Here is a 218,620-nt window from a genome sequence, read left to right as displayed (position 1 = left end):
TTTCTTGCGAGGAATCCTATTCGGAATAAGGGGATTTCCCTTAAGAAAAGGGAAAAGTTGACAGCTATGTAATGCTCGTATAGGATATTCTGTTTCTTAATGTTTGGTCGTATTTTTATATATGCTGTAAGCCACTCAGAGTGGCTGGGGAAACCCAACCAGATGGGTGGGATGTATTATTTTTATTTTAAATCCTATTACTATTATCTGCATATTTGCAATTTAACTTCTCATTATGACAGTTCCCTTAATTTCAGCAGCACCAGGCTGCCTCATATATATATATATATATTGTCCTTCCCATTTGTGGTGTGCTCAGAACCCCAACCCCCAACCCAGCAGACCCCGATCTCCCTCCTGGCACCGCATCCCCCCCATCATTTGCGTCTCTGTGTATGTATCTGGAGTGGGGGGGGGGTCCAGAGCAGAGGGTTACATAACCAGCGAGGCGGGGTGGACTAGAAGGGCAGCGTGGCGCCGCGTCACCGAGGACTCCTTCCTGTCCCGCCCACCTGGGAAATGCAAGGGGGGCCCATGTGAACCTCTTTGTGCTGCCCAGAGATTTGCGTCTGCAGCGATGCCGGGCCGGGCTGTTCCTCTCGCCGGGGGAGCCCCGTCTTAAAGGTGCACCCTTGGGGAAGGGGGGAGGGGCTGGGGAAGGAAGCGCAACCCCCCCCAAACCCCCACCCTCTCCCAGGGGGTCCCAGCAAGGGTGCCCCCCCCACCCCCCAAAATAATTGCAAGCAGATTATTTTGCTTCCCCGCCTCCCCGCCCCTCCCTTTCCACAGCAGCAAAAGAAAACTTTTATGCTAATAGCTTGCAAATTCTTTTCCAACAGCACTCTGCTTCCCCCTCCTCCCTTCCTAGTGTTTGCAATCTTTATATATATATATATATATATATATATATATATATATATATATATATATATATATTTGAAACTTCAGAGATCCGTTTGGAGGGGAGGTTGTTGATGGTTGGGATTCTGGCTGGAGGTTTATGGGGGAAGAGGGGGGGGGTCTCCTCCAGCTTTCCAGATTTTAATCCTTTAATCCCCCCGTGGGTCGCTGTTGTCAAATAAATTCTTTGTATTCTTCCCCTGGCTGGTTCTGTTTGCTTTTCCTGGCATTACAAGGGGGGAACCCCAATCGTGCCACTCCCCCCCCCTTTATTAAAAATAAATAAAATTCTGTTGGGGTGTACCCTTTAACAGCTTTTTGCCATGAGGAAGTTCTTCAGGTGGGGCAAAATGGAGAAGAAGGCTGTGTACACACCAGGCAGTTAAAGCACATCACCCCCTCCCCATAAGAAATTGTAGTTTGTTATGAGTGCCAGCAGTTGAAGGTTTGGGAGGGGTGAGCTACCATCCGCAGGATTCTTTGTCGGGGAGAAGTGATGATGTGCTTTAAGCATATGTTTTGTATGCAGCCTAAGTCATGTGGAAAAAACCTATTTCCCCTTCCTCTCTCCCTTCCATTTTCTTCTTGCTCTATTTTTTTGTACATTCGTGAGGGTATCAGGGCGGTTTTACACAATCCCGATTTCAGTACGGTTTGTGCCTGAAAAACTTTCAGGGCTTTGTTTACAATCGGTATGATTCTTGTAACATCCTGCTGAAATCCTGTAACTTTGCATACCACAGATGTTGGGGTGTGTGTGTGTGTGTGTGTGTGTGTGTGTGTTTTGTTGGTCATGTTTTTGTTGGGCTATATGCAGGAGGATCCCTCAAGACAACAGTGATGAAATGACATTAGGGAATTGTCACAGAACCACTAATAAAATGGACTGATGTGCAGATGGTCCAGTATGAAGCTGCTTGTCTGTTTTTCCCCGTAAAATTTATACACCTCTTGATTGTAAGAAAACCTCAAAGCGGTTTACAAATTGGCCATTGATGTGCTGTTATTGCATCAGTGACAGCTGTGCTGGTTTGCCAGTTTGGTTCCGGGTCCAATTCAAGGCCATAAGTGTCATCTAGTCCAACTCCCTGCAATGCAGGAATGTTTTGCCCAGTGTGGTTCTCGAACCCACAACCTTGAGATTGAGAGTCTCATGTTCTACGTACGGAGCTATCCCAGCTTCCAGGTGTTTGTGTTAGCGTTTAAAACCCTGAGTGGCTCAGGCCCTGAACTCCCTGAAAGACTTCCGTAAAATAATTTCTCCTCCCAATGCAAATCTCTTTTCATGTGATGTGTGAGCACCCGACGAATGCAGAACTTTTTGAAAGCTGCCTTAATAGAAATGAAGGAGAATTTGAATCCTCAGATACGATCTTCCAAGGGCGCCTTTAGTAATTTCATTTGGATATCTTAGAGGCCTAACATAGGAGACAGACCTGGAAATGGTCGCTCAATTTACAATGGCAGCTAGAATGCTAATCTGTCAGAACTGGAGAAATCCCAAACAACAATCTGAAGATATTAATAATTTTAATCAAAGAAGGGAAGTAACATATCCATAATCTTTAATTGCTGTGTTATGTTTGCTTATAAAACTTAATAAATACGAGAAAAAGAAAAATATGGGAAAGATGAATAATGACATATTTGTGCAATATACCGTATTTTTTGCTCTATAAGACTCACTGTTCCCCTCCTAAAAAGTAAGGGGAAATGTGTGTGCGTCTTATGGAGCGAATACCGGCTGCGCAGCTATCCCAGAAGCCAAAACAGCAAGCTTTCACTGTGTAGCGATCCCTCTTGCTGTTCTGGCTTCTGAGATTCAGAATATTTTTTTTCTTGTTTTCCTCCTCCAAAAACTAGTTGCGTCTTGTGGTCTGGTGCGTCTTATAGAGTGAAAAATACGGTATTTAGTCATATTTAGACACTTTTTAAACATCAACATACAAACCACAATATATATAATCAGAATAAAAACAACAACCCAATAACACCCCCCTCAAAAAGAGCCACATTTTAAAAGGGCACAGGATGTATCTATAAACCTTAATAAAATGTATTTTTAAAAACTATAAACCTTAATAAAAGTTATTTTTTAAAAATGAAATGTTTAGGAGGAATCTCAGAACCCAGATGGCGTGTTGGCTGAATTGAGATTTCCAGTGACAGGAAGGTGATAGATATTTCACAGCTGTCACGTTTTCTTCACTCCCATCTCCCATGACTAAGGAAGCCCAAACTGTGCAAAGATGATAAAATATCAGAATAAAGTGTGCAAAGTGAGAGAGATGATGATGCCATTGGGCACAGTTTATAGAGAGCTTGCAGACCTCAGGACTTTCGTAGGTACAGCATTTGGATTGGCTTGATGCAGACTTGTATTTGAGGAAGGAGCGTAGCTCAGTTCAGTTCCCAGTATCTCCGGGTTGTCCTGGGAATACCCCCTGCCTGCAACCCGGGAGAGCCTCTGCCAGTCAGTGTAGACAATACTGAGCTATATCATAGAATCATAGAGTTGGAAGAGACCACAAGGGCCATCGAGTCCAACCCCCTGCCAAGCAGGAAACCCCATCAGAGCACTCCTGACATATGGTTGTCAAGCCTCTGCTTAAAGACCTCCAAAGTAGGAGACTCCACCACACTCCTTGGCAGCAAATTCCACTGCCGAACAGCTCTTACTGTCAGGAAGTTCTTCCTAATGTTTAGGTGGAATCTTCTTTCTTGCAGTTTGGATCCATTGCTCCGTGTCCGCTTCTCTGGAGCAGCAGAAAACAACCTTTCTCCCTCCTCTATATGACATCCTTTTATATATTTGAACATGGCTATCATATCACCCCTTAACCTCCTCTTCTCCAGGCTAAACATGCCCAGCTCCCTTAGCCGTTCCTCATAAGGCATCGTTTCCAGGCCTTTGACCATTTTGGTTGCCCTCCTCTGGACACGCTCCAGTTTGTCAGTGTCCTTCTTGAACTGTGGTGCCCAGAACTGGACACAGTACTCCAAAGGTATAAGTTCCTATTTAAACAGAACATTGTTTAAACCAGGAGGACTAGAATTTTACTTTTTATTTAAGAGAAGGCGTCGCAGCTCAGTAGTTGAGCCTCTGCTTTGCATGCAGAAGGTCTGAGCAAGAGGGAGATGCTCAGTTGCAAAGATGTGTGTGGCTCTGGGCTTTAACCTCTGTTTATTTTGGATTGTTGCTAGTAAGCACAAGCGTTTTCATTACCTTTGTGTTATTGCCTTGTAGGTCACAGCGGTCCATCTCATAACCCTCAGTGCAGGCAGCAGTGAGCCACATGGACCAGTGAGCTTACGCTGTGTAAGCAGGGCTGGATTGCACAATAGGCAGGATCAGCACGTGCCACGAGCCTTGCAGGGAAAGAAATAGATTTTTTTTGTAAAGAAGAAATCGACTTGAAAGAAAACACATCAAAGTTGTCATAACGGGAAAAACACCAGAATTTGTTAGATATCCTTACACTTTGTTCCCCACTCCCACCCCGGTGTTCGAAATTCCCCAGGCGTGTTTTGCTCCTGGCGTGGGCCCAACTGGAGATTTCTGGGCCCCAAGTTGGTGAACACAGTTTAAAAGCTTCCGTAGTTAATACCACTTCCATTTCCCTGTGTGTGTGTTTCTTCTTGCATACTGGGACGAGTCAACTGTTGTAAGAGCGAGTTGCAATGTAGCTGAGAGAATTGTGGCGTTGGAAGGGATCCTGAGGGATGTTCCGTTGGGGCAAACATAACCTAAATTTAAAGTGTGGTTTGGTGCCTAGCTTATATTTCTTTAGTACTTCCCTCGTTTTTCTCTTTTCAGTGCTTAGCCCCACCTAAACCAGAAGGTCTTCTACTAATGTAAACTGAAATAATGCAAGGATATCAAATTCTGCCATGTGCTGCTATAAATCTATTTTGTTTTAAAATCATATTTTATGATTTAAGTGTTGGTTTTATTTTGTATTGTATACGGGGCCCACCATAATCTTTCCCTTCCTCTCAGGGTTTTTAACAAAGCCCTTTGTACAAGGCAGGTTCTTGTGTTACGTAAGTTTGTGGGGTCTGAACCATAGCTGTCAACTTTCCCCTTTTTTAAAGGGAAATTCCCTTATTCCGAATAGGATTCCTCGCAAGAAAAGGGAAAAGTTGACAGCTATGATCTGAAGATCAGTTTCAAACTCTGCATGTGAAACTGCTCGGCTTAGCACACCTGCTTTCCATTTCTGAGGGGAAAGGAGATGGTTTCCAGTCCCTGCCCGCAGCGTGGAAGGAAACGGTTTTCTTCTTCTTTTTCTTCCCAGGGGCTGGAGGAAGAAAAGGCGGCTGTGCACTTCACTGAGGAGAAGTGGGGACTGCTGTATCTGAACCAGAGGTCATGCTGGAGATTCACGACTTGGTGACCTCTCTGGGTAAGGATCCCTTTCCCCCGTAGCCAGGATACTAAGGTCCTGCTGTGTCCTGCCTCACAGCCTTGCTAGTCCCAACATCCTGTTCACAGAATCATAGAATTGTAGAGTTGGAAGGGACCCATAGCTGTCAACTTTTCCCTCTTCTTGTGAGGAATCCTATTCGAAATAAGGGAATTTCCCTTAAAAAAAGGGAAACTGACAGCTATGAAGGGACTCCAAGGGTCATCTAGTCCAACCCCCTGCAATGCAGGAATCTCAGCTAACGCATCCATGACAGACGGCCATCCAACCTCTGCTTAAAAACCTCCAAGGAAGGAGAGTCTACAACCTCCGAAGGGAAGCCGTTCCACTGTTGAACAGCTCTCGCTATCAGAAAGTTCTTCCTGAAGTTTAGTCGGGATCTCCTTCCTTGTAACTTGAAGCAGCTTGTTTGAATCTTACCCTGCGGAGCAGGAAAAAACAAGCTTCCACCATCTTCCATGTGGCAACCCTTGAGATATTTAAAGATAGCTATCACATTTCCTCCCACCCGCGTCCCTCTGTACAGTCATACTTCAGGTTAAATATGCTTCAGGTTGAGCATTTTCAGGTTGCGCTCTGCAGCGACCCCGAAGTAACGGACTGCATTACTTCTGGGTTTCTGAGCATGTGCAGATGCTCAAAATGACATCACACGCAGATGCGGGTTCCGTTCACTTCAAGATGCGAACAGGGCTCCGGAACAGATCCCATTCGCATCCAGAGGTATAACTTGCTGCTTAAATGGAATACCCAGGATGAGACAGTCAAATCAGCCATGATAAAATGGGCACAGGATATTGGGTATAATATCATGTTTGAGGACTGGGAAAGGTTATGGACCACCGGTATAAAATTCACGGCATGTAATGCCTTGAAAGAAAATATTATGAAAATGATATATAGGTGGTACATGACCCCAGTCAAGCTTGCAAAGATATACCACCTGTCTGATAATAAATGTTGGAAATGTAAGGAGGCTGAAGGGACATTCTTTCACCTCTGGTGGACTTGCCCAAAAGTGAAGGCCCTTATTTTCCAGGCTAAACATACCCAGCTTCCTTAACCTTCTCGGGCCTTCTCGGTAGTGGCGCCCGCCCTGTGGAACGCCCTCCCATCAGATGTCAAGGAAATAAACAACTACGGTGGTACCTCGGGTTACAGACGCTTCAGGTTGTGCATTTTCAGGTTGCGCACCTGGAAGTACTGGAACGGGTTACTTCCGGGTTTCGGTTGCACTGCGGGTTGCGAACGTGCCTCCTGCACGGATCATGTTCGCAACCCGAGATTCCACTGTATCTGACTTTTAGAAGGCATCTGAAGGCAGGCCTGTTTAGGGAAGTTTTCAGTGTTTGATGTTTTATCCTGTTTTTAATATGCTGTTGGAAGCCGCCCAGAGTGGCTGGGGAAACCTTGTACAGTCATAAAAAGGTAAAGGGACCCCTGACCGTTAGGTCCAGTCGTGGCTAACTCTGGGGTTGCGGCGCTCATCTCGCTTTATTGGCCGAGGGAGCCGGCGTACAGCTTCCGGATCATGTGGCCAGCATGACTAAGCCGCTTCTGGCGAACCAGAGCAGCGCACGGAAACGGCGTTTACCTTCCCGCCGGAGCGGTACCTATTTATCTACTTGCACTTTGACGTGCTTTCGAACTGCTAGGTTGGCAGGAGCAGGGACCGAGCAATGGGAGCTCACCCCGTCACGGGGATTCGAACCGCCGACCTTCTGATCGGCAAGCCCTAGGCTCTGTGGTTTAACCCACAGTGCCACCCGCGTCCCTCTGTACTTCAGGTTAAATATGCTTCAGGTTGAGCATTTTCAGGTTGCGCTCTGCAGCGACCCGGAAGTAACGGACTGCATTACTTCTGGGTTTCGCCACTTGCGCATGCGCTCAAAATGACATCACACACAGATGCGGGTTCTATTCACTTCAAGATGCGAACAGGGCTCCGGAACGGATCCCATTCGCATCCAGAGGTACCAATGTACATCACTCCTACACTGGGTAATCTGAGCTTGTTGCCACTGTGCTCTCTGCTCTGTCACTCTCAAAGCCTGTCTAGTCTTAGGCGAAGGAGGGTCAGGAATGCTTCCAAGGACACTGAATCTGCCAGCTGTCTCTCTCCTGGTGTTTCCTTTTCTACCTGCTCCTTACCCAGTATTTCCCAGCTTTCTCCCTCTGGGCTATGCCCTTCTGCAAACCACTATTCTAAATCAATACTGTCCTCCTGCCCTTGGGAAGGTTCAGGAAAGGGGGGGGGGGGGCTCCCACCATTTTTCCTCAGTCCAGACCCTGACATTACTGCGTCTCTATTTCAAGATGGACATGTGAGCTCCAGACCTGACCTCATCTCCTGGCTGGAAGAAGACAGAAAAGACCTCTTTGCCAAAGGCTCCATGGAAGAGATCAGATCCACAGGTGGGTGTGTCTCTGAGGCCACGCCAGCCCCTGACACTTAAATCAGCATCGTGCCTCTTTAAGCCATCAAGAAATAATAGCGACGACAATAACATACTTGCTTCATATTTCAACCTGAAATCTTTGGGCGCCTTAACGGATCCCAGCAAAAAGGACTCAATCTAAGAAATACAGGTCGGGATTCAACTCACAAGTCCCGATAATGGAAACTCGTAACAGGGACTTTTGCTTGCAGAATGGGATGGTCCCCTCCCATGCCCCCCCCCCGCGCCAATTGGCTCAATTGACACAATTAAATAATTATATGTAAAATGACTATTATTGCTAATTAATAGTCACAATTCCACGTTCTGTGTATGATAATTAAAGATTTCTAGTAATGATACTCATAATTCCACATTTTACCTAACGTAAATAAACACCGCTAAACTGTTTGTATTTAGGTAAAAGAATCACAAAAACCAACTGGATGCAAAACACGAAAATATATCAAAATTCCTAAAATGCAACATCGTTACAATACAGCATTTTTTATTTTATTTTTTGCAAATACTAAATCTAAAAATAAGGTATTTAAAATATATTTGCTTACATATTGTGTGTGTGTTATTTATATTAATATTTTACATTAATGTAAAAGTTCACCTTTTCCCTGTAAGAGCTTTGATGGAAGCAGAAGACTCCTGTCTGTTTGCAGGGATTTGTGGATATTTGATGCTGCTTTTGTCAATCCAGCAAGTAGTTACCTTTTTTTTAACCTGTTTGTTAGTGTTTCTGCCTTTCTGGAAATAGAACTGAGTTTTCAGGTATTTCTCTCTCTCCTCTTTCTCTCCTTCCCTCCCTATCTGGATCCCAAAGGTGCCAGATCTCTGAAGAAGATCAAGGTGGAGAGCTTCCCGGACGAAGCTCCCGTGATCAAGGAAGAGTATGAGGCTCTGCCAGAAAGATGCCAAGAGAATATTTCTTTCCCCAGTGAGGCCGGTGAGGAAGGTGAGTCCCAGTTGCCGCCACAACAGTGGGGTGGACCGGATAGTAATTATTATTATTATTATTTCTTATTTATACCCTGCCCATCTGGCTGAGTTTTCCCAGCCACTCTGGGCGGCTCCCAATCAAGTGTTAAAAACAATACAGCATTAAATAGTAAAAACCTCCCTAAACAGGATAGCAAGTACATTCAGCATAAGGATGGAATTATGGGGGCACACAGGAATTATGTTGATCTCCTTCAGGATAAGGGTGGGATCTGGAAAACGAGCGAGGTCCCAGCCAAAGAGAAGTGGCAACATAAGTTGATGGAATACGCACAGCTTGCAGACTTAACATATAGAATAGGAGAACAAGAAGAACATACATTTAGAGAAGATTGAGAAATGTTTATTAAATATAAACACTGAAAACACTGGCAGCATTAAGATAAATTCTACAGGGTAAATAAGTTTTGATGGATGTAATAATGGAAAATGATTGATACAGCTTTAGTAAAATATGCAGGGATATAATATAGGTAAAATGAACCATGGAAAGAGAAGAAGGGAAGTCATTGGTATCTTAAGGATGCAAAAATGAGTACTTTAAATTGTAAAACAGAAAAATTAATTAAAAATTTACACACACACACACACACAGATACACATAAAGGAATTATGGCTAGCTTCTTCAGGATAAGGGTGGGATAGACAGACAGACAGACAGATAGGAACATTTTGCCATGGTTAAATAAAGAAAAAAGTGGAAAAGTACTTAAAATTGTTATACAATACAAGATGGAGTAATGTTATTATTCCAATGAGTATTCAATTAATATCAAGTCACTAAAATTTTTCTGTTGTACGTCCACAAACTCTGGTGTTAACGATCGCACTGCAGATTTGCGTAACACAATTTCCCTTCCTTGGTTTTTTTTTGGGGGTGTGTGTGAATAATTTTTGTTAGATTTCAGTTACAATAATTGAGTAAAAGCCTCATTATAACAATGCCAAATTATAATACCATTAATAGTGCCAATCGTTCAAAAGCCAAATTATACAATTTAGGTGGGCCCCCGCGTGCTAGAATGATTTACTTTATTTCCGCGTTCCAAAATCTTACAAATTTTTTTAACACTCGTCAGAATAACACGCCCTTGTACCTCAACTGCAATTTTAACGACTTCCACTCACATTAGCACATCAAATGATTTACAGTCCTACAGGTGAAGCATTCAAACTCTCTCTGTGTTCTTCTTGCGTGTGGTAATTATTCTGCCCGTGATGTTTCTTCCTGTCCTTTAATATATTATGTCTATGAGGTGAATTTTATTATTTCAGTCACAGACCAGTTCCAGCCCACATACAATATCGAGGAAGTCATAAAACATGATAGAGATACATTTGAATTTGCAAGTACCGTATTTTTCGCTCCATAAGATGCACTTTTTTCCTCTTAATGGGGGAATGTCTGTGCGTCCTATGGAGCGAATGTGTGGTCCCTGGAGACAAATTGCTGGAGTACGGCACGCTCTTGGGCTGCTCTTTGGTGGTGGTGGGGGAGCTGCGCTCCTCTGCCGGCAGCCTCGGCTTCCCCCTGCAGCCCCGGGAAGCTTTGGAGCAGCGAGAAGGCTGTGCGCCCATGCCCCACACTCCTGGGCTGCTGAATGGGGGTGGGGGGTGCTGCTCTGCCAGCAGCCTGCCCTTTCCCCTCAAGGTTTGGAGCAGTGGGCAGGCTGTTCGCTGAGAGAGGGGAGGAAGAGGACGGAGAGAAGGGGGACGAATAAGCTGGGTGAAGAGAGAGGAGGTACCATAGGTTGCCGTGAGTGGAGTGGAGAGTCATGGTAGAGGGCAAAGGAGAGGGAGCAGGGAAGGGGAGAAATGTCAGACGTCACCTGAGGAGTTTGGGTGAAAGGGATGGAGAGGAGGAGGCTGGGAAAGGGGACTGTGCTGCTTGGGGAGGCGGAGAAAAAAGTGGGGAGAAGGAAAGGAAAGTATTTTACATGAAGATAGCAAAGAAAGTGATGTCAGTGATTGTGAGCAACTGAGCTTCATAAATTCTGACTCTAGCAGGGATGAGTTCTTGGGGTTCACAGAAGACTAGAAGAGTACCTTAAAGTCTCTCGTCATTTGTTAATGACAGTGATGATGGTTCTTAATGCCATTGTCGACTGCTGTTCACTTTACATGGCTGTAATGTGATTCTGATATGCCGGTTGTTTATTAAATACAGTAGTTTATACAACATTTGATTCAGAATTTTTTTTTTCTTGTTTTCCTCCTCTTAAAAACTAGGTGCGTCCTATGCTCGGGTGTGTCCTATAGAGCGAAAAATACGGTAAATGTAATATATTCTGTCTATCTTCTCCCTTCCTTCCTTTTAACCCAAGCGCACCTGCTTAGCCGCGCCTCCGACCCTGGTTTCCCCGAAGGCATGTCCCTCTCGAGCAGCGGCCGGAAAGGGCGAGGCGTCTCCTGGCGGCACCAGGAAATCTTGGACCTCTTGGACATTTGGGGCGAGCCGAAGATCCAGGAGCAGCTGCGTGCCAGTCACCGCAACATCGAGGCCTTCGAGATCATCGCCCGCAAGATGGCCTGCCGCGGCCACCGGCGCAACGCCGTGGAATGCCGCTCCAAGACCAAGTGCATGAGGCTGGAGTACCAGCGGGTCGTGAACCACAACTCCAGGACGGGGAAGCACACGGCCACCTGCCCGTACTACGCAAAGCTGCACAGCATCCTCCACAACGGGGACGCGGCCGTCCGGCCCAAGCGCATCCCCAGGAACATTAAAAAAAAGACAAGAGCCTCGGCGCCGCTCGCCAAGGAGGCTGCCGCTCCCGAGCGCGCCGTGGAACTTTGTGCCCAGGATGCGCAAGCAGGAAGTGCAGAGGAGTACATGGTGAAGCAAGTTCTTGTACCTGGTGGGCAGAATTCGTCTTATTAGGGACAGAGGAATGTGGGGAGCTGCCTTAGACAGGGGTACCTTGGGTTAAGGACTTACCGTATTTTTCGCTCCATAAGACGCACCTTTTCCCTCCTAAAAAGTAAGGGGAAATGTGTGTGCGTCTTATGGAGCGAATGCAGGCGGGAGGCAGGCGGGAAAAGCCCCCAAAAGTCGCACACACACTCCATGTGGCTCTTGGGGGCTTTTCCCCTGAGGAGGGAGAAGGGACTGACTGGCTTTTAGAGGGGGAATGCAAGGGGAAAATTTTTTTAAGGGAGCGCTGAGCAGAGTGTGGAATGCATACAGGCTCTGCTCAGCGCTCCCTTAATTTTTTTTTCTTTCTTGCATTCCCCCTCTAAAAACTAGGTGCGTCTTATGGTGAGGTGTGTCTTATGGAGCGAAAAATACGGTGTTTCGTTCTGGAGGTCCGTTCATATCCTGAAACTGTTCTTAACCTGAGGTACCACTTTAGCTCATGGGGCCTCTCGGTGCCACTGCACGATTTCTGTTCTCATCCTGAAACAAAATTCTTAACCCGAGGTACTATTTCTGGGTTAGCGGAGTCTGTAACCTGAAGCGTATGTAACCTGAAGCGTCTGTAACCCGAGGTACCACTGTACAGATCCAGCGGTCTGTGTATTATCCACACTGGCTGGCAGCAGCTCTCCAGGGGTTTGGGCAGGGGACGATTCCCAGCCCTACCTGGAGAGGCCAGTGGGATTTGAACTCGGGACATTCTGCATGCAAAGCAGATGCCCTCCCTCTGAGCTACAGTCCTCCGCCATTCTTATTGGGAGTCAGCAGAGGTCCTCCTTTCTGCTGTGGGGTGAGAACTTTGCGTGTTGCGAAACTGGTCACCTTCCAAATATTGATGGGCTCCCATCGCCTCTGGCCATGGGCCGTGCTGGTTGGGCTGATAGGAGCAGAGACGGTTTTAGGGTGGGACCGGCGGTGCTGTTGCCCTGCAGGGGGTGTCCAAACAAGGATGGAGAATGGAGCGCCAGAGGCGGAGGATGTGCCAGGGTGACGCTAAAATTTGAGAAGTCCGCCACTTAATGGGAGCTGGAGGAGCACAGCTTCCCCGCAGGCATCCGCTTTGCATCTTAACAGTTTGCCTGATTTGTATGGGTCAGAACAGTTGTGCAAGAATCCCATGGCACGTTCTCGGGGTCCCCTGGTTTGTACGCAGGCGGCCTGGGCTCAATCCCTCGCGTTGTCCAAATTGGGTTGAATGGGGATGCGGAACCTGTAGTCCACCCAGATATTGTTGGGCTACAACTCCCACCATCCCTCGCCAGGGAGGACAGAACTTTAACTTGCACAGAGGCACACGGCTTTCTCCTCCGAGGGCTATTCATTGCTCTGTATATGTCATGGACTGGATGGACGCAGAGGAATGGTGGGAGGAACCACCTGGAGAAGAAGGCTCAGAGCCCAGGGCGTGGTGGTGGGATGACAATGAGGGGTCAGAGGGAGAAGAGGTCACAGGGCTTAGTGAGCGAGGAGAGTCTGTGGAAGAGAGAAGTTCGGAATTGGAGGTGGAAGCTGAAGCAGGAGAAAGGCCAAGAGGCAAAGATGGGTCAGGCTGGGGAAGAGGCATGGGTGTCTCCCCTTTGTGCTGTGACAAAGTCCCTTCTGCCTGATCTCCCAGAACCAGGAGCGGCATGAAAAGGGCGGAGGAGGTTGGCTTCATGCAGGCCCAGTCTCAGATTGTTGGGGAAAGGCCCTGGAGAGGAGGGGACTTAGGCAGCTGCAGGGAGGCCTAGAGATGGGAAGGCCTGGGGAAAAAACCCTGGTTTCCCCCCATTTCCCCCCAGGTTTTTTTCCCAGGCCTTCCCATCTCTAGGGAGGCCTTCAGTCTCTGCAACTGCCTCATGGGGGCCAGACTTGCCAGAGATGAGTTGCTGTGTGGTGTAGTGGTTAAGTGCAGTGGACTCGTAATCTGGGGAACCGGGTTCGCGTCTCCGCTCCTCCACATGCAGCTGCTGGGTGACCTTGGGCCAGTCACACTTCTCTGAAGTCTCTCAGCCCCACTCACCTCACAGAGTGTTTGTTGTGGGGGAGGAAGGGAAAGGAGAATGTGAGCCGCTTTGAGACTCCTGAAGGGGAGTGATAAAACGGGATATCAAATCCAAACTCTTCTCTTCTTCTTAGGCCTGACACTCCTGTACTGATCCTGTTTTTTTACTAATAAAGATTTAACTGCATTTGCTTGGTGCGTTTTACCGCTGACTTGCTCCTGTCAGTATGCTCTTCAGAATAAAACTCACATGGTCTGAGTGAATCATGCCTCACATTTAGAGAAGAGCATTTATTTATTCAGCTCCCAACAGCCCCAGCCAAGGGATAGCTCAGCTGGCAGAGCATCAGACTCTTCATCTCAGGGTCTTGGGCTTGAACCCCACGTTGGGCAAAAAGATTCCTGCATTGCAGGCGGTTGGACTAGATGACCCTCGGGGTCCCTTCCAGCTCTGTGATTCTGCACAAAGCATGGCCAGCAGTTGCAGATAATGGGAGCTGTAGTTCAGCAATATCTCGGGAGCTACAGTTCCCCGACCCTGTTTCTATATGCTTTAGCTTACTTTTACCTGATTTTCTTTTCTAAAACATTATAATTTCTCCCTAGGAGATGGCCACAGTGAAGAAAAGGCCATAGAAGAGAGCATTGAGACGTGCATCGTTGGAGATCGCTCCGGTGAGTGCTGTTGGCGTCAGTAAATGTCAAGCGAGTAGCTGCTTGGGCTGCAACCACTCAGCTGTGGGTGAGAGAGTGTCCGTCAGTTAATTCATTCCCCACCCGTCCGCCCCCAAACAGACTGCCTTTCCCGTTTAATAGATGCAGCCTCCAGCGGAATAGGGGTGGAAATGGAACCCGACCAGGCAGACACAGAGGTGGAGAAGGAACAAGGTATGGGTTTTAAGATCATTGGTATTTTCGACACTCGATTATTGTGGGACTAGGTGCCTGTTGTCTTTGTCCATGGAGTTTTCTTGGCAGGGATACTGGAGTGGCTTGCTGGTTCCTGCTTCAGGTAGATCCCACTTGGTCAAAACTCTCCACTATGACCTGTCCATCTTGGGTGGTCCTGCAGGGCATAGCTCATAGCTTCTCTGAGTTATTCAAGCCCCTTCGCCACAACAAGGCAGGGATCCATGAAGGGGATCTTCTTGGGAGAAAAGCAATGACAAACCTAGACAGCATCTTAAAAAGCAGAGACATCACCTTGCCAGCAAAGGTCCATATAGTTAAAGCTATGGTTTTCCCAGTAGTGATGTATGGAAGTGAGAGCTGGACCACAAAGAAGGCTGATCGCCAAAGAATGGATGCTTTTGAATTATGGTGCTGGAGGAGACTCTTGGAGGCAGTGGAAGACAGGAGTGCCTGGCGTGCTCTGGTCCATGGGGTCACGAAGAGTCGGACACGACTAAATGACTAAACAACAATAATCCTTGGTGCAGAATGCTGCAGCTGGACTGTAGGTGGGAACAAGCTACAGTCAAACCTCGGTTGTTGAACATAATCCGTTCTGGAAGACCATTCAATTTCCGAAACGTTTGACAACCAAAAACTGAAAACGGAAGCCTTAGTACAATAGGGAAACTCAAAATGGAAGCTGCGTAGCACGTTCGGCTTCTGAAAATCGTTCGACAACTGGAGCGTTTCCTTCCGAGTTTTCGGCATTCGGGAGCCGAAAAGTATGATCACGGCGGCGTTGGGGAACCGAGGTTTCGCTGTACAACCAGCACCTAACTTGGGTGTTTCCAAAGCTTGTACTGGCTGCTTTGTTCTATCAGTCTCAAGGATCTTGTATTAGTTTGCAAGGCTCTTAACAACTTCGATCCAGGATACAACTGGGGCAGCCAAGACCTTCTGTTGGGGCACTTTTGACGCCCCCCACATGCCTGAGGTTCAGCTGACCGAGCCTTTGGTGTGGAAGGCATTTGCCTATGGAACTCCTTGCTAATAGAAGTTCAGCAGGAACCACACCTGCTTTCTTTTAGATGTCTTTTAGACAGCAATTTTGTTTGGAACTTTTTTGCACCCCAAACCAACCAATTTCTGTTGATGTTGTATTATTATTATTTTTTATGTTGTGAACCAATTTGTTTTAAATAGAGGCATGTGCATGGTTTTGAAAGTGCAGTTTATAAATATTTACGTGTGCCTTAGGGAGTGTCTGAGGTCTTATTTCTCTGCCTGATCACCGAGGTTTTTGGGGCTGTCTCTCTCACACATAGCTCATATCCTACTCAGAGCTGGGCCTTCCGTATTGTGAGTCTAAGGCCCTATCTGCACATTTAAAGCAGTATTATGCCACTTCAAACAACCATGGCTACCCCCAAAGCATTCTGGGAACTGCTGCTAAGGGTGCTGAGAGTTCTTCGGAGAGGCCACTATCCCCTTCACAGAGCAACCATTCCCAGTGTTTCCTATGGAGAGGGATAGTTTTTGTGTTTTTTAAATTATTTATACCTTTCAGATATGTACATTTCACTGATTTTACAATCATTTTAACATTTTAAAACTTGACTTCCTCCACCCTCTTTCTGTGGTTCCTTGAATTTATTTTTATTATATTCTGCATTTCCAAATTCACTTAACTTACCCATTTATTTGTATTCTTTAAATATATACTCTTATGTAACTGCAAGTTACATAATCCTGCCAGGTTTTTTATCTGTTTACAATTTATCTGTAAATATTCAATAAACCATTCTGATTTCTTATTTTTCCGGTAAGTTTTTCCATTTCTACATATTCCATAAGTTTTTGTATCCATTCTTCCTTTGCTGGGACTTCTGCTTCTTTCCATTTTGGGGTGAGGAGCATTCTTGCCACTGTAGTCGCATACATGAATAAGTTTCTATACAATTTAGGTAGTTCTGTCCCTATAATTCCCAAAAGAAAAGTTTCCGGGGTTTTTTTTTTACAAAGGTTATTCTGAACATCCTTTTCATTTCATTGTATATCATTTCCCAGTAAGCCTTAACCTTGCTGCAAGACCACCACATATGATAAAAAGAACCTTCTTTCTCTTTACATTTCCACCACTTACCGTATTTTTCTGTGTATAAGACGATGCTTTTCGCTTTTTTCAAAAAGGCAAAAATTGGGTGTCGTCTTATACACGGATTGTGAATGCAGAGGGGGGGGATGTGCGATTAATGGCAGCAGCAAACAGGAGATTGGCAGTGACGATTGGGCGGGTGATTGGTGGCTGTGGCTGCTGCAATTGGGCAGGCGATTGGCGGCTGTGGGCAGGTGGCCTGTTGGCGCCGAGCGGGCAGACAATTGGCCGCGGCGAGGTGTGCGGTTGGCAGTGGCGGGCAGGTGGGTGAGCAATTGGCGGAAGTTTCTTAATTCTGGGTTTAAAAAAATAAGGGTTTTCTTATACACAGAAAAATACGGTATTTGATTTGGATTTATGCATTAAAAGGTTGAGAGGGATTGATAGTTAAGCCCCTTTGCGAACTGTAGGTCTGGGAGGGAAATAAGGGGTCCCTGAGCAACTCTCAGCAGCCTAGCAAACGACAAGGTTTCAGATCCGTTGGAATTAATGGACATGACTAACTTACGCCGAAGTCGCCTCTTGCAGGAGCAATTTCTAACATTTTACTAAGAAGTACTTATGTCTGTCCTGAACCTTCAATGGATGCGCCCAAATTCTGGTACGACGAGAGGAGGAGCTTTCTCCGTGCCTCGTATAATTTTTACACACCTGTACCATGTCTCCTGGCCTTTAAAAGCCCCCGACTGTTACCACCTTTCCTCATATAGGCGGGTCTCTGCGTCCCCTTAAGGCTCTCCTCTTTGTTGCCCTTCCAGACGCTGCCGCCCCGAACCGCCCGGCTCCTGCCCTGTCCCCCGACACTTGCATGGCGATCCTGAGGACCAAGAAGAAGCGAAAAGGCGAGAGCGACATGATCGAGCGGTTGATGAAGCACTCCTCCATGGAGAACGCCCGGCTCCTGTCCGCCATGGAGAAAGACAGCAAGGTTTTCTCGGAGTACGTCCAGCTCATGAAAGAGGAGGACGCGCAGATCAAGGAGGAGAGGAAAGCCTTTCTGAACTCCATTGACAATCTCGGCACCATCTTGCAGAGCCTGGTCTCCGGCCTGAATAAAATCGGGGAGGCCCTGCTCAGGCCTGACCAAAGCCCGGTCGCCGGGTTTGCAGACAGCTTCTCCTCTCTGAACTCGCCCTCGGGCTGCGTGTCGCCGGTGCTTTGCAACGGAGAAAGCGCCCCTTCTCAGAGCACCCATTTCCCCAGCTCGCTGGAGAGGGCGTCTCCGGAAACATCGAGCCCCGCTAAGGAATCGGTGTACATTCCAGACTGCCAAGGGTAGCTGTGCCTAAAAGGCCAGGTGTGGACGACCCTTTTCGAGCCTCCCTTGTGGCTTAACCTTCCCCAGCCCCCGGGGCCTGCATGCCAGAGGTGGGGGGAGCTGGTGCAAAAGGGGGCAGAGCCGACGCAGAAAAATAACAACAGGCTGATGTCACCTCTCACGCATATGCCCCCCATTGATACAGAAACACAGGGAAATTAGATCTGTCCCCCTAAGCTGGACCGCTTGTGGGGGGCGATCTCTTGAGCCGCAGTTTTCAGGATGCAATCTTTACTCTACTGCAGAGCAATGAGGCTTGAACTCATGGCAGAAACGAAGAGTCTTCCCCCGTTCCTCCAGCCTGAGCGTTTTTGTCAGGGTATGGGTTGCAGAGTAGGGGTGGGATGTTAAAAAAAACCCTTCCAAATCTCCCAGTTGCAACCGACCTGCAGCAATGGATTCGCCCTGCATGGAGCCACTGGGAGGTGGGTTAATGGGACCGAGGATCAGACCGGTGGCCCCTCACCTCTGGCACGATCCAGCGGTTTACCCGAGGTATCCAGTCACGTTAGACGTTTTGGGGAAGAGAGCTTTGGCAAAATGTCCTCGGCGTCTCACATGGAAGTTGGCTGAGCCAACGTTTGGCAGCCTGAGATTGCTTTTCGGCACCAAAACCAAAATGAATTCTACCGAAGTGCGGGGAGATATAACCTTCCTCCTCAGCCCGATTGGCACTGGTCCCCTGGGGGCTTGTGTGGTGCGCATTTGAGAGGGGGGCAGGTGGCATTGGTCTGTGGCCCCCGGATGCCTAGCCAAGGCTGAATGCGGCCCTGCGGACAGTAACTGTTGGCCGCCCCTGTTCCAAGTGCATGCTCTTTACTGGGGTTTTTAATAGCCTAATGAGCGCAGCTGCATTCAGATGAAATAAGCCAGAGTGAAGGATTTCTTTTTGAAAAAAATAGATCTCTGTCTCTATATATATTATGCATTTTTCTAACAACTCTAATTTTAGCGCACACCTGAACCCATTTATATTCTGTGTTTTGTGCAACAAAAGCATAGGTTCCCTGGTTTATAAATAAGAAGCACCTTTCTGTCGCCGCCCCGGTTGTTTTAAAGAAGATTTTTTAATAAAAGAAATGGTTCAATAAAAGAAATTACTCTTTTCGTCCGAACCGTCCTGCTTCTTATATTCACAGTTGGTATATTTTTTTACCTCAGCGTTTTCCCTTCATAGTTGCGCCTCCAAGTTCCTTAAATTATGATTGACGGAAGGGATACGGGTGTTAAGATTTCTTATCTGCCCTTTACCGTAAGGTCCCAGAATGGGTTGCAGTAACATATACAGTTACAAAAACGAATAAAAATGGCGTCAACAGTGAGACTGTTCCAGAATTATCCTCTGTACTAGAGTGAGGAACTTTTCTCAGCCACATAATCTCCTGGACATCTTTTTGGGAAGTGGGGAATATGCAAGTGGTGGGCAGGGAAAGAAGCAACAGTGTGAGGCACAATAAGTGTAAATTTCACCTTTGTACGGAAGTCTAGCTTCTCCACACACAAACAGTAACTTCCCACAAACAGCTCAGTGACCGTGCAGTTTACGGATGCTCCCGCCGCCCCTGATGTTTTACTTTAATTATTACTTTAGTAATTTTTTATGGCTTTTGACAGTTTTTTGATTAATAATTCTATTTTTGTTTTGTAAACCGTTTGAGGTTTTCACGATAATCGAGCATTCTGTACATTTCATTAAATAAAATAATAAATAAATCCAAAACAAAACGCAAGGCCCACAATCCCTGCACAAATAATCCCTAGCTTGCATACATATATAATCTGCATGGATGTTATCAGCCCAGAGATGGAAAGAAGACGAAGTCCCTCCCAGAAAAGAATGGCAGATCAAGTTGACGGATTATGCCGAAATGGCCAGAATGACCGGAAGAATCAGAAATCGGGAAGACCAAAATTGTAAATAAGGAACGGGGAAAATTTATGACTTAAAAACCATTGTAAACAGTTAAAATCGTTAGTAGGGTTGGAATATCACTTGTAGCTTAATGATGAATATTGGACACAATAGAGATGTAAAAGATTTGTATTACTATAAAAGATGCAGGAGGAAAGATTAACAATAGGACCCACAAAGGGGAGGAGGGAAGTCCCAAGAGATTCCTTGGAATCTTGTTTTTATGTTGTATGTGACTGTAAAATTGTAACTTGAAAAAACCAAATAAATAATTTAATAATAATAATAAATTTCATTTATATCCCGCCCTCCCCGGCCAGCGCTGGGCTCAGGGCAGCTAACACCAATAAACTCAGAGTAAAAAACATAATGGCGGGGGGGGGGAGCAATTTAAAATACAGGTTAAAATGCAATTTAAAACGCAGCCTCATTTTAATAGTAGGCCATAGATCAAAACCATAAGGGGAGAGAAACATAAGGGTCAGACTGAGTCCAAACCAAAGGCCAGGCGGAACAGCTCTGTCTTGCAGGCCCTGCGGAAAGATGTCAAGTCCCGCAGGGCCCTAGTCTCTTGTGACAGAGCGTTCCACCACGTCGGGGCCAGTACTGAAAAGGCCCTGGCCCTAGTTGAGACCAGGGACCTCCAAAATTTTGTCATTTGTGGACCTTAAGGTCCTCTGCGGGGCATACCAGGAGAGGCGGTCCCATAGGTAAGTGAGTCCTAGGCCGCATAGGCCTTTAAAAGGATTAGTCCTTCTGAATACCAATCGCTGGAAATCGCAGAAGGGGGTGGGCTCCTGTGGACAAATCCCACTTGTGGGTTTTGTTGGCCACTGTGGGAACAGGAAACTGGACCAGATGGGCCATCGGACTGATCCTGCGGGCTTTTCCTACGATCTCAATATGAGAAAAAGCAGGTAAGAAATCAAGTCAACAACATTTAGGAGCATTTTATAGACTCTCCTGTTCTCCCAGGCACTTGATGGCTGAAAGAAACTGTTCCCTGAAATTATTAGCCGTGAGGATATCTGGCTCCTTATAAATGTTTTTAGCTCTACTTAGTGCTTATTATGGGACGCAGGTGGTGGTGTGGGTTAAACCACAGAGCCTAGAACTTGCCAATCAGAAGGTGAGCTCCCATTGTTCGGTCCCTGCTCCTGCCAACCTAGCAATTCGAAAGCACATCAAAATGCAAGTAGATAAATAGGTACCACTCCGGCAGGATAGTAAACGGCATTTCCATGCGCTGCTCTGGTTCGCCAGAAGTGGCTTAGTCATGCTGGCCACATGACCCGGAAGCTGTACGCAGGCTCCCTCGGCCAGTAAAGCGAGATGAGCGCTGCAACCCCAGAGTCGGCCCCGACTGGACCTAATGGTCAGGGGTCCCTTTACCTTTAGTGCTTATTATATATTTTTATTTGTGGTGTTCTGCTGGCCTGGCCACTGGTGGTGGTGGGGTTTTTACAGGGTGGGAGGGAGAGGCATAGAACTGCAAATAATATTTTAACAAGTTTACACACTGCGTCGCTTAAGATATCAACTTGTCTGAACTGCTTTCTTGGTGACTTTATTATGCCAACAGTCCGAAATCCATTAAAGCGAAACCAAATTGAGAAAAAAAGTTAAAAGCCTAACTAAAAATTAAAAACAGCTTTTTTTAAAAGTGGCAGCGAACTATCAGGAACCTTAAAAAACCAAACAAACAATAATGAAGGAAAAACATGGGGGGGGGGGTTGTCCCCTGAAGCTGTATAGATTTCTTAATGGTCGGATGATGCGGTGGTACCACCGCAAACAAGGCCCTGCTCCTCACATCCAGGGCAGCTGAAGTTCATTTGAGGTTCTTGCTGGAAGAGACATGATGATACATATATAAAAGCAGGCGTTTCACAGGGCCAAAGCTCAGTGGTAGAGCTATATAGGATGTGCAGAAGTAGGTCGAATCCTCAGCATCAAGACCCCTGCCTGAAACCCCAGAGAACAGCTGACAGTCAGTGTAGGCAATACTGAGCTAGATAGGCCAAAGGTGTGGCTCAAAATAAAGCAGCTTCTTGTGTTCTTATGTGGTTGACCATCTATCAAGCTCAACCCTCAATGATCTCTCCAGGGATGGCCGAGATGGACCCTTCCTGAAGCCTGGAAAACCTCTGTCAGACAGCACTGATGAGCTAAACGGGCCAAAGATCTAATTCAGTATTATACAGCTTCTTATATTCCTCTTGCGTTTGTATGATTCTGCTCATGTCCTCTGGAGGCTTCTATCAGTAAGGAGAGGTGAGCTCCATCAATACTTTCCCCACAGCTCAGACATTCCTCAAGATTCCCCCAACTAGCAATCTATGGAGTTGTGTGGAGAAGCGAGCTCCAAAAGCAAACATTTTCCGCCCGCGTGAGCACATCTATTGCTCCTGCCTCGCGTGGATAATCTGATGTCTACGAAGGTGGTCACTCCGGCCAAACTTCTTCCCACACTCCAGACATTTATACAATTTCTCCCTTGCGTGAACCATTCGATGGAAAGCAAGGTCTGAGCTCGCGCCGCAACTTCCTCCACACTCGTACTGTTTCTCGCCAGCATTAATTATGTGATGGTTAACAAGATACGATTTGCAAGATAGACTCTCGTCACACTCTGAGCAACTGTACAGTTCCTCTCCCGGGTGTAAGCCTTGATGCAAAATCTGGGAGTCGTTCTGACTCAAGCTCTTTCCGCACATGAAGCACTTGCGCAGTTTTTCCAGCGGATGGATTCTTTGATAGGAAGAAAGATTTGCGTTCTGGCAGAAGCTTTCGTCGAAGTCTGCACACGGATATAGTTTCTCTCCAGCATGAATGCGTTGATGTGCAGTAAAAAGCCGGCTCCACCTAAATCTCTTTCCGCACTCCAAGCATTTGTACGGTTTCTCCCCCGTGTGAATTCTCTGATGTGCAATAAGGGACTTATCCCAGCTGAAGCTCTTTCCGCACTCCAGGCATTTGTACGGCTTCTCCCCGGTGTGGTTTCTCTGGTGACAAGTGAGGCTTGCGCTCTGACGGAAGCTCCTTCCGCAGACGGCGCATTTATACGGTTTCTCCTCCGCGTGGATTCTCTGATGGGAAGTAAGGGAGTCGCACCGGCTGAAGCTCTTGCCACACTCCAAGCATTTATACGGTTTCTCCCCTGTGTGGATTCTCTGATGAGAAGTAAGGCTCGCACTGTGGCTGAACCTTTTCCCACAAACGGAGCAGGCGTACGGTTTCTCTCCGGTGTGAATTCTCTGATGCGAAGCAAGGTTGTCGTGCCTGTTGAAGCTCTTTCCGCATTGTGGGCACATGTAAGGCTTTTCTCCTGTGTGAGTTCTCTGGTGCAGATTAAATGCTGACTGGCAACTGAAGGCTTTTCCACACTCGGCACACTTGATCCTTTTCTTTCCTCTGCACGTTGTGTGTTGTTTTGGGGCGTCACCATACTGACAAGCGGCAGATTTCTCCCCCTGCGTCTGAGTTTGCTTCTCCTCCTGCTTCCTTGCTCCATCTCGAGCCTCCAAGTTCTCCCCACCGTACTGAGCCTTGGCTGTTTGCAACGACACGTCCAACTCTGCTCCCTCGTTCTCACTCTCCCAGACGTAACCTGCTGGAATATAAGGAGAAAACTGGATAAACCCTCTGATCAAGGGAAAAGCAGAACTGATTGTTGTAGGAGGACAAGTCTATCAGCTTCCCAGGATGAAGGTTAGGCTCTGCCTCCGTGGACCGCGAAGGCAACCCTCTGCCTCCGCTGTTGGAAGGTATGAGGCCTGGGACTTGGGCTCGGACTCGGAACCAGAGGAGTCTCAGTCCGCACTGGATCCTTTGCCTCAGGCAGCATCTGAACCCAGTCTGGGGCCTGATTCTGAAGAGCCCCAGTCTGCACAGGTTCCCCTGCAACAAGAACCAGCTGGGCCGAGTCAGGGGCCTGATCCTGCCCTGGCTCCAGATGCAGGGATTACCTCGTTGCCTTCAGCCGGGCCATCACTTACAGCTGCTCCACTACCAGTTGGGTCAGGAGAGGCTGAGGCGGCCTCTGGGTCTGGTAACCCACCGACATCTCCCGAGCTGCAGAGACTAAGGTCTGAGAGAAGGAGAGACCTGAGTACTCGCAGGAGGAGTGCTCGCTTCAGGCTGTCACCATCCGCCACAGAAGCCCTGTTGCACAAGCAGAAGTCCATGCACAGGGCTTCATCTTATGGGTCTTGTTAGATGAATCCTGCCCAACATTACAAAGCATACAGAAGAACAAGCCTTGCTCAGGCAGAACTGGCGTGGCTTCTGTAAGGGCGAGACATGTCACCCAGAGATGGATGTTTTTTGTTGGGCAAATAGCACTGCTGAGGGGAGTTCATACCTTCAGCATCTCTAAATAAAGGCCAAAGGGATACTTACCTAAGGTAGTCACCATCCCAAGAATCTCCAGCATCACCTCCCTGTAAAGAGCCCTCTGGCTGGGCAGCATCAGGGCCCATTCCTCCTCAGTGAAATAGAGGGCCACCTCCTCAAAAGTCACTGGTCCCTGGAAAATAAAAAAATGTCCTTCCCTCATCAATATCCACAGGCAGGGTGTGAAAAGTGCTTCTCCCTCACTTATGATTTGAAGGGATTTTTGGACACCGGCTTGGAAACTTCAGCTGAAGGGCAGCCTAAAAATACAATATGATCAATAATATTTTTAAGACTGCAAACTTGAGGGGGAAAGCCTGATTGTTTTCATTGATCTATAAGCTACTCAGAGATCCTTTTTTGGCTGAAGAGCAGGATAAATATATACAGTCGTACCTTGGAAGTCGAAGGGAATCCATTCCGGAAGTCCGTTTGACTTCCAAAATGTTCGGAAACCAAAGCACGCCTTCCGATTGGCTGCAGGAAGCTCCTGTGGTCAATCGGAAGCCACGGAAGCCCCGTCGGACATTCAGCTTCCAAAAGAACGTTCGAAAACTGGAACACTCGCTTCCAGGTTTCGATCGTTTGGGAGCTGATTTGTTCAGGACCCAAGCCGTTTGAGATCCAAGGTAAGACTGTACAGTGGTACCTCGGTTGTCAAACCTAATCCGTTCCAGAAGACCGTTCGACTTCCGCAATGTTCGACAACCGAGGCGCAATGGGCTGTTGGCAAAGTCAAAGGAGAAATTTGAGGGGGAGAAATTCAGCAGAAGCCGTTCAACTTCAGAGGTGCGTTCGAAAATGGAAGTATTCACTTCCGGGTTTTTGGCGTTCGAAAACCGAAATGTTTGGCTTCTGATATGCTTGAAAACCGAGGTACCACTGTATATATATCACAATATGTATCAATAAAGAGTATCCCTCCTACCTGAGGTGACTCCACAGCACCTGTCTCCATGCCAATGCAAAGGGGAGAGGGTCTGGAAAACATTTCAGATGCCATTTCACTACCTATGAGGGAAGATGAAAAGGGTCAAACTATCTGCAACTTTCACCTCAAAGGGGGTATAAGGAGAGTTGGGGGAAACGGTTCAGAAATGAGCAACGGAAATGATCAAGGGGGGGTGGAGAAACTCCCTTATGAGGAAAGGTTACAACATTTGTGACTTTTTTTATTTACGAAAAAAGGATAAGTATGTGTGGAAGGAAGGCAGACACAGACACACACACACACACACACAAAACAGAGGTACGTAAAATTATGCAGGGTGTGAATATTTAAAGTAGGATTTTATTTTATTTTTATTCATTTACTTATTAAATTTGTATACCGCTGTCAGGGCCTCAGGAACAGAGGCACAGGGGAGAGAGGAAATGGAAAGCGAAGGGGAAGAATCGGAGAGCAGCGTAGGGGAGTATAGCAGTGACCCGAGAGATTCCATGAGCTTCTCCAGCGAATCAGAAGATTCCCAGAAGGAGGCACCGATGGTCAGGGCGAGGGGGGCCAGCGGGGACTCCCAAAGCAGCAGGTGGAGATCAGGGCCAGCTTCCCCACCAGAGCGTAGTGGGGGGGGAAGGGTCCCAGGTGTCAGGTCCAGCTAGCCCCCCCAAAGGGGGAAGCAGTGACAGGAGCAGTGTAACGGTCAGGAGGAAGGTTGCCGGCTGGGCGTGCGCGCCAAGTTCAAATGTACAGGCGCACGGGACAGCAGAAAGCCCGGATTGGGAACCAGGTCCTAAAGCCCGCCGGAGGCAGGGAGAAGACTCAGGGGATTCAGCGTCAGAAGAGTCTAGGAAGGGCGAGACCCCAGCTGACAGGCGGACCCAGAGGAGGAAAGAGCAAAGGAAGAGGTGGAGCAAGGCTAGGGTCTTAAACTGGTGTCTGGGGAGAGGAGACTCAGACGGAGCTTCAGCGGTCTAGAGTTTCAGACGTAGAGCTGCACGCTGCGGCTGTGTAAACGAAAATGAACTTCAATAAAGACCTTTGTATATAACAACGAACTGGCGTTGGTCCTTTGTGAGCTGGGACCTAGGGCAGCTCTGACAACCGCCCATACACCTGCAGGTCTCAGGGCGCTTCACAGGATAAAATTACAATATAAAACCACAAAATACACAATAAAAATAAAAACAACCCAATAGCCGCCACCCAACACTTTTTAAAAGGCCTTCGGATGACAATCAACCAAAGGCCCGGTTAAAGAGGGACGTTTTTGCCTGAATTCAAGCTCTTCCAGTTGAAGTTGAAGGTCAGAAGATTCAGGGCAAGACATAAAGAAGGCCTTGTTCACACAGCACATTATTAAACGATGGAACTCTCTTCCACAAGAGGCAGTGACGGCCACAAACTTGGATGGTGTTAAAATACAATTGGAAAAGATTCATATAGAGGAGACGGCTATCAATGGCTGCTTGCCACAACAGCTACCATACATTCCACCTCCACTGCAGTGATGCTTCTTAGTCCAGCTTGCTGGGAACTCCTCCTCTCAATTCCGCCTTCCATTGGCCGGCTTTCTTGAGCACGCAAAATTGATTAGGATTGCCAACGTTGTTGTTTATTTCCCCTGGCCTTGCTCCTGTGCAGTTTAACATTCACCACCAGGTACCTGGCAATGTGGCATGAGAGCCTCCTGTTGCAGGAATTTATGTATAGATTTGGGGGTGGGATGCCCCTCCAGCAGATATCATGCACATGCAACCCACTACCAAAATCAGCACAATCACTTTTGTGACTTTTGTAATTTGTCCCCACAAAACACTTCATCACAGTTTCTTCCTGTCTATTCAAAGGGCCTCTGCTACACGATACCAAATGCAAGAATTCACTGATAAATGTATCTGTGTACTGGCTCACTGGGAAAACTTCAGAAATTCATATAGACATGTGAGCTCAGCTACTCAGCAGCCCCTCTGCCTGAGTGATAATCCCTGGCATCCTGATACCTGAGTGCCAGACAGGTAGCCATTCCAGAAATAACAAACTCAGATGAAGACAAAAGGTTGTGATTAACTTGGCTAGGAAACAGGGAAATGTAAATATCTCTTTTGTTACACTTGATGGGTGTTTGGTGGAGGGCAAGGCGAACCATGGGGCAGGGTCCAGAATGCTCAGATTACTGCCACCAGACCTCCCCTTTCATGATGTAACCGTGATATAGTTTGGGGGGGTGTAACATGGGGATTAGCAACTAATAAAAGTTTGGGGGCTCTTTTGTTCGGGGTTTCCATCTTGTTCCACCTTGTGGCAGGTGGGAGTCCTGTCGCGACAGCCTTCAATAAAGACCAAGCCTACCGGCTGCTGTTTTGCTCTGGTATTCCTGGCTGGTGTCCTTGTTTTTTTGTCCAAGGGAGCCCTCAGATTTCTCCGGTAACACTCCCCCACCCCAGCCCCCTTTCCATTTGTGGAAACGCTTCGTTTATGCCTTTCAGGAGTCTTTTGAAGGCACAAGAGCAAAGAGAGAGATGTGGAGCAGTGGGGGAAAGTGGCAACCTTAATTTTCGCAGCACAAGGAAATGATTGCAGGTTACTAGTGAATAAGGTCCCCAACACAGGAAACGAGAAGCAGTTGTAGGTTGGGGGGAGATAATGGATGGATGCTTACCTGCGGAGTGATTAACCTACCTGGATCTCTCAGTGCACGGAGCGCATCTCTTCAATGAGCCTAAAAATTCGGTTAGGGGAAGAGCTCTTGCGGGAGTCCTGCTTTCCCCAGCACGCGGAATTATTTGCCTTAATCTTGCATTTCCCTCCCTGCGGCCGCCTTCAGCATCTCTGCCAAAGCAAGAAGAAACTCACGTGGAACACTTTGCATTTTCCCCCCTTTCAGATCTGCGGAAGAGGAAAGGGGCACATTCCCCCTCTCTCTCTCCCCCCACTCCCCAAATCTCCTCCTCTTTGCAATCTTCTGCTCTAGGAATGTGGGCGCAGATGCTGTTGCTGCTGTTAACCATTGAAGAGCAAACAGGGAGGGAGCTGCCTCTTCTTGGCATCCTTCAGAGAGAGAGAGAGCAGGAAAGGCGGGTGATTTCAGGTGTGTGTAAATAGCTGAATGCCTCTCCTTGCTTATAGAAAGCTAGCTTGCCAGGGAACAGGGGAAAACAAAACCTTTATCCCCTGGTCCCTGGAATTTTAATTTGTGGCAACTGTGAAAAGGGCAAATTCCATGCTAGGGGTTATTAGGAACCTAAGAATAACTCTACAGTCCATGAGGCAGACGGAGGCAGCCACTTCAGGCCATAGCTGTCAACTTTTCCCTTTTCTTGCGAGGAATCCTATTTGGAATAAGGGAATTTCCTTTAAAAAAGGGGGAAAGCTGACAGCTTTGCTTCAGGCAGTGGATGCAAATACTAATACAGTGGTACCTCGGGTTAAATACTTAATTCGTTCTGGAGGTCCGTTCTTAACCTGAAACTGTTCTTAACCTGAAGCACCACTTTAGCTAACGGGGCCTCCTGCTGCCGCTGCGCCGCTGCTGCACGATTTCTGTTCTCATCCTGAAGCAAAGATCTTAACCCGAGGTAATCTTTCTGGGTTAGCGGAGTCTGTAACCTGAAGCGTATGTAACCCGAGGTACCACTGTACTAACCCTAATCATTTATTTATTGTACCCCATCCATCTGACTGGGTTGTCCCAGCCATTCTGCGCCTGGCGGATCCAACAGGGTCATTCTTAGGTTCTTAATAACCCCTAGCATAGGATTTGCCCTCTTGCCACAAATTCCAGGGGAAAAGGTTCTGTCCTCATCTGTTCCCTGACATGCTGGCTTTCTATAAGCCAGGATTTGCTGCTCCTTTCATGGAGAAGCATTCAGCTATCTCCCACAGGCTCCCTAAGTCTGCTCCTCTCCCAAGCAACCTGAGATTTCTTCGCCTTATCTGCCTGTGCTCCACCCTCTTCATCCCTTTGCAGATTGTGAGAGATCAAGGGGGAGGGGAGCCGGTCAGAGCAGGAGGGGGAGACCCCCTAACTTAGTCACCAGCCTGACTCATCTCTGCCTCTTGGCTCCTCTCCAGCCTCCTCTTCTGCCTCTGATTCTGGACTGCTCTCTGCCACAAAATACTTTTAACACCATACAGCTTCCTTCACCCATTAATACCTTGGTTCATGAGGGGCACTTTTCCTCAGTTACCCACTCTCTACGCCAGGGGTCCTTAAACTTTTTAAACGTTGGGCCGGTGCGCTGTCCCTCAGACACTGTTGTGGGCTGGACTATATTTTTTTGGGGAAATAATGAACGAATTCCTATGCACATTGCGTGTTATAGCTAATGACTTGCAGTTCAAACAATGTGGATTAAAGGCAAAGGAGGAATTGGCTAAATGGTAGGGAAAGATGGAGTTTTCCCACTGGGGCTATAGAAAGTGGAAACTGTGCCTTTTAAACTTGCTCATAAAGGATCTAGAGTTAGGGGGAGAGGAAGCCAAGTTCGCCTGTGACACAGGTACTTGCCAAATTGAGTGAATGTGCTGCAAAATAAGTAAGGCAGCAAATCCAATTCAGTTTCCATGAGCGTCAAGTGATGTCTGTCTCTGCTGAAAAGGCTCGATTTCCCTCGGTGTCCCAGTGGGTCAAGGAGCCTCCCCTCCCCAGCTGCCAGGCCCCCCAGGAGCCCCAATACTTCGCCTATGAGAGCCTGGATGACTCTCTCCACAGACCTCTGCAGCTGCCCCTCGTCTGCCCGGCTCAGATTGGCCTGCACTGTTGCTGCAGGAAGCCCTTCTCCACCCCACCCGGACCCCAGCCCGGCTCTTCCCGCACAGGCGGCTGCGCCCAGGGATGCCCTCGCTGCCTTGCTCGGTCTGCACTCTGCACGCACTCAGAGGCTCCTGAGCAGCGGCGACACCCACATAGGCGCCCCGGAGGCAGCAGCGGCTCCTCCTCCTGCCCTGCGAAGGGGCAGCTCGGGGCCGGGCGAGACGGGGGGAAGCCATACAATATTTAAAATGAATAATGATTTTAATCAACATAAACTTACAGTGGTACCTTGGGTTACAGACGCTTGAGGTTACAGACGCTTCGGGTTACAGACTCTGCTAACTAGAAATAGTACCTCGGGTTAAGAACTTTGCTTCAGGGTGAGAACAGAAACCGCGCGGTGGCAGCAGTGGGAGGCCCCATTAGCTAAAGTGGTGCTTCAGGTTAAGAACAGTTTCAGGTTAAGAACGGACTTCTGGAGCGAATTAAGTTCTTAACCCAAGGTACCACTCTATAAATATTTCAATGGGAAGTATGGGCCTGCTAATTTATGTTGGTCAGGAGAGAATCAGCTAAATAATCATGGGCGGGCGTTTTTCTCTCCCCCAACCCCCCAAAAACTGCAAAACCTGGGAGCAGTGGGAATGGCAGTGAAAGGGCAAGCCTGGAAAGTGAGAAAAAGATAAGAGAGAGGGGCTTAGGAAGGGAGAAAGCAGAGTGGGGTGTGTGTGTGTCAAATTCAGGAGGTAGCTGCACTTTTCGAAATGCTTCTCTGCTTTGGAACTTGCAGGGGATGGAAATAGACAGTTCCACCCCACCCCATCTTCTTCCGCCACCCCAGAGATTAAAATGGTAGCGCTGGGTGGCACCTGCCCGCTCTTGCCAACCTGCAGCCCTTCAGGCATCTCTCCCTGGAGAGAGCCAACCCCTTCCAGAAGAAGTTAAAACTTGCAAAGGCTACCAAGGCATGGAGCTGAATTCTCCTCACACACCCCCGCCATAAAAAAAGGACAGGGGAAACTTGCAAAAAGGGCTGCCTCACATGAGTAGACTGACACCGGTGCGCAGAGAAAGAGTGTGACGCTGAGCTTTTATTGACAACATTCCGAACTCCTCCAACAGTGGCAGGTTGCAAAGGCGAGACGTGCATGCTGGGTGGGGTATGCGGGGCTTGCGAGATGGGAAGGAGAGTGGTGGGGAAGCGGGAGACCTGGAGGGGCGGCGACTGAGCCGCGAGGGACCCCAGCAGCGGTGCTGCCTTCCGCCTGAACCGCCTGCGCACAACGCCTCCTGGCCGCCGCCATTTCCTGCTCCGCCGTCTCCACGTCTGGCCTGGGACCCCCACAGCAGCAGAAGCCAGACAGCCAGCAGCAGCAGCAGCGAGAACTGAATTTAGGACCTTGGCGGGCCTGATCCGGCCTGTGGGCCGTTGTTTGAGGACCCCTGTCTTAACCTGACCATAAGCCCTCTCTCTTCTCAAATCCATCCCTATCTTCTCAAATCAAGCCCCATCTCTTCACCTGACCCGTAGCCCTATCTCTCTCCCTCTTTTTATCCTCCCTCTCAAAGTTCTGCTCCTCCCCCTTCTGTGACTTTGTAGCCAATCGGTGACAGGCTCCTTCACTCTGACAGAATTTCAGGGAGACTGCACCAGCAGACTCTGGCCTGGCTCTGCTGTCCGTCACACCTGTCCTTAAGTCGAGGGGTGTCTGGGTTCCTTGACAGTGTGTGGCCAGTTCCTTGTTGGAGCTCTGGGAGCTATCTAACCACCTAGGGTCTTTGTACTAATTTTAGCCAATGCAACCACATGTGCCTCCTCCATGTGTGGAAGGTGACAAAACAAAACTGGGACTTTTCTACAGTGGCTCCGTTTGTGGAAAGCTCTCGACAGGGAGTTTTGGCTGGCACCTTCATTATGTGCCTTTAGGTCCCGAGCGAAAACATTCTTCTTCAACCAGGACTTTGGCTGAATAAAGGGCAGTAATAAATGAAATATACAAATGTCTGTAGTAATAAAAAACGCATCTTTGTGGGGAGAAGCTCTCCTGCACAAAACTGCTGCATTAAAAATAAAAATAAAATTTGCTATTGCATGTACAGAAAGTGGGGAAGGAGAAGGGAGCAGCGGCCTTTTATGCGAGTGATTCCAAATCCTTGCATGACTTGCAGGCCACACAAATATTTTTTTAAAAAGTTGACTGCCCTTTGGGGCAAATCTGGTACATCACAAAACATGTATTTCACAAATTAGTTTTCCAAAATGGTGTGTTTCCGGGCTTAGAGCAGCACACATGATGTGGAAATTCATGAAGGAGTTCCTGACCAGAGATCCAAATAAAACCAGATAACGGAATCAAAAAATATTTATTGTGCACACCGAGGATTTATTATCCGCTTCTCACAGGATTTTTTTTCCACTAACAAAAATATAGCTGGGACTGACCGCTGAGACCATATAACACCGGTCCTGAAAGACCTACATTGACTCCCACAATTCCAAGTGTTAGTGCTGACCTTTAAAGCCCTAAATGGCCTCAGCCCAGTATACCTGAAGGAGCATCTCCACCCCCATCGGTCCTCCTCCAAAGCCTTCTGGTGGTTCCCTCACTGCAAAAAGTGAGGATACAGGGAACCCTGCAGAGTGGCGCCCGTCCTATGGAACATCCTCCCTTCAGATGTCAAGGAAATAATATATTGATGTTTTATTGTGTTTTTAATATTCTGTTGGGAGCCGCCCAGAGTGGCTGGGGAGGCCCAGCCAGATGAGTGGGGTATAAGTAATAAATTTATTATTATTATTATTATTATTATTATTATTATTATTATTATTATTATTTGTGCTACTACTAGTATAGGATTCTGCGGCAGTAACCAATCAGCTTCTAACATGTTAAGGCATGAGAAATACTATTTTCTTGTTACTCACTTTTGCCTATACCAGGGGTCTGCAACCTTTAAGACAAAAAGAGCCACTTGGACCCGTTTCTGAAGGAATAAAAACCTGGGAGCCACAAAACCATTGCGACATTTAAAACAAATATATCTCTGGAGCCGCGAACTGACAGCGGGCGGGAAGGTGACATCGGGACGGTGGGTGACTAACGCACGTACCGCCCGCATGCGACGTCACAGCCAGTACAGCGCCCGCCACAGTGGGGAGTGTGCGCCTCCTCCCCTCGCTAGTATCCACCCCGGAGCCGCGGCAAAAGTGTAAAAGAGCCACATGCGGCTCCGGAGCCGCGGGTTGCAGACCCCTGGCCTATACAGTCCATCTATCTGTACGTAACTGTATCTGCAAAGGCCTACAAGCGGTATATGTTTATTGTTTGAACCATTATGGTCATATGACATATATACATAAATATGGCATTAAAATACAGTATTAGTCTATATTACACACACACAAGTAAGTTTTTAGATGTCATTCCCAATTAAATCTTTACAGTCCACCATGTTCTCCTCAATGAACATTCTCAATTTTTGGGCAGCAACTTTGTCACAGATTTCTCAAACAAGACAACAAATATGTGACTTTCAGTTGATCATCCGCATCAGGTATCTTACATAACAAATCAAGGATAAACTTGGTTCAGAATAGAGAGAGCATATTGGTAGAGGTCTACTGCCTAGTTAAGGCATACACAAAGATGCTGTTCTGCGATAATTTTTTATAGCGTCCCTCTAAATATTCTGAGCACATAGTCTGAAAACAAAAGTCAGAAATGCTTGCCTAAATGAACAGATTGGTAAATCAGAGGGGAAATTCTCAAGTTCGTGTCTTATTTTAATTAAATACCAATGTGGGGCAGTGTTCAAAATTAGCCAGGCGCCAGACACAGTTTGCACCTGGCTACTGGCGACTTATCACTAGACAGATGGATATACATACTCCCAAAACTGTTTTACTGAGCCTGAACTTTTGCGACAGTAAAGTATTTGGTCCTTAAGCTGCTTCCTTGCTGTACTGGAAAAGCCCTCGTGCATGGATGAAGGTGAAGAATTGCACATCGTCAAAGAGTGAGCTACTAACTCCCTACTAGGAAACACTGGTCTGCGAGCGCTCCAATTGGAGAACAGCTTTTACCACTGTAACGGAAGCTCTTTCCACACATCAGCTTTCATAGGGTTAGTCTCCGGAATGAGTTATCCGGTGTCGAGAAAGGTGATTACTGCGGCGGTAGCTCTTTCCGCACTGCAAACATTTATATGGTTTGTCCCCTGTGTGAATTCTCCTATGTGCATGAAAGGTGCTAGAGTCACTGAAGCTTTTTCTACATTCCAAGCATTTATACGGTTTGCCCCCTGTATGAGTTCTTTGATGCAAAGTAAGGAGGCTACCGTGACCAAACCTCTTTCCACACTCCAGGCGTTCATGCGGTTTGTTCCCTGTACGAGGTGTCTGATGTCATTTAAGGTGAGAATTGCACTTGAAGCTTTCACCAGACTCAATGCACTTATATGGCTTCTCCCCTGTGTGAATTCTATGGTGCATGTTAAGGGACCTGCTGTGACTGAAGCTCTTTCCACACTCCATGCACTTATAAAGTTTCTCCCCTGTGAGTTCTTTGATGTTTAGTAAAGGTACTATAGTCACTGAAGCTCTTTCCACACTCCATGCATTTATAAGGTTTTTCACCTGTATGAAGTCGTCGATGCACATTAAGGGAGGCACTCTGATTGAAGCTCTTTCCACACTCCATGCATTTATATGGTTTTTCCCCTGTGTGAGTTCTTTGATGTTTAGTAAGGGTACTACTGTCAAAGAAACTCTTTCCACATTCCCAGCATTTATAAGGTTTCTCCCCTGTATGAGTTCTTTGATGCAAAGTAAGGTAGCCACTGGATCTGAAGCTCTTTCCACACTCCATGCATTCATAAGGCTTCTCCCCTGTATGAGTTATCTGATGCACATTAAGGTGGCCACTGTTTCTGAAGCTCTTTCCACACTCCATGCATTCAAAAGGTTTCTCCCCTGTATGAGTTCTTTGATGCTCATTAAGGGAGGAACTCCGACTGAAAGTCTTTCCACACTCCATGCATTCATAAGGTTTATCCCCTGTATGAGTTATCTGATGCACATTAAGGTGGCCACTCTTTCTGAAGCTCTTTCCACACTCCATGCATTTATAAGGTTTCTCCCCTGTATGAGTTATCTGATGCACATTAAGGTAGCCACTCTTTCTGAAGCTCTTTCCACACTCCATGCATTCATAAGGTTTCTCCCCTGTATGAGTTCTCTGATGCACATTAAGGTGGCCACTGTATCTGAAGCTCTTTCCACACTCCAGGCATTTATATGGTTTTTCCCCTGTATGAGTTTGTCGATGCAGATTAAGGTTGACACTGTTTCTGAATCTCTTTCCACACTCCATGCATTCATAAGATTTCTCCCCTGTATGAGTTCTTTGATGTTTAGTAAGGTAGCCACTGCAGCTGAAGCTCTTTCCACACTCCAGGCATTTATATGGATTTATATGGTTTTCCTGTGTGTGAATTATATGATGCCTTTTAACAGACTTGCTGCAACTGAAGCTCTTTCCACACTCCATGCATTCATAAGGTTTCTCCCCTGTATGAGTTCTTTGATGCACATTAAGGTGGCCACTGTATCTGAATCTATTTCCACACTCCAGGCATTTATATGGTTTTTCCCCTGTATGAGTTCGTCGATGCACATTAAGGGAGGCAGTCTGACTGAAGCTCTTTCCACACTCCAGGCATTTATATGGTTTTTCCCCTGTATGAGTTATTTGATGTCTAATAAGGATGCTTCTGGCACTGAAGCTCTTTCCACACTCCATGCATTCATAAGGTTTCTCCCCTGTATGAGTTATTTGATGCTCATTAAGGGAGGAACTACGACTGAAAGTCTTTCCACACTCCATGCATTTATAAGGTTTCTCCCCTGTATGAGTTCTTTGATGCACATTAAGGGAGGAACTCCGACTGAAAGTCTTTCCACACTCCATGCATTTATAAGGCTTCTCCCCTGTATGAGTTATTTGATGCTCATTAAGGTGGCTACTGTTTCTGAAGCTCTTTCCACACTCCATGTATTCATAAGGTTTCTCCCCTATATGAGTTCTTTGATGCTCATTAAGGGAGGAACTCCGACTGAAAGTCTTTCCACACTCCATGCATTCATAAGGTTTCTCCCCTGTATGAGTTCTTTGATGCTCATTAAGGGAGGAACTCCGACTGAAAGTCTTTCCACACTCCATGCATTTATAAGGCTTCTCCCCTGTATGAGTTCTTTGATGCTCATTAAGGTGGCTACTGTTTCTGAAGCTCTTTCCACACTCCAGGCATTTATATGGTTTTTCCCCTGTGTGAGTTTTTTGATGTCTAATAAGGATGCTTCTGGCACTGAAGCTCTTTCCACACACCATGCATTCATAAGGTTTTTCACCTGAGTGTACGCTTTGATGTCTAGCAAGGGCTGTGCGACTACAGAATCTCTTTCTGCACACAGTACATTCATGTTTTTTCTCCACCCTGTTAAGTTGATTTTCATCTTCTTGGGAAACACTGTGTTCATCCCTTGGCTTCACTGTTTCTCTCCTCTCTTGTTTGTTGGCTCCATCTTGAACCCCCAACTTCCTTTCCTTCTCTTGCGCCTCACCTCTTTCTGGCCAGACTTCTGATGGCTCCTCCTCATCCAGGACCCCCCAAACAACTCCTGATGGAATAAAAATTTTAAAATAAAGGTTGATATAGCTGTTTCCTTATCAAAACTCAAGGCCTGGCACTATGTTAAAGGCGTTTTACATGAAAACAATGATGTGATACCTGGTTTTAATAAAATATCACCATTTAATCAAGGGTTATTTGTATCAGAAAAGTTCTGGTGAGCAGTCCCTAAGATTAACCAAGCCATAAATAACACAATTTAAACCAGCAGGCAATAACATCAACAGAGCCTGCCTGCCTATGGGCCTGTGTGGGGCGGCTGCCTCAGGTGTCACCCCCAAAGGGGCGTCACTGCTCAGCTTTGCTGCTAGTCTCCCCGGCCTCCAGGGGCGAAGTGGAATGGGCAGCAAAGCTTTGTGAGTCCTCTCCCCTCCAGCCAAGTCCCGAAAAGGATCCTCCCCCAACAAGGGCATGCCCACAAGAGGGCAGACATTCCGCCATTCAGCTTTGTCAGGATCTGAAAAGGCTCTTTGCCAGTGAATGGGGGGAGGCGTCTGCACCCCTTGGAGGTCTCGTGGGGACCACCCCGCCCAACTTGCAGGGGTACGCTCCTTATGGATTTTGAGCCCCCATTTTGGGGCAGAAGTGAGGCCACCCCTGAGCATTGATAATACAGCACTGCAACTCAGAGAAGCTTGAAAAGTCTAGATCTGCAGAGCTTGTTGAAAAACCAACATGAATAATAACAATAGTAGCATTTATTTTATTTATATCCCAACCGTCTGGCTGGGTTTCCCAAGCCTCTCTGGGTGGCTTGCAACATATATAAAAATGCAATCAAACCTCAAATATTAAGAAACAGAAGATTCTATATATGCAACAAACAAACCAATACATCAATAGAAACCAATAACAATAACAAGATACTCAAGTATTCTACAAATTAGGATCCCCCACACAGAAGATTTTTAGTATGTTTTTTCTACCATTCTCCATGCTACATTGCCACAATGCATTATACTTCAGGCTGCTTTAGAAGACCGTTCAGAAACTACAGAGTGCTGACCGGTGCAAGAGGCTCTGAGCATATCTGGGTTCCTGTCTTCAAGTCAAGGTGCTGATTTTGACTTATGTAGCTCAATGGCTGCTTCTCATGAATCCACCTAGAGCCTGCACTCATCATCAGAGGTCCTTCTCACAGTGCCCTCTCCAACTGAGGTGCAAAGAGAGGCATTACGGAATGCGTCTTTCAGTGCTGGCTCTGCACCTAAAGAATGCTGTCCGCCAGGGAGGCAACCCAGAAGCCATCACTGGCTAATTGTAGCAGAGAAGCAAGAATATTTATATTCAGCCAGGCTTCTGGCTTTTAACTTGGGAGAAAATCAAACACTGTGACCTCCTTTAGCGGAGCTGAAGGGAGGCACTCCGAGGAACCCATACCTATTATAACTATTAACGAAGGCGAAAAGGATCCTTACCCTGAGAGGCCACCATCTCATGAACCTCCACCATGACGTCCTTGTACAGAGCTCTCTGTAGGGCCCAGTTGTCGTCAGCGAATTGCAAGGACACCTGTCAAAGCTCACTGATCCCTGGAAGGACAGAACAATTCCCTTCCTTATAGACACTCCAAGGCAAGGTGTGGAAACCATCTCCCCTCAGCTCCCCCTCCGATGATAGATGGGGCAACTGGAGATTTTACCTTCAATGTTTATTTGTTTTTTTAACAAGATGTTAAAATCTGGATAACTAAATTTAAGACTGGGGGAAATGAGTGTTTTGTCCCACCCCATACTCCCTCCTTCCTCAAGTGCGTAAAGACCATACATGCTGCCCAAGAGGCAAAATGGGAAGTGCAAAGATGGCTTTATGCATACTGGTTTCTAGATTGGTTTGTGGGTTTTAGTTGTGTTCTAGCTCCCATTGGATCACTGTGCCACTTGAGAGACCTTTTGGATCAGGTGTTTAGAAATCTTGAACATAAGATAAAATTACTACAGCTGCAGATGGCCAGTTATATCCCCAGGGGCCCACCTTTTCTAATGATATATGTTTAGTACATACATTTTGCAGAGGAAAAGTTTTTTCTCATGGTTTAATTTGCAGTGGACCTATGGCCTTCGATACAATAAAATGCTAAAGAGTCTTAACTGAGGAGGATCCTCTCCTGCCATAGAGTCTGCAGCTCCTTCTGCACACCTTTGAAGGTGACCCAGAAACTAGATCAAATCCAGAATGCAGCAGCTAGACTGGTAACTGGGAGCAGCAGCCAACTAAGACCTGAAAGACAGGTCTACATTAGCTCCCAGTATGTTTCTGAGCAAAATTCAAAGTGTTGGTTCTGACCTTTAAAGCCCTAAATGGCCTCAGCCCAGTATACCTGAAGGAGCGTCTCCACCCCATCGCTCAGTCCTGACACTGAGGCACAGCTCCAAGGGCCTTCTGGCAGTTCCCTCCCTGCGAGAAGTGAGGTTACAGGGAACCAGGCAGAGGGCCTTCTTGGTAGTGCCCCCTCCCTGTGGAAAGCCCTCCCATCAGATGTCAAGGAAATAAACAACTATCTGACTTTAAGAAGACATCTGAGGGCAGCCCAGTTCAGGGAAGCTTTTAATGTTTCATCTTTTATAGTGCTTTTAATTTTCTGTTGGGAGCCGCCCAGAGTGGCTGGGGAAATCCAGCTAAATGGGCGGGGTATGAAGGAATAAAATAATAATAATAATAATAATAATAATAATAATAATAATAATAATAATAATAATAATTCCTCCTGCTCCTCCTCCCTGGCTGGCAGGAGACTCTCCTGACTCCCTGTTTACTCCCTGCCATTCCTCCCCATTCCCTGCCCTGCGGCCTCTGCTGGGCGCTCCTTCTGCTTTCTCTGGACAGAGGAGGAGCGGGAGGAAAGGCCGCAGGATGAGGCCAGAGGCCGGTCAAGGCCAGCGAGGAGCGTCGCTTCGGCCTCCCGCTTCCCCTCCCAGGAGAAGACGACCTTTCCCCGCCGCCCCTTAGTTCCCCCCAGGCGGGACGCGGCTCCCTCCCTCTCGCCCCCCCCAATCCCGCCCCTGGGTCGGCCCACTCCCCCCAGTTACCCGCCTCCAGGAAGGACAGCATCAACCCGGGGAAGCGGAACAGGAAGCGGAAGCGCCTCCTCTCTCGCCAGTCTCCCCTTCCTCTCTAACTATCGCCGCAGTTAACCCTTGCGGAGCCGCGGGGTAGGAGCCTCTTGGCTGCTCCGGGCAGAGGGGGAGGAGGAGCGCCCGGCTGGTCTCCGGCTCTGAAGCAGGAGGGGGAAACCCGGCTGCAGGATCAGGCCAGCGGCGCCCCCAGGACAGAATCCCTCCTCCGCAGGTGCTCCAAGCAAGATCCGAGTTCAAGAGCAGCTTTATCCTCACCTTTAGTATTCTACTTATTTATATCCCGCCTTTCTCCCAGACCGAGAGCCAAGGCGGCTTACAAAGGGGTTGCCATAGTTATAAATTCTAAAAGGCAGGCGGCACTAAGAGGCAAGGAACTGCAAATGTTTCAAAGATCCTGGTTGAAATCAGAATTAGGGAAAAAAAATTAAAGATGCACTTTTTTTGTGAAATCAGCTGAGAAGAGAGGTCCAGCGGCTGTAAAAAGATGAGTGCTTTAAATATTTTCAAATGACAGAATACCTGACAGAATCTTGAGTTTGGATTGGCTATTTCGGATCCAACTGAGTCCTTTCCAAGTGTGCCTCTAAAATGGTGCATGCACACAGGGAAACGAACCCCCACGAGGGACCTTGGTTTCCCGGCTTAGAATAGCACACATGATGTGGAAATTCATGAAGGAGGTCCTGACCGGAGATCAAAATAAAACAAGGTAACGGAATAAAATAAAAAAATTATTGTGCACACAGGTAGGGCTCGTGTCACATGATTTTTTCCCCCACGCACCAAAATATAGTTGGGACTGGCCACTGAGACCACATAACACCTGTCCTGAAAGACCTACATTGGCTCCCACTACGTTTCCAAGCACAATTCCAAGTGTTGGTGCTGACCTTTAAAGCCCTAATTGGCCTCAGCCCAGTATACCTGAAGGAGCGTCTCCACCCCCATCGTTCAGCCCGGACACTGAGGTCCAGCTCCGAGGGCCTCCGGCCAGTTCCCTCACTGCAAAAAGAGGATACAGGGAACCAGGCAGAGGGCCTGCTTGGTAGTAGCACCCGCCCTGTGGAACGGCCTCCCATAAGATGTCAAGGAAATGAACAACTATCTGAATTTTAGAAGACAGCTGAAGGAGCCAAGTTTAAGGAAGTTTTTAACGTTTGATGTTTTATCGTTCTTTTACTATTCTGTTGGGAGCCACCCAGAGTGGCTGGGGAGGCCCAGCCAGATGGGCGGTGTATTAATTATTATTATTATTATTATTATTATTATTATTATTATTATTATTATTATTGCTACACAAATGTCATAGCTCCTCTGGTGTTTGGGGGTACACAGCCAAATGCAGCATTTTGCGGCAGTAAACAATTAGCTTCTAACATGTTAAGGCATGAGAAATACTATTTTGTTGTTACTGACTTTTGCCTATAGACTGCATCTATCTGAACGTAACTGTATCTGCAAAAGCCTACAAGCTGTACATGTTTATTGTTGACTGAACCATTATGGCCATATGCAATATATACAGAAATACAGTGGTACCTCAGGTTACAGATGCTACAGGTTACAGACTCCGCTAACCCAGAAATAGTACCTTGGGTTAAGAACTTTGCTTCAGGATGAGAACAGAAATTGCGGCGCGGCGGCAGCGGGAGGCCTCATTAGCTAAAGTGGTGCTTCAGGTTAAGAACAGTTTCAGATTAAGAACAGACCCCAAGAACGAATTAAGTTTTTAACCCGAGGTACCACTGTACAGCTTTAAAATACAGTATCAGCCTATATTACACACACACACACACACACACACACACACACACACTAATACAAATAAGTTTTTAGATTTCATTCCCAATTAAATATTTACAGTCCACCATGTTTTCCTCAATGAACTTTCTCAGTCTGGGGGCAGCAACTGCACATCTCACAACTTTGTCACAGATTTCTCAAACCAGACAACAAATATGTGACTTTCAGTAATAATCACAATAATTTATTATTTATACCCCACCCATCTGTGTGGGTTTCCCCAGCCACTCAGGGCAGCTTCCAACAAAATATTAAAATACAATAGTCCGTCAAACATTAAAAGCTTCCCTAAACAGGGCTGCCTTCAGATGTCTTCTATAAGTCTGGTAGTTGTTTTTCTCTTTGACATCTGGTGGGAGGGCATTCCACAGGACAGGTGCCACTACCGAGAAGGCCCTCTACCTGGTTCCCTGTAATTTGGCTTCTTGCAGCAAGGGAACTGCCAAAGGTCCTCAACGCTGGACCTCAGTGTCCAGGCAGAATGATGGGAGTGGAGACGCTCCTTCAGGTATACTGGGCTGAGGCCATTTAGGGCTTTAAAGGTCAGCTCCAATACTTTGAATTGTGCTCGGAAACGTGCTGGGAGCCAATGTAGGTCTTTCAAGACTGGTGTTATGTGGTCTTGGCAGCCACTCCCAGTCACCGGTCTAGCTGCCGCATTCTGGATTAGCACCTCTGATGAGACAGTCCGCAGTCAAGTAAGGTCTCAGCCTGTGTACCAGATGAAGTTGGTAAACAGCTGCCCTGGACACAAGTGTCATAGCTCCTCTGCTGCAAAAAACTGCAAAATCATTACAGGAGATCATGTGGCCCATACTGGGCCCCGATAGAGCAGGTGGTTCCGCTAAATTGCGCACCACCTGAAAGTGTCTCCTGCTGCTGTTTTCTGCAGATGCAATAAAGGCGGTGGTCTTCTTCACCGTCACTATCGCCACTTGGAAGGCTTGACATTAGAGCTCTAGCCCATATGCGGTCAGATGCAAAATGAGTCATCCACCACCGGCACTCTAGCCATCTCAGTGATTGTTTCATTGCCCTTAGACCGGTGGAAAACCACGGAGCTGCCCAGGCTCCATGCAATCAGAGAGGGCGCTTCAGAGCCAAACAGTCAATAGCCCTGGTTAACTCCACATTACAGTGGGCCACCAGGGAATCAGCTAAAAGGCCATCAACATGGGATAAAGCATCCCCTACCACTCTCTGGAAACCATTTAGATCCATTAAGTGGTGGGGGTGGACCATCCAAATCGTTCCCACCCCCCTGCAGAGGGGAAGGGTCACAGAGAAGTCCAGTTGCACTAGGAAGTGATCTGACTATGGCACTTCTTTTGTTTCGCTTTTATTAGTGTCAGATCACCAACATCCATAGAGGTCAAAGGCTATGAGCTGGGGCAGGCTTATTCAGGGGCAGTCCTATGGAGGCCATAGTTTCCACAAAGTCCCGAGAGGTCCCTTGCAAGGTTGTGTTGGCGTGAATGTTAAAATCCCCTAGGACAACCAAACTAGGTGTCTCCAAGAGAACATCCACCATAAACTGAAGCAGCTCGGGCAGGGAATCCTTGGTGCAGCGGGGAGGTCAGTACACCAAAAGGAATCCTGTACTGCCCCTATTGCCCAGCTTCTAGAACATGCACTCAGAGAACTGGGTCTTCCCAATAGGACGCCTGGTGCAGACTAATGACTTCCTAAAAATCACTGCAACCCCCCCTCCCCGCCCCCAAGGCCTGGGTTGCTGTGCGTAAGAGAAACATGGTGGACAAGCAGCGGCAAGGACAGGCCCATCTGCTTCATCCAACCATGTCTCTGTTACATATGCTAGGTCAAGTCCTCCATCCACGATCAAGTCATGGATGGCAGTGGTCTTACGAATCATTGACCTGGCATTGCACAGCAGCACCTTCAGGTCATGTAGGTATCCATTGCTGATTCCAGTATCTGTCCAATCAAGACCAGACCCGAAGGCAGGGATAGTCCTCAAACAATGACTAAACCTGCCTCCTCGGTAATGACATGGTCTGGTATTAGCGTAACTCCTCCTCCTACCCGTGATCACTAAGATCGGTTGTCCCAGTGCATCCCTCCCTGTGGAACTTGCCCCAGCCATTTTGTTTTCTGGGACCCACACCCAGGTAGCCCTGACCCCTCCCCTTAAGAACAAAACAAAACCTATTTAAAAAAAAATAAAAAAATAAAACCAAAAACAGTAAAAGTTACAAACATACCAAAATTAGACAAATTTCCAAACACGACTAAATGTCCATCCCCCACGCCAGAAATAATTTTAAAGGTAAAAAATAAAAATTTAAAATATTTTTAAAATAACTGTGTGCTGTTCTGAGTTCTCCTGGGGAGAGACAGCAGCCGCCTCAGCTGTCCTTGTGAGGCCTGCCCGCCCTGCCCATGCCAGGTGGTGAGTGGCAGGAACGGGACCCCCAGGCAGGGGAGTCCTCCTGGGCAGTTGATTACACGCATCAGGTATCTTACATAACAAAACAAGGATAAACTTGGTTCAGAATAGAGCATATTGGTAGCGATCTACTGCTTAGTTACAGCATATACAAAGAAGCTCTTCTGCAATAATTTTTTATAGTGTCCCTCTAAATATTCTGAGCACATAGTCTGAAAACAAGTCAGAAATGCTTGCCTAAAGGAACAGATTGGTAAATCAGAGGAGAAATTCTCAAGTTCATGTCTTATTTTAATTAAATACCAATGTGGGGCAGTGTTCAAAATTAGCCAGGCGCCAGACACATTTTGCACCTGGATATTGGCAAGTTATCACTAGACAGCTGTTGCAACTAAAGCTCTTTCCACACCCCAAAAATGTATGTGGTTTGTCCCCTGTATGAGTTATTTCATGCACAGTAAAGAAACTACTATAACTGAAGCTCTTTACACACATCAACTTTTATAGGGTTAGTCCCCTGAAGGAGTTCTCGGTGTCGAGAAAGGTGGTTACTGCGGCGGTAGCTCTTTCCACACTCCAAACATTTGTATGGTTTGTCCCCTGTGTGAATTCTCTTATGTGCATGAAGGATGTTAGAGTCACTGAAGCTTTTTCTACATTTCAAACATTTATATGGTTTCTCCCCTGTATGAGTTCGTCGATGCACATTAAGGGAGGCAGTCTGACTGAAGCTCTTTCCACACTCCAGGCATTTATATGGTTTTTCCCGTGTGAGTTCTTTGATGTTTAGTAAGGTAGCCACTGTAGCTGAAGCTCTTTCCACACTCCATGCATTCATAAGGTTTCTCCCCTGTATGAGTTATTTGATGCACATTAAGGGAGGAACTCTGACTGAAGCTCTTTCCACACTCCAGGCATTTATACGGTTTCTCCCCTGTATGAGTTCGTCGATGCACATTAAGGGAGGCAGTCTGACTGAAGCTCTTTCCACACTCCATGCATGTATATGGTTTTTCCCCTGTGTGAGTTTTTTGATGTCTAATAAGGATGCTTCTGGTACTGAAGCTCTTTCCACACTCCATGCATTTATATGGATTTATATGGTTTTCCTGTGTGTGAATTATATGATGCATTTTAACAGACTTGCTGCAACTGAAGCTCTTTCCACACTCCATGCATTTATAAGGTTTTTCACCTGTATGAGATCTTCGATGCACATTAAGGGAGGCACTCTGATTGAAGCTCTTTCCACACTCCATGCATGTATATGGTTTTTCCCCTGTGTGAGTTCTTTGATGTTTAATAAGGGTACTACTGTCAAAGAAACTCTTTCCACATTCCCAGCATTTATAAGGTTTCTCCCCTGTATGAGTTCTTTGATGCAAAGTAAGGTAGTCACTGTTTCTGAATCTCTTTCCACACTCCATGCATTCATAAGGTTTCTCCCCTGTATGAGTTCTTTGATGCAAAGTAAGGTGGCCACTGTTTCTGAATCTCTTTCCACACTCCATGCATTTATAAGGTTTTTCACCTGTATGAGATCTTCGATGCACATTAAGGGAGGCACTGTGATTGAAGCTCTTTCCACACTCCATGCATGTATATGGTTTCTCCCCTGTATGAGATCTTTGATGCACATTAAGGTGGCCACTGTTTCTGAATCTCTTTCCACACTCCATGCATTTATAAGGTTTTTCACTTGTATGAGATCTTCGATGCACATTAAGGGAGGAACTCTGATTGAAGCTCTTTCCACACTCCATGCATGTATATGGTTTTTCCCCTGTATGAGTTCTTTGATGCGCATTAAGTTGGCCACTGTTTCTGAATCTCTTTCCACACTCCAGGCATTCATAAGGTTTTTCACCTGAGTGTACGCTTTGATGTCTAGCAAGGGTTGAGCGACTACAGAATCTCTTTCCGCACACAGTACATTCATGTTTTTTCTCCACCCTGTTAATCTGATTTTCATCTTCTTGGGAAACACTGTGTTCATCCCTTGGCTTCACTGCTTCTCTCCCCTCTTGTTTGTTGGCTCCATCTTGAACCCCCAACTTCCTTTCCTTCTCTTGCTCCTCAGCTCTTTCTGGCCAGACGTCTGGTGGTTCCTCCTCATCCAGGACCCCCCAAACATCTCCTGATGGAATAAAAATTTCAAAAGAAAGGTTGATACAGCTGTTTCCTTATCAAAACTCAAGGCCTGGCACTGTGTTAAAGGCGTTTTACATAAAATTAATGGTGTGATAACTGGCTTTAATAAAATATCACCATTTAATGAAGGGTTATTTGTATCAGAAAAGTTCTGGTGAGCAGCCCCTAAGATTAACCAAGCCATAAATAACACAATTTAAACCAGCAGGCAATAATATCAACAGAGCCTGCCTGCCTCTGGGCCTGTGTGAGGCGGCTGCCTCAGGTGTCACCCCCAAAGGGGCGTCACTGCTCAGCTTTGCTGCTAGTCTCCCCGGCCTCTCAATTTTGTCAGGATCTGAAAAGGCTCTTTGCCAGTGAGTTGTCACGGCTAAAAATTGGCCGCTGTTTCTTTAATGCTTCAAAAGCTGGGTCAGCATGAGTCAGCGGCCTGCACCGGGTTGTATATATGGAGTGAGAAATGTTAATTTGTGGTTGGGTTTGGTTGGTTGGTTAGTGAAAGCTGGTAGTGTTGAGGTGTGTACAGTTGGTCAGCCGCTTTTGCAGAAAGACTTTTAAGAATAAAAGCAGAAAGTACTCTGCAAGGATACTTTTCTCGTGGACTGTTTTATGCCAACAAGAGTCCGAAGAACAGGCTGAGGCGACAAAGGGAGGTCAGAACTTTTTTTATATATACAAACACTGACATGGATGGTGGGGAGGCGTCTGCACCCCTTGGAGGTCTCGTGGGGTGGGGGTGGGGGAACCACCCGACCCAACTTGCAGGGGCACGCTCCTTATGGATTTTGAGCCCCCATTGTGGGGGCAGAAGTGAGGCCACCCCTGAGCATTGATAATACAGCACTGCAACTCAGAGCAGCTTGAAAAGCCTAGATCTGCAGAGCTTGTTGAGAAACCAAAATGAATAATAACAATAGTAGCATTTATTTTATTTATATTCCAACTGTCTGGCTGGGTTTCCCAAGCCTCTCTGGGTGGCTTGCAGCATATATAAAAATGCAATCAAACCTCAAATATTAAGAAACAGAATATTCTATATATGCAACAAACAAACCAATACATCAATAGAAACCAATAACAATAACAAGATACTCAAGTATTCTACAAATTAGGATCCCCCACACAGAAGATTTTTAGTATGCTTTTTCCACCATTCTCCACGCTAGATTGCCACAATGCATTATACTTCAGGCTGCTTTAGAAGACCGTTCAGAAACTACAGAGTGCTGACCGGTGCATGAGGCTCTGAGCATATCTGGGTTCCTGTCTTCAAGTCAAGGTGCTGATTTTGACTTATGTAGCTCAATGGCTGCTTCTCATGAATCCACCTAGAGCCTGCACTCATCATCAGAGGTCCTTCTCACAGTGCCCTTTCCAACTGAGGTGCAAAGAGAGGCAATACGGAATGCGTCTTTTATTGCTGGCTCCCCACCTAAAGAATGCTCTTCCACAGAGAGGCAACCCAGAAGCCATCACTGGCTAATTGTAGCAGAGAAGCAAGAATATTTCCTCTCAGCCAGGCTTCTGGCTTTTAACTTGGGAGAAATACGAACACTGTGACCTCCTTTAGCGGAGCTGAAGGAAGGCACTCCGAGCCATTTAGGAACCCATACCTATTATAACTATTAATGAAGGCAAAAAAGATCCTTACCCTGAGAGGCCACCATCTCATGAACCTCCACCATGACGTCCTTGTACAGAGCTCTCCGAAGGCCCAGTTGTCGTCAGCGAAATGCAAGGACACTTGTCAAAGCTCACTGATCCCTGGAAGGACAGAACAATTCCCTTCCTTATAGACACTCCAAGGCAAGGTGTGGAAACCATCTCCCCTCAGCTTCCCCTCCAATGATAGATGGGGCAACTGGAGATTTGACCTTCAGTGTTTATTTGTTTTTTTTAATAAGATGTTAAAATCTGGATAACTAAATTTAAGACTGGGGGAAATGAGTGTTTTGTCCCACCCCATACTCCCTCCTTCCTCAAGTGTGTAAAGACCATACATGCTGCCCAAGAGCCAAAATGGGAAGTGGAGAGGGATAATTTTTTTCAATGATGGCTTATGCATACTGGTTTCTAAATTGGTTTGTGGGTTTTAGTTGTGTTCTAGCTCCCATTGGATCACTGTGCCACTTGAGAGACCTTTTGGATCAGGTGTTTAGAAATCTTGAACATAAGATAAAATTACTACAGCTGCAGATGGCCAGTTATATCCCCAGGGCCCACCTTTTTAAAGCCCTAAACAATCTTGGCCCAGTATACCTGAAGAAGCATCTACACCCCCATCGTTCAGCCCGGACACTGAGATCCAGTTCCGAGGGCCTTCTGGTGGTTCCCTCCCTGCGAGAAGTGAGGTTACAGGGCACCAGGCAGAGGGCCTTCTCGGTATGGCACCTGCCCTGTGGGACGCCCTCCCATCAGATGTCAAGGAAATAAACAACTATATGACTTTCATAAGAAATCTGAGGGCAGCCCTGTTTAGGGAAGCTTTTAATGTTTCATCTTTTATTGTGCTTTTAATTTTCTGTTGAGAGCCGCCCAGAGTGGCTGGGGAAACCCAGCTAAATGGGCGGGGTATGAATGAATAAAATAACAATAATTATTCCTCCTGCTCCTCTTCCCTGGCTGGCAGGAGACTCTCCTGACTCCCTGTTTACTCCCTGCCATTCCTCCCCATTCCCTGCCCTGCGGCCTTTGCTGGGCGCTCCTTCTGCTTTCTCTGGACAGAGGAGGAGCGGGAGGAAAGGCCGCAGGATGAGGCCAGAGGCCGGTCAAGGCCAGCGAGGAGCGTCGCTTCGGCCTCCCGCTTCCCCTCCCAGGAGAAGACGACCTTTCCCCGTCGCCCCTTAGTTCCCCCCAGGCGGGACGCGGCTCCCTCCCTCTCGCCCCCCAATCCCGCCCCTGGGTCGGCCCACTCCCCCCAGTTACCCGCCTCCAGGAAGGACAGCATCAACCCGGGGAAGCGGAACAGGAAGCGGAAGCGCCTCCTCTCTCCCAGTCTTCCCTTCCGCTCTAGGAATCGAAGCTCTGTGGTCGCTGTTAACCGCTTCGGAGCCGCGGGCAGGAGGGAGGAGGGGCGCCCGGCTGGTCTCTGGCTCTGAAGCAGGAAGGGGAAACCCGGCTGCAGGATCAGGGCAGCGATGCCCCCAGTTATTCCAAGCAGGTACTCCAAGCAGGGTCTGAGTACAAGAGCAGCTTTGTCCTCACCAATATGATATGATATGATATGATATGATATGATATGATATGATATGATATATGATATGATATATGATATGATATGATATGATATATGATATATGATATATGATATATGATATGAGATATGATATGATATGATATGATATATGATATGATATGATATAGGGACGCGGGTGGCGCTGAGGCTTTCTAGGGCTTGCCGATCGAAAGGTCAGCGGTTCGAATCCCCGCGGCGGGGTGCGCTCCCGTCGTTCGGTCCCAGCGCCTGCCAACCTAGCAGTTCGAAAGCACCCTCGGGTGCAAGTAGATAAATAGGGACCGCTTACTGGCGGGAAGGTTAACGGCGTTTCCATGTGCTGCACTGGCTCGCCAGATGCAGCTTTGTCATGCTGGCCACATGACCTGGAAGTGTCTCCGGACAGCGCTGGCCCTTGGCCTCTTGAGTGAGATGGGCGCACAACCCTAGAGTCTGTCAAGACTGGCCCGTATGGGCAGGGGTACCTTTACCTTTATAATATAATTAGTATAGTATATAGTATAGTATAGTATAGTATAGTATAGTATAGTATAGTATAGTATAGTATAGTATAGTATAGTATAGTATAGTATAGTATTCCCCTGTAATCTCACTGTATACAAGTTGTACAAGTGACAATAATATATTTCAGTTTCAATATTTATTTATATCCCGCCTTTCTCCCAGACCGAGAGCCAAGGCGGCTTATAGTTATAAGTTCTGAAAGGCAGGCGGCATTAAGAGGGAAGGAACTGCAAATGTTTCAAAGATCCTGGTTGAAATCAGAATTAGAAAAAAATTAAAGAAGCACTTATTTTGTGAAATCAGCTGAGAAGAGAGGTCCAGTGGCTGTAAAAAGATTTGTGCTTTAAATATTTTCAAATGACATAATACCTGACAGAATCTCGAGTTTGGATTGGCTATTTCGGATCAAACCGAGTCCTTCCCAAGTGTGCATCCCCTCTCTGCATGTTTGACCTCTCAAGAGGCATGAGGAACATGTGACTCTCTCATCAGCTGCAGCCAGTATAGTCAAGACATAGATAATTTTTTATTGATTTTACTCGATAGACAGACGTTTATCTATGAAATCACAAGATAACAAAGGAATAGACATATTTGAATCGTCCAAATTAATCAGATAAGGAAGAAGGGGATACACAGATATCGGAGTCCATTCTAACTGTTGTTATTTTTCACAGAGTTCATCCAAAGCGGCTGGTAGTTCCAAAAGTATTGCAGCCTCTTTCAGTTACATATTGCTCCATGTACTTGCACCTGGACCTTGCAACAGTCATCTAAGGCCCAAAGCGGGGCCCCGAACTCGAAGCATGGGAAGCCCCATCAACAAATTTATAATTTGGCAGAATATTTAGATTATTTCATGTGTATATGTATAATTTGGAATATTTAATGTGATTTGATTGGATTGTTAAAATGGAAAATTTAATAAAGAATTATTTAAAAAATCAAATCAAGTGGTGCTTGTGGAATCCTCTCCCCAGGGACGCTTGCCTGGGTCCACCTTTACCTATTTTAGGCGCCCATTTTACCTAGCGTTATGACCCTCAATCTGAAGGGCTTTTAAGTACCTGTGGCCTCTTCTAGCGAGGCAGGTTCCTTGTATTCGTACAGATGTCTTTCATACGTTCAGCATCGGTTTGATTGTTGTAACTGGTATTGATTTTTATGCAGTGTTCTAAGTCGCCTTGGATCGCTTTTGTGAGCGAAGTGACTAATTAATATGAATAATGATGATGGTGATAATCCCTCGCTGGGGTTGCTGACGGAAGATTACGGGAGCAACAACCAGAGGGCCGTTGTTTCCCCATCCCTGAATTAGGAGAAGAGGGGAAAGGCCTCTGGACCAGGGATGACGAACCTGTGGCTGTCCAGATATTCTTGGACTGCAGTTTCCAGTGTTGTGTAGTGGTTAAGAGCAGTAGTCTCGTAATCTGGGGAACCGGGTTCGCGTCTCCGCTCCTCCACCTGCAGCTGCTGGGTGACCTTGGGCCAGTCACACTTCTTTGAAGTCTCTCAGCCCCACTCACCTCACAGAGTGTTTGTTGTGGGGGAGGAAGGGAAAGGAGAATGTTAGCTGCTTTGAGACTCCTTAGGGTAGTGATAAAGCAGGATATCAAATCCAAACTTTTCTTCTTCTTCCACCATCCCTGACCCATTCCCCACACTGGCTGAGGCTGATGTGGGTTGAAGTCCAAGAACCCTGGTGGGCCATGGGCTACCCAGACCTGCTGCAGCCCACAGACAACCCCCCTTTCCAAGGCCCCCATGTCTTCCTTGCCCAGCTGCTGCCTCTTTCCCCCTAGTTCTCCACCTCCTCTTTCTCCCTTGATGTTTCTTCCTTCATCTCTCTCTTTCACCCCTCAGCAGAGTGACTTAATCGCATTTATACAACACCTCCCCACCCTATCACACAATAAGCACCCATCTGTAACACATGCTCCAAACAATCAAGTGAAATCTAAGGAGGAGCATCTTCACAACAGAGGCTTTCCCACGCTTGGGCCAACGTTACAACTTTTCCCTTTTTCCTTCCGGGGGTTGGGCCCTTCTACGTTTCCTCAGAGCCTGAAGGGGGGCCGTTCCCCCGATAGGAACCCTTATAGGGTCTCTCGCTTTTACGGGCTCCTTCGTGAGCAGCGACACAGGAGCTGCCGCCCAGGTTCGTTGTGCGGGCTGCCCGGTTGTGCTTTGTCTTCTCCCCTGTGTGAGTTCTCTCGTGCTCCGTCCGGTTGTAGCTCTGGCTGAAGCTCCGCCAGCAGTACGAACACTGGTACGGCCTCTCCCCGGTATGCAGCCGCCGGTGCCTGGTGAGCTTTGACTTGCTGAGGAATTTCTTCCTGCAGTCGGGGCACTCGTAGAGCTTCTCACCGGTGTGGAGCCTCTGGTGGGTGTTGAGGTTTCGCTGGTGTATGAAGCTCTTCCCGCACTCGGCGCAGTGGAAGGGCATCTCCGCCATGTGTAGCCGCTCATGCCTGCAGCGGCCTGGCGCACCAAGCTTGAAAGCTCTCTCAGGAAGCGCGGCAAACGTCTTTCGTTTGGGCCGTGGCAGAGTTTTGCCGGGTGCCTTTTCCTCTGCCCCACAGGTAGTGGATTGGCCTGTCCTTCTCTTCAGGGCATTTCCTTCCTGACACTTCCTGTGCTGACCCTCAGAGATCTCCCCACTTTTTTCAGCCCGAGCCACGGTGTTATCCGTCGCCATTCTTGAAACGACTGCTATCGCTTCAGGTTGCTCCAAAACGCCTCGGTGATTCTCTTCGTTCTCGCTCTCGGGCCAGTAACCTGTTAAGGTTGAAAGAAAGGGGTGGAGTCAGATGGCGCTGCTAAACACATGGAAAGGGAGATGAGGAGAGCCCTGCAGGGCCAGACCAAAGTCCTATCTAGCCCAGCTTCCTGTTTCCCATGATGCTCAGCTCACAAGGAGGGCATGAGGAAAACAGCCCTTCCTCCTGCTGTATGTCCCCAAGAGCTGGTTGTTAAGTTGTGGGTGAACATATCAGACGACACAGCGATTCTTCAAACAGCTCTTGTTTATTCAGAGGCCAGAACAGAACTGAACTGAAGGGCTCAGTCAGCCTGCTTATATAGAGCTCCAGTAGCAACTTTCTAAAACTATCCAATAACTGAACGTCACTTTCGATCCTTCATTTGCATAACTATCTACAGTATCCCCCTGCTGGCTCAGGGTGAGAACTTCAGTACATAACACTGGTATTTAGAGGTATACTGACTCTGAGACTGGAGGTTCTACTGCACTGTTGTGGCTAATAGATACTGAGAGACCTCTCACTGGTAATTTTATCTCACCCTCTGGACCAGGAGGTGAGGAACCCTTGTCAACCCAAGGTCTATGATCTCCTCTGGGCAACCTTCCCTTATCCCACATGCCATTGGTGGGTGAGGCCAAAGGCAGAAGTGGGTGGAGCAATGGATGCAAAATTTATTTTTTATGGGAGGCGAAGTTTCTACGTGCGCTCTCACACACCCCTCTGTCCTCCGTCCAGACGAGCAAGCGGGCATCCTTATCAGGGTTCAAGGACAAAGCCCATCTACGCAAAAATGTCTGAGTGTATAAAACAAGGCTGGAAAGGGGTGAGGCCTGTGGAAGGTCCCAAGGGCGAGATAGAGATGCTTGCAGGGCTGCATTTGCCCTCCAACCCTGAGTCACAGGGAGGGGTGTGTGTGTGGCCTGTCTAGTTCAGCATTCTGATCAACAGAAGTATAGTGTCCAGGTAAAGGGACGTAATAGTACCACTCTATTCTGTCTTGGTCAGACCAAACCTGGAATACTGTGTCCAGTTCTGGGCACCACAATTTACGAAGGACGTTGACAAGCTGCAACGTGTGCAGAGAAGGGCAACCAAGATGATCAAGGGTCTGGAAACTAAGCCTTATGAGGAGCACTTGAAGGAATTGGGTATGTTGAGCCTGGAAAAGAGGAGACTGAGAGGAGATGTGATAGCCATCTTCAAATACCTTAAGGGGTGTCACATGGAAGATGGTGCAAGCTTGTTTTCTCCTGCTCCAGAGGGCAGGACTTGAACCAATGGCTTCAAGTTACAAGAAATGAGATTCCGACTAAACATATGGGAAAACTTTCTGACAGTAAGAGCTGTTCAACAGTGGAATCGTCTCCCTTGGGAGGTTGTGGACTCTCCTTCTATGTGGATTCTCTGATGACAGCTGAGATTCGACCTGCAGCTGAAGCTCTGCCTGTAATGCAAGCAGCTGTACGGCTTTTCTCCTGTGTGTATTCTCTAATGTTCAGTGAAGTTAGACCCGTGACTGAAGCTTCTCCAGCAAACTTTGCAGGCGTTTTGTCTCTTACCGGTCTGCATCGCCTGGTGGTCTGGGGCTTGGCAGAGCTCCTTGTAGCCTCCTGAACATGGAATGGATCCGGCTGCTCCTGCTCCAGGGAGGCTGTTCTGCTGCCACCAAGGCCTACGCTGACTCTCTGAGGCCTTTTCACGAAGCGGAGGAACGTTTTCTCCTCTCCCGGCAGACTGACTCTCGCGTGGCCTTATTTGGGTGGAATTTTCCGGTCCACATTTCTCCACCTCCTTGATAGACACCCCTCTTTCATCTGTGGAGAAATGAGAAAATGAAATACAGAAACTCATTCCCTGGGCACACAAGGGATGGTTTTCCCCAACAAATTTTCCACCATGAACCTAAGTTTTATTTCCGGGACGGGTCCAGAAGTTTGGAAAGAAAACTACAAGAAGCAGCCTTACACCTTTCGGCCCAACTAGGCTAGTATTACTTAGGCAACTAGCAGCTGCCCAGGGGCCAAATTCAGCCTTCCAGGCCTCTCTGTCTGGAACTCTCCCAAGGCCACAACCTCTCACTAGCCTGGCATGGCCCCCTGGATAAGGTTCATGAAGGCTTTGAACCCTAGAAGCGGCTATAAACATGTTGAGAACATGAGGAGAGCCTACAGCCAGATGAAGTCAAAGCCATTTAGTCTAGCATCCTGTCATCACCATGGCCAACCAGAAAGATGTGCCAACAGAAAACCCAGAAGTATGTTTACATATTTCCTTTCATTTGCAAAGACAATCAAGAAGTCAGTTGTTATTGGATCAACCAAAAGATACAGGGGATAGAAGGAGATAGAGAGAAAAACAGTGGAAATAATATTTGCCGCTCTTTTTTTGGTTATACTGCCATTTAAGCTCAATCTCTCTCTAAACATACAATAGTCTTGATGCTAATTGCTTTGTTTGTGTACTTGTTGTTATTGATATTCAGGAGCTTTTCCCATTTTGAATACTGTGTTGATTTGGATTATATGTGACTTGTTCCGTCCTGCTTTTAATGGCTTGCACCCTAAGCAGAGCAGAAAAGCAAAATGACACTGCTGAAAACAACCTCGGCCAATTGCAAAAGCCCTCTGAGAAGCCAGCTTTTATCCGGCACCAGGAAGTACACAGTGATGGGCCTAGGTGGTCCTCTCCAGGGTTGGCATTCCTTGGAGCTGGGGCCAACACAGAGAAGGCTATCCTCCTGGGTGATGCCTGCCCACTTCAGTCAGCAAGGGCCTCAGCCACTGAATGGTGCATACACTATATGGCCACCTGAGGGAATTTCACCAAGGCATCTCAACTCACCCAGTGAGCAGAAGTCTCCTCCATCCACCTCAAGCTTAGCCTCCACCTCCTCAGATGGGATCTGCTTCTGGAAAGGAGCAGAGAATATCCCTTTCAGCAAGGAGATGCAAGTGCTGGAAAGGGGAGACATCTTGGGAAGGGAAAGACAAGTCTCCACAAATCCACTCCCAAGGAGTGAATGAACAGCTTCCCCTTGACCTCTCTCAGGCCAGGGAAGGGCTTGAATTACTGAGATGATTTATAGGCCACCTTTTGCACAGGCCACAGAATGCTCTGCAATAAAAACAAGGAGATAAGAATACAAAAAGATAGCACAGAAAGTTAGAAATGGACAAAAAAAAATATTGAAAACACCGTTACAGCATGGCTTCCATCCCCAAAGAATCTTGGGAATGGTCGTTTGTTAAGGGGGCTGAGTTTTGCATGGAGAGCCCTATTCCGCTCACAGAGCTAAAATTTCCAGATTGTTAAACCATTCTGGGAACTGCCGCTCCGTGAGAGGAAAGGGGCTCCCACACAAACCTCAGCCCCCTTAAATCATGCACCTCTTTGTGGGTGTTTTGGAAGAATGTCACAGGCTGTTTGCACAATGCAGTAGGGTCACTCTGACATCACACAGCTGCCACATCGATAACAGATCATCTCAGGCTAAAAATGGCCTCACCTCCTTTCCCTGCTTTCGCGTTTCCTCTTGCAGGAACCCCTCGGCCAGGGCCACCGCCTGGGAGCAGGTCTCCGGACCACACTCCCTCACCCAGCTCTGGATCTCTGCTGGCAGGACGGTCAGGAACTGCTCCAGGATCAGCTGCTCCAGGATCTGCTCCTTGGTGTGCCGCTCGACTTTCAGCCACCGGGAGCAAAGCTCCTGGAGCCGGGTGTAGGCCCCTCTGGGCCCCTCGGCCTCCTGGTAGCAGAAGCCCCTGAAGTGCTGACGCACCTTCTCCCTCCTCGTGGCCTCCTCTCGCAAGATGGCCGCCTTCACTTTCCCATAATCCTCCTTGTCTCCAGCCTTCAGGCTGCTGAAGGCCTGTTCGGCCTCTCCGCTGAGGGCCGGCAGGAGTCGGGCTGCCCACGCTTCCTTGGGCCACCGGCAAGCTTCGGCCACTTTCTCGAAGGAGGCCAGGAAAGATTTTGTGTCATCCCATGGGGACGGCTCCTCCGGCAATGGTGCCTTTCCCCATTGAGATTGTTGGGACTCCACCATCTTCAAGAAGTCCTGCCACTGAGATTCCCACTGCTGGTGCAGCACATCTCCTGGTTCCTGTTTAACCTGTTGCGCTGGTGCCCTTTGAACAAATCCGCTGATTCTCCCTTCAGAGAGCACTGTCGAGGACTTTCCTGCCCCTCCTCCCTCCTTGTCCCCTGCTTTGGGGATTGCTGGGCCATGCTCCTGAATTTCAAACCCCGGCTGCATCCACTTCTCCAGGGCTGCCTGGAACTGGGGGCTGAATCCCACTGTGGGCGTCTGTGTGGCAGCCATTTTGTTTCCGGCAAAGGGCCCTCGTGTCCCAGTGCAGAGATGGGCTCCTGTTTGCAGCAAATGGCGCTTCTTGGATTGCGAAGTGGCTTTCTGCTCTTTTGCGGGTCTCCAGAAGAGGGCTAGAGTGCTCGAGACCGGCGTTACGGGAACCCCCTTGAAAAGAGAAAACAGGGTTTCAGGAACCGAGAAAGAAAATGCACTGTGGTTGGGAACCTGTGGTCATCCTGATATCACTAGGCCACAAGTGCCATCATCATGCTTACAGCTGTCAACTTTCAGATTTGAAAATAAGGGATCAACAGCCTCACCTGTCCCGGGGACAGTCTACGGGATATCTAACAAGCTGGGATAGCAGCAGGAAACAGTGCTGGAATAAGGGAATTTCCCGCAAAAAAAGGGAAGGTTGACAGCTATGGCCACGCTGGCTGGAGCTGATGGGAGTTCGACTCTCCCAAAACACATGGACAGACACAGCAGGCTCCCTATCCCTGAGATACACAAATCCAAAGGCCCTACCATTGGGTTTCTTAATTCATTTGTGATCATATTGTTTGGACGGTAACAAATCCTGTAAGCGGCTTGAATATTCCAAAAATAAAAGCAAACATGCGGGATTTGAACTCGTTTCTCTGACACCAAATACCCAGAGCAGGGAAAGCACAGAGCCGTGCGTGGGGAGTGGCCATCCTGAGATTTAAATCCTTTCCCTGGAGAGCCAGTGTGGTGTGTGGTGTGGTTAAATGTCTGGACTAGGACCTCATTAACCAGGGTTCAAATCCCCACTCTGCCATGATGCTCACTATGGTGACCTTGGGCCAGTCACGGGGTTGTTGTGAGGATAAAATGGGGAGGAGGAAAATATAACTAACAAACAACAACAATATAGGAAGTCAAACATGAAACCTGGTAAACATTTCTCTCTCTGCACTTTTTCCAAATCAGTAAAAGGACAACAACCCGGGCTCTTATGATGCCCCATTCCCGACACTCATGCACGCATTTACTGGGGAAAAGACGCTGTGATTGCAGTCAACGGGCTTACTCCCATCCCATGCAAGCATACAAGGGAATTGAAAGCTATGGGGTCTTCCCCCCCACCCCAAAAAACCTGATCTCCCTCCCAGCAACCTGACATTCACCTGAACTGCCCAGGAGGACTCTGCAGCTGCAAAACGACCACTTTTTGTCCAGGAGAGAGGATGCATGCACACATATATATTTATACTGTATACTTTGAAAGCTGTTTCCGTGGGCGGGATCAGAGCAGGAAGGGGTTTGCCTACGTAGACATTTTTTAAAAAACAAAAACCCAAACACCCTCTCATCTCTATGATTACTTGTGCTCGTTTTGTTTGTTTTACCTTTCTGACGTTCAGATTCCCCTGTACAAAAAGGGCTTTTCTTTTTCTCCGCCCGCCCCCGATTCCTATTTTCTACATACCGGTAAATTTGCATGCGCAGTTGGTGCTTAGATCCGTTATCATCTTTTTTTAGTCTCGCAAAGGCTCCTGGGAAATGTAGTCCTCTGCTACGAAGAAACTTCCAGGCAGTGATGGGGTGGGGGTGGGGAAATGGTTTTTAAGGGGGGGGGAATACACACGCGCGCACAGTTGTGGTCTGGCTACCCTTCCCGAGAAATGGCAGGAGCTATTCAACTCTTGCCTTACTTAGAGTAGACCCATCGAAGTGAAAGGGCACACCACTAACTTAGAATCATAGAATCATAGAATCATAGAGTTGGAAGAGTCCAGAAGGGCCATCGAGTCCAACCCCCTGGCAAGCAGGAAACACCATCAGAGCACTCCTGACATATGGTTGTCAAGCCTCTGCTTAAAGACCTCCAAAGTAGGAGACTCCACCACACTCCTTGGCAGCAAATTCCACTGTCAAACAGCTCTTACTGTCAGGAAGTTCTTCCTAATGTTTAGGTGGAATCTTCTTTCTTGTAGTTTGGATCCATTGCTCCGTGTCCGCTTCTCTGGAGCAGCAGAAAACAACCTTTCTCCCTCCTCTATGTGACATCCTTTTATATATTTGAACATGGCTATCATATCACCCCTTAACCTCCTCTTCTCCAGGCTAAACATGCCCAGCTCCCTTAGCCGTTCCTCATAAGGCATCGTTTCCAGGCCTTTGACCATTTTGGTTGCCCTCCTCTGGACACGTTCCAGTTTCTCAGTGTCCTTCTTGAATTGTGGTGCCCAGAACTGGACACAGTACTCCAGGTGTGGTCTGACCAGAGCAGAATACAGTGGCACTATTACTTCCCTTGATCTAGATGCTATACTCCTATTGATGCAGCCCAGAATTGCATTGGCTTTTTTAGCTGCCGCGTCACACTGTTGGCTCATGTCAAGTTTGTGGTCAACCAAGACTCCTAGATCCTTTTCACATGTACTGCTCTCAAGCCAGGTGTCACCCATCTTGTATTTGTGCCTCTCATTTTTTTTGCCCAAGTGCAATACTTTACATTTCTCCCTGTTAAAATTCATCTTGTTTGTTTTTGCCCAGTTCTCTAATCTGTCAAGGTCGTTTTGAAGTGTGATCCTGTCCTCTGGGGTGTTAGCCACCCCTCCCAGTTTGGTGTCATCTGCAAATTTGATCAGGATGCCCTTGAGTCCATCATCCAAGTCGTTGATAAAGATGTTGAATAAGACCTTAGTCGTTGATAAAGATGTTGAATAAGAACTTAGGTCCGTTGATTTCAATGGGTCTGCCCTGCACTGGACTTTTTGTTGAATGCAACCCAGTGTGCTTCAGGGAACATATTTTTATTTGTTTCTTGGAATACAGTGTACTGTTCTGGTGGCCTCAACTCAAAAAGGATATTACACAGCTGAGAAAAAAACAGGCAGCGCCCATGTGAGGAAAAGGCTGCAATGTCTGGGGCTTTTTAATTTAGAGAAAAGGCAAGTAAAGGAGGACACGATAAGAGGCAAATAAAATTGCGCAAGTGAATAAGGTTTTTCTCCTCTCTTAATGCTAGAACTCGAGGACATCCAGTGACACTGAACATTGGGAGAATCAGGACAGACCAAAGAAAGGGCTTCTTCCCACAGCGCATAGTTAAAACTACGAAACTGGTCCCCACGGTTGAGCTTGCAGGATGCGTGCAAGAATGCTGTTGTAGCATTAATGGCAAAGTAGGATGAACTGCAAACATGAAAGTTCTGTGTTCAAATCTTGCCATGAACTCGCCAGGCAGCCTTAGGCAAGACACTCTCCTTCAAGCCTCAGATCTCTTAACACGGGGATAGCCACACTGCCCTACCTTTCAGGGTTATTGTTAAGGGCTGCAACAAACATTATGTGCCTGGAAGCCCATACAGAGTAAGGTTGACAGGCAAAGGGCCTTCTCGGTAGTGGCACCCACCCTGTGCAACGCCCTCCCATCAGATGTCAAGATGAGTAACTACATAACCTTTAGAAGACATCTGAAGACAGCCCTGTATAGGGAAGACTTTTAACGTGTAATGTTTCATCATGTTTTTATGGATGTTGGAAGCTGGCCAGAGTGGCTGGGGTAACCCAGCCAGATAAGCGGGGTACAAATAATAAAATCATTATTGTTATTATTAGTAAAGCAACGACGCCTGTAACTGCTTGGGGGGGGGGGGAGTGATAAGCAAACTTTTCTTTTTTCCTGAGTCCTTTCTGAGAACTTACCTATAAATCATATTTTTCTCCCCGCAGGTGTTCCTTCCTTCCTGCTTCTTGTTTAGTGTACATGCTGTTTAACCAAATTACTCTTTGTCATGGCCAAATGTATTCCTGTTCTCAGAATGGTTTTGTATGCGAAGTTCCTTTATTCTTTCAAGCAGCAGTCTTGCCAGGCTATTTGCTTCTGCACTCCGCATATATATATATATATATATATATATATATATATATATATATATGCAAGCACCCATGTGCCATCCATTTTGAAGTAGACAAAATCATGTGAGGACAGCATGGAGTAAATCTGCTTTAGGGCTTTACAGATAAACACTTTACTTACCGGTAGCTGTGCTGCCCAGGGCTTCCCTGGAAGCAGGGGCATAAATTCAATAAAAATAACATTTGCACGTTGGATTTTTCAATTTATCCGCTGCATTTATATTCTACATCACCTCCATTGGAGACAATCTTGCATGCCTAGTTTTCCTCTTCCTCATTTTATCCTCAGAACAACCCTGTGAGGTAGGATAGGCTGAAAGGCAGCGACAGGCCTAAGGTCGCCACTGTGAGCTTCGTGGATTTGAACCCTGGTCTCCCGGGTCCCAGCCCAATGCTCTCAACCACTAACCCAGATTGCCTTGAGATGCATAGAGCAGTGTTTCCCAACCTTTTTTGGGCAAAGGCACACTTGTTTGATGAAAAAAATCTCGCGGCACACCACCATTACAGCCCCGTGACGTCAGCGCGCAGCGTCACGCCGGGAGGGACGCACAAAAGTGAAAGTTTTCAAATTTTTTCCCTCCCCCTTGCCGGGGAACCTCCAAGCTTTGGGGGTGGGGGGGGGGAGGAGGCAGCAAAGCGAGGGACTGAGGGACCCTAACCCTAACCCTAACCCTCACCAATCACCCGGGAAAGCATGCGAACGAGGAGCCCCCGTGTCCTGCTCCCGGCAGCGGACGGCACAAAGCGAGGAGGCCTGGACAAGGCAGCACGCTCCCCGCTCTCGCTGCATCGGGGCTTTTCTCCTCCAGGCCGCTTTCGAAGTCCCCTTCTCCGCTCCCAAGAGCCGGAGCCGCTGCTTTCAGGCCCTGTCCGAGCCCCGACTTGTGGCCTCACTTCGAGGAGCGCCTGTTGCTGGGGACGGGGCTGCATCCCCCTCAGCCGCCGCCTCGCTTCCTTCCAGGAGACCCGACGGCTCCCCCTCTCCCGCTCGCCCTCCTGCGCCCGCAGCAGACCGAGACCTCCCCGCCCCCGCCCGGCTCGGCCCTACCTGGGCACCTCCAAGCCCGCCGGCTCCGCGTCGCGCTCCACGCCGGGCAGCTGCAGCGGGGGCGCGCGGCGGCCCGGCTGAGCGCGCCCCGGAGCCGCCGCGCCGTCGCTCGCGAGTCCCTCCGAGAGCCCTCGGGACTGACTCCGGAGTCGCGAGGCGGCGCGTCGCCCAGGGAAGGGGCGGCTTCCCACAAGTCCTCCGGGAAGCAAACGCCCTCGCCCGCCTCCCTCCAGGCAACATCTCGCGGCACACCAGCCAACATCTCACGGCACACTAGTGTGCCGCGGAACACCGGTTGGGAAACACTGGCATAGAGAACCATAAAACCATAGAACTGTAGAGCTGGAAGCGATTCATAAATTGGTGCTGGTCAAATTGATTTGGTTCACAGATTATTAAATCACCAGCCCTTTTGGAATTGTACCAAGTACACCACATGTCAAAGAGCACCTATAATAATAAAATTGCGGTGCAGTGTGGGGATGGTTTGCCAGCCAGCCACCCCCTTTCCCAGGAGACTCCATTCCGTCCCTCACTGAATCCTGGTTTCCATTTCCCCCTGCCCACTTGTCAAACAGCGTTTCATGTTCTCTGCCCTTGCTGACTCGTGGATGGACTATGTTTGAGGTTTCCCCTCAGACTTTAACCTTTTCACCCTACAGATTTCTTTTTCTATTTTTGAAACTTCAGTAAATAATTTTCCACATCTACCTTCTTGAACACACATCTTTGCGGCCATCTCCTGAACCAACTTCAGGTTTTTGAGACTATTCAAAGGTACAGCTTTACATGTGATGAATGAAGCAAAGACCAGTGCCAGGACCTCATCATCCATGAATCTGGCTACCTTCCTTTCAAAGCTGCTGAGGTTGGACCCCTAGGTGGTTATCACCAGCGGAGGCCAAGGCTTGAAAAACCCCCAATATGGAGGCCGGCTGGCTGAAATATGGGGAAATAATAGAAAAAATTGGAGACAATTGGAGGCTGCAGAGCTATGAAAAATTAAAGAATAAGGTGCAGGATTGGTTTCATTATGCTCAAATTCAAGAGGTTTTTAAGCTGGACAAGAAAACAGGCTTCCAGGTGGAAAAATCGAAACTAGAGACAGAACTGTTAGAACCAAAGACTAAGGTACTTTCGAGAATGTATAACTTGCTGCTTAAATGGAACACTCAGGATGAGACAGTCAAATCAGCCATGATAAAATGGGCTCAGGACATTGGGTACAACATTATGTTTGAAGACTGGGAAAGGTTATGGACCACCGGTATGAAATTCACGGCATGTAATGCCTTGAAAGAGAATATTATGAAAATGATATATAGGTGGTACATGACCCCAGTCAAGCTTGCTAAGATATATCATTTGTCTGATAATAAATGTTGGAAATGTAAGGAGGATGAAGGGACATTCTTTCACCTCTGGTGGACCTGTCCAAAAGTGAAGGCCTTCTGGGAAATGATTTATAATGAGCTAAAAAAGGTGTTTAAGTACACCTTTCCTAAGAAACCAGAGGCCTTCCTCCTGGGCATTGTCGTCCAGAAGGTGTTAAAGAAGGATAGAACTTTTTTCATGTATGCAACTACAGCAGCAAGAATTCTCATCGCAAAATATTGGAAGACACAAGATCTACCCACACTGGAAGAATGGCAGACGCAATTGATGGACTATATGGAACTGGCTGAAATGACTGGCAGAATCCGAGATTTGGGAGAAGAAACAATGGAGGAGGATTGGAAAAAATTTAAGGATTATCTACAAAAATTTTACAAGTTATATGAATGTTAAGAATTTGCATGATTTGGAAAATCTAGCTTCAGCAATAAAATTCGATGTTATGGGAATTTAAGTTATATTAATGAAAGGACTAATGTTTAAAACAATACTACATTTGTTTTTAAAGTAAATTGATAATAAGCATTTTAAACCTAAAATATAATTATTTGAAAGAACAAAAGAATGCATGAAACAAGGTTATAATTTGCTGATATTTTTATTGTAAAGAACGCATAGTGAGGGAGACGTGGGGAAGTCCGGTTGGTTATGGAAAAATGTTTTGGAAAGATGATTCTTTTTTCTCCTTTTTCTTTCTTTCTTTTCTGTTATTTCTTTGTATATCTGACTCAGTTGTATCTGGAAAAAATGCAATAAAAAATATTATTTAAAAAAAAAACACAAAGCTGCTGAGGTTGGTGCTTTATCAAGGCTTTTAGCTCCCCCCCTTTTTTTTTTGCAAACAAAGAGTGTGTGGATTTTATGCCATAACTGAGAAGGGATCTACTGTGATTGTAGGCAAAGGCAGGTTTTTGAAATCCACAGTGGCTTTCCTCCCATCGAAGTATAAAAAAGGAGTACAGTGGTACATATGCTTCAGGTTACATACGCTTCAGGTTACAGATTCCGCTAACCCAGAAATATTACCTTGGGTTAAGAACTTTGCTTAGGGTAAGAACAGAAATCCTGCAGCGGCAGCAGGAGGCCCCATTAGCTAAAGTGGTGCTTCAGGTTAAGAACAGTTTCAGGTTAAGAACAGACCTCCAGAACAAATTAAGTTCTTAACCCGAGGTACCACTGTACCTGTGGCCTACCATAAGAGGCTAGCTGGACAGTTTTATAATACTTTCAATTTTATTAATTTATTCTTTAAAAAAAGGATGCTCAGTTCTGCAGCTGATGTACGATCCCACGTTCCCTTGCTTGTATGGAATTGTGGCCTGTATGCATGCACAACCCAGTCTGTAGCTTGAGCAAACCGTGCTTGTAGCTTGCGCACCTACAGCAGCTGGTTCAGGCAGGCTGCTAACGATAGTTTAGCATGATGGGAACAGCAGCTCCCTGCCCACCCTCCATCGAGGAAGAGCTTGGAAGCTTTGCTTCCGGTTTTCATTAGCCAGAGTTTGTCCAAACGCAAGACAGGTTGTGCTGCAACTGAACTCTGGTTCATAGGAACAGGTCAGCTCTGAGACACAGTTTGAGAATCTGACTTGCTTTCCCTATCGAACCACATTTTTAGGGTTCAGATGACACACTTAAGCGGCAGTTAATCTGAAATATAAATGGAAGTTTCTGATCAGAAGTTGGCTTGTTTCCCGAGTTAAGATTTAACCACAGTTTAGGGCTCAGGTGACACACCAAACTGTGGTTAGGTTGAAATGGAAGCACACCAGAAGAGGAGGAGAGTGAAGGGGGTTACTGTTGGTATATCAGTACAACGCAGCTGCAAACAAGCAGCTCGATGTTTACATCACATGATGTGGCTAGCCCTGGGAAATAATGTTCAAAGCAGTTCACAGGGTTCACAGGGATTTGTTCTGTGTGTAATATGAGACCTTCCTGTTGCGCATGTGAAGGAAGTCTTATGCAGTTGCTTGGAGGAGACTGAAATGATCGGATATGTTTTTTGTACAGCTGTAAAGTCAGAAATAAACCGTAGAAATGTAATGGACTTTCTGGCTATCTTCTTTCTCCTGCTGGTATGCAAGGGGAGAAGGGGGTGTGCATCTTCCACGCTGGGAGATGTCGCCTATCAAGACCTCTCTGGACTTGCGGGGATGCCAGCCAGAGTAGATCACCTGTAAACAAGCCCCGGGAACCAAAGAGGGGGGCCAGCCTCTCCTGAGGGGGCATGTTTTCCAACAGTTACTCCATGAGCCTAGGGGGATGACAGATTCATTCACATGACACTATAGTTTTGACTTGTGTCAAATGAAGTCACTATGGCTCTCTTCTGTGTTCTTCTGCAACGCTAGCAAGGAGAACGGCTACTATTTAGCTCCAGAGTGGCTGCTCTGTAGCCCAAGTTGGAATGTGTCCAGACTGAAGCTTTCACCACAGTCTGCATATTTGTCTCGTCTCTCTAGTAAGTGACCATTGTGGGGCTCTTTAATGTTTGATTTATCACGGAAACTCCCCCTACGGTCCGAGCACGGGTACAGTATCTCTCCCGTATGTATTTTCTGATGTCTAGTAAGACTCGAGCTCTGACTAAAGCTTTCCCCGCAGTCTAGACATTTGTACGGCTTCTCCCCCGTGTGGATCCTCTGATGCCGGATGTGGCTCGACTTATCGCGGAAGCTCTCGCCACAGCCCAAGCACCGATACGGTTTCTCCCCCGTGTGGATCCGCTGGTGCGAAATCAGGATCGTGCGCTGACTGAAGCTCTCTCCGCAGTCAAAGCACCGGTACGGCTTCTCTCCCGTGTGGATCCTCTGGTGCCTGATTAGGGTGGAGTTCACGCTGAAGCTCTTCCCGCATGTGAAACATTTGTAGGGTTTCTCCCCTGTGTGGATTCTCTGATGAACAATGAGGCTCGCTCTCCGAGTGAACTTCTCCCCACAGTGCGAGCATTTATGTGGGTTCTCGCCTGTGTGGGTTATCTGATGTCGAGTAAGGCTAGATTTGCAAGGAAAACTTTTGACACACACACTGCACGGATATCCGCCCTTTCCTTCATGTAGCCTCTGCTTGGCTGTAAATTCAGGGCCTTTCCCCCTGGGACATACAGCAGACCGCTCCTTCCACTTCTCAGTGCCGTTTCCACGTTTCTTCCTCGGTCCTTCTTTGCCCCCGACATTTTCTTCCATATCCCTGATTCTTTCCAGCAACACCACACACGGCTCCCCACCATTTTCTGTCTCCCAGCCATCATCTAACAGAACAAAAGATGAACAATCCTGATTAGAGCATCACGGACAAAGAACAAATAAACGAAAAACAGTAAACCAAAATGATCAAGGGGATAGAGGAAGTGTCCTGTGAGGAAATGTTACATTTATAGATTTTTTTCTACTTTGGAGAAAAGGCAAGTAAGAGAGAAGAAGAAGAAGAAGAAGAAGAAGAAGAAGAAGAAGAAGAAGAAGAAGAAGAAGAAGAAGAAGAAGAAGTAGTAGTAGTAGTAGTAGTAGTGGTGTTTGGATTTGATATCCTGCTTTATCACTACCCAAAGGAGTCTCAAAGCAGCTAACAATCTCCTTTCCCTTCCTCCCCCACAACAAACAAAAAGTATTCAAAAGTTAACATGTGAACTCTGAGTGCTATAAGGTGTTTCTAGGTCTGGTGAATTCAGTGTAACCCTTTGTAATGAGGATAGATAAACTGTGGCTCTCCAGCTGCTAAAAACTAAAGCTTCCATCATTCCCAGAACACCAGGAGGGCCACAGGTTTCCCCGTCCCTGGGATCGGCAAAAGGAAACCTTTGGCACCCAATACAGAGGCATCTCCACCAGCGCTCCTCTCCCCAGCATCTGGCGAAGTCTGGTCCGCTTCAGATAAACTTGCAGCGGCCTCTGCAAGAGATCCCGGCACCTGGAACAACGATGAAAGTCCCATTCAGCACAGGAGGAAGTAAGGAGATCCATCTCCGAGGGCCTTCTGGCAGTTCCCTCACTGCGAAATGGAAGGTACAGGGAACTAGGCAGAGGGCCTTCTTGGTAGTGGCCCCCACCCTGTGGAAAACCCTTCCTTCAGGTATCTAGGAGATGAGTAAACTTTATAAGACATCTGAAGGCAGCCTGGTATAGTTGTACCTTGGTTGACAAACAGAATGTGTTCTCGGAGTCCGTTTGACTCCCGGAACCGTTAAAAAACCAAGATGTAGCTTCTGATTGGCTGCAGGAGCTTCCTGCAGCCAATCAGAAGACGTGGAAAACGTGCTGGACATTCGGCCTCCAAAAATAGTTTGGAAACCGGAACATTCACTTCCGGGTTTCGATTGTTTGGGAACCAAAGCGTACGGCAACTAAGCCGTTTGTCAACCAAGGTATGACTGTATAGGGGAGCCTTTAAATGTGTAATGTTTTATTATGTTTTTATATATGTTGGAAGCTACCCAGAGTGGCTGGGGCAACCCAGGTAGATGGGTGGGGTACAAAAATATTATAACAACAACAACAACAACAATAATAATAACAATAACAATAATAATAATATCTGGAAGGACGGCAGTGCACACTATGCAAGGCTGCTGCAGCACAGCAACTGACAGGGGTGAGATCCTGCCCAGACGCAGGAAAGCCAAACGGGAGCTCACACTCTGCGTCTTTAACAGCACATATCCCACTGATAATATGGGTGACAAGGAAAGAAGACACTTCCCTACCTCCCACGTGGCTTCCCCAGCCTCTTGCTGCCTCCGCAGGAAATCCTCGGCTAGGGCCACCGCCTGGGTGCAGGTCTCGGCCCTTCGGCCCCTGACCCACTGCTGGATCTCCGAGGGCAGGACAGCCACGAACTGCTCCAGAGTCACCAGCTCCAGGATCTGCTCCTTGGTGTGCCTCTCTGGCTTCAGCCACCGGTGGCAAAGGAACCGCAGCTGGCTGCAAATCTCCCGGGGCCCCTTGGCTTCCAAGTAGGGGAACTGCCGGAAGTGCCGCCGTTGTGCCTCCGACCTGAAAGCATCCTTGCTGGGATTCTCCCGCTTTGCCCCTCCGCAAGTTCTGGTCTCGGGGGATCCCAGGGCTTGGAGCCCTCTGGAGCCAGGGGGCAGGCTGGTTCCTGCCTGCCCTTTTGGCTGCTCACAGACCTCCGCTGCCCCCTCAGGGTTGGTCCTCCCCTCTTGGTTATCCTCCATCACCGCCGACCATGCCCAGTCGGCCTGAGGCATCTGCACGGCCTTCAAGAACGCCTGCCACTGGCCTTCCCAGGCTGCCTCATCCGGCTCCTCCTTCACACCCTCCAGCCTCTCTTGCCTTGGAAAAGCTCCGACCCGGGACAGCATTGCCCCAAACCAGGAGCGTCGACTGCGAACAACGGAGAGCCCCTTTCTGGGTCTTTCCATCCCCTCGCTCCCAAGGACTGTGGGCTCCTGCTCCTCCATTTTGATTACAGGACACATAGGGTTATTGGCAGCAGCCTCAAGATGGAGACCCTTGGTTGCCTCAGCATCCTGGGCACCAGCCATGTCGGGGGAGACCGACGGCAGCAACCCAGTTGTGTACAATTGCTCCTCTTTCCGGAGTTGGGGAAAATCTCTGCCACCCTTCCACTGATCAGAGTTAGGAGCGGGATCTTCAGTCGACGGAGTAAACCTCAGGAGATTCAGAAATGGAGCAGGAATCTCTTCAGTGATGAAAGGGCTTCTCCTGGAAGGAAGGAAGGAAGGAAGGAAGGAAGGAAGGAAGGAAGGGAGGGAGGGAGGGAGGGAGAGAAAGGAACACAAGAGGCAGGTGATCTTTGAGGATACATTCAAAGAAGCCCGAAGAGTCGGACATGACTAAATGACTAAACAACAACAACAATCCCTATAATTCCCAAGAGAAAGGCTTCTAGGTTGTTGTTTTACAAACGTTATTTTAAACATCTTTTTCAATTTGTTGTACAGTGGTACCTCGGGTTACATACGCTTCAGGTTACAGACGCCGCTAACCCAGAAATAGTGCTTCAGGTTAAGAACAGAAATCGTGCTCCGGTGGCACAGCAACAGCAGGAGGCCCCATTAGCTAAAGCAGTGTTTCCCAACCTTTTTTGGGCAAAGGCACACTTGTTTGATGAAAAAAATCTCGAGGCACACCACCATTACAGCCCCGTGACGTCAGCGCGCAGCGTCACGCTGGGAGGGACGCACGAAAGTGTAAGTGTCAATTTTTTTCCTTCCCCCTTGCCGGGGAACCTCCAAGCTTTGGGGGGGGGGAGGCAGCAAAGCGAGGCAGGAAGGAGAGCGCGGCTTGGCTGGGTGAGCTTTGGCAGGGGCAGGGAATGAGAGCCGCGAGGCGGGCGCTGCGGACGGAGGCGCTGCCCGCCGAGCTCGCAGGCAGCCAGGCAGGCAGACGGCGAGAGCCCCGCGCTGGACGGCCTCTCCTCGCCGCCGCCGCCCCGCCTCTTGCCGCCCGACTCGCCCGCCTCCCTCCAGGCAACATCTCGCGGCACACCAGGCAACATCTCGCGGCACACTAGTGTGCCACGGAACAGTGGTTGGGAAACACTGAGCTAAAGTGGTGCTTCAGGTTAAAAACAGTTTCAGGTTAAGAACAGACCTCCGGAACGAATTAATTTTTTATTGGTTTTCCAAATTTATAACAAACATAAAAGAAAAATATTACAATATAAAAAACAAACAAACATACAACCAATTATCCTAACTATTACAATCCCACTTTTGTACCATTATTGAGTGACTTCCTCGAAACCCCCTAGCTGAGTTTCCATGTAAATCATTGTAGCAGTTTTCCAATAAGACTTCTGAAACTTTTAGGGGGGTGTCTCTCCCAAGTCTGTTCATACCCTATAAATATTTCTATACTGCCCCATGTCAAAACTGGGTGGGTGACCTTGGCCCAGTCGCTGCCTTTCAGCCTGGCCTCCTTGCAGGGTTGCTGTTAGTTGAGGGCCGTGGATGCCACTCTGAGCACCTCAGAGAAAAGGGCAGGATATGGATGCAACAGACACATAAATCATGCAGGAAGAGGACAGCAGCACAATGTCTGCGCCGCTTGCTGCCTCTCGTGGCTGCACTGTATAGCCCAGCAAAAGGCAAATAAAGATATATGCTTCCTGGGAGGGTGGGGAAGCAGTCGCAATCTCTCAAACTAAGCTACCTCGCAAGGTTGTTGTGAGGAGAAAATGGAGAGGGGAAAAGCCATGGGCACCACCTTAAGCTCCTTGGAGGAAAGGCGGGATATTTTATTTTTCTCTTCCAACTTTTCTTCTTCTTTTCTCTTTATTTTTTATTTTCCCCCTTCTTTTCTTCTTTTTTCCTCTTTTGTTCCTTTTTCATATACATGTGCTTATTTGAAATATATATGTATGTACAGTGGTGCCCCGCAAGACGAATGCCTCGCAATACGGAAAACTCGCTAGACGAAAGAGTTTTCCGTTTTGGAGGTGCTTCGCAAAACAAATTTCCTATGGGCTTGCTTCGCAAGACGACAATGTCTTGCGAGTTCCTGCTGGTTTTTTCCCCTTCCTCCCCTTTTTCTAAGCCGCTAAGCCACTTATCAGCTGATCCGATCAGCCGATAAGCCGCTAAAAGCCGCTAAACCGCTAATCCGTCAGTGGGCTTGCTTCGCAAGACGAAAAAACCGCTAGACGAAGAGAATCACAGAACGGATTCTCTTCGTCTTGCAAGGCACCACTGTATTTGCAATATTTTGCAAGAATTATGTTAAATAAATTAATTTATAAAAAGGCGGGGGGCTGAAAGGCTGCCTTCAAATTGAAGCCCTTAGGGACCCCCCCCCCACCCTGATCCAGGTTTTCTCAGCTTGGCTGGTACAAACCAGGCTTTGAAGCTGCCAACCTGGACAGCTTCAAGAGAGGACCGGGCAAGTTCATGGAGGGAAGGGCTTCAGTGGCTACTAACCAGGACAGCTCTGCTCCGCCTTCATGGCTAGAGGCAGCAAGGCTTACAAATACCAGTTGCTGGAAGCCAAAGGAGGGGAAAGGGCTGTTGTGCTTGAATAATGTTTGCTGGTTTTCCACAGGTCGCCCCCCTGTGAGAACAGGATGCCAGACCAAATGAGCCTTGCGTCTGATCCAGAAGACTTCTCTTATGTTCTTAAGTGATGACATAATAACAATAATAAATAGAATAATAAAAATAATTCATTACTTATACCCCAGGGAACCAGGCAGAGGGCCTTCTCGGTAGTGGCACCTGCCCTGTGGAACACCCTCCCACCAGATGTCAAAAGAGAAAAATAACTACCGGACTTTTAGAAGACATCTGAAGGCTGCCTTGTTTAGGGAAGCTTTTAATGTTTAATAGGTTATTGTATTTTAGTGTTCTGTTGGAAGCCGCCCAGAGTGGCTGGGGAAACCCAGCCAGATGGGCGGGGTATAAATAATAAAGTATTATTATTATTATTAACAACTCTGAGCAGCTCCCAACGTAATATTAAAAACACGATGAAACATCAAACATTAAAAACTTCCCTGAACAGGGCTGCCTTCAGATGTCTTCTAAAAGTCAGGTAGTTATTTCCTTGACATCTGATGGGAGGGAGTTCCACAGGGCGGGCGCCACTACCGAGAAGGCCCTGTACCTGGTTCCCTGTAACCTCACTTCTCGCAGGGAGGGAACCACCAGAAGGCCCTCGGCCCATGGGCTCAGCAAATGAGCTATACAGTATTTGCCCAGTATACCCGAAGGAGCGTCTCCATCGCCATCGTTCAGCCTGGACACTGGCTCCAAGGGCTTTCTGGTGGTTCCCTCAACACCAGGAGTGAAGTTGTAGGAAACCAGCTGGAAGGCCTTCTTGGTAGTGGCACCCGCCCTGTGGGATGCCCTCCCATCCACCTAGCTGCCAATCTTGCCGATGGTGTGGTGGTTCATGGCAGGCGGTGGCTGTGGAAGCTCAGGCTCCATGACCTGGGTCTGCACAAAGAGACAGCCAAGATGGTCTCTGGCCTCTTCACCCTCAGCTTTTGTAGCTGGAGTCAGTCAGGGCCCTGCCCTCCTAGGCCAGGTGGGAAAAGTCTTGCAAGGCAGGGAGCAGGTCTTCCAAGACTCATAGCAGAGTCCTTTCCAAATCTACTATTCTGTGATTCTCTGAAAATGTCTTGAACAAAAATGCTTTATCTGTCTTCACATGCCTCCACGAGAGCCCTGGAGGGCGGTGACACAAAAACAGGTCCTTTTCTGCAGTGGCTCCCCTAGAGAGGCGCTCCTGGCGTTTTCGTTAGCTATCTTTAGGTGCCAGGCAAAAAGAGTCCTCTTCTCCATGGTGGTGGGGATTACTGGTTTGTCTGTTACTGTGTTTTGTATTTTTGTGTTCTTATATGTAAAACACCCTGTGATCCTGAGATGAAGGGTGTTATTGAAATTTGATGAAGTAATAGATATACAATAATGCCTGCTACAAAAACAAACAATTTTCCTTACAAAAGAGCAATTTATTTAAATCTATCACTATATGTTGCAGAAACATGCTGGTCATTGAGGCAGTCCCTAAGGTGGTTACATTCTCCATTTGTGGGATTTGTGACAACCATTGCGGGTTTGCTTTTATTTATTTATTTATTTTTATTTTAAAAAAAATATATTTTATTAAAATGCCCTCTAGTTCTGATATTTGTGTGAATGTGCCAATGCTTTCATAGCCCAAATGGAACGGCAGACCCTCAAGATGAAAGAAGTATCAGCAGGCCTGGAAGGAAATTCAAAAGTACAGGGGAAAAGTTTGGAGAAAAATTGCAGAGCCCAATGAGGACTATTGGGGAATGGGGGAAGATAATTGGTTGGAGGGCCTTGAATCTTGAACAGCTACACTTCACCCTGTAACACTTTGTTACACACAAAACACGGTACTTTCCAGATGCTATTGGACTCCAATTCCCATCAGCACCCGAGGTCACAGGGGATGATGGGAATTGGAGTCCAGCAACTTCCAGAAGACCCCCCCCCCAAGTGTTTCCCCTATCCCTGCTCTAAAGGGGTGTGTGTGTGACATCCTTGCTTAACATTTTCCATGCTGACATTTCAGCTTACACACAAACCCTGTAAATATGGCCACACGTTACTAGTCAACAAACAACCCGATCCTGTGCACACTGGCTTCCCATTTCTCATCGAAATACCGGGTTTATATCCCTTCAATTTCCCACTCAGTCAGAAGAGAGAGAAATTACTAAATTGGTGTCTCTCGTGAAGGAATACTCCAAATTCACGATCGCAAGGGCAATCAAGGGCAGGCAAAACGATCCCCATTCCAGCTCATAGCATTTCATTATCGTATCCTAACTGAAACTGATTAGAGATGCTTAATGCGGCTTTCACCTTGCCAACAAAGGTCCGTATAGTTTAAAGCTATGGTTTTCCCAGTAGTGATGTATGGAAGTGAGAGCTGGACCGTAAAGAAGGCTGATCGCCGAAGAATGGATGCTTTTGAATTCTGGTGCTGGAGGAGACTCTTGAGAGTCCCATGGACTGCAAGAAGATCAAACCTCTCCATTCTTAAGGAAATCAGCCCTGAGTGCTCACTGGAAGGACAGAACCTGAAGATGAGACTCCAATACTTTGGCCACCTCATGAGAAAACTCCCTGGAAAATACCCTGATGTTGGGAAAGATGGAGGGCACAAGGAGAAGGGGACGACAGAGGACGAGATGGTTGGACAGTGTTCTCGAAGCTACCAGCATGAGTTTGACCAAACTGCGGGAGGCAGTGGAAGACAGGAGTGCCTGGCGTGCTCTGGTCCAGGGGGTCACGAAGAGTCGGACACGACTAAATGACTAAACGACTAAACAACAACAATGCGGCTTTGAACTGGGCTGAAAATACTTTGCTTGCTTGCTTTCAAAATACTGATAATCTCTGGAATATTTATAGCCTGAAAAACAGGGGGCGGAGAGTGTGTGTGCTATCTGTTGCTGTTGTTTATCTCTCTCTTACCTGAGTGCCTGAAAAATGGTCTCCCTCGTCACAGGTGATCAGTCCTAGCTGGCACATTCAGCTTCAGGGATGGGGAACAGCTATTGCTAGACTACAACCCCCATCACCCTTGACTTTGGGTCACATTGGCCGATGGCAGCTGGAGTCCAGCAATAATATAGCAAGAACCAAGCGTTTAGCACTCCTGCTTCAAGGAGCCACATGGCTTTGAAAATACAAGTCTGTCTTCAAACGCCCCAGACTGTTGATTCATTTAGCTTGCCAGCGTTGTCTTCTCCCAGAGAATCCTGGGAAGTGTAGTTTGTTAAAGGTGCTGAGCATTGTTAGGTGACCCCATATTCTCCCACACGGAGCGACAGTTCTCAGTGTGGTTTAACAATCAATCCATCCATCTTCACAGGGGAACTCTGGGAACTCCAGCTCTGTGAGGGGAACAGGGGCCTCCTAACAGCCCTCAGCACACTTAACAAACTACATTTCCCAGGATTCTTTGTAAGGGAAACCATGAGTGTTCCAAGCAGTATGATAATGCTTTAAAGGCACAGCCCGGATGAGTCCAGAACTCTCATTACAGTCGTACCTTGGAAGTCGAACAGAATCCGTTCTGGAAGTCTGTTCAACTTCCAAAATGTTCGAGAACCAAATCATGGCTTCTGATAGGCTGCAGGAAGCTCCTGCAGCCAATCAGAAGCCGCAGAAGCCCCATTGGATGTTCGGCTTCCAAAAGCATTTCACAAAGCAGAACAGTCGCTTCCAGGTTTGCGGCATTTGGGAGCCAAAACGTTCGATTTGCAAGGCGTTTGGTATGACTGTACTACTTATGATCAAGGTACGACTGTATTACTTATGATCCAGACCACGACACTCCATGTGCTGATGTGAGCCACGTTTGCCATTTTATCCATCGCACAGAGCAACTGATGGATGCACAGCTTGTCATCTAAAACCCCTGGAACTTTCTCATGTGGCTCTGAAACCCATTTTTAGCTGGGGACCTTTAGCGTGGAGCACACACAAGCGGTCTGGCTTCAACCTTTGGGATCTTCTGTTTTATCAACACACAGCACACACAACCTCGCTTGTGTCTCCTGCCATCTAGACACGCACAGTTCTGAAGATCCTCCCTGCCCTCAGAAATGTGGCTTCTTCTTTCCATGCGTCTTCTCGTGCCTGACGAGATGCGCAGACTGGCGGAACTTCCTCCCGCAGATGGGGCACAGATACGGTTTCTCTCCCGTGTGGATTCTCTGGTGTCTAAGAAGGTGCGACAGAGAGATGGATTTGTGGCCACACTCCAAACACCTGAACCGTTTCGTCCTCTCGCAGACGCTCTTGCGGCCATTAAGGCTCAGCTTGGGACGGCTGCCCCCCTCACACTTCGCACACTCATACGTTTTCCTCCCTGTGTCTGCCATCTTTGCCTTGGGCCTCTGATGTCCCGACACCGCCGGGCTGAACTTCTTCCCGCAGTCCGAACCCTTGTGAAGCCTCTCTCCTGTGTGGCCTTTCATGTGTCTGGTAAGCGTGGATTTGCGAGTGAAGCTTTTCCCACAGACGGCGCACACCACCCTTCCCGCCGCTCCTTGCTGTCCCGCTTGTGGGATTGAGACTTTGAAGTCAAGCTCTTCTGCCACGGGCTTTCCCCTCCAAGGCCCTGTTGTTCTTCCTTCTCTCCTCTTCCCACCGTCTCGCTTCTCCTCTCCACAAACTTCGTTTTCTTCTGACGGGACCCAAAGCATCTCGCCGTCATCCTGAATCGTCCACACAGGACCTGCTGCAATGAAAGACAGAGAATCTGATGTTAAACCTTCATTATTTCCAGGGAATTATTGTAATATTTTGAAATGCAGTAGTAATATGAGATGATTGGGATTCCCTCCGATCTCAAAGCATGGGAAGTCAGCTAAAAAATAATAATAATTTATAATTAGACATAACATTGGGATTTGTTTGATTATGGGATAATTTGTATAATTTGGAATATATGATTTGGTTTGATTGGAAATTTTTAATAAATATTATTTAAAAACAGAAAGAGAAAAGACAGACAGAGGATCATAGAACTACCATATTTTTTGCCCTATAGGGTGCACCGGCCCATAGGGCGCACCTAGTTTTTTTTTGGGGGGGGGAATAAAGAAAAAAAAATTATTCTCCCCCGCCAGGCGCGGGGCTGGGGCAAGGAAAGCCCAAGCTTCCCCCGACCCCAGCCCCCAGAACAGGCTGCTATCCGCAAGCCTAGGGAGCCCGGCTGTCAACTCCCGGCGGGCTCCCCAGGCTTGCGGATAGCTTCCTGAAGCCTGGAGAGTGAGAGGGGTCGGTGCGCACCGAACCCTCTTGCTCTCCAGGCTTCAGCGAAAGCCTGCATTCACCCCATAGGGTGCACACATATTTCCCCTTCATTTTTGGAGGGGGAAAAGTGTGTTCCATAGGGCGAAAAAAAACGGTACCTCCTGCAATGCAGGAATTTTTAACCCAACACGGGGCTCAAACCCATGACCCTGGGATTAAGAGCCTCATGATCTGAGATGAGGAATTACGCAGACAATCCCCATGCATAGCTGTCAACTTTTCCCTTTTCTTGTGAGGAATCCTATTTGGAATAAGGGAATTTCCCTTAAAAAAGTGGAAAAGTTGACAGCTATGTCTCCATGCTTAGACCAAATTAATGGCCTTTTAGGCTTCCTCCATGTGAAGAGGAGTTCACTTTTTGAATAAGAAGAGTTATATGTCATGGGGGGGGCACCAGGATTTTAGAGATGCTTAGGTGGGGCATGGCCAAAAAAACGCTGGGAACCACTGACTTAAAAAAAGAAAAGTCACTTGAGCCAGGGACAGTCCACATATATATTGGCCTATTCTGACCTGTTTTTTTTAAAACAGACTGCACAGAAAAAGCAATTTGGTTCCACAAAATTCATTCCGATTGCACAGATAAAAGATAACAGATAGAATTCTACAGAATGGGGTACTGGCGTGTGAAAACGGTCAAGATCCAAGGATCTCCAGATGGCGGCATCCTGGCTTCCAGGCCTATTCACTTGGTCACAAGTGGTTGAAAGCAAAAGGCGCCTGGCAAATTTTGAACACTGGTGCAATCCGACCAGTTGCAGGGCAGAAAGTGTTAAGAACTACCAGGCTCACATTTGGGATCCAGTTCTCCACACCTGCTTCAAATTTACACACCTGCTGTTGTGATTCCGGGAGACTTTGCAGCTATTTCCCCTGCTTGGCCTCTTCGTCCAGCCATCACCCTCTCTTTGTGAACTTTCTGGTGACTCACGAGCTTCTCCTTCCGAGCGAACCTCTGCCCACAAACCGCACACCAGTGGGACTTCTGTCCCATGTGGAGTTTCTGATGCCGAAAGAGATTCGATCCCCGCGTGAAGCTATGTCCGCAGACTGTGCATATGTAGAGCTTGGGCTCCGTGGGTGTTCTCTGGTTTTCAAGGCCTTGCGCCTCCAGGTCACGTTCTTCCTGGAGAATGCGCTCCTCCTCTCCTGTGTCCCCAGAGGTGGGACTGAGAGTTCAGGGAGCTGTTCACAAGCAGCTGCTGCCACGGATCTCTTCTGCCAGCTTTCGTCACGCTGCTCCGCTATACCTAGAACCCCGACACTGACCTCCAGCTCCTCTCTTCCCACATCGTTCTCGCTCGTCAGCTCATTGGTTCCTGGAACGGAGGGGGATTGGGGTAAGCAGGGGACGTGGTTGGGGGAAACTCCGCCCCAAATGTTGTCATCACCTGTCTGTCTCGAGACAATGGAGTGCGCCTCCGGGGGTGAAGTAAAATGTTTCCGAGCACAATTCAAAGTGTTGGTGCTGACCTTTAAAGCCCTAAACGGCCTCGGCCCAGTAGACCTGAAGGAGCGTATCCACCTCCATCGTTCAGCCTGGACACTGAGATCCAGCGCCGAGGGCCTTCTGGCAGTTCCCTCGCTGCGAGAAGCCAAGTTACAGGGAACCAGACAAAGGGCCTTCTCGGTAGTGGCGCCCACCCTGTGGAACCCTTCAGATGTGAAGGAAATAAGCAGCTATCCTATCTTCAAAAGACATCTGAAGGCAGCCCTGTTCAGTGAAGTTTTTAATATTTAACGCTGTATTGTTTTTAAAACTTGACTGGGAGCCGCCCAGAGTACCTGGGGAAACTCAGCCAGATGGGTGGGGTATAAATTATTATTATTATTATTATTATTATTATTATTATTATTATTATTATTACAGTGGTGCCTCGCAAGACAAAATTAATTCGTTCTTCGAGTTTTTTCGTCTTGCGAATTTTTCATCTTGCGAAGCACGGATTCCCATAGGAATGCACTGAAAATCAATTAATGCGTTCCTATGGTCAAAAAAAGTCCAAACAAAGCCAAATTTGGTACAAAAAGAGTTTATTAAGTGCTCTTTAAAGTCACACATACTGTAAAGAGCATTTCAAAAATTGAAGGAACAATATTTTAAGTTTCTAAACATGACAGAAAAGCATTTAAAAATCACCAAAGTGTACAGTACTGTGCATACATTTTCTAAGACTCTGGGGGACAACTCGAAGAGGGTTCCTCTTCCATTCTTTGCTTCTTGCTGAAGAACCTGTCTATGGTCTGCTGCTTCATCCGCCTTTTCAGCACCTCCCTGAAAGACGACATGACCCTCGTATCAAAAGTGTTCGCAAGGTCACATGTCAGGTCCTTGTCATGGTGGTGCCGCTGTGCAAAAGCCTGCACATCTTTCCACTTCTGGCAAATGTCCCTCAGTTCTTTGGAGGACAGCCGTTCCTCAGTTGCTTCCTCCTCTTCCAGCGAGGCCTGCTCCTGCGCAGCCTCTGCCTGCAGTTCGACCAGCTCCTGGGTGGTCAGCTCGTGGTCGTGCTCCTCCACCAGCTCGCTGACGTCCTCCTCTGTGACCTCCAGGCCCATGGTCCTCCCCAAGGAAACCATGCCTGACCACGCTGTGGATTCCAGATCTCGTCTTGAACCGGTAAAACCAGCCTCTGCTTGCCTTGAAGACTTCTGGCTCGCCTGAGGTTCCTGGCTGTTGCCGGACGAGGTCTGCGTGCAAGGCCTTGGCCTTCTCACAAATGACGGCCTCAGTCACTGTGTCCCCTGCACGCTGCTTCTCTTCTAACCAGATGAGCAGCAACTTCTCCACCTCCTCCAGAACAGCTGGGCGGTTCTTCACGATCCTGGTGACTCCCTTGGCTGCATCAGTCGCAAGGATCTTCTCCCTCATCTTCAGGATGGTCCCAATGGTCGATGGGTTCCTCCCATACTCCCTGGCGAGGTCTGTCACACGCATTCCACCGTCGTGCTTCCGGATGATCTCCTTCTTCATTTCCAGCGTAACCTTCTCCTTCTTCCTCTCGCCGGCCTCTGCAGCAGCAGTCTTCTTGGGCCCCATGGCAGCACAGCTCCTGCCTTCGCAACCCCCCCCCCCACAAAAAATCAGTGCTTCACATCCAAAAAATTCAAAAGCACCAAACCTCCTAGAAAACACACAAACTTCCAGATTCTTGCAAACCCCTTCTCAACTATTCTCCCAGCCACCCACCACACAGAAATCGAAACCCAGAAATCTTTTTTTTAAACAACAGCAGAGTGCCCCAATGGTCACAAAAATTCATAAAAATGCAGGAAAAAAACCACACAAACTTCCAGATTCTTGCAAACCCCTCCCCAACACCAAGTCCTTGAATTCCAAACACCCCAACCCAAAATCCAAAAACCCCCAAAAAAGTTTTAAAAGTTTAACTTACCAAATGGCTGCAAAAGAAGTTTTGGAAAAGCTTCAAAAATCACCAAAGTCTTCAAAAACCTCAAAAAAGGCTACCCCACCGTGTGCTATGAGTTGCTCCTCGAAGTCAAGTCGCAACTGCACCTCTTCAAGCAATGCATCCTGGGTATTAACGGTTTTAATAGAAAGGAAACAAACTCGCAAGACGTTTTCGTCTTGCGAAGCAAGCCCATAGGGAAATTCGTCTTGCGAAGCAACTCAAAAAACGAAAAACTCTTTCGTCTTGCGAGTTTTTTGTCTTACGAGGCACCACTGTATTATCATCTGACTTTTAGAAGACATCCATTTTAGAAGGCAGCCCTGTTAAGGGAAGCTTTTAATGTTTGACGGACTATTGTATTTTAATATTTTGTTGGAAGCCGCCCAGAGTGGCTGGGGAAACCCACACAGATGGGTGGGGTATAAATAATAAATTATTATGATTATTACTGAAAGTCACAAATTTTTGTCTGGTTTGAGAAATTTGTGACAGACAAAGTTGTGAAATCTGCAGTTGCAGATTTTTAATGTTTGATGTTTTATCACATTATTATTATTAATAATATTCATATTCTGTTGGGAGCAGCCCAGAGTGGCTGGGGAAACGCAGCCAGATGGGTGGTGTATAAATAATAAATTATTATTATTATTATTACTTTGCACTAGTAGCACTGAAGTGACCTGTCCGGGGTGCCTGCCAGGGCAGTGTGTCTGGGGGTCCTGGGCTGCCCAGACGACAAGACCCCCCTCTCAGCCTCACTGAGGATAGCAGAGCAATAGGTTTGGCACCAGCTTGGCTGCAGAAGTGGCTGGAAGGAGGCGTACAAGGCACCACCCAACCATCTTAGGGAATCCACTCTGGATTTGTGTAGGATTTACTCCAGAGCCTTTTATTCTCCTGAAGATATCCCACAAGGCAGCAGAGGTTGAGGATCAGAGTTTTCCTTCCGGGTTCCCTTCCCAGGCTGCCCTCATTTCCCTCTACAGCGCATGAAGAAACCACTTTCTTAATCATTGGACCCACTTCTGGTCTCATCTGCTCAAATCGCTGGAGCCTGTCTCTTGGTCACAAGTGGTTGAAAGCAAAAGGCGCCTGGCACCTGGCTAATTTTGAACACTGGTGCAAACCGACCAGTGGCAGGGCAGAAAGGGTTAAGGACTACCAGGCTCACATTTGTGATCCAGTTCTCCACACCTGCTTCAAATTTACACACCTGCTGTTGCGATTCTGGAAGACTTTGCGGCTATTTCCCCCGCTTGGCCTCTTCGTCCAGCCGTCACCCTCTTTTTGTGAACTTTCTGGTGACTCACGAGCTTCTCCTTCCGAGCGAACCCCTGCCCGCAAACCGCGCACCAGTGGGACTTCTGTCCCGTGTGGAGTTTCTGATGCCGAAAGAGATTCGATCCCCGCGTGAAGCTGCGTCCGCAGACCTTGCATATGTAGAGCTTGGGCTCTGTGGGTCTTCTCTGGTTCTCAAGGCCTTGCCTCCGGGTCCCACTCCTCCTGGAGAATGCGCTCCTCCTCTCCTGTGTCCCCAGAGGTGGGACTGAGAGTTCAGAGAGCTGTTCACAAGCAGCTGCCGCCACGGATCTCTCCTGCCAGCTTTCGTCACGCTGCTCCGCTATACCTACAACCCCGACGTTGACCTCCAGCTCCTGTCTTCCCACATGGTTCTCGCTCATCAGCTCATTGGTTCCTGGAACGGAGGGGGATTGGGGTAAGCAGGGGAAATGGTTGGGGGAAACCCCGCCCCAAACGACGTTGTCACCTGTCTGTCTTGAGACAATGGAGTGCGCCTCCGGGGGTGAAGTAAAACGTTTCCGAGCACAATTCAAAGTGTTGCTGCTGACCTTTAAAGCCCTAAACGGCCTCGGCCCAGTAGACCTGAAGGAGCGTATCCACCTCCATCGTTCAGCCTGGACACTGAGGTCCAGCTCTAAGGGCCTTCTGGCAGTTCCCTCACTGTGAGTGGCAAAGTTACAGGGAACCAGGCAGAGAGCCTTCTTGGCAGTGGCGCCTGCCCTGTGGAACACCCATCAGATATGAGGGAAATGCTTATCTGACTTTTAGAAGACATCTGAAGGCAGCCCTGTTTAGGGAAGCTTTTAATGTTTGATGGACTATTGTATTTTAATATTTTGTTGGAAGCCACCCAGTGGCTGAGGAAACCCAGCCAGATGGGCGACGTATAAATAATAAATTATTATTATTATTACTGAAAGTCACATATTTGTTGTCTGGTTTGAGAAATTTGTGACAAAGTTGTGAAATCTGCAGTTGCATATTTTTAATGTTTGATGTTTTATCACATTATTATTAATATCAATATTCTGTTTGGAGCCAGATGGGCGGGGTATAAATAATAAATTATTATTATTATTATTATTATTATTATTATTATTATTATTATTATTATTATTATTATTATTACTACTACTACTACTACTACTACTACTTTGCACTAGCAGCACTGAAGTGACCCCCTCAGGGTGCAAGCCTGGGCAGTGTGTATGGGGGCCCTGAGCTGCCCAGAGAACAAGCCTCGCTGAGGATAGCAGAGCAATAGGTTTGGCACCATCTTGGCTGCAGAAGTGGCTGGAAGGAGGCATAGAAAGCGCCACCCAACCATCTTAGAGAATCCACTCTGGATTTGTGTAGGATTCACTCCATAGCCTTTTATTACTCCATAGCCTTTTATTATCCTTGGTCTCATCTGCTCAAATCACTGGAGCCTGTCTTCGTATTCAGGAGAGTCCCTAACTCACTGAGGGATTGAGACCCATCGGCTGCCCTCACCTGGTTTAGCCAGCCAGTCGAATCCGTTTCCTGGGATTGTGGCCACTGTCACATGGTGACAGCTTCTAGGAGCAACAGGTGAGATTGAGCCGAGTGCAGGTAGGGGACAAAGGGGGGCAAACTACCCCAGATGGAGCCGGATATCTAATGGATCTCAACGCGGCTCATTTCAAGAGCTCTTGCTACGGGATTGCTCCCTTGATCTCTGCTGCTCCAATTGGCAGACTAGTAGGAATGGTGGAAATTGCAAGGAGGCAGCTTTAGGCTAAATGTTTTCTGCTTGAAGGTGGAGCAGAAAGCTATGGTGGTGTGCAGGTGGGGCCCTCCTTCTCTGGAGGTCTAGAGGCTGGGCTAGGATTTGTCAGGGATCCTGCTTTACACAGGCAGGGGGTTAGACTGGATGGGCTCTGTGAGCTCCCACTCCTTGCTCTAATTCTGCCACTTGACAAAACCTTCCTACTGAAGCAAGCATTTTAAGGCAGCTTTTGCTTTTTGGATGAAGTTCAGTTGCTTCTATCAAACTAATTTCTAACCATTGCATAAATATATACAGTGGTGCCTCGCAAGACGAAATTAATTCGTTCCGCAAATCTCTTCGTCCTGCGGTTTTTTCATCTTGCGATGCACGGTTTCCCATAGGAATGCATTGAAAATCAATTAATGCGTTCCTAGGGAAACCGCCTTCAGACCAGGTCCGGGGACAGTCTGTCCCCGGACCTCTTCTGAAGGCTGGGGGGGGGGGACAAGGGCTTTTCTTCCCACCCCCAGCATTTTAAAAAACCCCGGGACAGCGGAGGACTTCTCCGCTGTCCGGGCGATCTTAAAATGCTGGCGGGCGGCATTTTAAAATTGCCCCGGACAGCGGAGGACTTCTCCGCTGTCCGGGGCGATTTAAAAGCCCCTGGGAAGGCAGGCAGGGGGGACAAAGACTTTTGCCCCCGCCAGCCTTCAGAAGAGGTCCTGGACCTCTTCTGAAGGCGGGCGGGGGGGCGAAAGTCTTTGCTCCCCCCCCCCGCCTGCCTTCAAAAGGTGTCCCCGTGGCGGCGGGAGGTGTCCCCTGCCCCCCGCCCGGCTTCGGAGCACCGGGAGAAGCGATCTCCCCGCAGCCCCTTGCTGCAAAAGACGTCCGGGGGAAGCGGGGAAGAAGCGCTTCGCTTCCCGCTTCCCCCGGACGTCTTTTTGCAGCAAGGGGCTGCAGGGAGATCGCTATCTCCCCCCAGCCCCTTGCTTCAGAAGAGGTCCGGGGGCAGCGGGAAGCGAAGCGCTTCGCTTCCCAGCTTCCCCCGGACGTCTTTTGCAGCAAGGGGCTGCAGGGAGATCGCTATCTCCCCCCAGCCCCTTGCTTCAGAAGAGGTTCGGGGGCAGCGGGAAGCGAAGCGCTTCGCTTCCCGCTTCCCCCGGACGTCTTTTGCAGCAAGGGGCTGCAGGGAGATCGCTATCTCCCCCCAGCCCCTTGCTTCAGAAGAGGTTGGGGGCAGCGGGAAGCGAAGCGCTTCGCTTCCCCGCTTCCCCCGGACGTCTTTTGCAGCAAGGGGCTGCAGGGAGATCGCTATCTCCCCCCAGCCCCTTGCTTCAGAAGAGGTCCGGGGGCAGCGGGAAGCGAAGCGCTTCGCTTCCCCGCTTCCCCCGGACGTCTTTTGCAGCAAGGGGCTGCAGGGAGATCGCTATCTCCCCCCAGCCCCTTGCTTCAGAAGAGGTCCGTGGGCAGCGGGAAGCGAAGCGCTTCGCTTCCCCGCTTCCCCCGGACGTCTTTTGCAGCAAGGGGCTGCAGGGAGATCGCTATCTCCCCCCAGCCCCTTGCTTCAAAAGAGAAGACCCGCTGTCCCCGGGGCAAGCTTCGTTTTGCGAAGCAAGCCCATAGGGAAATTCGTCTTGCGAGGCAACTCGAAAACGAAAAAACCTTTCGTTTTGCGAGTTTTTCGTCTCACGAGGCGTTCGTCTTGCGGGGTACCACTGTACAGTGGTACCTCTGGTTAAGTACTTAATTCGTTCCGGAGGTCCGTTCTTAACCTGAAACTGTTCTTACCCTGAAGCACCACTTTAGCTAATGGGGCCTGCTGCTGCGCTGCCGGAGCACGATTTCTGTTCTTATCCTGAAGCAAAGTTCTTAACCTGAAGCACTATTTCTGGGTTAACGGAGTCTGTAACCTGAAACATATGTAACCTGAGGTACCACTGTATACAGATTTTAAAAAACAGCTGGCACAATTGCATACAGTACAGTCATACCTCGGGTTGAAGTAGCTTCAAGTTAAGTATTTTCGGGTTGCGCTCTGCGGCGACCCGGAAGTAACGGAGCGTGTTACTTCCGGGTTTTGCCGCTCGTGCATGCGCAGATGCTCAAAATGACATCACGCGCATGCCCAGAAGTGACGAAACACAACCCGCGCATGTGCAGAAGCAACGAAACGCAACTCGCGCACGCGCGTCTTACATTTACTTCAGGATGTGAATGGGACTCCAAAATGGATCCCGTTCGTATCCAGAGGTACCACTGTATATGAAATCCATTCGTAAGGTAAGGAACGGCACTCACTGCCTCAGCATTGGAAATAGAGGGAGCTATTACATACCTAGAAAGCCAGCATTCTGGCTGCTCTCCTTCTTCATCTCCTTGCAGAATTCTGGAGCAGCCTCATCTGCTTCAGAGAGGCTCACAACCACTTCTGCCAAAGTTCCTGGAGCCTAGAACAGAGTGGAAAGAGAGAAGAGGCTAGGAGCTCAAAGGATTTGTTCAAGGATCTCGTTCCTCCACCCATGTTCTATCGCTAATTCTGCATTCCGCCAAACCTTTCAGGAGAGAGGTGGGGAGCCTTCCACGCCTGGTGGGCCTGATCTTTAACTGCCCATGCCTGGCAGGCGAAACCTGAAGGGTCAATCCCCTGCCATCACCGTGCACAGCCCCGCACCGCTCTCTTAACCTCAAAAATCCAGAAGCCCAACAGCCCCGCGTGGCTCTTTGCAAAAGGGCTTTTAAACAGCCCTGTGTGAATTTTTGAACCTCCCAATTTCAATGGCTCAAAAAGTAGCACAGGGACAGAGGAGCGTTTTCCACGGAAATGAGAATAACCCCCTCCATTCTAACACACGTCCCACCACCCATCATGAGAGCACTTCTTGCTCCAGCAAATGAACAATTGGGTGTTTGCCTTAAAGTTTCCAATTGTTCCTTTGAAGCCCCTCCATTATACATGGCATCAAGTAGAGGGTGGGTGGGTTTGGCTCGCCCAAAATGGCCTTGCAGGCCAAATGGGGATAACCAGTGGACCAGAGCTTCCCCAGCTCCTTTGCCTCACCTGTCCTCCCCATCCTTCAGCCTTTTGCTGTCTCATCAGGAAATCCTCAGCCAGGACCACAGCCTGGGAGCAGGTTGCCGGACTCCCATCTCGGACCCAGCTCTGCACTGCCGGTGGCAAGACCGCCAAGAACTGCTCCAGGATCACCAGCTCCAGCATCTGCTCCTTGGTGCGCCTCTCTGGCTTCAGCCACTCACGGCACAGCGCATGCAGCCGGTCGCAGGCCTCTCGGGGCCCCTCAGCCTCCTGGTAGCAGAAAAGCCGGAAGCGCTGGCGCTGTGTCTCTGTCACAGCGGCACCCTTGCTTGAGTTCTCTTTGCCCACTTTGACGCTGTCTCCCCTTTTGCCAGAGTCCAGATCATGTGAGGTTTGGTGAGCTTCTCCTTTGAGGCCTGGCGAAAGACCGATTGCCACCTCTCCACAAGGTCCCAAATCAGCTACCGTTTCGGAAGGAACCAGGGAGGATTTGTTAACTTCCCAGCGCATGGTCTTTGGAGACTCTGGGCTCCCCCAGTGAGGGGTGTGCACCACCTTCAGGAACTCCTGCCACTGGACTTCCCAGCTGTGGGCCAATCCCTCCTCAGCTTCCAGCCGCCCTGGTCTTGGCATGGCCCAACTCGCAAACTCTCCAATCGTCCCAACCTGGGCAATGCTGAGAGTCCTTGCTCCATTCTTCATTGCTTCCAGATCCCCAGAACTGACTACGTCCACCTCAGCTGCTGCACATTCTCCTGACATCTTTACCGCAGACAAATCTTGAAAACAGTTCCTAAGCGAATAATAATTTTTTGAAAAATGAAAAAACTGAGCCGCTTTCTGAAGGCAAGAAGTAAGCAAGGGATACCTAGCCTTTGTGCTGGACTTCGTCCATTTCAGCTGGCTGATCTAGAAAGGAACAGGTGTGCAGAAAAACTAGGGGTTTGCACAGGAGCTACTAACAGCTTGCTCCTCTTGCAAACTCTACTTCTCCCTAAAGGAAAACAACAACAACAACAACAACAACAATAATAATAATAAAATTTATTTATACCCCGCCCTCCCCAGCCAAGACGGCTAACAACCAGTAATAAAAACAAGTTGATTAAAATACAATTTAAAAAACAAGATTAAAATACAACATTAAAACATTAGGATGCAGCCCCTTCAGAGGAGGAGAAAGAAAAAAGAAAGAGGGGGAGGGAATCAAACTGATTCTAAGCCAAAGGCCAGGTGGAACAGCTCTGTCTTACAGGCCCCGTGGAAAGAAATCAGATCCCGCAGGCCTCTGGTCTCATGAGGCAGAGCGTTCCACCAGGCCGGAGCCAGTGTTGAGAAGGCCCTGGCTCTGGTTGAGGCTAATCTAACTTCCTTAGGAAGTTGAACTGTGAATCTGATCACATGCTTTCTGAACTTTCCCCCTGAAGAATCCTGAAAACTAGAGTGTGTTAAGGGTGCTGGGAACTTTAGTTCTATGGGGTGGGGTATACTAAGTTGCCACAATTCTTTGACGGGGTGTGTGTGTTATTTTAAAGGTATGGTGCGTATGCAGCCACTGAATCACAGCTGGTAAGGCAATCTTCCTGCTCCTCTTGTAAAGAACTGGAGGAGGCTGGAGTTAATAGATACTTAGATTCATAAAAGCCCACCTAGTAAATTCAGAGCAGAGGTAGCATTCGAACTCGGGACCTTCCGGGATTCCACCCCCATCCCCACGCGCCCTCCTAGTTCATCACCTCCGATTCACAGGCTGTTAAACCTGTTTAAAATAAAATTTAAAAAATACAAACACCCCCGAGAAAAGCTGGGATTAGCAGCTTCTTGCAAACGAACGGCGTGTGTCTAAACGCTGAATTAAATAAATAAGTCCTACAAATTCCACCCGCTTTTTCGCTCCAAGAACATAATTTGGGGATGGAGAGAGAGAGAGAGAGGAGGAAATCGGCTGCAAAGCTGTTTTGCCATCCCACAAAACACACACACACACCCCAAGATATTTCCCCTCCGGCTTCTCAATACCTGCTCACCTTCTCCTTCCACAAAATCTGATTTCCCTGAAGAGGAGCCTCTTCTTTGCACTTCCTCGCTTCCCACGTGGCTGATGCCGACCAAAACAATGATGAAGAAACAGCCCATGCGGCAGGGAAAGGGGCGGAGCCTGCGGGGGGCGTGTCACGTCTGCGCGCGCGCGCGCCCGGATCCTGGGATGACCAGGTGACGTACTTGCAGAAATCAGCAGCCCCGCCCACCCATCCCCGCGTGGCCTCTCTAGGAATCCAAGGCTCTCGCCGCTTAACCCCTGGGTGCCCGGAACGTGAGCTACGCTTTGCGGAAACGAGGGGGGGTGGGTGGATTTTCCGCCCCCTTTCCTGCAAGGCGAGTGGATTTTTTTTTAGGGGGGGTTACTACAGCCCTCCAGATGTTGGCCAATGGGGCTGGGGTGGTGGGACCTGGAGATCTGCAACGTCTGGAATCAAAGCCCCACCCCCATCAAGAGTTGCTAAATGGTCAGAAGACTTAAATCTAGGAAAAGCTGCTTTCGGCAGGTGGCGCCAAGAGGAGAAATATTTGGAATTGTTTGCATGAAGTGCATGTGCAGCGGGCTCTGTCGGAACCCATTCCCTTCCCCCTCCAGCTCCCCCCCCCCTCTTTAAAGTTTTGAATGTACAGTATTTATGTTCACTGCAGAAAGTGAATGTAAAACAAACAAAAAACCCACACCGTATCTGGAGAGCTATAAATTCCCCCATCCCTGTGATCAAGGGGCTTGAACTATTCCATTATTATTATTATTATTATTATTATTATTATTATTATTATTATTTGACCTGTAGGGTTGGAAGGGACCGCTACAGTCAGCTAGTCCAGCCCCATGCAATGCAGGAATTGCAGCAAAATGATCCCTAGCAGATGCCCTGTTTAGGGAACTTTTGAGTGTTTGATGTTTTATTGTGTTTTTAATATCCTATTGGAAGCCGCCCAGAGTGGCTGGGGAGGCCAGGCCAGATGGACGGGGTATAAGTAATAAATTTAATGATGATGATGATGCTGTTGTTGTTTATTAAGTTTATAAACCACCCTTCATGAAAAGATCTCAGGGCAGTTCACTGAATAAAATGCAATGTAAAAACACAGGTAAATAATTAAAACGAAAACAGCAAAACAATAAACCCTCCCCCTTCCCCCAGACACATTTGAAAGGCTGTAGAATATTAATATTCTTACCCTGTTGTTGCTTTTACAAAATGTCTTTTTCCCACTGAGGTCTGTTACCGGAAAAATCCGAGGGCTCCCTTGGACAAAAAGTAAAGACACCAACCAGAGTAAATTGAAGCAAATCAGCAGCCTGTAGGTTTGGTCTTTATTGAAGAAAGACTGTCACGACAGGGTGCTCCGCTCACTTGCAGGTGAGAGGAAAGACAAAGAAAAATAGTGTGCAAGGTCTTATAAAAACTTTTGAAATTCCCCTCCTCTAGGTCAAGCCCACCACCAGAAACATCATGCATACATTACAGAAAAGAGGAGTTGAGGGAGGAGTTGGTGGTAACCTGAGTGTCCTGTCACCTGGCTGGTTCCTCCTTTCCCCCTCCCCATGAGTCACTTCCAGGAGACAAAGGGGAGTTTGCAGTTTCCTGCCCCCAGAGGGAAGATCTGATCATTGTCCTTTGTTTCAGTCCATGCTGAATCCACTCCCATATGCAAGTTCTTTGTGATCTTGATTGTCTTCTGTCTGGGATCATCAGGGTTGGCATAGCAACTGGGCAGGGCTCCTGTGGATGTGCTGGGATGTTCAAGGGATTATGGCTGACCAGAACCAAGCCACCCCCTTTTGATAGTCCTTGTCATATGGAGTAAAATAAAAATGGAACAGTGCAAATCCAATGTATGGTTGATTTTTCTATGAATTTATAACAGAAGTGTGGCGTATGTAGTGTGTGAGTGTGTGTGAAGTTTGTACAAACAGAATGATTGGGGTGGGGGGGTTCCTGCTACAGGTCACAATCATCAATGCCATGATTTAAAGCATACTTTAATAATCATGGAGAATCCTGGGAACTGCAGTTTGCTGAAGGTGCTAGGAATTGTTTCTTTGTGAAGCCAGCAGACCATTTAATGATATTCTCATTATGACTTTAATTTCTTACATAGTATTTTATTGCAATTTTGAATTCAAAAATTCTAATACAAGAAATAAAGGGATAAAAGTACAATTAAAAACCTGTAGGAATTTTTGATGCAATGCTGGAGACCGCCTAAAGGAAGCTTATGGCTTGCACTATGGGACGTGGGTGGCACTGTGGGTTAAACCACAGAGCCTAGGACTTCTGATCAGAAGGTCGCCAGTTTGAATCCCCGTGACGGGGTGAGCTCCCGCTGTCCAGTCCCTGCTCCTGCCAACCTAGCAGTTTGAAAGCACGTCAAAGTGCAAGTAGATAAATAGGTACCGCTCCGGCAGGAAGGTAAACGCCGTTTCTGTGCGCTGCTCTGGTTCGCCAGAAGCGGCTTAGTCATGCTGGCCACATGACCCAGAAGCTGTACGCCGGCTCCCAATAAAGCGAGATGAGCGCGCAATCCCAGAGTTGGCCACGACTGGACCTGGTCAGGGGTCCCTTTACCTTTTACTTCTGAGTAGACATGGTTAGGCTTGCACACTGCAAGCATGCTCAGTGGGCGAGGAACTGAACCCCTGTGGACAATGGAAACCCAGAGGCGGGGGAATGGAATGGGATATCTTGGAACAACGGGTGCGGTATAAATAATAAAATTATTATTAATATTCTTAGATGCCTGACACCCTAAGCAGCAGCTGTCCACGCATGGCCACATTTTGTCTCCATTATAATCACATCTCTGGGTGTGTTTTAATAATAAGCCCTCTTGGGAACTAAAGCGGGTATAATACTCTTCATGGATAAAATCAAACCTCTGGAGATCTGGAACCCAATTAGGAAGCTGGTATTAGTTTCATTGTTTATTTCATGAGAAGATCACAGGCTGTCTCTCCCACATAGAAATCCCTCAAGGTCTTTCTCACCTTCCCATGCACAGAGAGAGAGAGAAAACACTGGCAAACATTGTGACAGAAAACTTCTGATAAGATCCAAATGAAGCAATTTGTGAGCAGTTTCCAGAAAGTCATTTTCATGTGCCTCCTGCCGCACTCTTTTTTTAACAAGCACTCCATAAATTAAGCAATTTTTCTTCAGGCTGCAATCTGATACACATTCGCCTTGGAGTAAGCCCCATTGAACTGAGTAAGACTTACATCTCTGTAAACCTGCCCTGTAAATTGTAGATCTGTGCGCCATAACTGTTTGAAAGCACAACACCAACAATATATGGATGGCTATTTATCCATCTGCTTTCACCATGGACAAAGACATGAAATTTACTGCAGGGCGGCACTGTGAAGATCTACACCGTCCATTTAAAGCACATGGCTTTCCCAACAGAATCATGGGAAATGTAGTTCCCCACCACCACGGAGCTACAATTCCCTGCACCTTTAACAAGCTACAAGGGATGCGGGTGGCGCTGTGGGTTAAACCACAGGGCCTCGGACTTGCCGATCAGAAGGTCGGCGGTTCGAATCCCCACGACAGGGTGAGCTCCCGTTGCTCGGTCCCTGCTCCTGCCATCTAGCAGTTCGAAAGCACATCAAAGTGCAAGTAGATAAATAGGTACCGCTCCGGCGGGAAGGTGAACAGAGTTTCCGTGCGCTGCTCTGGTTCGCCAGAAGCGGCTTAGTCATGCTGGCCACATGACCCGGAAGCTGTCTGCGGACAAACGCCGGCTCCCTTGGCCTATAGAGTGAGATGAGTGCGCAACCCCAGAGTGGGTCACGACTGGACCTAATTGTCAGAGGTCCCTTTACCTTTACCTTAACAAGCTACAGTTTGAGGGATTATTTGGGGGAAGTGATGTGCTCTAAATGTGCGTCGGTTGTGCTTTAAATGGGTGGCGTAGCTCTGCCCAGTATGTAACACAGCCTTCCCCAACCAGGTGCCTCCCCCGATGTTTGAACTACGACTCCCACCGGCGCCAGCCGGCAGAATCAAAACATCTGGAAGTCCACCAAGAACAGGAAAGACTAATCCAGAGGGGATTTTTGGAAAGCTGCCCTAAATTGTCCTCAAAGGGAACACACAAAGCTTGCTTCACACCAAGTCAGCTGGCCAATCTAGTGATATCTTTAAAGGGACAGTTCTTTTACTGCTTGAAAGGTGCACAATTTTGCAAGGTATGGTTAAAAATTATTTCCCAGCCTATTTTATTTTTTACATAAATTGTAAACCGCTTTAATTATTGTAGTAGAAAAGCGGGATGCAGATAATAAACTAACTAAACTATTACTTTGATACAAAATACTATTTTATTCTTTAAAAAAAAAATGCTCCAAGGCTTATTGTTCCACCCGAGACACTTCTTTAAGGGGTGGCGCTAGGGGTGGGGGACTCAACCCGGGGCTGCCTGCGTACATTTCATACACGAGTTAAACTTTAATAAAAAATACTACACGGCACCCTCGCTACCCCAAAGACTAGGGCTGCAATCCTAGAACTACTTAAGGGGAGTAATGGTCAGTGGCTGTGGTGGGGCGGGAGGAAAGGAGCCCAACAGCAGGTGGCGCCAGAGACAATGAGAGAATCATAGAGTTGGAATAGGTGGAGCCAACTAATTCTGCTTTTGTCCCCACCCTCCTGCTGAGTTCTACAAGGGCAGAAATGGACTGAGGGCAGCGTGGGACACTCCTCTTAGCGATCTGTAAGACGGCAGGCGGCAGGCAACAGAGGCTGGTCCACTAGGGGAAATGGGGGTGGGGTCAATGCTCCACCAAACTCAGCCGGTCCTCAGCGACACCCACCTGCACACACAGTGTTCTCCTTGCAGAGCAGAGAGAATAGGGGGAAACTAGAACTAGACTGGCTCTCCCAGCCTTCTGCCCTGCCAGACCCAATAAGCAGCTGCCCTAATGAATCAGCCGCCCACTGCTACGTACAGAGGTGAGCCCCACCTGCGAGGCTCAAAGCCCCAGTTACCAAAACTTTGCAGCGGAGACATATTCCGACGTCAGGTTACGAAAACACACAGAAACTATATAGGACTAGGTGCATGTCGCAAGTTGTCCATGACCAGTTAACACAGAGAAAACTGTCACCATATTCCTCGTGCCCCATCCATTCCGAATATAGAGAAATCATTGATGGGGGTGGAGGATGGAATTGCAACAAGTTCTCCATAGCCCAAAGAGGTATATTCGCTCTGCACATCCACAGATGTCCACTAACCAACATTTATTGGCACAGCAGCAACCTAACCACATACAGAGGTGGATGTCTGGCAACCGAAAAGCTCTGGTGTTAATTATCGCTGCAGTTCCCATACTGGGCATCAGGGTACGCTAGTGAGCAGGGGCAGGACTCGCAAGCGATTCACTGCAGAGGTTTTCCCTCTTTCCAGTTGGCCTCCACGAGACGGCAACAAATGCTGCCCATCCGGAGACTAAGTGCGATTGCTCAAATCCAATATAGCGGCACAGTCAAATTCCCTCAGAGGAGTGTGCCTGTTGTGACTCTGCTTGAGTACACTGGCCTGGGATTTTCCTCTTTCCAAGAAAGAGGCATGTCCAGTCCCAAAAAGTCAGGAGCGGATCCTGAACGGGCGGGGATTCTTACACCTAAACAAACTACGCTAAGACTGCAGTCTGCTCTTGTATCTTAGTCCGGGAGGCCGGAGGGGACACGCGCCTCAGCTCTCGGACGGCTGAGAGACGTAGGACGAGGGTTTCTCCCCCTTGTGCTTCCTCACGATGTGCTTGATCACGTGCGCCCGCTGGCTGAAGCTCTTGCGGCAGACCAGGCAGGTGTACGGCTTCTCTCCCGTGTGCATCCGCTGGTGCACTTGAAGGCCCGACGAGTGCCGGAAGCTCTTCCCGCAGTCGGAGCACTGGTACGGCTTCTCCTCGGTGTGGATGACTTCGTGGGTGAGCAGGCTGGTCTTCTGGTTGAAGCTCTTCCCGCAGTAGGAACACTTGTAGGGCTTCTCCCCCGTGTGGATCCTCTGGTGCCGGTTGACGCTCGACTGCGTGGCGAAGACCTTACCGCAAATGGGGCAGGGGCTCATCCGCTTCCCCTTGTACAGCTTCGCCGGGGTCTTGATGAAGCAAAGGTCGCCGCCCGGAACGATCACCGACTCGATCGTTCCCACGGACACGTCCTTCCCCAGATCAATCTCAGGTTCGTTCTGGTGCTCAGGGACGTTCTCCTCCTTCTCGGGGCCCGGCGCGTCCGAAGGTTGTGGCTGGATCTCCTTCCCTTGCTCGTTCAGCAGCCGCCAGCTCATCACGCTGCCCGTCTGCCGGAGGTTCTTCTTGCACGACAAGCACTTGTAGACCTTCTCCCCCATGGGATCCACCTGGTACGGGGCAATGCCCCATTTCGGCTTGAAGCTCTCCCCGCACTCTGAGCACTGGTAGGACTTCTCTTCGGTGTGGACGGCCTCGTGAGCCATCAGGTTGGTCCTGCGGTTGAAGCCCTTCCCGCAATCGAGACACCTGTAGGGCTTCTCTCCCGAGTGGATTATCAGGTGTCGGTTGAGGCTCGATTTGCGAGTGAACGCTCTCTCGCAAACGGGGCACACGTGTCTGCCCACGCCCTCCTGCAAGCTCTGGGGCCCCGTGATCTTCCAGACTTGGATTTCGTTTGCCATGTGTCCCTCTGCTCCGCCCGGATCGCCAAAGCTCCCTTCTTCCATCTCGCATTCTTCCTCTTCCATATCGGACTCCGATTCTTCGGCGGACACATGCCGCGCTTCCTTTCCGCTTTCATCCAACAATATTTCACGTCCTGGAGCAGAAGAGAACAGCGTTTTATTGCGGCAGTCCACCTCAGAACGGAACACCGTGCAAGCCGGTACAGACTTCTACAAGGGTGCAGAAACTGCAATAGAATTTAGTACATGGAAATGAATTGCGTATAGAGCGGGATTCAACGTGGAATTAAATTGCTTGCGCAGCACCATGTCCCCCCGTCTCCTACCCTGCAAACCCCCTACACCTGTTCTAGGCAAAGGGCCTTCTCGGTAGTGGTGCCCACTCTCCCATCAGATGTCAGAGAAATAAACAACTGACTTTTAGAAAACGTCTGAAGGCAGCCCTGTTTAGGGAAGTTTTTAATGTCTGATGTTTTATTGCTTAAAAAAAAAATATTATTATCATTAATTCTGTTGGGAGCTGCCCAGAGTGGCTGGGGAAACTTGGCCAAATGGGCGGGGTAGAAATAATAAATGATTATTGTTATTATTATAGGGGTTCGCCCAGCCCTCCAGAGCAGATTTGGGGGGGGGGGGCAGAAGGAGGGAAAGTCCCATTGCTTCCACTCATGCAACATCCCAAGCCCGATGTGTAAGGCCTTCCAAGTTAACGAAGCTTTGCTTATTGAACACCACTAAAACAACAAGATGGTCTGTAGCGAAGGAGGGGGCCTAGGGCCCTTGTATTTACGAGACCGCCTCTCCTGGTCTGCCCCGCAGAGGATCTTAAGGTCCATGAATAACCATAGTTTAGAGGTCCTCCATAGTTTAGACTATCCTCCACCAGGGCCAGGGCCTTCTCAGTGATGGCTCCGACCTGCTGGAATGCTCTGTCCCATGAGACCAGGGCCCTGCAGGATTTAACTTCTTTCCGCAGGGCCTGTAAGACAGAGCTATTCCGCCTGGCTTTCAATTTGAACTTAGCAGGATCTTTTATTCCCCTTCCTTCCCTCCCCTTTTTATGAAGATTACCCGCTCTGGGATCCCACAGCTAATTCTCCCCTGGTCTCCTCGCTGGTCCAAATAGGACTAATTTAGCCAGCTAGCCCTGGTGATCATCTAATGTTTATTGGATGGATTTCCCCCCTAAATTGATTTTTGAATTCTGAATTTATTGTTATACACGTTTTATACTGTATTTTATGATGTTTTTTGTTGCATCAATTAAATGGTTTGAATTTGTTGTCGGCCACCCTGAGCCCGGTTTTCTGAACCGGGAAGGGCGGGGTATAAATAATAAAAAAATTATATGATTTATTTATTATTTCAGATCATTTAGGACTTCAAACACTAATATTTCCATTGTGTGTTAAGTCCTTCCAACAGCCGTGAGCAAAAATAATGCAGAGAGGACTGCCCATGCTCAGGGGATTTCTGCAGGGATACCATGAGCCCAAGTCACAATGGTTACGTTCTCCTGCCATAGTCAGAGATGGCAAATGCCTTTGGATACCAACTTTGCTGTTCCTTGAGGCTCAGGTGGTCTCAGTGGCCCAGAGTGCCTTCCATCAGCTTCGGCTGCTGGCCCAGCTACGCCCCTATCTGGACAAGAATAACCTAACTACTATTGTCTATGTGCTGGTAACCTCAAGGTTAGATTACTGCAATGCGTTATACGTAGGGCTGCCTCTGAAGACGGTTCAGAAACTTCAGGTAGTGCAGAATTCAGCGGCCAGGTTGCTCACCGGAGCCAGGCGGTTTGAGCATATTATACCGATCCTGATCCGATTGCACTGGCTACCAATTAGTTTCTGGGCCCAATTATTATTTTTTCTTTTGATAACATTTTATTAATTTTCCAAAAGTAACAACAAAAAATAAAAATAAAAATAGCAACAATAATGCAGAAAGAGAAAGAAAACATCATAAACAAATTTTTAAACCATACTTTTTGCTTGACTTCCCCCCACTCCCCCTCTTGGTTCCATTGTTTAGTACTGGTTCACACACATCCTTTAAACCTTAGATTCCTAATAACCCAATTTCAAACCTAAAACAATTTTAAACTTGTTACAAGTGACTTTTAGAAGTTAGACTAATGTAAAAATCTATACACAATGCTTAAAAGATATGCATTAAACATTTGCCCCTTTTTATAAAATTCAAAGTCCTCTTTCTTTTCTTGGGTTTCAAGTTAACTGATTTGTCCTGCATAGTTCAAGAGTTTATTTTGCCAGTCTTCTTCATCTTCTCTGGCAGAGGAGTCTTCCTTTTGTGGGAGCTGGCGGGTCTTGGCCTGGCGTCCACTCTTAAGTACAGGAACAAAGTATTTCGTTCAATAAATCCATCAGGACCCGTACATTTCAATATCGTAACTTCATTTTTTTAAAACAACAATCATTTTTCACATTCCTTTCCAATCTTTATATGCCCTTTCCCAGGCCTTTTTAATGATTTTACATTGCCACCAACTTTTATCCTTTTTACCCTCCCTTCCTGTTTCCTCCCTAACACAGTCAAAGCCTCCCAGATCATTTCACACAGGGTGTCATTTTTATCTGTCAAAGCCTCCCATTTCCGGGCCCAATTCAAAGTGCTGGCTTTGGCTTATAAAGCCTTAAATGGCTCAGGACCACAATGCCTCTTTCCATATGAACCTTCCCAGACCCTGAGATCATCCTCTGAGTACCTTCTTTGTGTGCCTCACCCATGAGAGGTCCGGAGGGTGGCAACACGAGAACAGGGCCTTCTCTGCAGTGGCTCCCTGTCTGTGGAATGCTCTCCCCAGGGAAGTTCGCCTGGCTCCTTCATTATACACCTTTAGGCGCTGTCAAAAATGTTCCTTTTTAACCAGGCCTTTGGTTGACCTGGTGACATCCTATACTCTTTTAAAATGTGCCTCTTTTTTGGGGGGGGTATTATTGGGTTGTTGTTTTTATTTTGAATATATATATTGTGGTTTTTATTCAATAAAACAACAACAACAACAGATGTAAACCACAGAGGAGGAGTGCTGTTGCCTTTGGGTGTTGCTTGTGGGCTCCCCTTGTTGACCAGTGGGAGATCAGGATCCTAAACAGGGTGGGGCTGTCAAAGGACCTGTTGATGGCATTTTACCATTGTACTGTTGAGAGTGTATTAACTTATGGTGTGTGTGTGTGTGGTTTGGGAACTGCACGGTCAGGGAAAAACAAATCTGTCCAGGGTTGTAAAGACTGCGGAGAGAATAATTCGGTGCACTCTTCCCACCTTGGATCAAATCTATGCTTCCAGGTGCCATAAGAAAGCTGCAGAGATAGCGCAGGACAGTGCGCACCCTGGAAATTATTTCTTTCAGCTTCTGCCTTCTGGAAGAAGGTACAGGGTTATAAAGACTAGGACTAGCCGCCTGAGAAACAGTTTCTACTCAAATGTGATGTTGGTTTTAAACGCATTGTAAGGAGTCTGTACGGGACACGGGTGGCGCTGTGGGTTAAACCACAGAGCCTAAGGCTTGCCGATCAGAAGGTTGGTGGTTTGAATCCCCGCAACGGGGTGAGCTCCCATTGCTCGGTCCCTGCTCCTGCCAACCTAGCAGTTCAAAAGTACGTCAAAGTGCAAGTAGATAATTAGGTACCGCTCCAGCGGGAAGGTAAACGGCGTTTCCATGCGCTGCTCTGGTTCGCCAGAAGCAGCTTAGTCATGCTAGCTACATGACCCGGAAGCTGTACTCCGGCTCCCTTGGCCAATAAAGCGAGATGAGCACCGCAACCCCAGAGTCTGTCACGACTGGACCTAATGGTCAGGGGTCCCTTTACCTTTACCTTTAAGGAGTCTGTAGGGGAGTATCTTGTATTTAAAAATGGGGTATCAAAGTTTTTAGGGGGCTAACCAGGCTGGGATAGCAGGCTTGTTGGGTTTTGAATGTCTTATGCAGATTTTTCAATTTCATTGTTCTGTATGGCACAATGACAATAAAGATTATTGTATCGTATCGTATCTGGCCTGACACAGCAGCCAGGCTCTTTTCAACCAAAGCTGCCTTCGGAAAGCACAGAATTTAAGAGGCAAGAAAGCCTTACCTGGCGAGCTGGGGCTGTCGTCGACCTCTTCCTTCACCTCGGTCTCCATCAAAGCCTGGTCTCCATCCGACAGGCCCACAACCACTTCATCGTACGTGTCCAGATCCTAAAACAGCCAAATGTGACCCCCGTTATGAAGACACAACAGCAGGCTGTCCAATTCAGACTCTGGCCTATGCCCCCCGCAGACCACAACTGTCGTACTGAGAGCCAGGTGCCACCAGAACAGGTTCTGGCAGACCAGGGTTCAAATCTCCACTTCGCCATGGAAGCCCGCTGGGTGACCTCAGGCCAGTCGCTGCCTCTAGGCCTAACCTACCTCACAGTGTTGTTGTGGGGATGAAATAAGGAGGGGAAGATGCCATGTGCAGCACCTTGAGAAGGTGGTGGGATATAAATGGAGAAAAAGCAAATCGCAGTCCAAGGCAGGGGTGAGCAACTCCCCTCGTAGCCTCCGCTCCTCTCTCCCTCCATGATGTGTTCTTGAACTCTGATCATGTCTGGATTAGAGAGGGGTATGTGAGCTTGCGCAGAAACTAGCCCACCGTCCTATATAAAAATAAATTTTGAATCCATTGTTCCTCTCACTTCTGCCTCTGGAGCGTGGCCCCCAGAAGGGAATGCGCCCCTCAAGAAGGAAAAGACAGCCCACCCCCTAGGTTCGCGTAGAAGTACAACTGTCAACTTTTCCCTTTTCTTGCGAGGAATCCTATTCAGAATAAGGGAATTTCTCTTAAAAAAAGGGAAACGTTGACAGCTATGGGTAGTAGTCTTGACCAACCGTTTCAGTCAAGAATGAGATGTGGTTTTGTGGATCCTGTGTCAGAATTGGGAGCCTGAACGAATCAAAAGAGAGACTGGCCATGCTCACGTTTTGTCTAAACTAAAAAAGGTCCAAATGCTGCGGCTCTCTTCAGATACAGTGGTGCCTCGCAAGACGAAAATAATTTGTTCTGCGAGTCTCTTCGTCTAGCGGTTTTTTCGTCTTGCGAAGCAACCCTATTAGCAGCTTAGCGGCTTAGCGCTATTAGCGGTTTAGCGGCTATTAAAGGCTTAGCGGCTAAAAGGCTATTAGCGGCTTAGCGGCTTAGAAAAAGGGGGGGAAGCGAAAAAATCGCAAGACTCGCAAGACGTTTTCGTCTTGCGAAGCAAGCCCATAGGGAAATTTGTCTTGCGACACGCATCGAAAAACGGAAAACCCTTTCGTCTAGCGGGTTTTCCGTCTTGTGAGGCATTAGTCTTGCGGGGCACCACTGTATTGTTGTTCCCTCAACCCTGCCTGCCAACATCTAGCAGGCCAGGATTGTGACAAGAGAAAAAACTTCTCTCTATCCACTTTCGTCTCACAACACACCATTGTTTTTTTCCCTCCCAGTAAGAATGAATGGGTGTTTTGTGAGCAACCGAGAGCACCTCTACACAAAGATTTCCCTAAAAGTATCATGGGAAGTGTAGTTCCCCCGCCGCCCACACAGCTACAATTCCCAGCACCCTCAACAACCAACAATCCCCAGGATTATTTGGGAAGAAGTCGGGTGCTTTTAAATGTGAGCTGGATGTGTTTCGATTTTATTGTGTGGAAGGGAGAGAGACTGAGCAACTGATGAATGGGTTCTCAAACCTTCACCTTAAGATCCCAGGGAGGATCACAACAATTTAAAACCCAGTATAGCGTAACTGTTAAGAGAGTTTCGAAAGACACTGGTCTTGAAAGACCTACACTGGCTCCCAGTACGTTTCTGAGAACAATTCAAAGTGTTGGTGCTGACCTTGAAAGCCCTAAACGGCCTTGGTCCAGTATACCTGAAGGAGCGTCTCCTCCCCCATCGTTCTGCCCGGACACTGAGGTCCAGCACCGAGGGCCTTCTGGCGGTTCCCTCATTGCGAGTAGCAAAGCTACAGGGAACCAGGCAGAGGGCCTTCTCGGTAGTGGCACCTACCCTGCGGAACGCCCTCCCACCAGATGTCAAAGAGAACAACAACTACCAGACTTTTAGAAGACATCTGAAGGCAGCCCTGTTTAAAGGTAAAGGTAAAGGGACCCCTGACCATTAGGTCAAGTCATGACCAACTCTGGGGTTGTGGCGCTCATCTCGCTTTATTGGCTGAGGGAGCCGGTGTACAGCTTCTGGATCATGTGGCCAGCATCACTAAGCCGCTTTTGGCAAACCAGAGCAGCGCATGGAAACACCGTTTACCTCCCCGCCGGAGCAGTACCTATTTATCTACTTGCACTTTGATGTGCTTTCGAACTGCTAGGTTGGCAGGAGCCTGGACCGAACAATGGGAGCTCACCCTGTTGCGGAGCATCGAACTGCCGACCTTCTGATCGGCGAGTCCTAGGCTCTGTGGTTTAACCCACAGCGCCACACGCGTCCCTAGCCCTGTTTAGGGAAGCTTTTAATGTTTAATAGATTATTGTATTTTAAAATTCTGTTGGAAGCCGCCCAGAGTGGCTGGGGAAACCCAGTCAGATGGGTGGGGTATAAATAATATGTTGTTGTTGTTATTGAGACCCGGATTCGAATCCCCACTCACTGGGTGAGCTTGTGTCCTTGCCCATGTGGGTCCAGGCTCCCTGATCCTTGTACCCACGCCACCACCCTCTCATATTCCCCCGAGGAAGTTTCCCCCCCAAACCCCTCAGCTGCCCTTCCCACCTGCCCCCTACCTCTTGAGGCCTCAGCAGGAAGGCTTCTGCCAGGTCCACCGCCTGGTCGCAGGTCTCAGGGCGACCATCCCTCACCCAGCTCTGGATCTCCGGTGGCAAGACGGCCAGGAACTGCTCCAAGACCACCAGCTCCAAGATCTGCTCCTTGGTGTGCCTCTTCGGCTTCAGCCAGCCGTAGCACAGCTCCTGGAGCCGGTCGCAGGCCGTGCGAGGCCCCTCGGCCTCCCAGTAGCGGAAACCCCGGAAACGCTGGCGTTTGGCCTCCGTGTCAATGTTGCCTCCACTCGGGACATCGCCCTTCCCGTTTGGGTCTCCTGGTTTCAGGGTCCTGGAGATCTTCCAGTCTCCGTCTCGGAAGGCCGGGACGTGCTTCGCCCTCCCCTTCCCGGCAGGCTCCCGGCGGACGTCCGGGATAACCGGAGGGGTCTCGTCCCCCGACGCCCGAGCAGCGTCCCACGTGGAATGCGAGGGCTCGTCTCCCGGAGGGCAGCCCTGCCACTGAGTATCCCAGGAGTGCAGAGGCCTTTCCTCTGGCTCCACCTTGATCTCCTGGGGCTCCAGGTGAGGTGGGCTGTGGTGAGGAACAGCCTCTTCAAACACCTCCGCCTTGAAATCTTCCGAGCCTGCGGCAAGCGCCTCTTTCATTGTCGTCCCTGGGTAGCTTAGTGGCCTCGCGTACCAAGCTTGATGAGGCCTGGGCGAGAAAGGGCGAGACAGGATTCAAGGCTAAGTGTGACGTAATAAAACATAAAATAAAATTTATAGGGGGGTTATTGTTTTGATTACAGCGGCACCTTGGTACTCAAATGCCTTGGGAACCAAACACAGCAAACCTGGAAGTAAGTGTTCCGGTTTGCAAACTTTTTTCGGAAGCTGAACGTGCTCCGTTTTGAGTGTTATGCTTCTGAACTGAGTGTTACACTTCCGTTTTGAGTGTTATGCTAACGTCTGTCTGTTTTTGCTATGCTGTCATACTTCGGGTTGAAGCATTTTCGGGTTGCGCTCCGTGGCGACCCGGAAGTAACGGAGCATGTTACTTCCGGGTTTCGCCGCTCGCGCAGATGCTCAAAATGATGTCACGCGCAGGGGTCGCGTTCACTTCAGGATGCAAACGGGGCTCCGGAACGCATCCAGAGGTACCACTGTATATTTTTCGGTTTTGCAGTTTTTATTTTTGTGATTGTGTGGAACCCAGTTCAGCTACTGATTGAATGACTGTGTAACTGCAGTACATTGTTTATTGCTTTCATTTTTATGGAGCAATGGTCTCATTAGATAGTAAAATTCATGTTAAATTGCTGTTTTAGGGGTTGTTTTTAAAAGATTAATCCATTTTGCATTACTTTCTACGGGAAAGCGCACCTTGGTTTTGGAACCAACTTCTGGAACAGATTGAGAACCAAAGTACCACTGTATATATTTTGTGGTTTTATACTTTGATTTTGTTCTGTGAACTACCATGAGACCTCTGGGTATAGGGCGATATAGAAGTTCAATTAATAATAATAATAATAATTTTTAAAAATTATTCTTTTATTATTTTTAAGGCTGTGTGACACATGGCTTAGACAGGGCACAGTAAGCTGCATTATCCAGAGCCAGACCATTACCCCACCTAGCTCTGTGCCGCCTGCTCTGGCTGGCAGCAGCTCAGACAGGTGCTTCTTCATTACATTCATTATTCAATAAATTATCTTTCCACGGATATTAATTTTATGTTATTACTCCAAAAAAGTGGTGTCATGAGCCATCATTGCCAAAACAAGATGACACCTGATTGGCTCTCTAAACACTCCTTTTTCTGGTTATTTGGCTATAACCTTTGATAGAATACAGATAACTGAACAAACTTTGTTGCATTACACTCTTCATTAAATTATATTTCCATTGGTATATAATTTTATGCAGTGCTTTTTTTCCTGAAAAAACGTTTAGGGGTACTCTCATTTTGGCTGAAGAAAATTATAGTTCAAATTGGGAACCATATTATAGTTCAAATTAGGAAAAATAAATACAGTAAATGGAGAAAAGTACAAAGATTCACAAAATATTTAGGAGTATGCATACCCCTGTGTCCCCCCCCCCCAGAAAAAAGCACTGATTTTATGGTATTACTCCCCCAAAAAAGTGGTGTTATGAGCCATCAAACCTTTGAAATACACTTTCCCCAAAAGGTTTCCACAATTTTGGCCACTAGTGTAAAAACAGTACTGTAGATGATAAAAACGGAAATGTCTTTTTTTTTCCTTACCTGCAAAGATGATGATAGTCCCCTTCAATAATCACAAAAGGTGACTGCTGTTCAAGTGTCCTGTAGCCCTCTTCCAGTATCCCTCTAGCTGACTCCCGTCCTGCCATGCCTTCCCTTTTTACACCACTGACACCTGGTTCAGACTCAGCAGATCTTTTCCGTTGTTTTAAAATTTGTCTAAAGTGAGACATAGCGCTATCATTGAACGTGTTGGTGGCATGACTGACAGCAGCGGCATCAGGGTGATATTTTTCAACAAAGCTTTGCAGTTCAGCCCATTTCGCACACATTTCTTCGATCAGTGCAGTAGGAACGTTTTCTCGTCTCTTCTCTTCCTCCTCCTCCTCGGACAATTCCTCAGTTGCCGCCTGTTGTTGCTCCATCAGAATGCTCTGGAGTTCTTCTGTGGTGAGCTCCGTTTTGTGGTCCTCCACTAACTCCTCGACGTCCTCTCTGCTCACTTCCAAGCCCAGGGACTTTCCCAGAGACACAATATCCTCAACAACAGGAGCATCATCTCCAATATCCTCAAATACACCTTCAGGAACGGCTGCCGGCCACAATTCCTTCCATGCCGACTTCAATGTTCTCTGAGACACGTCGCCCCACGCTTCGTCTATGAGATGTATACAATGTAGGATATTGAAACGGTTCTTCCAGAACTCTCTGAGGGTTAGCTTGGGGTCCGAGGTCACCTCAGAGCACATTTGGAACACTGCTTTGGTGTAAAGCTTCTTAAAATTGGACATGACCTGCTGGTCCATGGGCTGGATGAGGGGAGTCGTGTTGGGGGGCAAAAACTTGACACTGATAAAACCGAACTCTTCCATCAACTCGTCCGCCAATCCTGGCGGGTGGGCTGGAGCGTTATCCATAACAAGCAGGCACTTCAGTGGAAGATTTTGGTCCTGGAGGTATTTTTTCACGCTTGGCCCAAACACTTCGTGAACCCACTCAACGAAAAACCGCCTGGTCAGCCAAGCTCTGCTGTTCGCCCTCCACATCACAGGCAATTCGCTTTTGATGACATTGTTTTTCTTAAATACCCTGGGGTTCTCCGAAAGGTAGACCAGCAAAGGCTTCAACTTGAAATCTCCACTTGCGTTCGCACATAATAAAAGGGTCAGCCTGTCTTTCATGGGCTTGTGTCCTGGCAATGATTTCTCCTCCTCTGTTATGTAGGTCCTCTTGGGCATTTTCTTCCAAAAGAGGCCTGTCTCGTCACAGTTGAACACTTGTTGGGGAAGGAAACCCTCAGTCTCTACGTAATCTTGAAATTCCAAAACAAATTGGTTGGCGTCTTCTCTGTTGGCAATGGCAACTTCACCATGCCTCGCCGCAATGTGTATCCCACTTCTCCTCTTAAAATTATCAAACCACCCTCTGCTTGCCTTGAAAATCTCACCCTCACTTGCTCCAGGGACGTTTCTGACGAGGTCGGCATGCAAACGTAAAGCTTTTTCACAAATCATGCTCTCAGAAATGCTGTCACCGGCCAGCTGTTTTTCAGTTATCCATATGAAAAGCAATTTTTCCACTTCCTCAATGGTCTGCGTTCTTTGTTTTGTAAGTGTTTTAACGCCTCTTGCAACGTTGGCTCCTTTAATGGCTTTTTTATTTTTTAAGATAGTACAAATTGTCGATTTGGCTATACCAAACTGCCTTGCCAGGTCACGTACACGGGCACCACTTTCATGTTTGGAAATAATTTCCTTCTTCACCTCTATTGTTGTTCTGTTAATGGTTCTCTTGGCTTTGCAGCTGTTATCCATTTCTCACAGCAAAGGGGTGATTGGCAGAGGGATCCTGAGATGAGATGAGCAGAGATTTGATTGCACACAGTCACAAAAACAAATCGGTTGCAAGAGAGTCACCAAATAAGCCCAAATATCACCTCCGTGCTCAGGACTCAACAGCCGGCAGCTAGGCCTCAGGATCTTGCACTCAGCAGTAGCCGCGCGGCATGTTCGACTTCTGAGGCGTGTTCGAAAACCGAAGCGTTTACTTCCGGGTTTATGGCGTTTGTAAACGGAGACGTTCGAAAACCGAGGTACCACTGTATACCGCTCAATTGTGAAAAAAACAAACAAACAAACCCTCACACCTTCGTCCTAAGGTCCCAGGGCGGATCACAACAATTAAAAACCCAGTGTGGTGTAACGGTTAAGAGTGTTGGGACTAGGACCTGGGAGACCTGGGTTCGAATCCCCACTCAGCCATGTGACCTTGGGCCAGTCCTCATCTCTTAGCCTAACCCACCTCACAGGGTTGTTGAGAGGATGGCATGGGCAAGAGGAGAACCAGGCAAACCAACTGGAGACCCTTTGAAAATAAAGGTGGCCCTCAATGTAATAATAATAATTTAAAAACCCAACATTAAAAACAAAATGAGCTGGTGGAAGTTCCACAAACGTGCCTAAGGCCAAAATAGACCCTTTAGTCTTCAAAGGGCGAGTCTTACAGACCCTCCAAGCGCCCATATTTTCCAGGGACAGTCCTGGATTTGCAGAAGCTGCCCCCATTTCTGATTTGATCCCACTTTTCATTGGGACGCCCCTATATTCAATGTTGGAGAGTAACGGAGTTTTGCGACCTCCCCCCCCCCCCAGGAGATCAGTAACTATATACAACCTTTAGAAGACATTTGAAGGCAGCCCAGCACAGGGAAGTTTTAAAATGTTTTTTTATGTATGTTGGAAGCCGCCCAGTGTGGCTGGGGAAACCCATAAATCATAAAATGACGATGATGATGATGATGGAGGGATATTTCCATTGGAGAAATGTTGGGAGGGTATGAGCGTTGGGGGTTTGTTCCTGCGCCATATTAACCCTGCATTAACCGCATCGTTTCAAGTTGTGCTCCCGGCCATCTCCGACCGCCCTTTCCGCCTCTGCTTTGCGCCTGAGCCGAGCTGGGGAGGCGAGGGCGCACCATTGCACCCCCCCGACCCGGGGACCCCATTTCCAGCCTCGCCCCCCTTCCCAGCCCCGCCAGACCCCTCCTCCGCCCCCCCGGCCCTCCTTCCGGAGACCCTCACCTGGGATACCACCGGCGATCGGGCTTGGGAAAGCGCTGCTTCTCCGGCGGAGGCAGCCCCCTGCGTTGGGAAATTCAAAATCCAGCTTCTCGAGGAAGAGGTGGAGCCTCGCCGGCCGTGCGAGCAGAAAGGAAATGGCTCTCCAGCCCCCGCCGCCGCCACCCCGCCCACCCTCGCCGGCTGGAAGCGCACCCAAAGAACCCTGGGAACTGTAGTTTGCAGAGGGTGCCGGGAACTGTAGCTCCGCCAGAGGGAGGACTACAGTTCCCGGGATTCCAAGCTGCCGGGGGTGGTGGGGAGAGCCATGCGCTCTGGGCGCCTGCGCTGCTGCGCGCAGCTGCGCTCTCTGAACTTAACTCGTGTCTGGCCAAGAGTTGAATGGAGAGGGGGAGGAAGATGCCGTGGGCCGGGTCAGATCGCTAGTCGGAGAACGATCGAGTTCGAAGGGACCCCACGGGGTCATCTAGTCCGACCCCCTGCAGCGCAGGAATCTGTCACCCAACGTGCGGCTCGAACGCACAGCCCTGGGCATCAGAACCGACTCCTTCTTTTTTAAATTAATTTATTTGTTTTTTCGGATTAAAGTTTTACAGTCACATAACCAACATACAGCATAAAAACAAGATTCCTATGAATCTCTTGAAATTCCCTCCTCCCCTTTGTGGGTCCTACTGTTTATCATTTCCTCCTGCATCTTTTATGATAATCCAAATCTTTTCACCTCTCCATTGCATCCAAAATTCACCATTGAACTACAAGCGATATTCCAATCCTACTAACGATTTTAACTGTTTACAATCGTCTTTTAAGGTAAGTTATAAATTTCCCCCATTCCTTATTAAAATTTTTGGTCAAATCTTTTTTATTAAGTTTTGCATTGCAAATTTACATTCGAACAGTAAACATCAACATCATCATTTAGGATTCCCTGAATCCTTCGACTCCCCTCCGTCCTTCCAAAGTTACCACTATCAATCTTTTTAAACTGCTTCTGTTATTTTCTCTAATCCATAATTTTTTGTACATTCCAAGCGTTACTCAAATCCTGCCAAAGTTTTTAGTTGTTTATAATGTTCTCTTAAATACATTTTTTAATTTTCCCACTCCTTAAAGTTGTTCTCTTCCTGGTTTCTGATTTTCTGGGTCAATTTCAACATTTCAGCATAGTGCATCATCTGGTCTCCCACACCCCAATAAAATATTTGAGGGCCCTAGGCCCTCCAAAAATATACCCTCCAACATTTCTCTGAGAAAAATAGGGACATCATAGTCTATTATTATTATTATTATTATTATTATTATTATTATTATTAACCCCCTTCCCATCTAACTGGGTTGCCCCATTCACCCTGGGCAGCTTCCAGCATATATAAAAACATAATAAAACATCAAACATTAAAAAGCTTCCCTATTCAGGGCTCCCTTTAGATGGCTTCCAAAGCTTGTCTAGTAACTTATCTCCTCGGCTCAGGGGTTTGCATGACTCCATACTCTCCAACATTTCTCTGACATCTGAATAATAATAATAATAATAATAATAATAATAATAATAACAACAACAACAACAACAACAACAACAACAACAACAACAACAACAACAACAATAATTTATACCCTGCGCATCTCTGGGTTTCCCCAGCCACTCTGGGCTGCTTCCAACAAAGTATTAAAATACAGTAGTCTGTTAAACATTAACAGCTTCCCCAAAGAGGGCTGACTTCAGATGTCTTCTAAAAGTCTGGTAGTTGTTGTTCTCTTTGACATCTGGTGGGAGGGGGTTCCACAGGGCGGGTGCCACTACCGAGAAGGCCCTCGGCCTGGTTCCCTGTAACTTTGCTTCTCGCAGTGAGGGAGCCGCCAGAAGGCCCTCAGAGCTAGACCTCAGTGTCTGGGCAGAACGATGGGGATGGAGACGCTCCTTCAGGTCTACTGGGCTGAGGCCGTTTAGGGCTTTAAAGGTCAGCACCAACACTTTGAATTGTGTTTGGAAACGTATTGGGAGCCAATGTAGGTCTTTCAAGACCGGTGTTATGTGGTCTCAGCAGCCACTCCCAGTCCCCAGTCTAGCTGCCACATTCTGGATTAGTTGTAGTTTCCGGGTCACTTTCAAAGGTCGCCCCACATAGAGCACATTGCAGTAGTCCAAGCGGGAGATAACTAGAGCATGCACCACTCTGGCGAGACAGTCTGCGGGCAGGGAGGGTCTCAGCCTGCGTACCAGGTGGAGTTGGTAGACAGCTGCCCTGGACATAGAATTAACCTGCGCCTCCATGGACAGTTGTGAGTCCAAAATGACTCCCAGGCTGTGCACCTGGTCCTTCAGGGGAACAGTTACCCCATTCAGGACCAGGGAATCCACACCTGCCCACCCCCTGTCCCCCAAGAACAGTACTTCTGTCTTGTCAGGATTCAACCTCAATCTGTTAGCTGCCATCCCTGAAGGTGCAACGTTTCATGTGGAAGCACCCGATGTTTTTTGTGTCAGTAGTCCAAGCGGGAGATAACTAGAGCATGCACCACTCTGGCGAGACAGTCCGCGGGCAGAATAGGGATGTCCAAAGGAAAAGCGGGACTTCATCTTCCGTGGAGTACAAAAACCATGCTCCCCCCCCCCATATTTAACAGCATCCTTTGCTGGAGTGCTGATTCTGGTGAAACTGTAGTTTTACAGCATTCGACTACTCCTGAATATGGAGACTCTACATAACCAACATGTCTTAAGAGCGTAGTGGAGAGCACTGCTGTTCTGGGGTTTTGGTTTTTTTTTTAATGTTATTGAAATATTTTTACATAAAATACAATCAGAATCAAACTAGCCCACAAAACAAGAATTTTAAAAAGAACCAAATGATATAAAAGCAAGAGGGGAAAAAGGGAGGAGAGAAAGGGGGGGAAACCCCCTACAAGGCCCTTCACCATATTTATATGCTATACTGTATTTCCTTAAATAAGCTGGAGTTCTTGTTATTAAATATACCAAGAAAAAAGCACACCAAGAACTCAGGCCAATGTACCGTAAGTTTCAATAGTGGGAGTAGTCAATCAATAGTCAGATCAATAGTCAATTGTAACACAAACTAATCCATTCAAAAGTATGTATTCTGACAAGGATTACAAACTCAAATAGAGATTACAAACTCTAACAGAGATTACAGTCTCAAAACTCATAAAGATATGTATAACACAATAATTCGTTACAGTATTAAAGGTAAGAGTTTATGAGTAGAGATAAATTCATGTTAGTCCATACTCCGATTCAATGTGGAGGTCTTGGTTTCAATCATTGAGCAGAAGTCAGAAGTCAGTTATGGATCAGAAACCAGGATAGGGACCCATTTTGATGTATTCACCTTCATCAGCTAATTTTTAAAGGGTCATGTAAGTTTGAAGAGGGCCTTCTGGTGGTTCTCTCACTGCAAGAACCCAAGTTACAGGGAACCAGGCAGAGGGCCTTCTCGGTAGTGGCGCCCTCCCTGTGGAACGCCCTCCCACCAGATGTCAAAGAGAACAACAACTACCAGACTTTTAGAAGACATCTGAAGGCAGCCCTGTTTAGGGGAGCTTTTAATGTTTGATGTATTACAGTATTTTAATATTTTTTTGGAAGCCGCCCAGAGTGGCTGGGGAAGCCCAGCCAGATGGGCGGGGTACAAATAAATTATTATTATTATTATTATTATTATTATTATTATTATTATTATTATTATTATTATTATTATTATTATTTCGGATAGATATATGCTATTTTTTTCTACGTTTCTCAGGGATAACGACGGAAAATAATCAATATTAATAATAATTACATATGTAGAATCAAATTAAAAACTCTAAGGCAGCATATAAATCATACTGTATTTCCTGCCATTTATCCACATACAGAGATGTTCATGCGGGGGGGGGGGGTAAAGAGCTACCATATTTTTTGTGATTGCATTTTTTAAAATGCTGTTTACAGTGTAATAAATTAAAATAACAATAGCATCAGAAATCAATATTGGAACTCTCTGCCTATTGACATCAGGCAGGTGCCTTCACTGTAGAACCTTTATTTTTACAAGCCTATCCAGATATGAAGGATGTCGACATGTATTTGAAACTTTTTTTTAAACTTTTCGCTGTTTTTAATTATTTCTGAACCTTTTAAATAGTTGTTTTCCCTGATGTTTCTTTTTTTAAAAAAAAAATTGTATTCTTTCTGTAAAACCACTTTGAGGGTGTCTTTTAAATTGTACTTAAGCAGCACACAGATTTTGGTGACCTGAAATAAATGGTGAGTGGGGGGGAATACCATCAATAACAAATGAGGCCACTGTAACAAAATGTTGCAGTGCTCCTGTTGAGGGATGCAAGCCATTCCATTCCCACCACCCCGTCTCTCTTTTTCACACACCCTTAGCATCTTTGGGATGTGGATCCGGCTTTTTTGATCGTTGTCTGGAAAAGGGGGAATTTAATTAATTTTCAGTGCGGCTGGGCAAGGGTTAAAGGCAGCGAGCTGCGGCTCCTAGAGAGGCGTGGGAACTGGGGTGGGCTGCTGGGGGTGGGGAAGGAAAGGAGGAACTTCCTTTTTCCTCCTCCTCTTCTTTTTTTTTTGCACCCAGAGGCAGCACTTTGAGGGTGAGGAGGGGTGAGAGCAAAGCTGGGGGGGGGGCATTTGGGTTGCAGGGGTAGGGGGTTGAGGTGGTCCTAAGGCAGGAAGGCAGGGGGAGAAGAGGCAGGCAGGCTGGTGTTGCCTGCACGGGCTGGCAGCAGCTCTCCAAGGTTTCAGGCAGGGGGGCATCCATTCCCAGGCTGGCCTAGAGATGCCATTGGAGATTGACATTCTGCATGCCAGGCAGATCCTCTGACACTGAGCCACACTGGTTGGGCAGGAAAAGGGACCTGGGCAGAACTGGGACGCCCTTGGCCACAGCTTAAGCTAGGTGGTTTGTTCTCTCAGCTGGTGAAATTCCCCCCCTTTAAGAGGAAGCCTCTGTCCTCCTGCTTGCTTGCCTTAAAAAAAATTAACTCAAACAATGCCTGAGCATGGTCCCGGTTCCCACCTCTAGATTTTATAACTCTATGGTGAGATTCATAGAACCGTACATTTGGAAGGAACCCTGAGGGTCATCTAGTCCAGCCCCCTGCACTGCAGGAAGGTGTAGATATCCCCGTACAGGGATTGAATCTGCAACCTTGACATTATCAGCACCACACTCTAACCAACTGACCCCGCCTTAGATTTGAGCATCTGGGGTCAGGTCCGAGCAAGAGCATGCCTTGTGGTGCAGTGAGTTAAGAGCCAGTGTGGTGCAGTGGTTAAGAGCGGTAGTCTCGTAATCTGGGGAACTGGGTTTGCTTCCCCGCTCCTCCACATGCAGCTGCTGGGTGACCTTGGGCCAGTCACACTTCTCTGAAGTCTCTCAGCCCCACTCACCTCACAGAGTGTTTGTTGTGGGGGAGGAAGGGAAAGGAGAATGTTAGCCGCTTGGAGACTCCTCAAAGGGAGAGAAAGGCGGGATATCAAATCCAAACACTTCTTCTTCTTCTCGTTGTTGTTTTTTGCTGTGTGGTGAGAGTCTGTTTTTTAATAATAATAATAATAATAATAATAATAATTATTATTATTATTATTATTATTATTATTATTATTATTATTTATTTATTTATTTATTTATACCCCGCCCATCTGGCTGGGTTTCCCCAGCCACTCTGGGCGGCTTCCAAAAGAATATTAAAATACTGTGATACATCAAACATTAAAAGCTTCCCTAAACAGGGCTGCCTTCAGATGTCTTCTAAAAGTCTGGTAGTTGTTGTTCTCTTTGACATCTGGTGGGAGGGCGTTCCACAGGGCGGGTGCCACTACCGAGAAGGCCCTCTGCCTGGTTCCCTGTAACTTGGCTTCTCGCAGTGAGGGAACCACCAGAAGGCCCTCGGTGCTGGACCTCAGTGTCCGGGCTGAACGATGGGGGTGGAGACGCTCCTTCAGGTATACTGGACCGAGGCCGTTTAGGGCTTTAAATGTCAGCACCAACACTTTGAATTGTGCTCGGAAACGTACTGGGAGCCAATGTAGGTCTTTCAAGACCAGTGGTTTATGGTCTCGGCGGCCGCTCCCAGTCACCAGACTGGCTGCTGCATTCTGGATTAGTTGTAGCTTCTGGGTCACCTTCAAAGGTAGCCCCACGTAGAGTGCATTGCAGTAGTCCAAGCGGGAGATAACTAGAGCATGCACCACTCTGGCGAGGCAGTCCGTGGGCAGATACGGTCTCAGCCTACGTACCAGATGGAGCTGGTACACAGCTGCCCTGGACACGGATTTAACCTGTGCCTCCATGGACAGCTATGAGTCCAAAATGACTCCCAGGCTGCGCACCTGGTCCTTCAGGGGCACAGTTACCCCATTCAGGACCAGGGAATCCTCCACACCTTCCCGCCTCCTGTCCTCCAGAAACAGTACTTCTGTCTTGTCAGGATTCAATCTCAATCTGTTTGCCGCCATTTTAAAAAATGTCTGAAGTTTTATTTTATTTTTAATACGGTGGTACCTCGGGTTAAGTACTCAATTCGTTCCGGAGGTCCATACTTAACCTGAAACTGTTCTTAACCTGAAGCACCACTTTAGCTAATGGGGCCTCCCGCTGCTGCCATAGCACGATTTCTGTTCTCATCCTGAAAAAAAGTTCTTAACCCGAGGTACTATTTCTGGGTTAGTGGAGTCTGTAACCTGAAGCGTATGTAACCCAAGGTACCACTGTATTCTGTTGGAAGTCGCCAGAGTGGCTGGGGAAACCCAGCCAGATGGTATAAATAATAATAATAATAATAATAATTAATAATCATATTATTGTATGTTCTTATTGTACCAAAGGATCTAAGCAAACGTTTCCATGTTCAGAAGTAGTGTACATCCGAATACCAATTGCTGGGGGCAGGGCACTGCTGCCTTCTGGGTTCTGCATGTGGGCTTTCAAGATTGGTCCCTGTTGGGCAAGGTGTGATGGTTATTTGGCCTGATCTTTTGTTGATAAGAACAATAATAATAATATTTTTCTATTTATACCCCGCCCTTCCTGGTTCATAAAATCGGGCTCAGGACGGCTAACAACAAATTTAAAACACTTAATTGTAGAAGCAGCATAAAATACAGCATAAAAACATGAATAACAATAAAATTCAAAGTTCAGAAATCAGTTTGGGGGAAATTCATCCAATAAGCATTAGATAGTCACCAGGGCTACCTGGCTGAATTAGTCCTACTTGGGCCAGCGAGGAGGCCAAGAGAGAGTTAGCTGTGGGGCCTCAGAGTGGGTAATCTTCATAAAAGGGGGAGAGAAGAGAAGGGAAATAAAAGATCAGGCTGAATTCAAATTAAAGGCCAGGCGGAATAGCTCTGTCTTACAAGCCCCGCGGAAGGAGGTTAAATCCTGCAGGGCCCTGGTCTCATGGGACAGAGCATTCCACCAGGTTGGAGCCATCACTGAGAAGGCCCTGGCCCTGGCGGAGGATAGTCTGACTTCCTTAGGGCCCGGGACCTCTAAACTATGGTTATTCATGGACCTTAAGGTCCTCTGCGGGGCATACCAGGAGAGGCGGTCCCGTAAATACGAGGACCCTAGGCTAGGATAGCATTAGTAGTTTTTGCTTCTGCATTACACCGTTGGCTCATGTCAAGAATGTGATCTCTCTGCTTTCTACTTCCTCCATAGCATAATTCTTCCATACATACAGTGGTGCCCTGCAAGACGAATGCCTCGCAAGACGGAAAACCCGCTAGACGAAAGGGTTTTCCGTTTTGGAGGTGCTTCGCAAAACGAATTTCCTATGGGCTTGCTTCGCAAGACGACAATGCCTTGCGAGTTCCTGCGGGGTTTTTTTCCTCCCCCCCTTTTTCTAAGCCGCTTATCAGCTGATCCGATCAGCAGATAAGCCGCTAAAAGCTGCTAAAAGTCGCTAATAGCGCTAATCCGCTAATCCGTCAATGGGCTTGCTTCGCAAGACGAAAAAACCGCTAGACGAAGAGAATCACAGAACTGATTCTTTTCGTCTTGCGAGGCACCACTGTAATTCTATACATTTCAGTAATGTTGCCTCTTACACCTCCTTTTTCTATACAGCCGTACATTGGCTGTCAAACACCTTGCTACGTGAACGTTTTGGCTTCTGAACGCCGCAAACCTGGAAGTGACTGTTCCGGTTTGCGAATGTTCATTGGAAGCCGAACGTCTGACGCGGTTTCTGCGGCTTCCAATTGCATGCAGGAAGCTACTGCAGCCAATCGGAAGCCATGCCTTGGATGTCGAACGTTTTTGGAAGTCGAACGGACTTCCGGAATGGATTCTGTTCTAAAACCAAGGTACAACAGTACTGAAAAGCCTCAAGTGCAGTAACCTTTCCTTTCTGAATGTGTACATTCAAATGAAAGATAAAATATATGCAAAGGGACTTGACAGGAAGTCAAAGTTGAAGAAAAGATTTTGGAAGAAAGGGAAAAAATATTTACTTTCATTATTATCATTTTGTGTGCGGGTGTGGGTGTGTGGGTGTCTGCACATATGTGTGTTGTTGTATGCAATGTTTGGGAGGAAATAAGATGGTAAATAACAAATAACAAACTAAATATCGATATATGTAATTTTTATTTCTTAATTATATTTAGTGGTAGTATGGCTGTATTGTTTTTTGTAACATAAAACCATTCAATAAAAATTATTTTTTTAAAAAAAATCTTTCCTTTCTGTTCTTCAGAAAAAAAACAAATCTTCCAGTGTGGGGAGAGAGCCCTATGGCTGGCTGTGTAGCCAAGGGATTTTGAAACATCGCCACCTCCGTCTGGTCCTCTTCTCGAAATTGCCCAAGGCTTGATGGTTGGCATATAGGCTGAGAGTGATGCAAAAGCGGAACTGGTTGAACCAAGCCCAAAGACAAAATTGCCGCTGAGCAAAGGACGGTGTCCTGTTTGTCTCCCCACCCGTATAATGCTGTGGCGGAGAAGGAAGTGAAAATGGAAGAGCTGGACCCTGCGGGGTCCACCCCACCAGAGGGGCCAAAACGTTTCAGAAAGACCCCCCAAGGTGGGACCATTGGGGAATGCCTCAGCCGGGCCATTGCGAAGCAAGCCGAACTGGACGATGGGTTGTTGTCCCATTGCTGGGAGGCCCAGTGGCAGGAGTTCCTGAAGAACGTACAGTCCCCATTTTCCGGGTGGACCAGCTCTCCTCAGCTCCCCGTTCCATTGGCGCTCTCGGAAACGTCGGCCAGGGTTTGCCAGCAAGAAGCAGTGAACGGACTTCCTTCAGGCATCAGAGAGAGGTCTCCCAGGACCGATGTGCAGCCCGGAGAGAAAGCGGGTTGCGGGGCTGTGAAGGGGGAGACCCCACACGAGGGAGAGACTGCCAGCGCTGAAACACGGCGCCAACGTTTCCGCTGGTTCTGCTACCAGGAGGTTGAGGGGCCCCGGGAAGTCTGGGCCCGGCTGCGGGAGCTCTGCTGTGAGTGGCTGAGGCCCGAGCTCAACACGAAGGAGCGGATCGTGGATTTGGTGATCCTGGAGCAGTTCCTGGCCATCTTGCCGGAGGAGATCCAGAGCTGGGTGGGCGAAGGCGGGCCGGAGACCTGTGCCCAGGCGGTGGCCCTGGCCGAAGACTTCCTGCTGAGGCAGCAGGAGGCAGAGAGGTGGAAACAGGAGGTGAGGATAGTTCCCACCGTCCCACACTCTGAAGGGGTCTCAATTGGGGTTGGCAGCGAGCGCTTTGGTTCTGTCGCATCCCAAGTCGGGTAGAAAAAAGCCCCAGTAGATCAGCAGATGCTACAGAAAAGAGGGTACAGACTTGGATGATGATTACTTCATTGTTGTTTATTTCATTTGCACCTCCAAGGAGCTCAAGGTGGCAGGCATGGTTCTCTCCCCTCCCCGTATTATCCTCACAAAACCCTGTGTGGTACAGTAGGCTGAGAAGCAGCGACTGACAGGTCCAAGGTCACCCAGAAAGTTTCATGGCCAATGGGGATTTGAACCTGGGTCTCCTGGGGTCTAGTCCAACTCTCTCACCGCTGTAGTGAATGGTTTAGTTGAGATGTTCCTGCCAGAAGGTGATAATGATGGTTGTCATTATTATTATTATTATTATTATTATTATTATTATTATTATTACTCGTGGAATCCATAATAATTGGCCATAACAAAGCAATAGGCAAGTACAGTGGTACCTCTGGTTGCGAACGGGATCCGTTCTGGAGGCCCGTTCGCAACATGAATAGAACGTTACCCACAGCGGCGCGTCTGTGCACAGGTTGCGATTTGCTGCTTCTGTGTATGCACATGACGTCATTTTGCGCGTCTGAGCATGCACAAGCGGCGAAACCCGGAAGTAACCCTTTCCGGACTTCCGGGTCGCCACGGGACGCAACCTGAAAGAACGTAACATGAAGCAGACGTAACATGAGGTATGACTGTATTGCTATAAAAATTAATGATAATACAATAGTAGTAATTAAAGATAATAAGTAACTTATTATTTCATTATTGTGCCATGTTAATAGTACAATTGTGACGAACAATAATGATGCTAAATAAATTTTGAATTTGTTATTTAGTAATAAATATACATTAATAATAAAAATCAGACACTAGTAGTACAGTGTAATTGTTGATTTATTGTTTTAAAAATAGATTAATGACATGCGAAGTTATTACGGAAGTGGGGCCTGCAACAAATTGTGAATTGCTTCTGTTCACGGTGCCAAACTGCCATGCTATCTGTCATGGATGCTTTCGTTGAGATTCCTGCAATGTAGGTGGTTGTATTAGATGACCTCAGGACCCCTTCAAACTCTTGATTCTATGCCCCCCCTTTTCCAGAATACTCCTTCATTATTTGCTTCTCCTCCTGCACCCTCCAGTTTCCAAGTAGAATTATTATTGTTGTTGTTATTGTTATTGTTGTTGCTATCCCACCCATCTGTCTGGGTTTCCCCAGCCACTCTGAGTGGCTTACAGCGTATCTAAAAACATAATACAGTGGTACCTCAGGTTAAGAACTTAATTCGTTCTGGAGGTCCATTCTTAAGCCGCACGATTTCTGTTCTCATCCTGAAGCAAAGTTCTTAACCTGAAGCACTATTTCTGGGTTAGTGGAGTCTGCAACCTGAAGCGTCTGTAACCCGAAGCATATGTAACCCGAGGTACCACTGTAAAAACATCAATTTCCCAGATCCCTGCCTCCTCAGCCTGTTTATAAATACTTAGTTATTTAAACCAATAAATACGAGTTAATTCTTTAAAAAGGAAAAGTACCCTATGTGAACTGACCACTCGAGTCACACTGCGACGCTTTGCCTCCAAACCTCTGGCTTACTGCGTTTCAGGTGCTGGGAGAATTTGAGGAGGTGGCGATGAGTTTCTCTCGAGAAGAGGATGCTAGAGAGAGGCCCCACCCCAGGGAGATCAAGCAAGAAGGCCAGGAGGGGGCCACATTGCTGGGTAAGCATCTTTCACTGTAGCAGTGGTTTTCCCGCTCCCCTCCCCATATTACCTTGCTATTGTTTGCCGCCCTGGACTTCTATGGGAGGATTTTTTCAAAATTCCAGAAACGATTTTCCTGCATTGCAGGGGGTTGGACTAGATGACCCTCGGGTCCTTTTGTAGGGATCGGATGGGATTACCATAAGGAATTATAAAATATACATCAAGCCATCGTGTCCACGATGAACGCATTGTGTTGACTGGGTTTGATATATTGACGATAATTTCTGATTAAATCCCATCAGATTCTACATTCATGCCCTTTTGCCTCTACTGCGCATTTTTGTTTCTTCACAAGTCACGTACACACTTCAACAGACAGGCAGGCATCCTGGGTCATCTAAAGACTATGGGCAGTTTCTTTGATGTAGCTTTTCTAATAGGTAATCTTAGGATGTTAATCTTAAGGCCAGGAAACAGGTTTCACATTAAGGTGATAATGGTCACTGTCCGCCTGGCCATCCTTCTTATCATGTGTACTGATTGTTTATGATCTCCGGGGTTGCGATATTCGCTCCTTTGTAGTTTTTATTCATTTACTCCAGAGTATGTATGCCTAACTAGTGTTTATAGTTTAACTTTGCCCCCACCTGAGGTTTGTTTGAATGCTCAGAGGAAATCTGATTGGTTCTTACGAGCACTGTGTAAAGGATTCTTTTGCTAATAAAATGGCCTGGTGAGGGGTGTGGTGAATGCACTTTCTCCGAGAGCCTTGCAGATCAAAGCCTCATGTCTTATTTTAATCAGGGTCCATTCCTTCCTTTGGCCTCAGAACGCAACACCTTTCTAGCCTTACAATTCTGTGATTCGATGATGATGATACAGTAAGATTTCCCAAGAAAATGCTGCCCCTAACCGAACAGAGAAAAGTCTAGAGATGCAAAAATGAGGGGAAGCTGGGAATTCCCCCTCTCCAGTTCTTTCTCAGTCCTTCACATCTTCTTGTCACCTTGGCTGAACGACTCCTGGGTCTCCACAACAAGAAACGTGAGGTTTTGTTCTGTTGTTTGTTTCTCCAGCAACTGGTATTCAGAGATAGACTAATTTTGAACATGAAGGTTCCATTTAGGCTTTCTAAGAAAAGCCCTGCTGGGTCAGGCCAGCATAGTGTCTTTTCCAGGTTCCATTTTTAACAAGCTTCTGTTTTTTATTCCAGCAGGCCATGGCTGGGAGAGCGAGGAAGAAAGGCCCTCATTTGAGGTGCCGTTGGAAAGAATAAAGCCTCGAGACCCAGAAGTGGGCTTTGGGGATCAAGACGGGACGAGGCAGGAAGAGAGAATACAGACAGACAAGAGTCAGAGTGATACATCCATCCTTTGCCAGAGTGCTGCATCTGGTGAAACTGTAGCACAACGAAGAGTTTCCACGGGAAAGCGACAGTTTGTGTGCAATATTTGTGGGAAAACTTTTACTCAGAAATCAAACCTCAACAGGCATCAGAGAATCCACACGGGAGGAAAGAAGTATCAGTGCTTTAAGTGTGGGAAAACCTTTAATTGGGAGACTAGCTTTACTAGACATCAGAGATTCCATACGGGTGAAAAGCCTTACCCGTGCTTAGAATGCGGGAAGAGCTTCAGTCGGAGTGCAAACCTTATCATCCATCAGAGAATTCACACAGGAGAGAAACCGCACCAGTGCGTAGACTGTGGTCAGAGCTTTAGTCATATCTCCAACCTCGTCAGGCACCACAGAGTTCATACTGGAGAGAAGCCTTATAAATGCCTAGAGTGCGGGAAGGGTTTCACTCAAAAATCAAACCTTATCAAACATCAGAGCGTGCACTCGGACGACAAACCACACAGGTACTCTTCTTACGGGAAGAGATTCAGTCAGAGGCCAAACCACAACAGACTCGAAAGGATTCCGTTTGGAGAAAACGCATGCAAATGCTTCAAGTGTGGGAAGGTCTTTTCCCGGAGAGGGAACCTCCTCAGGCATCAGAGCATCCACACAAAAGATAAGCCGCATAAGTGTCCGGAATGCGGGAAGCGTTTCAACCAGAGGACAAACCTTAACGCTCACCAGAGAATTCACACCGGAGAGAAGCCTTACAAATGTCCGGACTGTGAAAAATGCTTTCGGTGGAGAGCACACCTCCTCATACACAAGAGACTGCACACGGGGGAGAAACCACACAAGTGTGGTGATTGTGGGCAGAGCTTTAGCCAGAGATCCAACCTTGTGAGACATCACCGAATCCACACTGGAGAGAAGCCCTACCGATGCTCAGACTGTGGGAAGAGCTTTGGTCAGAAATCGAACCTGATCAAACATCAAAAGATTCACACTGAAGACAATGCTCTCAATCCGAAACCAAACCGTATTCGGCGCGAAAGAATTATCACAGGAGAAAACCTGTATAAGTGTTTCAGATGTGGGAAAACATTTTCCCGGAGAGGGAACCTTCTTCGACATCAGAGCATCCACAGCAGAGAGAAACCACACAAATGCGCTGACTGTGGGAAGAGGTTCAATCAGAGAACGAACCTCATCAGCCACCAGAGGATTCACACAGGTGAGAAACCTTTCAAATGTTCGTATTGTGGGAAGAGTTTTCGTCAGAGCCCGCACCTTATCAATCATCAGAAAGTCCATACAGAAGAGGAGGCATCATACAGAAGTTCAGGTTGTCCGGAAAGTGTAGATCCAGGGTTGAACCCTAGCAGACATGAGAGAATTGAGGTGGGAGAAACCCCGTATGAATGCCTTAAGTGTGGGAAAATATTTAATTGGCAATCGAACTTTATCAGGCATCAGAAAATCCATGCTGGTGAGGAGCCTCACAAATGCTCTGACTGCGGGGGGAAATTCAACCGAAGGAAAAACCTCATTGCCCACCAGAGAATCCACATGAGAGACAAGCCCTACAAATGTCCAGATTGTGAACAGAGCTTCACGTGGGAAGCTCACCTTATCATCCATCAAAGAATCCACACAGGAGAGAAACCCCATCAATGCACAGAGTGCGGGCAGAGCTTCAGCCAGAGGTCCAACCTTATCCGGCATCAGAGAATCCACACGGGTGAAAAGCCCTACAAATGTACAGACTGTGGCCAGAGTTTCAGTCAGAGAACACACCTTGCTGTACATCAGAGAACGCACACGGGAGAGAAACCGCACAAATGCCTGGACTGTGGGCAAGGCTTCAGTCAAAGGGCGCACCTTACAGTCCATCGGAGAATCCACACAGGGGAGAAGCCCCACAGGTGCGTAGACTGTGGGCAAGGCTTCTGTCAAAGATCTAATCTTATCAGGCATCAGAAGACCCATGCCTGCGAGAAGAAAAAATAAGAGATGCTTCCATTGTAGCCCGTGCTGAGGACAGGGCCAAAACCATTATATAGCACAGGCTGAGAGAGTGACGCTTTTACAAAAACTCCAGTCTTGCTAGGCATCTTGGCGGAAACAGAGACTAGGAGGCACTGCCTGTACCCAGAAAGTTGGGTGGGGACACGAGACCTCTCCTCCAGCTCCCCTTCCTTCTTCTGAGCCTTGCAAAATAGCGACAGCATCCAGTGGCTTGCGATGGACCAGCTACACTTGAAAAGCATCTGGAACCCATTCCGACTTGGGGGAAACAAGGCAAGGACTGGGGAACCCGTGGCCCTCCCAGATCCTGCCGGACTCCAACTCCCATCAGCCTCAGCCAGCATGACCAAAGTTATTGGGGAATGATGGGAGTTGTAGTATTGATGGCATCTGAACGGCCAAAGGTTCCTTATTCCTGGCCTAGGCAAGGTGGGGGATTCTCTGAATTGGATTCTTCATTCTTTTCTACCCGCTGCCTCTGTCTATTGTCTCATCTTTCAGTTCAGCTTTCTGGTTCTATTAAACACCTTGTGAAGCCGAATATCTCAGTCTCCTGTTCTCTGTTTTGCTTCCTCTTCCTGGAATTCTAGGGTGGCGCTGTGGGTTAAACCACAGAGCCTAGGGCTTGCCAATCAGAAGGTTGGCAGTTCAAATCCCCACGACGGGGTGAGCTCCCATTGCTCGGTCCCTGCTCCTGCCAACCTAGCAGTTCAAAAGCACATCAAAGTGCAAGTAGATAAATAGGTACCACTCTGGCGGGAAGGTAAACGGCGTTTCCATGTGCTGCTCTGGTTTGCCAGAAGCGGCTTAGTCATGCTGGCCACATGACCCAGAAGCTGTACGCCAGCTCCCTCGGCCAATAAAGTGAGATGAGCGCCGCAACCCCAGAGTCGGCCACGACTGGACCTAATGGTCAGGGGTCCCTTTACCTTTACCTGAAATTCTGCATCTCCTCCCGATCCAGCCTTCTCAGATACCCATTGCTAGCTTTCCCAGGCAGGACCCGTCTTTGCCTCCTGTCCGTTCCTCCCCAGCATGCCCTTCTTTCTCTTAGAATGTAAGGCTGCGGGCAGGAGATCGACTTCTCTCTTTTGCTCCATTGTACAGCACCTGGCACATAGAGGCCCCTTTACAAAACAGCAGCCCTAAGAATAAATGCATCGTTCTTAGAAGGCTGGAGATTGTTCAGTTACTCAAGCTAGGACTGTGCAGGTGAGCTCGCTGCTAAAAGCGACAAAGGTCTAGGGATGATAAAAGGTAAAGGTACCCCTGCCCGTACAGGCCAGTCTTGACAGACTCTAGGGCTGTGCGCCCATCTCACTCAAGAGGCCGGGAGCCGGCGCCGTCCGAAGACACTTCCGGGTCACGTGGCCAGCGTGATGAAGCTGCACTGGTGAGCCAGCACCAGTGCCGCACACGGAAACACCATTTACCTTCCCACTATAAAGCAGTACCTATTTATCTACTTGATATTGAAATTGAAATACTTTATTGTCACTTGTACAACTTGTATACAGTGAGATTACACGAGCACCCCCCACTCAGCTCTCTTAGTCTTAATTCCCCTCGTTTACTGACGCACACCCACCAAACCCAAGAGTCAGTTGCCCTGTTGTTATCTTTTCATTCAGCAGCCTCACAGCCCACGGATAGAAGCTGTTCTTTACCCTGTTGATGTGACTAATCATGCTTCTACAGTGGTGCCTCGCAAGACGAAAAGAATCCGTTCTGTGATTCTCTTCGTCTAGCGGTTTTTTCCGTCTTGCGAAGCAAGCCCATTGAAGGATTAGCAGATTAGCGCTATTAGCGGCTTTTAGAGGCTTATCTGATCGGATCAGCTGATAAGCGGCTTAGCGCTATTAACGGCTTATCTGCTGATCGTATCAGCTGATAAGCGGCTTAGCGCTATTAGCGGCTTTTAGCGGCTTATCTGCTGATCGGATCAGCTGATAAGCGGCTTAGCGGCTTAGAAAAAGAGGAGGGAAAGGGGGGGGGAACCAGCAGGAACTCGCAAGACATTTTCGTCTTGTGAAGCAAGCCCATAGGAGATTCGTTTTGCGAAGCACCTCCAAAACGGAAAACTCTTTCGTCTAGCAAGTTTTCCGTCTTGCGAGGCATTAGTCTTGCGGGGTACCACTGTATATCTTCTGCCTGAGGGCAGGAGATCAAGAAAGTGCCGGTCAGGGTGTGAATCATCCCTGAGAATTTTCCTCACTCTCCTGAGGCTATTCTTCCACTATTTCATCCAGCGGATTCATGGGACAGCCCATAATATCTTGTGCTGTATTCACCACCCTCCGTAGGCACTTCCTATCAGTTGATGTCAAACCAGCATACTACACCGTGATGCAATATGAAAGGACACTTTCTATTGTTGACCGGTAGAAAGAGATCATCAAGTGTTGATTGACATCGTTCTTCTGCAATACTCTGAGGAGATGGAGTCTCTGTTGGGCTTTCCTAACCACCTGGGTTGTACTTATTTTCCAAGTAAGTTCATGACATTGCGAAACCTGCGTCTTCATCCAGTGGCAGCCTAGAGTGTGGAGATAGAGACGGGCTGAACTGTATGATGTCTCACCTGCTTTGCATGCAGAAGGCCCTGTGTTCAGTGCCCGGCATCTTCGCTTAGGGTTAGGAGAGACTGAAACCATGGAGAGCTGCTGCCAGTCAGTGCAGGCCATACTGTGCTAGATAGGCCAATGGTCTTAGCCTGCATTTGGCTGATTCCTATATTATCACCCCATGCCAGTTTTTTTTTTGCCCCATTCATATGTCAGGGTTTAACCAAAGGATCTCAAGTGCGCAGGGCAGGTTTCAATGAGAAATAATACAGTGGTACCTCAGGATGCGAACGGGATCCGTTCCAGAGCCCCGTTCGCATCCCGAACAGAACGTAAGACGCAACTGCACGTGTCGTGTTTCGCCGCTTCTGCGCATGCACGTAGAATCATAGAATCATAGAGTTGGAAGAGACCACAAGGGCCATCGAGTCCAACCCCCTGCCAAGCAGGAAACACCATCAGAGCACTCCTGACATATGGTTGTCAAGCCTCTGCTTAAAGACCTCCAAAGAAAGAGACTCCACCACACTCCTTGGCAGCAAATTCCACTGTCGAACAGCTCTTACTGTCAGGAAGTTCTTCCTAATGTTTAGGTGGAATCTTCTTTCTTGTAGTTTGGATCCATTGCTCCGTGTCCGCTTCTCTGGAGCAGCAGAAAACAACCTTTCTCCCTCCTCTATGTGACATCCTTTTATATATTTGAACATGGCTATCATATCACCCCTTAACCTCCTCTTCTCCAGGCTAAACATGCCCAGCTCTGGGCATGTTTTTACCGTCTGCGCATGTGCGAGCAGCGAAACCTGGAAGTAACATGCTCCGTTACTTCCGGGTCGCCGTGGAGCGCAACCTGAAAGTGCTCAACCTGAAGCGTATTTATCCTGAGGTATGACTACAGTGGTACCTCGGGTTACATACGCTTCAGGTTACAGACTCAGGTTACAGACCCAGTAGTAGTACCTCAGGTTAAGAACTTTGCTTCAGGATGAGAACAGAAATCGTGCTCCAGCGGTGCGGCAGCAGCAGGAGGCCCCATTAGCTAAAGTGGTGCTTCAGGTTAAGAACAGTTTCAGGTTAAGTACAGACCTCCAGAATGAATTAAGTACTTAACCCGAGGTACCACTGTAATATTAATAATAAAAATAAAACTTATTATTTATAGCCCACCCATCTAGTTGGGTTTCACCATCCACTCTGGGCGGCTCCAAACAGAATATTAAAAACACAACAAAACACCAAACATTAAAAAATTCCCTAAACAGGGCTGCCTTCAAAATGTCTTCTAAAAGTCAGGTAGTTGTTTATCTCTTTGACATCTGCCGGGAGGGCGTTCTACAGGTCGGGCACCACTACCGAGAAGGCCCTCTGCCTGGTTCCCTGTAACTTCACTTCTCTCAGGGGGGGGGGGGGACTGCCAGAAGGCCCTCGGAGGTGGACCTCAGTGAACGATGGGGGTGGAGATAAATAAAATATATTTTATTTCTGCTATATATTTTGGAAAGTTGTTTATCCTCTACTGATCTGGACACATTTGGATATCACAGCCAAATTTTGCACAAAATTCCTGAAAGGACAGAGCAGGGTGTTGTGTATGGATACCATTGGACGCCATTTTGAATCAAGATGGCGGGCTGAACCTTTCGAAAATGAAGATGCTCCTTCAGGTATACTGGGCTGAGGCCGTTTAGGGCTTTAAAGATGAGCACCAACACTTTGAATTGTGCTCAGAAATGTACTGGGAGCCAATGAAGATTCTTTAGGACCAGTGTTATATGGTCCCAGTGGTCTCTACCAGTCACCAGTCTGGCTGCCGCATTCGGGATTAGTTGTAGTTTCTGGGTCACCTTCAAAGGTAGCCCCACGTAGAGCGCACTGTAGTAGTCCAAGGGGGAGATAACCAGAGCATGCACCACTCTGGCGAGACGGTCTGCGGGCAGGTAGGGTCTCAGTCTCAAACCAGACAACAAATAATAATAATTTATCATTTATACCCTGCCCATCTGGTTGGGTTTCCCCAGCCACTCTGAGCGGCTTCCAAATTTTTAAAATATACAATAGTCCATCAAACATTAAAAGCTTCCCTAAACATGGCTGCCTTCAGATGTCTTCTAAAAGTCTGGTAGTTGTTTTTCTCTTTGACATCTGGTGGGAGGGTGCTCCACAGGGCAGGTGCCACTACTGAGAAGGCCCTCTACCTGGTTCCCTGTAATTTGGCTTCTTGCAGCAAGGGAACTGCCAAAGGTCCTCAACGCTGGACCTCATTGTCTGGGCAGAACGATGGAGTTGGAGACGCTCCTTCAGGTATACTGGACCGAGGCCGTTTAGGGCTTTAAAGGTCAGCACCAACACTTTGAATTGTGCTCGGAAACGTGCTGGGAGCCAATGTAGGTCTTTCAAGACCGGTGTTTATATGGTCTCAGCAGCCGCTCCCAGTCACCAGTCTGGCTGCTGCATTCTGGATTAGCACCACTCTGGCGAGACAGTCTGCAGGCAGGTAGGGTCTCAGCCTGCATACCAGATGGAGTTGGTAAACAGCTGCCCTGGACACACAACTGTCCTGTGACTCCATGGACAGATGTGAGTCCAAAACTACTCCCAGGCTGCACACCTGGTCCTTCAGGGGCACAGTTATCCCATTCAGGACCAGGGAGTTCCTCACACTATATATGACACACTATAACCAAAGACTCTCGAGTGCGCAGGGCAGGTTACAAGAAGTTACCCCCAAAATAGCATTTACACCAAAGATGCCAATCTCCCTTTCTCCTTAACATTACACTTTTCCAAAAAAGATGCTCTTTAGGGTTTCGTAGAATTGTTGAACTGGAAGGGACCCTAAGGATCATCCAGTCCAACCCCCTGAGACAGGGTAATCCCAGCTCAACCTGGAGATGCCAAGGATTGAACCTGGAACCATATCAAATTGGGGAGAAGGGTCTGCTTCATCCTCAGGTAACATGTTGGCAAAAGAGTGCAGGCAGGATTGAACAATCATCGGCTGATGGGCAGAGACTTCAATCGTGCTCTTGGGGGTTAGGTCTGGGTAGCATTTCACCACTACCCTGATCATTGTTGTTGTTGCTGTTTAGTCATTTAGTCGTGTCCGACTCTTCGTGACCCCCTGGACCAGAGCACGCCAGGCACTCCTGTCTTCCACTGCCTCCTGCAATTTGGTCAAACTCATGCTGGTACAGTAGCTTCGAGAACACTGTCCAACCATCTCGTCCTCTGTTGTCCCCTTCTCCTTGGCCCTCCATCTTTCCCAACATCAGGGTCTTTTCCAGGGAGTTAAATCCTGCTGCTCTGGCAGGTGGCCATGGCACTTGGGCCATGGAATTGCAGGTCAAATCCAACCCACCGGTGGTTCAAATTTCCCCCCACTTGTGTCGTAGGGAGACTTGGGAGCCCTGAGAGATCACTAGGGAAAAAACACTCGGGTGGAGAAAGGGGGAGATAGAGTGGGCTTAGTTTTATTAAATTTACATCGCGCTTCCAGCTACAAATAACCCCAAACTATTTACAACCAAAGTAAAAATGCAATTATAAAAACCACATAAACATTAATATTCTAGGAGACAGTATTGTGAGTCCTTGACGTAATTTGCCCCACCCAGCCGAAGGCCCTATTGCCACCGTAGATCTAAAGCATCGTACAGCTTTAAACAGTTGTGGCTACTCCCAAAGAATCCTGGGAAATGTAGTTTGTTAAGAGTGCTGAGAATTGTTAAGAGACCCCATTCCCCTCATAGAGTTACAATGGCCAGAGCTGTTTAACAATCAATCCTTCTTCCCAGGTTTTAACACCTACCCTGGGTGTTAAAATTATTGGACTTAGTTGAGATGGCAAAGACGACGTGTTTAATCAGAGAAAAATCGTCGGCGATATTTACGAAAGATTGGAAACTTGTTACAGACATTTTATGTGGAAAAGAAAATGAACTTATGAAATTTCGGTTTGAGCACTGAAGGAAATATTGATTTATAGAAAATAGAATTGATGTGTGTTGGGCTTGGAGTGGATGTTTTGAATAATTTTCTGTATATAGTTGGCAGACGAAGAATAAGGTCTCCTTTTTTTCTCCCCCCCCCTTTTCTCTTCTTTTTTTCTCTTCCTCTTTTCCGTTTTTATTTAGTTTTTGGTAAAAGATATGTGATAGTAACCTTTGTATATTTTCTTTCAAACTTTAAATAACATTTATTGGGGAAATAAATCCCTCTTCCTGGGGTACTCTGGGAACTGTAGCACTGAGGGAAACATCTTTCAGCACCCTTAGCAAACTACAATTCCCAGGATTCTTTGGGGGAACCATGACTGTTTCAAGTGGTGCGATACGGCTTCACGTGTGTTGTGCAGATGGGGCCTACGTTGAACACTAAAAAACAAGACAAACATATCACTAGTGCTGCCCAGGAAAACAAAGACACCTTGCTGAAACAATGATACTGTTGGTGGGCCTCCCTAGGGAAAGCATTCCAGAAGAGGCCAATACAGAAAAGGTCCCGTTCTCTTGCCCCCACCCTCTGGGGCCTGGTGAGCAAAGAAGAAACCTCAGACGACAAACTGACCGTCCTGGCAGATCTGCAGACCTACCCACAAGTGGAGAACATTGGAAAGTGGGGGGAAATGGATTATTATTGCAAGAAAATGATTGGAACGGAACGGCTAGGCAACAGGGAGACCTTTGTGGTTGGAAGACAGTCTTGCATGGCCTGTTAGTTGAGAAGAATGTATGGAGTTCTACTTCTTGGGCAAGGGAGGAACCTTTATCCAACTCGAGGGCCACATTCCTTTCCGGGCAACCTGCCAGGGGCCTCATACAAGTGCTGGGTGGGGCCAGAGTCAAAAGTGGGCAAAGCAACAAATGTCCATTTTTCTTCTATAGAACAGGCCAGCTCCTACAGCCAGCCATCCCTCGATCCTGCCTCCAGGCAAGCAAGAGGTGCAGTCACGAGTTCGAGGGTGTGCCCAGGCCAGACCGGCACACTTGATGATGCTGCAAATAGCCAATGAGGGGACCTGGCCTGAGAAAGAGTCTTCAAGAGTCAGATACAGGGGCTTAGAGGCCCCCAGTCCCAAGCTTCTCCATCTCTGTTCTAGGGGGTGGTTTCCTCACAGGAACAGCCTGCTGGATCAGACCCGTCTAATGCGGCATCCTGTTCTCACATGAGCCTGCAAGCAGAAACTTAGCCCCACAGCAACTTCCCCCCGTCCTGCTGTTTCTAGCAACCGATATTCAGAGACGTTACTGCATGGAAACGAGCAAAATTGAAGAATTTAGGACAGTGTTTCCCCAACTTGGGGCTCCAGCTGATTCTTGTACTACAACTCCCATCATCCCTAGCTAGCAGGACCAGTGGTCAGGGACGATGGGAACTGTAGTCCACAAACAGCTGGAGCCCTAAGTTTGGGAAACACTGGTTTAGGAGAATGTTCCAACAAAATATTTATCTAACCACGGTGTTGGGGGGAGCAGCTAAGGCACAGAGGCCAAACTCTCCTTGAGGGTTTTTGCCTGGCTGGAATATGTCCTCGAGCTCTGATCATCCCAGAGGATGCTGGTCCATTTGGGTGGACGGGGCTCCTGCCCCAACTTTACTCCTCCGCCTGAGTCTCGGGGTCGCCCCTTGGGCAAAACCAGAATCGGTTGGCTCTGCCTGTCGTTGGCTCCCTGGCGCCACCTACTGCCAGGCTCCCTGCAGTCCACCCCACCAGTCCCAAGGGGCATAACCCCTCTGTCAATGGCAGTTCCCAGCCAAGGAATGTATACAGCCGATAGTTAAGTATTTATTGTCAACGCTAACACAGTCGCTTCTACAGCTCTGGACACCTGTGCACCCCAGTCTAATGGTTAGGCAGCTATTTCAAGGAGCAGTTGCAAAACCAGTTCCCCTCCACCAGTTTATGTATCTTCCCCCAATTGCTTGCATGCACGAAGGCGGAGACTATGCCTGCAATTTCCTCTGCTCTTCTCTTTTCAATCCCCTCCTGGTTCTGAGGAACAGTGACGCAGGAAAGGGTGTGGAAGTACCCGGCCCCCCGCTTCTTTCTCCTCCCGAACCATCCCATGCTCCAACTCCTGACACTTCCCCTTCCTCTGACTCTTGCCTCCTGGCTGGTGCAGATCCCCACAAACCAGTCCTCCCTCTCCCGAGTCAGACTCCAGCCCCCACATTCCTCAGTGCACAGTCATTGTCCTGTGGGTCCCTGACACCCTCTCACTTTTCTGGAAGGAGCACAGAGGGGGCTGTGCGAGACCCTATCAAAACTACCCCACTGTACAATGGAGAATTTCCACATTCATCCCTCCAACCGCTGTTGCAAAAACAAGGGCGGAAGTATTTTGCCACCTTAAAGGCTCAATCAAGTTATTGTGGGGTTTTTTGTGGTGGATTCCAGTCTCACAAAAGCTTACGCTGCAGTAAATGCATTACTCCTCATGGTGGCGCCATAAGGCGTACTAGGCTTCGGTGCCTCTCTAGTCCAACATCTTGTTTGCCACAGTGGCCAACCAATAGGAAGCCCACAAACGGGATACGGGCTGCCTCCCTAGCAGGGTATAGCGTCATCATCACTAGTAACCAAATATATTCTCTGATTTCCAGGGATGCTGGCTTCTTTCCTGAAGCCTTCCCCACCATCGGAGCCTTGGGACGATCTCCGCTCCGTGTGGATTTTCTCGTGGTTCGTTAGGATTACTCTCTGGTTAAAGGTTTTCCCGCAATAGGAGCATTTATACGGCCTCTCCCCTGTGTGGATTCTCAGGTGTCTCTTGACGCTGGATTGTGTCGTGAAAACTTTCCCGCACAGAGGGCACTGTCTGCTTCCCGCTCCTTTGTGCAGTCTTTGTGGAGCCGGCGTTTGGCAAAGGTCGCCGGCTGGAATAGCCGTGGGGTTCATCTTCCACCCCTGTGCCAGGTCTTTGGCCCACCTCTCCGCTCCCTCTTGTGGGCTGCAGATTCCTTCTTCGTTCCAACGGCCCAATTTCGTTGGGGGCGCCCCCAAAACTTCCCTGCCCTGTTCATGCACCAGCCTAGCACCTCCTGGAACAGAGAGGAAATCTTTGTCAAATGGGAATCTTGGAAATAGGGAAAAGATAAACGGCTGCCAGCCTGGAAAGGGGAGTCCTGCTGGCAGAGGTGTCAAAAAAGGTTATTTATGTATGCCGCTACTGCGGCCCGTGTTTCGTTAGCCCCAAAATGGAAAACGAGCAAAGAAGAAGAATGGCAACTTAGACTGATGGAATATGCGCAGCTTGCGGGCCTAACTTGGAGAATAAGAGAACAAGAAGAACAAGATGTTTATTGAATATATGGGAGGAAATTGTGTGCACTTGAAAACGTTGGCAGCATTAAGATGAATTCAACAGTGTAAATCAGTTTTGATGGATGTAATAATGGAATACTGAATGGTTTAGTTGATATAAAATATGCAGGGATTTATGTTATGCAAAATGAACCATGGAAAGGGAAGAAAGGAAGTCATTGATATTTTAAGGTTGTTTAAATGAACATTCTAAATTGTAATATATATATATATATAGAGGTGCCATCAGTATTGGCATTCCACCGGCTCTTGAGGACATACCTATGTAGACAAATGTTTCCTCAATCTCCTGATCTGAGTTTCCTTCTTTAACAGCTGCTTCTAGCTGCTGTACTGTTTTGATGGGGGTGTTTATTTTAATATTTTGATGGAACTGCTTTAGCACTACCAGGTCTCCCTGCCTTCTACCCTAACGTCCCTAATGAAACTCACTAGCCACTGCCCTGCGTGTCACCGGACTACAACTCCCATCACCCCTGGCCATCAGGCCATGCTGGCAGGGGCTGATGGGAGCGGGAGTCCGCCAGCATGTTCCCCATCCCTGCTGTGGCCCTTTCGTCATTACAACGTCCCCCTTGCGCCAAACGCATTCTCCTGTGAGGTTCCCCCAGCTCTATGGCAAATCAGTCTCAAGGTTCCCCCTTCTCACCAATCTCCGCTGGGAAGGAGAGGCTCTCCCGGGATCCTCCTGGCGAGATCTCAAGCACGTCTTCTGAGCGAGGACCTCCTAGCTGAAAACCCTCGATGGTGCTGTTCTCTTCTGGAGACAAAGGGAGGCGATATTGAACGTAAGAAAAGCCTGCTGGATCAGGCCAAGGGCCCATCTAGCCGAGCATCCTGCTCCCACAGTGGCCAACCAGAAGCCTGTGGAAAACCCACAAGCAGGATTCGACCAAAAGAGTCATCTCCCCTCCTGTGGTTTCCAGGAACTGGTGCTCAGAAGTGCCTCCAGCTGTGTAAGGAGAGCAAAGTTGTCGTGGCTAGTAGCAACTGACAGCCCTGAATTTTTCTCATCCTCTTTCAAAGCCATCTAGGTTGGCCATCATTGACTCCAGTGGGAGAGAGTTCCATAGTCTAACTAGGCACTTCAAAAAAATGTTTGCTGGGAGGTCAGCCACTGGGCTTCACCAGCAGAAGTCTCACTTGGGGAGGAGGAGAAACAGGTGGGGAGAAAGCACTCTATAATGATTTACCCCCCCCCCGAAAAACGTTTATCCCCCGAAAGACACTTATAAGAAATTTGCTGAGAACTGGTGCCTGCTTTTGCCATCACTTTCCCCTCCTCCTGCCCCATCTCTTTTCCTTTTGTGTCGTGACTTTTGGATTCCTAAGCCTGAGGGGCAGGGACCATGTTAATATCGGTCGCCGTAAGCCCCTCTAGGAACATTTCAGGGCTGAAGAGCAGAATTTTAAAAACTTGCTTCTGGTAATAATACAGTGGTACCTCAGGTTAAGAACTTAATTCGTTCTGGAAGTTTGTTCTTAACCTGAATCTGTTCTTAACCTGAGGTACCACTTTAGCTAATGGGGCCTCCTGCTACCACCGCACGATTTCTGTTCTCATCCTGAAGCAAAGTTCCTAACCTGAGGTTCTATTTATGGGTTAGCGGAGTCTGTAACCTGAAGCGTCTGTAACCTGAAGCATCTGTAACCCGAGGTACCACTGTACATCGCATAAATCGTACTGGACCAACTGCGTTTTCCTGTCCAAGATGCCAGGCTTTCTGTGAGTGGGAGAAGCCCCAGGCAAAACCAAGAACGGAGGAAGTCTTACCCAGTTGGCTGGCGTCTCGGTCCATGAGGGAGTCAACTGCTCCACCATCAACTTCCTGCTTGGGCCTCCTCAACTCCTTGGCACCAGACAGAGCCTGTTCTTCTGCTGGAAGTGGGGCGACCACTTCTGCCACAGCCTGGAAAAATAGCAAGGATGGAGCCTTTTAGCAAATAAGGAGAAAAGGCATGCTGTGGTTTTTTAGGGGTGGCGGACAGTTTTTCCTATTCACATCTCACCAATTTCAAATTTCTTCCTGAAGAGTGGCATGTGGTTGAGGACCTGTTGCAGGAGCCTGGGAAATGTCCTTTGATTTTACATTAAGAGGGTGTCTCTGCCACACAGCGCAGTCTCAGAAGCTGACCCGTATTATAAGGTTGTGCAAGGGCCACAGCAAGCCCCGGTACAGTGCCTCTTCCTTCCCGTCGTCCGTGACTCAGAGGAAGTTGCGACACTTAACGTCTACTCTGACAAACTTTTGGAGGGCCTCGTTTCACTTAAGGATGCAAGAAGAGGCCAACCAGATCAGGCCAGCTGCCCATCGAGTCCAGCATCCTCTTCTCTCAGTGGCCCACCAGACGCCCATGAGACATTTGTGGGCAGGATCCGAGGGCAATGGCACCTTCCCCTCCTGCGGTAGCTGTTCATAGCCTTGTTCTCCACGAAGCTGTCCGCTTTCGAACCTAGACCACAACACCCCCCTCCAGAAACCCTTTCTCCTCCCTCTTTCTTTTCCCAATTCATTTACAGTGGTACCTCAGGTTAAGAACTTAATTCGTTCTGGAGGTCAGTTCTTAACCTGAAACTGTTTTTAACCTGAGGTACCACTTTAGCTAATGGGGCCTCCCACTGCCACCACGAGATTTCTGTTCTCACCCTGAGGTAAATTCTTAACCTGAGGTACTACTTCCGGGTTAGCGGAGTCTGTAACCTGAAGCGTTTGTAACCCGAGGTACCACTGTATTTTATATGGTTCATTTGAATTTCGCCCCATAAAAAACTCACATCAACAGACAGCAATGGCATGCGTGCTTTTGCTTGTGACGCAAATCACTTTTGCCGTTTCTCTGATTTTTTTTTTTAAATGACGAAAATGGTGGCAGAATTTAACATTCTGTCCTTTTTCTCAGTCTAAGTTGTCTCTCCAGAGTGTTCCCCGGGTGGCAGGAGTTTTGGAATTGCTGGGTCCCAGCTCCATTCGTGTCTACCTAGCAAACCAAATGAGACCCACTCTGCTTTATTTGGCTGTGTTACAATTAATTTGGCTTGCATTTCTGTGTTTCTGATTCATCACTTGCATTATGTTATGCAAAAAATCAATAGAAACAAAATTTGTTTGTTTTTTAAAAAAGAAGGGCATCCAATAGTGAAAAGGAGTGAGTGTGTGCTCAAATACCCCTAATATTTAATAATAATAATAATATTATTATTATTATTATTTATTTTTTATATTATTATTTTTATTATTTATACCCTGCCCATCTGGCTGGGTTTCCCCAACCACACTGGGTGGCTTACAGAACAGGGCTCAAGACAGTTCAGATGGTAGAGCACAACTCTTAATCTCAGGGTTGCGGGTTCGAGAAACATTCCTGCATTGCAGGGGGTTGGACTAGATGACCCTCAGGGTCCCTTCCAACTCTACAATTCTGGGGGGCTGATCCTCTCCCAGGCAAAACAGTACCACTAAAGCACAAGAAGAAGACACCAGCAGATTCAAGGGTTTTAGGATTTTGCCTGCCCCATGTGCAAACCCTCCCCTTTTAGCATCTTCTGAGATGCACACAATGGTGTGAAGGTCGTAAGAAGCAGCGTGTCTCCTCCACCATCCTGTTCTCGCAGTAGCCAACCAGATGCCCCATGCGAAGGCCACAAGCGGGAACCTGAGCATAATAGCACATACCCCCACTGGCTCCAACATGCGCTCGGTTCCTCTCCTACCCCAAGACTGCCAGGGGCCACATGCCACGCCTCACCTGCTGCTCCTGGCTCCGAGAGGCCGCTCGTTGCACCTGCAGGAAGTCCTCGGCCAGGGCCACCGCCTGCGAGCAGCTTTCCGGGTCCTGTCCCCTGACCCAGCTCTGCATCTCCGGCGGCAGGATGGTCAGGAACTGCTCCAGGACCAGCAGCTCCAGGATCTGCTCCTTCGAGCGCCTCTTGACCTTCAGCCACCCCTGGCAAAGTTTTTGGAGTTGGCCGTAGGCCCCTCGCGGCCCCTCGGCCTCCTGGTAGCAGAAGCGCCGGAAGCGCTGGCGCTGCTCCTCCCTGCTCATGGTGTCCCCGCGCAAGATGGCCACCTTCACTTTCCCATAATCCTCTCTGTCTCCGGCCTCCAGGCTTCGAAAGGCCCACTCGGCTTCTCCGCTGAGGGCCGGCTGGAGGCGGGCCACCCACTCGTCCCGGGGCCACCGGCAGGCTTCGGCCACTTGCTCAAAGGAGGCCAAAAACCCCTCCGTGTCCTCCCAGGGCGTGGGCTCCTCTGGTAACTGTGGGAGCCCCCAGGCCGAGGAAGGATGAGACTCGATTTTCCTCAGGAACTCCTGCCACTGGGTTTCCCAGCGCTGGAGGGTGGCCTCTCCTGGTTCCGGTTTCACCTGGTCCGCTGGGATTTTGTGGAGGAAGCCCCAAATGCTTCCAGCCTGAAGCACACGTGGTGGCTTCCCAATTCCTGCTCCGGGGGAGGCCGGATCCTGACCTCCCGCTTTGTTCCTGGGGAGTTCCAGAGCGGGTGCAATCCGGAGGCCAAATCCCGACTTGAGTCCCTGGTCGGCAGCCATGCTGTTTTCTCTCTTGCAAGGAACTAACTTCACCTAGCTCCGAGGTGCAATCTCCCAAGCGCCGGTCGCGAATGATGCTCTGCCGATGGACCACTCAGCATCCAACATCCGACTTTCTTTGCTCACAATTGGGCCAGGCTGAGCTGCAGAGCTCAGGAGATTTCTCCCTGCGGGGAAATAAAAAGGGGGTGAATTAGGATTGGAAGACTATGCACTTCCGACGAAAGAAGAACGGCAGACGAAATTAATGGACTATGCAGAATTGGACAGAACAACGGGAAGGATTCGAAACCTGCGGGACCAGAGATTTACAGAAGATTGGAAGAAGTATATGAATTATATGAAGAGCAACTGTAATCAACAAATTACGCTAGTAGGACTACAAGAAGTTTTGTAAGGAGAAATATACGAAGTGTTACAAAGTAGAAAAAGAGATATTGGTTATGAGTTTGAAATGTAATAGGGAAGATAGGAAATGCATACTGAGAGATTAGAGTGAAAAATTTTCAGACAGGATTGATGGAAGTCAAAAATTTGAATAAGATGTAAAAGTATGTTTAATTACTGTTGAAAATGATATGTTAAAAAAAGGAAGAGACTATGCACAATATGAAGCAAGTCACCCCTGTGCCCGTACAACACTGATACTGAGCTCGAGGATTGAGGGAGGCCTGTAGTTCAACGGTCCTGCTTCAAAGGGTCCCAGGTTCAAATCCTGGCAACTCCAGGCAGATCTGGGACAGGCTCCCTGCCTGAAACAACAGAGAACTGATGCTAGTCCGTGTTGCCAATATTGAGCCAGATGTGCTCAGTATAAGACAGCTTCCTAGGTTTTTACTAGAGAACAGAATCCATTGAACACGGTGGGGCTTCGCTCCCAGCAAATACAGAATCACAGAATTGCGAGGGTCATCTAGTTCAATCCCCTGCTATTCAGGAATCTTTTGCTCAACAAGGGACTTGAACACATGACCCGGAGATCAAGAGTCCCATGCTCTACCTGCTACAGTTTGGTTGTATGTTTACACAGCTCCTAGCTGACTTTTCCTCTGGGGTTTGCAACCTTTTTGGGTCCACGGCTCCCTTGACCAACTACATTCTTTTTCTGTGGCACCCCTGTGGGGCTCAGGAGCCCAGTTATATCTCCCCTTGCTTGCAGCCCCTCATCCCTTTTCAAACTCCCTCCATTGTGGAGTATTCCCTCAGCCTCCTCTCCTCTCCCCTCTCCTTGGGGGTCCTCTGGGCAGCCGCCGCCGCCGCCCTTGGTCTCTGAGCTGCCCCCACTGCCCCAAAGAGAGGTGCCTCCTCACACTGCCCCACAGGGGCCTGAGAAGCACCCCCCCCCGGCCAGCCCCAGAGGCACCATTTGCCTGCAGAGCTTGTAGCCAGGGCTGCTGCAGCAAAAAACTGTGCAAGCTTTTGGGAGGCAGAGATGCGAGAGGGCATCAGACGAGGGAGAGGGAGGAAGGAAGGAAGGAAGGAAGGAAGGAAGGAAGGAAGGAAGGAAGAGGGATGGAGGCCAGTGTCGCCCACTCACCAGAACCATCATTCAAGGCACCCGAGCGACTGGCCCAAGGTAACTTAGGTAGCTTCAAGGCTGAGTAGGGATTCAAACTCTGGTCCTCTCCTCCAGTTCTGCCACCCTGGGATTTCAGCTTCGAGACACAGCGAAGCCCGTGTGGTGTAATGGTTAGAGTGCTGGACTAGGACCTGGGAGAGCTGGGTTCGAATCCCCACTCAGCCATGCGGCTCACTGGGTGACCTTGGGCCAGTCGTTGCCTCTCAGCCTAACCTACCTCGCAGGGTTGTTGTGAGGATGAAATGGGGAAGAGGAGAACCACGGAGACCACCTTGAGCTTTGGAAGATAAAAGGTGGTTTATAAATTTTATATATATATATATATATATATATATATATATATATATATATATCTCCCATATTGCCCTTCAGCCATCCCACCCCCACCCCCGCCTGTTCCTGGTTCTCCTAGACGTGCAGGATCGACCCCTTCTGGACTCACTCAGATCCAAAGCCACGTGCTCCTTCCTCCCCGCAAGGAGGGATCCCCAGACCCCAAAGCAACAACGTGTCTTGGGGGAGGAAAGTGAATATAAATTCCTTATTTCTCCCGGCACGGACCCCGGAGATGCGTCTCGCTGCCCTTCCAGAGCAAAGCCAGCAGTCGATCTCCCGGCGGCCCGATCCTTTGTGGCTTTACGCGGAAGAAAACGCCCTGCAAAAACTGCTGCCAGGAGTGCGTGACTTTCTGCAGCCCGAGCGAGGCGCCCGCTCAGCTCCTCTCTTCCAAATCCCTGGTCTGCACCCTCCTCTCTCTTTCCCTCGCCTTGTGCATTGGCTTAAAAAAAAAAATGAATAACCATTATCGTTATTAAAATAGCCGCGGCCGCTTTAAAAGGGGACGTCCGAAGCAGGCACTTTGCAACAGCTTCCTTGGGAATGGTAGTTCACAGCAACAAGGAACTGTACTACAAGTCCCAGGATGCATTGCGGGCCTAGCAGGAAATGACATCACCTCCCCTCCCTCCCCCTGCTTCAAAGCTATGAGCAAATCCAATAGGTAGGGCAGAGGGGGGGGGGGTTGGAAATAGGGGTTAGGAGGGGGGAAGAGAGTGCAAAAATAGAAATTCCCTTTGTTGGAAGGAGATCAGGCAGCAGGAGCTCTGTGCTGAGACAGGTTGGAGGGAGACTGGGGGCTCACCTCCGGTATATATATATAATATGAGAAAATATAAATATATAGTGCTTTATTTTCTAAAAAAATTAAAAATTTAGGAGTACTCTCATTCAGTCTGAGAGTGAGGAAGCACCTAAATGAGGCTCCCATCAGGGGTAGCAATGGAACTGATGGTTCCCCGTGCTAGAGAATAAACTAAATTTTTGAAATTTTAAAGTTTCTTCTCCCATTAGATTCACAAAATGTTTAGGGGTGTGCGTACCCCTGTGTCCCCCCAGAAAAAAGCACTGAATATAATATAATATAATAGGAAAAGATATATACAGTTATGCCTCGGGATAAATGTGCTTCAAGTTAAGTATTTTCAGGTTGCGCTCCACGGCGACCCGGAAGTAACGGAGCGCGTTACTTCCAGGTTTCGCTGCACGCGCATGTGCTGTCAAAAATGACATCACGCACATGCACGGAAGCGGCGGAATGCAGCCCATGCATGTGTGGACGTGGGTTGTGTTCGCTTCAGGATGCAATGGGGCTCCGGAATGGATCCCGTTTGCATCCCGCGATACCACTGTATATTGTCCAAATATTTCTATTAGTTTTCAGTATAGCAAAATACAGATTCGACCAACATAACTTCTTAGAAACAATGGATAAGGAAAGTATGCACATTTTCAGTAAATATAACCTGCACTACATATTTAAAGCAGCATCATACTGTTTTAAGCAGCCATGTAGCTCCAGGAAGGGAACAGAGGTTTGCTAACAGCTCCCTTAGCAAACCACAGCTCCCATGTTTTTGGGGGAAGAAGCTGCAATATGGAATCATAGTTTTGTGGAGTTGGGAGGGAACCCCGAGGGCCATCTATTCCAACCCCCTGCAATGCAGGACAGTTTAAAACAGTATCATGTAACCAAGATGATGGACTATGCCGAAATGGCAAAGATGACCGTCAGGATCAGGCATCAAGATGACAAGAAATCCAGTCAAGAGTGGAAAAAGTTTGTAGAATATCTTAAAGACCACTGTGTATACAGTGGTGCCCTGCAAGACGAATGCCTCGCAAGACAAAAAACCCGCTAGACGAAAGGGTTTTCCATTTTTCGATGCGCTTCGCAAGACGAATTTCCCTATGGGCTTGCTTCGCAAGACAAAAATGTCTTGCGAGTCTTGCGATTTTTTTCGCTTTCCCCCCCTTTTTCTAAACCGCTAAGCCACTAATAGCCTTTTAGCCGCTAAGCCTTTAATAGCCGCTAAACCGCTAATAGCGCTAATCCGCTAATAGGGTTGCTTCGCAAGACGAAAAAACCGCTAGACAAAGAGACTCGCGGAACGGATTATTTTCGTCTTGCGAGGCACCACTGTACTTAAAAATGTTGGTGGGATTGTTGCAACACAGATAATGTGAGTTAAGGTAAAAAATGAGATAAAATGGATTGGAAAACGGGAAAATTGGAAAACGGGGGGGGGGGGGAGGTCCGATGAGAATGTATCATAATATTGTTTTAAAAATGGGGAAAAAAATGTTTCTTTTAAAAAATCCATATCATGGTGTTTTAAAGGTATGCAGCCAATGCCTAAAATGTCAATGGCACTGGGGCAGTCTCCAGCCAAAAAAAGTTGGCAACTGTACTGGGTGGCAGCCAACTAACTTCTACTTAAGAGTAGACCCATTGGAATTAGTGTGCCTAAGTTACTGCCTTCCGAACTGATTTTCCTGCCCTTTCTGTCTCCTTTATTTCTGCTTATAGCATTGCTATGATTATTAACTCCTGAGTTCGAGTGGCACGCTGACAAACAGAATTTAAACGGATGGTACATATGGCGTGTTACATCTGCCACTGCCTTACACAGAGCCAGGCCATTGCTCCATCTAGCCTAGTGATGCCAACTCTGACTGGCAGCTGCTCCCCAGGGTCTCATCAGAGGTATTCCACAACACATCCTATGCCACTCTTTTAAGTCAGGGACAGAGAATTGTTGCTCACCAGATGTTACCAGACAACACCAAGACAGAAACGGGATCCTGGGTGGTGGTGGGGAGTGAAAATGTAGGAATGAAGGTAAGAGAAATAATTTCTGTTTGGGAGAAAACTCCAAAATCCACAGCTGAGCGAAACTTTTTTATTAGGACCAACCAAAAATGTCACGAAACATAACGAAGCTTTCGAGTTCTCCAGACTCATCAAGGACAATGTTATGAGAGATTGTGGCTCTAGATAAATTCTCTCCAGGAGTCTTTTCCTACCTCGATATTCCAAGGATTGGTAAAGGTAAAGGACCCCTGGATGGTTAAGTCCAGTCAAAGGCGACTATGGGGTTGTGGTGCTCATCTCGCTTTCAGGCTGAGGGAGCCGGCGTTTGTCCGCAGACAGCTTTCTGGGTCATGTGGCCAGCAGGACTAAACTGCTTCTGGCTTAATGGAACACCGAGACAGAAACCAGAGTACATGAAAATGCCGTTTACTTCCCGCCGCAGTGGTATCTATTTATCTGCTTGCACTGGTGTGCTTTCAAACTGCTAGCTTGGCAGGAGCTGGGACAGAGCAATGGGAGCTCACCTTTATGAGCCTCCCAAACTTGTAGACTCTTCATATCACCACACCAACAGCTATCAACAAGAACAAGGCTAATCGTACTTCGTTAAAACCTGTTTAATGTGCCGTACTTGCGAAGCTCTATCACAAAGATACCTGAACTTTGTAATATTGGTCCCCGCCCACCCTACCTTCAGTAACTGTAGATATACCTCCTTGTTCCATGACAGTGTTCTCAGTTTCCAGGACAGAAGGCCCAAATCTAGTTTGGACAGTCAACTGAAGGCTTGGACCCAACTAAGGATTTCAGATGACCCAATTCAAATCACTTTAGGCCGCAATATAGTGTCTCTTTGGCTTCCAAGAGAGCTTGGGAAAGGCAAAAACTAGTCCTGTCTCTCTCTGTACCAGAGCTTTCCAAACTGTGTGTTGCGATATTTCAGTGAGTCAGCTGTGGTGTGTAGTTGTGTTGCACAAACGTTCCCCACATGCCTCCCAGGGCTGGAAAGGGGTTAGTTTAACCTCCAGTTTGCTAGCAAAACTGAATTACTGTGTCACGAAAGGATGCATGTCTAAAAAGTGTGTCACCAACGTGAAAAGTCTGGAAAGCTCTGCTCAACACTATAATAAAGGTTATATCCGTTGATAAACCTTTTCTAATTTTATTCACTATGTATGTTTCAGTGGAGCAAATGAGAACAGGCAGATGGTTTTCAGAGTTGTGCATTCTTTGTGGTGTAGCAAGAGTTGTCTTTTTGCCAAAGCCGTTTCCCAGTTCCAAGCGTTGATGGCACAGCATTTTTCCTGCGGTTCCTCCCTCGTCTGTGAATTTTCTTGTGTGAAATAAGGTGCGTGCTTTTGGCAAAAAGCTCTTTCCACACTCTGGGCACTTATATGGTTTCTGCCACGTGGGTTTTTTGATGGGAAATAAGAGAGTCACCCCGGCCAAAGCTCTTGTCACACACTGAGCATTTATAAGGCTTCTCCCCTGTGTGGATTCTCTGGTGGGAAGTAAGGTTGCTGCTCTGACTGAAGCTCTTTCCGCACTCCAAGCAGCTGTATGGCTTCTCCCCCGTGTGGGTTCTCTGATGTAAGGTGAGGTGGGCACTCCGACTGAAAGTCTTCCCGCACTCGGAGCATTCAAATGGTTTCTCTCCTGTATGCATTCTCAGGTGTGAAGTAAGGTTCCCGCTGAAATTAAAGCTCTTCCCACACGCTGGGCATTTATGCGGCTTCTCTCCAGTGTGGATTCTTTGGTGTGAAATAAGATGCTTGCTACAACTGAAGCTCCTGTCACACTCTAAGCATTTGTATAGTACCTTGCCTGTGTGGATTCTTTGATGTCTAGTAAGGTGTGCTTTCCGAATGAAGCTCTTTCCGCACTCTGAGCATTTATACGGCCTCTCGCTTGAGTGCTGCGTCCTCTTATGTTGCATAAGTCTGGACTGGTCACAGAAGCTCTTGCTGCAGCCGGAGCATTTATACAGCTTCTCCGCTAGGTGGATTCTCTTATGTGAAATAAGGCGCGTGCTTCGATAGAAGCCCTTCCCGCACTCTGAGCACTTATAGGGTTTCTCCCCTCTGTGAAGCCTTTGGTGCAAAATAAGGTAGTCGCCCCGACTGAAGCTCTTCCCGCACTCAAAGCATCGAAATGGTTTCTCTCCTGTGTGGGTTCTCTGATGTCTGTTAAGGTCCGATTTGCAGCTGAAGTTTTTCCCACACACGGGGCACGTATTCCCGGCATCCTCAAATCTTTCCACAGACGCTTCGCTTGGTTCCTCCTCATTTTCAGTCTTGCACATATCTACTGGTGGGAGAAAGAGAGAAATCTTACCCAAGGGAAGTACTGGTTACCTGGAACAGTTATTAGACCCATTATTTCCCTTTTGGCTATACAGTGGTGCCTCGCAAGACGAAATTAATTCGTTCCGCAAGTTTTTTCTTCTTGCGAGTTTTTCGTCTTGCGAAGCACGGTTTCCCATAGGAATGCATTGAAAATCAATTAATGCGTTCCTAGGGAAACCGCTTGCCAGGCTGGCGGTGCGGAGAAGGGCTTTTCTCCGCACCGCAAGCCTTCAGGACAGGTACGGGAACAGAGGGGAAGGCGCGCAGCGCTTTCCCTCTGTTCCCGGGGCTTGCGTGGGAGGAGGGTTTTTCCTCCCCGCCGCCAACATTCAGAACAGCATTCTGAATGTTGGTGGTGGGAAGGAAAACCCTCCTCCCACCCCAAGTCTTCAGGAAAGCCATCCGATGCCGGGCGGCGGGAGAAGGTGTCCCCCCCCCGCATCGGAGCTTCGTTCCGATGCCGCGCGGCGGGAGGAGGCTTTCCCCCTCCTCCGCCCGGCATCGGAGCTTCGTTCCGATGCCGCGCGGCGGGAGGAGGCTTTCCCCCTCCCCCGCCCGGCATCGGAGCTTCGTTCCGATGCCGCGCGGCGGGAGGAGGCTTTCCCCCTCCCCCACCGGCATCGGAGCTTCGTTCCGATGCCGCGCGGCGGGAGGAGGCTTTCCCCCTCCCCCGCCCGGCATCGGAGCTTCGTTCCGATGCCGCGCGGCGGGAGGAGGCGTTCCCCCTCCCCCGCCCGGCATCGGAGCTTCGTTCCGAAGCCGGCGGCGGGAGGAGGTCCGAGGACAGTGGGGAAGACGCGCTGCGCTTCCCCGCTGTCCCTGAGATTTCCCTATGGGCTTTCGTCTTGCGAAGCAAGCCCATAGGGAAATTCGTTTTGCGAAGCGCCTCCAAAACGGAAAACCCTTTCGTCTAGCGGGTTTTCCGTCTTGCGAGGCGTTCGTCTTGCGGGGTACCACTGTACTGGGTTGATGGGAGGCAAAGCCCAACCATTTCTCGAAGGCCACAAATTTCCCACCCTTACCAACTTTTATTGGCTGGAACCAGAGGTAGGTAATGCTCAGCACAGGGGCCTAACCTGCCCCCTGAACCGTCCAGTTTGGCTTGCAGTCGTGAAAATAGCAAATGGGACATGGCACTGGGATGGGTGAAGAAGTTTAAATCTCTTTTCCCAGCCTGGTAGGAAGTGGGAAAGAGGGTGGCGGGGTGAGCGGCGGCTCAAAGGTGCCGTGTGCCCAGTAAACACAACAATGGAGATCCCTACATAACCTGCTTAGATATTTTTATTCTGCTAAGCGGTACCATTGCTTTTAGAAATATATAAACAAATAAACAACTCTCAGCCAGCTCTTGAAATTCTCCTGGAGAACACCTCAGACTGCCTTTCACCTTGAGGCCTTCATCCACCACGATTCTTCTCACAGCCCAGTCTTCTTTGGAGGAAGAGAAATGCCTTCATTTTATTAATTTAAAACTTTTGTATCTCATCTTTTCTTCTGCCAAGAGAGCTCAAGGCAGAAAGCAGTGGTAAAACATGAAATACAATGAAGCACACAGGAAGTGTAGTTTGTGAAGGGTGCTGGGCATTGTAGCTCTGCGAGAGATATAAACTACAGTTCCCAGGATGATTTGGAGAGGGGGAAACGAGTGTTAAATGTATGGTGTGCGCACAGCCCGAGAAACAACAACAAACAACAATGGAATAAAAAGCTGAGAGTATTCAAGTAGTGCCTACAACCAAATTAAGGGTGCAGTCTTGTACATGTCTACTCAGCGGTAAGACCTGTTGCGTTCAGTAGGACTTACTCCCAGATAAGTGGGCAGAGAAGTGCAGACGAGGAAAAGATGGTGCTCCCCCAATTCCATGTAACACAGGCTGACTGGATTGGCAGTTGAATCTTATTTTATTTTTCTTTACTAGAAGCATGTGTACCCGGCATTGCTCAGGAATGCAAAAGGTGCCGTTTTGAAAAGTTCAGCCCGCCATCTTGATTCAAGATGGCGTCCATGCACAACACCCTGCTCTGTCCTTGTAGGAATTTTGTGCAAAATTTGGCTGTGATATCCAAATGTGTCCAGATCGGTAGAGGATAAACAACTTTCCAAAATATATAGCAGAAATAAAATATATAGTAGAAATAAAATCATTCAGCCCGGACACTGAGATCCAGCACCGAGGGCCTTCTGGCGGTTCCCTCACTGTGAGAAGTGAAGCCACAAGGAACCAGGCAGAGGGCCTTCTCGGTAGTGGCGCCCGCCCTGTGAAACACCCTCCCATCAGATGTCAAGGAGATAAAGAACTATCTGACTTTTAGAAGACATCTGAAGGCAACCCTGTTTAGGGAAGTTTTTAATGTTTGAAGTTTTATCGTGTTTTTAATATTCTGTTGGGAGTGGCTGGGGAAACCCAGCCAGATGGGTGGAGTATAAACAATAAATTGTTGTTGTTGTATACTTTCCCACTATTCTTGAAAGAATAACATTGACTAGACCACCTCTCTCCCTACAGACCCTCTTGTGTGCTGTGATCAGAAAATGAAGCCCTGTTGGTAGTGCTAACACCCTCACACTCTAATAATAATAACAATAACAATAATAGTAATAATAAGAATAAGAATAATCATAGGATATTCTATATGGGCAGTTGAATCTTAGCCATTCAGAACTGGCAACGGGAAAAGGATCAGACCAGAAGCCCATCATCATTCAGCATCGTGTTCTCACAGCGGCCAAGGAGATACCTAAGGGAGGCCTCCAAACAGGGACCTGGGAGTATGGAGGAGCCTCAGCTGAGCTTAACCCAGGCAAGGACTTGAGCTCAAAGAAAGGCACATGTCTCCTCACCACACGGACTGGCCTCTCCATCCTCAACTTCCTGCTTGATTACCACACACAGGTGCCCCTCTTCGGAGTCCCACAGAGAAGTCCCTGCATCCGAGAAATTTGCATCTTCCTCCTCCTCCTCCAACGCCACCTGGAACAGTATAGAGCAATCTTTTTTTTTTTTACATTATGGAGCCCGTTTTTAATTTTGAATTATTATATTTTATTTTGACAAAGTAATAATCTTAAATAAATAAGAATAAAAATGTGCACTGCACCCCTGAGACCATTCCATTGTAACTATCCAACCTCCCAAAATTTCAACACCTCTTGTGATGGTTTGACCCCTTTCCATTTTAAGAGCACAAATTCTACAAACACCTTCCATATCTCCTCAAAATCATTTCTCCTGCATATTCCCCATCTTACCTTAATGGCACGTGTTCATTTATCATTAATAGCTATATCCCATTCTTCCATTTTATATTCTGCTTGCCCCTTCCACTTCCTGCCTATCATAACTTGTGCAGCTGTCAATAAATTTGTGAGCAAGTACTTCATGGTCTGCGAACCTTCCACCCCATCGCAAATTGATGATAATGCTACCTCAGGACTTTCGGTCAGCTTTAACCCAGGGATTTCTGTTATCTCCTTAAACACCCTTTGGCAAAAATTTTTTACATATTTACACCCCCACCACATGTGAACGTACCGTATTTTTCGCACCATAGGACGCACTTTTTCCCTCCTAAAAAGCAAGGGAAAATGTGTGTGCGTCCTATGGAGCGAATGCAGGCTTTCGCTGAAGCCTGGAGAGTGAGAGGGGTCGGTGCGCACCGACTCCTCTCGCTCTCCAGGCTTCAGGAAGCTATCTGCTAGCAGAGGGAGACCCAGCTCTCCCACCGCTAGCGGAGCGCTGCATTAATCCCGAAGCTTGGGGCGTGCGGAGCTCAGCACGCCCCAAGCTTCTGGGTGCCGGCAAGGTCTCCGCTAGCCCTGGGAGAGCCCCGCGACGTCGCACGGCTCTCCCAGGGCTAGCGGACCACTGCGCTAATCCCGAAGTTTGGGGCGTGCGGAGCTGAGCGCGCCCCAAGCTTCTGGGTGCCGGCAAGGTCTCCGCTAGCCCTGGGAGAGCCCCGCGACGTCGCGCTGCTCTCCCAGGGCTAGCGGACCACTGCGCTAATCCCGAAGCTTGGGGCGTGCGGAGCTCAGCACGCCCCAAGCTTCTGGGTGCCGGCAAGGTCTCCGCTAGCCCTGGGAGAGCCCCGCGACGTCGCGCGGCTCTCCCAGGGCTAGCGGACCACTGCGCTAATCCCGAAGCTTGGGGCGTGCGGAGCTCAGCACGCCCCAAGCTTCTGGGTGCCGGCAAGGTCTCCGCTAGCCCTGGGAGAGCCCCGCGACGTCGCGCGGCTCTCCCAGGGCTAGCGGACCACTGCGCTAATCCCGAAGCTTGGGGCGTGCGGAGCTCAGCACGCCCCAAGCTTCTGGGTGCCGGCAAGGTCTCCGCTAGCCCTGGGAGAGCCCCGCGACGTCGCGCGGCTCTCCCAGGGCTAGCGGACCACTGCGCTAATCCCGAAGTTTGGGGCGTGCGGAGCTGAGCGCGCCCCAAGCTTCTGGGTGCTGGCAAGGTCTCCGCTAGCCCTGGGAGAGCCCCGCGACGTCGCGCGGCTCTCCCAGGGCTAGCGGACCACTGCGCTAATCCCGAAGTTTGGGGCGTGCGGAGCTGAGCGCGCCCCAAGCTTCTGGGTGCCGGCAAGGTCTCCGCTAGCCCTGGGAGAGCCCCGCGACGTCGCGCGGCTCTCCCAGGGCTAGCGGACCACTGCGCTAATCCCGAAGCTTGGGGCGTGCGGAGCTCAGCACGCCCCAAGCTTCTGGGTGCCGGCAAGGTCTCCGCTAGCCCTGGGAGAGCCCCGCGACGTCGCGCGGCTCTCCCAGGGCTAGCGGACCACTGCGCTAATCCCGAAGTTTGGGGCGTGCGGAGCTGAGCGCGCCCCAAGCTTCTGGGTGCTGGCAAGGTCTCCGCTAGCCCTGGGAGAGCCCCGCGACGTCGCACGGCTCTCCCAGGGCTAGCGGACCACTGCGCTAATCCCGAAGCTTGGGGCGTGCGGAGCTCAGCACGCCCCAAGCTTCTGGGTGCCGGCAAGGTCTCCGCTAGCCCTGGGAGAGCCCCGCGACGTCGCGCGGCTCTCCCAGGGCTAGCGGACCACTGCGCTAATCCCGAAGTTTGGGGCGTGCGGAGCTGAGCGCGCCCCAAGCTTCTGGGTGCCGGCAAGGTCTCCGCTAGCCCTGGGAGAGCCCCGCGACGTCGCGCGGCTCTCCCAGGGCTAGCGGACCACTGCGCTAATCCCGAAGTTTGGGGCGTGCGGAGCTGAGCGCGCCCCAAGCTTCTGGGTGCTGGCAAGGTCTCCGCTAGCCCTGGGAGAGCCCCGCGACGTCGCACGGCTCTCCCAGGGCTAGCGGACCACTGCGCTAATCCCGAAGCTTGGGGCGTGCGGAGCTCAGCACGCCCCAAGCTTCTGGGTGCCGGCAAGGTCTCCGCTAGCCCTGGGAGAGCCCCGCGACGTCGCGCGGCTCTCCCAGGGCTAGCGGACCACTGCGCTAATCCCGAAGCTTGGGGCGTGCGGAGCTCAGCACGCCCCAAGCTTCTGGGTGCCGGCAAGGTCTCCGCTAGCCCTGGGAGAGCCCCGCGACGTCGCGCGGCTCTCCCAGGGCTAGCGGACCACTGCGCTAATCCCGAAGTTTGGGGCGTGCGGAGCTGAGCGCGCCCCAAGCTTCTGGGTGCTGGCAAGGTCTCCGCTAGCCCTGGGAGAGCCCCGCGACGTCGCACGGCTCTCCCAGGGCTAGCGGACCACTGCGCTAATCCCGAAGTTTGGGGCGTGCGGAGCTGAGCGCGCCCCAAGCTTCTGGGTGCTGGCAAGGTCTCCGCTAGCCCTGGGAGAGCCCCGCGACGTCGCACGGCTCTCCCAGGGCTAGCGGACCACTGCGCTAATCCCGAAGCTTGGGGCGTGCGGAGCTCAGCGCGCCCTAAGCTTCTGGGTGCTGGCAAGGTCTCCGCTAGCCCTGGGAGAGCCCCGCGACGTCGCGGGGCTCTCCCAGGGCTAGCGGAGACCTTGCCGGCGCCCAGAAGCTTGGGGCACGCTGAGCTCCGCACGCCCCAAGCTTCGGGATTAGCGCTCCGCTAGCCGTGTCTAGGCTGCGGATAGCAGCCTGCTTCCCGGAGCGTCGGGCGCCCTGAAAGCAGAGCTCCCGGCGCTTTGGGAACACATCCGCAGCATGGGGACCCTTGCAGGAGCTCCCCGCAAGCTTCCCCACGCTGCGGATAGCAGCCTGCCGCCCGGCGGGTGGGGCACCCTGAAGCAGAGCGCCCCTCGCGCCAGGCATACATCCGCAGCGTGGGGAGCCCTGCAGCAGTTCCCCACAAGGCTCCCCAAGCTGCGGATAGCAGCCTGCCGCCCGGCGGGTAGGGCGCCCTGAAGCAGAGCGCCCCGCGCGCTAGGCAGACATCAGCCAGCCCCACAAGCTCGGGGGACAGCAGGGAGGCGCAGCGCCACTATCCCGCTGTTCCTCGACCTGGTTCGGTTTCCCTGACCTGCTTTTGGGGGGGAAATAAAGGGAAAATTTTTTTCCTTTATTTCCCCCCAAAAAAACTAGGCGCGTCCTATGGTCCGGTGCGTCCAATCGTGCGAAAAATACGGTAATTCCCGGTTTCCTGGCATCCCCTCCAACATAAAACCGAATATTCCTTGTTTATTTGATTTAATCTGACTGGCGTTAAATAGCAACTCCAAACTAATTTATAATAATTTTTTTTCTATTCTTATTTATTCTTAAGAGTAAGAGCAAGAGCAATCCTTTCAGACTTGGGTGCTTCTGCAAAAAACGTCGGGTGCTTCCACAAGAAATGTTGGATCTAGCTAGGCCTTCAGGGATGGCGGCTAACAGATTGATGTTGAATCCTGACAAGACAGAAGTACTGTTTTTGGGGGACAGGAGGTGGGCAGGTGTGGAGGATTCCCTGGTCCTGAATGGGGTAACTGTGCCCCTGAAGGACTAGGTGGGCAGCCTGGGAGTGATTTTGGACTCACAGCTGTCCATGGAGTCACAGGTCAATTCTGTGTCCAGGGCAGCTGTTTACCAGCTCCATCTGGTACGCAGGCTGAGACCCTATCTGCCTGCACTGTCTCACCAGAGTGGTGCATGCTCTGGTTATCTCCTGCTTGGACTACTGCAATGCGCTCTACGTGGAGCTACCTTTGAAGGTGACCTGGAAACTACAATTAATCCAGAATGTGGCAGCTAGACTGGTGACTGGGAGCGGCTGCCAAGACCACATAACACCGGTCTTGAAAGACCTACATTGACTCCCTGTACGTTTCCAAGCAAAATTCAAAGTGTTGGTGCTGACCTTTAAAGCCCTAAATGGCCTCTAAGGCCCAGTATACCTGAAGGAGCGTATCCACCTCCATCGTTCTGCCCAGACACTGAGGTCCAGCGCCGAGGGCCTTCTGGTGGTTCCCTCACTGCAAGAAGCCAAGTTACAGGGAACCAGGCAGAGGGCCTTCTCGGTAGTGGCGCCCTCCCTGTGGAACGCCCTCCCACCAGATGTCAAAGAGAACAACAACTATCAGATTTTTAGAAGACATCTGAAGGCAGCCCTGTTTAGGGAAACTTTTAATGTTTGATGTATTACGGTATTTTAAAATTTTTGTTGGAAGCCGCCCAGAGTGGCTGGGGAAGCCCATCCAGATGGGCGGGGTATAAATTATTATTATTATCATTATTATTATTATTATTATTACTACTACTACTATTATAACAGCCAAGGAAAACGAGGCACAAGGTGCAGTGCATCAACAACCTCAAGCTATACTTCTCTCTCCTTCACATCCCTGGCCCTGTGCCACACATAGGGAAATAGTTTCACCTGTTTCTCCTCTGTCTTGGACTCTTGCCGCCTCAGCAGGAACTCCTCGGCCAGGGCCACCGCCTGGGAGCAGGTCTCCGGGTCCTGTCCCCTGACCCAGCTCTGCATCTCCGGCGGCAGGACAGCCAGAAACTGCTCCAGGACCAGCAGATCCAGGATCTGCTCCTTGGTGTGTCCTTCGACCGCCAGCCACCCTCTACAAAGTTTCTGGAGTTTACAGTAAGCCCCTCTCGGCCCCTCGGCCTCCTGGTAGCAGAAGTGCCTGAAGTGTTGGCGGTTCTTCTCCCTCCTGATGGCGTCCTGTTGCAAAATGGCTGCCTTCACCTTCCCATAATCCCCTTTGTCTCCGGCCTCCAGGCTGCTAAAGGTCCTCTCGGCTTCTCCTCTGAAGACAGGCAGGAGCCGGGCTGCCCATTCTTCCGGGGGCCACCGGCAGACTTGGGCCACTTGCTCAAAGGAAGCCAGGAAGGCCTTCATGTCATCCCATGGCGCGGGCTCCTCCGACCACTGTGGCATTTTCCAGCCTGAGTGAGGAGACTCATCCACCTTCAGGGACTCCTGTCAATCAAAACAGATACCGTATTTTTCGCTCTATAACACGCACCTGACCATAACACGCACATCGTTTTTAGAGGAGGAAAACAAGGGAAAAAACATTCTGAATGAAACTGTGGATGTATCATTTTTGTGCTTCATGCTGTGGCCACAGACATATGATCTGATAGTGAATTTGGGGTGACCCAATGCAAAGATCCCGAGAATCCCTGTGGATCCATGCTTTGTAACCACGTTTTTGCACCATTGCAGCCCCAGGCAACAGTGGGGGCGTGATTTTTTTGGTGCAGGCTGTAGCCATGGACATGCTATGTGATCTGATGGTGAATTTGGGGTGACCCAATGCAAAGATCCTGAGGATCCATATGGATCTATGCTTTGTAATCACATTTTAAGTGGGGAGCGAAAGAAAAACAAAGAAGGGACATGAGAGGGGTGTGCAGAGAAGCAGCTGGCTAAGAATGCAGGAGAGGGATTTAACGGGAGGGAGGAAAGAAAGGCAAAAGTTTCTCCCCACCCAAGCCAGCCATCTCTCTCTCTCTCTCTCTCTCTCTCTCTCCCTCCCTCCCTCCCCCTCTCTCTCCCTCCCGCCCCTCTCTCTCTCTCTCCCTCCCCCCCTCTCTCTCCCTCTCCCCCAGCAGCACCAGAGCACAGAGAGGGATTAGATGGAATGACACTCTGCTTTCCCCTCTGCTTGCTTGGAGGGGAGGGGCTTTCCCTGCTCTTTGTTCCGTTTCAGCAAACACAGCAAGGAAACAGAGGAGGGTGGGCAGTAAGACCCTGAGGCAGAATGCAGGAAAGCAGCCGCTTCCTCTTTTCAGATTTCCCTTCTCTGTGAAGCGCAATTTGATTTTTGCCTGATTTTTCGGCTCCAGGGACCACACATTCACTCAATAACACGCACAGACATTTCCCCTTCCTTTTTAGGAGAAAAAATCTGTGTGTTATAGAGGGGAAAATACGGTATTTCAATCCATGGGGCTCCATATCGATGAAAAAGGAAATTCACCTAAGGGTCAAAGCCATTGTTGCTTGGCGGTGTTTTCCAAACTTGGGGCTCCAGCTGTTTTTGGACTACAACTCCCATCGTCCCTAGCAAGACCAGTGGCAAGGAACGATGGGAATTGTAGTCCAAAAACAGCTGGAGACTCAAGTTTGGAAAACACTGGGTTAGAGTGTTGGACTAGGACGAGAGTTCAAATCGTCACTCAGTGACGAAGGTCACTGGATGACCTTGGGGCAATGCAATTAAAAGTAATTAAGAAACCCTTCTGAGTAAGCTGAGGATGTCAGTAACCCCTCTAGTCCATCATCCTTAAATAGCTCAGTCAGTAGAGCATGAGACTCTTAATCCCAGGGTTGTGGGTTCGAGTCCTCACATCGGGCATACGATTCCTGTATTTCAGGGGTCTGGACTAGATGACCCGTGTACAGTGGTACCTCGGGTTACATACGTTTCAGGTTACATACGCTTCAGGTTACAGACTCCGCTAACCCAGAAATAGTGCTTCAGGTTAAGAACTTTGCTTAAGGATGAGAACTGAAATAGTGCTCTGGCCGCGTGGCGGCAGCAGGAGGCCCCATTAGCTAAAGTGCTTCAGGTTAAGAACCGTTTCAGGTTAAGAACGGACCTCCGGAACAAATTAAGAACTTAACCTGAGGTACCACTGTAGTCACTTCCAGCTCTAAAATTCTGTGGTTCTTTGATTCTATCCTGTTATCACAGTGGCTAGCCAGACAACCCCAAGCAAAGCCCACAAGCATGATTCTTGGCTTCAAGCAACTGGTATTCAGAAACATACTGCCTTCGACTATGGCAGTAGTAATGTAGTAGTAAGAAATATTTTAAAAATAGCTCTATGCCGCACACAAACATTGCAACCCATGGGAGTCACCTGTTTCTCCTGCCCCTTGGCCTCTCCTGGCCTCAGCAGGAAATCCTCTGCCAGCGACACCGCCTGGGGACAAGCCTCTGGAACGTGTTCTTTGACCCAGCTCTGCATCTCGGGTGGCAGGATGGCCAGGAACTGCTCCAGGATCAGCAGCTCCAGGATCTGCTCCTTCGAGAGCCTCTCCACCTTCAGCCACCCGTAGCAAAGTCCCCGGAGTCGTAGGTACGTCCCTCTGGGCCCCTCGGCCTCCTGGTAGCAGAAGCATCTGAAACGTTGACGTTGCTCTTCCCTGTTCTTGGCCTCCGCTCTCAAGATGGCCGCCTTCACTTTCCCATAATCCTCTTTGTCTTTGCCTTCCAGCCCACTGAAGTCCTGCTCAGCATCTCCCGTGAGGGCTGGCAGGATTCGGGCTGCCCACTCTTCCCTGGGCCACCGGCAGGTTTTGGCCACTCGTTCGAAAGAGGCCAGGAAAGACTTCGCATCGTCCCATGGCTCCTCGGGAAACTGTGGCTTCTCCCACTCGGACCGAGGCAACTCCATTTTCTTCAGGAGCTCCTGCCATGGGGCTTCTGTCGGCTCCTCGCCTGGCTCCTGCTTCACTTGCCCTCCTGGAAATCTATGCAAGTGTTCCTTGATGCTCCCATCCTGGAGGAAACCTGTGCTCTTCCCTTTTCTCCCTGGCGCCTCCTGCAACGTGTCGCCTGTGGTGTCCTGATTCCCCATTTTCATTCTCGAGTGTCTTCACAAACGTAAGGGCATGTTACGGACAATTCTAGAACAAATCGATAGGCAGCCTAGAGAATGAAAAGGGTAGAAACAAAAGAGAAAATGAATTCACAAGAGAACAGAGAGCTCTAATATTGCAGCCACTTGCGTATGCTAAAAAAATGGTAACTGCCTGCAAGTTATACTGAAAAAAATCTGCATTTGTTTTTACTCTTTTGTAGTTTTAATACTATCACCTACTAATAAAGGAGAGACTAAGTCTACACCATACATTTAAAGCACATGTCTTCCCCTCAATAATCCTGGGAACTGTAGTTTTGTTAGGAGTGCTGGGAACTGTAGCTATGCAGGGATGCCAACTACATTTCCCAGGATTATTTTTTTGTGGGGCGGATAAACAGTGTGTTTTAAATGTATGGTGTGAACGAAGCCTTTGCAACCGTACCCTGGCCCTTTTTCTTCTTTATATGTATTACATTTCTGCCTTTCCTCTCAAAGGAGCCCGGGGCCACAAACAACAGCAAACAATCCAAGATAACAATCAAAACGTTTTGAGCATCTAAAAAAACCAACCTAAGCACACCTAAAATACTATTAAAGAGTCACATGTGAGCCACCCTCACAGATTTTACACACACACACACACAGAGAGAGAGAGAGAGAGAGAGAGAGAGAGAGAGAGACATATCAGATAATAATTTCAAGGCTGTGAGGAGCAGCATCTTTTTTTAGCCATCAAATGCCTGGGTGAACAGGAACGTTTGGTGTACACACAGAGAGAGTGCTTTTTTCTGGGGGGATGCAGGCATACCCCTAAACATTTTGTGAATCTATGTACTTTTGTCTATTTACTGTATTTTTCCTGATTTGAACTATAAAATGGTGATTTTCTGGAGTCAAAATGAGATTATCCCTTAGCATTTTTAAAGAAAAAAAGCACGGTATACCATATTCAAGAGGATCTATCTATCTACCTACCTATCTATCTATCTCCTGAATGTTGACAATGAATGGGAATTCCCCCTGCCGGAAACCCTGGAGAGCTGCTGCCAGCCAGTGTTCACAATACAATGCTAGATGACCCACTTTACCTAGGTATGCATAGATCTGCATCTGTACCCATATATTTCCTTCCTTCCATAGAGGGGTCCCTGCCTCCTTTTCCAGATCTAGACGGAGCTAAGTGGAAAGGATCCTGCTGTGCCAGGATCCAAAGGGTGGGGAGGGGGGAGCTATGGGGGTGCCCCTTTCTTCCTCCGCCCCCTCTCCCTGCAGCCCCTCCATGCTCACCCTTCCATGGTGCACACACTTTCTTCTTCTTGCAGGGAAAAAGGATCTTCCCAGGCGCCCCCTCCTCCCACGACAGGAAAAGACCCTTTGCCTGCTCCCCCCGCCCCATAAATCCTCATCTCTCCCCCCCTCCCTCTCCCTCTCTCTCTCTCTCTCTCTCTGTGCTGTCTTTTCTAGGAAGGAAAACTCGGTTGGTTTAACCCCTTTTGAGCTCTTGCTCCGGGAAACGTCATTCCCCCCCGCCCCCCATGGCTGGGAGGGACGTCGCGAAGGGGCCTCTTGCGCAGAATCAGAGACTCGTAAGGCTTGGGAGGGATCCCCAGGGGTCATCTAGTCCAGCCCCCCGCAGTACAGAAGTGGGAGCAATGGGGTCGGACTAGATGACCCTCGGGGGTCCCTGTCTACAGTTCTATAATTCTGAGAGCAGGCTGGCTTCCTTCGGCTCAGCTGCAGCAAGGCTGGAGCCAAATGGGTGGGAATCGCGGGGAAAGGGCAGATTGCCGTGTAAAAAAAAAATCGGGGAGGAGCTGTCCTCCCTTGGAAGTGTTTCACTGGGAGCCGGAGCAGCAGAGGGACCTGCCTTCTTCCGAGTCAGATCAGGACGTCTGCACTGACTGGCAGTGCTGTCCCGGGTTTCAGGCGGGGTGGCGCTTTCAGCGCTATGGAGATGCTGAGTATTGAAACGTCTGCATTCGGCGTTTCCATCCTAGGTTTTACATCTATCTGTCTAGGATCCTTATGGAAGCGAGAGCTGGACCACAAAGAAAGCTGATCTCCGAAGAATGGATGCTTTTGAATTATGGTGCTGGAGGAGACTCTTGAGAGTCCCATGGACTGCAAGAAGATCAAACACATCCATTCTGAAGGAAATCAGCCCTGAGTGCTCACTGGAAGGACAGATCCTGAAGCCGAGGCTCCAATACTTTGGCCACCTCATGAGAAGAGAAGACTCCCTGGAAAAGACCCTGATGTTGGGAAAGATGGAGGGCACAAGGAGAAGGGGATGACAGAGGACGAGATGGTTGGACAGTGTTCTTGAAGCGACCAGCATGAGTTTGACCAAACTGGGAGGCAGTGGAAGACGGGAGTGCCTGGCGTGCTCTGGTCCAGGCAGTGGCGTAGCGTGGGTTGTCAGCACCCGGGGCAAGGCAAGTAATTTGTGCCCCCTAACCCGTGGATTTGCGCCCCCTAACCCTAACCCCCAGACAGTGGCATAGCGTGGGGGTGCAGGGGGGGCCGGCCGCACCGGGCGCAACATCTGGGGGTTAGGGTTAGGAGGCACAAATCCACGGGTTAGGGGGCGCAAATCCACGGGTTAGGGGGCGCAAATTACTTGCCTTGCCACGGGTGCTGACAACCCACGCTATGCCACTGCCCCCAGATGTTGCGCCCGGTGCGGCCGGCCCCCCCTGCACCCCCCACGCTATGCCACTGGGTCCAGGGGGTCACGAAGAGTCAGACACGACTAATTGACTAAACAACAACAGTCTAGGATCCTGCACTGAGCAAGGATTGGGCTTAATGACCACCAAAACCTAGAATTAATGCTGTACAGTATAGGGAAGTTTTTTATGTACAATGCTTTACTGTGGTTTTATAAATTGCTGGAAGCCACCCAAAATCGCTGGGGCAACTCAGATAGGCAGCATAGAAATATTACTCCTCCTCCTCCTCCTACTACTACTACTAGGGGCACTTTACAACAACTTTTTTTGCCCAGAGTTTGTTTTTTGGGTGTAGGTTTTGCCTGTTTTTTTCAGACGGGGAGCACTGAGGTCATCAATTTTTCTTCTGGCTATTTTGTGGTGCCCACAAGTGTCTTAAAATGTGGCCCCCAACTTCCTTTTGCATGCAGAGGAGTCCATCCTTAACCAGTTAGCTGCCTGATACATTTGCATCAGTTTGCTTATGAATACGTCCCACCCCCTAAGAATGCTGAAGCAAAAGACAGGCTTTCTTCGCGTCTGTTTTTTGATGATGCAGGCAGGTTTTCCATCATGTGCAAGAGAGGAAAGTGTTGGGATACTGTCAGGGAGACAAAGTCCATCATGGCCTCCAAGCCGGCTGCCGGACGATCCATCGATCTCCCGTAGATACAGTATCAGCAATTAGTGACACGAGTTTCCAGAAATAGCTTGCCACATTCCAGAGCTCATGCACACTCTATCAGCAGATAATTCACAGCAGAAGTTGCACGCAGGAGAGCATTATTTACAAGTTTTATTCAGCGTTGATCAGAACAAAGAAAAACATGACTGCCTGCATCAGTGTCTCCAGACACAGAGAGAAAACGAAAGCAATAGGGAACATAAACATCCTGTGAACAGGAAATGCGCAGACTCTGTGACTCACAAAGCCTGCTCCCTTTTAGGGTGGAGCGGAAATATCCTAACAGAAAGTGCCTCTTTGGGGATTAAGCTTGCTGCTGCAGTTTTTGTATTTTTAAAAAAATGCATTTTAAAATTGATCAAGAGGATGGAGCAGCTCTGCTATCAGGAAGCGTTAGAAAATTTGGGGCTTTTTAATTCAGAGAAAAGGCAAGTAAGAGGGGACATGAAAGAGGTGTAATGGAGACATTTTATCTCCCATCATGCTAAAACTTGCAGACACTGAGTCTTCCACTTTGGCAGGGTGGGGGTAAACTGGGAAGGAGAATTCGTCACTGCAACACAACTGAAATAGGACTATAGCTCCTGATCCATTCTCAAGCTGGTGTTCAGGATTTTTAGGACTCTTTCCAGCTGAAATGTGTTTGGCTATTGGCTGTGGAAGATACCTGGTCCATCTTTTTTGCAGACCCCACCACATTCTTGGGTTAATCTGGGTTCACTCTGCACCTCAGCTGAACCAGTGACAAAGACAACAGACTCCAAACTAGCTGAAGCAAATTAAATATTTTATTGATATACAGTGCTCAACAGAGGATTAGTGATGGGTGGGTGGAGAATCATTGGTCTACAGTACACCATGAGCAGTAAAACACAATGGAAATAATCTCAGTGATCATATACATAAAGAAGGTAAAGGTAAAGGACTCCTGGATGGTAAGTCCAGTCGCAGACGACTCTGGGGTTGCGGTGCTCATCTCGCTTTACAGGCCGAGGGAGCCGGCGTTTGTCCACAGTTTTTCTGGCCAGTTTTCTGTGGCCAGCATGACTAAGCTGCTTCTGGCACAATAGAACACCGAAACCAGAGCAGCGCATGGAAACGCCATTTACCTTCCTGTTGGAGCGGTACCTATTTATCTACTTGCACTGATGTGCTTTCGAACTCCTAGGTTGGCAGGAGCAGGGACCGAGCAACGGGAGCTCACCCCGTTGCGGGGATTCAAACCGCCAACCTTCTGATTGGCAAGCCCAAGAGGCTCAGTGGTTTAGACCACAGCGCCATCCGCGTCCCTTATATACATAAAGAACTCATTAAAAATAGTGACATAATAATGAACAGACTCACCCAAAGCGAAGTGACTCACCAAAGCAATTTGAATGCCTGCCTCTCCCTACCAAAAATCCCCTCCAGCCCATCTAGGTTTTTTTAGTTTGTTTTTTCCCCATGTGCAAATACAGACTGATAAAATCAACCTGAGATTCAGGAGTCACAAGAAAGACATCTCAATATTTTTTGTTTGTATGCTAACATATCATACAAGCACTTGTTTCAATCTCATAAAATCAGGTGTTGAACACCAGAGAGAGGGGAAACGGATCTATTTGCTGCCCTGTTTAAATCTAGTGATAATTTATTCAGTCCTCAGTTACACAGAATTGGACCATTTCTTTATTTTACTTCTTATCTTTTTGAAAATATTTTATGATATTTTAATGTTGTAGATTAGAAACTCCATTCCATTTTGCACTGTTACTGCACAACTAATGGTTCCACCTGCGCTTGAAAAAATCACCATCAGGAGATGTGATACCTGTACTGGAATGCCATTTTTTAAAATTAAAGCATTTGCATGTTGCTGTTTAGCTTAAAGGGACACCAGAGTAGCTTACAAAAATCAGCGGTAAAAGTATGTGACATAAACACCATGGAGATAAGGAAGTGGCACTAAGTCAGCGGCTCAAACACCTTCACAGTAACAGCGATAAATACGATGGTACATACTCAATGGAAAGAGAAGGCACTCTGCACACGCTTAAGAGCAAATGACATTTACAGGAAAGACGCGTTGCCCGGTCCAGCGCCGGCTTTCTAAGGCAATACCAGGACGTGAAAACGGGCAGCAGAAGAAGAAGAAGAAGAAGAAGAGAAGAGTTTGGATTTGATATCCCGCCTTTCACTCCCCTTCAGGAGTCTCAAAGCGGCTCACATTCTCCTTTCCCTTCCTCCCCCACAACAAACACTCTGTGAGGTGAGTGGGACTGAGAGACCTCAGAGAAGTGTGACTAGCCCAAGGTCACCCAGCAGCTGCATGTGGAGGAGTGGAGACGCGAACCCAGTTCCCCAGATTACGAGTCCACCGCTCTTAACCACTACACCACACTGGCTCTCAAAAACTATGATCTAGTAATCCCCAACAATGGCTCCCCTAAAACGCAGTCGCAGTCTTGGTGTACTAACAGCACTGCGAAGCTGTGGGATAGGGTAAAAGTCCAAGTCCTTTTAGCAGGAATTTCACCGATAACCACCCAGAATAAACAATTTATTTGAGGGGCGATTGTATGGGGGGGGGGAGATCCCAGTAACCCGAAATCCGAAATGAATGCGATGAGAATTAAACGATCTCGTAAGGCGACTCCCACCCAAGTCAACCCCTCCTTAGCCCCCCTTCCCAGCTGCTTTGACTCTGGTCCCTCCCTCCCATCACAACCCCCAAACTTCCTCCGCTCGCCCCCGGCCAGTTCCAGGAAAGGCGGGCGACTCCTCGCTCAGCTTCCGTAGGAAACGGAAACGAAATGAGCCTCCAGCCCATCTGGTTGAAAGTGCCCTAACCCCCCATGATTTCCCCAGCCGTTCTATGCTGCTTAACATTCTGGAATAACGTTCAGAGCTACTACCCACCCAGTGCAATGGGTCTGTGGCTCTCCCAGCAGAGGTAGAACAGGGAGGGAGGGAGGAACAAAACAAAGAGAAGGAAGAATAGAAAAGGGAAGTTGGTCCTTGGAGAATACATTCAGTATTGATCAGAGATGGGGACCGGTTTCATCATTTGCATTATGGGCTCAGAGGTGGACACTGCAACCCTCACCAAGTTCCCAAACTTTTCTAGGGCAGGGGGAATTTGTGACCTTCCAGATGGACTCCAACTCCCATCAGCTCTGGCAGCCAGCATGCCATGTGGTCAGGGATGATGGGAGTTGGGGGTACAGCAACATCTGAAAGGCAAGAGATTCCCCTTGCTCTGTTGCAGCAGAAAGCAGCATTGCCATAGATGCGTTGCCTGTGCTTTCCGAGCCCCAACCACCAGCAGTTTGCCGTTGGGGCTCGCAAAGGGCTGCACAGCAGGTGCCAATGATCAGGCAATGGGCAGGGGCCTGCAAACCTCCTGCTGGCCTATCTACAACGCCTCCTGTCTGGGCCGGAGGTTCCCCATTGCTGGTTTGCTGGTTCTCGCCTGAGAAACACACATTTCAAAATCAGTTGAAGTAAATTCCCGTGAAGAGAGAAAGCTGGATCCTGTATCTATTTATCTATAAAAATATCGGAAGCTGAAAGCCATAGGAAAAAAGGGGTGTCTCCGCCGAGCGGCAAAAGCTATGTAATCGTGTCCTCAGACACAACCCCCCAGTGGGGGAACGCTGCAGCTTAGGGGTGTCAGAGAGAAAACCCTCTTCGGAGCCACCGCCCTCCACTCAAAAACCTCTGAGGGTGTGGAGCTACCAAGGTCAGCACCCAAAGGTGCACAGGGAAGGAGGAAGCCCCTTCAGGTATCATTTCCTCGCCCTGTGGAGGTTTCTATGCCATGTGGGTTTTCTCATGTTTCATCAGGAGCCACTGTTGACTGAACCGCCTCCAGCAGTGAGAGCACCTGTAGGGCTTCTCTCCCGTGTGAGTCCTCTCGTGCCGCACGAGGTCCGAGCGCTCGAAGAAGGTTTTCCCGCACGCCGAGCACTTGTGGGGCTTCTCGCCCGTGTGCTTCTTCTTGTGCTTAATGAGGTTCCAGCTGTACACGAAGCTCTTCCCGCACGTGGAGCAGGGGTACGGCTTCTCCCCGTCGTGCGTCCTCTCGTGCTTGAGGAGCAGCGAGTTGCGGCTGAAGCACTTTGCGCACGCCGAGCACTGGAAGGGCTTCTTCTCGAAGTGTGTGGCCCTCATGTGGGCGATCTCGCAGAAGGCTTTCCCGCAGAAAGAGCACATGCGCGACTTCTCAGGTCTCAAAAGAGGGCTCTCCCCGGCGTCCTGAACCTGTCCCCCGCCATTTTGGGTTCTTTCAAGTTGGCCAAGCCTGGCGTCTTTGCCGAAACCTCCCTCTGGAATGGCGCAGGGCTGTTCTTTAGGCCTTGAGAGGCGTTTGCCAAGGGCCTCATCTGCCACCCCAGGAACGGATCCTCCTGCCCGATTCCTCTGGCGGTTTCTTTGCTGCCTCTTTGGGGTATGTTGGCTTCTGCCTGTTTTGCCCACCTCCTCAGCCAGGGAAACGGTCACAGTTGCTCTCCCGTGGAACGAATCAGGCTCAGAATACTCCAGAATTTTCTCTCCACCTTTGCTCAGCTGCACATAGCCTTTCAGAATATAAAAAAGGTGGTGGTGGGGAACCAAATTAACAGAACTGACAGCACAATATATATTTTTTATTCCACTTTTTTTAAGCATATTGATTTATTAGGAATATCGGCCTATGATCCTGGGTCCTTCAAATCTTTTCCTCGTTTTGGAATTAAGATAATTATTGATTGTTCCCACGATGGAAGGATCCTTTCACCCTCTATTACTGAATTATATAATACTTTTATTTTAGGAATCAATATATTTTTTAATACTTTATTCTGTTCCCAATCCATCTGCTCCTGGGGTTTCCCCCCCCCCTTTTAGCTTCCCTATAACTTTCTCTATTTCTTTTTCTGAAATTGTTTGTTCCATAATCTCTCTATCTCTACTTTCTAGCTTTATCTCTCAGTGTGTCTCGATATATTCTTTCATCTTCCCCATAGAATTGTTACCTGCTGAATATAACTCTTGGTAGAACTCCCGAAATACTCTCAACTTATCTTTCATCAATTTATTTATGCCACCTCTAACCTCGCTCCCAAAGGAGCCCATGGCCACAAACACATCAGTGATCAAACAACACAATTAAAAAAAGAAAATCTTCCACTATATACTTCAGGAAGTTTTGTCTGGACACTTCTTAAAATATTGAAGCTAAATTTCGCACAATGGTTCCTGGAATCCAGGAGCAGGAGAAATTAGGCTTACCCAGATCCTGCTTGGTTTTCTTCATCTCCACAGGGCTGGAGGGAGATGGTTCAGTCTTTACAGAGCACACCACCACCTCCTCAAACTTTGCCACCTCCTGAAAAAGCAACAAAGATCCTTTTTTTTAAGAGCAGGGAGACAGGAATATATGCTGAGGTACAAGTACCATAAAGGGACGCAGGCGGCGCTGTGGTCTAAACCACAGAGCCTAGGGCTTGCCGATCAGAAGGCCGGCAGTTCGAATCCCCGTGACGGGGTGAGCTTGGTCCCAGCTTCTGCCAACCTAGCAGTTCGAAAGCACATCAAAGTGCAAGTAGATAAATAGGTACCGCTTGGGCGGGAAGGTAAACGGCATTCTGGTTCACCAGAAGCGGCTTAGTCATGGTGGCCACACGACCCGGAAGCTGTACGCCGGCTCCCTCGGCCAATAAAGCAAGATGAGCACCGCAACTCCAGAGTCGACCACGACTAGACCGAATAGTCAGGGGTCCCTTTACCTTTATCTTTAAAGCACTTTAAACATATGGTTTGAATTGTGTCAGAGTTACCTTCGCCCTTGCCGGTGCCAACTGGAATTTAGGAGAGGCGGCCAAGAGGCGCAGAGCTAACTTGGTTTCCTGTTTCCCTCTGGCTTCCTGTCTCGCCCCACAGATGTTGCTGGAGTGGAGGGTTAGCAAATAGACAAGAGGAAGCTGCAGTCCAATGACAGCTGGAGACCCAAAGGTTGAAGGGCATTTATTCCATATACAACACGGTTGGGGGACCTCGGCTTTGTGGGATATATAGCTGTCAATCAAATCCAACATTCCGAGAGAGGACTAACTGCCTCTGTGTGGCAGGCAGTTTTGTCAGTCGGTCGGTTGCTGCAAGGAGTGTTAACTGGTAACTGCTCGGATGCAGTCTTCTCATGACTCACTACTATCTAGTACAGTGGTACCTTGGGTTAAGTCATTAATTCGTTCTGGAGGCCTGTTCTTAACCTGAAACTGTTCTTAACCTGAGGTACCATTTTAGCTAATGGGGCCTCCTGCTGCCGCTGCCACACGATTTCTGTTCTCATCCTGAAGCAAAGTTCTTTACCTGAGGTACTATTTCTGGGTTAGCGGAGTCTGTAACCTGAAGCTTCTGTAACCTGAAGTGTCAGTAACCCGAGGTACCACTATATATAGTTTATCTGTTATGTAACCTAAGCCTGCCTTCAGGAACAACTCTGTAAACCTGAATGAATCTGATAGTAAAGTAAAGGTAAAGGTAAAGGGACCCCTGACCGTTAGCTCTAGTCGTGGACGACTCTGGGGTTGCGGCGCTCATCTCGCTTTACTGGCCAAGGGAGCCGGCGTACAGCTTCCGGGTCATGTGGCCAGCATGGCTAAACTACTTCTGGTGAACCAGAGCAGTGCACGGAAACGCCGTTTACCTTCCCGCCCGAGCAGTACCTATTTATCTACTTGCACTTTGATGTGCTTTTGAACTGCTAGGTTGGCAGGAGCAGGCACCGAGCAACGAGAGCTCACCCCGTCGCAGGGATTCAAACTGCCGACCTTCTGATCGGCAAGCCCTAGGCTCTGTGGTTTAACCCACAGCGCCACCCGCATCCCTGGATAGTACAATAGTTTATGTTATTATGATTCAGATTCATGTGTGTTTCCTTTAAGAGGGACTAAAAGGGATTATCAACCAGGAAAGTATAATTACTGATAGGACTCAAACGAGTTAGCAACCCACTTGTCGCTGCATAAACTCAAACAGGAGATCGTTTGCTAAATTATATAAACGTTCCCACAATCCTGTGGCCCTCCAGGTCTCTCAACTTGGCCTTCGGGACTCTTCTCAGACCATACCCCCTCCTCCGTTTCCCCCCTCCTGGATGAAATGCGTCTTTGAACTGCAACGCTCTCTCTTGCTTGTCTGGTTGTATGTGTAGGAACCTTCAATTCTCTCATAGCTGACTTGCAGCTTCTTATACAAACAAACATGTGGCGCCCCAGAAGGGAATGTGGCCCTTAGGCCATCAATGGTCCCCACCGCTTGCTGTTTGTATAAGGATGAAACACTCTCACCTGCACTTCCCATCTCTTGGTCTGCTGCCGCCTCTGGAGGAAGTCCTCGGCCAGGGCCACCGCCTGGGAGCAGGTCTCCGGACCGCACTCCCTCACCCTGCTCTGGATCTCCGGTGGAAGGACGGTCAGGAACTGCTCCAGGATCAGCAGCTCCAGGATCTGCTCCTTGGTGTGCCTCTCCACCTTCAGCCACCGGGAGCAAAGCTCCTGCAGCCGGATGTAGGCCCCTCTGGGCCCTTCAGCCTCCTGGTAGCAGAAGCCCCGGAAGTGTTGGCGCAGCTTCTCTCTACCAATGGCGTCCCTTTGCAAGATGGCCGCCTTCACTTTCCCATAATCCTCTCTGTCTCCGACCTCCAGCCCGCTGAAGGCCTGCTCGGCTTCTCCCCTGAGGGCCGGCAGGAGTCGGGCCACCCACTCTTCCTTGGGCCACCGGCAGGCTTGGGCTACTTGCTCGAAGGAGGCGAAGAAGGCCTTGGTGTCGTCCCAGGGGGTGGGCTCCTCCAGCTGTGGTGCCCAGCCTAACTGAGAAACCTCCACTTTCTTCAGGAAGTCCTGCCACTGGGTTTCCCAGCGCTGCAGCTGCCCCTCACTTGGTTCCTCCTTGATCTGAATTTCTGGTATTTTCTGCAGATCTTCTCCGATAATCACAGCCTGGAGGACGTCAGGAGCTTCTCTGACACTTTGCAAGAGGGCCTTTTGGCTACGACTCGCTTGCTCCTCCATCTCATCCCAGACCTAAACTCTTGTATAGAAGCTTCTCTAGATTAAAACCAAAATATATACAATATTGGCTGTTGTGGCTGCTTTGGCGGAAGGCAAGGAGCCCCATAGTAGGTGCAGCCTTTGCAAGATGGCTGCCTTCACTTTCCCATAATCCTCTCATATTCCCAGAGCCAATGGCAGAAGGAGAAAAGTAAGGCCTGGGGGCCAGATCCAGCCCAATCACCTTCTAAATATGGCCCATGGACGGTCCGGGAATCAGCGTGTTTTTACATGAGTAGAATGTGTGCTTTTATTTAAAATGCATCTCTGGGTTATTTGTGGGACATAGGAATTCATTCATTCCCCCCCCCCAAAAAAAAATATAGTGCGGCCCCCCACAAGGTCTGAGGGACAGTGGACCAGCCCCCTGCTGAAAAGGTTTGCTAACCCCTGGCTTAAGAGTTTGACCCACCCTGCAGCCTCTGGTCCCACGGAAAAGGAATCAGCCACAGTATCTCTGGAGACTGCAGAGCCAGGATCCTTTCCCTACAAAGGCTGGATCAACAAACCCTTTGTTATCAGGGATAAGTGTCCAAGGCATATGAAAGACTCGGGGCTAGTTGTTCACACAGAATGTGCCTGACCTAGAGAGGCAAAAGTTGACCCACCTACCCAAAGACGTGTGCCATCAGCAGGCTTGGGGGAAACTCAGAGGTTCCCAAAAGTAGGGGGCAGGGAAGATCTTCCCAAAAACATCTCAATAGAGACTGAGCGTTAGGAGTGGCCATGAAACACTGAGGGGGCGGGGAAGAGTGAAACCACAAGCGGAAGGCGGAACGGAATAGAGTATCCTGGAATGGGTGAGCTGAGGGTATGTGTGCACCAAAGAAATTTATCCTAACTTTCTACCCTCGGAAAGTATCGAAGCAACTTAAGGAAGTTAGAAAGTTGACACCAGTCTTAAATCTCTTTTTTATCTACTGCCATTTTAACTTTTTGAACATGTTACGTTATCACTATGCATTTTCCTTGGTGTTAATTTTATCGTTTCATCTTTGATGCAAATGCTTTGAGGCTGTTGCTTTTTACAATCATGAAATAAAAAAATAAAAATAAAAAGGGAAAATCAATTAAAAGCTAAAAAAAGAGGGTAGGAACCCAGACATGCAATACAGCGTGCTTAAAATGCTGGCGCCACCCACTCACAAGAGCGGAGTATCCTCAGGGAAACCCCCAAGTGGGGGGGGGACTTTAAGGGGGGAACCCCCCAAAAAACAGCCCAGGAGAACTGAGCATGCTCAGTAGCCATGGAATGCCGGCAGAGTGTTGCGGAGGGTGGGAGGAAGGATGGAATGGAGCGCGGAAGGCGCTGCCTTGCTGTGAAGGGGGTCGCAATTTAGAAGCAGAGAAGGTCCCGGGTTCTAATCCCAGGAGAGACACCTTCCCTCCTACCTAAAATCCTGGAATGCTGCTGCTGGTCAGTGCAGGCGGCCTTGAGCTTGACAGACCAATGGTCTGACTCAATGATAAAACAGCTTCCAGTGTGTGTGTGTGTGTTTGGGGATGTGTCTCCCCATGGAACCAGATCCAGTGTTTTTTTCATGAGGCTATGCAGGGGTACGCATACCCCCTAAACATTTGGTGAATCTAAGTTTGGCCTCATTGAGGGGCAGTATTTCACTATGAGTAGGAAAACGAGAGTACCCCTAAACATTTTTAAAGGAAAAAATCACTGACCAGATCTATTCCCCCCGCCCCCGCTACTCCATTTCCCGGCATTGCAAAAACAAAAACACCTCCACCTTCCCGAAAAGAAAAGCGTTACTGCGTGGAGGGTCCATTTTCTGATGTGGAAGGAAATGAGCGCGAGAGATTTCGCTGGGGTCAGAGTTAGACCTCCCGGGATCAAAGCACCGGGGCTGGAGATGCGTTGCCTTCCCCCAACCCCCCCAAAAAGTCACTTCATCTTCTTCTGTCCCCCCACCTTTGGAGATCCGCCTCTGCCCTCCTGCAACTCACCTCTCCACGCACTGAGATCTTTTCCCCTTCCTTCCTCCTCCTGTTTTTGGTTGGTTTTGGGGGTTTTTTGCAGCAGGCGAATTCAAAACCAAACCCCACCCCCAACAGGGAGAAAACCTCGAGTGTTTTCCATCCAGCCAAAAAAAAACACAGCACTTTATTTGGCCCCTCTAGCAAACCAAGCACTCGGTCACTTTAACCCTTTGATGCATTTGCAGAAGGTCTGATAAGAATGTTTCCCTTTTACAGGGTGGGGAGCCCGAGGGCCGTATTCCCTTCTGGGCAGCCTTCCGGGGGCCACATGCCAATAGTGGGCGGGGCCTGGGGCAAGAGCGGACTGGGGAATGAATGAATGAAAGCTTCACCTCTCGACTGTTCGCTAGTTTCAACGGTGGCTGGTGCCCACTGCGGCTGATAGGGCAGAAGCCGAGGAGCCCAACAGTAGGTGGCGCCAGTGAGGCAGTGGCAGGCAGAGCAAACCAATTCTAGGGTTGCCCCCATCCTCCTACCTGTTGAGTTCTGCAAGGGGCAACACTGAGAGGAGGAAACCGACAGACAGCGGTTCTCTTTGGCTTGGTTGCAAGGAAGAAGGCAGGCAGGTGGAGGCCACCTGGCACTGGTGGGGCAGCGCCCCATTTGCCCCCATGGACCAGCAGCTCCACAGAGGGGTGCAGTCTGGGAAGAGTCCTGAGGGTCAGAGAGGACTGGAGGGCCAAATTTGCCTCCAGGGCCTGAAGACAGACAGACACAGACACACACTCCCCATCCCAGCATGACATAAAAGTGCTTATTTCATTTTTTTTTAAAAAAAAAGTTCTAATCTAGATAAAAGCACAAACGGTGACATAAAAAAAGGAAAAAGGAAAGGAAAATAGAGAAAACGAGGGGAAAGAGAAAGAAGAAATGGGAGACAAAAGAAAGAAATGAAAGAAAGAGCTTCCAGTTCCACAGCTATTTGTAAACTCATCCATACAAAACCACTTTCTATAAACCAACATGATATTCACAGCTTCCTTCCTTTTTAAAAGCTCAAGGAAAAGGGAGGGCAGAGACCAAGCCTCCCTTTCATGCTCCACAATCTGGCCAGGAAGTTAAGGCCTGGCTGCAGTTACTCAGTGTAGCCTGTTCACTCCAGGCATTTGGTGGCAGAAGAATATTCCTCTTGGCAATCCAGTGATCAGTAGTAATCTAACCTTGAGGTTATGAGAGCATCGACAACAGTAGTTAGGCTATCCCACTGGACCATCTGTTCAGCTTTCATTCCAGTCAGCCCATAGAAACACCAATTTGTCCCAAAAGCTTTTGTTACAATCTGAGCATGTATACCAGGGTTGGCGAACTTTTTCAAGCCCAGGGGCAAAGTTCCTTGGCAACCTTCCAAAAACCACATTCTGGTGTTGGGTGGGGACAGAGGCAAAAGAAAGTAGATCAGCAAATGCCCATTCTACCTAGAAATGGGAGGGTAGTTTTGGCACAAACAGCCTCTCCATCTTTCCTCCAGACCAGCAAGAAACACTGACAGATTTTAAGGACACTTCCTGTCCAAGGGGGGGGGGGGAGAAATCAGTTTGTGAAACTCGCCGAGGGAGGAGTAGCAGGAGTGTGGCATGGGGAAAACTTCAAGGACCAGGTAGAGAGACTAGGAGAGCTGTATTTTGTTTCCAGGCCTTGGGTGCCTGAAATATACTCAGAGTCGCAAAGTGATTTCATGCTCTTTATTCAGCTCATAGTGGTGAGGAGGAATGAATAAAAGTCCCCTCAAAGTATCTGCTTATATACATTATTTACACAATGGGCTGCACATGATTGGTTAATTCTGGAATTCTACTGTAAGCCAATCAGGTTGTGGATTCACTTATATCTGGAGCATGATTGGGTGGTTCCTGCCAACCAATCATACTGCTGCATTGTTCTTGCACCAATCAGACTGCTGCATTCTGAATCCTATTGTTCTAGGACCAATCAGACTGCTGCAATTTGGATCCTATTGTTCTAGGACCAATCAGACTGCTGCAGTTTGGATCCTAGTCAACTCAGTACATAACAGTGCCTCACCTCTGAGGTAGAAAAATAATAATTTATTTCTTTGCCCCAGTGACTCTGGGTGGCTCCCAACAGAATACTAAAAACACAATAAAACATCAAACATTAACAACTTCCCTAAACAGGGCTGCCTTCAGATGTCTTCTAAAAGTCAGGTAGTTGTTTATTTCCTTGACATCTGATGGGAGGGCGTTCCACAGGGCGGGTGCCGCTACCGAGAAGGCCCTCTGCCTGGTTCCTTGTAGCTTAACTTCTCGCAGTGAGGGAACCGCCAGAAGGCCCTCGGAGCTGGACCTCAGTGTCCAGGCTGAACGATGTGGGTGGAGACGCTCCTTCAGGTATACAGAGCAGAAGCCTGTATGCCTTTCCTTCTGTAAAAGTGTCTAATAAGATAGCAACTATGATTGCCCCATGTCTATGATTGCTCCGCAGGACGCTACGACATGGGTAGGCAATCGAAGGCCTGGGGGCCGGATCCGGCCCAATCGACTTCTAAATCCAGCCCGCGACGGTCCAGGAATCAGCGTGTTTTTACATGAGTAGAATGTGTGCTTTTATTTAAAATGCATCTCCGGGTTATTTGTGGGGCACAGGAATTCATTCATATTTTTTTTCCAAAATTTAGTCCGGCCCCCCACAAGGTATGAGGGACAGTGGACCGGCCCCCTGCTGAAAAAGTTTGCTGCCCCCTGCTCTACGATGTGAAACGGGGTTGTGATCTCACTATAAAACTTTTCTTCCCAAACTCGAAGCGTTTGTACCACTTGCTCCCTGCGTGAATTCTCACACACTGAATAAGACCTGATTGATCACCAAAGTTCTTGCTGCCGTCGGGAAGCTGGCCTGATCTTTCCCCGTGTGGATTTTCTGGTGCGAAGCCAGACAGTCCCCCCGGCTGAAGCTCTTCCTGCACTCGGAGCATTGGTATGGTTTGTCCCCTGTGTGGAGTCTCTGGTGCCTCATAAGGTCCGAGTTCTGGCTGACGCTCTTCTCGCACTCCAAGCACTTGTAGGGCTTATCCCTCGTGTGGATCCACTGGTGCCGAGTGAGGCTGGACTGAGCGCTCAAACTGATGCCACAGTCGGCGCAGCTGAACGGCTTCTGCCCTGTGTGCATCCTCAAATGCCGGCTAAGGATCGATTTGCGGAGGAAAGTCTTGCTGCGATTTGAGCAGTTATAGAGTTTTCCCCACCTGTGGATTCTCTGATGTGAAATCAGGTTCGCTTTGTGGTTGAAGCTCTTTCCACAGTCCAGGCATTTATATGGCACTTCCCCATCACAGTGTCTTTGATGCTGATTGAAGCTTTTTCCAACCGTCACGTTTTTATTTGGTTTCTCCTGGGTGGGAGCACAGAGGCACTTGCTGCTTCTCGTTTCTCTGTGTTTTTCGTGCTGGGTCGGGATTTCTTTCAGGTCCATGCCCTGACAAGCAGCAGGTTTAGCCTTATCTTCTGCCTGAGCCTCACCCTCCTGCAACTCTGAATCACTCTGATCCTGGAGTTTCTCTTTACATCCTAATGACGTCCCACATATTTCGGTCTCGTCCTCAATCTCCCGCAAGCTGCCTTCTGGAATAAACAGGTAAGCCAGAATTAAATGCTATGAATTGGTGCCTGTGTAAGAAAAACAAAAGGTGTAAGAAAAGAAAAAAAAATGAATTTAAATAGGGTTGAAATGTAAGGTTCTGCACTTAGGCAGGAATAACCAGCTGCACAAATATAAGATGGGAGGCACTCGGCTTACTAGTAGTACATGTCAAAAAGACCCAGGGGTCTTGGTGGACCACAAGCTTAACATGAGTGAACAGTGTGATGCAGCAGCAAAAAACTAACGCTATTCTAGGCTGCATCAACAGCTTGTACATGTTACTTTCCTCAATATGTACATTTTAATGCATAGTTTACATTAGTTATATGCATTTCTGTACACATTACAGACCCTCAAAGTGTCCCTGTTTTCCAGGGACAGTCCCAAATTTACAGAAGCTGCCTCGGTTTCTGATTTGATCCCGGAATGTCCCACTTTTCCTTAGGACATCCTTATTTTCATCAGAGAAATGTTGGAAGGTATGTAGTTACGCAAGTCCTGAGCCAAGGACATAAGTAACTATACAACCTTTAGAATACATCTGAAGGCAGCCCTGTATAGGGAAGTGTTTTTTTTAAAAAAAGTTTAATGTTCTATTATGTTTTTATATATGTTGGAAGCCACCCAGACTGGCTGGGGCAACCCAGTGAGATGGGTGGGGTATTAATAATAATAATGGAATAGGACGTCCCTATTTTCATTGGAGAGATGTTGGAGGATATGACATTACCTGGCTAGATTCAGAGGCTTATTCTGCCCCCAGACAGTGGAAATAGGTGCTAGCCATCGTGCCTAGTAGCATAGAAACTCTGATCTTGGAGCAGCAACTTGGGGTGAAAGGAGTGCCAACTTGAATAAAATATTGTGGGGGCCTTGCATAATCAACCACATGATGCAGTGCACACACACTGTTTGAATGGGAATGCCCATCAACTATGTGGAGGTCTGCCCCCCTCAAATATTTTATTGTGTGGGCCGAAGCAGCCTGGCGCACAGGAGTTTGCTCCTATGTGGGGTGGGGTTCCATCAGCACATCGCCCCCACAAGGGTACCCCACAATTCTCCGTCAGCAAAATAGACCTGAAGCACCTACCTGCTAATCCCTCTCCTCCCTCACTGCTCTGAGCAAAGGGATCTTCGCTTTCTTCCAGCCAGGAAACGAAGTTTCCTCCTGCAGGGGGAAAGAAGAGACACCACCATCAATACATTTTTATTTTTGTCCTGCCCTTCCTCCAAGAAGCTGGGGCTACAATATACGGCCCTCCCGTTTTTATCTTCACAACAACTCTTTGAGATAAGTTAGACAGACTGGACCAGCGAACTTCATGGCTAGGTAAGAATTCAAACTGGGGTCAAGCTGGTATTGGGCTCCATCTGCATTTCCTACAACCTTACGTTCCTGTTTCTGGAAGGGCCCCGACTCAGGGGTAGAGCATTTGCGTTGCATGCAGAAGCTCCGAGGTTCATCCCCTGGCTTTTCCAGGGAGGGCTGGGAACACCCCCTGCCTGAAATTCTGGAGAGCGGCTGCCAATCAGTGTCCAGAATACTGGTCTAGGTTAACCGATAGTCTCTGGCTATCACAGAGCGAGTCGGTAGTAAATCACACAGTTCCAAGTTGGAGTTAACTACAGTGGTACCTCGGGTTACATATGCTTCAGGTTACAGACTCCGCTAACCCAGAAATAGTACCTTGGGTTAAGAACTTTGCTTCAGGAGGAGAACAGAAATCGTGCAGCGGCGGCGCAGCAGCAGCAGGAGGCCCCATTAGCTAAAGTGGTGCTTCAGGTTAAGAACAGTTTCAGGTTAAGAATGGACCTCCGGAATGAATTAAGTACTTAACCCAAGGTACCACTGTATTAGCAAAAACACTATCTTTGCAGACTTGGCCTAATGAGCACAGCAGCTTATTTCTTGTAGGTCTTATTCCATGAAATCAGTTGCTGAGATTATAGGTCCCTGCCTCTCCACAGCCATCTAAGTCCCCTCCTCTCCTGTGCTTTTTCCTAGCAACCTGAGACTGTGCCTGAGTGAAGCCTGTGAAGCCCATTTCAGCCCTCTTCTGGTTCTGGGAGATGGGGAGAACTGAGTTTTTCACAGCAGGAGGGGGGAAACCCCATGACTGTTCACCAACCTGACTCAACTCTGCCTCTTGGGCTTCCTCATCCCCTGCTTCAGCTTCTACCTTGACTTGACGTTTTCATCCCCCAAAAAGTTTTTGAGTTTCAGCTGAAATGAGGCTGCATTTTAACGTATTTTAATCTTGTTTTTTAAGTTGTATTTCAATCAATTGTTTTCTATCAGGTGTTAGCCGCCCTGAGCCCAGTCTTGGCTGGGGACGGCGGGGTATAAATAAAATTATTATTATTATTATTATTACCTTTGTTTCTGGACTTCTCTCTGTCACAGACTTTCCCAGCTCACCCTGCCCTGTTACTTCTTCAGCTTCCGACACAGCCTCTTCCCAGTCTTCTCCCTCTGACCACTCATTGTTGTCCCACCACACATCCCTGGCCTCTGAGCCTTCTTCCCTTTGGGGTTCCCCAGCCGGTTCTTCCCACTATTCCTCTGCACCCAACCATCCCCTGACATTGGCTCTATATAAGGGCAGCTTTCAATGTCCCTGCGTTCATTTCTTACCTGCCTGGACTGTGGTTTCCCTGGGGGCCTTGTGACCTTCCCTACAAGGAGCGGCTCCAACAGCTCCTTCCACGGGTTGGGTTTCCTGCTGACACCTTGCTCCATCCTGACTTGCCAAGACATTTTCAGGCTCACAACACAGAGGAAGTTCCTCTTCCACTTTCCAGGTCAATGTCCCCTGCAGTCCCACCAGTTCTGAACCGCCTGGTACATATTTCTCCTCCTCCTCATCTGTGGTCATCCGCTCTTTTCCTACTGGAAAAATAACGAGATAATTCCAAACAGTTCTGATTTATTGAGCATCACCCCCCTCGAAAAAAGAAGACTCCTCCCTACTCAAAAGGCTGGCATCTCCATCTTCTTGCTTGGTTTCTACATAGAGATGTTTCTCCTTCATGGGAGGTGGAGCCCAGCGTCCCTCAGAAAAGCTCACAGCTGCCTCTTCTGAGGTGACCTGTAAGGACGGAAAGGGATGCTTTCAGGGTACAGTGACAGTCCTGAGAGGTGGCAAAGGAATGCTGTGCTGTCAGTGGCTTCTACTAGCCACGAAGGCCATGGTCTACCTTGGCTGTCAGAGGCAGCTTGTGCCTCTGAATGCCGGTTACTAGGAACCACACAGGGGGAGAGTTGCTATTGCTCTCATATCCTGCTTGGAAGCTGGCTGATGCCACTGTGAGAACCTGTCAGCCAGGGCCGGATTTAGGTCTGATGTGGCCCTAAGCTACTGAAGGTAATGGGGCCGTTTATATGTCCAGCTGCTCTTTGACAACAACAAATTTTCACTGTTTTTTTGGGTCGAATATATGCTATATGGTAATTTATGGACCTAATAGGTCCATATGCAACACAAAACATTGTTGCTGTGTGTAGGTTTTATTTTATTTGTTTTTTATCTTATATTTTGGAAATGCACATCCAGTGGTTTTTTCCTTTAAATCTTTTGGGGGCGCCCAAGAGAGTGGGGCCCTAAGCTATAGCTTGATTAGCTTATATATAAATCCGGCACTGCTGTCAGGGCTGGTGTTGGCATTGTCAGGAGTTCAGCCTACACTCGAGTAGGACTCTGGCAGAGACACATGCCCGACTGGCATGTTCCCTCCCTCCTGGTCGATCATTTGGGAGCTTCATAATCTTTCTTCAGCCCGAACACCACAGCGACCGATGCCAACCGACACTGGCACACTTAGAGATCCGCAGAGTTTGCGCAATTTGCGCATGACAGACCTCAGCAGCTCAGCATTTTGGCTAATCTACTTTATTTACATATAAACACACACGGAGCACTGCAACATGGCTCCCAGGCTCCCACTCTCTCTAGCATCAGACAGCAAAGAGAGAAAGAACAAAGGACAATAGTCCCACTTCAGGAAACACAGTAACACAAACATCCTGTCTTCGTCACTTCCCACTCTGTGGAGTCAAAACATACACCGTCATGTGATAGACAAAAATCCCCTGACTACAATCATAGATCAGGAATTCTAACAGGCACGGGCCTGCAATAAATCCCCCGTGGCTAAAGAAGTTAGATCTTTATTCAAGAAAACACACCACAGGCCAGCAACTCTTTCTAGGTTTTGCCCCACGAAGCAGTTGCGAGGGTCCCTGCCTTCCCTCTCTCAGGCTCCTTCCCCTGGCTGTATGTGCAGAAACCTTTGACTTTGGCATGGCTCACTTGTAGCTTCTGGTACAAAGGTGCCTCTTTTGCCCTCCCCCCCCCCCAGAAGAGAATGTGGCCCTCAAACCAAAAATGCCCCCTCATACTCCCTGTTGTACAAGGTTGAAACACTCTCACCTGCACTTCCCATCTCTTGGTCTGCTGCCGCCTCTGGAGGAAGTCCTCGGCCAGGGCCACTGCCTGGGAGCAGGTCTCCGGGCCGCAATTCCTCACCCTGCTCTGGATCTCCGGTGGAAGGACGGTCAGGAACTGCTCCAGGATCAGCAGCTCCAGGATCTGCTCCTTGGTGTGCCTCTCCGGCTTCAGCCACCGGGAGCAAAGCTCCTGCAGCCGGGTGTAGGCCCCTCTGGGCCCCTCAGCCTCCTGGTAGCGGAAGCCCCAGAAGTGTTGGCGCCGCTCTTCCCTGCTCATGGCGTCCCCTCTCAAGATGGCCGCCTTCACTTTCCCATAATCCTCTCTGTCTCCAGCCTCCAGGCTCCAAAAGGCCCGCTCGGCTTCTCCGTTGAGGGCTGGCTGGAGGCGGGCCGCCCACTCTTCCCGGGGCCACCAGCAGGCTTTGGCCACTTGCTCAAAGGAGGCCAGGAAGGCCTTGGCATCGTCCCAGGGGGTGGGCTCCTCCGGCACCTGTGGGACCCCCCAGCCCAAGTGAGGGGCCTCCACTGTTCCTAGGAACGTCTGCCATTGGGCTTCCCAATGCTGGGTCAAGGCTTCTTCTGGCTCCTCCTTCACCTGATGCAAAATTGACCTTCTGAGAATCTCCCTGGTACTCCCAGAATGCACTGCTCCCTCCATGTCCATCTTGCAACCTACAATGCCCAAGCATGGAGCTTTTCCTGTTCCTTCTGACGCCTCGCCTTGTGTGCAGCCTGCAGGATACTGCTCTTCGATTTTCATCCTTGTGTGAAGCCACAAATGTGGGGCTGGATTGAAAAAAACACTAGAATAAGCAACCGGTACCTGAAGACAAGGCCTGGAAACGATGCCTTATGAGGAACGGCTAAGGGAGCTGGGCATGTTTAGCCTGGAGAAGAGGAGGTTAAGGGGTGATATGATAGCCATGTTCAAATATATAAAAGGATGTCACATAGAGGAGGGAGAAAGGTTGTTTTCTGCTGCTCCAGAGAAGCGGACACGGAGCAATGGATCCAAACTACAAGAAAGAAGATTCCACCTAAACATTAGGAAGAACTTCCTGACAGTAAGAGCTGTTTGACAGTGGAATTTGCTGCCAAGGAGTGTGGTGGAGTCTCCTACTTTGGAGGTCTTTAAGCAGAGGCTTGACAACCATATGTCAGGAGTGCTCTGATGGTGTTTCCTGCTTGGCAGGGGGTTGGACTCGATGGCCCTTGTGGTCTCTTCCAACTCTATGATTCTATGATTCTATGACATAGGCACAAAGCTTTTACCTGCATAAAAAAAGAAGAAAAACCAGAATCAGGGAGAATCAGGGCCAGCATTCTGGGAGGTCAGCCACCCTCGACTCTCTTTGGCAGCGGTGCCAAGCGACAGCAGTGATATATAACTGAGGGGGGCTGCATAGCTGTCAACTTTTTCCTTTTTTTTAAGGGAAATTCCTTTATTCCGAATAGGATTCCACGCAAGAAAAGAGAAAAGTTGACAGCTATGGGGGGCTGCCACTGTTATGTCAGGGGCATTGTGGGAAATTAAAATACAGGGATAAGCACTAGGCCCTGACTGGTACCCAAGGATGTCAAAATGTGGGGACGACTCCTCCAAAATATGACAATGTGGATCCCTGAGAGTGACGGTTAAAACGAACTTATAGTAGCCTGTCGCTTTGAGAAATTGCTGAGAATTTTCCTTTGCAAGCAGCCGCCCCCCTCCCATGGGGCAGAGAGAAGCGAAATCTCTTATTGCGAGAACACAAGCAGCTATACAACGCAGGTTCACAGCACTCAATACAAAGCAGTGGTACCTCAGGTTAAGTACTTAATTCGTTCTGGAGGTCCGTTCTTAACCTGAAACTGTTCTTAACCTGAAGCACCACTTTAGCTAATGGGGCCTCCTGCTGCCGCCACGCCGCCAGAGCACGATTTCTGTTCTCAACCTGAAGCAAAGTTCTTAACCTGAAGCACCATTTCTAGGTTAGAGTGTGTAACCTGAAGCTTATGTAACCTGAAGCGTATGTAACCCGAGGTACCACTGTAGCTCTTGCAGCAAAATGTCTCCATGAGAAGGCCAAGCATGTTGACTGTAATCGTACTTAAAGCTATGTCAGCAATACAACTGATTTGTATGCATGGATGCTTATGCTAGAAGCGCAGGCACAAAAATGAAATTAATCTAAAAGAGAACAAACACAAAATATGCCAAACGCTGTAGGTTGGCAGCATTACTATTATCAACATTATTATTTTTAAAAAATAAACATTCTGGCCAAATGGTAAAATTGCAGCACGCGCGTTACAAAAGAGCATTCATTTTTCTGACAAGCTTCAAATTGGTGTAAATGGTTCCCCCCCCTTCCCGTTTTATCCTTACAACGGCCCTGTGAGGTAGGCTAGGCTCAGAGACAGTAACCAGACAAAGGTCACCCCAGGGAGCGTCATAGCTGAGTCCACAGTCTGTTGCGGGTTTTAAATGTGGAAGGGGAGAACCGCCTTGTACACCACCTTGGAGGGGGGGGGGGAGCAGTGGGCTAAAAATAATGCAATAAGCAAAACAAACTGATAAAATAGTGTTGCATTATTGTTCTCCAGAAAGGGCACTTTTTCGCTAACTAGAGCACAAATAAAGTGGGACGAAAAAGTAGACTGGGGTCTTTGGAAATCGACAGGACATGGACCGAGTATCATCATAATCATTTATTTTATTTCTATCCCATTTCTATCATCTTTTTGTGTGTTTTTTGTTTCTCCCCCCTCCCCTATTATGTTTTTATTGTAATTTTACTGGTGCTAGCCACCCTGAGCCCGGCTCTGGCCGGGGAGGGCGGGGTATAAATATATTATTATTATTATTATTATTATTATTATTATTATTATTATTATTATTATATTTTATTTCTAAATATTCCTCCGCAACAGCCCAGTGAGGTAGGCAAAACTGAGCAGCAGCCAGTGGCCCAAGGTCACCCCAGTGAGCTTCAAGGCAGAGTGTCAGGATCTGAACCCAGGTCTCTAACCACGACATCACGCTGGGAGCGAAGAGGCGCCTTCGCCCCGAAACTTTTGCAGGCGCCAAGAGTAGCTAACAGGCGTGAAAGCTGGGGTGGCGTCTCACCGCCCAGATCACCTTCCGGGGCGCAAATCACAATGAACGCGCCAGAAGGAGAAAAAGCAGAGTTAGGGGCGCTTCGGGACTTGGAGGGTCTCCCGTCGCTGTCTCACTCCGACATTTCGCTTTTCTAAATGAATCTCTCCCGCCCCACAACTCTCACCTTTTCAACGCACCAAGATCGCTTCCCTCTTCCTTCACGTTTATGCAGCGGACCTTAAATGCAAAACCAAACCGGGGAAGGAGGCGCCACGGGTGTGTTTTTTTTATTCTTCCTCCTCGGTTTGATTATCTTTCCTAGGAAAGAAACGCTCTCTCAATTTAACCCTTTTAAACACTTGGATATGCACACACACACACACGCACACACACCCCATAGCTGTCAATTTACAGATTTGAAAATAAGGGACCAGCAGCCTCGAAAATAAGGGATCAGCAGCCAAAATAAGGGATTTCGCCTTGGTTTATACAGAAATCCGGCACTGATGGAGCCAGGCTGCTTTGGCTGCGACTGACTGTGTTTTGCAGGGGGTTGGGCTAGATGATCCTCAGGGTCTACAACTCCCACCAAAGAAGAGGGGCAGACAAAACTGATGAACGACGTCGAGATGGCAAAGCTTACAGGCAGAATTGGAAACCAGAAAGAGGACCTCTTTAATAAAGAATGGGGAAAGTTTATAATTTAGTTGAAAAGCTATTGTCAAGAGTTACATACATTGGTAGTTGTTCACAAAACAGAGAAACCAGTAGGAGAACACTTCAATCTCCCAGGACATTCTATACAAGATCTCAAAGTAGCTGTTTTACTACAAAGGAACTTCAGAAATAGACTGGAAAGAGAAGCTGCTGAATTGCAACTCATTACCAAACTTAAAACAATGGAGAGACCTGGTCTGAACAGAGACATTGGATTCTTATCTCATTATACATGACTAAGCCATTTCTCACCTTCTCACCCCTTGCCTTTTCCTGTAAGACCTATTACAGTCGTTAAGAGTCGTCAACAGGCTCATCTCAGCTATCTGCCAATCTCCTATTCCCACCACCCTTCTGAGTAATACCCCTTCTCACTATATAGAAGGATCTGGCAACTTCTGTTTCAGTGTATCTGAAGAAGTGTGCATGCACACGAAAGCTCATACCAAGAACTAACTTAGTTGGTCTTTAAGGTGCTACTGGAAGGAATTTTTTATTTATACATTGGTAGGATTGACAGAAAACGTGTAGTAAAAATTTGAACTATGGATGGACAAATGATTTATAAAAATAGAGTTATGAAAGGGATGCAGAGGGGGAAATCACTACATTAAGATGCTGCACTGGTTGGAGGGGATGCTAAGCAGCACGTCGGGACTGCCGTTGTCCTGGCGCAAGGAGTTCCATCGGTCCTTCCCTGCCTGAGAGGGAGGGAGGGAGACTCTTGCCCACGCCGCCCAGGGAAAGGGGCTGCCTGCCCGCCCGCCACCACCTGTCTCCTCACGACGCACCCCTGAGGGGGAAAAGGGAGAGATGGAGACGCGGCAGCTCGTGTTCGCGCTCTCTCTCTCGCGGCGGAGGACCCCGAGCCGCTGCTTCCCTCCCGAGCCGGGCGAGCATGAAACCCGGGAAATTTAAGGGACATCATCAATAAGGGACAGCAGTGGGACACGGCGCTGGGATAAGGGAGTTTCCCGCCAAATATGGGACGGTTGACAGCTATGATACACACACACACACACACACACACACACACACACACACACAATGTGTTTTTTGCAGCATGCTCATTCATTACAAGACTTTCAGAAAGAATTTAAAAAAAAAAAAAAACATTCCCCAAGCATTCGATAATTGAAAGAGGCTGTTGCTGTCTGGCAAGTTTGAAATTATTCTCTATGGTATGTATGGGACTTGCCCTTCTTCTTCTTCTTCTTCTGTTTTATTGAATTTGTTAGTCACTTTATCAAGTGATTAATAGCCTTTTTGTGAAGACCATACAATGTCCAGACTCTTTATACTGTATTTACTTTCCTAAACATATAAGTGAGAAGAATATATTTATAACCTCATGCTTTTTCAAACATGGGTACGTTCTCCCTTGAATTGTAGATTGAAGCAGACCCTCCAAGTTTCCCTATTTTCCACGGACAGTCCCGGATTTACAGAAGTTTCCGATTTGATCCCAAAATGTTCTGCTTTTCCTTAGGACGTCCCTATTTGCATTGGAAAAATATTGGAGGGTATGGAGTTAGGTAATCCCAGGGCCAAGGAGATTATTATCATTGATGTTGTTGATCATGTTGTTGTTGTTAATTGAATCTATATATACCGCCCTATACCCGCAGGTCTCAGGGTGGTTCGCAGGATAAAATCAGAATACAAAATTAGTAACTTCACAATCTTTAGAAGACATCTGAAGGCAGCTCTGTATAGGAAAGTTTTTTAATGTTTCATGTTTTTCATATGTGTTGGAAGCCACCAAGAGTGGTTGGGGCCAGGGCAACCCAGTCAGATGGGCAGGGTATAAATAAAATTATTATTGAATAAACGTAAAGGTACCCATGACTGGTAGGTGCAGTTGTGGACGACTCTGGGGTTGTGCGCTCATCTCTATAGGCCAAGGGAGCCGACTTTGTCCACCAACAGCTTCCAGGTCATGTGGCCAGCATGACTAAGCCGCTTCTGGTGAACCAGAGCAGCGCACGGAAACACCATTTACCTTCCCGCCGGAGCGGTACCTATTTATCTACTTGCAATTGACGTGCTTTCGAACTGCTAGGTGGGCAGGAGCTGGGACCAAACAACAGGAGCTCACCCCATCGCGGGGATTTGAGCTGCCGACCTTCTGATCAGCAAGCCCTAGGCTCAATAGGACATCCCTATTTTCATCAGAGAAATGTTGGAGGGTATGTTGAAGTCTTCTTCGACTTATAAACAAAACTGTATTGAGACTTGCACCAGACTTTTTCCTTACTCAGTTCTTACAGTTTCTTATGAAAGGTTTCTCTCTGTTCCTTACAGAGAGCTCCTGCGCAGGTTTCTCGCTATTAGCATTTGTGGATCTTCCTCTGTCTGTTTCACTTCAGACAGATCACACTGACACAGCACTGCCATCGGCAGCATCCGGAGAAGCCTCTCTCAGCAGCCCTTCTCTCCATCACACACAGAGAGAGAGAAATCAGAAAGGCAGTTAAAAAACGACAGTTATTGGAATAACAGTCACAACCGAATGGAATGCCTCTCTCATGTGACTCATAGTCAGCCAATCATATGAGAGCTACTGCCAGGGGGCGGGGGAACCATGTTAAAAGTGCACAGTGATTTAACATAAGCAAACATTTCCATTTCAGGAAATTAAATCATTAGCCTTAACAATCCCCACATACATTAAAACCAAGAAGAAAGAGAAATACATTTTACAAATCTCACCCACATTTAAAAGACTACATATGAGAAAAAGGCCAAAAGCCTGGTGTGGGGTGTGGGTGTATGTATGATGGTGCCAAGCGAGCCTTTCTGGGGAGAGCATTCCAAAAGTGGGGAGCCACCACAGAAAAGTCTTGTTCTGTTCATGCCCAGAGGTTATGAAGAGCTGCGTTTTTTGAATGGCTTTGGGCCCTTTCGGACTGGTGGGTTTTGTGTGGTTGTGTTCTGCAACCCATGCTTGACCTAGGCCACATTCACACCATATGTTTATCGTGCCTTGATACCACTTTAAACAGTCATGGCTCCCCCTAAAGAGTTTGGGGATCTGCAGTTAATTAAGGGTGCTGAGAGATGTTAGGAGACCCCACTGCTTCCCTCACAGAGCTAGATTTCCTAGAGTGGTTCAACAAAATTTCCCTCTTTACAGGGACCACTGTGATCTGCGGGAGAGCCTCTCTTGCAACTTCCAAAGATCTCAGAAGCCCACTCTGAAGTAACTCAGAACAGGGCTTTTAGTGTGGCTACTACCCGTTCTGTGAAATAGCGTCCTTGTCAACAGACACCTGCTATCTGCACTTTCCAAAAACAGTTTTTGGTTCCTACAGGCTTTCTCAGCTGGATAAATGGGTCTTTTCATAGAATCATAGAAATGGAAGGGATCCCAAGGGTCATCTAGTCCAACCCCCTGCCAAGCAGGAATTTCAAGTGTCACAAGTATCTTTGTTTTAGTGGTTTTTTGAAATGAATCGGTTGTTTTTGTGTTTTTAACTGTTTTCAAGTTATCTTATTTGCAAATCGCCTTGAGGCAGTAGTTTAGAATAGTAGTAGTAGTAGGAGGAGGAGGAGGAGGAGGAGGAGGAGGAGGAATACACATTTTTGGACATACTGTTTTGTTAGAGAACTGCACTGCAAAATTTAGAGAAGTGCAGATTTTGAAAGATGTTTTCCGTGTTTCATATGCCTGGGGGTAGCTTCACCTTTAAGTATGAATTGAATCAGATGTCTCCTGTATCTCTAGCTGTATGCAAGGTCTGGGATCGGATGTCACCTGCCTCCGTGTGTGCCAGTCACTGGGGAAGAGAAGGGAGAGTGAGCCCCTGCGCATGTCCCGCCTTTGAGCTTCCTGTTGGCCTCTGGCTGGAACCAGGAAGTTGGACTCGATTGGCTTTTGGCCCGATCTTGCAAGGCTCCTCTGACGTTCTTAGAAGAGGAGACCGAAAGGAGACCATGTCACCCACAGCTGGCCTTTTTTCTAAACTAGCAAAGTCCCAAATGCTGCAACCTTTCCTCAGAAACCTTTCCACATCATCCCCTGGATCACTCTTGTGCCAACTGAGCATTCACCTTGGTCCTCACTGAGTCTATCCCTCCCACCAATTTCCCTCTGCCAAACATTTGTTACATTTATTTTTTTTTACAAAAAATATTTATATTTATTTCTAGAACCGTAACAGCAATGCGAACAAAACAATTATCCTGGCAAATATGATACCCCATTTTGGCGGTCGTTTTGGCCACCGAAAACCCTTGGAGAGTGAATTCTCTCTTAGCCAGTAGGATCAACACACAGTGTTGGAAAGAACTAAAGGATATGCAACGTATTCTTTTCCGTATCGTTTCTAGTTAGTGCTGCAACTCAGTGTGGACGGGTCGAAGGGGCAGGGGCTGGAAGTAGTTAAGATGGCTTTTCCTGGGTGGTGTCCTGAATCATGGATTGGGGGTGGGAGGGATGCCTTCTCCTATTGATTTCTTAAAAGTTTCACCCAGAAGAGGCCCCAAGTCTGAAATCTGGAGCATCTTCTTTGCAATGAAAAGGTCCCAGGTATAATCTCCCTACAAAGCTGGGAATGTCTGCCGCTGGAAACCCTGGAGAGCCTGTGCCGATCAGTGTAGCCAATAACAAACAAGGTGGAACAAACCTCTGCTTTTAGGCAACTTCCCAAGTTTCCTATCAGTGCTATGGATTAAGTTATTTTAAACCTAAGCAAAGGCCGTAGCTTAGTGGTTCAAGCATCTGATTGCATACAGAAGGTTCCAGGTTCAGATCTCTGTCTCCAGGTTAAGACTGAGATATGCTCCTTGCCTGAAATCCTGGAGAGAGGCTGCCAGTCCGTGTGGGCATAGCCAAGCTATACGGACCAGTGGTCTGACTCAGACAGGTTCATATGTCCCAAGGGTCTCATGTTCTTTTCCCCGGTAATCCTCAGCCAATTCCCCCCACCTATTTTGCTTGCATACTGCAATGGTCTCCTCCATCGCGGCAAGGAGGCATTTCAGGCCAACGCGACGGCGCTTTCCCTGCGATCCGAGCGTGCGCACGGGTCCTCCGCCACGTGGACCCGCCTGTGTCTGCTGAGGCTGAACCGCTGCCGAAACCTCTTGCCGCACTGGGGGCACTCATACGGCTTCTCCTCCGTGTGCGTCCTCTGGTGGCGGCAGCGGTCCGAGCTGCAGGCGAAGGTCTTCCCGCACTCGGAGCACACGTACGGCTTCTCGCCGGTGTGGATGCGCCGGTGCGCGGCCAGCCCCGATCTGTAGAGGAAACACTTCCCGCAGTCCAAGCACCGGTGGTGCTTCCCTCTCTTGCACATCGCGGAGGAGGAGCTGTGTGCAAAGCTTTTTCCGTAAGCGCCGTACAGGTTTTGCTGCTTGCCAACAGAGGGTCTCTGCTGGACGGCAAGTCCTTTGAGATCCATGTGGCCTTCGCTGGAAGGAAGATGCCCACCTGCCCTCTCTTCCGGGTGGGCTTCCTGCTGGGATTCCGCTCTGTGCTGACTCTTAGAAACATTGGCCTGCCCATGGCCCCGGTCTTCCGGGCAGGCTGTCGTCGCCCCGCATGGCTGTGCTTTTCCTGAATCTTCCGGCACATGCTTTCCCCCCACATCTACAGTCAACCATCCTTGACCACCTGGAGAAACGAGAAAACCCCAATATCACTTACTCCCAGGACTTCAGGGGGTGGTGGGAAAGGAAAAGCAAGGAACGAAGGTGGTTAGGAGGAGGACAGGACAACAGGAACTTCCCATCCCCACATATGAAAACCAGTATCTGATGTAGCAGGTTGTGGGACTCTCTGGCCTTCCAGATGTTGCTGAACCACAAAGCCCATCATCCCAGGCCTGGACTCAGTCTAGAGACAGGAAGCTTTTAATTAACAATGAAGAGAACACAGGCTTGAATGGGATTGTCTTGTGTGCATACATGATAGAAGGATTTTCTCCATGGGCACATGTGGAATCTGTGGCTTTCCACAATTGGGTTTACAATTCCAGCCCCAAAGAGATCACTGGTGATGCTGATGGGAGTTGCAGTTCAACGACATCTGGAAGGCCAAAATCTCCCCACTTCTGTAGTGAAGAAACAGCTCTGCTGTGTGATATCAATGAAACTTTTGCAGAAAGCAATGAGGACTTCTGGGAGAAAACTACACGAGTTTAGATGCACCAGGAACTCTAATTATGGTTGCTTTTAGCTAAAGAGGCTGGGGGAGAAATATAACCATGTTCAAATTAGAATCCATCTAATTTGCCTGTTCCAAAACAATACATGAACACAGCCACCCTTCGAAGTTTGCACTTCTGAGAGCCTTGCAACGCTGTTCTGCAGCCCCAAGATGCATACAAAAAATACATATACTAGGATAAAGTGTACACACAACGCTGCACACTTTAGTGAAGATAATGCACGCAAATGCTTTATGTTAGGCAATATTTGTTTTGCGAAAACATGTACATGTTCCCTTTACAGAAGGGAAGGAGCCACAGTCAGAGAAGAAGTCAGGGAGCACACCAGAACCTGGCCACCCAGAGGCTGTGTCACTCCTTACCCAACAGGCTGGCTTCTTCTCCACTGTCGTCTTCCTGCTTGGTCTCCATGGATGGTGGCACCTGCTCGGCATCACACAGAGCCTGGCTTGCCTCAAAGGAACTCCCAGCTGCATCCTCAAATGGTACCTGCACCGGCAAAAGGGAATTCTTTCAGGGGAGAGTGGGGTTGGTGGTGCAGCCACCAGCAGATGGGCTAACCATTTAGCACTGGCAGCCAGGGCCTTCTCAGTGGTGGCTCCATTCCACTTGTGGAATGCCCTCCCTAGCAGAGTGCATCACTGCTAAAATCCAGGAGGAAATTTTATGCTGCCCTCCTGCCATCCATGATTTTATTAGCCATGAGTATTTGCCACTCTTTTTAAAATGCCTTTTTTGATGTCCTTTGTGTCTTTCAAATATATTTATTTATTCTGGGTTTTTTAAATCCTTTTGGAAGGAAGGGTGTGTGTGTGTGTGTGTGTGTGTGTGTGTGTGTGTGTGTGTAAACACTATCTGCCAAGTTGAACAACCCCAGTCAGTGGCGTAGTGTGGGTTGTCAGCACCCGGGGCAAGGCAAGTAATTTGTGCCCGCTAACCCGTGGATTTGCGCCCCCTAACCCGTGGATTTGTGCCCCCTAACCCGTGGATTTGCGCCCCTAACCCCCAGATGTTGCGCCCGGTGCGGCCGGCCCCCCCGCTACGCCACTGACCCCAGTCACTGGAAGAAGAGACAAAGAAAATGACTAATTAGTTAGAATCATAGAACTACTCAAGCCCCTCGTGGTGGTATTCTGCATAGCTGTCAACTTTCCCTTTTTTTAAAGGGAAATTTCCTTATTCTGAATAGGATTCCTCGCAAGAAAAGGGAGAAGTTGACAGCTATGTGCAGTAGCTGCAGGTTATGGAGAGTCTTCAAGGGCAGCCCCACAAAGAGTGCACTAAAGTAGTCTAACTGGAGGGGACATGTCCAGGGCCATGGAGAATTCTGGCATAGTTACGTCAGTCCAAGAAATACATAGTTCAATGCAGCTTACCATTCATTTTTTCCTCCCCACCCCCTACATTGGGAATTCAACCTATGTCCCATCACTTAACCCAGTGTTTTTCAACCACTGTTCCGCGGCACACTAGTGTGCCGCGAGATGTTGCCTGGTGTGCCGCGAGATGTTGCCTGGAGGGAGGCGGGCGAGTCGGGCGGCGAGAGGCGGGGCGGCGGCGGTGAGGAGAGGCCGCCCAGCGCGGGGCTCTCGCCGTCTGCCTGCCTGGCTGCCTGCGAGCTCGGCGGGCAGCGCCTCCGTCGGCAGCGCCCGCCTCGCGGCTCTCATTCCCTGCCCCTGCCAAAGCTCACCCAGCCAAGCCGCGCTCTCCTTCCTGCCTCGCTTTGCTGCCTCCTCCCCCCCCCACCCCCAAAGCTTGGAGGTTCCCCGGCAAGGGGGAGGGAAAAAAATTGAAAGTGACACTTTCGTGCGTCCCTCCCGGCGTGACGCTGCTCGCTGACGTCACGGGGCTGTAATGGTGGTGTGCCTCGAGATTTTTTTCATCAAACAAGTGTGCCTTTGCCCAAAAAAGGTTGGGAAACACTGACTTAACCTACAACCAAGTACCAGGAAAACACCTTCACCTGCTTCTCACGTCTCTCAGCCTCTCGTTGCATCTGCAGGATATCCTCGGCCAGGGCCACCGCCTGGGCACAGGTCTCCGGGCCGCAATTCCTCACCCTGCTCTGCATCTCGGGCGGCAGGATGGCCAGGAACTGCTCCAGGATCAGCAGCTCCAGGATCTGCTCCTTCGAGAGCCTCTCCACCTTCAGCCACCCCCGGCACAGATCCTGGAGATGGCCGTAGGCCCCTCGGGGTCCCTCGGTTTCCTGGTAGCAGAACCGCCTGAAGCGTTGGCGCCGCTCTTCCCTGCTCATGGCGTCCCTTCTCAAGATGGCCGCCTTCACTTTCCCATAATCCTCTCTGTCTCCAGCATCCAGGCTGTTGAAGGCCCGCTCGGCTTCTCCGCTGAGGGCCGGCCGGAGTTGGGCCGCCCACTCTTCCCGGGGCCACCGGCAGGCTTTGGCCACTTGCTCAAAGGAGGCCAGGAAGGCCTTCGTGTCCACCCAGGGCGAGGGCTCGTCTGGCAACAGTGGGGCCCCCCAGTCCGAGTGGGGAGACTCCATTTTCCTCAGGAACTCCTGCCATTGGGCTTCCCAATGTTGTAACAGGCCCTCACGCCGCTCTTGTTTAACTTGGTTGACAGGTATCCTTTGCAACAAGTCTCTCTCAGCCTTGTTTGCATGGAGGACTTTTCCTTCCCACTGTGATCCCAGCCCTCGTGTGAGGCCTGCTGGGTCTTGCACCTCCATTTTGTTTTCTGAGTGGCCGTCTCAGTTGGCGTAGAAAATGCTAGAATCCACAGGGGGAGACACAGTCTTCGAAACAGTCGCCTCCTCCTTAGGGAAGAAAGATGTAAAGAGAGGGAAAGAAATGGATTTTACATCCCTTTATTTATTTTCCCCCCAATACTTTTTATTGCTCATTTGTAACAACAACAAATAAAACAAATACTCTTACATTCAAAAATTTGTATGTCTTCTTATTTATCCTGCGCCTTATTGCACCTGGACTTCCTTCCATCTCTTCAACTGTTTTCATGTCTCAAATCTTTTCTTACAGTTTCTTATTTACACGCCATCCACATCACAAGATTTACATTAATCCTGCTACAGTTTTTAAATTCTTACAATTACTCCGTATATAGTCAACAAATTTACTCCAATCCTTTTCGAACTTTGCTTCTTTTTGGTTCTGAATCTTATAAGTCAATTTCGCCAATTCTATGTATTCAAACATTTTTGTCTGCCATTCCATTAAAGTTGGGATTTCTTGGGAATTTTACATCCCTTTAAAGGGCCACACCATGCGTTTAAAGCATAGGCAGTGCGTATTTACAGCACGACAAATCATGGGAACTGTAGTTTGCTAAGGGTTTTGGGAATGCAAGCTCTGAGACAAGGAAACTGCAGTTCCCAGGATGTCATGTGCTTTACATGTACAGTGGTGCCTCGCAAGACGAAATTAATTCGTTCCGCAAGTCTCTTCGTCTTGCGGTTTTTTCGTCTTGCGATGCACGGTTTCCCATAGGAATGCATTGAAAATCAATTAATGCGTTCCTAGGGAAACCGCCTTCAGACCAGGTCCGGGGACAGTCTGTCCCCGGACCTCTTCTGAAGGCGGGGGGGGGGGACAAGGGCTTTTCTTCCCACCCCCAGCATTTTAAAAAACCCCGGGACAGCGGAGGACTTCTCCGCTGTCCGGGCGATCTTAAAATGCTGGCGGGCGGCATTTTAAAATCGCCCCAGACAGCGGAGGACTTCTCCGCTGTCCGGGGCGATTTAAAAGCCCCTGGGAAGGCAGGCAGGGGGGACAAAGACTTTTGCCCCCCGCCAGCCTTCAGAAGTGTTCCTGGACCTCTTCTGAAGGCGGGCGGGGGGCGAAAGTCTTTGCTCCCCCCCCCGCCTGCCTTCAAAAGGTGTCCCCGCGGCGGCGGGAGGTGTCCCCTGCCCCCCGCCCGGCTTCGGAGCACCGGGAGAAGCGATCTCCCTGCAGCCCCTTGCTGCAAAAGACGTCCGGGGGAAGCGGGGAAGCGAAGCGCTTCGCTTCCCCGCTTCCCCCGGACGTCTTTTGCAGCAAGGGGCTGCAGGGAGATCGCTATCACCCCCCAGCCCCTTGCTTCAGAAGAGGTCGGGGGCAGCGGGAAGCGAAGCGCTTCGCTTCCCCGCTTCCCCCGGACGTCTTTTGCAGCAAGGGGCTGCAGGGAGATCGCTATCTCCCCGCAGCCCCTTGCTTCAAAAGAGAAGACCCGCTGTCCCCGGGGCAAGCTTCGTTTTGCGAAGCAAGCCCATAGGGAAATTCGTCTTGCGAGGCAACTCGAAAACGAAAAAACCTTTCGTTTTGCGAGTTTTTCGTCTCGCGAGGCGTTCGTCTTGCGGGGTACCACTGTACGTTGAATGATGCTTTAAAGGTATACAGTGAATCTGCTTACTGCTTTGCCATAAAAAAGTCACATGGGGTCTGCAACACCCTACTCCTGTTTTAGGGTGCCGAGCCAGCCATGCCCTTCACCATGGGACTCCATTCCATTTCTGCCCACCCCAACAGACACTCCCAACTCCAGGGCTGCCGAGTACCCTCCATCCTCACAAGGCTGCGGTTGGTTTGCAATGTCCCCTCAGCGGCTGGTTGTACTTTGTGTGCTTCGGTGGATGTTATTTAATTCCTTCATCCAACAAGATTCCTAAACCAAGGTTTGAGGTCTTGAGGACGTGTTGCAAAACAAATGGAAGCAGAATAAACCCACCACCGAGTCACTATTGTTGTGTCAAGAATGTTGTGAACAGCACTGAGATCTATGGATGTGATTTTATATGGTGATTTTGTGTTGTAACCGCCCTGAGACCTGCGAGTTTATGGCTGTATACAAAGTTAGTTGATAGATAGATAGATAGATAGATAGATAGATAGATAGATGATGTGGATGTTGTGTGGTATACAAATTTAATAAGAATAAGAATATATTGCAGAAGATGCCAGCAATAAGAGACCATTATGGCAAAAAGTTTGCTATTTCGGAGAAAAGGGCTTGCTGTGCAAGACCATACCCTCCAACATTTCTCCGATGAAAATAGGGACGTTCCATTCCATGATGATAATTTTACTATTTATACCCCACACATCTGACTGGGATGCCAAAGCCACTCTGGGCAGCTTTTAACACACATAAAAACATAATAAACATTAAACATTTTTTTAAAAAACAAACACTTCCCTATACAGTGGTACCCCGCAAGACGAATGCTTCGCAAGACGGAAAACCCGCAAGACGAAAGGGTTTTCTGTTTTGGAGGCGCTTCGCAAGACGAATTTCCCTATGGGCTTGCATCGCAAGACGAAAGCCCATAGGGAAATGCTGGCGGTCGGGAGCAGACTTTCGCCCACAGCCGGCCTTCAGAAGAGGACCTCTTCTGAAGGCCGGTGGGGGGCAAAAGTCTTTGCTCCCCCCGCCTGCCTTCCCCCCCCGCCTGCCCCGGGCGATCTTAAAATGCTGGCGGGCGGGAGCGAAGCGTTCGCTGCCGACCCCCAGCATTTTAAAATCTCCAAGGGACAGCAGAGAAGTCTCTGTCCCGGGGAGATTTTAAAATGCTGGGGGTCGGGAGCGAAGCGTTAGCTGCCGACCCCCAGCATTTTAAAATCTCCCCCTGTCCGGGGAGATTTTAAAATGCTGGGGGTCGGGAGCGAAGCGCTGCCGATCCCCAGCATTTTAAAATCTCCCCGTGTCCCGGGAAGGTTTTAAAATGCTGGGGGTCGGGAGCGAAGCGCTGCCGACCCCCAGCATTTTAAAATCTCCCCGTGTCCCGGGAAGGTTTTAAAATGCTGGGGGTCGGGAGCGAAGCGCTGCCGAACCCCAGCATTTTAAAATCTCCCCGTGTCCCGGGAAGGTTTTAAAATGCTGGGGGTCGGGAGCGAAGCGCTGCCGAACCCCAGCATTTTAAAACGCTGTTCCGAAGGGGGGGCGGGGACACCTGCCCCAGCCGCCCCACTTCGGAAAGCTGTTCCGAAGTGGGGAGGGGGGCGGGGACACCTGCCCCCGCCGCCCCACTTCGGAAAGCTGTTCCGAAGTGGGGAGGGGGGGCGGGGACACCTGCCCCCGCCGCCCCACTTCGGAAAGCTGTTCCGAAGTGGGGAGGGGGGGCGGGGACACCTGGCCCAGCCGCCCCACTTCGGAAAGCTGTTCCGAAGTGGGGAGGGGGGGCGGGGACACCTGGCCCAGCCGCCCCACTTCGGAAAGCTGTTCCGAAGTGGGGAGGGGGGGCGGGGACACGTGTCCCGGGAAGGTTTTAAAATGCTGGGGGTCGGGAGCGAAGCGCTGCCGAACCCCAGCATTTTAAAATCTCCCCGTGTCCCGGGAAGGTTTTAAAATGCTGGGGGTCGGGAGCGAAGCGCTGCCGAACCCCAGCATTTTAAAACGCTGTTCCGAAGGGGGGGCGGGGACACCTGCCCCAGCCGCCCCACTTCGGAAAGCTGTTCCGAAGTGGGGAGGGGGGCGGGGACACCTGCCCCCGCCGCCCCACTTCGGAAAGCTGTTCCGAAGTGGGGAGGGGGGGCGGGGACACCGGCCCCCGCCGCCCCACTTCGGAAAGCTGTTCCGAAGTGGGGAGGGGGGGCGGGGACACCTGGCCCAGCCGCCCCACTTCGGAAAGCTGTTCCGAAGTGGGGAGGGGGGGCGGGGACACCTGGCCCAGCCGCCCCACTTCGGAAAGCTGTTCCGAAGTGGGGAGGGGGGGCGGGGACACCTGGCCCAGCCGCCCCACTTCGGAAAGCTGTTCCGAAGTGGGGAGGGGGGGCGGGGACACCTGGCCCAGCCGCCCCACTTCGGAAAGCTGTTCCGAAGTGGGGCGGGGGGCGGGGACACCTGGCCCAGCCGCCCCACTTCGGAAAGCTGTTCCGAAGTGGGGAGGGGGGCGGGGACACCTGCCCCACCCGCCCCACTTCGGAAAGCTGTTCCGAAGTGGGGAGGGGGGGCGGGGACACCTGGCCCAGCCGCCCCACTTCGGAAAGCTGTTCCGAAGTGGGGAGGGGGGGCGGGGACACCTGGCCCAGCCGCCCCACTTCGGAAAGCTGTTCCGAAGTGGGGAGGGGGGGCGGGGACACCTGGCCCAGCCGCCCCACTTCGGAAAGCTGTTCCGAAGTGGGGAGGGGGGGCGGGGACACCTGGCCCAGCCGCCCCACTTCGGAAAGCTGTTCCGAAGTGGGGAGGGGGGGCGGGGACACCTGCCCCAGCCGCCCCACTTCGGAAAGCTGTTCCGAAGTGGGGCGGGGGGCGGGAACACCTTCTGAAGGCGGGCAGGGGGCGAAAGTCTTTGTCCCCCCTGCCTGCCTTCCCAGGGGCTTTTACATCGCCCCGGACAGCGGAGAAGTCCTCCGCTGTCCGGGGCGATTTTAAAATGCCGCCCGCCAGCATTTTAAGATCGCCCCGGACAGCGGAGAAGTCCTCCGCTGTCCCAGGGTTTTTTAAAATGCTGGGGGTGGGAAGAAAAGCCCTTGTCCCCCCCCCCAGCCTTCAGAAGAGGTCGGGGGACAGACTGTCCCCGGACCTGGTCTGAAGGCGGTTTCCCTAGGAACGCATTAATTGATTTTCAATGCATTCCTATGGGAAACCGTGCATCGCAAGACGAAAAAACCGCAAGACGAAGAGATTTGCGGAACGAATTAATTTCGTCTTGCGAGGCACCACTGTACTGTACAGGATTGCCTTCTGAGGGCTCCGGGGTCAGATAACTCCATACCCTCCCAAATCTCTCCAATGAAAATAGGGACATCCTAAGGAAAAGTGGGACACCCTGGAATCAAATCAGAAACTTCTCAAAAATCAGGGGCATCCCTGGAAAACAGGGGCACTTGGAGGGTCTGCAAGACCATTGCTCAGTCCGAATTTGCCCCACTCCCAAACAGCGACCATATGGAAGCCCCCTAAGTGGGGCAACTTCCTTTTGCAACTTTGAGGAAAGCCTCTATAGCTGGGGCTCTGCGTGGGTTCAGTCCCCAAGAGGGCTGGGGAAAGTCCCCTCAAACCCAGGAGAGCTGCAAAGATGATGGATTTTTCGGAGCTAGCCGACCTAACCGGAAGAGTCCGCGACCAGAAGGAGGAGTATCAGGAAGATTGGATTAAATTTAATGATTATTTAGTTAAATATGTTAAGTTAAATTAATTGGAAATAGCTTGTAGATGCTTAATTGGCTGAGGATTTTACTTAAGTTAAGTGATGAATTAATATGTTTAATTTCAAAAGGAAAAGATCTAAGGATGTTAATGTTCAAGTTAAACTTTATAAGAATTGTGATTTGGAAAACCGTTAAAAGGGCATGCAATGAAATCCAACCAAGGGGAAGCGAGGAAGTCATTTGACAATATTAATATGTGTAATTTTTTAATAAGGTCATGAATTTTGTTTGTTTGTTTTATGTGTTTGTTTGTTTATAATTTTGTGGAAACCAATACACTTTTTTGAAAAAAAAATTAAAAATTAAAACCCAGGAGAGCTGCTTGCTGCCAGCCCGTGCAGACAATCTTTAGCTAGATGGACCAGTCAAGATAAAGACTCTTATCTGTGTCACAGGTTATCTGGACAGGTTTCCCTCAAGAGCTGATCTGGGCTTGCAGAATAAGAGCCTCTCCCCTCTGCGCCCTCCTGCAATCCCTGCACAGGTTTACTCCCAAGTAAACCCCACGGAAGTCGGCCGCGGCTTGACCAGTGCGATTGCAGCCTGCGATTTCCCACTGCACTTCTCCCTCTCAGATTTATCTTCGCCCCTTCCGCCCTTTTTTGCACGCTCACCTCTGCACGCCTTGCTTTTCTTGCACCCGGATCCTGTTTTCTGCCTCCGATGCAGGGAAGTTCAAAGCAATTTCACGCAAGGAGGTGCGGGGGGCGGGGGAGATTTTCGGTGCTGTTTAAAAAAAATAATTGGGCACGCCCCTCACACTGACATCACCCCCCCCGCGCACTTCCATTTCTCGGTGCTCTCTAGGAATAAGGGGAAGTCTTTCTCATTTTAACCCCATGCTTTCCGGAGAAGAGTGCCTGACCTTAGGAAAGGCTTTGTTTTTTGCTTTTACTGAAAATCTATCAGAAATGCAAATTATTATTTTTTAAAAAAAGAAAAGAAAAAGAAAGGCTCCTACGTGATCCAGCAAGAGAGGTTTTGCCTGTTGCCTGATGGGTTATGTGTATGAGTTTTGAAAGCTATTTTTATTAAAGCTTGAAAAACAAAGAAAAAATGTACAGAAACCAACCTCAAAAATAAAGCACGTTTTTAACATAAAAACTAAAAGGTGCAGAAAGATGTTAGGAAGCCCCTCCTGGAGCAACAATTCCCAGCATTCCCTGGGGAGAGGGACCAATTGTTAAGGCACCCTGGGAACTGTAGCGCCATGAGCGGGAGTGTCCTAACAACTCCCAGCACCCTTAAGAAGCTACAGTTCCCAGGATACAATAGAGGAAGCCATCACTGCTTTAACTGTATCCTGTAGGCTGCCCTAGATGGGCTTTTGCCCCAGCAGAGCTCTGCTTATGCTTTGATGTTCTGCTACTGAACTTAGGCCCAGCCCAGCACCACCACTTCCCTAACACCCCATGGGGCTCACCCTGCTACGCTTGTAATACTGTAAAAGGTTTTTTAAAAAGGTAAAGGACTCCTGGACGGTTAAGTCCAGTCAAAGGTGACTCTAGGGTTGTGGCGCTCATCTCGCTTTCAGGCCAAGGGAGCCGGCATTTGTCCACAGACAGCTTTTTGGGTCATGTGGCCAGCAGGACTAAACTGCTTCTGGCGCAAGGGGACTCCATGGCGGAAACCAGAGCACACAGGAACGCTGTTTCCCTTCCCACCACAGCAGTACCTATTTATCTGCTTGCACTGGTGTGCTTTTGGACTGCTAGGTTGGCAGGAGCTGAGACCGAGCAACGGGAGCTCACCCCGTCGCAGGGATTCAAACCGCCGACCTTCTGATCGGCAAGCCCAAGAGGCTCTGTGGTTTAGACCACAGCGCACTGGTCTCACTGCATGCTCCTTTGTGCTGATCCCCTTCCCTCATTGATGGAGAACTGGAAATTCCAATTGTTGCGGGACTCCAACCACCATCATCCCTGGCCGTTCGCGATTCTGGCTGGGAGCTGATGGGAGTTGGGAGTCCCACAGCAGCCAGAGACCCACTGCAGGTTTGTTGCTGTAAAGCTCTTGCATGCGTGCCCTGATGCACGCCAGAAATCACGCCAGCCAGCAGCATGGAAGTGTGGAATTGTGGACTTGGAAGGGATCTAGTCCATGGGTAGGCAAACTAAGGCCCGGGGGCCTGATCTGGCCCAATTGCCTTCTAAATCTGGCCCACGGATGGTCTGGGAATCAGCATGTTTTTACATGAGTAGAATGTGTGCTTTTATTTAAAATGCACCTCTGGGTTATTTGTGGGGCATAGGAATTTGTTCATTTTTTCCCCCAAAATATAGTTGGCCCTCCACAAGGTCTGAGGGACAGTGGACAGTTCCCCTGCTGAAAAAGTTTGCTGACCCCTGATCTAGTCCAACCCCCTGCAATTCAGCTGTCCCATGCGGGGATTGAACTTGCAACCTTGTGTTCTCTCGTAGCTCTGCTTGGAGATGCTGGGCTGAACATGGAAGCTTCAGAGGGCCAAACAGATGCTCTACCCCAAGGGAGCGCCATTAGCGCTTTCCCAGGGTGAGCTCACCTTCGGTTGCTAAAAGTCCTCACGGTTGACCACAAAGGGGCTTCAGGAACATGACTTGAGATGGTAGTACTGGTGGCCAACTTGTCTTGTTTCCCCCTTTCCCCCAGTAGAGCGCGTGAGACCGTTGCACACGAGATCCTGGGTTCGAATCCCCGCTTGGCCGCAGCGAAGCTCACCGACGACTGACTTCTGGCCTAACCTGACCTCACAGGGGTTGTCATGAGGATAATATTGGGGGGAGAGTCATGTATGCCACCTTGAGAATCTTAAGGGATGCAACTGGAATAAATGGAACAAAAAAATAATGGGATCGGTAAATAATGGGGGATTGATGGCAACAATAAACAAATAAAAATCCCTCCCTCTAGCTGCTGTTCACCCCATGAGAAATCAGATGAGCCCGCCCCCCAACTAAACTAAAACAACAACAAAAACACGGTGGGATTGCGGATCTTTATTATTTCTTTATTGCATTTGAGTCCAACATTTTCCTCCAAGGAGCTCTAGGCGACACAAATGGTTCTCCCCTTGTTATTTTACTCCCCACAACACCCCTGTGAGGTAGGTTAGGCTAAGAGGAAGTGACTGGCCCAAGGTCACCCCTTGAGCTTTGTGGCTGGGTAGGGATTTGAACGCAGGTCTCCCGGTTCCTATTCCGACACTCTAATCGCTACACCACTCTGGCTCTTCTCACCGTTAGACCCCCAAGTGCTTGGAAGCATTGTAGATATCATAGTGATCTTGTGCAAAATTTGATGAAATGCAAAGCTCTGCAGTAACTGTAGGTTGTATGTGAGGAACCGCTGGTCCTCCAGATGTTGCTGGACTACGACTCCCATCAGCCATACCCACTGGCAATGCTTGCTGGGGCTCATGGGAGTTGTAGTTCAGCAGGAACCAAAAGGTTCCCCACGCCTGCTGTAGTTTGAAGCAGCCCATCCACCTCCCTGCTAAACTCATTCTGGCTTCCTTTCCAGCAATTAAGACCCGTGGGCAGTGGCAGCAGAGTAGGCCAAGTTGAAATGAGAAGTCTTTGGGGTCGTTTACCACACTGATGGGGCTTGAACGTGTTTTTATACGTGGGGAAGTTAATCTGCAGAAAAGGTAAAGGGGAAATTTCCACCTCATAAGGGGAGAACAAGTCTGCTTGACCCCTAAAGAAAGGCCGCTTACCAGGGATGTTGTAGCAGCTTACATGACAAGCTTGGAAGTCAATCTCTACTCCCGTTTTATACGTAAGGGACACAGAGAACGGAAGGGCCGCCGAGTCCAGCATCCTGTCCTCACAGTGGCTGACCAGATGCCTGTGGGAAGCCCAAAAACAGGACCCAAGCCCAAACGAACTGTCCCCATCTGAGCCTTCCAAGAACTGGCATTCAGAAGCATTCAGCTGTGGAGGTAGCCAAGCTGGCTAGTAGCCATCGAGAGACCTCTCCTCCTCCACGAATTTGCCTAATCCTCTTTGAAAGCCATCAGAGTTGGTGGCCATCACTGCCTCCAGTGGCAGGGAGTCCCACAGTTTAATCGTGTGCTGAGAGATTAAACCTCACACGGAGTGAGGCCCTTGATCACCCCCTAAGGAAACTCCTGGTGTTTTTGGTCGTTGGGCGGGATGCAACAGCCCTGGGAATCTAGGTCTGGGAGAGAGGAGTGCTTACGACGACCTAAGACTGCCCTTCCTCTTCCACACCCCGAAGGACACGCAACCAGCCGCGAGCCGTCTACCGAAAGTCGAAATTTATTGTGAGAAATAAGTGCTAATGATCTGCTCCCGGACATCCACCCCGCGGGGGTCTTGCTCCACCAGGCTGTCGGTTTCCAGGTAGGGAGGCACGGGGACCTCCGTGTCCACCCCTTGTCCGCCATTGATAATGGGCAACTGGCGCCGGAGGGCCATGTTGTGTAGCATGGCGCACACCACAAACACCTTGGCCACCTTCTCCGGGCGAAGCATGAGCCGCCCGCCGGTGGAGTGGAGGCAGCGGAAGCGCATCTTGAGCTGCCCAAAGGCCCGCTCCACCACCATCCGCGTCGTCTCGTGCGTGGCGTTGTAGCGGGCCACGGGCTCCGGGCCGTCGTCGGGGTGCGGCGTCATGAGGAAAGGGCGCAAGGGGTAGCCGCTGTCGCCTGCGGAGGAGAGGAGGGAACAGCGTGAGCGTGAACGGCACAGGAAGAAGAGGAGTTTGGATTTGATATCCCGCCTTTCACTCCCCTTCAGGAGTCTCAAAGCGGCTAACAATCTCCTTTCCCTTCCTCCCCCACAACAAACACTCTGTGAGGTGAGTGGAGCTGAGAGACTTCAGAGAAGTGTGACTGGCCGAAGGTCACCCAGCAGCTGCAGGTGGAGGAGCAGGGAAGCGAACCAGGTTCACCAGATTACGAGACGACCGCTCTTAACCACTACACCACACTGGCTCTCAACTTGAACAAAATATTTCCCGTCCCCACACTTCCTCCCTGCTCCCCTGAGGGCACGTTCCTCGGCCACACACAACCGGGCACAGGCCTCCCCCTCTTACACACCCTCGCCCATGTTTTTTATTATTATTATTATTATTATTATTATTATTATTATTATTATTATTATTATTATTTACTTATACCCCGCCCATCTGGCAGGGTTTCACCAGCCACTCTGGGCGGTTTCCAACAAAATATTAAAATACAACAGTCTGTTAAACATTAAAAGCTTCCCTAAACAGGACTGCCTTCAGATGTCTTATAAAAGTCTGGTACAGTGGTACCTCGGATTAAGAACTTAATTCGTTCTGGAGGTCCATTCTTAACCTGAAACTGTTCTTAACCTGAGGTACCACTTTAGCTAATGGGGCCTCCAGCTGCTGCTGCGCCGCTGGAGCACAATTTCTGTTTTCATCCTGAAGCAAAGTTCTTAACCCGAGGTACTATTTCTGGGTTAGTGGAGTCTGTAACCTGAAGCGTCTGTAACCTGAGGTACCACTGTAGTTGTTTTTCTCTTTGACATCTGGTGGGAGAGCATTCCACAGGGAGGGTGCCACCACCGAGAAGGCCCTCTGCCTGGTTCCCTGTAACTTGGCTTCTCGTAGTGAGGGAACCACCAGAAGGCCCTCGGCGCTGGACCTCAGTGTCCGGGCTGAACGATGGGGGTGGAGACACTCCTTCAGGTATACAGGACCGAGGCCGTTTAGGACTTTCAAGGTCAGCACCAACACTTTGAATTGTGCTCGGAAACGTACTGGGAGCCAATGTAGATCTTTCAAGACCGGTGTTATGTGGTCTCGGCAGCCGCTCCCAGTCACCAATCCAGCTGCCGCATTCTGGATCAGTTGCAGTTTCCAGGTCACCTTCAAAGGTAACCCCACGATGGGGGTGGAGACGCTCCTTCAGGTATACTGGGCTAAGGCCGTTTAGGGCTTTAAAGGTCATTACCAACACTTTGAATTGTGCTCGGAAACGTACCAACCACTCCCCCACTTCCTCCTCGCCTCGCCAACTGCCCTTTCTGCCTGCCTCTCCCGGCTGCCCAGCTCAGAGATGTGCAGAAATGGCGGCAAAAGCTGTGTAGCAAGTCGGAAAAAGAGGGGGGCACCCGGCTGGAGGGGAAGGTGCTGTCCAAGCCAGGGAAGGGAGCAGATGAGGAATCATGGCGGCAATTTTCAGAAAATATCGGGGGAGCTCAAAAGATGGATGAACCTATTTTTGTAGACCATGACAGCAACAAGAGTACTTTATTCGCAAAATAATAATAATAATAGCGAAATCAGGAGATACCTACTCAAGAGGAGTGGCTGTAAAAACTGGCGGAAAATGCCGAATTGGCAAATTTAACAATGAAAATTAGAGACAGAGAAGAGGCAGACTATAAGGAGGAGTGGAAACCTTTCTTGAGTATTTAAAGAATTATTGGAAATATGTACAGTGGTACCTCGCAAGACGAATGCCTCGCAAGACAAAAAACTCGCTAGACGAAAGGTTTTTCCGTTTTCGATTTGCCTCGCAAGACAAATTTCCCTATGGGCTTGTTTCGCAAGACGAAAACGTCTCGTGACTTTGTTTCCTTTGTCTAAAAACAAATACATGTTTTGTTTATAAAGTTAATTTATTTTCCCTTCAATTTTTGAACTGCTCTTTACAGTATGTGTGACTTTAAAGAGCAGTTAATAAACTGTTGTTGTACTAAATTTGGCTTTGTTTGGACTTTTTTTGACCATAGGAACGCATTAATTGATTTTCAATGCATTCCTATGGGATTTCGTGATTCGCAAGACGAAAAATTCGCTAGACGACAAAACTTGCGGAACGAATTAATTTCGTCTTGCGGGGCACCACTGTAAAGAAAAGAAAGAAAGAGGCAGGTAGGATTTGAATGGAGAACAGCAGTTGAATATCTGCTGGGAGCCCAGCGTGGAAAAGATAAGGTAAACAATAATTATATTACGCAGCAAACTTAGAAACTATAGGGGGAATCATGGAGGGGGGGAGGGGAAGTTGAATGTGAAATGGGTGTGCATTTGGAAAGTATGTATTATTTTGCAAACTTTTGAAATTCAGAAATGAAATTTTAATTAAACCATATATATCGGGGGCACTTGGCCTGGCTGTGTGGGGAGGCGGCTGGCCAATAGAGGAAGGGAGGGAGGAAGACATCAACTTGCAGAAAATATTGGGGGAACTCGCCCCACTAAATACTTTACTGTGGGGTCCGAAAGGATCAGGGCCCCATATATTTGCTGCCTATGCACAATTTTTGTGGGTGTCTTAGGCAAAACTTTAAAAATGCAGTATAAACACCGACAACTGGGAAACAATGGCCTGCGAGTGCTCCAATTGGAGAACAGCCTTTACCCAAGGTGTCACGGGCTTTGAAGATGCTCAAACTCAGGATGAAAGAGAGAAACGTGCTAAGAGGAAGGCAGGCTTGGCAAGCACTCACTAGGATCAACTCCCACCCGGAAAACTTTGTCCCCACTGTGGAAGAACGTGTGGATCCAGAATTGGCCTCCACAGTCACTTACGGACTCACTGTTAAGACCATGTTCATGGAACACCAGGGGTGGCCAACTCCCGAGAGAATGCGATCTACTTTCAAATTTAAAATCTGGCAGTGATCTATCCCCGTTTTTTAGGGGTTCAGGTCAAAGTTATCGAGCTTTTTAGGAGGGGTTAGGGCCTTTTTAGCAGCTCTTCTGAGGGAGGGAGGAACAGAAGCAGCCACTGACCTTACGATTGCTGGCCAGATAACAGCCTCCGCTTCTAAACTCCACCTTCCCTTCTGTAACAATGGAGGCCGGCGCAGGGAGAGGGGGTGGAAGGTGGCCAGCGATTGACCAAAAACCTTGCAGGGATCAACCAGTAGATCGCGATTGACGTGTTGGACATCCCTGATGTAAGACAATCCTACTCGGCTACGAGGGATTGCCAAAGAAGAGGACAGCAGCGCAGACATCCAGTGTGGGGACAGAGCAGACAGACATGGTTCGTTCACCTCAGAATGGGCCTCCCCAAACACTCAAATACTCACCCAAGAGCCAACCCTTCCCTTCGGGCCACGACTCCAGGAGCCTCTGCAGCTGGGAGAGCTGGAATATCCGAGCGTCGTGGACGCTGCCGGGGAATTTTGCCAGCACGTGGGTGAAGCACCCTGAGGCGTCGCATGTGGCCTGCACGTTGAGGCTGTGGAAGTTGTGGCAGTTGCGGTAGAGCGCCGGCATGTCGGCCGGCGCGATGATGGGGACGTGGGTGCAGTCCACGATCCCGATGACGTTGGGGAAGCCGGCGATGTCGAAGAAGGCTTCCCGCGTGCGGCGCAGTTCCGAGTCGGTGGTGGGGAAGGTGATGTGCTCGTGGACGTGGCGGAGCATGGCCTCCAGGAAGGCGTCGAGGCAGCGGCTGACCGACGACTGCGACACGCGCAGGTTGTCGCCCGTCATCCGCTGGAAGGACCCGGTGCCCAGCACCTGCAGCGCGATCAGCACCTTCTGCAAGGTGGGGATGTGCCTGCGGCTGGCCGAGGCGCCGTCCAGGTAAGGAGCCAGAAGGGTGCAGAGGTCCTGGATGGCCTGGCGGTCCAGGCGGAAGCGGGTCAAGCACTCCTCGTCGGACACCTGCAGCTCGTGGGTGCGCATCCGGATGAGGCGGGTCCTGCGGGGCGGCCGCCGGCTGTGGATCTCAAGGTTGGCGGCATAGACAAGGTCCAATAGGCCCTCGTCGTCGGAGCTGCCCTCCTCTGGGTACAGGGGGAGGGGGCCGCCTGCCCGGGGCGCCACTTGCCCAAGGTTGCCTGCGGGCAGAGAGGGGGAGAGAGAGAGATCCTGATCACACCAGGGACCAGATTAGGAACTTTTCTATACAGTGGTACCTCGGGTTAAGTACTTACTGTATTTTTTGCACCATAACACTCACTTTTTTCCTCCTAGAAAGGAAGGGGAAATGTCTGTGCGTGTTATGGAGCGAATGCCTGCGGGTGGCGGGGGGATCTGCTGCAGTCGTCAGCAGAGGATCCATGGTTTCCCTTCCTTCCCTCCTCCGTGGTTACAAAGCATGGATCCACATGGATCCTCAGGATTTTTGCATTGGGCTACTCCAAACTCACTGTCAGATCACGTCTGTGGCCACAGCATGAACCACAAAAATCATATATCCACTATTTCATTTAGAATATTTTTTTTCTTGTTTTCCTCCTCTAAAAACTACGTGCGTGTTATGGTCTGGTGTGTGTTATAGAGCGAAAAATACGGGTAATTCATTCTGGAGGTCCGTTCTTAACCTGAAACTGTTCTGAACCTGAAGCACCACTTTAGCTAATGGAGCCTCCTGCTGCCGCCGCGCTGCCGGAGCATGATTTCTGTTCTTATCCTGAAGCAAAGTTCTTAACCTGAAGCACTATTTCTGGGTTAGCGGAGTCTGTAACCTGAAGCGTCTGTAATCTGAAGCGTATGTAACCTGAGGTACCACTGTATGTATACTGTATCACTCTGTCTCTCGAAAAAGAAACGTAAGAGAAAAATGGCCGAGAGAAACATGGCGAAAACAGGGTATTTATTGGGACAGTGTGGGTTTTGCAGCTGCTGTTAAAGTTGCAAAACAATGAAGCACGGGACGGAGAAATGGAGGATTTCTGAAACAACAATGCAATATTAGCTCCACCCAAGGCATGAAGGAGAACAGCAACAACTGGGAAAAGATAGGCAACATTTTACAAGGACAGGAAGAAACACCACGGACAGAATAATTGCCACACACAGGAAGAACAAGGATATAGATCATGGGTAGGCAAACTAAGGCCCGGGGGCCGAATCCGGCCCAATCGCCATCTAAATCCGGCCTGCAGACGGTCCGGGAATCAGTGTGTTTTTACATGAGTAGAATGTGTGTTTTTATTTAAAATGCATCTCTGGGTTATTTGTGGGGCATAGGAATCAATTCATTTTTTCCCCTTCCAAAATACAGCCCGGCCCCCCACAAGGTCTGAGGGACAGTGGACCGGCCCCCCGCTGAAAAAGTTTGCTGACCCCTGATATAGATTGAGTTCCTCAATTGTAGTTCTATTTAATGTGTCAACAGGAATAGAAGTTACTAACATTGCAGTTGTTGTATAAGGGATTATTATTTTGACTGGGATGTAACTGACATTAAGATTCTGAAACGCAGGAATAAATAAAACAATCAAACTGTCAATTTTAGCACGCGGGGGGCCACCTAAATAATGTAATTTGGCATCTGAATGATTGGTATTTTTAATTGCATTATAATTTGGCATTGTTATAATGAGGCTATGACTGGATTATTGTAACTGAAAACTAATAAAAAGAAACATTAGAAAACTTTGGGTGGTAAAATCAGAGTTGGAAGTGACCCTGAGGATCATCTTGTCCAGCGAAATGAACGAACGTGACCAAGTCCAAGCATTTCAAAGGTCTGCTCCCCTCCGTAATACTTAGCTGAACACCACCCTCTGTCTTCAAGGGCCACGGCATTTGAAAAACCTGAACTGTTCAGCTGAGTTGGTCATCACTATTTGCTGGTAATGTTCTTCCACAATTCCACCCTCTCTTGCTCCCAGCCTAAAGGTAAAGGGACTCCTGACCATTAGGTCCAGTCGTGGCCGACTCTGGGGTTGAGGCGCTCATCTCGCTTTACTGGCCGAGGGAGCCTGCGTACAGCTTCCGGGTCATGTGGCCAGCATGACTAAGCCACTTCTGGTGAACCAGAGCAGCACACAGAAATGCCGTTTACCTTCCTGCCAGAGTGCTACCTATTTATCTACTTGCTCTTTTGACGTGCTTTCAAACTGCTAGGTTGGCAGGAGCAGGGACCGAACAACGGGAGCTCACCCCGTCGCGGGGATTTGAACCGCCGACCTTCTGATCGGCAAGCCCTAGGCTCTGTGGTTTAACCCACAGCGCCACCTGCGTCCCGCTCCCAGCCTACTTGATCTCAAAACAACAGACACCATCTCAGCTTCCCTAAATGGATCAGTCCTCAGGAGATCCCTCCAGACATTGCTGGACTCCAATACCCATCAGCCCCAGCCAGCATGGCCAGGAATGATAGGAACTGTAGTACAATAATCTATGGAGGGCACTCCTAGCTAATCCTGGCAGTGGTTCTCTGGGGTTTGGGGCAATTCCCCATCACCTGCTACCCTGAGATTTGTTTTTTAAATATACGAAACGGCCAGGAGTGATGGCGAGATTTTGTGCAGCATTTTAGGCAGGCGTAGGGGGAACTTTGCTCCTCCAGATGTTGTTGAACGACGGCACTCACTCTCCCTGGCGCTTGCTGAGGGTGATGGGGATAGCAGTTCGGCAACATCTGGAGGGTCAAATGCCCTCCCACTCTCTCTTTTAGGCAAATCCCAAGATATAGCTCAGTCGGTAGAGCAGAAGACAACGCTTAATCTCAGGGTTGTGGGTTCGAGCCCCATGTTGGACAAAAGATTCCTGCAGTGCAGGGGGTTGCATTAGATGACCCTCAGGTCCTTTCCACGATTCTAAATTGAGCAGCCAGCCCATTTTGACGGAACGGTGGCAATCTGATAAAAGCATTACAGAGGATGCCAGCCCAATGTTGCTTTGCACCGGCCCATCCAGCCTGACTGGCAACCTCTCAGGCAGGAACAGATTGTTCCCAGTCACGTTGCTCGAGATCCATTTAGCAGAAAGTTCCAGCTTGATACAGGCAATAAACTTGTTCAGCCACCACGTTCTGCTCTAGGGTCTCTGCTGAGAACTAGCCATTGTTTTTAAGCTCCTTAGAATCCCTTTATTCGCGTCTCAAGTGAAGGACTGGGATGTCACAAAAATGTGGAAGGGGCTGCAGATCCTTTGGAGGGTAACATCTTGAGAAAAGCTGGAGGAATGTTATCTATCAGGAGAACTTTTGCAATAAGCTCCGAAGCTCCCCAGTGGGGCGAATGTTTGGGGCAGAGAGGGCAGCCCTGGATGCCAGGCACTCTGAATTTCGTTTGGGGGGGGGGGAATGAGCCTACGAACCCAAAACAGGTGCGACGACTCAGTAAGCAAAGAAGATAACCACGCCAAATGAACTTCTTACCCAAATTGCTGCCCTCTTCCTCATCGGCCTCTTGCTTTGCTTCCCTGAAAAGAGGCTTTGGCGCAGAGTCGGAGGGGGTTTGCTCTGGTTCCGGCTCTGGAGAGTCTGCGTTGTCCATTTCGAAGAGACCCAGCACCTGAAAAGAGCAGCAAAGATCTTGATCAGGTCCAAAATTGTAGGGCTCAGAAAGGCAGGGTAATACGTAAGGGCCAAACGCCACAAAGTTATGCTCTGTATTACCGTATTTTTCGCCCTATAGGACGCACTTTTTCCCCTCCAAAAATGAAGGGGAAATGTGTGTGTGTCCTATGGGGCGAATGCAGGCTTTCGCTGAAGCCTGGAGAGCGAGAGCGGTCGGTGCGCACCGACCCCTCTTGCTCTCCAGGCTTTGCGGACCTCTCCGCAAGCAGCGGAAGCGCTCCCACTGCTTGGGGAGAGTTGCCAGCATCCCGAAGCCTGGCGCACTGAGATCAGCGCGTCCAGGCTTCGCGGACCTCTCCGCAAGTAGCGGGAGCCAGCGCTGGGCTCCCACGGCTTGCAGAGAGCTGCCTGTTTGGGGGCTGGGGTCGGGGGAAGCTCGGGCCGCCCCAGCCCCGCGCCTGGGGGGGAAATAATTTCCCCCCCTTTATTTCCCCCCCAAAAAACTAGGTGCGTCTTATGGGACGGTGCGTCCTATAGGGCGAAAAATACGGTAGTTAGCGCTTGTAAAAGGCAGCTTGCAGCGAACAGTGTCAGAACTGGTTCATGTAACTGGTTCCTTTAAAACCAAACCCCACCCTTCTTGCACGAAGCATGCAAGTCCTTCGGGTTGTCACAGCAACCCTGTGATGTAGAATAAGTGGGGAGGTGGTCACTGGGTGAATGGGGATTTAATACCTGGGTTTCCCTGGAGCTGGTCCAGTACCCTAGTGCTGTTCCACATTGGCTCGGTTACGACTGTTCCCAGGGAAAGGGTGGGGGGAATATTAGTGCAGCTGCAGAGGGAAAACTGCAGGGTAAGTTCATGTATCCCAAAAAACCACCAGTGTAAATAAGTTTTGATGTATGTGAAAATGGAACACTGAATGGCTTGGTTTATGTAAAATATGCAGGGATCTATGGCATGCAATGGGACGCGGGTGGCGCTGTGGGTTAAACCACAGAGCCTAGGACTTGCCAATCAGAAGGTCGGCGGTTCGAATCCCCACGACGGGGTGAGCTCCCATTGCTCGGTCCCTGCTCCTGCCAACCTAGCCGTTCGAAAGCATGTCAAAGTGCAAGTAGATAAATAGGTACCGCTCTGGCAGGAAGGTAAACGGCGTTTCCGTGCACTGCTCTGGTTCACCAGAAGCGGCTTAGTCATGCTGGTCACATGACCCGGAAGCTGTACGCCGGCTCCCTCGGCCAGTAAAGTGAGATGAGCGCCGCAACACCAGCGTCGGCCCCCACTGGACCTAACGGTCAGGGGTACCTTTACCTTATGGCATGCAAACTGAACCATGGAAAGAGAAGAAGGGAAGTCATTGATATTTTAAGGTTGTTTAAATGAATATTCTAAAATGTAAAATAGAAAAACTTAATAAAAACTATACAAAAAACCAAAACGAAACCAGAGAGAGATAGGATGGGTGGTCACAGAGAAAGTGAGAGAAAAATGGGATGTCCAAAGAAACACAGAAATGAGATGAGGTGTCACGGGGGGAGTGAGAGAGACAGGACTGCGTCAGGAGCCAGCCAGTAGTAAATCACGCCGTGCAAGTTGGAGTTAACTCTTTATTAGCAAAAACAGGAGTGTCAAGCCTAATGAGCACAGCAACTCATCTCCAGCAGGTGTTGCCCCATGAAGCAGTTGCTGAGATTGAAGGTCCCTGCCTCCCTTCGTCTCCAGGGTTTTCCCCAAGCAATCTGAGACTACGCCTGCATGAAGCTCACTTCTCACTCTGCCCTTTTCATGCCTCTCCTGGTTCTGGGAATCAGAGGGGAGCTTCTGGCAGCAGGAGGGGGGAGACACCTGTGCCTCTTCACCAGCCTGACCCATCTCTGCCTCTTGGCCTTCCTCCTCTCCTGCTTCAGCTTCTGCCTGATTCTGGACTTCTCTCTGCCACAGACTCTCCCCGCTCACTAAGCCCTGTTCTGACACTTTCTCTTCCCAGTCTTCTCCCTCTGACCACTCATTGTTGCTCCACCACTACACCCCGGGCTCTGAGCCATCTCCCATTGGGGGCTCCCCAGCTGATTCTTCTCATCATTCTTCTGTGTCCAACCCATCGGTGACAGACAGAGAGAGGGTTGAGGTTTCGCATTGTTGTACAACCAGGCAAAGCACCATTTTGGCTCTGTCGCTTGAGGTCACATCAACAAACATTGATCTTAATACAGCCAGACCAGGTCTGGACACCTCCAAAGGACTCAAATCAATAATGGTGTCGTGTCTAGAGTGCATACGCATGGGTTTACCCTCAAAGTGCCTTGCAAGCTTATCACAGCAGGTCTCTGATTAAGTCTTCCTAGCAGAAAGATGCTAAAAATGTTCTTGTTTCTTGTTTAGAGAACTGGGCAAAAACAAACAAGATGAATTTTAACAGGGAGAAATGCAAAGTATTGCACTTGGGCAAAAAAAATGAGAGGCACAAATACAAGATGGGTGACACCTGGCTTGAGAGCAGTACATGTGAAAAGGATCTAGGAGTCTTGGTTGACCACAAACTTGACATGAGCCAACAGTGTGACGCGGCAGCTAAAAAAGCCAATGCAATTCTGGGCTGCATCAATAGGAGTATAGCATCTAGATCAAGGGTAGTAATAGTGCCACTGTATTCTGCTCTGGTCAGACCTCACCTGGAGTACATTAGGAAGAACTTCCTGACAGTAAGAGCTGTTCGACAGTGGAATTTGCTGCCAAGGAGTGTGGTGGTCTCCTTCTTTGGAGGTCTTTAAGCAGAGGCTTGACAATCATATGTCAGAAGTGCTCTGATGGTGTTTCCTGCTTGGCAGGGGGTTGGACTCGATGGCCCTTGTGGTCTCTTCCAACTCTATGATTCAACTGAGCTTTCACTGAAGCGTTTTGTATTATTAGTTTATTTGACCACTGAATGGTTTGTTTCTAACGCACCGAACGCTGCATACTGTTTTGTGCAATTCCATTGTTCACCGCTTAGGGATACTTCTTTCTGAGCGAGAGGTATACAAATTTAATAAATCTGGACTAGCTCATCTAATTCCCTCCGCCAAAGCCCCCCTGCTCAGCGCGGGATGCAGTCCCAGCAGACTTTGCGTACGCCTGGGTTTAGGCTTTCGTAAACAGACACATTCTTAGCAGCATATAGGGAAATTCTAAAAATGCAAGGAATTTTCGAGTGGAAAGCAGCCTTGGAGATAGCCTAACCCAGCCCCTCTTCAGGGCAGGGCTTTTGCAATTACCGCAGGGGCAGGGAAACCCTTTTACGCCAGAGGGATGCATTGCCCTCTTGCCACATGGAAGGGTTTTTCACACAGAGGGTAAAGTGGGCGGGGCAACCAATGGAAATGTGACGCACTGGCTCTCTTACGGGTGCTGTGTGATACCCATCCTGCATTTGTAAGAAATCAATCTGTTAAGTGTGGCGGCACCTACACTGCGGAACTCCCTGCCTCATGACAACAGGCAGGTGCCTTTGCTGCAAAGCGTAATGCTGGTGGTCAGCGAAAGAGGTTCAAGGACTCTCTCAAGGCAAATCTAAAGAAATGTAGTATAAATACTGACAACTGGGAAACACTGGCTTGCGAGCGCTCCAATTGGAGAACAGCCTTTACCAAATGTGTCACGGGCTTTGAAGACGCTCAAACTCAGGAAGAAAGGGAGAAACATGCTAAGAGGCTTGGCAAACTCTCGCCATGATCAACTCCCGCACAGAACCCTATGTCCCCACTGTGGAAAGATGTATGGATCCAGAATTGGCCTCCAGTGTCACTTACAGACTCACTGTTCAAACCATGTTCATGGAAGACAATCTGACTCGGCTATGAGTGATGGCCAAGGAAGACCTGCTGGAAATGTTTTTGTTTAAACAAGCCTACCCATATGCTCAGAAAGCTGGTGTGAGTTTTAACCTGTTTTTAGTTGTTTATTATTATTATTATTATTATTATTATTATTATTATTATTATTCTGCCCTATACCCGCAGATCTCAAGGTGGTTCACAGGACAAATTGAGAATATAAAACCGCAAAGTACACAATCATAACACCCCTAACACATTTTAAAAGACTATTGTTAAACTTAAATTACTATTGTTAATTGTGCTTACCAAAATATCTATCATTTTTTTGTAAACTGCTTTTAGGTTCGTTTGTGGTTTCACTGTCAAGCGGTGTATAAATTTTATGAAATAAAGGAAATAAATAAATAAATTTGGTGCGTTTCTTTTTTTAACCCCCCCTCCCCCCGCAATAGGCTGGTTTCTACACACCCACACCCACACCCCTCTCTCTATCCTCCATCCTGGCAGAAACGCTCAAGGATGCTACACAGCATGAGCAATGAGGTTGTGGCCTGGACAGGAGGAGTGTGGAGGAGGCAGGTGAAGAAGGGCCTCAGAGGATGACCGCAGAATCCGGGACAGTTTATATGGGGAGAAGCGGTCCTTCAGGTATTGCTTTCCCGACCCGTTTAAGGCTTTATGGGTCAAAAGCAGCACTTTCAATTGGGAATGGAAGCTAATTGGCAGCCAGTAGAGAAAAGGTAGGGATGCGGGTGGCGCTGTGGGTAAAACCTCAGCGCCTAGGACTTGCCAATCGTATGGTCGGCGGTTCGAATCCCCGCGGCGGGGTGAGCTCCCGTCGTTTGGTCCCAGCTCCTGCCCACCTAGCAGTTCGAAAGCACCCCTAAGTGCAAGTAGATAAATAGGGACCGCTTTATAGCGGGAAGGTAAACGGCGTTTCTCTGTGCTGGCTCGCCAGAGCAGCTTCGTCACGCTGGCCACGTGACCCGGAAGTGTCTCCGGACAGCGCTGGCCCCCGGCCTCTTAAGTGAGATGGGCGCACAACCCTAGAGTCGGACACGACTGGCCCGTACGGGCAGGGGTACCTTTACCTTTAGAGAAAAGGTAAAGGTAAAGGACCCCTGGATGGTTAAGTCCAGTCAAAGGAGACTCTGGAGTTGCGGTGCTCATCTCGCTTTCAGGCCGAGGGAGCCCGTGTTTGTCCACAGACAGCTTTCCGAGTCATGTGGCCAGCATGATTAAACTGCTTCGGGTGCAACAGATCACTGTGACGGAAGCCAGAGTGCACAGAAACGCCGTTCACCTTCCCGCTGGAGTGGTACCTATTTATCTACTTGCACTTTTGGAGTGCTTTCGAACTGCTAGGTTGGCAGGAGTAGGGACCGAGCAATGGGAGCTCACCCCATCACAGGGATTCGAACTGCCGACCTTCTGATCGGCAAGCCCAAGAGGCTCAGTGGTTTAGACCACAGCGCCACCCGCTCTTCCAGCCAGGATCGCTATTCTCCCCAAAAGTTTGCTGCTCCCCAAACGCACATTCACGCAAGCGCATAGGTGCCAATCAGGATGAATCTCTGTCTCACCTGCTGCTCCCTTCTCTCCGCCTCCCTCTGCATCTGTAGGAAATCCTCGGCCAAAGCGGCCGCCTGGGAGCACGTCTCCGGTTCGTGTTCCCTCACCCAGCTCTGGAGGTCTGGCGGCAGGATGGCCAGGAACTGCTCCAGGATCAGCAGCTCCAGGATCTGCTCCTTGGTGTGCCTCTCCGGCTTCAGCCACCGGTGGCACAGGTACCAGAGCTGGCTGCACACCTCGCGGGGGCCCTCGGCCTCCTGGTAGCGGAACTGGCGGAAGCGCTGGCGCTTCATCTCCATGCTGGCCGAGTCATCGCCCAACACCTCCTCCTTCACTTTCACCACCCCGGATTCGCCAATCTCCCCGGAGTCCAGGCTGTTGTGGGCCTCGGGGCCTTCCCCGGCCAGGCCCTGCTGGTGGCGGGACGCCCGTCCGCTCCTGGGCCACGGGCGGGCCGCTGCCGGCCCCTCCAGGGAGGACGGAAAGGCTCGCCTGTCTTCCCACTCTGCTGGCCGGGACGCTGGTGGGTTTCTCCACCCCGAGCGAGGGGAGCGAGTGGCGTTGAGGAGGGCCTTCTGATGAGCCGTCCGGCCCCTGGGCAGCCTCTCCTCTTTGTCTCGGGGGCCGCGGGAGGCCTCTCCTTTCCCCCGCCAGCCTTCCTCTGGCTCGGGGTTCTCGTGTTCGTCCTCCTCAACCTCCATCTTCTTCCGCCGCCGGGCCACCTGCTCCAGCTCACCCTGCAAATGGAGGCTCGAAGTCGCGCCCCGCTTGGCGGCCATTTTGAGACAGCCTAACCGCCGGCCTTCTCCGAAAACGCGAAGGGTTTCTCTAGGAGAGGAATGCGTCCGGCCTCCGCTTTCTGACTTACGCCTGTGGGAAAACCGGCTGCTGCGATAGGGTCGTCTTTGCCTCAGAAGCAAACGGAGATCAATGTCTGATGGCAGGGCCTTCTACCTGAAGAGCAAGGAAGAAAAACAGAAATTAACAGAGAAAAATTCTCCTCAGCTACAAACAGCCAAGGGATCCCCCAACCTATTGTAGGTGGCATCAACAGAAGTATTTTACACCTTCATTTACAGAGACCAAATTAGCTTTATTTTGATACCAAAATATGCCCACTTGGTTGAAAAATAAGCAAAACAGGTGTTTTTTTCTAAACTGATGCATAAATTAAAAAAATAAAAATCTCCTGAGCCCAATCTTGGACCAAAAAAATATTTAAAAATTAATTTGAGGTTATCTACACAGAATATTTTTTTTTTTTTTTTGGAAGAAAATCTGATTTGAGAGCACATGGCACCAGGTGATTTGGCGTGGAATGACCCAGTGTCCTGATCAAGGGAAATCATATTCCTGTTGTATTTGATCTTGGTCAGAGCGCAAGTCCTGGAGTCCTGTGTCCTGTTCTGGACAGCAGAATTTAAGAAAGATATTGACAAGCTGGAAGATGTGGAGAGGAAGACAAGCAAGATGATCAAGGGGTCTGGGAACCAAGCCCTGTGAGGAATGGATGAGGGAATTTAGCCTGGAAAAGTGGAGACTGAGAGGAGATATGACAGCCATCTTCAAATACCTAAAGGCCTGTCACATGGAAGAGGGAACAAGCTTGTTTTATTCTGCTCCACAGGGTGGGACTCGAATCAATGGATTCAAGTTACAGGAAAGGAGAGTCTGACTAAACATCAGGAAGAACTTTCTGACAGTAAGGACTATTCAACCGCAGAAGTTTCTAGAAGAAAAGGACTGCGTGGAACGGACGATGTATTTAAGCAGAGGCTGGACGGATGTCTGCTAAGATGGCAGTCGGGGCAGGAGGAATTTCTCTTTCATTTTAGGCACAGTTGCCTGGGATCTCCTGCTAAAACAATGAGGGGGGGGAACCTCCCATTTAGCAGCACCTTAAGTTAGGGTAGCCATACGTCTGGAATTTCTCGGACATAGCCGGGATTTGGCCTTCGGAAACAGTGTCCGGGCAGAAAATCGCTGGAATGTCCGGGGAAATCCGGATGTATGTCAACACATGTCAGAAGCGTACATTTTGGCGAATTTCCTTAAAAGCAGCTCAACAACTTTTGTGTTTGGATTTTCACTTTTTGAAATATGGCAACACTACTTAAATGGTGCTTGGGAGTCCCAATTTTGGGACTACAAAGCTCCTCGCACATGACGTCATTGTGACTGACTTAGATCACCTTAGGAAATCCTACTTGTGGTCCTGTACCTTTCAAAATATTGCAGGGCAGTGCCCAGAAATCAATATTATTATTTTTTTGCTATCCGTCTTGTACTGTGGAATTTTATTTACTTATTTCATAAAACTTATGAGCAGCTTGGTTTTACGAGGGGAAAAAACACCTCAAAGCATGAAGAGTATAAAGTAGAGAGAGATCAAGGAATGCTGTTTTCATCGCCATACCAAAAGCAGATGTCTTGCAAAGACATCTATTTTTACCCCGGCTTTCCTTGGCCAATAGGATCAGACCCTGTTTAATGTGTTTGAATCTTCTGAATTTCTGCTTTATTTCACATTCTGCATTTCTATTTCACTGTTTTACTGGGTTTAGGTTGCATGCTTAGTTGAATATTTTAACAATATACTGTTTTGACTGTTGAGTCTGTGTACGCTTAAACAATATTTTTTAAATATTATATACCCAAGCGATCACTATGCTTGGCTGATGAGAGCCTCTGGCAGATAGCGCCCAATCAAGAGGTCCATTCCGCACCTTTCAGTATGGTGGTACCTGCTCTTTGGAATGCCCTCCCTTTTAATGTGACAGTCTTTTTGGAGCCTACTGAAGACTTCCCTCTTCCAACAAGCCAAAATGGAGATATTTCCCAGGCTCGATCCACACTCTTCATTTAAAGCACTATCATTCCACTTTATAATAATAATAATAATAATAAATAATAAATTTTCTTTATACCCTGCCCTCCTTGGCCAGAGCCCGGCTCAGGGCAGCTAACACTGGTAAAATTACAGTAAAAACATAATAGGGGGAAAAACCAATTTAAAATACAGGTTAAAATGCAATTTTAAATGCAGCCTCATTTTAAAAGTAGCCCATAGATCAAAACCGTAAACAGTCATAGCTTCCCCCAAAGAATCCTGGGAACTGTAGTTTCTTAGGGGTGCTGACAGTTGCTAGATCTTTATTCCCTTCACAGAACTACAGTTCCCAGAGCCCTCTCCTAAAACCACCACAATACAAGACAGTATTTGCAGGAAGGGGGCTAGATCTCAGGGCCAGAGGCCCAATGCGGCCCTCTAGACCTCTCTACCTGGCCCCTGAGTCGCTCCTGAGGCCACACTCCCTCCGCAGGCATGCCTCAAACCCTCTGCGAGTCTTTTCGCCTGGCTAGAATGCATTCATGAACTCCAATACTTCTTGGTTGTGGGAACTTAATGTTTACTGCACAAATGTAAAATTTACATTCATTGCTCTGCCCACATTTCCTGCTGGCCCTATCCCTGACTGGCTTGTGGCCCCCAGGAGGTCACCCAGAATGGAATGCGGCCCTTAGCTTGAAAAAGGCTCCCTGCCCCCTGGATTATAGTTTAAATCTGACCACAAACAGAAGGGCTCTGAATGCAGCAGAGGTTCTAACTGCCAGAGAGGACATTTTTTGCCAGTTTCCAGTGAGAACAGGAAATTGGGACTAGATGGGCCTTTGGCCATTAGGATGTTCTTACTCATTTATTTGCAAGTTGGGAGAGAGGCCAACACAGCAACACATTAAAATTAGGTTGGTTGGTTACCAATAGATTCATTATATTATCACTGATTAATCCGTCTATTTCCCCCTTAAACCAACATTCATTTGATGGGGGTGGGGGAAGCATTTTCTCTGAGATCTCACGCATCTATGGCTATTTCTAACATTTTAGTGCAAGAATTTTTCTACTGTGTCCCATCTCGAAATCCAAACGATGTGATGAGTGGGGATGTGAAATGTTTTAAGAAATAAGAGCACAATAAAAAGAGTTAACAAACTGAGAAAACTGACAATGTACAAAATAAATAACAGCGCAATGAAAAGAGTTAATGAACTGAGAAAACTTTTTAAAAAGTTATCTAGCAGACTAAAATGGACTATCGCAGAAGTCTCATTGAAAAGGCGCTTGTCTTCATCCTTGTACCCACTTTCCTGGGAGTAAGCCTATTGAGTTCAGTGGGACTTGCTGCTCTGTAGCTTCTGATAGGACGGCAGCCCATTCATCAGGGAGAGATGGGCTAACCCCAAATCTTAACCCCTGAAACATGCTAGTTTTACCGGCTTTTTTCTTCTTCTTCAGGCAGCAAAAGAGCATTTTTTAAAAAATACCTTGCACAGGACGTTTACAAAAATAAAATAACAACAAGCCCTTTATGGGGGCTGCACTGAGTGCCGAGGGAAACCAAATGAGGTCTGGATCAGAATTTAGATGTCTCTTAAACTTGTACACAGACACACACTAAAAAAAAAAGCTATTTTCTAACCTTGCACACACACTAAAAAGGTGCAATCGTTTCTTCCAGAGGCTGCAGAGCCTTAAAAGAGGAAGAAGCAGCGATCGGCGTCTCTCTCCCCATCTATATTTCGTGGGGGAGGAAGGGAGCGGGATTATAGGGTCGAGGGATCCCCTCTCTTTCTTTCCGCCTTGTCCTTGGATCTGGGATCAGCTGCAGCTTCTGCCATTGTCCTAGCCGAGAGGCCATGCTTGGAGGGAGAGAGAGAGAGGGATCAACCCGCACAAAACCCAGCCGGGGGGTGGGGTGGGCGAGAGGGAGGCTCGGGATCCCTCCCCCCTCCTTCCCTCTCTCCTACTTTTATTCGATCAGGAGGTTTTCGGGGAGGGGTTCAACTTTCCCTTTTTTCTTTTCCTTTTTTTGCAAAGCTCGCTGGGCTGACGCTGCTTTTTACCCACCGTGCACGTTCCCGAATGCATTTCATTCCCGGAGGATCTGCGGTTTTCTATTGCAACGGAACAATTATTGTTGTTATTTTTCATGCAAACTCTTCTTTAAATAAAAAAAATAAAAAATCCAGCCTCTCTTTCTGTATGTGTGCGCCTTTCTCTCCTCCCATCAGAAAAGGGCCTCGGGTATTAAGGGGCTCTTCTAAGCTCAAGTTTCTCGTCCACTCTGGGACGCTCAGCCCTCTATCGGTTTAACCCGTCCAGCACCTCCTCGTAAGAAAAGGCCAAAAAAGGGGGGGCAAATAAATTGCAATCGCCAAGGAACCGGATGGGTTGAACTACTGTTTGCAAGCCTTTGATTTGTATTTATTTTTCCCCGCCCACGCAAGGATTAAATCTCCAAATGCGTTCGGGTGGCGCGCGGATTCTGCTGGATGCGCAGTTGCTGCGATTCGTTGCTTTAAAAAGCGGTTTGCAAAAAGAAGGAGGGGGCAAAAAGAAGGAAAGAAAAGGATGGGAAGCCAAGAGAGGGTTAAACGGCAGTGGGTAGGGCAGAAATGTTTAAAAAAAAATAAAAGCAGAAGAAAAGATCTAGTAGGCGGAAGGAGAAGGTTTTAAGGGAGGGATTTAAAAGCCAGACAATGCCTCTCATTGGAAAACAAAGTCGATTCAGTAGAGCTTTCCAAGAAATAAATAAAGGCGCCGCGCTCCCCCTCCAGACCAGGAGAGTTCATCGTAGGGGAGGAAAAAGAAACACACGGAAGAATAAAATTTAAGAAATCGCACACACATTTTGCAACCTGACCCCAGTTACCTGCTTCCAGCGGTTTTTTGGTGTGTGTTTTTTTTGCTTTCCCACCTGAGAACAAAAGAATGATGTGGCTGTTCAGGAGCCCGGCCATAGGAGGAAAAGGAACTGCACTTCTTTAGGGGTCAGGATTGCAAAGGGGGAGGAGGAGGAGGAGAGGGGGAGAGGAGAAGGAGAAGGAGAAGAAGAAAAGCTTCATTCCGGGTAGGAAGGCTGGCTGGCACGCCGCCATCCTGCGGGAGGAGCTGCACCTTTCGAACTGCTGCCTGGCAGAACTTGGTCCTTTGCGCGCGGGGAGGAGAGGGAGGCGGGTAGATCCCCAGGTTGCACAAGGAAGCGTCTCAGAGCCTGCAGAAGTTGGGGTGGCTGTGAATGGAGAAGCTAAGAGGAGCCTGGCAGCCGGATCGGGCCAAAGGGTAACTGGATCAGGCCCACTTAAGTGCAGAAGCTAAAAGCCAGAGCCAAGCACAGCAGAGCTCTCCATGCTTGGGATTCCCAGCCACTTGATACATGCTCTCCAACATTTCTCCAATGAAAATAGGGACGTCCTTTCAATAATAATGATAATAATAACAGGAATGATGATGGTGATGTTATTTATTGCCCCAGCCACTCCAAGCGGCTTCCAACCTATATAGAAACATAATAAAACATAAACATTAAAAAAGCTTTCCTATACAGGGCTACCTTCAGATTTCTCTCTCTCTCTCTCTCTCTCTCTCTCAATTTTTATTAAATTTTCTGTTTTACATTTTAGAATATTCATTTAAAATATCAATGACTTGATAAAGTGGTACCTCAGGTTATGTGGCCAGCATGACTAAGCTGCTTCTGGCGAACCAGAGCAGCGCACGGAAAAATCGTTTACCTTCCCGCCGGAGCGGTACCTATTTATCTACTTGCACTTTGACGTGCTTTTGAACTGCTAGGTGGGCAGGAGCAGGGACCGAACAACAGGAGCTCACCCCGTCATGGGGATTCAAACCGCAGACCTTCTGATCGGCAAGTCCTAGGCTCTGTGGTTTAACCCACAGCGCCACCCGCGTCTCTATATACAGTGGTACCTCGGGTTAAGTGCTTAATTCGTTCTGTAGATCTGTTCTTAACCTGAAACTGTTCTTAACCTGAAGCACCACTTTAGCTAATGGGGCCTCCTGCTGCTGCCGTGCCGCTGCAGCACGATTTCTGTTCTCATCCTGAAGCAAAGTTCTTAACCCAAGGTACTATTTCTGGGTTAGCGGAGTCTGTAACCTGAAGCGTCTGTAACCCGAAGTACCACTGCTCATGGCTGTCTTTAAAAAAAACCTGTGCAAACACAGAGGTCTAAAATTGTTCACCGCTTCATCCTACACTTGTCCTAGTTACCAATCTAGTTTCCAATCATAATTCAAAATACGGTAGTGTTGCTACCGACCTTGTAAGCCCGAAATGGCTTAGGCCAGCCTTCCTCAAGCTGGGGACTTCCAGATGTTTTTGTCAGGCTCTTGTCACCAAAACACCACAGCAGCAGCCCTTACACAGGAGGAAGTAAGAGGAATGGCTTCCTCGGTTTTCGAGCATCTAGGAAGCCTAACGTTTTGGAAGCCACACACTGAAAACCCGGAAGTAATTGCTTCCGTTTTCAA

The 218,620-nt window shown here is 48.6% G+C and overlaps 14 protein-coding genes and 2 long non-coding RNA genes across 52 annotated transcripts; 3 read left to right on the top strand and 13 right to left on the bottom strand.

Moving 5' to 3' along the window:
- Positions 1 to 497: 497 nt before the first annotated feature.
- On the top strand, positions 498 to 19,366 carry LOC308580802 (uncharacterized protein). Its single transcript, XM_081182983.1, has 8 exons — positions 498 to 624; positions 5,199 to 5,306; positions 7,644 to 7,742; positions 8,601 to 8,732; positions 11,101 to 11,634; positions 14,284 to 14,352; positions 14,494 to 14,565; positions 17,485 to 19,366. The coding sequence occupies exons 2-8, from the start codon at positions 5,273 to 5,275 to the stop codon at positions 18,003 to 18,005; spliced, it is 1,461 nt and encodes a 486-aa protein (XP_081039109.1). The 5' UTR covers positions 498 to 624; positions 5,199 to 5,272; the 3' UTR covers positions 18,006 to 19,366.
- Positions 19,367 to 20,069: 703 nt separating this feature from the next.
- On the bottom strand, positions 20,070 to 30,068 carry LOC308580837 (uncharacterized protein). The gene is made up of 5 exons (XM_081183056.1): positions 29,449 to 30,068; positions 27,974 to 28,123; positions 25,280 to 25,362; positions 24,358 to 24,484; positions 20,070 to 23,569 (listed from the first exon to the last, which is right to left on the bottom strand). The coding sequence occupies exons 3-5, from the start codon at positions 25,352 to 25,354 to the stop codon at positions 22,356 to 22,358; spliced, it is 1,416 nt and encodes a 471-aa protein (XP_081039182.1). The 5' UTR covers positions 25,355 to 25,362; positions 27,974 to 28,123; positions 29,449 to 30,068; the 3' UTR covers positions 20,070 to 22,355.
- A 2,324-nt stretch (positions 30,069 to 32,392) lies between these two features.
- Positions 32,393 to 40,324, bottom strand: LOC308580493 (uncharacterized protein). 3 transcript variants are annotated; one of them, XM_081182207.1, is made up of 4 exons: positions 39,771 to 40,324; positions 38,156 to 38,269; positions 33,300 to 36,726; positions 32,393 to 32,972 (listed from the first exon to the last, which is right to left on the bottom strand). In XM_081182207.1, exons 2-3 carry the CDS (start codon positions 38,187 to 38,189, stop codon positions 34,586 to 34,588), a joined length of 2,175 nt encoding a protein of 724 aa, XP_081038333.1. In that variant the 5' UTR covers positions 38,190 to 38,269; positions 39,771 to 40,324; the 3' UTR covers positions 32,393 to 32,972; positions 33,300 to 34,585. The 3 variants fall into 3 exon arrangements, with proteins under 3 accessions (XP_081038333.1, XP_081038332.1, XP_081038334.1); XM_081182206.1 differs by having other exon boundaries at positions 39,767 to 39,861; XM_081182208.1 differs by lacking the exon at positions 39,771 to 40,324 and having other exon boundaries at positions 33,300 to 36,372; positions 36,457 to 36,726; positions 38,156 to 38,735.
- Positions 40,325 to 45,725: 5,401 nt separating this feature from the next.
- On the bottom strand, positions 45,726 to 49,176 carry LOC308581267. Of its 3 annotated transcripts, none has more exons than XR_014004905.1 (3): positions 49,101 to 49,176; positions 47,827 to 47,939; positions 45,726 to 46,161 (listed from the first exon to the last, which is right to left on the bottom strand). It is a non-coding gene; the product is annotated as an uncharacterized lncRNA (long non-coding RNA). The 3 variants fall into 3 exon arrangements; XR_014004906.1 differs by having other exon boundaries at positions 49,105 to 49,170; XR_014004907.1 differs by lacking the exon at positions 49,101 to 49,176 and adding an exon at positions 48,435 to 48,453.
- Positions 49,177 to 49,219: 43 nt separating this feature from the next.
- Positions 49,220 to 50,863, top strand: LOC308581311. Its single transcript, XR_014004958.1, has 2 exons — positions 49,220 to 49,335; positions 50,592 to 50,863. It is a non-coding gene; the product is annotated as an uncharacterized lncRNA (long non-coding RNA).
- A 122-nt stretch (positions 50,864 to 50,985) lies between these two features.
- LOC308580527 (uncharacterized protein) lies at positions 50,986 to 58,537 on the bottom strand. 3 transcript variants are annotated; one of them, XM_081182309.1, is made up of 5 exons: positions 58,442 to 58,537; positions 56,185 to 57,153; positions 55,521 to 55,587; positions 54,239 to 54,493; positions 50,986 to 52,692 (listed from the first exon to the last, which is right to left on the bottom strand). In XM_081182309.1, the coding sequence occupies exons 2-5, from the start codon at positions 56,998 to 57,000 to the stop codon at positions 51,962 to 51,964; spliced, it is 1,869 nt and encodes a 622-aa protein (XP_081038435.1). In that variant the 5' UTR covers positions 57,001 to 57,153; positions 58,442 to 58,537; the 3' UTR covers positions 50,986 to 51,961. The 3 variants fall into 3 exon arrangements, with proteins under 3 accessions (XP_081038435.1, XP_081038434.1, XP_081038433.1); XM_081182308.1 differs by lacking the exon at positions 58,442 to 58,537 and adding an exon at positions 58,362 to 58,440; XM_081182307.1 differs by lacking the exon at positions 58,442 to 58,537 and adding an exon at positions 58,140 to 58,233.
- A 5,620-nt stretch (positions 58,538 to 64,157) lies between these two features.
- On the bottom strand, positions 64,158 to 69,125 carry LOC308580941 (uncharacterized protein). Of its 2 annotated transcripts, XM_081183276.1 has the most exons (3): positions 68,028 to 69,125; positions 67,139 to 67,234; positions 64,158 to 66,578 (listed from the first exon to the last, which is right to left on the bottom strand). In XM_081183276.1, the coding sequence occupies exons 1-3, from the start codon at positions 68,826 to 68,828 to the stop codon at positions 66,303 to 66,305; spliced, it is 1,173 nt and encodes a 390-aa protein (XP_081039402.1). In that variant the 5' UTR covers positions 68,829 to 69,125; the 3' UTR covers positions 64,158 to 66,302. The 2 variants fall into 2 exon arrangements, with proteins under 2 accessions (XP_081039402.1, XP_081039403.1); XM_081183277.1 differs by having other exon boundaries at positions 66,439 to 67,234.
- A 3,464-nt stretch (positions 69,126 to 72,589) lies between these two features.
- On the bottom strand, positions 72,590 to 90,912 carry LOC308580561 (uncharacterized protein). 11 transcript variants are annotated; one of them, XR_014004834.1, is made up of 6 exons: positions 88,116 to 88,245; positions 86,113 to 87,082; positions 85,390 to 85,501; positions 81,234 to 81,716; positions 74,113 to 76,029; positions 72,590 to 73,623 (listed from the first exon to the last, which is right to left on the bottom strand). XR_014004834.1 is itself a non-coding variant. In XM_081182392.1 (5 exons), the coding sequence occupies exons 2-5, from the start codon at positions 86,848 to 86,850 to the stop codon at positions 75,386 to 75,388; spliced, it is 1,977 nt and encodes a 658-aa protein (XP_081038518.1). In that variant the 5' UTR covers positions 86,851 to 86,881; positions 89,314 to 90,912; the 3' UTR covers positions 72,590 to 75,385. The 11 variants fall into 11 exon arrangements, 7 of the variants coding, with proteins under 7 accessions (XP_081038518.1, XP_081038516.1, XP_081038514.1 ...); XR_014004835.1 differs by having other exon boundaries at positions 72,590 to 74,255; positions 74,836 to 76,029; XR_014004832.1 differs by lacking the exon at positions 72,590 to 73,623 and adding an exon at positions 77,442 to 77,926 and having other exon boundaries at positions 75,890 to 76,029; positions 88,116 to 88,246.
- A 135-nt stretch (positions 90,913 to 91,047) lies between these two features.
- On the bottom strand, positions 91,048 to 107,026 carry LOC308580356 (uncharacterized protein). 2 transcript variants are annotated; one of them, XM_081181775.1, is made up of 5 exons: positions 106,861 to 107,026; positions 103,823 to 105,628; positions 101,572 to 102,265; positions 98,901 to 99,006; positions 91,048 to 94,934 (listed from the first exon to the last, which is right to left on the bottom strand). In XM_081181775.1, exons 2-5 carry the CDS (start codon positions 105,592 to 105,594, stop codon positions 93,838 to 93,840), a joined length of 3,669 nt encoding a protein of 1,222 aa, XP_081037901.1. In that variant the 5' UTR covers positions 105,595 to 105,628; positions 106,861 to 107,026; the 3' UTR covers positions 91,048 to 93,837. The 2 variants fall into 2 exon arrangements, with proteins under 2 accessions (XP_081037901.1, XP_081037902.1); XM_081181776.1 differs by lacking the exon at positions 103,823 to 105,628 and having other exon boundaries at positions 106,861 to 107,024.
- A 4,433-nt stretch (positions 107,027 to 111,459) lies between these two features.
- Positions 111,460 to 122,217, top strand: LOC308580381 (uncharacterized protein). 2 transcript variants are annotated; one of them, XM_081181889.1, is made up of 4 exons: positions 111,460 to 111,477; positions 115,591 to 116,530; positions 118,210 to 118,324; positions 119,526 to 122,217. In XM_081181889.1, the coding sequence occupies exons 2-4, from the start codon at positions 115,847 to 115,849 to the stop codon at positions 121,658 to 121,660; spliced, it is 2,934 nt and encodes a 977-aa protein (XP_081038015.1). In that variant the 5' UTR covers positions 111,460 to 111,477; positions 115,591 to 115,846; the 3' UTR covers positions 121,661 to 122,217. The 2 variants fall into 2 exon arrangements, with proteins under 2 accessions (XP_081038015.1, XP_081038014.1); XM_081181888.1 differs by having other exon boundaries at positions 119,523 to 122,217.
- Positions 122,218 to 130,007: 7,790 nt separating this feature from the next.
- Positions 130,008 to 138,589, bottom strand: LOC308580745 (zinc finger protein 174-like). 3 transcript variants are annotated; one of them, XM_081182870.1, is made up of 5 exons: positions 138,136 to 138,589; positions 135,314 to 136,281; positions 133,341 to 133,500; positions 132,216 to 132,323; positions 130,008 to 131,283 (listed from the first exon to the last, which is right to left on the bottom strand). In XM_081182870.1, the coding sequence occupies exons 2-5, from the start codon at positions 136,112 to 136,114 to the stop codon at positions 130,790 to 130,792; spliced, it is 1,563 nt and encodes a 520-aa protein (XP_081038996.1). In that variant the 5' UTR covers positions 136,115 to 136,281; positions 138,136 to 138,589; the 3' UTR covers positions 130,008 to 130,789. The 3 variants fall into 3 exon arrangements, with proteins under 3 accessions (XP_081038996.1, XP_081038995.1, XP_081038997.1); XM_081182869.1 differs by having other exon boundaries at positions 132,216 to 132,326; positions 138,136 to 138,588; XM_081182871.1 differs by having other exon boundaries at positions 132,216 to 132,326; positions 133,341 to 133,476; positions 138,136 to 138,587.
- Positions 138,590 to 140,918: 2,329 nt separating this feature from the next.
- On the bottom strand, positions 140,919 to 154,196 carry LOC308580432 (uncharacterized protein). 9 transcript variants are annotated; one of them, XM_081182048.1, is made up of 5 exons: positions 153,385 to 154,196; positions 150,917 to 151,492; positions 146,032 to 146,149; positions 144,525 to 144,620; positions 140,919 to 143,151 (listed from the first exon to the last, which is right to left on the bottom strand). In XM_081182048.1, exons 1-5 carry the CDS (start codon positions 154,108 to 154,110, stop codon positions 142,235 to 142,237), a joined length of 2,433 nt encoding a protein of 810 aa, XP_081038174.1. In that variant the 5' UTR covers positions 154,111 to 154,196; the 3' UTR covers positions 140,919 to 142,234. The 9 variants fall into 9 exon arrangements, with proteins under 9 accessions (XP_081038174.1, XP_081038176.1, XP_081038175.1 ...); XM_081182050.1 differs by having other exon boundaries at positions 144,525 to 144,617; XM_081182049.1 differs by having other exon boundaries at positions 146,032 to 146,146.
- Positions 154,197 to 158,276: 4,080 nt separating this feature from the next.
- LOC308581217 (zinc finger and SCAN domain-containing protein 23-like) lies at positions 158,277 to 167,671 on the bottom strand. Its single transcript, XM_081183750.1, has 4 exons — positions 167,541 to 167,671; positions 164,820 to 165,578; positions 162,760 to 162,856; positions 158,277 to 162,065 (listed from the first exon to the last, which is right to left on the bottom strand). Exons 2-4 carry the CDS (start codon positions 165,540 to 165,542, stop codon positions 161,299 to 161,301), a joined length of 1,587 nt encoding a protein of 528 aa, XP_081039876.1. The 5' UTR covers positions 165,543 to 165,578; positions 167,541 to 167,671; the 3' UTR covers positions 158,277 to 161,298.
- A 3,329-nt stretch (positions 167,672 to 171,000) lies between these two features.
- LOC308580945 (uncharacterized protein) lies at positions 171,001 to 182,898 on the bottom strand. 3 transcript variants are annotated; one of them, XR_014004858.1, is made up of 7 exons: positions 181,677 to 182,896; positions 178,887 to 179,020; positions 176,875 to 176,892; positions 175,610 to 176,452; positions 174,145 to 174,262; positions 172,264 to 174,063; positions 171,001 to 171,151 (listed from the first exon to the last, which is right to left on the bottom strand). XR_014004858.1 is itself a non-coding variant. In XM_081183284.1 (5 exons), the coding sequence occupies exons 3-5, from the start codon at positions 176,378 to 176,380 to the stop codon at positions 173,798 to 173,800; spliced, it is 1,161 nt and encodes a 386-aa protein (XP_081039410.1). In that variant the 5' UTR covers positions 176,381 to 176,452; positions 176,875 to 176,892; positions 178,887 to 179,049; the 3' UTR covers positions 173,783 to 173,797. The 3 variants fall into 3 exon arrangements, 1 of the variants encoding a protein (XP_081039410.1); XR_014004857.1 differs by lacking the exons at positions 176,875 to 176,892; positions 178,887 to 179,020 and having other exon boundaries at positions 175,604 to 176,406; positions 181,688 to 182,898; XM_081183284.1 differs by lacking the exons at positions 171,001 to 171,151; positions 181,677 to 182,896 and having other exon boundaries at positions 173,783 to 174,063; positions 175,604 to 176,452; positions 178,887 to 179,049.
- A 201-nt stretch (positions 182,899 to 183,099) lies between these two features.
- On the bottom strand, positions 183,100 to 194,426 carry LOC308580785 (zinc finger and SCAN domain-containing protein 16-like). Of its 2 annotated transcripts, none has more exons than XM_081182955.1 (4): positions 194,309 to 194,426; positions 187,556 to 188,371; positions 185,955 to 186,081; positions 183,100 to 185,036 (listed from the first exon to the last, which is right to left on the bottom strand). In XM_081182955.1, exons 2-4 carry the CDS (start codon positions 188,282 to 188,284, stop codon positions 184,402 to 184,404), a joined length of 1,491 nt encoding a protein of 496 aa, XP_081039081.1. In that variant the 5' UTR covers positions 188,285 to 188,371; positions 194,309 to 194,426; the 3' UTR covers positions 183,100 to 184,401. The 2 variants fall into 2 exon arrangements, with proteins under 2 accessions (XP_081039081.1, XP_081039082.1); XM_081182956.1 differs by having other exon boundaries at positions 187,556 to 188,368; positions 194,315 to 194,426.
- A 2,229-nt stretch (positions 194,427 to 196,655) lies between these two features.
- On the bottom strand, positions 196,656 to 217,329 carry LOC308580540 (uncharacterized protein). 5 transcript variants are annotated; one of them, XM_081182342.1, is made up of 6 exons: positions 216,197 to 216,651; positions 213,006 to 213,142; positions 211,299 to 212,234; positions 205,756 to 205,891; positions 201,722 to 202,480; positions 196,656 to 198,348 (listed from the first exon to the last, which is right to left on the bottom strand). In XM_081182342.1, exons 3-6 carry the CDS (start codon positions 212,064 to 212,066, stop codon positions 197,960 to 197,962), a joined length of 2,052 nt encoding a protein of 683 aa, XP_081038468.1. In that variant the 5' UTR covers positions 212,067 to 212,234; positions 213,006 to 213,142; positions 216,197 to 216,651; the 3' UTR covers positions 196,656 to 197,959. The 5 variants fall into 5 exon arrangements, with proteins under 5 accessions (XP_081038468.1, XP_081038467.1, XP_081038464.1 ...); XM_081182341.1 differs by lacking the exons at positions 213,006 to 213,142; positions 216,197 to 216,651 and adding an exon at positions 217,002 to 217,329 and having other exon boundaries at positions 211,299 to 212,241; XM_081182338.1 differs by lacking the exon at positions 213,006 to 213,142 and having other exon boundaries at positions 211,299 to 212,241.
- Positions 217,330 to 218,620: the final 1,291 nt, after the last annotated feature.

This window comes from Podarcis bocagei (assembly GCF_964188305.1).
Source record: "Podarcis bocagei genome assembly, chromosome: 2".
NCBI classification, from domain to species: domain Eukaryota; kingdom Metazoa; phylum Chordata; class Lepidosauria; order Squamata; family Lacertidae; genus Podarcis; species Podarcis bocagei.
This window is presented reverse-complemented; position numbering and strand designations above follow the sequence as displayed.

Bases quoted from the DNA above. Each gene is read 5' to 3' on its own strand.
- LOC308581217 (XM_081183750.1), bottom strand. From the start codon at position 165,542: ATGGAGGAGCAAGCGAGTCGTAGCCAAAAGGCCCTCTTGCAAAGTGTC. The intron at 162,857-164,819 runs GTGAGAGTGTTT...TTGCTTTTTCAG, and splicing joins CCAAGAGATGGGAAGTGCAG to GAGGTGGCAAAGTTTGAGGA. The intron at 162,066-162,759 runs GTAAGCCTAATT...ATATTCTGAAAG, and splicing joins GAAAACCAAGCAGGATCTGG to GCTATGTGCAGCTGAGCAAA.
- LOC308580745 (XM_081182869.1), bottom strand. From the start codon at position 136,114: ATGGCTGCCGACCAGGGACTCAAGTCGGGATTTGGCCTCCGGATTGCA. The intron at 132,327-133,340 runs GTAAGACTTCCT...CTTTGTCTCCAG, and splicing joins CCGAGACGCCAGCCAACTGG to AAGAGAACAGCACCATCGAG. The intron at 131,284-132,215 runs GTGAGAAGGGGG...TCTCTGTTCCAG, and splicing joins CTCCTTCCCAGCGGAGATTG to GAGGTGCTAGGCTGGTGCAT.
- LOC308580381 (XM_081181888.1), top strand. From the start codon at position 115,847: ATGGAAGAGCTGGACCCTGCGGGGTCCACCCCACCAGAGGGGCCAAAA. The intron at 116,531-118,209 runs GTGAGGATAGTT...ACTGCGTTTCAG, and splicing joins CAGAGAGGTGGAAACAGGAG to GTGCTGGGAGAATTTGAGGA. The intron at 118,325-119,522 runs GTAAGCATCTTT...TTTTTATTCCAG, and splicing joins GGAGGGGGCCACATTGCTGG to CAGGCCATGGCTGGGAGAGC.
- LOC308580837 (XM_081183056.1), bottom strand. From the start codon at position 25,354: ATGGCATCTGAAATGTTTTCCAGACCCTCTCCCCTTTGCATTGGCATG. The intron at 24,485-25,279 runs GTAGGAGGGATA...TTTATTTTCCAG, and splicing joins GTGCTGTGGAGTCACCTCAG to GGACCAGTGACTTTTGAGGA. The intron at 23,570-24,357 runs GTAAGTATCCCT...CTTATATTCCAG, and splicing joins TGGGATGGTGACTACCTTAG to CAGGTTACGTCTGGGAGAGT.
- LOC308580561 (XM_081182392.1), bottom strand. From the start codon at position 86,850: ATGTCAGGAGAATGTGCAGCAGCTGAGGTGGACGTAGTCAGTTCTGGG. The intron at 81,717-85,389 runs GTATGTAATAGC...CCTCCGTTCCAG, and splicing joins CCAGAATGCTGGCTTTCTAG to GAACCAATGAGCTGATGAGC. The intron at 76,030-81,233 runs GTGTGTAAATTT...CTTTCATTGCAG, and splicing joins TTCCAGAATCGCAACAGCAG to CAGGTCCTGTGTGGACGATT.
- LOC308580802 (XM_081182983.1), top strand. From the start codon at position 5,273: ATGCTGGAGATTCACGACTTGGTGACCTCTCTGG. The intron at 14,353-14,493 runs GTGAGTGCTGTT...CCCGTTTAATAG, and splicing joins CATCGTTGGAGATCGCTCCG to ATGCAGCCTCCAGCGGAATA. The intron at 14,566-17,484 runs GTATGGGTTTTA...TTGCCCTTCCAG, and splicing joins AGAGGTGGAGAAGGAACAAG to ACGCTGCCGCCCCGAACCGC.
- LOC308580785 (XM_081182955.1), bottom strand. From the start codon at position 188,284: ATGGAGGTGCAAGACCCAGCAGGCCTCACACGAGGGCTGGGATCACAG. The intron at 186,082-187,555 runs GTGAAGGTGTTT...TTGCCGGTGCAG, and splicing joins CTGAGAGACGTGAGAAGCAG to GTACCATTTGAGGATGCAGC. The intron at 185,037-185,954 runs GTAAGGAGTGAC...TCGTTTCTCCAG, and splicing joins AGAAGAAGCCAGCCTGTTGG to GTGGTCAAGGATGGTTGACT.
- LOC308580540 (XM_081182341.1), bottom strand. From the start codon at position 212,066: ATGGCCGCCAAGCGGGGCGCGACTTCGAGCCTCCATTTGCAGGGTGAG. The intron at 205,892-211,298 runs GTGAGACAGAGA...TGCTCTTTTCAG, and splicing joins CGGAGAGAAGGGAGCAGCAG to GTGCTGGGTCTCTTCGAAAT. The intron at 202,481-205,755 runs GTAAGAAGTTCA...CTCTGCCCGCAG, and splicing joins GGAAGAGGGCAGCAATTTGG to GCAACCTTGGGCAAGTGGCG.
- LOC308580527 (XM_081182307.1), bottom strand. From the start codon at position 58,205: ATGCATCCTCTCTCCTGGACAAAAAGTGGTCGTTTTGCAGCTGCAGAG. The intron at 54,494-55,520 runs GTGAGTTGAGAT...ATTTCTCCACAG, and splicing joins AGGAGACTTCTGCTCACTGG to ATGAAAGAGGGGTGTCTATC. The intron at 52,693-54,238 runs GTAAGAGACAAA...CAACCTTAACAG, and splicing joins CCACCAGGCGATGCAGACCG to GTTACTGGCCCGAGAGCGAG.
- LOC308580945 (XM_081183284.1), bottom strand. From the start codon at position 176,380: ATGAAAATCGAAGAGCAGTATCCTGCAGGCTGCACACAAGGCGAGGCG. The intron at 174,263-175,603 runs GTGAGAGTGTTT...CCGTCCTTACAG, and splicing joins CCAAGAGATGGGAAGTGCAG to GTCACCTCAGAAGAGGCAGC. The intron at 174,064-174,144 runs GTAGGGAGGAGT...TTATTTTTCCAG, and splicing joins TGGAGATGCCAGCCTTTTGA to TAGGAAAAGAGCGGATGACC.
- LOC308580432 (XM_081182048.1), bottom strand. From the start codon at position 154,110: ATGAAAATGGGGAATCAGGACACCACAGGCGACACGTTGCAGGAGGCG. The intron at 151,493-153,384 runs GTGACTCCCATG...TTTGATTGACAG, and splicing joins CCAAGGGGCAGGAGAAACAG to GAGTCCCTGAAGGTGGATGA. The intron at 144,621-146,031 runs GTGAGGAGACAT...CTTCCTCCAAAG, and splicing joins TGGAGAGGCCAGTCCGTGTG to AAGACTGGGCTGTGAGAAGA.
- LOC308580356 (XM_081181775.1), bottom strand. From the start codon at position 105,594: ATGGATAACAGCTGCAAAGCCAAGAGAACCATTAACAGAACAACAATA. The intron at 102,266-103,822 runs GTAAGGAAAAAA...TTTCTCGCCCAG, and splicing joins GACTATCATCATCTTTGCAG to GCCTCATCAAGCTTGGTACG. The intron at 94,935-98,900 runs GTAAGGCTTTCT...CTTCTGCTCCAG, and splicing joins CGACAGCCCCAGCTCGCCAG to GACGTGAAATATTGTTGGAT.
- LOC308580941 (XM_081183276.1), bottom strand. From the start codon at position 68,828: ATGGCTGGTGCCCAGGATGCTGAGGCAACCAAGGGTCTCCATCTTGAG. The intron at 67,235-68,027 runs GTAGGGAAGTGT...TCGTTGTTCCAG, and splicing joins CTGGGGAAGCCACGTGGGAG to GTGCCGGGATCTCTTGCAGA. The intron at 66,579-67,138 runs GTATTGGGTGCC...TTGTTCTGTTAG, and splicing joins GCGCTGGTGGAGATGCCTCT to ATGATGGCTGGGAGACAGAA.
- LOC308580493 (XM_081182207.1), bottom strand. From the start codon at position 38,189: ATGGTGGAGGTTCATGAGATGGTGGCCTCTCAGG. The intron at 36,727-38,155 runs GTAAGGATCCTT...TTATTCCATCAG, and splicing joins TGAGATGGTGGCCTCTCAGG to GAGTTGTTTGGGGGGTCCTG.